Genomic DNA, 288,358 nt, shown 5'->3' on the forward strand with positions numbered 1-288,358 from the left:
TTCCACGAATCATAGGCAGTTTCCTTGTCCTCCAGTTCACAGTCTGACAATCTTTGAATTATTTGGGACTTAGACTTAATATTTTTGCTGAATTCTCCCAGAGGAGCTTTCTTCTGTACATGTTGTTCAACATTGCAATGCTGAGCAGACTCTATCATTTACATATAGGACTTTTCCACAAAACGCCATAATCCCACCTCAGTTAATAGTGTTTCGGTCCTAAATTTCAATTTGCTCAAGTTCGCGCCATCAAACAATGGTATCCTGAAGTTTTCCATCTCCTGAACCATGACTGTGAATTATGTACTGAACTGATTCAGCACTTTTTCTGCCTTTATTTGTTGTACTGTAAACTTGTAGCCTTGAGCCCATAATCTGTTCTTGATGCTAGAAATTATCAGGTATTTAGATAAGTAATATCAATTTACCACTTACCAGAATCATAATTACAAGCTCAGTAAAACCATGAAGACGAAAAAAACAGAGAGAAATCCACATATGGAGAACAAAGAGAAAATATGTCGAATAATAATTATTAAATGGTCATTACTTTGAATGTTATTAATGTCTTCTTTCTAAAAATGTTTTGCATAGGCCAAACATCTTTTAGAAATAATCCAGCTGCTCCTCAGAGTTGCTCTATGTGTGTCTGTACCTGTTGGTAACCGGAATACCCCAGTGTAGCTCTTATTGTCACTCTAACAACAACTGTTTGCACATCCTGTAACAATGCATTTACATGGTTTCTGGAAAATGTTATTTAATTTATAATAAAACTATTTACTTACATGTTACGTCTGTGCAGTTAATTCTGTGCTTCATGCTTTTACACTATCTTTTAATACCGTATCTATAATAACAAACTGGTAAGAAGTGTCCCCTATACAGGTAGATTAGTGATCTTTGGACATCTAGGGGAAACATTTTACCAGATGTGGTGCGTGTTACTACAACTGAAGTCAAAACGATCATAACTGATATTTCCTTGAATATAGTTTTGCATTGGTAGCAGGCCATTTTCACAGCACCATCATTTGTCATGACTCCGACTTGTAGAAAATCGTCTGTGGCATATATCATTCTATTATAGATGATACCTCATAATCTCACTTTCACTATTTTTGTGCTGGACTATGAGAACTGAAGTCATGTTGATGTTCTATCTAGTGTCAAACATCCAGTCATGGCCACATCTATTAAGCCAGGCTCACACTCGCAACAAAAGTGTCGCCTCAGCTAGTGGCATACTGCAGTTGCAATGAAGTTGCATGTGTGAACTCAAAGTTTTTAGTGGTGCATGGCAAACTTAAGTGACACAATATTTGCAACTTATTGATGTAGGCCTGTCTCACAATTTTGAAAGATTTTCGGATGAATAAGTAAACAGACTTAATACGTAACAAAAAAAGAATTGTATAAACTTCGTGATCTGTGGAACCAATAAATTGTGGAGTATATGTGGGAAGTAGCTCCCAAGTATAACGCTGCAGCTGCTAAACTAAAAATTAGTTATTCGAATTTTCTAGATCAACGAATACAGTAAAATTTTGTAATCTTGGCAGAGTTTTTCTCCCTTAACTGCTGTATTTCTCAGAGACAGTTGCACTACCTCTTGTTTTGGGGAAAAGATTTGGTATGTGGTGCTGGGTCCCTGTATCCTTCTGCAGACATTTACTTATGTCGGTGCTCCAGACCTCGAAAGCCAGTTAAATTCTGGGTTCTGACCAACCGAAAGCTGCTTCAAGTCTCCGCTATGAGTCTTTGAGTTAATGGAGAAGACACGATACAGCTGCCAGCATTGGCTGTCTGTCAACTGAAATGATAGAATACGAACAGTCACTGTCTAAACATGTACCTGAGAATTGATCTAAATATTGGTAAATACTGTAACCCAACCTTACATTTACAGGCATGGAACTGAACCAAAACACTGTGCATAAAAAGGACTCCAGACGTGGAATAAACATCTGAACAAGAATGTTGAGCATGTGGTGCATGGTCATTGACATCTGGTACGCAGTAACTTACAAAACCTCATGACAAGGCACATGGATGTAATGAACCAAAATACTGAACAACACAAAAATTGATCCCAACAGAATTAGCACACCGTGTCTGCATAGGGGAATGGCGACTGGGCTCCATCACAGGTGTCCTGTGAAACTTCCAAGAAGACACAGTTCAGGGCCTGGAAGAATATATGACGGAGTCGGCAGCACCAGTGGAAATGGTGAGACCGGTGGTAGGGCCAGCAGCAACAATGGAAGCGACCATGTGGGCTGCCACAGTGAGGTCTTTGGGGACAGCTGGGCTGGTCACAGGAATGGCAGTGGTGGCAGGAACAGCAATGAACACACTGACAAGATAGCTGGCGATGGCAAGAGGTCTGGCCAGAATATGGTTTGTGGCGAGTAGACTGACGAATGAACTGACATCACCACTGACAAACTTGAGGGCAACAAGAAGGCCAGCTGGGACAGGAACGACTATGGCAAGACTGAGATGGCTGGCAGCATCGTTGACAAGACAGGCAATGACATGAGGACCTGCCAGAACAGGGCCAGCGACATACAGACTGACAACAGGACTCAGATCGTCGCAGACAGACGTAGTGATGACTTACAAAAACTTAGCGCAACACACTCACTAGAACACTGTGGTTGAGACTAACTGTCAGCAACCAAAAAAATCGGTGCACATTTGGAGAGAACGGAAACACCTATTAATTCCAAAATACACATCTAATCGTCCCACCAATAAGTGCTAGTCGCTGTCCTGTGGATGAGAATCTTGGAAAAACTGACAACACAAAAGAAAGATTTCTGTGCCATCACTTACAATAACATGAGCACTGCACTACGTACTGTGTAGGCCATATGCTACAAAGGGCACCTCCAGCTATTGACGGTATGTGGGCCAGTCCTCTTTCTGGCTGTCAAATTTGGCTTAAATGCAAGAGCGACTTACGGACTTGGGGCCTCCACAGTCAAAACCTGAGTAAGCTGGGTTATACCCTGTAATGATGTCAGGCCCTACAACTGAAGGACGTGACTCGAAGATGGTTTCGACGATTGGACAGATATGATAAATCAAAAGACACTCAAACCTTAATCAAAAATACACTGCCAGTGAACTGAAACCTGAACCTTTACTGGTCGTCACGAAAGTACGACCAAAAGCACTGCGGACCAGCAGCATCAATTAAGAGAATTCATACTTCTACAACACGCGAATGGGCCGCCTGAACTATGCAGAAAAGACCACAGCTACTAAAAAACTTGTTTCATGAACATGCATAGACAGAGAAAGTAGACATGGGCAAACTCATTCATATTTGGGATCCACTTCACTGGTGATCATTTGTTTGGAAGCTGTTCATTTTTACTCGTTCACCATTTCTTTTTTAACTAATTGTGTGCCACATGGATTTCAGATAAAGTTCCGAAAATAAATTTAAGTACGCATAAGTATCGCTTCTATACGATAAATTCATTGATTACCTAACGAAGGCAGATTGTTAACATAAATTTCCTTTGCTGAATGTGTTCTCAGAGCACATCACATCAGTCGGGTGATGTAAAGGGCCAGCGACCACAGGCAGCAGAGAGAACCCAGAACAAGCTGAACGGAAGTACGAATTATGGAATCTGTTTATGACCCATGGAGGGCAATCCCATTCGTCGTCAACTTTCGAGAGAAGCTTGTTATCGCAGTATGTACAATTTCATGGTTTTCAGTTAGTTTACAGAAAATAATATACAAGGGGCGTTCAATAAGTAACGCAAAACATTTTTTCTCGGCCAATTTCCATTGAAAAAATGAGGGATTTATTGTGGGACGTCTTGGAATATTCCCGTATAGTTTCATGAAGTTCCGATACGTGTCGGCGATATACGTAGCCTTAACAGAAATACGTTCCAAGCAGAAAGCTGTCATTAAGTTTCTTTTGGCGGAAAAGCAGAGCATCACAGATATTCATCGGAGCCTGCAAAATGTCTATGGAGACATGGCAGTGAACAAAAGCACGGTGAATTGTTGGGTGAGACATCTGTCATCCTTGCAACAAAGTCGTTCATACCTATCCGATCTCTCGTTTACCAATTGGCCACACGCAGCTGTGATTCCTACAATGATGGAACATGTGGACACTCTCATTTGAGATGATAAATAGATCAGAATCAGACATCACTAGATGTCTCTGTTGGTACACTGACATATTCGTCCACACTTGAAATACTCTAAGGTGTGTGCCGGCCAGGTTACTCGCCACATAACAGAAGACCATAAAGAGCAACGAACGACAATCTGTGTGGAATTATTTGCACGCCCAAGGCTGAGTGTAAAATTTTTTGTAGAAAATCAACACAGGCGAAGAAACATGACCTCGTAACTTCAAATTGGAAACGAAGCGGCAATACATGGTTGGCGACACACCATCTCTCCTATAAAAGAAAGTTCAAAACCATACCCTCAGAAGGTAACGTCCTAAAGACGGTCTCCTGAGATTTATTTTGTTTGATGTCCTCCCTCATGTAGCAACGATCATCTCTGAAGTGTATTGTGCTACCCTCAGGAAATTGAAAGAATGACTTCCGTGTGTTCATCGAGACAAAAATGCAAACAAACTTCTCCTTCTCCATTAAAATGCAAGGCGTCACACAAGTCTGAACGCCAGAGAGAAGCTCACAAAAGTTCATTAGACTGCTCTTCCTCATCTGTCCTACAGCCAGAACTTCCCGCCTTCCAATTTCCATTTATTTTCCCCAATGAAGGATGCATGGATGATGCAGCGGTTATTGATGCAACAACACGATGGCTCCAACGACGACCAGTAGAGTGGTACCATGTGGGGATACAGACCCTTGCAGTAAGGTGATGTAAGGCCATCGCACTGAACAGAGACTACATAGAAAAACAGGGTTTTGAAGCCAAAAGAGTGCGTAATGATATCGTGTAATGCAATCCTGAAGAAAATACCTGCTTTCAGAAAAAAGTGTAGAATTACTTATTGAACGCCCCTCATGTATTGTGTAGGTGTTAGTAGCTTGAAATAACTGAAGTGAACTATCAACTGTCAAACCAACATGAATAGTTTCCTTTTACAATCTGCAGCTGTGTAAATTAACTATGCATCATAATATCATACCATGTAGGAAGTGAAAACTTATTTGGAAAATTAATGCCTTCCTCTCAGGAGTCGAGAAACTGCACGCTAAAATTAGGAGGCTTGTGTCGAATTAGCGCAAATCATTGCTTTGAACATCTTATAATCGAAAAAGATAACCAGTTTATGATCAGTCAGCAGCAGAAAAGCGCCACAAGGTACATGCATAGAATCAACCTTCAATAATTTTAGAAAGGGAACTGCTGAGCGAGCACTGGCAGCCATTTACAAACAAGTGTGAAAATGTCACGAAAATCAAAATATCAGTAACTTACATATAAATCAATTTTACACACAAATGTATTTGAAAACAAACGATAAATCTACTATTAATTTTATGCATGTTTTGGTCATTTATCTTACTACCGAAAATTGCAGGAAAAGGTAAATAGTAGGTATATATGTCGTATTATTAAAGCTAATGCAGCAATAAAGTATTAACAATTAAACTGAAAGTAATAATTGTTTGGAGAATAAAAGTAAGTACGATACGGCACTCTGCGATTTTTAAATGGGGAGGAACACCTCCACCTTTCCCTATGGAGCTAAATAATGAACAACTGATTGCTCGTGCAAAGACACCAAACAGGAGACAGCACAGGGAAACAACCAACTGAAGGAACGTAATGTTGACTTCGGTGCATGTGTTGACATGCGACTCATTGCTCTACAGATTATGATTAAGTGTTATGTTTCATTTATGTAGGAAGTGCGAAAATCACAAGTTTCATGTAAACTTTCTTAAACTACAATTTAAAAAATGGTATAAATTTACCTTAAAATCTAATCGTTAAATCAAGCAAACGAAACCTGGAAAAAAACCGACAAATAACGAAAAAAGCTAACAACTTGCCTTATGATGAATATGCATTCTAAGCTGATCAAAATTAGCGAAAGATAAGTAAATTTCTTTGTTTGCTCCATGTAACTTATACAGGGTGTTACAAAAGGGTACGGCCAAACTTTCAGGAAACATTCCTCACACACAAATAAAGAAAAGATGTTATGTGGACATGTGTCCGGAAACGCTTAATTTCCATGTTCTAGCTCATTTTAGTTTCGTCTGTATGTACTGTACTACCTCGATTCGCCGCCAGTTGGCCCAACTGAAGGAAGGTAATGTTGACTTCGGTGCTTGTGTTGACATGCGACTCATTGCTCTACAGTACTAGCATCAAGCACATCAGTAGGTAGCATCTTGATTGGGCCCCACGTTCTTCCACCTACGCTCAATGGAGCACGTTATCATACCTGTGCTGCTAGAACATATGCCTTTACAAGTACGACACAAAATGTGGTTCATGCACGATGGAGCTCCTGTACATTTCAGTCGAAGTGTTCGTACGCTTCTCAACAAGACATTCGGTGACCAATGGATTGGCAGAGGCGGACCGATTCCATGGCCTCCACGCTCTCCTGACCTCAACCCTCTTGACTTTCATTTATGGGGGCATTTGAAAGCTCTTTTCTACACAACCCGGTACCAAATGAAGAGACGCTTCGTGCTCGTATTATGGACGTCTGTGATACAATACGCCATTTTCCAGGGCTGCATCAGCGCATCAGGGATTCCATGCGACGGAGGGTGGATGCATGTATCCTCGCAAACGGAGGACATTTTGAACATTTCCTGTAACAAAGTATTTGAAGTCACGCTGATACGTTCTGTTTCTGCGTGTTTCCTTTCCATGATTAATGTGATTTGAAGAGAAGTAATAAAATGAGCTCTAACATGGAAAGTAAGCGTTTCCGGACACATGTACACATAACATATTTTCTTTCTTTGTGTGTGAGGAATGTTTCCTGAAAGTTTGGCCGTACCTTTTTGTAACACCCTGTATAATGGAATGTGGAATGAGTGACTACACGAAAAACAATGAGATGGAGCTGGGAATGAGTCAGGCCACGTTCCTTCCCGGAACGAGCAACAGTTACTACAGTTCTGGGAACGAGGACCAGCAACAACCATTCCACAAACGAGGATAAGATGTTACTGGAATGAGAAATGCTACCATTCACGGAACAAGGACCACTCACGGTCGATCCGACTGGTCCTGAAACGACCAAAGTGAATGTTCCTTAGCAGTAATTCCTTGATCCTTTTGTTCACTTTAGTGGGCTGATCCTTTGGACCTGTTCGTTTGCGAATGACCAACATCTATAATAAATTGGCCATGTTGTAGGATTCATCGACTTCGATGTACACCACCACATGTAGACTATAACAACACAAGAAGCAAGGAGACCCTATTCAACAGAATGAGCTAGTACGTAAGCAAAAATCCAGTCAGTTAAAACGCCTTGAACGAACTTGAAAAACGATATGCTTGCTCCAGCAAAACGAACACAGCAAGAAATACTAAAACAAACTTGAAGAATGCTGATAAATTTTTCCTTGACGCCAAAGTAACATGATGGACGAGATTAGTAGAAAGCAACTTCAGGCCTATAGACACAAAAGCACTATAACGTATGTGAGAAATAGACTCCTCGCAAATGTGATATGGTGGATGAGAGAAAAACACTAGAAAACCATATAAAATCTTTTACTGCGTCACCAATGAAATATCCTTTGCCCCAGTGGTTGGCTGGCAATATACTGAAGTGCGCCCTTTGAAATAACAACTGTTTATTACAAGAACCAAAGTAAACACAAATTCTGAGAATGAATGTCTACACAACTTGAGATCAGCAATGTCACGGGGAGCAGAGAATATTAATATAGACATCGCCCTAAGAGACTGGGCTCATGGTCAGTCCACAGAGAACAGCAAGGTGCCGTAATGACATGGTCCCATAAGGGAATGAGATCGTAGGCATTCACATTCGAAAACTATGAAGTCATGCTCTTGGGAGCGACTGACGCTGAAGTGCAGCAGTGGACGTTGCTCACAGCGAGCGCAATGAGACACCTTTGCAGGCAGTGGCAGGTGAGATCCACAGCAGAGGCTTGTAGCAGAGACTTGAAGAAGCTGTTGGTTGGTTGGAGCCCAGAGCTTAACTGGCTTTCAAAGTGCAGAGTGCTGACCTAGTGTGCAGAGACGGCTCAGGCGAGAGTGGACAAGGGGGTGGACGCATTGAAAGGCTGTGTTTATTGCCTGGAATGAGGCCATTTGTTGGCAGAAAAACTAGAAATTCAAATGGGCAACATGAGTCAGGCCTGGGGAGGAGAGGGTGAGCCAAGACGTAGTTCTGAGCGAAACTTAATTCACCGCGATGTTAAAGTAAAGTGGTGGCTGCCATTCGGACAAGTCCGAATGGAGCGGCAGCTACAGAAACAAAGTCTTCGGCGCCGCAGCACTGGAAAGAGAAGATGATGTTCACGGCTACAGGGTGCGCGGATGAGAGCGTTTGGCCGATGGGTGGCAGGGTACATCCAGAATGGCCATACAGCTTCCTCCACCCTGATTGGCCAGGAGCCGAGAAAACCACGGGGCGGCATGGAAAGTTCTGAAGCGTTGGCTGGTCAGCTTCGCCTAAGCGACATTACCTCGTCAGCACACGAGGGAGGCGCGTGATCGAGACTGCCTGCCTCGGTGCTGAATTGCTGCTACTGGATCTTGGGACGAGAAAATTACAGGCAGCTAAAGCTACCTGCTAATGTTTGATCGTAGCAGGAGCATGAAATAAACCTTTTGAAACGAAATAACAATAGAATCCCCTACTATCTGGCTCAACTTAACATTCCTCCTCTCTCTGTGGGAGCGGAGAACGTATGTGATTTCGCTCAATGTGATTGTTATTTAAATGTTGACAATTTTAGTTTGCAAAGATGAAATAGACATTATTTGATTGTTCCCGCAGAAGATGGCAAGGGCCTTAAACTACGGGTGAGAGTAGAGACTTTGAAGACCTCCTATGGATCACAAAGGGGTTTACACACTTCAACAATACGATGTTTGCACAAGAACAAGGAATAAACAAGAAATTAAAAAGAAAAATACATCAGTTACCAAATGTGAACAAAACACTTTGGAAAGTAATGTTTTGAATTAGGATTACACGCCAGGCGTCTTTGTCTCTCAAATGAATGTAATAACATATTTTTATCACCACACAAGGCTGAGTGACGCGATACGGCGTGTTGCATTGTCCTCAGCGGGCAGCGCACAAGCTGCCGGCTAGAAGGGGGCGTGGCACGGGCCACGCTCCTCCACTGGAACTCAGCACAGTGGGATATGAGGGGAAGTTCCCACATTTCACACATATGAGGGTGAGTCAAATGAAAACCTTACATATTTTTTTAAATATTATTTATTGCGCAAAAGTGGTATCACTTTTCAACATAATCTCCCACACGCTCAATGCAAGTCCTCCAGCCGGTCTCGGTGGTCTAGCGGTTCTAGGCGCTCAGTCCAGGACCACGCGACTCCCACGGTCGCAGGTTCGAATCCTGCCTCGGGCATGGGTGTGTGTGATGTCCTTAGGTTAGTTAGGTTTAAGTAGTTCTAAGTTCTAGGGGACTGATGACTACAGATGTTAAGTCCCATAGTGCTCAGAGCCATTGAACCATTTGAACCAAGTCCTCAAGCGCTTACAAAGTGCATAAATTCCTTAGAAAAGAATTCTTTTAGTAGTCCGCGCAACCACTCATGCACTGCATGGCGTACCTCTTCATCAGAATGGAACTTCTCTCCTCCCATTGCGTCTTTGAGTGGCCCAAACATATGCAAATCACTTGGGGCAAGGTCTGGTGAGTATGGTGAATGAGGCAGATACTCAAAATGCAGGTCTGTGATTGTTGTAAGTGTTGTAGGGGCAGTGTCAGGCCTTGCATTGTCATATTGCAAAAGGACACCTGCTGACAGCAATTCACGTCGCTTTGATTTGATTGCAGGCCGCAGTTGATTTTTTAGATCTGTGTATGATGCACTGATGACAGTGATCCCTCTAGCCATGTAATGCTCCAAAATGACGCCTTTTTCGTTCCAAAAGAGAGTCAGCATAACCTTCCCTGCTGATGGTTCTGTTCGAAACTTCTTTGGTTTTGGTGATGAGGAATGGCGCCATTCCTTGCTCGCTCTCTTTGTTTCTGGTTGGTGGAAGTGAATCCAGGTTTCGTCTCCAGTAACTGTTCTTGCAAGGAAGCCACCACCTTCTCGTTCAAAGCGCCGAAGAAGTTCTTCATAAGCATCAACCCGTCGTTCTCTCATTTCAGGAGTCAGCTGCCGTGGCACCCATCTTGCAGACACTTTGTGGAACTGGACCACATCATGCACAAAGTCGTGTGCTGACCCATGACTAATCTGTAAACATGCTGCAATGTCGTTCAGTGTCACTCGGCGGTTTTCCTTCACTATGTCTTCAACTGCTGCAATGTTCTATGGAGTCACAACTCCTTGTGCATGACCTGGACGAGGAACATCTTCCATTGAAGGCACACCATTTGCGAACTTCCTACTCCATTCGTAGACTTGCTGCTGTGACAAACATGCATCACCCTGCTGAAGCTTCATTCTTCGTTGAATTTCAATAGGTTTCACACCTTCACTATGCAAAAACCGAATAACAGAACACTGTTCTTCCTTGGTGCAAGTCGCAAGTGGGGTGGCCATCTTTATATTGATGCTGCGACAGTATGTGTGCATCTACACTATGCTGCCACCTACATGCCATTCTGCACGCTGTTCGTAGCACGCTTATCAACTTACAGGATAACGGCGCGAAATTTCGATTTGTTATTACAAATTTAAGGTTTTCATTTGACTCACCCTCGTATTTAAAAAGGGGGTTAACATTAGGGGAGCACTTCACTACGCTGCGCCAGTTTTCACATTATAATAATACAGTTGAGCTCTTAAAACTAAGAGAGGGCACATGCCTTGCTACTTTTTTCCTTTCAGACCATGGGCGATATTTGCCTTGAGACTGGAGTTCAGGAACTGCTGGAGGGGACGGTCGTAACCGTCTGCAAAATCCCTTTTTATACAAGATCTGTATCAGTACAATAATAAAAATAGCAGTGACTGGGGTTACTGTGACACTGAGTATAATAGTTGTATGTAGAGTAGTGGCTGTCTGCCTTACACTTAAATGTGCTAACAGGCGATCATAAGAAATTTGTTCTCTCTCATGTCTTAAAAGCTCATCGATTGATGTCAAGAGGTGATCATTCTATATATTGGATAAAACATGTAATTCAGTTGACAAGGGAACCATCATAAGAAATTTGTTCTCTCTCATGTCTTAAAAGCTCATCGATTGATGTCAAAAGGTGATCATTCGATATATTGGATAAAACATGTAATTCAGTTGACAAGGGAACCATGAATGAACTTTCAGGTAGAAAAAAATATAGCTAAATGGGCGCGAATACTGACAGGGTGAGCCATACTGGCACGAAAGATTACAAGTGGCAAAATAACATCACAGTAGGATCTGTTTGCTAAAAATCCGCTGTTCGAGATTTACATCTCATATGTTTGCGACTGGAAATTATGTTCGTAGCAACGAAGTGTTAATATCGTGGGTTGGTCTAATAATGCGGGCGTGGGTCAGTGCAGCACGCTGCAGATGACTTCAAGGCCACTTCCATGTTACGTCACCGCGCTACACAGGAAGTAAGAGGCGGATCTAAGAACGAGAGGGAAATAAAGCATAGTGAAGCTGTTTACTGAGCTGACTGTACTTGGCACTATCGATCACTTCCAGAACGGAAATTCCACAGGTTTCGGGCTCCTGCAACCGATGAACGTATTTATGTGATTCAGAATGAGAAGAGTGATTCAGTTGCAGGGGGCAAAGATATGAGATCGAACACACACATCTACCGGGTGTTCAGACACTTGCTCGCATAACTATCCGATTTTTTCCCAATGTTAGTACCTCAGAAAGCAGTTAATGGGCCACTGCAATCAAGGGAGGAGCGATACCTCTATAAAATGGCTCGTAAACCGTGTCTAATATACAGGGTTATATTAATTCTTGTGCTACTGCCGGAAGGCATAGCCAAGCTACCCTTCTCTGACAGAAGAGAGGAAAAAGATAGAATAGAGACGTCGACCTCGCAGTACGGTAAGAGAAAAAAGGGGGGGGGGGATATCTGCAGTGACTAAAACGGCAGTAGGGCATACCGTCCACAGGAACTTCCACAGCAGAATTGGCCGTCTACCCCGGCCTCGCAGGAGAGTAAGGAACCGAGTCAACGAAATTTGGCCTCTACTAAACTGGGTAACGATCGTGTAGGAAATTGCTCATGGGTGCAGCTAATTACCAATACTGAAGATGGGTGGTGGACTTTCGAGAAAACTTCTCGGGTGGCTCGTAAGCCATACAGTAAAATCAGTCACAAACCACGGGATGGCTGGTATGCGAGTGGGGCATCTCGTTGCCCGGGACAATGAAGGTCTCATAGCCTCGACAGTAGGAAGAGATAGTGTGGGACGACAGTGTCAGATATCCAGGGTTACTAGTGTGTGAATAAGAGAGATAGGTAGGCAATCGATTTACGTAACCGAAAACTGAAAGAGTAAACCGATCAGCTGGGCATTCTGCGGGTGCTAACCGCAACGTGTAAGACACATGGTCCTGGAGGAAATACTTTTCCTGTGTGAAGGTATGGTGTACGGCGCATAGTTGACACGACGGAATCACCTACTTAACCGTTTATACGACAATACTGCGATTCCAAGATACCTGATACGTACTACTTCTTAAAACTCGACGTCTTTTCCAAAAAAGAACCTTGTTGCGCGACCAAATTCGCCGTCTTCATCCTCTCACCATTTTGCGCCTAATTCGCTGTCTATAATTCTCACCCCAACGGGCACAGCTAGTTGCTTAAAACTCACATCTATCCTTGGATACATCACAGTGCCCTGAAACACGTCATACAGTTAAATACTACTGCTTCAGTAGTCGGCGATCCTTCACAAAATACAATGGAAGAACAATGTCAAATAATGCACAGAATTTGAACTGAGATTTCCGCTTACTGGCGGCTAAGCTGCGAGCTAGAATCGGTTCGCGAGTGATAGTGCTCGAACAGCGATCGTCAGAGAACATGGAACACTGTTCTCGTGAACTCTTCTTCGACCTGAAAGATTAAAGTACATGGAATGGGCTGTGGAACGAAAACTAAAGGTGTCATGAACGTTGGGGTCAGCTGAAGTCTGCACGGTTGTTGGCCACTTCATGCAAGATGCATGGCTCTTCAGGTGTTGTTCTGTTGAAAGCTGAAAGAGGAAAGTGGGTAGGACGGACTATGCCGCGAAATTGAAAAGATAAGAAACGACATAGACAACTAGGGATCCCTGAAATTGCCAGTCGCGTCACGCAAGGTGCGTGCCCTTGCAGGTTGTCCACTTGTTTATCTAACGAAAGATGCACGGCCAAAATCTCTTGACCTTTGGGGGCTATTCACTCTCTTTACATTATCTTTAGGGGGGGGGGGGGCATGTGGCATGTCCCTCCAAATAAACATTCAAACACAAATGAAATAAGGCATGAATAAAGCTTAAGTTACCCTTCCAAAATAGTTTCTTATCTAGAACGTTATTAGTAAATACTTAAATAATGGGCAATACTCGGGAACTTACTCAAGCGTAATAGAAATCCCACAAAATAAATAACTACCCTCATAACTCTGGCAACAAATTAACACATGGAAACATTAAGCTCATTGACACAAATGCTAAATTACTGGTGCTGGCAAAACTCTAGGGGGGTTGGCATGATAAATAATTGATAAAAAATCATAGACAAAATGAATACTTAATAGTAGCATATAGACATAAGAATTTGGCAACCCATGGTAGTGACATACATGGTTGCAAGACCGCGATAGAAGCAAAAGTACGAAATACAAATGTTGATGGTGTTGGGACAGCAACCAGCCACAAATTTACTTTCATCAACATTTGTCTTCAAATAACAGCCACAGTCTCCAACCATGTCATCATATGACAAAATTGCAGTACGAAATACTGTCTCTCTTTCACAAAACTCCTTTATTCTCCAGTTATACTTCATAGCAAAATAAGTATAAGTATTATCGATTATTCCCTTTATGCTCTTGTTTGCATTTCCACACTAATTGACAGGTCTTGGGTGTGTCTATCTACATGAACGCTGTCGTTATGTCGTGCGAATGTTGTTAGTAATGCTGTACAGTGTCAAGTTAATATTTCCTCTAGCAATGTTTTAGTGTAAAGTGGTTTCATCTCTCTTTCAGTTTTTAGATCGATAATTGCCATTATCTGATTTGATATTATTAAATGTTAACTTCTTTTGTACAATATCTCCTGCATTAATTACTCCTTGTCTCATAACTAAGCAATGTTGATTGTTGTGAGCCTCCTAACTAATTGTGCTGAATTATAATTGTTGTTCCTTCTGTTAACTCTCTCACCTACCTGCATCCTAATACTCGTTGACGATGGTTCGACAATACTGGCTGCTTGTCGAGTGCGTCGACATAACTTACCTGTCGGCGTTTTGGTTACTGAATAAAATTAGAGTCCATTTGCCATGTGTAGCGTGTATAGGATAGAAGGTAATTTAGTGTTGACAACGTGCGTGAAGTTATTCAAAATATTCGTGGTATAGTGGTTAAGAATTCTATGTTGAGAAATAGTGCTACTTGAGGCACTGTAGATGCAGCAGGCGACGTGTTCATAAGATGCAGAGTGCTGAGCGAGAGCAGTGGTGGCAAGGACGGCTAAGAGATTCGTCCCACTGGCAGGACATCGAGCGCTAAATAACTCCAGAATAATTCTCTGCGAAACGCGGGTTCAGAGATTGTTTTATAGTACTAACAGTGACTGTCAATGTAACTCATACACCTAATGTCGTATATAGAGGCATAGATGACTTCTCAAGCAACTCTTTGCAGGTCATGGGTTCCATGCTAGTAGGAACTGTCTCTTTCCCAACTGATGTAGGTGACAGTTTTAGATTTTACTTTGATTATTACTCTGTTTAAAGTTACTTGTGTGGTGTTCCATTGGAGCTTTTATCTCTCCCTTCTTTACACTCCTGATTAGTATGCACATAAAACACTCTCAGTTGTATTGTGGCAACAGATTAAAGATTAACTTCAGCCTTATCGAAGGTAAAAATGGTGTCATATAAGGTATAGATGTTTTGTGTACTTTTTGCTTGTGTTAACGTTTATCGTAGCCATTGTTGTATACTGCAATAGGTGACAAGGCTTGGACACTCCGGGAATGCAGGGGTGTTTGCTTTCTTAGCCGTCGTTTCTTCTGCCTGTGGCTGGATACAAAACAGATGACTGGGCTTGGTCCCAATGGGGGGTGTGGGGCGGTGGTGGAGAGCAGTAAAGGGCCTTTGTATGTGGAGGCTGGGTAGCTTCCCATGCCACGCACTGAATCAGGTTCCTCTGGGCGGTTACTAAATTTCTTCTAGGCTTACCTTATGTTGTTCACAAGATTTGTTCATGGACGGTCTTCTTTTCAAAAGGCGCAGATAACTCAATCATTAAAATTCACGGAACTGTCACAATTCATTTACTCGCTTGGACATTCTGTTCTTCTAAAATGTACGTAATTGATAGATATTATATTTCTGCATGGACTGTGATGATGACTTGACTCTCTCAAGTATCGCTTACTTGAAACTCAGGGCTAATAACTTCTGAGATTGATTGTGGGGTACGCACTTAGAACTGTTATTTTGGGTTGGTATTAAGTCGGATTTTACTCTACTTTACTTTATTTGCTGATGGCTTTCAAACTCGATCCTTTTGGCTGACGTGTTTCTCACACAGCGGTCACTTTACAGAATAAATACCTCGGCAAGGGCCGGCTTAAAAAAAAAAGAAAAAAAGGGGTTCAAACGGCTCTGAGGACTATGGGACTTAAGATCGGAGGTCATCAGTCCCTTAGAACTTAGAACTACTTACACCTAACTAACCTAAGGACATCACACACATCCATGCCTGAGGCATGATTCGAACCTGCGACCGTAGCGGTCGCGCGGTTCCAGACGGAAGCGCCTAGAACCGCTCGGTCACACGGGCGGCTACGCCGGCTTCCTTGACGCCATATAGATCTGTTTATTAATCGCAAGAGTGGCAAAACAACATAGATGATGACCGATTTGAGACCCCAATGTCTCCTATTTGATGGATTAGGCGGTATTAAAAAAAAAAATCCACCATGAAAATTCAAATAAGTGATAGAAATAGATTTCCAGCCTAAAGTGAAACTAGTAGAATCTGTAAGGTAATATTAGGATGGTGAGTTTATTTTTATAACTTACTACTTCTTTGAGTCTGTGGGTTACTTTGCAACTGTATATTGGAAAGTGCAGAAATGTAGCATGGGGGCTGACTCCATCGTGGCAGAGGCGTGTGGCCTTTGGGGAGGAGGGAGGAGAGTGAGTAGTACTGCATCACAAGACAGTGCGGGGAGGCGCGGAATCCTAATGGCCGCCCACTTGGTGGGGAGGGCAAGACTTGCTGTCTATAAACAAAGCTGCATGCGGCTCTCTTGCCTGGCATTAATCAGCGACTTTGTCTGTTGCATTTGGTTTATAGAAACACGCAGTATCATGAAAACTTACCTTGTTGTTTCTCCAGTGGCATATTAAGAAACAAAAAATAGCGCTTAGGCAGGGCTCCTTTTACTTTTAAAGTATCATATTTGATGTTTAACATGAATGTATGTATTTTTCCAGAATGAGATTTTCACTCTGCAGCGGAGTGTGCGCTGATATGAAACTTCCTGGCAGATTAAAACTGTGTGCCGGACCGAGACTCGAACTCGGGACCTGTGCCTTTCACAGGCAAGTGCTCTACCAACTGAGCTACCCACGCACGACTCACGCCCCGTCCTCATAGCTTTACTTCCGCCAGTACCTCGTAGAGCACTTGCCTGCGAAAGGCAAAGGTCTCGATTTCGAGCCTCGGTCCGGCACACAGTTTTAATCTGCCAGGAAGTTTCGTATGTATTCTTGTTAATTGAAGACGCTGTCTCTCTAGCCTAGTGTTCATATTGTTTTTTCTCTTTTAACATTGTTATTATGGGTGTCTGAGCTCCTAGCATAAACATATGCATAATGTGGTGTACCCACTGTAAGTGTAAGGCGGCAGGTTGTCTCTGATCGTGTGCTAATGGCAGTTACGAATACGTGTGACTAACATGCTTTTATGGCAAAGCTTTAACAGCTGTTCCTGTTCACTGTTCACTAAATCAATATGTGAGGTGTCATTCCATTTGACACATAAAAGATTGACTGATTCTCATTCTGTGTGTTCTACTGACAAGGACAATTTTTCCCTTTAATTCCCTTACTAAAGAGTGATTGTGTTTCCGTCTCTTTACCACTACAACAACATTAGTAAAGACATTGAATGATGCAAGACAAAATGATTACGAAACATTGCAATCTCTTCCCATTAACACATGACATCCAAACTTCTATTACAAATGGTTGCCAATACTTATGACTACTTACAAATAACATGCACAACTTAAATGAATACATTGCAATGACGGCGGTTTCCCATCAGTTAGTTCTCTTGCTCCACTAAAGACTTTTCAAATTAAGTACATGGCATGTTGGACCTAGTCCCTGGATCGTAATCCGTAGGGGTGTTTTGATCTTAGAGCATATTTAGGTCGTGCTATAGGTGGTCGCACTAATTTCTTTCTTATCTTCTTGGTTGGGGCTACATGTGTAGCAGGCTCTGCTTTACTGTCAAGCAGAGGTGGCTCAGAACCCTTACACAACTTTAACCTGTCAAAATGAACGATCACTGTCCGGTCTGCTAACTGCTGCTGAGTCGTATCTTCGATTACTGGTGGAAATGACACGGTAAACGATATGGCTTTTGCGCAATCGGCCAAGCTTCACCGGTCGGAATTTCGTACTGAACCAAATCTGTAGCTAGTAAAAAACTGCCTCCCTTCAACCAACCAAGAAAACTCCTCTAACACTGGCTGTAACATTTTTTCTCTTCGACACCTGAATGACTCAACTTCTCTGACAACTGATTCCGTAATGGCGATGCCACATAACGCACTTCTCTAACAGAAACTTATTTTTCTGCCGTCCCTTCTCGTCTTTACTTTGTTGAACCTCATCTCGTCCTACTTCTTCCAAAATCTGCTGTCCACTAGCGACGATAGTACTTTTCTGTTTAATAACATCTTTCACGCCAAAATTATCTGTTCTCACAGATATGGCAAAACCTTCCTGTTTTCTTTCCGTTCGACAAATACTTCTCTTAATGTGAACTTGTTGACGATCTAACACATCATTCTGGGTGAGTGGGTCCACCAAAACGTCTCTCCTCGGCTGCCTCTGATTCTTGACATCTATCCAAAGAATTTTTCCACTACCGCCTCTTATCCTTCCTGGGTCGGTGGTTTTTATCGCCCACATTCTCGGTTTTATGGGTAACTGTGAACGGTGCCTTTCACAGCTTTCTCGCGTCTGATGGGTTGGCGCACTGTCGAAACGATGAATTGCTTCACTTAACTGCACAGTTCGCGTCAATGATGTCGGAATCGCGTTTCTTTAGCCTCACTACTTCCATCTCCTGACTGTAACGGTTCTCATCTATTTTCAGGTTCACCACACACATACCTGCAGGGATAATTGTTTCTTCTCCAAGACCACCAATATGAAATCGGGGTGGCTACAGCGCCCTTCGATCATTTTTATCTACAAATAACACACTCACTTGCACACAAGTATCAATAAAATCTTAACTAAATTATTCCCGGATATGCGACTTCCACTAATATGCTCCACCTCTTTACCCTCTCCGGTCCTCACTGGGTGTGTTATTCTAGTCGGGGACGAGGGTGGGTGGTGGAGCCTGCCACCCACTCATTTTCCTGATTCGTCCCCGCATTGCAGCGGTGACTGCGCATCTGATAAGAAAATAGTGACTTTTTTAGGCAAGCGTTATTTAGATGGCCAACAGTTTGGTAAATAGTGCAAAAAGGTGCCCGACGGTGCATTGCCGTGTGGTTAGGCCTCCCACACTGCTGACAATTAACTTCCCTTGCTAATACTGGTAATGGCTCCGGCGGACGTGGTGTGGCAGCGCAGAAGCGCAATACGTCTTCGTGTACTATTGCCAAACGAACAGCTTCAAACAGAGAGGCAAGGGAGGCTGCTTTAACTTCTCCACCAATTCGGGGGTCAATACCGCGAATAAATGCATCATTAGCTCGAGCTTGTGCTTCCAAGCGTAAAATCCTATTCTCAATGGCGTTTTTGCCCAGCTTGTAGGCACGACAAGATACGGCTCGTAGGCGATATGCAAAAGCATCAAAATCCTCGTTAGGATTCTACCTAAGAGTTGATAACTGATCTCGATAGTATCTGATACCTCTGGTGTTGGAATAACGCATAATCAATCCGAGAGCCAAAACTTCAAAATCATGCATATCACTCAATTCGTCCACTGTCTCTATGAACATTGTTGCTTCCCCTACGAACTTCAGTCTAGCTACGTTGACCAATAGATCATCCAGCCAGGCACAACTACGACCCACATCACGAATATTCTGTATGAACATAACCACATTTTTGTGGGACTTATCAGAAAAGGTGGAAATGAAAGAAGCAGCGGAAAAATTGGTTACGCTTGCCATGTTAGCTGAGGTTGTGGTTGTTGTATTAGTCACAGAAGTAGTATTAGCTGCCATGGGTTGTACAGTTATTACGGATGTGGAGCTAGCGACAGGTACAGAAGTCCGTACGCGGGCTTCAACGTCTGTTTCAAGACGCTGTTTTGCTCGATTAACTCTTGATTTTGTATGAATAATTGGTTCATTCTAGTATTTATGGTTTCGAACGCGTCTTGCGAGGCAGTTGCCTCTCCCGGAGTATCCCATTCCGTTGCTTGAGTTCCCATTGGCATGTTTACCGAATCAGGGGGCTCAAGTGACCATGAATGAATCTTACAAAAAAGAGAGGCCACAATATAACCTAATCCAGCGGTGGACGGCCCACGATGTTAATGTTTGTAGCAATGCTTTGACTTATGTTGAAGTTGAGTCGGCGTGACGTGTTGGCAGTGGCAACAAAAAAACTGGCTCTGAGCACTACGGGACTTAACACCTGAGGTCATCAGTCCCCTAGAACCTAGAACTACTTAAACCTAACTAACCTAAGAACTTCACACACATACATGCCCGAGGCATGATTTGAACCTGCGACCGTAGCGGTCGCGCGGTTCCAGACTGAAGCGCCTAGAACCGGTCGGCCACACCGGCAGGCGGCAGTGGCAACAGCGTGGTGAAGTGGCGGATGGCAGGATTGTCGGCGGCTGTCACAGATGCAGGCTAGCTGCTACTAGACCCTCAGGTGACGGCAGATGTGTTGGCGGCCAATGACGGTGGCTCGGTCGGATCTCGGCTGTATCCCCCTCGCGTGCCGGCGGATGGCGCGATGACGTCTGTCTCGCTTCGCTGTTCTCTCTGACTCAGGCGGCTGTGTCACTGCACTGCGCGCCCTGCGTGATTCTACTGACACAGCCACGTCCCGTTCAGTGCGAACGTGTCGGCCGGCTGGCACATTCTACACGCGCGAAATGCTCAGCACTAGAATCGTAACAAAGTGGAGGCGTACCGCCACGGCTACCGCTCCAAGTCCATAATGAAGTGCTAATGATGTTATAGCATGGGGCTACTCTCAAGATACTTTTACCGGAAGAATTTAAATTAGCGACAACGAATCCCGATTCTGACAACAGTTTGTGCAGGAACGGCTCTGACGAGAGTGTCCGAGGGGGTGGGCGGATTTAAAGACAGTGTTAGTTGCTTGGAATGAGGCCATTTACTGGCAGAAAAACTAAAAATTCAAATGGGCAACATGAGTCAGGCCTGGGGAGGAGAGGGTGAGTCAAGACGAAAAATTATTCGCTGCAATCTTGGGCTACACTAAAAAAAAGTTGTGGCTGCCATTTGCACAAGTCCGAATGGAGTAGCAGCTGCAGAAACAAAGTCCTTGGCGCCGCAGCACCGGAAAGAGATGATGATGTTCACAGTTACAGGGCGCGCGGCAGAGAGCGTTTGTCCGATTGGCGGCAGGGTACATCCAGAATGGCCACAAGCTTCCTCCACCCTGATTGGTCAGGAGCCGAGAAAACCACGGGGGCGGTATGGAAAGTTCTGAAGCGTTGGCTTGTCAGATTCGCCTAATCCGCGTTACCTTGTCAGCACATGAGGGAGGCACATGATCGAGACTGCCTGCCTCGGTACTGACTTGCTACTACTGGATCTTGGGACGCGAAAATCACAGGCAGCTGAAGCTACCGCCTAATGCTTGACCATAGCAAAGAGAATGAAATAAACCGTTTGAAATAAAATAACGATAGCATCCCCTATCTGGCTCAACCTTACACTAGGTAGATGGCTGCAGGGGGATACATATGTGGTGTCATGTGGACACATGACTGTGCAGACATAAGTAGGACCCACAACCAGCGTGCTGTGTGCTGTGACTTACATGCCACATAGTGGCAAGGATGGCACCCCCCCCCCCCCCCCAGACACTGTGATGGCAGCAGATGTCCTCACTGTACATGGTACACTGGCTGTTTACAAACGAGGTTTGAGGAGAGGCAGAGGATGTTCCTGGCCTGTGAAGCGTAGACTGAAGTGTGGTGGCCAAATATGTTGTATACACCGCAAAGGAAATAACCCCTTTTCTGATACAGAACACAGAAGAGGAGGTCAACAACAGCAGCATTTTGTGGATCATAAAACTTTGTTCTCAAAAGGAGACAATTTCGTTTGAGGCTGTTCAACATACACAACTCCTATGCAATGAAGCCAAGGCCTGGTTATCATGAACAAGACGAAAACCAATGAAGGCAAAACACAAAGGATGATTTGCACTCTCAGTAATGTTGGAGCGCTGTGTGAAACAGAAGCCATTAAACTTCTGAGCCTTTTCATTCATACTACGTTCAGCACAATAAACATATATGTTTCAGACTTTCATAGGTCCTATATCTCTTGATGGAGCTAAGATGTTATTATCAGCTCGCCGGAGTGGCTGAGCGGTTCTAGGCGCTACAGTCGGGAACCGCGCCACCGCTACTGTCACAGGTTCGAATCCTGCCTCGGGCATGGATGTGTGTGATGTCCTTAGGTTAGTTAGGTTACGTAGTTCTACGTTCTAGGGGACTGATGACCTCAAAAGTTAAGTCCCATAGTGCTCAGAGCCATTTTCTTATTATTAGTACAGTACATTCAACAGTATACAGTGCACTATCCACAGCCACATCAGTTATGGACTGTTTCTGTGGGACCATTCTGCAAGTTGCAAGAACGTACTTTTATTGCAAAAGAAAGCAATGAGGATTATTATTGCACCTGACCATTGTAAACCAATTTTTCCAGATTAGTAATTCTGACTGTTTTCGGCCAGTATATATTCAACTGCCAAATTCATCTGAAGATAAATCACAAGACCTACAGAAAGAGTAATGAAGTTCATCAGCAGTGCACTCACAATAGAGACAGCATAGATAGGCGAAGAGTCGATCAACAAAAACGCAAAAACCTTCCTAAAGGTTGCCCTAAAACTAATTAAAGCGCTGCCTAAGGACATTCTGTCTTTGCCACTAGAGCAATTTACAACTAATGTTTTATGTAAATTAAAAGAACAATCTTTGGATAGTACTGATGCATTCTTCTCTGGCCACAGCACTGTGTCTACCTAAACTCCAACTCAGTACCATGACTGCAACAGTAACTCTGTTATTTAATCACATTATGTTCTTGGAATAATTTTTAGTTGTGTTATTCTAAAGTATATTGTAATCTAGCTGTGAAGTTTTACTGTTATTATTATTATTGTTTATTTTTTTATGGATTTCATTGCACTACTCTAGTTTCTTACACAAATTTTTATAGAAGTTGTTAGTCAGTAATACAATTTGGTGTAATAATAATTAAAAACAAACTCCTTCTGAATGGGCCTTGGAAGGCCCAACGGCACTGATCGGCCGCTGTGTCATCCTCAGCCCAGAGGTGTCACTGGATCTGTATATGGAGGAGCATGTGGTCAGCACACCACTCTCCAGGCCATATGTCAGTTTACGGGACTGGAGCCGCTACTTCTCATTCAAGTAGCTCCTCAGTCTGCCTCACAATGGCTGAGGAAACCTCACTTGCCAACAGCGCTCGGCACACCGGATGGTCACCCATCCAAGTGCTAGCCCAGCACGACAGCACTTAAAACCAGTGATCTGACAGGAACCGGTGTTACCACTGCGACAAGGTCATTGGCAATAATAATTAATAAGATAATTCAATAATACAGTGGCTATACAATGATTATTAAAATTTGTTATTATATGAAGGGTATTTTGCTCCTCTGTCTGCACCATATTTATTCATTCTTTCAGAATTTCTACTTCTGAGAGCACTTTTTGTGTAGTCCTTTCATTGATCTTTGTTTGTAGTTTGGGTCATATATCTTGCAGTAGTCTGGTTTCTTTTGTTTTGTTTTTTAGGTCATCTATTGTAATTTGGAGTGCTGTTATATCTTCCTTAATTTCTGTGACCCATTTAATGTTGCTCTTACTATTCCACAGTTTTCTGTTATTCTCTTTCTAATTCTGATTTTGGGTGTTCTTATCAGATGTCCAGAGAACGAGATGTATTTCTTCCTGATTATGTTCGTTACTGGTTCTACTTTCTTGTATACTGTTTCATTTGATACTATTCTCCAACGCCCATTTGTTTGATATTGTTTATTTATACATGTCCCAATTATTCTTTTTTCTATCTTTAGCATCTTATCAATTTCCACTGTATTAGCTATTTTGAAGGAGGCTACAGCTGTGTGTATTATTTCTGATTGTATAACTAGTTTTTAACGTTTTAATATTGCATCTGCAGATAGCCTGTGCCTGTGTTTAGTAGCGTAATTTGCTTCTCTGAGTTTTTTAAATTCTGTTTTGCAATGTTGGTTACTAAATTATATTGTATGTTATAATTTCACCTAAATATTTAAATTAGTCTTGAGTTTTCATTTCCCATTCTCTTCTATTGCAATTTTGTTAGCAAGTGCTGTATCAGTTAGCATAATCTCTGTTTTTTCAAATGAAATGCTAAGACGAATTTCCTATGATATTTCTTGTAGTGATTTAACTTGTTGTCTGGTTTCTTGAAAGTTGTTGGCTAGGAAAGCAAGATCATCAGTAAATCCAAAGCAGTTGAAACTTTTATTGTTTTTCCAGTTCATACGTTCTTTCAGTTATGCTGTTCTCGAACACAGAATGAGTAGCTTGACATTTGGAAGCAGCGCCCTGACTACTGTCAAATGATTGGCAGCTACTGCGATTCGTTGTGTTGAAAGTGCTCCTGAGAGTCATGCACCTGTGTCAAAGATACCTCAACACTATCCTCTCTTGTGATCCTTTCTCCTCCACTGAAAGTACGGGATTTGTCATTACTCATCCACTCGACGGTGGAGGCATTTCAGTGATAGAGGTAGGCGTCCTATACATGGTGGATGGGGATCAGGGAGGACTCAAGGTGTTGTACCAATCCCCCTAACTAACAAATTTTAGGTGCTGTGTTTCACTGAAACTGAAACTGAGCTACTGGACTCACTATTTTGGGAAACCTGTTTTGTCTGTATCAGGAGGAGGCAAACGCAAAAGGGTGGGTGTCTTTTGACCGGTGACAATTCAAACATATGACGAATCCCAGTTCCCCTTAGGATAGGAAAATGGCAGCAAAGGACAGTAAAGAACGCCAGGTGCAGTCAGTGTATGCCGGGGGTCTTATTCATCGTGTTGAAGAGGCTATTCCGGCTGCCATTGAGGGAACAGGGCGCGTCCAGCTACAGATTATGATGGACGTTTTATACTAAAGCTTTAACTATGGCATTTTATAAATATGGGTGGATATGATGATGGAATTATGGAAATCTATTCTTCGGCTAGCGTAAATTGTAATGGATGTAAAATAAGCTTAAGTATATTCATACATTCATAACAATTGAGTAATTGAATTAATATTTCAAACTAATTATGTCTTGAAGTCGCAGATTGACGAAATCTCAAGTTCTTATCATAATTTGGACCAATTAGCATTTTGTGATTACCAAGCAGAATTTCAATTTAATGTATCCCAATTTTTTTTGATTTTTTATTTTTAAATGTGAGCATGAGACTGGTTATTTTTATTATTTAAATATCACATGCAACTATTAGTATGTGGATTAATCAGGGGTATCACTTCTTATCATTAACTAAAAGTAAATGAATTAAGTATTTCACACATGCCACTTCTAGTTTTTAGAACAAATATTATTTTTGTAAGAAAATGCATACAATGCTGTCGAATGCATAAGATTATCATTTCACTTCTCAGTTTATTCTACTTTTTTACCTTTTATTGCTTGAAGTGAAGGTTATTAGACTTGTAGCTTGCTGAAAAGCGGTTAATTGGTGTTTTTGTAATCTCAAGGAAATTTCTAACTAGCTTCTCACCTCACAAGAGATTCAGAATTACTTAATTTAATCTCGTGCATATTACATTGGCATTGTAAGAGAAAATGTTGTAAAAAATCGATAACATGTATGAATTGGGAACTTCAGATTGCTACTACGAAATGAAAGTAGAAATGTTAAATTAAACAATTATTATTTAACAAAATAAGTTTTTTGTACTGAAATCTAACATTTTGTGAATAATTCTCACAGTTTTGAACATAACAAGGCACTGTAGCGTATTCCTGCGAAATACTTGGAAATTACAATAATCTTAGCACAACTCTGGAGCGAAAAATTAAGTATTCATAATAAGTTCAAAAAAGTAGTCGCAATAGTAGAATGATTAAATAAATTCCTTACAGGAATACAAGTTTAGTTCATTTGAACAAAATGGAAGGATACATGAGCCTGATAGCGTAAGATGCTGTCGGAAAGGTGCGCGATTACAGAAGAAGAAGAGAAAGAAAGGCAGGCGAGCATTTTTATGTAGAACATAACACAGATAATAATGATATGCCACTCACATTGTTCTGGGCGTACATATTCGCCGACTTTCAGCGCCATTCGTTAATTTAATGCTTAAATTATATCGTTAAATCTTAATACTTCGGCAGAAAAAGAAGATAGTATATTATTACCTCGCAGGCAGGGCACAATATTATAGTTTGAACAAATGATGTCCGTTGTGTGCGGTCTGAAGGCATACTTGGGTCATGCCGATGACTCGCAGAGAATGTTGAGAAAAACAGCCTTGTGCATAGAATTTCTAACAAGCTGACATTTTGCAGCTTTGTTCACAGAACTGATCGTGGCCCTTTAGTTCTGGGTTGAGTGGAAAGATTGAACGATAAAGTTCGAAGGTTCTGTGACAAGCTAGGCTGCGACTTCCTTGACTTGCGCTATAGGGTTGAGAACTGTAGGATCCCCCTAAACAGGTCAGGTGTGCACCACATGTCACAGGCTGCTATTAAGGTAGCTGACAATGTATGGGATGCATGCACAGGTTTTTTAGATTGGGTGACTGTTCATCTAATCTAGATAATGATAGCTGTAGGAAACCCAGAAGTATCAATATAAGATGAAAAGAAATGCCTCCCATAGGTGAGAGTATTAAAATCCTAGTGGTTAACAGCTAAAGCATTCGCATAAAGTACCAGAGATTGACGCTCCTGAAAAACCTGAAGCTCACATAACACTAGATTTAGAAATCCGCTTGAGGCCTTAAATTAACAGCAGTGGGATTTTTGAAGAAAATTTAATTGAATATTGGAAGGATAGAAAAATAGGAAATGGGGTTGGTGTATTTGTCACAGTAAACAAGAAGCTCAAATCCAGCGAGATAGAAACTGAAGCTGTATATGAGTTGCTGTGTGCGAGAATCAGTATCAGGGGAGAGCATAAAATGATAACTGAATCTTTCTATCGACCATTGCACTCATCTCCTGATGCAAAGGAAAGCTTTAGAGAAAAACTCAGTTCACTTGTACATAAGTTCCTCAATCGTACTGTATTCATCAGTGGAAAATTTAATCATTCAACAATTAATTGGGAAAATTAAAGTTTCGTTAGTAGTGGGCGAGATAAGAGACATCCTGTGAAACGTTACTATAAACTTTCTATGAAAACTACCTAGAACAGATAGCTAGGAACCGCACTCATGGTGACATCTTTGAGGATGATTACATCAAAACAGGTATCAGTGAAAGTGGCACAGTTGTACCACAAATGGTTATCAAAGTACAAAGGACAACTAAATAAAGCAGAGAGATATATTTCCAGTAAACTAGATAAAAGTCGGTAGTGTCATATCTCAATGAGGAACTTGAAACATTCAGTACAGGGCAGGAGAATGTAGAGGAATCGTGGCTCAATTTAAAAGAATAATTGATCATGCACTGAATATATATGTACCCAGTAGAACGGTTCATAATGGGAAGAACCCTTCATCGTATAAAGTGGTTGTAAAGAAAGTTTTACGGAAACAGAGACTTCTGCATATTAGGTGTAAAACAAAGCATAGGGATGACATAGAGAGATGCTGAATTAACCACGTTGGAATGTCAAGACAGCAGTGCATGAAGCCTGCAGTGAGTAACGTAGCAGAATATTGTCGAGAGATCTTTCGCAAAACCCAAAGAAACCTGACCGTATACAAAGGCTGTTAGTGGCACCAAAGTTAGTGTCCAGTCCTTATCGAATAAGACTGGAACTGTAATTCAGGGAAGCAAAGCAACATCTGAAATGCTTAACTCTGTTTGCAAACGTTCCTTTACGAAGAAAAACCCACGAGAGTTTCCCCAACTGAATATGTCTACCACCGAAAAGATGATTAAAATCAGTATTAGTATAGCAGCGTTGAGAAACAGCTGAAATCGCTGAAACTGAACAAAACTTCTGCGTCCAACGAAATCCCTATCAGATTCTATACTGAATTTGCGACTGTGTTAGCTCTTCTTCTAACTTCCCTGGAACAAAAAACCTGCCCTGTTCTTGGAAAAAAGCACAGGTAACAACTGTCTGCAAGAACTGTAGTACAAGTCATCCTGAACACTACCTTCCAGTGTCTTTGACATTGATTTGTTGTAGAATCTTAGGACATATTTTGAGCTCAAACGCAATAAGGTATTTCGAAGAGAATGACCTGCTGCATGCCAACCACCATGGATTCCGAAAACATTGATCATGCGAAGCCAAACTCACATTTTTCTCACATGACACACTGAAAGCTTTGGATCAAGGCAAGATGGAAGATGCAGTATTTCTTGATTTCTGCAAAAGCATTTGACTCAGTGCCACACCTACACTTATTATCAAGCATATGATCATATGGGGCATCAAGTAAAATTTGTGACTAGACTGAAGACTTTTGGTAGGGAGGACACAGCATGTTATCTTGAATAGAAGTCATCATCAGATGTAGAAATAATTTCAGGTGTGCTCCAGGGATGTGTGGAGGGACCCTTGCTGTTCATGTTGTATATTAACGACCTTGCAGACAATACTAACAATATCCACAGAATTTTTCCAGATGATACAGTTATCTTTACTGAAGTACTGGCTGAAAGAAGATTCAGTCAGATCTTCATAAGATTTCGAAGTGGTGATTGGCAACTTGCTTTAAATGTTGAAAAAGGTAAAACTGTGCACTACATAAAACGAAAAAACATAGTATTCCATGACTTTAAAATCAACGTGTCATTGTTGAACTGGACAACTCATACAGATATCTGGGTGTAGCACTTTGCGGGGATCTGAAATGGAATGATTATATAAGCTCAGTTGCGGGTAAAGCAGGTAACAGACTACATCTTACTGGTAGAATACTGGGGGATTGCAATAAATCTACAAAGGACATTGCTCGTAAATTACGTGAATGACTGGATCTAGAATATGGGACCTGCACCAAATAGGGCTAACAGCGGATATTGATCATATGCAGAGACAGCAGCACAGTTTTGTTTGATCCATAGGAGAGTGTTTCAGAGATACTAAATATACTGAATTGGCAGGCTCTTGAAGATAGATGTCAACTATCCTGAAAAAGTCTACTAACAAAGATTGGAGAACTGGCCTTAAATGATGAATATTAATTCATGAGGAATATACTGCAAACGTCTACATATTACTCACACAGGGGTTGGATGTTAGGATGAGATTAGAATAATTACAACTCGCACAGAGGCACTCAATCATTCTTCCTGCTTTCTAAACATGAATGGAAGTGGAAGAATTCCTAATAACTGGTACAATGGGACGTACCCTCTGCCATGCTCATCACAAGAGTATTGATTTAGATGTAGATCCTTGTATCATTTTTTTCACAATGTACTCCAATGCACAGCTGAACAATAATAGTGATAGTCACCTTGTCTTAAACCTGTTTTTGTAGGGAATGGTTAGAACATTTCTGCTCTAGACTTCACTATCGATTTGGTGTCGGTCAGAGCAAGTTCTGTTGGTTTAATTAGTTTTAGATGGAGTCCTAGATTCCTTAAAATATTTAATACTGACAGTCTATGGAAACAGTCATATACCTTCATCAAGTCTACAAATGTTACTGCTGGAGGTTTGTTCCGTTTCCTTGTATGCCATAATCAACTTTAAGCTAATGATCTACTCTGTACAGTTTGACCATGGTCTGAAACCTCCATGGTATTTACTAACTTCTGTTGTAGTTTCTCTATTCTTCTCCACAGGAACTTGCATAAAATCTCGTTTGTTCAGTCTACGAGCGAGAATTCTCTGTAGTTGTCCAGTTTGCTCTTAACCCCCTTGTTGTGTAGTGGATGAATGATGGCCATGATCCAACGATTGCGGAATTGTTCTGTTACCAAAATTTTTTATAGATAAATGTGTAGGGAGGTCTTCACTGTCACTTGAATGTACACATTTACACATTTCAACAAAAACCTGATCTTCAGATCCTAATCATTTTTTCCCTGTGAGTGCTTTTTCTATTTCATGAAAAGTTACAGGGTCTAATTTGTTTGGTGTGTTATTCTTCCATCTTCATTGTGCGGGGGGGGGGGGGGGGGTTCTCATACTGTTGTTGTTGTTGTTTCCTAAAGATTGTGTAAGAGGTTCAGGGATTGGTTTTGTGGTTTCTATCTTATATAGAGTTTAGAATGTCTACATGGAATTCTCTCTTGATTCTCCTAGTTATGGGACTTTTTTCCTTTCATTTTTAAGGTTGATAGCATTTTCTTCTGTTTGGTGTGTTCGAAACTTTAACCATGCTTTTTGTCTTGTGTGTGTGTGTGTGTGTGTGTGTGTGTGTGTGTGTGTGTGTGTGTGTTATATTTTTTGATATTTGGCATTTATTATTACCTGATGTGAGCCATACATCCTTTTTTGTTTTATTTGTTTTTCATTCTTTTTCTTTAGTGGAGGGAATTTGATTTCAATTTAACTATGTAGTGATCTGAACCTATGTCTGCTCTTCTCAATATTTTAACATTATAGATTACCTTACGATACATTGGGTGTGCACAGACATGGTCTAGCTGCCACTTCCTCTCCCTTCAGTCTGGACACTTCACATTTTAAGTGAATTTGGCTTTGTTCTGAAACTTGTTTTAGATATAAGATTGTGTTCTCAGCAGAGTTCCGCAAGTCTTTGACCACTTTTTATTATAAAGTTATGTGGACTTCATTACTCAGTCATATCTGAATTACCTTTCTTTTCGAACTGGTCATTGAAGTCTTCCAATAACCTTTTTATATTCGTTTTTCTGTTCTGTTTACAGTTTGTTTGAACAGTCACAAAATTTATCTATCCTGTCCTTTATTTTTGTTAGATTGTTTTTCATTTGTAGGAGCATGAGCATTATTATTGTGTAAGCTTTATTAATTATTTGTAAAGTTAGTTACAATTCTTGGTGATATTGCTTGAAAATCATTTATTGAACCTATTATTTTCGTGGAGGTATGTTGCATCTATGCAACTAAATGAAAGGCAGTTTGCTTTTAGCCATGTGCATTCCTCTACTTTTATTTATGAAACATCTTCAGTGGCCTTTAAGACATGTTCCTTTTTATTATAATAAATGTGTTATATAGTATTATAATATATTATTATGTAACATTTTGTCTTGTTTTCGGTTTTGAGACAACTTTTAGAGCACAAATTTCATGAGGTTAAATTATCCTTTGGTGTCACTGACACTTTCAATTGTTGTTAGTCCATATGTGTGGTCCTGGTGATGTGTTCACTCTGTCCCCATGCTCCAGCTGGCGGATTTATGGCGTTTTTCACCCACATTTATTACATCACTTACACTTTTCGTTTTGTGATCAACATGTGTGTTTTTACAATGTGTAGTGTTGTTACATACATTAAGAACCCTGTTCCAAATTGAGAACATAGCTTCGTAACAATCTGTCCTGGTTTCCCATTATACATTCTAGATCCTTATGAGTCGAACAAGTCCTCTATTGCGATTCTTATTACTTGGAGCTCCACTATTAAAATCGTTTGTTTACTCAGTTCATCTTTGAAAGTCTTGACTTTCCCATTCTTAAGCAGTGAGATTACGTTGTATTTTGCATGTAATTTATTTGCCTATATCGAATATACTTTTGTGTTTTAATGTGCATTTGGGTGATTGAAAATGCATCAATTCATTACTGCTTTCCAGATGGCTACCCTCTGAATGCTTGCAATCTTTACCGCATTTTTGAAGAGGACGTTGGTGTTTTTTTCCATGAAAGATTTGACTGTATTTGGCTTTCAAATGTAATTACACTAGTTGAAGCAAGTACTGATCTGCATTGAGGGCTGTCAACTGCAGATGGTGTTTTTGGTCTGCGAGCTGTTAACTTCAATATTGCAGTTTAAACTATGACACTAATATAGGTACGTAAAACAACTTCTTCTTCTTCTAGGTGATCAGGCCCAGTTGACTGCATGCTGCTACAAGTTTCCTCCTCCATTGTATTCTGTCCATTGCTGCTATCCACCATCCATCCACATCTATTGATGCTTTGTTTAAATCTTCATGGAGGCCATCCCTCGAATGTTTCTTGGGTCTCCCTGCAGGTCTCTTTCCTGTAGGTGTGAAATCCAGGAGTTTCCGAGGCCATCTGCGATCTTCCATCCAGGTCACATGCCTGGCGCACAGCATTCGTTTGAATTTGACAGTTCCTGCTATGTTGGGATGCTGGTATAGTTCCTCAAGCTCTCGGTTGTATCTGATCCTCCATTCCCCTGCTACTGCATCCAGAACCCGACCATAGATCTTCCAAAGCACTTATCTCCCAAAACCAAGGACCTTATGGAAGTCCTGTTTCTGAATACTCCATGTCTCACAGCCATGTAGAGCAACAGGCTGGATCTGGGTTTTGTGTAGTCTAATCTTGAACTGTCTGGAGAGATATCTGGCCTGAAGCAATTGTGCTAGGCCATGGTGAGATAGGTTTCCTGCTTGTATTCTGGCACTGACATCTGCTTCACATGACGAGTTCTCAGTGAAAAGTGCCCCTAGGTATTTAAATTCATGCCCACTCATAGGACTGGTCCCTCACCTGCAGTGGTTGTAGATGACCAGCAGTCTTACTTTGACTATGCATCATAACGACGTATTCTGCCTTGGCTTTGTTTATGTTTAGCCCAAATATGTTGGCAGCCACCTTTAGTGCTCTGGTCATTTGCTCTAACTCCTCTTCATACCTATGGAGTAAACAGGTTTCGTCTGCATTGTCTAAGTATGCCAATCTCTTCCCTTCGATGTCTCACCCTTCGTTCTCTTGGAAGGTGTCGTGTACTATCTTCTCGAGGGCAAAGTTGAGCAGCATAGAGGACAACCCATCTCCTTGCCTGAATCCTGTTGCAATTTCAAATTCCTCAGTTACACAATTTCCCATCTTCACCTTTGCACGTGCTTCACTGACACACATCTTTATCACATTGATGAGTTTCTCTCCTGTGCCAAACTCCTTTAAACAGCTGAGTAGGCTCTTGTGATGTATACGATCATAGTCCTTCTTAAAATCAGCGAATAAAACATGCAAATATTTACCATATGCACCCAGTTTCTCAGTGACCTGCTGAAGACTGAAGATGTGATCTACTGTTGACCGTTCTGGCCGGAAGCCTCCCTGGTACTCCCCAATCACCGATTCTGCCCCTGGCTGAATTCTGTGTATGAGGCAATTCGACAGGATCTTATAGCAGACGTTAAGCAGGGCGATTTCTCGATAGTTGTCACATTTCAGTTTGTCGCCCTTCTTATGTATTGGATAAATCAGAGCTGTTTTCCATTCTGCTGGTAGTTCTCCTTAGGTCCATATTGCCTGTATCAGTCGGTGTATTCTTTCAGAAAGCCAGTATTCCATCTCCACCTGGACACTTATTCTGGTTTTTATCTCATACAGGGTAGGTGCGGGATAATCTGCATGGGCTGTAATTGGGTACTGGAAATCAAACTGCAGTTCGGGTTCATCACAATTTTGTAGCTGTCGAAAGTACTTTCTCTCTCAGCGTTATAGCTATCGTTCGTCAGGATCTTACAATGGAAATATGTTTTATAGTCTTTATATTAGTGTCATAGTTAAAACTGCACAATGAAAGTCATTTAATGTGCTAATGTCACTTTATCTTGACGCTACCTATCCAGCGTTGGGTGGTGAATGACATAAACTTCGTAGTAAATTGATAATCCCCCTCAGTTTTCGGAACTGGGCTTATGCGAATTAACGTTATTTGACAAAAATGCAGCGTGAATACACTCTGAGGTGACAGTGACGTGGTGTGACACTCAGTGAATCAGGCTTTAAGACCAATTCACACTAATCGCCACTTCACATCCTGTTCTGTCAAAACATTCTACAATGAATTTCAAATTGCAGCATTCACACTGGTTTCCCCATATTGTCACGTCACGGCACTGTGACAGTTTCTCAGGAAGCTGTTGAACATGTGATCCCAAGCTCATTTCCTCCAAACACATGACCATGCACATATGTCCATATTTCATTTCGTTGTGGTTTTCGTTGTTGATATCATTTATTTAATGTTCGTTATTTGTTATTAACTGATCCGTTTCGTTATTTGTTTCGTTAAAATTTATAATAAATCACGAAAGATTAATTGAAACATTGAGGTAGCAGTCTGAGTTGTATGACATGAGTGTACTAGATTATTTTCCCACTACTACATTTATAAAGTGGATTTTTATACTTACCAGTACCATATTTAATATTTTACAGTGAAGTGGATTTCAATATGGCTGCAACTTGAAGTGAAAGAAAGTTCTATGGGTCTAATTGGATTCATTAGTATGTGAAATTTTCTTTAATGTTTCAAAAAGAAATGGACTGAAACTTTCAGACACTGCAAGTTATTTGTTTAAATATGTGTTTATGGCAGACCTAATGCCAACTCACACAGGCCATCATGGCACTGTTATATCATGGCAGCATCACATCAAGGGGTTCTCACAATGTCCATCACATTATGCCACATCAAGTGAATTCAACTCTCATGATCTCAACTCGCATGGCTATTCTCAACTGTTTCTTTCGTGGAAATTGCGAACTTCACAAGTGATTCTCAACTGATTTTATGGGCAAAGTGCACATACACAACATAGTAGCTTATTCGCATTGGTGCTGGTATCCATTGGACTCAAATGGTTTGGAGCTTGCAGAGACAGCATGTACATTAGAGAAGGAAGAAAGATGTGCAAAATAACACCAAAAGTGTGTAGTTCCGAAAAATGTCATTAGATAGTATAGAAGGGTATTTTATACATTACACAAGTAGCTTCAGAAAGAGGAATCTTCATTTTATGTTTTAGAAACTCAAAGTATCAGTTTTTTTCATTTTGTTACATCAAACAACATACAGAATCACTAGAAGAAATACAGCTTTATGAGCTGCCATCACATAGCGGAAAAATTGGTTTGTTTAATATTTAGGTTAGATGCTACTCCAGTCAAATTTTTGTAAAACATCTTATATTTGGCTCTTGATAGTTCAAGTGCCTAATTTGTACCCGTGTTAGCTAGTGAAACCACATAAATATTGACCACTCATGCCTGCAAAACTCTTTCACACAAAATCCAGGCAGGTTGTTAACAATAAATAAAGCTGTCATGAATACATATTTAAACAAACAACTTGCACTCTCTGAAAGTTTCAATCCATTTCCTTATGAAACACCACAAATGCCTGACAAGGTACAAATAAATTCCGCCTACTAAGCAACCTGATTCTATCCACAGTACTTTTTTCACTGCAATTTGCAGCCAAACTGCATGGCCTTCCATTATAAAATATTATATACCGGAATGGTATCTACAAAAATGCACTTTAAAATGTAGTAGAAGGCAAACAATTTAGTACACTCATGTCAAACAATTGAGGCTGTTACCTCACTGCTTCTATTAAGCTTTTGTCACTTATTTTAGATTTTAACAAAAGAAAATTGCTACAGAAGAATGCTGAAGATGAAATGGGTAGATCACATAACTAATGAGGAGGTATTGAATAGGACTGGATAGAAGAGAAATTTGTGGCATAACTTGACTAGAAGATGGGATCGGTTGGTAGGACATGTTCTGAGGCATCAAGGGATCACCAATTTGGCACTGGAGGGCAGCATGGAGGGTAAAAATCGTAGAGGGAGACCAAGAGATGAATACACTAAGCAGATTCAGAAGGATGTAGGCTACAGTAGGTACTGGGAGATACAACAGCTGATTCCTCAAACTGGGAGGCTATCAAGCACAGAGTCCCACAGAGTTCGGTCTTAGATCCTTTACTGTTCTTGATATACATTAATGACTTACCATTCCATATTGATGAAGATGCAAAGTTAGTTCTTTTTGCTGATCATACAAGTATAGTAATAACATCCAAAAACCAAGAACTAAGTGATGTAATTGTAAATGATGTTTTTCACAAAATTATTAAGTGGTTCTCAGCAAACGGACTCTCTTTAAAGTTTGATAAAACACAGTATATACAGTTCCGTACAGTAAATGGCACAACTCCAGTAATAAATATAGACTTTGAACAGAAGCCTGTAAAAATTGTAGAGTCAGTAATAAATATAGACTTTGAACAGAAGTCTGTAGCTAAGGTAGAATTTTCAAAATTTTTATGTGTGTCCATTGATGAGAGGTTAAACTGGAAGCAACACATTGATGGTCTGCTGAAACGTCTGAGTTCGGCTACGTATGCTATTAGGGTTATTGCAAATTTTGGTGATAAGAATCTCAGTAAATTAGCTTACTATGCTTACTTTCATTCATTGCTTTCGTATGGTATCATATTCTGGAGTAATTCATCTTTGAGTAGAAAAGTATTCATTGCTCAAAAACGAGTAATCAGAATAATTGCTGGAGCCCACCCACGGTCATCTTGCAGACATCTATTGAAGGATCTAGGGATCCTCACAGTATATATATTCACTTATGAAATTTGTTGTTAATAATCCAGCCCAGTTCAAAAGTAATAGCAGTGTGCATAACTATAACACCAGGAGAAAGGATGATCTTTACTATGCAGGGTTAAATTTGACTTTGGCACAGAAGGGGGTAAATTATGTTGCCACAAAAGTCTTTGGTCACCTACCAAACAGCATCAAAAGCCTGACAGATAGTCAACCAACATTTAAAAATAAATTAAAAGAATTTCTAGATGACAACTCCTTCTACTCATTGACTGAATTTTTAGATATAAATTAAGGGAGGGAAAAAAACTAACTTAAGCATTAGTGTCATGCAATATTTTGTGTAATGTAATATCTTGTACAGACATCTTTCATTAACCTGACACATTCCACATCATTACGAAGTGTCGTATTCATGATCTATGGAACAAGTATTAATCTAATCTAATCTAATCGAAGAAACTTGCACAGGATAGAGTAACATGGAGAGCTGCATCAAACCAGTCTCAGGACTGAAGACCACAACAACAACAACAAAAGAAATAATGAGATGAAACTATTTATGGCAAACAACGAACAAAAACAAAGTGAAACGAAATATGGAGATCTGCTCATGGCTATGAGCTTGGGGGGGGGGGGGCGGATGTGATCAACAATGGATGGTTGATGTCAGCCGTCATAACTTTTTCCTGAGAAACTTTGTCATGCCGTCACGTGATATGAGAGGACAGAACAACTGGTGTGGATGACGCCATTTGAAATACGTTGTAGAAAGTTTTGGCAGGACAGGACGTGACGTGATGTGGTGGGCAGTGTGAACTGGCCTTTATTTGCCGTTAAGCAGCTTTCTGGCTTGTCTGTTCAAAAATGGCTCTGAGCACTATGTGACTTAACTTCAGAGATCATCTGTCGCCTAGAACGTAGAACAAATTAAACCTAACTAACCTAAGGACTTCACACACATCCATGCCCGAGGCAGGATTCAAACCTGCGACCTAGCGGTTGCTCGGCTCCAGACTGTAGATCCTAGAACCGCACGGCCACTCCGGCTGGCTCTGGCTTGTCTGTGAAACAGTTTTGCAAGCAACAGTAGTCAACATTTGTGTGGCTTCACTAGCTAACCCAATACAAATAAGACACTTGAACTATTAAAAGCCAAATACAATATGTAAAGAAAACCTATAAATCTTGAAGGGAAAGGAATGGACTGTTGTACAAAAATTTGCACTGCAGAAGCAATTGAACTGAATCTTAAACAAAACCGATGGCATCTCGTAGCATTGTGTTCGTTTCAGTAGTTCTGGGTGTGCTTTAACTTACAAAACGAAAACAAACTTTTGCTTCGACTTTCAGAAATATAAAATGCAGATTCCTCTTTCTCGAGCTACTTGTATAATGTGGAAAATTCCCCTTGTTTACCACATAATTACATTTTTCGGACCGACACTCTTTTATATGTTGTTTTGCACTTCTGTCTTCCTCCTCTAACATACAAGCTATCCCTGCAACCTGCAAACTATTTCGAGTCCACTAAATATCATTTTCGCTCAAATATGCAGTCCAATATCCACGTATATAAGCGGCTGCATTGTGTATGTACACTTCATGTACAAAATCAAGTGACAATCTTCTTGCAAAGACCGCAATACCCGCGAAAGAAACAGTTGAAGACCGCCATTCGAGTTGAGATCATGTGACTTGAATAGAAAATTAAGCGAGAGTTTTATATTCATACAATGACTTATTTTCTATGAACGATTGATTGTAGACAATATAACAACCTGCATTTTACTGGTATAAGTTCAAGTGAATGCTGAAAATAACAGAACGAATGGAAGTACACATTTTTATCCCAGTGCCACAAATAAATAATGGAATTTACATTTTGTCATTATGATGTAAATTAAAATAAAAAAATTTATCTTCATCTCATAAGTAAGTTCAGTTTAATACTTAATACTGCAGAATAAATGCTAGTACATATTATAATCTATGATACAAATGAATTTACATTTCATCATTAAAATTTATGTTAAAAGAACCCAATTTTCTCCTCATGACATAAATAAAGATTTTGTTGCTCTATTTCTACTCAAAAGGATGCCTTATTATTCTAGGAATTCATTCATTCTAAAATAAGTTTTGTTGTCTGAGGAATGTTTCTATTTTCTCTTGAATACCTGTATGTTATCATTTTCTTTTTTTTATATTGATAGAAAGCTTGTTATATACTTTTATTCTTGACTCAGTCCTTTATGGGCTTTTGTCAGAATTGCAGAACAATGGTGGAAATTGTTTCACTGTCTTGTGTTATTCTTGTGAATGTCACAGTTTTTCTGGAATAATTCCTTGTTGCTGGCTACAAACGTCGTCACTAAGTATATATATTGATTTGTAGTAGCAAAAAAATTCTGATGATCTTGAAGAGATTTCTGCAGGATGTTCTGTTAGACATCGCACATATCAACCTCACTGGTCGTTTTTGTAATTTGAAGACTTTCAGCCCCAGAAGCATTTCCCCAGAAGATAATACCACAGGAGAGTACAGACTGGAAATATGCTAAATATGGCAAAAGCGATATAGCTCTGTTAACAAGGTGAGAAAACAGCTTTCAGGGCAAAACACACAGTGCTAAGTTTTTTACAAGCTGATCAATTTGCTCTGACCATCTTAGCTGTCTGTCTGTCTGGATGTCTAGAAATTTTGTATGTGTGGTTTCATAAATTTTTTGGTTGTTTATATCCATTTCAGGAACTTGGAGTTTTTTATTTAGAGTTTGAAATTGTATTATGTTACTTGTTGAAAAATTTAGGATTAGGTTATTTGCTGTGAACAGCTTCTGTCCTAAGTTAATGACTGTCAGGGCTGTACCCTGCATTACACAGTTGGGACCCTTGATCAGAATACTGGTATCAAAACAAACATGAATATTTTTGTTCTGTAACTAATAACTGGTAGATCAATACTGTAGATCAGGAAAACAGTGGCCCAAGGATGAAGGCCTTGGTTAATCCGTATTTTACATTTCCCCAGTCTACCTTCAGTAAGATAACTCTTAGTTTCCTGCTGTGTGGATAAGATTCTATCCATGTCAAAGGTATATGTCACAGTATGGAAGCTATTTAGCAATGTTTTATGATCTACACAGCTGAAGCTTTAGCAAGGTCACAAAAGTTCTGCATTGGAAACCTTCTGAGATTTAATTCACTCAGAGTTTCATCTGTTAGGTTAAATGTAGCTCTCTCAGTGGAGAACCCCTTATGAAAGTCAAACTGTGTAGATATCAGTGAGCCATTTTGTGTCACACAGCCATAAATCCCATCATAATCTACTCTCTCAAACACCTTTGAGAACACTGGCAGCAAAGAGTTAGGCCAATAATTGGATGGTACATTCTTTGCTCCACTTTTGCGATGTGCACCACTACCGCATATTTCTGTCTGCAAAATGTCCCAGTTTTCATTCACTGGTTACATAAATAGCATAATATGTGACTGATTAAGTCCACACATGATTTTAGAAACTGTTTGATATTACATTGTATCATGAAGATCCAGAGCTTTTAAATAATTTTATGAGTTATTCCAATTTTCGTTAGGAGTTATGTTTTTGAAATGGAGTGCTGTATTTAGTCTGACTTGCATGTCATTCAGTGGCTCTATGGATTCTGTGGGAGACTGTTTAGTATGGTTCCCTTTTTTAGACCACAGTGAGAAAATTATTCTTGTCTGAACCACAACTAGAGGACTGAGGATTCCATGCTTCTTCAGACTTCTTATTTGTCTCAATTTTTATGATGTTCCATATGGTTTTTACTTTTTTTCTAACTTGCTGATTTTTTCTGCATACTGCATTTGTTTGGTCTTCCTGATTACATGTGTTAGAATTTTACAATATTTTACAATATTTTTTGTAATGTAGTTTCACTGTTAGCTTTCTACTAGCCCTTTGTGCTATATACAGGGCTGTCTTTTTAGCACATGGTGTAAACTGTTCCTAAACAAGCTAGTGGATTCTGTATTTATTATTCTAATATGTTTAATCTGGATATGATCATTTACTGTTTTTCTACTGGTGAGTTTTAAGGTTGTCAGTTGAGCATCGTGATCAATGTGTTTTTACAGCATTGTAATTTTTGGTGTCTAGGAACAGATAGTCAATCAAGGTCTTGCTGTGCCCATTTACTCTTATTGGAAGTGAAACCATCAGGAGTCGGTTGAAAAAAGAGACCAAAGATTCCAGTTGTTTATGACTGTTACTATTAGAAAGAAAATTAATGTTAAAATCACCATATACTATTATCTGACTTATTCCTATAAAGTTTGGTAAGAACTAATCCTAGCTGCGAGAGGACCTTTTTAATGCTTCCCATGGGTGCCCTGTAAGCTTCATTTATTATGAGGGATTGAGTTTCCAGTTCTAATTTAGCACCACAGCATTCAAAATTTTGTTCAATACAGTACTGAGCTACATCTATGATTTGTGATTTAAGAGTAGTTTGCCTATTAATTTTTACCCCACCTTGTCTTAAATTGGTCCTGTAGTACTGAGAAACAATCCTATAACTATTTAAATGTATTTGATTGATTTCTGTAGCTTCCACGCAATGTTCAGTTAGGCAGAATACATCAGCAACAGTTTCATCGGTGTCAGCTGTTTCTTGAAGAAAAGCAATAGCTCTTCTTTATTTAAAAGGCTTCTTATATTTTGGTGAAATATTTTTAAGCTATTCATGTAACCTGTTGTACTTCTGACCGGTTTCTTACTGTTAGATTTGACATGTGCTAAATTATTATTACGGGTTCAACATCTACTCTGTAACTTTCTCTATCCTCTAGTCTAAAAAAAAGGCTTTCTTTGAGTGTTAACTACTACAGGAATATGCTGCAGTTGTAAACAATTACTATTTCTCCTTTTTTAGTAGGAGATACATCATTTTATAACTTCTCTAGCATCTGACTTGAGAGAATTACATGTGATAGTTTCGACTATTTTCTGAGTTATGAAATTTTCCCAAGGCCGTTCAAATGAAGGCCATGTGTGGTGTGAAATCATTGGTCAAAACTATTGGTGTCCAGAACATTCACATTTGCTAACTGACTGCATATGTTCGAATGCTGTTCATTTGCAGTATTGATCTCTTTGTTAACACTTGACTAGGGTGGTAAATCATATCGGCATGGAATGTTGACATATGCAGGGTGCATCAAAAACATGTATACACACTTTGAAGCGTCTTAGAAAATTTATATCCGGTTCTACAATGTTAAATTTCTGGAAATGAAAAGCTTAAAGATCAATTGGAAAAATAAATGTACTTTGCAAATGTGATTAATTTTCGAACTGGTGGCCTTTAGCATCAATACATTTCTGAGTATGAATCACCACTGATTCCGTACATCGTACCAAAGTGTCCAATGAGATTTCTGTGCACACTGCCTGAATCTCATTCCAAAGTGTGTCCAGGTGACGTGGTTTACGTTTGTACACCTCATCCTTTACTGTGCCCCATAAGAAGAAATCCAGCTTCGTGAGGTCTGGAGAGTGTGCAGAAAACTCGATGGTCCTCTGCATCCTATCCACTAGCCTGGCACATTGTGATCCAGGTATGCTCGTACGTCCCTATGATAGTGCAACGGGGCGACATCTTGTTGGAAGTAAAACTTATCATTACCGTATAATGCATGAATGGCAGGGAATATGGAGTCAGCAAGCATTGTTAGGTATGATAGTGCAACGGGGCGACATCTTGTTGGAAGTAAAACTCATCATTACCGTATAATGCATGAATGGCAGGGAATATGGAGTCAGCAAGCATTGTTAGGTATGTTTCTCCAGTAACAGTACCTTCAAAGTGGAAAGACCCAATCAGACCCCTTGCATACAAACCACACCACACATTTACACCAGGCAAATTCACGGCCTTTTCAACTGTAATGTGAGGGTTATCTTCAGCCCAGTAGACACAATTGTGCCTATTGACAGTTCCATTGAGTTTGAATTGGGCTTCACCCGACCAAATTATGCTACCCATAAATCCCGGTTCACATTTCACCATCTTCTGAACCCATTCACAAAATTCTAACCTTTGATCTGGATTGTCGTCACTTAGCTGTTGCACCAGCCTTGGAATGTACACACAGAACTTGCCTTTCTGCAGAATGTGTAGCACACTACTAGCACTTACATTACTCTCAGGTGCCGCTTGCTTTGAAGATTTTTGAGGCGAATGCTGAAACACTTCCAAGACCGAAGTTCTGGAATCATCACTTGTAACTGTATGAGGTCGCCCAGATCGACCATTATGCACATCACACACTGTTCCATGACTTTCGAATTTGCCTCGTAGACATGTAATTGTTAACCTTGAAGATGGTTCTGTCCCATACTCACTTATCCTCTGTCTCCAAACTGCAGCTACATTCTCAAACTTCCAATACCACTTAATTATCTGCTTCCGCGCTTCGAAGCTCAAACGCACGTCCGCCATGTTGCAGTTACTTCCTGGCCACTGCTGCCACCTGTTGAAGAAACACAACATTACTTTCTCACAGATATTTAACCTTGTAGAACGGGAAATAAATTATCTATGGCAGTTCAAAGTGTGGTTCATTTTTTGACGCCACCTGTATTTCATTTATGTATCCCAGATAACTGAAGCATTTCTTTAATTCTTGGAAGGCTACTGATGTTACATTCCAGTACACGTCGTTTGAGCCACCAAATGGTACAACATAATCCTCTGATAATAACTTACCGATTTCCTCCGAATGAATGTATTTTGTTACTTGAGACAGCGATGTCCCAGGCTTGACAAAACCTTTTGCTTCCACAGTTTCCGCTACTTCACTTACCCAAGAAACAACCCCCCCCCCCCCCCCCGGCCCTCTTCCCTGATAAGTGACTGTCAGCAGGAACCACAAGCTTTCTCAGGTGATTACAATCCGAATCATGTTGGCAGATCTTTTAGGAACAGGAACAGCACCATACATAATTTGTGTATCTTCATGTTGACGTGTAGAAACAATAGTGTTCCCCCAGAGCAGTTATTGGCAGCACTCCATGTTTGAATAAATTCAGTGTGTCCTAAAAGAGCATCATTGTCACTATTGTCACCGAGCACTTCAAATCTGTTTGATATAGGGATATTTGTTGGCCTATTTAGCATATCAGTACACATGTTTTTGTAAAATTCTCGTTTCCTTTCAATGAGGAGTCTATCTTTCCACATCAAAAGTGAAATTTTTACTCACATTTCACACATACAATATCGTTTTTAGCGGTTTTCCTGCATTTTTTCACACACCCCATCACATTTGTTGCCCAATGTCTTAGCATCGGTATCTAATAACAATTTACTGTTTCCTTTATTATCGCATTTACAGTTTTGTTTTTTGAGATTGTCATATTTATATTTTAAAGCATTAATCTCTTATAACAGCAAGGCAATGATCTCATCTTTGCAGTCTTTCGCTATTGTTTTGCCAAGGACATATACATTACACCATTTGCAACACCATTGTTTTCGTCTTTGATTTACGTTTATACGTGTAAAATAATTCATAGTTTTGCAGATTATGCACTTTATGCCGTTTACGGCACGCCTCTTGCAGTAGCAGAGTTCAGATGTCTGCTCTGGCAGTTCGTACAACGATGTGCTTGCTCCATGTGCGGTTTCATTTTCGCAAATCTGTGCCGCCCTGTTTCTTCTTACAGAAACATTTTTGATAATAAAACACGCATTATACACTTGATCACGTTTAACGTCAAATTTGTTAAACGTCAAGCACTTTTTATTATTTCTGATGCACTTATTCTGGGAACGTACTCGCAATTTACACTCGGTGCCGTCTTGTACTCGGGACAGTGGTCTCATTTACATGCAACACATCTTCCGAAAGACGAACAGCAAATTTCGGAAACCGTTTTTCGCTGTCGTTTCAGAAGCAGGTAACCTAGCCCAGTTAAAAATGGCGCCTGGAAAACAGATGATACACTTTTTGATTTAAGTAGCGCATTCACTATTACTCTTCAAAACAGCTTCATTGTAATATTTCTGCCTTTCCTTCGGTGTACAAAAAACCTCTCGGTCCTTATTAACCTGAAATTTTTAAAACGAGACGCAACACGACAGCCCAATCACGTTTCAAAACTGGTTGCGTTTACATAGTAGCGAAAATCGGTTGCTAAAATGGAAAACCGGGAACTAGAAGCGGATTTCCAGAATGACCACCCAGATACCTTATGGGGAAATCGTTTTACGAAATTCGGCTCTGGGAGCCCCATGCAAATTGGATGAGTCTGAATAACCCTTGATGAGACGGCCAATATGAATTGGCGTTTTGCCGTGCCACCTTTCTACGTTGCGCCAGCTCCAGGCCTCGACTCCGCTTGGCGGTCCGTTCCATTCCGTGAAGTAATGTGACTCGGTCTTAACCTATCGCATCGACTTGATAACTTATAACCTTTCTTCTTCTCATATAATTTACCCTCAGGAAGTATTTATGTGGTTATGAAGATATTTTAAATTTGGAAGATGATAATTTCCTTTTTACATGTTGGCAGTAACAATTGAATAACTGAGAGCGCTAGATGGCGGTAACATTTTCCCGCGCAATTTGGGTGTTGCATATGTGTGGTGCCTCGTAATCAAACACGGTGATTTGTAGTCATTTCAGTCAGTACTGTTGATAAATATCGTTTTTTAACTCAAAATGGCAATGGAAGAGGCGGATGTTGATCAAAGACTGAGAGGTTATCAGAGAGAATACCTAGACTTTCTCGACGACGAGGTAAATTTGTTACTTAATCGTGTTTAAGTGTGTTACCATTTCTCAGTAATGATTAGGTTGAATAACATTAATAAATATATTGCCTACATGCCCTTTAATGTATAATTGTAGTAGGAGGCACAATAGCCAAGAACACTGCTGGGAAAATGAAAAGTTTTTAAATTTTTCCTGCTGTAGCCTTAGCAAAAAAAGGTTTTACAAACATGGCAATGTGTATGTGTTCTGTTCACTTGGTTGTTAATGTTATTGGTATTTGTTGTAGGAAGACCAAGGACGTTATTCAAAATTAGTTAAGGATATGGTCGCTGATAAACGGAGACGGCTGGTTGTTAATATAAATGATTTGCGGAGGAAGAATCCGTTGAGGGCAGCAAGGTATTGTTTAATATAAGTGTAATTCTAAGTAGAACAAAACTTAACTTGATTTTTGTTTTGTTAATGCTACTATCCGATTTAGCCCATTGCTGATACTTTTAACTGATCAATGAGGTACCGATCAAGGCTGCTCGTAGCATGAAAACTTCATAACTTCTGCAGTCGTTCATTTTCTCCACTTTATGGAAGTAAAGTTATTGTTTTGCAATCCAGTCTGTTTTTCTGTTTCGTTTAGTAACTCGGAATATGCGTTGGTTGTTGAGCATCTTTGTCTTTTAAATGGTTGTCACAATGAAAATATCAGGCTGCTGTATGTTGGAACTAGTAACACATGCTTGTAACCTTTTCTTCTCAGACACTTTGGAGTCACAGTTTTGAAAACTGTTTCCTTTACGATAAGCATTCAAATTCGTATTTTCTCGTTTGTTTCATTCTTTGTATGTTCCTTCCCATCCAGTTGTCAACTATACTAATCATGAGAACTTATCAGCTGATTCAATGATCCTATTTTTCATCAGAAAATTTTCTTTACGGTGTGTTGGAGCACAAATGAGCTGTAAATTTTGAATCAACTGAGCTCTAAATGATTTTATTGGACTGCTGCATCTGTTACAAATATTTTCTCCTCCGAAGAACAGTAATCAGGAAATTATTGATATTTCAGTGGTTTGTACATAAAGTTATAATTTTCAGACAGAATTGTCAAGAAGTAGTAGGCTTGACATGTGGTTACCAGCAAGCCACCTGGACACCGTTTCGTGACAACCAGAACTAAGATGCAGAAGCAGGTCTTGCAGTAAAGATTAGCTTTGTGGTAGCTTTTAGAATGTTCATGGCAAAATTTTAATCGACTAAGTTTTCTACTCTTGTGATAGTTGTGTACATCTAAAAATGCCGAACTGTGGTGACAAGACTCGTTCATTTCTAAATAAGTTAATGTCTTGTAACCAATATGTTGTACGGGCTGAATCCATTTCTAATGTCAGCTTATTCTTTTGCTGGAGGATGAGTTGTTAATGGATTTAGTGGAAATATGATTATAACAGGAGGCAGATAGGTCTAAAATTTTGCCTTTTATGACTTCTTTTACGTGAAAGAGGCTGTACTCATGACCGTTGCAAAAAGCAAGCAGTGTACATCTCATTTATTGTATGCACAGTGAGTGCTATGATACATTTAGTGATACATATATAATTTAGTTTACTTATTTTGTGAACCTGTTGTTATATACACTCCTCATACCATCCACCAAACAGTATCCACTCCCCCCCCCCCCCCCCCCCCACCTTACCTGCTCCCCATTCACATCTCTCACCCTTTGCCAATGCACCCACCTATCTTTCCCAACTCTTCTTTTTTTTCAGTATGGTTTCCCCACCCCCCTGTTCCACAACCTCCTGACACTGCACATGTTGCCATTCTAGTCTCTGAGCACTCTGCCAGACAGCACTCCTCTCTTTCCTCACCCATACACTGCTATCCTTTCCCATTCCAGACAACTGCTTCCATCCCTTCTGACCTGAGCTGCTGGAGCTGGCACTCAGGTGTGTGTGAGTTGTGCTTGCTGGCATGGCTGAATGGTGTGTGTTCCTCTTCTGCTGATAAAAGCTGTGCTGGAAGCTTAATTTTGCCTCTCTACAACTTAATGTGTCGTCTTTGCGGTAAGTTTCAATCTTGTTGATATTCTCATTGGTAGAGAACAGTTTGAGTATGCCACAGTTTGAGTATGCCACAGTTTGAGTATGCCACAGTTTGAGTATGCCACAGTTTGAGTATGCCACAGTTTGAGTATGCCACAGTTTGAGTATGCCACAGTTTGAGTATGCCACAGTTTGAGTATGCCACAGTTTGAGTATGCCACAGTTTGAGTATGCCACAGTTTGAGGTGTTGTCTTTCATTGCAATAACTCCAAAAAATAATCTTTTAAAGTCCTTTTAAATAATTTTTTTTGTTCGTCAGTATTCTTTTCTGTTGACGCTGTGTCCTGCGTATTGTCTCCTCATACTTGAGTGATTAACACATGTCAACTGACATTACCTATGAAGTGTACCTATGAAGTGTTGCCTGAAAGGAGACACATCCATCTTTTCTAAGAAGGGGGTGGGGGTAACTGTACGGTTGCTGCCCTCGTAGTAACATCCACATGTATATGGAATTTTGAAAATGCTTTGTTATAAGGCCTATGTTATGTTTCACAAGCCTTATGAGTGGGCATAGTTTTGTAATAAGAATGAAGACTGACTTGATATTATATTAGGGGCCAGCTAATCTTCCCTGTCACTGAACCACATACTGGCAAAAATACAAGCTTTGTGCTCCTCCTCAATGGTGTTCTGCTGCCAGTTACCTCCTGAAATCGTTTGCAATTTTTGTGTGTTTGTTGTAGTCATTATCATGGCTTCTCTAGTTCAGTTATTGTTGGAAGTTGATGGCATGAGATGGCTTCTGTTTGATAATTCAGGTCTATAGCATAATTACTCAGAGCACATAGCATGTACTAAATACAATGTGAGTACATAAAGTATTACATCGACTGACGATGTGTACTCTAGAACACCAGTAGGTAGAACAAAATGTGTGTGATTAAGCCCATCAGAGAAACTGGCAGCAGCCCACACACATTGGAAACAGGCACAAAGTACATTCAGCACCACCTCTGTCATTGTGAATGCTAATGTTTTCAGAGATAGTATAATTAAAAAAACTATTTAAATAAAAATTGACAACGCCGTTAAAAAAATGGGTGACCTGCAGCCGAGCAAAGAGTGGAATTTGATTGTATTGCCACAAGACTTTGCCTTGTACATTATTATCTTAAGGAAGTTGATAGAGATCCAACAGTTAAATACGATGTTTAGGGTAAGCAGTTTCTGGATATATGTAATTCTGTGTTCCATATACATTAAATACAGGTTTCTTCAGTACAAGGGATAAACAATCTGTGATAATGAAGAATGGAATTTACAGTATTTGCAATGTGTTAATGCAACTATATAAAATAGAATGGTTGGACAATCTCTATTAGGCCCAAAGAACATTATAGAAACTGGAGATTAAAATAGCCAGATTAATTCTTTGCTGGACAATGCAATAGATGTAAATGTCCTACACATAGAGGGAGAGGGCACAAAGCTTGGCCAGTTAGAAATTAAAAAACAGATGTGTGTGTCCCCTAATTTACTGCAGAATGAGCAGACCCAGTGCAACTGAAAGGGTCTGCAGAAGAAAATGCTAATCCTCAGTTTAGTACATATTAGACTGTTCATATGATCTTTCTATTTTTGACTGCAGTGTCATCTGTATAATTTCTTCCATTGTGTTGTATTCATGTCCTTGTCTTCAAATGTAATCAAATATCAAAATATGGCAATCTCCTTAATTATTCACTCCTCTTAGATAATGCCATAACATCTGTCATTCAGAAATAATAATAAGAAATACCCCTTCCTTTGCATATAGCTCTATTCCAGTGTGTGTGATTAGTAATCGTTTGAGTATTCTGTCTCTGTGAATATCTTAATATGGTACAATAAAAATGTAACCATCTCAAAATCAGCTGAAATAACTTTTATTATTTATGTCGAGAAGGAATAGGTCAAGGAACTGACGTGTTTATCTCTGTTTGGTTGCCACTATTCTAGTAAGTTGTGTTTGGAAAAGAGGTGTGCAACATGAAATTCAGGAGCTACACAAAAATAATGTGTGTTCTGAAAGAAGGCAGAAGTGTTGTTTTTAATATATGGTAATTCCTCATACCCGTTGTTAAAGTGTAAGGAGCCAGCTGTGCATCCGGTTCCCACTTTTCCCATCTGTCAACCCCTGCTTTCTTTGGGATTGGAATTATTATATTCTTCTTGAAGCCTGAGGTCATTTCGCTTGTCTCATTTATCTTGCTCACCAGATGGTAGAGTTTTGTCAGGGCTGGCAATCTCAAGGCTATCAGTAGTTCTAATGGAATGTTGTCTACTCCCGGGGCCTTGTTTCGACTTAGGTCTTTAGGTGTTTTGTCAAACTTTTCACGCAGTAGCGTATCTCCCATTTCATCTTCATCTAAATCCTCTTCCATTTCCATAATATTGTCCTCAAGTACTTCGCCCTTGTATAGACACTCTATATGCTCCTTCCACCCTTCTGCTTTCCCTTCTTTGCTTAGAACTGTGCTTCCATCTGAGCTCTTGATATTCATACAAGTGGTTCTTTGTTCTCCAAAGGTCTCTTTAATTTGCCCGTAGGCAGTATCTATCTTACCCCTCATGAGATAAGCTTCTACATCCTTACATTTGTCCTCTAGCCATCCCTGCTTAGCCTTTTTGCACTTCCTGTCGATCTCATTTTTGAGACATTTGTATTCCTTTTTGCCTGCTTCATGTACTGCATTTTTGTATATTCTCATTTCATCTATTAAATTGAGTATCTCTTCTGTTACCTAAGGATTTCTATTAGCCCTCGTCTTTTTACCTACATATCCTCTGCTACCTTCACTATTTCATCTCTCAAAGCTACCCATTCTTTTTCTACTGTGTTTCTTTCCCCCATTCTTGTCAGTCGTTTCCTAATGCTCTGCCTGAAGCTCTCTACAACCTCTGGTTCTTTCAGTTTATCCAGGTCCCACCTTTTTGCAGTTTCTTTCTTTTTAATCACGGTTCATAACCAGTAGATTGTGGTCATTCCACATCTGCCCCTGGAAATGTCTTACAATTTAAAACCTGGTCCCTAAATCTCTGTCTTACCATTATGTAATCTATCTGAAACCTTTCAGCATCTCCAGGCCTATTCCATGTATGCAACCTTCTTTTATGATTCTTGAACCAAGTATTAGCTATGATTAAGTTATGCTATGTGCAAAATTCTACCAGGCAGCTTCCTCTTTCTTTCCTTACCCCCATTCCATATTCACCTACTACATTTCCTTCTCTTCCTTTTCCTACTATTGAATTCCAGTCACCCATGACTATTAAATTTTCATCTCTCTTCACTATCTGAATAATTTCTTTTATCTCATCATACATTTCATCAATCTCTTCGTCATCTGCGGAGCTAGTTGGCATATAAACTTGTACTACTGTAGTAGACGGGGGCTTTGCGTCTATCTTGGCCACAATAATGCGTTCACTATGCTGTTTGTAGTAGCTTACCCGCATTCCTTTTTTTTAAATTCATTATTAAACCTACTCTGGCATTACCCCTATTTGATTTTGTTTATAACAACCTTGTATTCACCTGACCAGAAGTCTTGTTCCTCCTGCCAACGAACTTCACTAATTCCCACTATATGTAACTTTAACTTATCCATTTCCCTTTTTGAATTTTCTAACTTACCTGCCCGATTATGGGATCTGACATTCCGCACTCAGACCCCTAGAACGCCAGTTTTCGTTCTTCTGATAACAATGTCCTCCTGAGTAGTCCCCGCACGGAGATCTGGATGGGGGACTATTTTACCTCTGGAATATTTTACCAAAGAGGACACCATCATCATTAACCATACAGTAAAGCTGCATGCCCTCGGGAGAAAATTACGGCCATAGTTTCCCCTTGCTTTCAGCCGTTTGCAGTACCAGCACAGTAAGGCCGTTTTGTTTAGTGTTACAAGGCCATGTTAGTCTTGTCATCTAGACTGTTGCTCCTGCAACTACTGAAAAGGCTGCTGCCCCTTTAGAGGAACCACACGTTTGTCTAGCCTCTCAACAGATACCCCCCTCTGTTGTGGTTGCAGCCGCTATATGTATCATTGAGGCACGCAAGCCTCCCCACCAACGGCAAGGTCCATGGTTCAGGTGGAGATGCCCAAATAGATAGGTTTCATAAACTCTATGAAACATTAGACATCTCCATACAGCAACAAAGCTCTCATTGGAATTAAAATTTGCCCTGGCGATGCAATTTGTTACTCCTCAACACCAATACCATTCGGTTGTAATTAAGATATTATGTTCATTTCTTATATTCGGCATGGTTTTACCGAAGATAGAATTATTCATTAATTTATAAAAATCTTTTTGGAAACGCTAGTTGCACCTGCCCTAGTTTTGGTATTTAATTCAATACATACCTTCAACAAGGGATCAGATTGAAAGAGATAGCTTGGGTGATTCTACCTAGCTCCATTCCTAAGCTGAGGCACTGCTGGATATTACAATAATGAATTGTATACCTCTGCTTGTGTCCAACTGTGTTCATCAGTTTAGGTTCAAATGGCTCTTGTGAGATGCTGAGCCACTAAGGGCTGCTCGTACTGTGAACAAGGGTTGTAACAAGACCCTTCTTCACAGTTCGAGCAGCCTTTAGCATTTCGCCATCTCAGAACTATTTACGACGTCGCCTTTCCGGCTTAGATCTTTTTTAATATGTGACTTGTAAGTACTGCATCTTTTTCCAGTCAGTACAAACATTAATTTTATTAATGTATTATATACCTAATGTTTTTGAACAGTTAGTCTAATTCTGAAGACGATGCTCATTGTAGCGTCGAATCCTGGTCAATTTTGACATAATATTTGTGACCAAGGGCTTATTTGTTCTAATATGTTTTTGGTTCGCTGTAGACATAATAAAGTTAATATCCGGCACCAACTGACGGCACACGGATAAATGTAGACAGTTTCTCATATTTTCGGCACTCAGTTCATAATCGAAAAAACCTTTCGCACATGTATGTCGATCCAAACATTGATAAAAGTTTTGCAGCCTCATTGTGGAGATGGGAAAACTCTTCCCGAGGAAAACCTTCGTAAAAAAAAATTGTCCTTTAAACGGGAATTACAATGCAGATCGGTCAATTCCATTTGCAGATGCACTGGGGCACTTTCAACTGAATCGGCAAAGGGTCTAGAAAATAGTTCAAGAACAGATGTCAGACTGGCAGTGTCCTGAAAATGTTCACAAAATTGTGCCTGTAGTTCCTCCAACACAGAAATGAATTTGTCAGAAGTTGCGTTTTCTCTGACTTTAGAGAGCGTAGGGAAATGGGCGATATTCTTTGTCATGAGTTGTTCCTTCCACAATGCGAGTTTCTTATTAGATGCAACCACTTTTTTCACCAGATCAGAAATAAGCTCCTTCTCACCTTGCAAAGTCTTATTGAGAGCGTTTAGAGTGTGCAGTCAGATCAACTGAAAAGGCGAGGTCTGCAATCCATTTTGTATCTTCTAATTTTGACTCTGCCTTTCTTTTTTCCTTCAGGAGCTCAACAGTAGTGAGTCTTAAATTAAAAAATCTCTCGAGGCATGACCCTCGACTTGACCAGCATATTTCCCAGTGGTAAATAACATCTCCGTACTCTTCGTTCAGTTTCATGAGAAACTGTTGAAACTGACGGTGTATTAAGCCATGCGACTTCAAAAAATTTACTATGGTGACTACCAACTTCATCACGTGCTCCAAATTTGCATATTTAGCACAAAGATCTCCTTGGTGTACAAAACAATGATTCCGTACAAATCTTACGTCAATCGTCCTAGTTTTTCACGCAACAATGCTACAAGCCTATTTTGAGTCCTCGAATTGCTGGCGCTCCGTCTTTGGTGACTGAAACTAACATTTTCCAGTTCAGGTCAATGGCTTCAACTGCCTCTTCAACTGCTTTTAGTAAGTCAGTACCCCTCGTGTCTTTCATTGGTACTAAATCTAACAGTTCTTCCGTCACTTGCAAATTTATGTCGACTCCACGAACATAAATCACTAGTTGTGCTGTGTCCGAAATGTCGTTTGACTCGTCCAAAGCAATCGAGAATGCAATAAACTTGCAGGCACTATCAATTAACTGCCTGTAGACATCCGCTATTGTCTGTCTGGAAAAACTAATTTCACTAAACTTGTTTACTTCCAGTGGTGTCAAGAGTTCCGCCACCTCAACAATACACTCATTGATGAAATCACAATCACTGAAAGGCTTTTTCGCTCTTGAAATTTTGAGTGCTATTTTGTAACTTGCTCTTAAAGACAGGTTCGGTTGCAGGCTAAAAAAAAGGAAACAAAAATTGAGTGAACTCTAAATTCGAATTCTAACGACAAATATGTACGAATACGAACATCAGAAATACAAAGATTTGTAAGGGGTACTCACGTTCGGTCCGTCTCACTGCATAACAGTAAGTCTTCTTAATTCCGCCAACTCGTTTGATGTCTCAGCCCCAACTAAATCATTAAGTTCTTCGTGTGTGATGTTATAATGCCGTTCTATTGCAAATTTGTGGTGCCTGGCGAGTATGCGACTGCGTAATAGACATTGAGAATTTTCATCTTTGAAAAAATATTCCAATTCCCATTCAGCTCTGAAGGCTCTTGGCGTTGTCACTACCCCACCTCTTTGTGTGTGTGTGTGTGTTCCATTGCAACAACCACTGTACAGTACTTATAAACTTCCTACGAATATACATGGCTGCCACTACAAATCAATTAACGCACCCTTTGCTGGATGAAAAGATGTCGCATCGCCCGGCTAGTCTAATGTCGTGCTGTGCCGAGCAGTGGCGCGAAAGATAGAGGAAATCTGAGTAGTGGCGAGGTGGACCGAGCCGTGGACGGCATGCGTGCAGCACATCTGTACACACGTGCAGTTTGGCACCCCGTGGCCGTCCCTGTTGTACACTGACTGGCTGCGCTGTCTCCCATTTGACAGGGCCCGTATACTTTTAATCTAATTGTATGCATTATTTATTTCTGTCGGGACATGCTTCTGGATATTTAATGATTTTCCTTAAAATACTGCAATATTTTTTGTAGTATTCAAACAGTGTCACATCTTGACATACTGTGGCCTTTATGTGAATGTCCTTCCTCTTCGCGATAATGTTCTAGGAAAGCAACTTTCAAGTATTGACATGAATTTACTATGGAATAAATTGAATCGACTAGCATCACTTACTACATATATCTCATCCCACACCACTCCTTTTAGCTTACTCTTTAAACACTGTATCCTGTTATTAAGAAGTGTCCCTGCTCTGTATGAACCTGCCTCAGAGTTGTAAGGCGCCATACTCTTTGTTGCCTTTAAGTATGCATCATAATTAGGTAGTCCATTAGCAATTGGGTACATACACTATGTGGTCAAAAGTATCCGGACACTTGGCTGCAAATGACTCGCAAGTTCGTGGCGCCCTCCATCGGTAATGCTGGAATTCAGCATGGTGTTGGCTCATCCTTCATAACAGCTTCCACTAACGCAGGCATACGTTCAATCAGGTGTTGGAAGGTTTCTTGGGGAATGGCAGCCCATTCTTCACGGAGTGCTGCACTGAGGAGAGGTATTGATGTCGGTCAGTGAGGCTTAGCACAAAGTCAGCGTTCCAAAACGTCCCTAAAGTGTTCTATAAGATTCAGGTCAGGACTCTGTGCAGGCCAGTCCATTACAGGGCTGTTATTGTCGTGTAACCCCTCCGCCACAGGCCGTGCATTATGAACAGGTGCTTGATCATGTTGTAAGATAGTTATCATTCCTGAATTGCTCTGTAACAGTGGGAAGCAAGAAAGTGATTAAAACGTCATGTGCTGTGATAGTGACACGTAAAACAAAAAGGGGTGCAAGGCCCCTCTATAAAAAAACACCACCACACTATACCACCACCACCTCTGAATTTTACTGTTGGCCCTATTCACGCTTGCAGATGATGTTCACCATGCATTTGCCATACCCACACCCTGCCATTGGACTGCCACATCATGTACTGTGATTTGTCACTCCACACAATGTTTTTCCAATGTTAAGTCATCCAATATTTACTCTCCTTACACCAAGAGAGGCGGTGTTTGGCATTTACCGACATGATTTATGGCTTATGAGCAACTGCTCAACCACGAAATCAAAGTTTTCTCACCTCCTGCCTAACTGTCGTAGTGTTTGCAGTGGATCCTGATGCAGTTTGAAATTCCTGTGTGATGGTCTGGAAAGATGTCTGCCGATTAAACATTACGACCCTCTTCTACTGTCGACAGTCTGTCAGTCAACGGATGAGGTCGGCCTGTAGGCTTTTGTGCTGTACTAGTCCCTTCACCTTTCCACTTCACTATCACATTGGAAACAGTGGATCTAGGGATGCTGAGGAGTGTGAAAATCTCATGTTCAGACATATGACACAAGTGACACCCAGTCACTTGACCTTTTTCGAAGTCCGTGAGTTCCGTGGAGCACCCCATTCTGCTCTCTCACGATGTCTCATGACTACCGAGGTTGCTCATATGGAGTACCTGGCAGTAGGTGGCAGCACAATGCACCTAATATGAAAAAGTATGTTTTTGGGGGTGTCCAGATACTTTTGATCACGTAGTGTATTAAATGTTTTACCCTGAGCACCACCTATAAAAAAGTTATCAATCAGTGATCTACTATTTTCCTTCACACAAGTTGGAAAAGTTACTACTGAAGTTAAATTGAAATGTCCAAATAATAATTCTAGTTAAGTTTTTCTCTCTGTGTCATTTAAAAAATCTACATAGATATCTCCACAAACTAATAACTGTTTCTTTGTGTCTGACAGGTAGCTAACTAACGCTTCTAGATTTTTCATAAGTAGCTAAAAGTTTCCGAAGGGTATCTATAGACTGATAAAATTATCAGAGAAGTATTCTGCAGTAACAACTCACAAGCATATGCTTCTACGTTCTGATCAACACAAAAACTATTTGTTTCCATATTTTTGTGTTCAACTTTTACATGTTTGTGACTACTTTCTTTTTTATGTAAAAACTACATGAAAATGATGCAAGTGTGTATGCCTGATATTTAACTTCTCCATCAATGTGGTTAAGTGTTGTTCAGAGAGGCACAGAACATCTATCACTTTAGAATTTCTTTACATCTTAAAGGCATACAATAAGCTTGTCTATCTTGTTTTTCTAATTCTTCCTAGAGGGCACAGATCTTTCTTCCCTGTTTCATAAATTTCTTATCTAGACAACATATCTGAAACTCCATAGGAGAGTTCAATCTACCACTATTTTAGCTTCCCCACTACACTCACTCATGAAACACGAGCCTACGGTCCTGACATGTTTTTCCTGTACCAGTTAAGGTACAGCAATATCCACTTTGTCACACGTTGCTCTACTCCTATAGTGAAGTAAAAAGAACCCAGTTAAACTGTAATAAAGTAATAATCAGTAAAAACTTATCTTTTGGTGCGTTTTGCAACTAACTTCCAGGCAGCAGACAGACGTAGACTGACCTGATCAAAGTTTGTTGAATATAAAGTGAGTAAAAACTATAAAAGTAAATATTTTCTAACAACACTCTTAAACCGACATCATCAGGAAATTATGTAAAGTGTTGTAATGGATACAAAACAATACCTAACAATTAGCTTTTAAACACACCACCGATTTTGACTTAACATAGATTTTAAACCACAGAAGAAACAAAGTTAATGAAAACTTCATAAAGCACAATATTTGTAACAACAATATCACATAGAAACACTCTGGAAATTAGGGAGAGGACTGCACTGTATTCAAAACAACCTTCGCCAAATCCTAAAAAAAAAAAAAAAAGCAGACCCCATACTAGACAGGAAAAGAAAATGGCATAGGCACAGTTCCTTAACAGCAGTTATGGTGAAGGAAGACGTACTATTAAGGCATATCACTGTCAAGATGAGTTAACCTTCACTGACTTGTTGGCAGACCTGTAAGCTCCTAATGCCAAAACTTTGACATAAGGACTGCCTGTCCCCAGAGAACAATGATGATGCAAAAGTACTATATCAGCAATGACCAGAACGAAATGACTACCAAAAACAGAAATTCCAGTAACTGTGTTCCTATAGGAATTTGTGTGACGAATGTACAAATTAACACCAAGGAGACTTTCTGTGAGTTCAGAGTTTGTAACATGACGCCTCATTGAGTGGCAAATGTTTAAAAGTTGAACAAGGAGTAATCCATGGAAAAGAGCAAGGGCAAGATAAGACTGTGCAGGAGAGTTCAGATCATTCATAGCCTGAGAGAGAGGCGTGTGGTACACATTGATATTATTTTTTGTTTGGAATGTGACAGGAGGCAGGACACATCAAAACCGCTACTGTTTAGAAAAGGATAGCATTGCTCAGTGTCAGTCACATGAGCTGTTATGGTTGCTGCTTCTGAATTGCTGCGTTTTCCAGGTGATCACCAACCTCGGGAGGTGGAATCCTTTGCTTCCCTCAAGTTTTATCCTGCTGTAGGTAGGGACTGAACCACACTCTATTGCTTACAGAACTTGTAATCCCATATAATTTGTGCCTTTAGGGTTGCATCAGCCCATCTGTGTGTGTGGATGGATGAACTGAACTCGTTAGCATAAATTCTCCAGTACTAAAGTAATTCTAAAACTTAACATGTCAATAGTAGTTTGTTATATTATGTTTACTGATGTAACATTTCGATACCCAAAGTGTGGACAGAAGCATTGCAAACTTGGTAATAATCTCACTTGGAGTCAACAACGAGAACAGTAAAGAACGACTCTTGGAAGTGTGTCTTACTGTATATTGCCCTGCCCATTTTTTGAACTCTTGCCTTAATCCATTACCTTCTTGTACAGTGAAACAAAGTGAGAAAAAATGAGCAATAAGATTACTATGTAAACTAAACAAATGGCTGAATGTTTTACATTTACTCAATGGTTTTTGTTATTAGTAGTAGTAAAGTTTCAGGTGAATGATTATCTAAATAACTGCAATATCTTCCAATCTGATATAAAACGAGAAAGTGAGAATCTATGTAAATACAAAGAAAAGATAAGAATACACTTTTTATGTTCTATTCTTACTAATTATCTGATCACTTAACTTCAAGAACTGAGGATTAATTTTATCTGCATGACAAGAAACTGTGGCAGACAAATGTATATTGTTTGTGGTGGCCATTTACAAATGCAGTAGGAAAGTTCCAGCTGAAAGTGTTTTAGGAGTAAAGGACACCACTGGCTGAATAGTAGAAACGTTGAGTCGTCAGTAGGCCCAAACAAAGCACAATGAAAGTTTTGCTAGCTTTTGGAAGAAGTCCTTTGATGAGCTAGCTCAGATTGTATGTACACACACACACACACACACACACACACACACACACACACACACACAGTGTACCCACATTGTGGGTTCAGCAGGTGGACTGTGGAGGGGAAGCATGAGGTTTTGGAACAGCTCAGAGGGAGGCTGCAGGTGTGTAGGCTGGAAATGTACTAGAGTAGTTTAGGTGAGTCACACGAAGATCATCATCATAATCTATATCTAGACTTAACAAACCACTGTGAAGTACATGGCAGAGGGTACATACCAATGTACAAGTTATTAGGATTTATTCCTGTTCCATTCACATATGGAGCGCAGGAAGAATGAGTGTTAGAGTGCCTGTATGCATGCTGTAATTACTCTAATCTTATCCTCATGATCACTGATTCCTGGAGATGTTATTCAAAGCCAGTTCTTCAAACTTTGTTAGTAACACTTTCTTGGGATAGTTTAGGACTATCTTAGTCTGCCAGTTCAGTCCTTTCAACGTATCAGTGACACTCTCCTATGAATCAAACAAACCTGAACCATTCTTGCTGCCCTTCTCTGTATACATTCAATATCTCCTGTTAATCGTATGTGGTGTGGATCCCATGCACTTGAGCAATATTCTAGAACTGGTCGTCTGAGTGATTTGAAAGTAGTCTCTTTTGTAGACTGATTGCACTTCCCCAGTATTCTACCAATAAATCGAAGTCTACCTTTTGCCTTACCCATGACTGAACCTGTGTGATCATTTCAGTTTATATCCCTCTGTGTTACACCCAGGTATATGTATGATTTTGTTGATTCCACCAGTGACACATTGATATTATAGTTGTAGGATACTACTTTTTGTATGTGAAGTGCAACATTTTACATTTCTAAACATTTAAAACAAGTTGCCAGTCATTGCACCACTTTCAAATTTTATCAAGATCTGATTGAATATTTATGCACCTTCTTGCAGACAGTACTTCGTTTCAGATAACTGCATCATCTGCAAAAAGTCTGTGTTTACTATTAGTATTCTGTGCAAGGTCATTAACATACAACATGAACAGTAAGGATCCCAACACCCTTGCCTGTAGCACACCTGAAATTATTTTTACATCTGATGATGACTTCCATCCAAGATAACATGCTGTATCCTCACTACCAAAAAGTCCTCAGTTCAGTTATAAATTTCACCTACATGACTGCCTAGATCCAAAGCTTTCAGTGTGCCATGTGTGAAAAGTGAGAGTTGGGTTTCATATGAATGATTTTCAAGGAATCCATGCTGGTTTTCATGGAGGAAGTCATTCTCTTAGAGGTACCTCATAATGTTGGAGCTCAGAACATGTTCTGAGATTCTACAACAAATCAAAGTTAAGGATATTATATAGTAGTTTGTTGTCAATTCTACTACCCTTCTTGTAGATGGGTGTAACCTATGTTTTTCTCCAAGGACTGGGCATAGTTTCTTCATCTACAGTACTTTACTGTTACATGAGGGGGGGGGGCTATCTCAGCCACAAGTTCAGTATAGAACCTAACAGGGATCTAACAATTTCAGCTGCTTTTCAACACCACTCACACTAGTACTGATTTCACACACTTTTTGGTGGCACGAGAATTAAATTTGGGCAGTGCTCCTGGGTTTTCCTTTGTAAAGGAATCATAGTTTAGCATTCAGCTTTTGCTTTGCTACCATCAATTTCAGTTCCTGTCTCGTTCGCTAGGGAGTGGACAGTAACTTTTGTTACACTGACAGCGTTACATATGACCACAATTTCTTGACTTTTGTGACAGATCATGTGACAATATTTTGCTACAATAGTCATTGAAGGTTTCACACATTGCTCTCCTGACAGCCAGGCACGTTTTATTCATCATTTCTGTCTATAGCCCTGTGCTTTGTTTTACACCTGCAGTAATCACTGTTTCTTTAGAAGTTTCTTTACAGTGGCTGTAGAGCATGGGGCAGTCCCTCCCATTATGAACTGTTGTACTGGGTACATATCTATGATAATATAAAGGTGTGGACTGTGAGAAGATGACAGGATGGAGGAAGCAGAAATTGTCAGATAGAACATGTGGAGACAGTGAGTCAGCGGAGATTGAGGCGAGGAGGATAATTGGACTGATAGATGTTCTTTAAGAATTACACTCATTTATGTATTTAGTAGATGATATGTTGGAGAGAGATCCTGATGGTGTTGTGATTGAACTTTAGCGTCTTGTGCTTAGCAGTGTATTGTGCCACTGGGTGGCCAACTTTGTTCTTAGTTAGTTAGGCAGTGGCCATACATTCTGGTGGACAACTGGTTGGTAGCTATAGCTGTATAAAATGCAAAATCTTTTCCACTCCATTGTGTGGCTGGTACAGCATCTGTTACGAATTATGTTATTTCACATAAAATGCTGTGTAGTTACTGCAGTAGAAGTGTTGTTTGATATGTCTGCTACCACAGGGAGCCCCTCCCTCTAATGGAATGAGTTAAGCCTTATGACAGGAATGGAGTAAATTGTGTTGGATGGGTGCATTGGGTAGGTTTTACTCCTGGGTCTTCCACAGGGATATGAACCCTGTGGCAGGGGGTTGGGAATAGGAGTGGATAATGGATGTTCTTGGATGTTATGTTGCTTGGATGGGCAATGGAATACTACTTTAGGAGGGATGGCAAGTATCTGGGGGTACAATGTCCATAGTTTTACAAACATATAGGTAATCAAAACTGTAAAGAAGGCTATGGTTTGGTTGCTCCACTCTGGGGTGGTGTCGGTTGTCGAGGGTACCCCTTTGCAGTTGATTCTTGGGGGTGATGGGAGAATTAGAGGTGTGTTAGGATAAGACATGGTAAATGTGTTTGTCAACTAGGTTTGGGGGGTAGTGCCTGTCTGTAAAGGCCATTGTGAAACCTTTGGCATACTGGGCAGGGGATTTCTTATCACTACAGATATGCCGTCTGTGGATGGCCAGGCTGTACAGAAGCAAGTTTTTTAGTGTTGAAATGGTGATAGCTTTCAAAATGCGGATCTATTGGTGGTTAGTGGGTTGAATGTGGCGAGAGGTGTGAATGGAGCCATTTGAGGGGCGGAGAAACAGAAACAAATCTGCAGAAGCCATGGACACATGCATGGCACCCTCCTACGCCAACCCCTCAATGGACTATCTAGAGAAAACGTTGCTAGCCTCCCAAAGCCACTTTTTTGGTTTCATTGATATGATCTTCATGATAATGGACCCAGGGCAAGACACAGTATCCTCATTTCATCACAACCTCAACACTTTATCTCCCATCTATTTCACCCTTGTCTTCTTCAAACCAATGTGCCACCTTTCTGGATGATGACCTCCACTTCTCAGAGGGTTCCATCCACTAACGGTACCTGCATTTTGACAGCTGTCATTCCTTCCACACCAGAAAATCGTTCCCATACAGCCAGGCCATCTATGGATGGAATAGCTACAGTGATGAGAATGCCTATAACTGATACACTGAAAGCCTCATGGAGGCATTCACAGGCAGGCATAACCCCCTCACTCAAACCTGGAAATGACAGATCCCTCCTAAATTGGTATTCAATCACCCACTCAATCTACAAAAAATCCTAGTCCATCCCTAAGCCAATCCCAACCCCTAGCCACAGGGGTCATATACCTTTATAAGACACAGGTGCAAGACCTGCCCAATTCACCCACCCAAACATACTACCCCACTCCGGTCAACAGATCTATCCTATCCCATCATAGGCACGACCATCTGTGAAAGCAGCTGTGTCATATACTAGCTCTGCTGCAATCACTGTACAATATTTTATGCAGACATGACCATCAACCATCAACAGCTGTTCACCAGACTGAATGCTCACTGCCAATCTGTGGCCAAGAGCAAAGTTGATCATCCAGTGGTGCAATACGCTGCTGAGCACAACATGCACGCGTTCAATGGCCATTTCACAACCCATGCTTCTGGATCTTTTCCTGTGGTACCAGCTTTTCTAAACTGCATATACAGCAGTTATCCTTAACACACATTGAAGTCCTGTAATCCTTCTGGCCTCAATCTCCGCTAACCCGCTGTTCCCATCTCGTCTGCCCCAACAGTTTCCTATTCCTCTATCCTGTCACCCACTTCCAATCCACACAATCCACATCCTCCTCTTCATGTGCTACACTTCAACATCTCCAGTACTTGTATGCAGCACGCCTAACCTGTGCACCTGCCACTGCTCCCTCCTATATTCCTAGTCCATACACCTGCTGCCTCTCTCTGCAGAGTAATAACATTTGATTCTTAAGTATTTTTCAAAGTTAGCTTCTGTAGTTTTTAGTCCTGGAATTTATACCATGTTTTATTACTAAGCTTCGAAGCCATGTAATACATGGATTTTCAAACAAGCTACATCTGTGACAAGGCAACATGTTGTCTGACCAATGTCTTGTTTCATAAGCCTGTGTAAAAGAATTTCCTTGAAAGAATTGTTTTCTTTTTTGTCATCAAGGCAAGGCTTTTCGATATTGGATTGAATAATAGTGTATGATCTGCACTCATCATCTTTGTGATTGTTTTTTTTTTTTTTTTCTATAGCTTGAACAAGCGAATGGGTTGCATTTCCTACACCCCCAAAAATTGTGCCCTATCTGACAACTGATATAAAATATGCATGATGAAAACAATTTTTTTAACATCTACATCAGTTACTTTGTTTAGAACTCTCACTGCAGAAACAAAACTAACTTCACTAAGCAATCCAAATAATCAGTGTGTGATAAGCTTTTGTTTATAGTAAGTGCTTTGATCAGTTACTTGCCCTCATAATTTGACTGATTTTTTATATATAAAATCACCAGTTTGTTTGGTCCTGAAGTGTACAGTTTGTGATTTTTTTTTTTAAGATTCATTTTCATAGTCTTGTTATTTATACAATTTCAGATATCTTGAATAGTTTTTTATTTTTTAATTCTGTCCTTTGTTGTTTTTTACAGCAAACTACTGCTGCTGAGTTGTCTGTCTACAGTAAATAAGAGCCAGTTGCTGTATAGTTTCATGAATTTGTCATTAAAGAATGTGCAGTATGCCAAGTCTTGAGCACCCAACAAAATTGTTGGGCATTTTAAATGTCTGATGTGTCGAAGTTAATCATTAGCAGTGTATCACTTCATGCATTTCTCTTGCTTGCAGCTTACTGAACAACCCATTTGAAGAACAAATAGCATTCCAGGCAGCATTGAAGGAGTATGTTGGAAGCATTGATCCAACATATGCAAAGGAAGTTGATGATTTTTTTGTTGCATTTGAAGGCAGTTTTGGCAGCAAGCATGTGACACCACGAACACTACTTAGCCGGTTCCTTGGTAATTTGGTGTGTGTTGAAGGCATTGTGACAAAATGTAAGACATATTTATATAAAAAATATTAATTGTAATAATTTTTAAGATGTGGCTAAATGATTTCTCCATAAGGATAAGATTATTTTACTTTTAGCCATCATGATTACTATATGTAAAGGAATGATAATGGTTTTCCCATGTTGTTTAATTCCTGCAGTATAAAAGTTTAAAGCCTGTAGCCCTATACATAAACTGTAACAAATAACAAGGCAGGTACCATGTTGTTGGCTAGCAGATGTGTTAGCAGACACATTACTCTGAGCTGGCTGGAGTATATCTTGATTTTGATGTAAAATTACATTGTGAAACATAGCGTTGTTCTTTGTCACATTGGCAATTTACAGTAGGTGCTGGACTTGGCTGGCATGATCAGTACTATTTCAGAATTCTCTCGGCCTTATTCAGCAGATAGGTTTATATAACTATTATTTAACAGGTGTTAGACGTGCATGTGTGATCATGGCTGGGTCATCAGAGCAGTGTTGTTGGCATGGTTCTGTTGTGGCCAAAAGTGTGTAGTGGTCAGGAATACATTGAAACATCCAGTAAAAGTAGCAATGACAATGGAGTTGTTTGAGATGATTGTCAAGATTTGAAAAACTGTAAAGTTGTAGTGGTAGGGGTATCAGTAAGATGTATGATCCAGCTGTTTTGGGAATTGTCGAAGCAAAGGCAGTTCTGATATTTAAGTTTGCCACAAATGTCAAATGACTATAATGTGCATATATGATGAGTGTGTGGCGTTACTTTGGACCTGACAGTGATGGTTGTGGAGAGCCATGTCGTGGAGATTGGTGCCTTGTCACTCGTGCAGTGTTGACAGTGAGAGAAACAGCGAAAACTGTCACATAAATTTTATTAATACACTATAGTTGCCATCATATGTGTCTCATAAATGACCTGATGGGCATAAAGGTATACATTGTTATTGTAGGTATTTATTCTCTTAAAAGATGTGTTTGACAATGGTGTTACAGTAAGTATTATTTAACTGCAAAGCTGATCCGTTTGTGATACAGTGTGCTGGTTGTTAAGATTGAGAGAATAAATTGAGGTATTTTAGGAGGTCAAGTCCCCGGCCCTCATTGTGACCACAGTTCTTGGAAATATTGTCAGGTGTCAGACCAGACAGGTTGGTGGAGGTTTTTGCATTCCACGAAGGCCATCTGTCTGATTTGTGAAGTTCTTTATAATGGATGGAGGCATTCGGGCTCTCGGGAGAATATATGATCTTTTTATCTGCATTTTGCAGATAAAGATAGGAAAATGAAAAACTGAGAAGGGCTTTTTGTGCGGCACGGATTAAGAAAGTGTTAAACACATATTAATTATGTATATAGGAAAACTGGAGTGTTGGAAGAACCTGTGTTAAAATGCCACTTAGTTAACGTCTGTATTCAACACTTTTTTTTCCCAGCACTGCTGGTTTGTTTTTTCTGAATTGCTTTTAGGGCAATGATTTACTGTTCTTTGCCTATGTTTTATAGGGGAACTCTGTTGTTTTCGGATCAGCTCTGAACATTTATCCTTTTACTAATAGAACATACAACTAACAGTGGTCTGCTGTGCTCATGATTGTTGGTATGAGCAAATTGTACCCCTTAAATTACTGGTTATATTTTAATCATTACTCTGTTGGCAGTGTTGTGCACAGTACTTGGGAGTGCAGACAATTTTCAAGCTGTTAGCTATTTATAGAACTATTTGACTCCAGCATATGGGCTGTGATGCTGTTAACAATGTGTGTAATGCCTTCAGATTTTCCTCTTCATATTTTACGTATGAAATCATGTTAAATCATTCACCTGTGAGATTAAGCTTTGATGTGACTGTTGTCTGAATTCATTCTTTTCCCGTGTGTGGGTTGTTTTCCCATCATCTGTGCTGAGTGTACAGAATTGAATCATAATTCTTGTTGTTTTAGGTTCGCTGGTCCGACCTAAAGTTGTTCGGAGTGTGCATTATTGCCCAGTTACAAAAAAGACCTTGGAAAGAAGGTATACTGACCTGACGTCTTTCGATGCATTTCCGTCAAGTGCTGTTTATCCGACAAAGGTGAAGACAATTTAAAAATGAGAATAGAAATTAGTACATGGCATGCTATATATGAGTGTGCACATTTGTGATTTATAAATGAGTTAGTGACAGTGGGCCTCATGCATAACATGTGACTTATCTTGTATTGGCTATAAGATTAGTTAAAATGTTGTCTATGCAACTTACTAAGTTAACCCTTGGGTAGGTGTGCTGTTTTTTTATAATATGAGCAGGCACATTGCATGCTTTGTACTTAGCTTAAGAAAAGCTGACTTTAGGTTATCAAGGTAAACATGTTTGACCAGAGTCACATGTTAATCTTAGTTTAATCAAACAATATAAAATAAACTTATGTTATATGGGCTAACTCACAGTTTTATTAGGCAGTATTAAACTAAACTTCCATTATATCATCCTGTTGCCACTAACAAATGTTACCCCGTAGTAATGACTCACTCGAAGCAGTAAACGATGCAATTGCATTAGATCCCAGCCTACCGCTTATTCGAGTGCTAATTATTTTGTAGACACATGTCTCATTGTGAAATTGCGCTATCTTGGAATCTGGTTCATTTTCTTGCACAAATTGATTTTTTCCTCACCTAGCTTACTGTTTATTTTACTGATGCTCAATTGGACATATAAGAGCATAGCGTATCACAGTGTCAGCAATAATGAAGGAATAGGTGCAGGCTCACAATTGTGAAACAACAATGGAATGCTACAAGACAGTATTATTTGTGGTTGGTACACCTTATACATACCCCCCCCCCCCCCCCCCTCCAAGAGAGGGTTAAGCAAGTGATTTTATGTGCAAGATAATTAATCCTCCAATGATACCATGGGGAAATGTGGCACACAAGGTAGTGTGAAGTCTTTGTGAACCCCACCCAGTTGCAGTGTGTGAAATATTTTGTGGGAGTATGGTGACATGTTTAGGAAAGAATAAACTAATAATATAACAATTATGAATGTTAGGGTACTCAGGGGTGCAAACTTGTATTCATACATACTTTTCTGAAATTAAGTTCAAAGCCATCCCAAACAGGAAACGCAGCATGAAACAAATTAAGGGGCAGAAGTACAGCACGAAAAAGATATTAAAATCAGATGAATATGTGGATACCATGTGGGTTATTCCTTCGTTGGCGCAAAAGACAAAAAATCTCAACCATTGTGTCAGCTATAAACAGTGAAAATAAGTCCACATCAGTGACAGCAACTGTAGCATCTCTTTTAGCTCCAGGGAGATGGATAATAATGTTCCTAAGAGATACTCTGGCATGCTGTTGGGACACTAGTTTTATCTGTCTAAATAGTTTTTTGGTCTTTCCCCAAACCGAAAGTTCTACAGTCATCAACAGAAGATGATAAAGGCTAAGTTGGTGGAAAATTTTCTTGGGGTGAGGTTTCATTCTCACAAAGGACATCGAATTGCTCCTCTTCGTAATTGTCATGAATTTCGATGCTGTCTTCTATTTCACTGAAACACTCCTCACTATCATCACTATTACACAGTTGTTCTTGTTGCCACCTCTGCAGCTCTTGTAGACTATCTTCATCCTAATAAAAGTTTGCCATTTTTCTACAAAAGAAAGAAGTCAATCAGAAGAGGAAACACTCATGCAGTAACAAGTCAAACACCTAAAAAACAAAAAACAAAAATACATTTTCCTCAGTGCAGTTCCCATGTTCCTACTATAAAGAGCTCTTCCGTACAAAGTACTGTGGGGTACATACTGACCCCACAATGGCCTTGTATCTAATTATTTAGAAACAACTGTGTGTACTTGTCCTGGTCAGCAACACTCAAAATTTTTTATGTTTATAATGTTCACATATTCTGCAATATTTGATGTTTGTATGAATGGCAGCCTCCCCCCATGAACCATGGACCTTGCCGTTGGTTGGGGGGCTTGCGTGCCTCAGCGATACAGTAGGTGCAACCACAACAGAGAGGTATCTGTTGAGAGGCCAGACAAACATGTCATTCCTGAAGAGGGGCAGCAGCCTTTTCAGTAGTTGCAAGGGCAACAGTCTGGATGATTGACTGATCTGGCCTTGTAACAATAACCAAAACGGCCTTGCTTTGCTGGTACTGCGAACGGCTGAAAGCAAGGGGGAACTACTGCCCTAATTTTTCCCGAGGCTATGCAGTTTTACTGTATGGTTAAATGATGATGGCGTCCTCTTGGGTAAAATATTCCAGAGGTAAAATAGTCCCCCATTCGGATCTCTGGGCGGGGACTACTCAAAAGGATGTCGTTATCAGGAGAAAGAAAGCTGGCGTTCTACGGATTGGAGCGTGGAATGTCAGATGACTTAATTGGGCAGGTAGATTAGAAAATTTAAAAAGGGAAATGGATAGGTTAAAGTTATAGTGGGAATTAGTGAAGTTCGGTGACAGGAGGAACTAAACTTCTGGTCAGGTGATTACAGGGTTATAAACACAAAATCAAATAGGGGTAATGCGGGAGTAGGTTTAATAATGAATAGGAAAATAGGAATGCGGGTAAGCTACTACAAACAGCATAGTGAATGCATTATTGTGGCAAAGATAGATACAAAGCCCGCACCTACTACAGTAGTGCAAGTTCATATGCCAACTAGCTCTGCAGATGACGAAATTGAAGAAATGTATGATGAAATAAAAGAAATTATTCAGATAGTGAAGGGAGATGAAAATTTAATAGTCATGGGAGACTGGAATTTTGTAGTAGGAAAAGGGAGATAAGGAAAAGTAGTAGGTGAATATGGATTGTGGCGAAGAAACGAAAGAGGAAGCCGCCTGGTAGAACTTTGCACAGAGCACAACTTAATCATAGCTAACACTTGGTTTAAGAATCCTGAAAGAAGGTTGTATACATGGAAGAACCCTGGAGATACTGACAGGTTTCAGATAGATTACATAATGGTAAGACAGAGATTTAGGGACCAGGTTTTAAATTGTAAGACATTTCCAGGGGCAGATGTGGACTCTGACCACAATCTATTGGTTATCACCTCTAGATTAAAACTGAAGAAACTGCAAAAAGGTGGAAATTTAAGGAGATGGGACCTGGATAAACTGAAAGACCCACAGGTTGTACAGAGTTTCAGGGAGAGTGTAAGGGAACAATTGACAGGAATGGGGGAAAGAAATACAGTAGAAGAAGAATGGGTAGCTTTGAGGGTTGAAGTAGTGAAGGCAGCAGAGAATCAAGTACGTAAAAAGACGAGGGCTATTAGAAATCCTTGGGTAACAAAAGAAATATTGAATTTAATTGATGAAAGGTGAAAATATAAAAATGCAGTAAATGAAGCAGGCAAAAGGAAATACAAACGTCTCAAAAATGAGATCGACAGGAAGTGCAAAATGGCTAAGCAGGGATGGCTAGAGGACAAATGTAAGGATGTAGAAGCTTATCTCGTAAGGGGTAAGATAGATACTGCCTACAGGAAAATTAATGAGATCTTTGGAGAAAAGAGAACCGCTTGTATGAACATCAAGAGCTCAGATGGAAACCCAGTTCAAAGCAAAGAAGGGAAGGGAAAGCAGAAAGGTGGAAGGAGTATATAGAGGGTCTATAGAAGGGCGATGTACTTGAGGACAATATTATGGAAATGGAAGGGGATGTAGATGAATATGAAATGGGAAATACGATACTGCGTGAAGAGTTTGACAGAGCACTGAAAGACCTGAGTCGAAACAAGGCCCCGGAGTAGACAACATTCCATTGGAACTGAATTGAATTTTATTTGATCCTGTAAGATTACATTGTGTACAGTAAATGTACGTGTAATATAGGACATGTCAAAGTGTTAACATTTCTTATCACTTATTTTTCTACATCTTTAGGTTACATTTTTACATTATTGATAATGAGTAACAATATATATAAATTTAATGGCATAAGTATTCTGCAACACTGTAAAACTCTTTTTCAATGAGATAGTCTTTAAGTTTCTTTGGAAAGTCATTGTGAAGTACACTATCTTTCAGGGTTTGGGGCAGACTTCTTAGTAGTCTGATACCAAAGTACTGGGGTCATTTTTCTAGCATTGCCAGTCGGTGGGGTATGCTCCGTACTTCATTCTTCTTTTTTGTATTGTGGGTGTGTACACTAGCATTTGTAATCCAGCCCTCACTACCTTTTGTGATTACATTATTGTTTTGTATATATACGATGATGAAAACGTTAAGATATTTAAATTCTTGAAACAGTTTCTGCATGTTTCAGAGGTCTTTCTTCTTAAAATGGTCCTAATTGCTTTTTTTTGTAATGTGAACACTCGTTTTGTCTCTTGTTTATTTGAGTTTCCCCACACAGTCACTCCATACTGTAAGTATGGTTCAAAAAGTCCGTGATACATTGTACACAGAAGGTTCTTGTCTGAATACTGTGATAGCTGCATCATTAAGAATATGATAGAGCTCAGTTTCTTACAGACATTATTAATGTTTTTTTTTTTTCCATTTCAGTTCATTATCCACAAGAATACCTAAGAATCTAGCAGATTCTACTTCTTCCAGTCTTGTTCCATCAACCTCTAAATCCATGTCTACAGCCTTTTCCTTGTTTTTAAACACTGCATACATAGTCTTTTTTAGATTTAAAACCAGTTCATTTTCCAACAGTCATTGAGCTGTGACATTTGCAGATATGTATGCTTTTCTCTCAAGCTGTTCCATATTTTGGTCACTATTTAGTATTGTCATGTCATCAGAATACAATATTTTCTTTTCTTCCTCCTCAACACCTATATCATTAACAAATACATTAAATAACAATGGCCCCATTACCGAACCCTGCGGCACTCCATATTTGATGGATTTGGTTTATGATTGGTATGAGTTTCCTAATGATACATACTGCTTGCGGTTGCACAAGTATGATTTTATCCATTCACCTGGTTGCCCCCGAATGCCATAGTTGCTTAATTTTTGTATCAGCATTTCATGGTCAATGGTGTCAAATGCCTTTGAAAGCTCCAGAAACATTGCAGAGACAACCTTTTTCTCATCCAAGGACTTTAAATTGTTTTCTGTTAGACTGACAATTGCTGATTCTGTAGAATTATCGTTTCTGAAACCATGTTGTGTGGGCATGAGAATGTTATGTTTGTCCAAATAGTTAACTAATCTGGTATACATAAGCATTTCTAGGATTTTTGAGAAACCTGATATCAGTGAAACTGGTCTGTAGTTGTTGGCATCATCCCTACACCCTTTCTTGTACACTGGCACTACCTTTGTTATCTTCAGTGTTTCAGGAAAAATTGCATATCTGAAAGAACAGTTTGCTATGTTCTTCAGTGGTGTTATTATCTCCTCACATACCAGCTTTATTACATGATTTGATATTTCATAATCACCAGCTGATTTCTTAGACTTCTGTTTCTGTATAGTTTTTCGTAATTCATCTTCTGTGACTGGTCTTAAGAACATAGTACTGCATGATCCTTTTGGTACCTTAATATCCTTCTGTTTTTGACTATTTCTTTCCAATTTTAGGTTTTCTACTACACTGATATAGCTATTATTCAGTATGTTTGCTATTTCCATACCATCTGTGACCACTGTGTTGTCTATTTTAATTGACCTAATACCTTCTTTTTTGTTTGCCCCATCTTTTTTCTTTCTTTCAGCATTGATTGCATTCCAAGTTGTCTATGCCTTGTTTTTTGAGTTCGCTATAGTGGTGTCAATTGCTCTTGCTTTCGCTTCTCTTATTGTTTTTCTATACTTCTTTTTTAACATTTTATAGTTTACAGCTTCGCCCATCCGTCTCACGTCCTGAAGCTTCCTTCGCTGTTCCAGTATTTCACTGGTAATCCACTGTGTTTGATCTTGCTGCCTTTCTTGTCTCTTTACTTGTGGAAATGCTACATTAAAATGGTACTTAATTGTTGAAATAAATGCATCATATTTTTCATTTACACTCTGGGCCTGTGGGGTTTCACTCCAGGTTTCCTTACTTAACATTGTTCTAAAGATGTTGATATTTTGTTCACTGATGATCCTAATTTCTTTGGTTTTTTGTTTTGGTTCTGATACTGAGTCATTACTTCTGCAAAAGCTGATTAGTTGTCCATGATGATCAGATATTTCTGTCTGAACTACATGTGACTCATAGTTACACATATTAGTAATTATGTTGTCAATAATTGTCTCACTTTGTGAAGTCACTCTTGTTGTCACTTTCATGTTATGCTGTATTAACAATTCTTCAAAATTGTCTTATTTTTGTGTCTTTTCCCATGTCAATGTTGAAGTCTCCACATATAATACGATTTCTCTTCATGTTCATTCTCAATAAGCTAACAATATTTTTTTTGGAAAGATGCTAATATTGCCACATGGTGACCTGTACACACAAAACACTCTAAAATCCTCTGCCACTATACCAGTAACTTCAAAGTCTTTTTCTCTAGCTATGGGAAATGTAGCAGCTTCACTGTTTACATACTTTGATAGAGTACCTGTTTTAATACATATACAAACACCACCACCCTTATATTTAGATCTGCAGAAGTAACTAGCTAGTTTGTAGTCCTTTATTGCCACATTATGTATTTTACTTTCAGTTAGTCCATGTTCACTTATGCATAATATATCTGCTCTTACTCCACTCAGGGGTACTTCTGCTTCTAATTTTTTGTTACCAAAATATTGAATATTTTGATGAAGTACTTTTATGTAATTTTTCTTTTGTTGGTTTACATGTTGTGAGCTGTATTCTGGGGCAAATTCTTTAGTGTCATCTTTTTTTGTATGGTGCTTATATTTTTCTTTTCCAGCTGGAGTGTATGATTTTTCACCCCCTTCAGGCCATATTAGTTTCCCTTGCATCTAATGATTTTGCAGACATCTGCAAACATTCTGCTGAATGTTACAGACCCCAGTCTATTTAAATGCAAGCCATCCTTCGCTAGTGAGTTTTCACATAGGAATTTGTTTGGGTCTATAAAAATTGCCCCAAGACAATCACATTGCTCTTTAAGAGCACAGTTTATTTTGTCGATACATTTTTCACTCACCGACCTTCTGTTTATCATTCCGCAAGTATCAGACGAGATCCAGCATACATATTTCTTGCAGAACGGATCATGTTTCTTGTTTCGCTTGCCATTTCTTCCTCACTGCCGCTCCTTAACGAATTCGTTCCAACATGTATAAACACCCCATTATAGTTATGTCTCGTTTCAGAATCTGGTTCTGTAGTATCTTGTCTTGCATTTACCATATTTTTAAAATGTTTACCGAGTTGATGCGTTCTAATACCAGGTCGTACGTCGATCTTGCGATTGGGGACAGCTATATTCTTCAGCAGCAAATCGCCAATTATTAAAAAGTCATTTTCCTTTTTTTGCGTATCTGTCGCCTTGTATTTCCTTTTGCTGTAGGTCACCACCTTCCATTTATATTTATCTTCCGGTTTTTGGCTTACTGAGTTTACCGAGACATCAATGGGAACACTCGAAATGTTGTTTTTAAAGTATGATCGGTCATTCGTATTTTCGCGATCTTCTTGCTTTTCCATTTGATGGCTTTTACACACACAGGACTTCTTTTCTTGTATTAATGTATCTTTTTCTTTCTTGATGGTCGAAAGTTCGGTTGTTAATGCCTCAATGTCACTTCGTAGTAACTTTATAATTTCGTTTTTTGTATCAACTGCACTTACAAGATCGGCCGTTTCGTCACGTAAACAACCATGACCTGTCCACGGAAAATCATCGCTGACAAACTTTAGATTTACTTTCGCGCACTTTTCGTGTAACCAGAAGTTGCATTTGGTACACAGAATACCCTTCATCACACGCTTCTTACATTCTCTACACGAAGAACTGTTCATTTTTTGCCTTTTTAACGAGAGAGAAGCGTCGCTACACTTTCCTACTGACGTCCTTGGGAGAGCCAGTCCTGACAAAACTCTACCATCTGGTGAGCAAGATGTATGAAACAGGCGAAATACCCTCAGACTTCAAGAAGAATATAATAATTCCAATCCCAAAGAAAGCAGGTGTTGACAGATGTGAAAATTAGCGAACAATCAGTTTAATGAGCTACAGCTGCAAAATACTAACACGAATTCTTTACAGATGAATGGAAAAACTAGTAGAAGCCGACCTCGGAGAAGATCAGTTTGGTTTTCGTAGAAATACTGAAACGGGTGAGGCAATACTGACCTTACGACTTATCTTAGAAGAAAGAATAAGGAAAGGCAAACCTACGTTTCTAGCATTTGTAGACTTGGAGAAAGCTTTTGACAGTGTTGAGTGGAATACTCTCTTTCAAATTCTAAAGGTGGCAGGGGTAAAATACAGGTAGCGAAAGGCTATTTACAATTTATACAGAAACCAGATGGCAGTCATAAGAGTCGAGGGGCATGAAAGGGAAGCAGTGGTTGGGAAGGGAGTAAGACAGGGTTGTAGCCTCTCCCCAATGTTGTTCAATCCGTATATTGAGCAAGCAGTAAAGGAAACGAAAGAAAAATTCGGAGTAGATATTAAAATCCATGGAGAAGAAATGAAAACTTTGAGGTTCGCCAATGACATTGTAATTCTTTCAGAGACTGCAAAGGACTTGGAAAAGCAGTTGAAAAGAATGGACAGTGTCTTGAAAGGAGGATATAAGATGAACATCAACAAAAGCAAAATTTAGGATAATGGAATGTAGTCGGATTAAGTTGGGTGATGCTGAGGGAATTAGATTAGGAAATGAGACACTTGTAACAGTAAAGGAGTTTTGCTATTTGGTGATCAAAATAGCTGATGATGGTCGAAGTAGAGAGGATATAAAATGTAGACTGGCAATGGCAAGGAAAGCGTTTCTGAAGGAGAGAAATTTGTTAACAGTGAGTACAGATTTAAGTGTCAGGAAGTCATTTCTGAAAGTATTTGTATGGAGTGTAGCCATGTATGGAAGTGAAATGTGGGCGATAAATAGTTTGGACAAGAAGAGAATAGAAGCTTTTGAAATGTGGTGCTACAGAAGAATGCTGAAGATTAGATGGGTAGATCACATAACTAATGATGAAGTTTTGAATGGGATTGGGGAGAAGAGAAGTTTGTGGCCCAACTTGACCAGAAGAAGGAATCAGTTGGTAGGACATGTTCTGAGGCATCAAGGGATGATCACCAATTTAATATTGAAGGGCAGCGTGGAGGATAAAATCGTAGAGGGAGACCAAGAGATTAATACACTATGCAGGTTCAGAAGGATGTAGGCTGTAGTAGGTACTGGGAGATGAAGAAGCTTGCACAGGATAGAGTAGCATGGAGAGCTGCATCAAACCAGTTTCAGGACTGAAGACCACAACAACAACAACAACAACAACAACAACAACAACAACAACATGAATGGCAGCACTCACTGTCCAGGAGGCAGTTCTGGTCTGTCTGTACAGTGGTGTGTGTAATAAACATGCTTTCAGTGTTAAGATTTGCATTTCGTTGTACCCTGCTTTCAGATTTGGACTTGATTGTGATTGTGACATGGCATAGTTTGGTATAGACACTGGGTTCTTCAAAACATCTACTTCTCAGTGGCTTGAATTAATGAGGCAACATAAAAGCTGTTGTTTACACTGATATGAACACTCATTCAAGCAGTACATTGACCCCAGTTTCCATATATTCAGGAGACCAATTAATTCCAAAATAGCAGTAAGTTAGTGAACATCACGCATCCATCAGTGTTTACGGGAGAAATGGTTAGGAATCAATGAAATGGGCGAAAGGATTTGACTGAGCTCACAGATATAACTCGTGGAATGCCATGATGTGTGTGGCAGATGTGTAATTCTACAGTGTACCTTTACATAGGTGGCACAGCCCAGCAGTGATTAGAGGCCAACGAAGAGCAGCTCAACACTGGGACATTCTAGCAGCAAGTACAGTTAATGGAAAGAACAATTGAAGAAGAAAGCCCAATGTCATGGTGAAGTGACAGTCTTGCACACAGAATGTTTTGTCCCTTTGACACTTCGCGAGTCTGAATATGGCAGAAGATAAAATCTCACATTTGGTGAGTCACAGAAGACATTTACCAAGCTCTTCTGCTAAAGGATGCCACAGCAGAGGAATTCATCAGATGGTGTCAGTGCATCAAGGTTGTGCAACAGAAGAGAGTCCATAAAAAAAGGAATGGAAAAACTCCCAAGTATGGTCCGTATTGCAGTTGTTGAAGACTACCGTCACATCCTTCCCCTCTTGTGCCAAATAGCACGAGACAGATACAGCAGTTTATGACAGTCAGAAATGTTGGACCAAGTCACAAGATTGCAGCCCCATAAGTCAGGAAGCAATAGAGGTTGTTGAAGAGGAGGTTTATCTGTATTTAGCACCACCTCCGCCATCAGACGAAAGCACTGGAAGAAGAGACTTATCCATCTTGAACACTCTAGTAGCCATCAAATAACAATCTAGCATCTGACAAGTACAGATAGTCACCTCCTCTGCCAAATATAATGCCCCGCATAACACACATTTGCAGGATAGAGGATAACATGCAGGCCTGTTTTCCAATGTGGACACATTACACACTACTGCAGAGAAAAATGTGTTAAATGACTATTACACTGGAAGACGTCAACTGTCGCAACAGTCCTTGACACACCAGTCAATTGCAGATGATTGTATTCAATCTGTGGGGTGCAGCTAGTCATCGGGTCGTGGCTGAGGTTATTCACCAATACCATGTAGCCATTGTCTGTTGCCTTGCAGAGCTACTAGCTTCCAAATTTAGGAAAACTAAGTGAGGTAATCATGTATGTAGGTAATGCTGCCATAGGTAATAATCCTGCATGGATGACAGGAACAGAGGTGTGAGGAAATCTCATTATCCGAAGCCAACTCATCCTGCCACTAGTAAACTTCAAAGCTTCTTTTTCTGTTATGTCGAATGCTTATCATAACCAGCTAAAGAAGATAATGTTCTGGGACATGAAAGTGATTGTGCTGAAGGTCAGAAGTGGAAAATCAGTCCAGCCAGCAGGAACAAGTATTGCATAAATAACTATCAATGACAGAGCACAGGCCTTCAAATTTATTGTTATAATGGAATGCACTTGTAATGCTAGTCTGCATCTATATATATCTACATATATACTCTGCTAGCCATCAAGTGGTGTGTGACAGAGGGCACAATTCACGCCAAAGTCATATGTCCTCCCTCTGTTCCACTTGCGAATCGCGCGAGGGGGAAAAAACGACTGTCTGAACACCTTAGTACGAGCTCTAATTTCCCTTATCTTTTAATGGTGATCATTGTGTGATTTGAAAGTTGGTGGTAATAATATATGCTCTACATCCTTGGTGAAGATTGGATTTTGGAATTTAGTGAGCAGCCCCTTCCATTTCACACTTCGTCTGTCTGCAAGTGTGTCCCACTTCAAACTTTCTGTGAGATTTGTAACGCTCTTGCGATGGCTAAACGTACCAGACATGAATCTTGCTGCTTTTCTTTGGATCTTCTCAATCTCTTGAATAAGACCCAACTGGTAAGGGTCCCATACAGTCTCGAGTGTGACAGGCATTATAAACAGTCATGGACTATGGAAGAGTTGAGGTCCAGATTGACAGATCTAAGCCAACAAGCACAGACATCAAAGATTGCTCTGGGTAGTTGTTTGCCATTGAAGACATTATCTCACTGTCACCAATGATATGGGTCTCAGTAGTCAATGTAGATGTTCAGTTAAATAGTGGAGCTTTTGTTGATTGCATAACGCTTAGTCTCCCTTAAAAATCTATGTACCTGCAATGATCATAAACATTGGAAGTCGTTAAGGAGAACTTAGGATCACTAATTGTCATGAGCTGCTACAATTCATTCCCAAAGTTAAATGCACAGGAACAGTCGAAACTGTAAAGAGTGGGCAGCTCAGTCCCATTACTGAACAATTGTGTTTTATTACCATTTAAGGCAACCCAGTGGAGGAAACTACTACGAAACTGAAAATGGAGTAAGGGCTTGCTGAAGAAAAATGTCAGTGCGTGTTAGCCATTCTATACTGATTGTCTATGCTTTCAAATCCAGAGTGGAAAAAATACTGTCCAAGTGGCCCACAGTTAAATACCATATCAACTCTGAGAATCATCCATCAATTAGCCAGTACAGTAAAAGATCTCACCAACTGAATGATGCATAGTTCTCGAAGAAGTGGAGAAGATGCTGCAATATGATACCACGAGCCTATTCACAAACGAGTAACCAAGTGTGAGCAGGTGCATTATCTTGGTACAGAAGCCATGGATTTTTTTGCCACAAATCGTGGCCTTTTCTGGATTGCTTCATGCAAATGGCATTGGAATTGTTAGTAGTACTCCTTAGTGGAGAACTTGTGACAAACTCTGCCATTAAAATCAAAGAACACAATGAGTATAACTCCTTTCTTTAGGTCTTGCCAATCCAGAATGCGCCCATTGTGTTACAACATGTGAGCAACTTGATTTGCCATTGTTTTTGTTAGCAATTCAGCAATTTTGGGACAAATTTTTCTACACATTACATGTCCAAACCACGCAAAAAATTCATGGTATGGACAAATTGATCAGCAGCAGCTTCTCAGATTGTCAGTTTATCATTGATAATCATTTCTTTCACTTTTCCCATGATTTCATTAATTATGTCCTAGGTTGTTAAAGGCACTCATCATCTTCAGTATCTTCACGGCCTTCTTCAGAATGCTGATATCGTTTGTAAAATGTTATTTTAGTCATAGCAGACTTACCAAAAGCAATATTTAGCATTTCTAAGACTTTGCTGCATTTTATTCCATTGTTACACTATCACACACACACACACACACACACACACACACACACACACACAAAATCTTATGTGCCTAAAGCTGAACAGGTATTTACTAGAGATATTTTCCAACAACGAATACAAAAAAAAACCATGAAAAGGACTAACACAACATGCAAAGTTACATAACTCCAATCACTTTTTGACCACATATTTTAACAGGAGAAATATATTTTTATATATTTGAAGATGGTATCTGTTCTTTTGGATATTATCGAAAGAACAGATACCATCTTTATATAAATGTGGATCCCATGGGAGGCATGCAAGAGAAAAGTCCCTGCAGTTGCACTATCCTGTGTATCCTTAGTGGCTCAGAAGGATAGAGCATCTGCCATGTAAGCAGGAGATGCTGCGTTAGAGTCCCGGTTGGAGCACACATTTTCAACTGTCCACATCGACTTATATCAACGCCTTTATGCAGCTAAGGGTATTCTTTTCCTTGTAAATACATTTTTATACTCTGCAACTACTTCTAATGTTTGATTTGTTCAGTTTCTGGTATCACTCCCAATGTTTCCTGCTGAAGAAATGTATATTATTGTTATTCTTCTGTCACATTAAAATCCTAATTATAATTTTGTAGTGAAATTTGGTATAAATTGTTGGTTTCTGTTGCTCTTAATATCACCACAACTGATTCTGTAATTAATTGCCGTAAACAGTGCAACCACTTCATAATGGTTAGATTCATCCACAAGAACATTAAATTGTTTTGGCAACGTTGTAAGAGGTTATATGCGAACATCATTCATTTGTGATGTGTATACTTCTGCCACATATTTTATGGTAAATAAATGAGCATTAAACGTGGCTGCTCTTTTTCTGGTATAGATAAAACTTTTTTATACAGTGAAATTGTGAGTAGTCACTAGTCGGAACCAGTCACTGGACTAAATCAGATTGCTGCTCTGGCTGAATTTTTATATTAGGTCCGTGCATAAGTCCATAGCATTTTTGTTTTACTTGTTAGTATTCATGTTGGTTTATTTATCAATAATTTTTTATTTGTAGCTCACTGCAGCCGTTTGAGTTTACATTCCGTCATTTGGAGACAAGCAGTGGACCGGTGGATGCTATAAAATGGAGTGCTAGGTGGAGAAATCGGATCATTTCTGATATATTCTTCTGTTTGAGTTCCGTAGAGGGAGCGACTGCAGCTGAGGCAGTGAGAAACATTTGCACCATGTATGTGGATAATGTCATTGAACAGAGCATGTCAAGAAAGTTGTTCTCTCATTTGGAGGAGGATCGTTTTGACATGATTCTCCACATTCAGGAAGATACCAGGGTTTGAATAAGTTTGTTAATGAACATATTAATCCACAATGATCCACGTCAGTGTACTCGAGAACTGGCAGATGTGATGAACTGCGACCATTCTTGCAATGGGGAAGGTTCAAAAATAGGGTCTGTGGGTACCGCATCCAATAAGCCAAAATCACAGAACTCGGCGGGGGCTGTATGTGCGTCTCTGCTTGCTAGTCGTAAATTGGCTTGTGAACAACAGGGACCATTCCTATCCTGTATTGTTACTGGTGACGAAAAATGGTGTCCTTATGCTAACATTCGAAAAAGAGAGGAATGGTTGATCCCGAAGAAAGCAGCAACTCCCTGTACAAAGACCCACGTACATCCACAAAAGAAAATGTGATGTAGCTGGTGGAACAGGGACGGTGTGTTGTACTACAAATTGCTTTCCCAAGGTGTAACCATCACTGTTAATATTTTGTGCCAACAATGAGACTTACTTGCAGATGCAGTTCAAGCACGACGACCAGAAAGACTGTGTGGTGCTACATCACAATATTGCCTGACTGCATTCTGCTAAACTGACAAAAAACATGGCAAAAGAGTTACTTTGGAAGCCATTCTGCACCCACCTTATTCACCTGATCTTACACCCTGGAATTTTAACTTTTTCCGCTCTTTTGAAAAACCTTCAAGGAACTTTCTTTCCAGATGAAAATGCACTCTGAACTTGGCTCGATGAGCTCTTCACGTCAAAACGACACAATTTCTACTGTCATGGAATTGAAAAGTTACCTCATTGTTTGCCGACTGTTTCAGATAGTGAAGGAGAATATATTATTGATGACTAAATGTGTCTGTTATGTGAATCTGTTGTTTTTGTTAAACATACAGAAAATATTACAAATTTATGCACAAACCCAATATTTCAGAAACAACCTATGATGTAGGCATCTAACAATGAAATCTCCCCATCGAACCCCCCTCAGATTTAGTTATGTATAGGTTGGCACAGTGGATAGGCCTTGAAAAACTGGGAACTATGAAAAAAAATAAGCAAAATATACAAACTGAGTAGTCCATGGCAACATAGGCAACATCAAGGATACTGTGAGCTCAGGAGCGCCGTGGTCCCATGGTTAGCGTGAGCACCTGGGAACGAGGGGTCCTTGGTTCAAATTTTCCCTCGAGTTTTTTAATTTTCAGACAATTATTATCTGACAAACTCTTATATTTGCATCACTTTTTGAGGAGTGATTATCACATCCACAAGAAAACCTAAATCGGGCAAGGTAGAAGAATCTTTTTACTCATTTGCCAAGTGTACAAGTTCGGTGGGTCAACATATTCCTGTCATGTAACGCACATGCTGTCACCAGTGTCGTATAGAATATATCAGACATGTTTACCTGTGGAGGAATCGGTTGACCTATGACTTTGCGATCAAATGTTTTCGGTTCCCATTGGAGAGGCACATCCTTTCATCTACTAATCGCACGGTTTTGCGGTCTAATCGCACGGTTTTGCGGTGCGGTCGCAAAACACAGACACTAAACTTGTTGCAGTGAATAGAGATGTCAATGAATGAACAGACAGATCATAACTTAGTGAAAATAAAAAAAAAACTAAACTTTTCATCTGAGGGAAGACTTGAACCAAGGACACCTCGTTCCGCAGCTGCTCACGCTAACCACAGGACCACAGCACTCCTGAGCTCACACACTACGTGATGTTGCCTATGGAGTACTCAGTATGTATATTTTGCTTATTTTTTTTTACTAGTTCCACACAACTTCTTCCTGTTTTCTCGATTGATGTGTGTTCAGTTTTTCAAGTCCTATCCACTGTGCCAACTTAAAACTAAATCTGAGGAGGGTGCGATGGGGGTGGTGGTGGGGTCTCTAGTAAGATGAAAGTGGAGTACTGTAAACCAATATTTCAATTGTTGGGAATTTTTCTAAGCCATGCGTGTTCTACTAGAGTTAATGTCTGCCACCTCCTTCACACTGGAAACAAATTAAAATTGCTTATTACTTAACACAAATTCTGTTAAATGTAAGGGAATGAAACTAGACTATCCTCTTTCAGCAGAAGCAGTCAGCCAAATGTCTAAGGAGAAAAGAGAGAGAGTCACTGTTTCTATTTGTTGTTGAATTTCTGGAACTAAAAGTGCAATTTTCCCAAAACTACAGTTTATTACTCTCAGTGAATTGCAAATCCTGTACTAATTATGCAGCTGTAATCTTTTTGTATAATTTGCTCCTCAGCTACCCCCATCACCACCTTGCCCCCCCCCCCCCACCCCCTCCCTGCACCTCTAAACCATGAATGCTTGCATGCCAAAACACTACAGATAGCCCTGCAGTAGGTGCAGCCACATCAGAAGGGTATTTGTGGAGAGGTTAAACTATCATGTTCCTGAAGAGGGGCAGCAACCCTTCAATTGATTGCAGGGGCAACAGTCTGGATGATTGACTGATGTGGCTTTTTGAAATTAACCAACATCGCCTTCGTGTGTTGATATTGCGAATGAATGAAAGCACATAGAAATTGCAGCCATTATATTTCTCAGTAACATGTAGCTCTATAGTGTGGCATAATGATGATGGCTTCCTCTTGAATAAATGTTCCAGAGGTGAAATAATATCCTGTTTCGATATCCAGGTGTGAAGGTTACAGGAGGGTCTTGGCATCAGAAACAACAAAATTGATGTTTTACAAGTCAGTGTGTGGAATGTCGGGCCACAGGGACTGCTGCAATCCCTTAGAAGGCATACACTTTCGCACTATTTTTGCATAGCTCCTGACCAAAAGATAATGAAGAAATGCAAAGTAAACAAGCTGGTTCATTTGTGAGAGACAGGCCAAAGTTTCTTGTACAGATGTAAGAATTGACCAGGCACATCATAAATACATGTAAAAATACCTTTTTCCACCATTTCATTGTTAATCATTGAAAATAATAGGTCACAAGCTGATCTCCATGATCAACACCAGTTTTATTTTTATTGTAATCAGGTACGAGATCAGGCTTCAGTTTTTGAGGTCGGGCTTCAGTTTTTCTACCATTCCAGTGTTGGATTTTTCTCATTACTGTGCCAACAGCAGATACGCTGTCATCAAACAATCTTTCAAATAATTTTACAGAAGTATAAAACTAGTCTATGTACAGTGTATGACCATAACGTAGATAACTGTTGCATAAATTATAGCACCATGGAATCTGCAGTGTTGTGTGTACACTTCACAGTTCAAAACATATCCTGTTGCTGAATCACTTGGAATGATAACTTTTGTACCATACCTGCTCGATTTGTTGTTGTTGTTGTTGTTGTTGTTGTTGTTGTTGTTGTTGTTGTTGTCGTCAGTCCTGAGACTGGTTTGATGCAGCTTCCCATGCTACTCTATCCTGTGCAAGCTTCGTCTCCCAGTACCTACTGCAACCTACATCCTTCTGAATCTGCTTAGTGTAGTCATCTTTTGGTCTCCCTCTACGATTTTTACCCTCCACGCTACGCTGCCCTCCAATACTAAATTGGTGATCCCTTGATGCCTCAGAACATGTCCTACCAACCGATCCCTTCTTCTGGTCAAGTTGGGCCACAAACTTCTCTTCTCCCCAATCCTATTCAATACTTCGTCATTACTTATGTGGTCCACCCATCTAATATTCAGCATTCTTCTGTAGCACCACATTCCAAAAGCTTCTATCCTTTTCTTGTCCAAACTATTTATCGCCCACATTTCACTTCCATACATGGCTACACCCCATACAAATACTTTCAGAAACGACTTCCTGACACTTAAATCAATACTCGATGTTAACAAATTTCTCTTCTTCAGAAACGCTTTCCTTGCCATTGCCAGTCTACATTTTATATCCTCTCTACTTCGACCATCATCAGCTATTTTGCTCACCAATTAGCAAAACTCCTTTACTGCTACAAGTGTCTCATTTCCTAATCTAATTACCTCAGCAACACCCAACTTAATCCGACTACATTCCATTATCCTAAATTTTGCTTTTGTTGATGTTCATCTTACATCCTCCTTTCAAAACACTGTCCATTCCTTTCAACTGCTCTTCCAAGTCCTTTGCTGTCTTTGACAGAATTACAATGTCATCGGCGAACCTAAAAGTTTTTATTTCTTCTCCATGGATTTTAATGCCTACTCCGAATTTTTCTTTTGTTTCCTTCACTGCTTGCTCAATATACAGATTGAATAACATTGGGGAGAGACTACAACCCTATCTCACTCCCTTCCCAACCACTGCTTCCCTTTCATGTCCCTCGACTCTTATAACTGTCATCTGGTTTCTGTACAAATTGTAAATAGCCTTTCGCTCCCTATATTTTACCCCTGCCACCTTAAGAATTTGAAAGAGAGTATTCCAGTCAACATTGTCAAAAGCTTTCTCTAAGTCTACAAATGCTAGAAATGTAGGTTTGCCCTTCCTTAATCTAGCTTCTAAGATAAGTCGTAGGGTCAGTATTGCCTCACGTGTTCCAACATTTCTACGGAATCCAAACTGATCTTCCCCGAGGTCGGCTTCTATTAGTTTTTCCATTCGTCTGTAATGAATTCGCGTTAGTATTTTGCAGCTGTGACTTATTAAATTGATAGTTCGGTAATTTTCACATCTGTCAACACCCGCTTTCTTTGGGATTGGAATTATTATATTCTTCTTGAAGTCTGAGGGTATTTCGCCAGTTTCATAAATCCTGCTCACCAGATGGTAGAGTTTGGTTAGTTCCAATGGAATGTTGTCTACTTGGGGGGCCTTGTTTCAACTCAGGTCTTGGAGTGCTCTGTCAAACTCTTCACGCAGTATTGTATCTCCCATTTCATCTTCATCTAAATCCTCTTCCATTTCCATAATATTGTCCTCAAGTACATCGCCCTTGTATAGACCCTCTATATACTCCTTCCACCTTTCTGCTTTCCCTTCCCTTCTTTGCTTTGAACTGGGTTTCCATCTGAGCTCTTACTATTCATACAAGTGGTCCTCCTTTCTCCAAAGATCTCTTTAATTTTCCTGTAGGCAGTATCTATCTTACCCCTAGTGAGATAAGCCTCTACATCCTTACATTTGTCCTCTAGCCATCCCTGCTTAGCCATTTTGCACTTCCTGTCGATCTCATTTTTGAGACATCTATATTCCTTTTTGTCTGCTTCATTTACTGCATTTTTGTATTTTCTCCTTTCATCAATTAAATTCAATATTTCTTCTGTTACACAAGGACCTACTTGATCCTCTGCTGCCTTCACTACTTCATCCCTCAAAGCTACCCATTCTTCTTCTACTGTATTTCTTTCCCCCATTCCTGTCAATTGCTCCATTATGCTCTCCCTGAAACTATGTACAACCTCTGGTTCTTTTAGTTTATCCAGGTCCCATCTCCTTAAATTCCCACCTTTTTGCAGTTTCTTCAGTTTTAATCTACAGGTGATAACCAATAGATTGTGGTCAGTCCACATCTGCCCCTGGAAATGTCTTACAATTCAAAACCTTGTTCCTAAATCTCTGTCTTACCATTATATAATCTATCTGAAACCTGTCAGTATCTCCAGGCTTCTTCCATGTATAGTTGTGCTCTGTGCAAAATTCTACCAAGCGGCTTCCTCTTTTCATTTCTTTGCACCAGTCCATATTCACCTACATCTACATCTATACTCTGCAAACCACCTGACGGTGTGTGGCGGAGGGTACCCTGAGTACCTCTATCGGTTCTCCCTTCTATTCCAGTCTCGTATTGTACGTGGAAAGGAGGATTGTCGGTATGCTTCTGTGTGGGCTCTAATCTCTCTGATTTTATCCTCATGGTCTCTTCGCGAGATATACGTAGGAGGGAGCAATATACTGCTTGACTCTTCGGTGAAGGTATGTTCTCGAAACTTCAACAAAAGCCCGTACCGAGCTACTGAGCGTCTCTCCTGCAGAGTCTTCCACTGGAGTTTATCCATCATCTCCGTAATGCTTTCGCGATTACTAAATGATCCTGTAACGAAGTGCGCTGCTCTCCGTTGGATCTTCTCTATCTCTTCTATCAACCCTATCTGGTGCGGATCCCACACTGCTGAGCAGTATTCAAGCTGTGGGCGAACAATCGTACTGTAACCTACTTCCTTTGTCGGATTGCATTTCCTTAGGATTCTTCCAATGAATCTGTCTGGCATCTGCTTTACCGACGATCAACTTTATATGATCATTCCATTTTAAATCACTCCTAATGCGTACTCCCAGATAATTTATGGAATTAACTGCTTCCAGTTGCTGACCTGCTATTTTGTAGCTAAATGATAACGGACCTATCTTTCTATGTATTTGCATCACATGTATTTCAGTACAATTTTCCATTGGTGCAACCTCTCGATACACCACAGCATCATCTGCAAAAAGCCTCAGTGAACTTCCGATGTCATCCACCAGGTCATTTATGTATATTGTGAATAGCAACAGTCCTATGACACTCCCCTGCGGCACACCTGAAATCACTCTTACTTCGGAAGACTTCTCTCCATTGAGAATGACATGCTGCGTTCTGTTATCTAGGAACTCCTCAATCCAATCACACAATTGATCTGATAGTCCATATGCTCTTACTTTATTCATTAAACGACTATGGGGAACTGTGTCAAACGCCTTGCGGAAGTCAAGAAACACGGCATCTACCTGTGAACCCGTGTCTAAGGCCCTCTGAGTCTCGTGGACGAATAGCGCAAGCTGGGTTTCACGCGACCGTGTTTTTCGAAACCCATGCTGATTCCTACAGAGTAGATTTCTAGTCTCCAGAATTGTCATTATACTCTAACATAATATGTGTTCCAAAAGTCTACAACTGATCGACGTTAGAGATTTAGGTCTATAGTTCTGCACATCTGTTCGACGTCCCTTCTTGAAAACAGGGATGACCTGTGCCCTTTTCCAATCCTTTGGAACGCTTCTCTCTTCTAGGGACCTACGGTACACCCCTGCAAGAAGGGGGGGGAAAGTTCCTTCGCGTACTCTGTGTAAAATCGAACTAGTATCCCATCAGGACCAGCGGCCTTTCCTCTTTTGAGCGATTTTAATTGTTTCTCTATCCCTCTGTCATCTATTTCGATATCTACCATTTTGTCAACTGTGCGACAATCTAGAGAAGGAAGCACAGTGCAGTCTTCCTTCTCTCCCTTTTCCTACTACCGAATTCGTCACCCATGACTATTAAATTTTCATCACCCTTTACTATCTGAATAATTTCTTTTATTTGATCATACATTTCTTCAATTTCTTCATCTGCAGAGCTAGTTGGCATATAAACTTGATATATACTCGATATCGAATTCTCCCTCTGAATGGACATAAACCTTCATCAACTGTGAGATTCTTGCCAGGATAAAAACTGTTATTGCTTTTCAGTACGAAGTTATCAAAAAATGTAAAATTTTGTGTTTAGGATCATGGTTTGGTTGACACCTTCATATGTAATTATCATTGTTATTCACATGAAGCATAATGTGAATTGACCTAAATCTGTCTCTTTTTCATTATTTTTGCAGGTAAAGTGGAATATAGTATTAGTTCATTGCTCCGATAGTATGTAACATTTTGTTTGTGCAAAAGGCAAGTATGAATAATTATAGCAAAAAAACTGATACATATCATGTAGTGTTACAACAGACCAATTGGCTCAAAGCAACCTGGAAGTTATTTTATTTTGCCTTCATAATTTGGAAATTGTTGCTGCAGCGTAGCGGTTTGTTTCTGTATTTGTTTTTTATGACATTTGTGTCAATAAAGACGCTCCAACAGTCAAATTCAGTGCTTTCAACGTTCAGAGATGCCAAGACATTACTTACGCCTTCAAAGAGTGATAATTGATGTTGAACATTGTTATTTAACCAGTCAACAATGTTGCTTTGGGACTCCTGCAGTTGTATTCTGCCTCTGCCTTGTTGAATGGGAGCTTCACTCTTCTAATACATCTGATGGCCCATTTTCATTTTCAGAACACTTGTTGTTACCTTCAAAATAAATTATGTGAGTCAGTGAAACTGCGGAGCATATAATTGTGATCCCTGAACACAATAACTGACCATTATAATTACCATCTATTTCAGAACAACTATTTTCAGTGTCAAACCCATCATTGTCAATTTCTGATCCAGATTCTTAGAGCAGCCCCAGAATTTTCTCTTCAGTCAAACTTTCCCCCATTTTACAACAAACATTTGTGATAAAGAGAAATACAGAAGCACATTGCAAGAACGAATGTGTAGGAATTGTTTTGGCACCTTTTTTTTTTTTTTTTTAGTCAGATAGCGCTTAGAGGAGGCAGGAACACCATCTAGTGGTCGTCTGATATACTACAAAAACGAAAAACTCAACTCCAGACTTCACCACACAGATATAATGCACAGCAACCTGAAATAAAAATAGAGAAGGCGGTGCTCGAAGGATCTCAGTGCGCCGACTGTTACGGCCATAAATGCATGCTCATAGTGTCTATGGGCAGTGACCGGAATGTGTTAATCTGGTATGTAGGTTAGAGAATTGGAAAAGCGGATTGGGTAGGAGTGGGTCTAGTAATGAATAACAAAATAGGAATGCGGGTATGATCTTACATGCAACATAGTGAACATATCGCCAAAGCCAATGTAGACATGAAACCAGTACCTACCATAGTAATAAAAGATTGCATGCCAACTATATTCACTGTTGCGAAATTAGATGGCTCCACGTCACACATATTGGCTGTTTATCCCGTAACCCACTTTGCTCGTGATCCTGCAATGTTGCCAAGTAAGGCTGATAAGTCATCAGGATCTGCTACTTCTGTGTTCCATCAACATGTTCTGCTTTACAGATAGTCAAGAGTGATATGGAAAAGAAACATCCTGTTCATGGGATAGTTATTAGCCCAAGTCGTCTTGGTGTATGCTGATACTGAATGGACATCAGCCAAAAAATTAAATATGTAATGTCTAATATCCTAAAGATTTCAACAAACTTCCTCATGGTAAAGAAGCTAGATGGAACATTTACTTTGACTAAGAACAGAAATTGATGGCAGAAGCATGTGGAGTCTCAGAAAGACCACTGTAACATGTGGACTTTCTCATAACTAATTCAGAAGCTGTAGGTGTGAGTGCCATCTGTGACTTGCCATGAAAGGGAAGTAAAAGGGAAAGCAAATTTACTTAAAGAAGTGATCTGTAGGACACTTCTAGAATACTACAATAGACGAGATTATCGTAATGCGAGTAACCTTGTGTCCAAGTAAAACATGAACTTTGATGTGAGGAAATGTCTGTTATTCATCATGTAAAGGAATCGCTTTTAAGTTCAGGAAATGTAACAATGGGCACAACTTGTTATGGAATGAAGGGATATTGCCTCCTCAAGGACTACATTTTTGTGGAGTGTGCATTTATAGTTTACAGAGGACAAAAAGCCTATGTTTATCTGGATGAAACTTGGGTTTTGTTAAAACTGTATCAACAACTATATTTAACATGACTTCAAGGGATATGGTAGCTTGAAAGTACCTATGAGTACATCTGTATAGTGTATAAATGAAATAATAGCTGGTGTGGAAACATTTAGGTGTTAATTTTTCCCATTTCCTATTCAAGAGAGAGGGACAGAAAATAGTCAGAAAATGGTCCTATGAACCCTCTGACAAAAATTAGTGTAAATTGCAGAAAAAACCACATCTAAATGGCAAGGCATACCAAGCAAAGCAGAGATGGCAGAAAGGGCTGTGAGGGAAACAAGCTCAAAGATGGTTATAGAAAGAAAAGAGGAAGTAAATGAAAATGAGAGGGGAGATATGGGCCCATGAACAGAATAAAGAGCTTTGAAAGACCTAAGTCAAAACAAGGCACTTAGAGTAGGCAACATTACCTCAAAGTAATTGAGATCTTTGTGAGAGCCAGACATGACGAAACTGTTATAGTATGCAAGATACGAGATAGGCAAAATGCCCTCAGACTTGAAGAGACATACAATAATCCCAATTATATACAAATTTGTACAGAAATCAGACTGCAGAAATTAGAGTTTAAGGACACAAAAGGGAAGCTGTAGTAGTGAGGTATCGAGGCAGGGTTGTAGCCTCTCATTGGTGGTATTAAGTCTGTATCGGGTAAGCAGGAAGAGTAAGCAAGGATAAATTTGGAAAGGAAATTGAAGGTCAGTGAAAAGAAGTAAAACCATAGAGGTTTACCTATGGCACTGTAATTCAGTCAGAGACAGATAAGTATTTGGAAGAGCAGTTACACGAAATGTGTGTTATCCTGAAAAGAGTTTGTAATATGTTCAACAACAAAAGTAAAATAAGGGTAATGGAGTTTAAGTAAATTGTTTCAGGCAACGCTGAGATAATTACATTAGGAAATAAGATACCAAGAATAGTGGATAGGCAGCAAAATCACTGATGGGCAAGGTAGAGTGAATCTAAAATGCAGACTTGCAACAGCAATAAAAGTTTCTGAAAGAGAGAAACTTGTTTACATTGAATATAAATGTAAGTGATATTAGGCCCTTTCTGGAGGTACTGGAATGGAGTGTAGCCTCATACGAAACTGGAACGTGGAGTTCAGACAAAAAGAGAATAGAAGCTTTTATGATGTGTTATTGCAAAAGAATAGTGAAGATCAGATGGGTGGAAAGAATGGCCAACGAGGAGGTACTGAAATGAATTGAGGATAAATGAAAGTTATGGCATAACCTAAAAGAAGGGATTGATTAATGAGACGCACACTAAGGCATCAAGGAATCATCAATTTGATGGATATGTGAGGGCAAAAACTGTAGACAGAGTCGGAGACTTTCCTGTAGTAAATGGGCTCAAATTGATGCGAGTTGCTGTGGTTAGCATAGATGAAGAGGTCCGAGGAGGATAGACTAGCATGAAGAAGGAGAAAACAATAATGCTTTTTAATAAACCTGTAATATTTGCATTATTTAATTACTACTAAGACAAGATTACTGGTGTCTCTTGTGACACAATGTCTCTTTTCTAAAAATTTTCCCTTGATATAGTTCTGTTCATCACTACAACCATTTATTTCATGTGTTGTGTTTTACTGATAATGTAGATGTTCTACTGGCATATCCTGTATTGTAGAAGTGACAGCTGATTTAATCCTTGTGAAAAATAATAAGTGAAGTCACATACATAATTATTTTCCACAAGAAATAAAAGAAAGAGAATTATTAGGTTCAATTTTACAGCTGTGTGAATATAGCACTGTCGTTTTGTTGAAGGCGGTGTGGAAGTTCATCGTAATTTTTGTATTTTCCATTACTTTGTAGTTTAATTATTTCTGGAATATTAATTGTAGTCCATTGCTTTCATAGTCTGGAATACTGTGTTGCAATGTGTTTATGCTTATTTATATATCTATTATCTGTTGTAATTTATTTACCTGTGCACTTTGCAAGACCACATTCAACTAAAACTGCTGTAGTTCTGCTAAATTGTATCGTAGTTATTCTGTCTCATCATACTTTGTAATTACTCGTAAGAACATTTCCAAAATTGAATCTCGTGGATCTAACATTGTAGTGTTTACCCATTCTTTCTTGAATTATCCCCATTACTTCAGCATATTGAAACTTATCCTGCATCATACATACAATTGATAAACATGATCTAAGGGGCAAAAAAAAAATGGGGGCACAAAAGATTGAAAGAGTACCCAGATTCTTTCACTCTGTGTTCACATCTAAGAATACAATAGTATTTTCTATTGCTGTGTGACAGTAACTTTGTTACACTTTCAGTTCCACTTGTGACTCCTTGTTTAATCCCTCATTCCCTCTTGAGAGTCGGACTGTCATTTACTTTATCCTTCTACTGAATGTTATGCAAAATTTTTGTACTTTTTATTATCAGTAGTTTAAGAAACACATGAGTATGAGAAATTGTTTCCGTTCTTGAGGGTACAGTACTTTCCATATCTCTAGAAAGTTTTAACTCTTTTCTGCACTTTAGTTGCCTTTATTCACCATGTAGATTTTCTTTATTAATGTTGGATAACATTAAAACCACAGGAGACAGTATGACTGGCAGTCACAGGATGAAATTTCTAATTCTGGTAGCAAACCAGGGAGTGTACGTTCCAGGACAACCGGGAAAAACCCAGGAGCTTTTTAGAATTCCAATATTTTTCATTACTTCAGTTTTGAGTTAAATTTTTGTAATTTTGGCTGGTCAGAATGATACTTTAACAAAGAATTTTACTGTAGCCCACTGTTACAAAACAATACTGTAGCAATAAAACATAAACAAGAGAAAAACACCAGTATAAAACATAATTTGCGAAGAAAATGCTCCATTTGCAACAACAAAACACAGTGTGCGCACACACACACAAGTGTCTGCCGAAAGCAAAATGTCGGAGGCTTTAGGACAAAGATTGTGCAATACTTCGAAATAACATATGGCTTTCAATAAGAATGGTAACACAGCTGTTAAAATTTGGTTTGTTTGAGCAGATGCCAGTGGGCTCGTACGCATGTGCAGAGCTGCCCAGAAAAATATTTCTTGTGTGCCCAGGGTTCCAGACTCGCGCATGCACAGAGCGATCATAATTGAGTGAGGAGTAGTCTCCACGTGACATGCATTTGTGTTTCGTGATTTTGCTGTTTTCTCTTCGTTGACATCTCTCACATCAGATAAAAACAAAACAGATCAGCTATCAAATGAATTAAAATACATTCACATAATACATTCTTCCCCATGAACCATTGACCTTGCCATTGGTTGGGAGGCTTGCGTGCCTCAGCGAGACAGATAGCCATACCGTAGGTGCAACCACAACCGAGGGGTATCTGTTGAGAAGCCAGACAAAAGTGTGGTTCCTGAAGAGGGGCAGCAGACTTTTCAGCAATGGTAGGGGCAACAGCCTGGATGGTTGACTGATATGGCCTGGTAACATTAACCAAAATGGCCTTGCTGTGATGGTACTGCAAACAGCTGAAAGCAAGGGAAACTACAGCCGTAATTTTTCCCGAGGGTATGCAGCTTTACCGTATGGTTAAATGGTGATGGCATCCTCTTCGGGAAAATATTCCGGAGGTAAAACAATCCCCCTTTCAGATCTCTGGGCAGGGACTACTCAGGAGGATGCTGTTATCAGGAGAAACAAAACTGGTGTTTCACAGGTAGGAAATGAGAGGTCTCTTAATCCGGTAGGTAAGGTAGAATATCTAAAGAGGAAAATTGATAGGTTAAAGTTAGATATAGTAGGAATCAGTGAAGTTCAGTGGCAGTAGCGAGATGATTTGTGGCCAGGTGAATATATTATCAAATAGGAGTAATGCAGGAGTAGGTTTAATAATGAATGAAAAAACAGGAGTGCAGATCAGCTACTATGAACAGCATAATGAACACATTATTGTACCCAAGACAGACACAAAGCCCATGCTAGTACAAGTATATATGCCATCTAGATCTGCAGATGACAGAGATTGAAGAAATGTATGAGGAGATAAAAGAATTATTCAGATAGTGAAGGGAAATGAAAATTTAATACTCGCGGGAGACTGGAATTCAATTGTAGGAAAAGGAGGAAGAGGAAAAAAGTAGGTGAATATGGAATGGGGGTAAGTAATGAAAGAGGAAGCCCCCTGGTAGAATTTTGCACAGAGCATAACTTAATCATAGATAACACTTAGTTTAAGGATAATGAAAGAAGGTTATATACGTGGAAGAGTCCCGGAGACATTGGAAGATTTCATATAGATTATATAATGGTAAGACAGAGATTTAGGAACTGGGTTTTAACTTGTAAGACATTTCCAGAGGCAGATGCGGACAATGACCACAATTTATTAGTTATGAACTTTAGAATAAAACTGAAGAAACTGCAAAAAGGAAGGAATTTAAGGAGATGGGACTTGGATAAACTGAAAGAACCAGAGGTTGTAGAGAGTTTGAGAGAGCATTAGGGAACGATTGATAAGAACGGGGGAAGAAATACAGAAGAAGAATGGGGAGCTTTGAGAGATGAAATAATGAAGGCAGCAGAGGCTCAAGTAGGTAAAAAGGCGAGAGCTAGTAGAAATCCTTGGTTAACAGACGAGATACTGAGTTTAATTGCTGAAAAGATAAAATATAAAAATGCAATAAAAGAAAAGCATGTGAAAGGGAATTCAAACATCTAAAAAATGAAATTAATAGGAAGTGCAGAATGGCTAAGCATGAATGTTAAGGGACAGATTTAAGGATGTAGGAGCATCTATCACTACACTAAAATTAAAGAGGCCTTTGGAGAAAAGACAACTACCTGCATGAATATCAAGAGCTCAGATGGAAAACCAGTCCTAAACAAAGAAGGGAAGGCAGAAAGGTGGAAGGAGTAAATAGAGGGTCTGTACAAGGGCAATGTACTTGCGGGAAATATTATGGAGATTGAAGAATACATAGATGATTAAATGGAAGAGTGACAGAGCACTGGAAGACCTAAGTCAAAACAAGGGCCTGGTAGTAGACAACATTTCTTGAGAGCTACTGATAGTCTAGGGAGATCCAGCCATGAAAAAACTCTACCATTTAGTGAGCAAGATGTATGAGACAGGCAAAATAGACCCAGACTTCAAGAAGAGTATAATTATTCCATTCCGAAACAAAACAGGTGTTGACAGGTGTGTAATTACTAAACTACCTGTTTCATAAGTCACAGCTGCAAAATACTAAACATGAATTCTTTACAGACGAATGGAAAAACTGGTAGAAGCCGACCTCTGGGAAGATCAGTTTGAATCCCATGGAAATGTTGGAACAAGTGAGGCAATACTGACGTTAAGACTTATATTTGAAGATAGATTAAGGAAAAGCAAACCTACATTTCTAGCATTTGTACACTTAAAGAAAGTATTCAGTCTCTATATTGAGCAAGCAGTAAAGGTAAGAAAAGAAAAAAATTGGAGTAGGAACTAAAATCCATGGAAAACAAATAAAAAATTTCACATTTGCCAATGACACTGTAATTGTCATGAACAGCAAAGGACCTTTAAGAGCAGTTGAATAGAATGGACAGTGTCTTGAGAGGAGGACATAAGATGAACATCAACAAAAAGCAAAATGAGGATAATGAAATGTTGTTGAGTTAAATCAGGTTGATACTGAGTGAATTTGGTTAAGAAATTAGACACTTAAAATAGATCACTTTTGTTATTTGGGGCACAAAACAACTGATGATGGTCAAAGTAGAGAGGATATAAAATGTAGACTGACAATGGCAAGGAAAGCATTTTTGAAGAAGAGAAATTTGTTAGCACTGAGTATAGATTTAAGTGTCAGGAAGTCTTTTCAGAAAGTGTTTGGTGTGTGGCCATCTATGGGAGTGATACATGGACAATAAATAGCTTGGACAAGAAGAGAATAGAAGCTTTCGTAATGTGGTGCTACGGAAGAATGCTGAAGATTAGATGGGTAGATCACACAGCTAATGAGGTGGTCCCGAATAGAATTGGGGAGAAGAGGAATTTGTGGCACAATTTGACTAGAAGAAGGGATCGGGTAGGACATTTTCTGGGGCATCAAGGGGTCACCAATTTAGTATTAAAGGGCAGTGTGAAGGGTAAAAAATCAGTTGAGGGAGACAAAGAGAGGAAGGATGTAGGTTGCAGTAGGTACTTGGATGAAGAAGCTTGCACAGGATAGAGTAGTATGAAGAGCTACATCAAACCAGTCGCTGGACTGAAGACCACAACAACATTTACAGAAGATTAAAATATGTTATTAGCTTCAGTTTTCTGATTTTATTTTATTTCCACGTTATGTTAACTGTAAGAATGTGCGATGAATTTCTTAAATCGAAGAGCATGTGACTCTTACAACATCCTTTGATAATACTCTGAAAAATTTCAGCCCGGAAGACCAGACACTTATGTTGTCATTTAAAATATTTCTGGCAAATATGTGTTTGATATAACTTTAAGGATAACACATGACAAATATTATCTGTGAAAGGTTAGCTTTTGTTGTGCTATAATGTATGTGTATTAATATAAACCACAAACTTTTCCTATTTTTGTGTTTGCACTATTTAACAGTGATGTTGCTATTTGCTAACTACATCGAGTGTCCTATGCTCTGAATATGTGCTGTCATTCTATAGCAAGATAATATGATGTGGAGTATGCTTGGCTGACAAAACCACATCACAATCTCTATTTAAGTCCTTCAGAAACTAATGTGCTGTTTCTGGTGGAATTTGTATTTATACTTTCGCAGTTTCGAAAATATGCTGTGTACATCTTGTTGCGCATTAAAGATCTTTCCTGAACGCATTATTTTTTTTCCGGGTTTCGTTTCCTAAAATGCTGGGAAGTTCTGTGCCAGTATATATTTGCTATTCAAAGGCTTAATCAGCTTTACAGTTCAGAGAGAAGCATACTGTCACTTAACATGGAAAAAAATGTGTTTTCACCCGGGAAAATGTGCGTGTTTTCATCCAGAAAAATTTGTATATTTAACTGGGAAAAATCCATGAATTTTCTTTTCCTTGTTCATGTATACACCCTGTAAACATATTTAAAGGTAGAAAGTACTAATCCTAGCTTTTGGGAGCAAAATGGGATTGGCTGTGAAAGAATGGAGGTAAAGGGGGGAGGGGGGGGTGGGCGTCATAGTCTTTGATACCTTCCATTTGCTGTGTGTGCAAAGGGACATAAGGATAAAACAGGTGCTAGGTAGTATAGGTTATATTGGTATGTTGGTAAGCTCTGTGTGTGAAAGTCAGTGAAATCATTGTGCAGAAATAATGGAGAATTTGCTTGCAGGATGAAGATGGAAATCCACTGGAAACAGAGTATGGTCTTTCAGTTTACAAGGATCACCAAACATTAACAATTCAAGAGATGCCAGAGAAAGCTCCTGCAGGTATGTGGCTATCAGGAAGTTGCAGCATATTAAGTCATTATAAGCCACTGAAATTATATTTTGTTAGATATAAATACCTTAATATACATATATTTTCAGTGTGAAATTCATAATTTTTAATTCACATTGTTTCATCCAAAAAGAAACAGATATTCCTGATAAAAGTGACCCTGATAGTTACTAGGTGTGTGTGTGTGTGTGTGTGTGTGTGTGTGTGTGTGTGTGTGTTGCTATGTAGCTGTATTTTATTGGCAGGACACTTCGACAATGCAACTGACCTACTAAAGAGACTGCCTACACTACATGTGTCCTGTTTTTGAAGTACTGCTGCACGGTGAGAGTCCATATCAGATAAGATTAACGGAGTACATCGAAAAAGTTCAAAGAAGAGCAGCATGTTTTGTATTATCGAGAAATAGTGGAGGGAGTGTCACGAACACGATAAAGGATTTGGGTTGTAAATCATTAAAACCAAGATGTTTTTCGATGTGGTAGAATCTTCCCATGAAATTTCAATCTCCAACTTTTTCCTTCGAATGCAAAAATATTTTAATGCCAACCTGCATAGGGAGAAATGATCATAATAAAAGAAGAGAAATCGGAGCCGCACAGAAGGATATTGGTGTTCTTTTATTCCGCGCGGTGTTAGAGATTGGAATAATAGAGAATTATTGTGAAGAAGGTTCGATAAACCCTCTGTTTGGCACTTAAATGATTAGCATACTTAATTGGCGATGTAATTTCTTCTAGTGTTTAATGTTCCTGCATATTATAAATTAGAGTATGCATCGGTTATATCCATTTTGTGGCATACGTCGGCAAATCAGATAGAATGCTATGGATTTAAATTGTTCCTCAAAGTGAAACTCTTGTTCTAGTATCTGAGACAAAAGGAATATTTTCATCGAAGAACATAAAAACTTTCAGTTTACTTAACTGTACGTTGAAAATTGTTCTCCCCCGTTTTTTTTTTTTTTTTTTTTTTTTTTTTTTTTTTTTTTTTTTTTTTTTTTTTACTTCTCCCCAGACTCAGTGTTCATTCTTTCACTGCATTGTAATTTTTTCAGTGATGTAAATATTAATTCTGTCAAGCTTTTCCAGTTTTTAACATTGCACACTGAGGTCTGTCCTGCTAGCAGTCACATGTCAGGCAGTTTCGACACATCGCAGTAGTGGTCGCAGAATTATTTGATTTCTATCTTGATCATCTGCCCAAACAATTTGAACCCATTTTCCTTCACCTGAATTTTTTTCTGAATTCAAAATGTTTAGTTCGTAAGAATCTTTCGATTATCTAGCACTGTGCATTATTAATGCATGGATGTTTAGAGCCATTTGTTGTATTATTCAGGGTGAGGCAGTTTGCTCGAGTATAACTGAGCCAAAAAAAAGTAATAGAAAATTGTTATGAGTAAGATGTAACTTATTTTAGATAGGTTTCTGAGAGTGAGACAGTTGAAATTAATATGTAGTCTTCAGTTAATCATCAGTGCATAGAGTAGTGTGTGAAAACAACTAGCAGTTGATGGTTAAAAACAAATTTAAGTTCTATATACAAGTGAAGAGACTGAACTGCTAAGTGAAAATAAAATGTTCATGCCAGTAGAATTGTGAAACAGTCTAAATCGAACGTTAGGAGAATCAGTGAAGTTGAGAATTGGGACATATCATCCAGTGCATGTGATTGTGGAAGTAAGGTGGAAGACTATGTTGAAAGAAAGTAAAGTAGCATAAATACGAATGTAGTGTATAATTTTAGCAGACAGTCATGGCAAAAACATGAAAAGGCTTTTCAAAGAATACCGTATATGTTGCACAACAGATATTGTTAAGCCAGGAGCAACAAAGAAAAATATTATTTTGTCTGCTTGCCTAAATGTTAGAAATTATCATGATGTGGTGTATGTATAGCTGTTTCAAAAGAAAGTTGCTAGAATGTAATAATTGAATAAAACATGTCTTCTTCATTCAGAAAATACAGCATAAACCAGACAGATGCTGTCATACCAGGGACAGAATGCTTGTGAACTATGAAAAAAAGTACTTCATATGTAAAAAGGTAAATGGAACCATTATAAACAGAGCAAAAGTGAATAGTGTAATTCCACATGTCAGGACAGCATTGTCAGCATCAAATTTTCTTGTAGACTGAAAGGGGAACTTCATGCAGTAGCTAGTAAATGAAATAATCTTCATAAGATTAGACATTTCAAACTGCACAGTAGAATTCTTAACAAGAGATACAGACTTCAAAACGCATGTTCTTAGAAGCAGAAATGGATAACTCTAACAATAAAATAAAAACCATCTGGAATTTCATGAAGGAAATTGGGTAAAGTGCATTTTGTAGAGAAAATATCCAGATAAAAAAATTAGGATCATTTTGCATTGATGGGACTGTTCCACCAATTCTTGGTAGAATATTTTATACATTATGAAGACACACCCAACACTGGTTTAATATTCTACATAGTTATTATTTTCTTTTACAAACCAGTTTTCAGCTATTACGCCACTATCAGGTGCATATGTGTCAGTTTGTAAAATAAAATTATAGATATTGCAGAATATTACATCAGTGTCACGTGTGTTTTCATTTATAAAGAGGATCATCATCTTAGTGGTCCAGAAACAGTTAACGATAAATTCAACAGACCTCTTTTAACAGTAACAGAGAAAATAGTATCACAATGCTCCATAAATCAAGCATTGAATTTTCTGCAAGGCAGTGTACCTAGCACAGTACAACAAATCCAAGCAAGCACATTCACAGTACAGGAAATTTAAAGAACCATTAGTTCTGAAAAGTAAAAACCTTTGTGGAGTTAACTAGATGTAGTAACTTATTAAAACACTACTACAGTCTTGTGAGTAAAATCATTTGACATATTTTTTAGGCAAGGCATCATTCCTGAATGATTCATGCCTGCAGTAGTAAAACCACTGTATGAGAATGGAGATAAGGCAAGTAGCCAATCTCACTACTCACAATTTTTTCCAAGATTTTAAGAAACTAATGCATGCCAGGATTGTTAAGCATCTTAATGACCATAATATCAGGGCAACCTATAAAAAGAAAGTTTAACTGCATCACTTGCCAAATACTTTCACATTAAGATGTAGATATAATTGCTGCAACAGGGGAGTGGCTTTATTTGTACATTTCTGATAGAAAACCAAGTTGCGTGGAATAGTCCAGATGGTGTCTCTGCATGTCAGAATGGGTTACCATTCATGTAGAGTGGCTCAAGGTTTAGTTCTGGGTCACCTGCTTTTTATTCTTTTTATTAATGATCTACCTCTTTGTTCAGAATAAATTCACCATTTTTACTGACGATACTATTTTCACCCATTAATGCACTAGATGAACTTAAGGTGAGCTAATAAGGGATATTGTGAACTGGTTTAGCACAAATAATCTTTCTGTTAGTTACATTCATTTTCACACAGCTTCTAAAGATAAAGAAATAGGACAAAAACTATGTGACCAGCGGATAACTATGATGGATATAGATACTCTAGAATACCTGGGTATACATATTGATATAGGGAAAAAACTGGTCAGACCACACCATCAATTTGTGCAAAAGACTGTTCTGCAACTTATGCTTTACACATGATTTGCTCTTGTAGAGATACAGAAATTATTAAGTCAACTTATTATGGCTGTTTTTATGCCATTGTGGCCTGCAGAATCACATTTGGAGACATCAGCAATGGATGAGAGAAGTGCTATGTACGCAGAGAAGATTCATAAGAAACATAAGTGGAGTCTACCTTAGAGCCATATACAAATTATTATTGTTTTAAGAAACTTGAAATACTCACATCCACTGCACCGTATAGATTCCCCTTATTTGTTTCATAAGGAAAAAGAAGCCTCTTATAGTGTGTATTGTAGTCATTATACTAGGAGAAAAGACTACATCCACAAAGGGCACGCGAATCTCAGTATGGTACAGAAGGTGGTCTGTTTTAGTGATTTTTAAGTTGTTGTGTGGTGTCCCCCCCCCCCCCCCCCCCCTATTGTAAGGGTCATTTTACAATACAGACGAGTTCCCAAACTACTTTGTGCAGATTCATTCCCTGATCCTTACTTTCATGCTTGTCTATTTATTATTGTAAACATATTTATTTTTGTATAATAGTTTTTCTGTGATATGCATTTTTCTGCACTACAGTCTGTAGATAATTTAATATGAAATTGATTACATAACACTGTACAATGCAACCACAACAAACTTGTAAAACTGACATATTCTATATCCTGTGATACATGGATCACCGGAACGTGAAGGAAGTAAATAAATAAACAAACAATGTGTGTGGGACCCATACCAGATAGGACTAACAAGGTATATGGGACGTATACAGAGAAGGGCAGCACAAATGGTCATGGGTATGTGTAATCCATGGGAGTGTGTCACAGAGATACTGAAGGAACTGAAATGGAAAACTCTTGAAGATAGACATAAACTGTCCCAAGAAAGTCTATTAACGAAGTTTCAAGAACCAGCTTTAAATTATTGCTGTAGGAATTAGCTACAACCCACTACACAGAGGCATTCAAATAATCATTCTTCCCACACTCCAACTAAATCAAACAAGAAGAAATCCTAATTACTGGTACAATGGTATGTACCCTCTGCCTTGCACCTCATGGTTTGTAGAGTAAAGATGTAGGCGTAGAAACAGTGTGTATTGCTGTAGATCTATAAAATGTGAGATGTGCATAGAAGATTCCACTTCAGGTGTAAAGGTACTAAGAGAAGACATATTTTGTCAGGTATCCATATAAGTGTTAAAAAGACTGAATAATCTACAAAACCACTTACTGTGTTATTGTGAAGAAGGTACACAGCTTGATTGAAAGAGTCAATACTATTTATGAGCTAAGTGTGCCAGTGTCATGGTTTCATTCTAGCTGCATCATGATTGGTTTCCTGACATTTGATGGACCCTGTTTCATAACTTTCTCAATGCATAAAAGAATTTTAAGTGAGCTGCCAGATTGATAGTCAGTGTTATTAGTCTAGTTATGCTTGAAAAAATGGGATTTATGTAGAAACCCAGGCACAGCATACTGATTTCATATCTACATATATGCTCTAAAAGCTGATGCGCTTATCTTAGAGGAAACCTGCAGACAGAAGTGAATGTGTCTGTAACTTGAAGTTCAAGGATTTTTGAAGACTTGAGATATAACACAACAAGCATATAAAAGCCATGAAGCTATATAGCATTTTTTTTTCCTTCAAAATATGGAACTTAACTTATTTTTTATGTCCTTCAATAATTTCTCACTAGTGTCTAACTAAAAGCTGAAGTTAAACAACAAAAACATTAAATATCCAGAAGAAATTTACTAAATAATGCTACATACAGTACACTGTACCCAGCTGATGCAACATTCAGAAAAGTGATGATTTTTTATAAACAACAAATAAACTTTTTATAATTGTTCAGTATTATGTTGTAACTGAAATTATTCTAAATGATAGTTTTAAATTATTAAGACTCAGAGACAAATTCGGGCCAGTTACTTCCCACGATTTGGCCATATTTTAGCCTCTGGCTGTGTGCGGAACTGTTATTTCTACACAATATATTTTGGTTTTATATGCAGATTTTAAACGACAGGTTTTGTGAGACTTTCCACAGGGTTGATTGTCACAATGCCTTTAGGGAAACTGATTCACTACTTCATTGAGGTACAACCTAATATTTCTTAATGTTGCCCCGGTATTATATGCAAACTTTGCAATGTATTTGCATATCATTTGATCAGTCATATTATTGTATCCCGTATGCTGTAACAAATGCTCAAATTAATGGCTTTTTCTTTCCTTCACTGTTCAGTGGAACTTAAAGATTTTAAAACCCATACATGTTCATTGTCCTTCATTGGATACACATTAGAGATGCAGTCTCGTTGCCAGCATGTACTTATTCAACCGAGAATTTCGGGATGGAGCTTTATTATTTTCCTCACTGATGATAATTTCTTCACAAACAGCTCATTAGCAACCAGAAGTTTCCTCTATGAAATTTCTTTGTTGGTTTTGAAGTATGTAAATGATGCACAGAACAGTGCAAATGTTGATTTTCTTGAATGTGTGTTTACAATACTGATGCTTCCATCTATCAACAATAAAGTCATCCAGAAACTGGATGAATTTGTAATTTGTGTTTTGCTTAACAGTATTGCTCATTGATAGCTATACTGTATGCGCAATTTGCAATAGTAAAAACCATAATCGAGAAACTTTTCTGAAAGTTCAGACAAGATGCTAGATCTACCTCCCTGTGAGGGAGTTAATATTTCTTTCGGAGGATCATCTCTTAATGGGACTTCGCAACGTATTGGATATTAGAGATAGTGAAATTCGTGGAGTTTTGTGCTTTCAGCAGTAATGGCTTGGATTCCATCAAGCAACTTAAAATAATATCCTCTTTTTCATTTGCAGGTCAGCTGCCAAGATCTGTGGATGTCATTTGTGATAATGACCTCGTGGACATTTGTAAGCCAGGAGACAGAGTACAGATAGTAGGAAATTATCGTTGTTTACCAAGCAAACAGGGTGGTTTCTCTAACTGCACATTCAGGTCAGAAGATTTATAATTAATTAATGTGAAAATGCCTTTATAATTCATTCCAGTTTATAAGGTATCAGTTTGGTTTGGTTTTCATATTTATGTGAATTTTGGTTGGGTTTTCATATCTATGTGATATTGTCAGAAGGTAGTTCATCATGAAAATGTGACCCTCATAAATTCATATATTCTCTTCAGCCGTATCAGGACCTATCTGCCCTTCTAATTGCACTACGTCCATTACTTTCAGTGTTTTTTAATCTGTTTCCAGTTGCAAAAAGTAGAGAAATCTGTAGAGTTTAATGAAGAATTTGGGGTATGTACATTTGTATTTTAATTATTCTTTCCGGTTGCAAACTTCAGCCAGCATACTGTTTCAGTATTAACTTAAACTAAATATTTATTAACTTTAGTAATGTAATCTTTAGTTTATTTTATCACACACCAAAAAATAAATAAATTCACCTGAACGGAGACAAAATCCTCATGGCAGAACCAAGGCAGGTAGACAAACTGACCTAGGCACACTACAGTTTGCAGATGACTGGGTGCATTTTGCAGAACCTGAGGATGCTTTACAGAGATCAGTGTATAACCTACACACAATAGCAAAAACATGCAGCATGGAGATCTCCCTCAATAAAACGCTACATAGGGAAAGACTAAAAGATAACCGAACTTTGAATGGACAACATAACCTTTGAGCAAGTAAGAGCATTCAAATAACTAGGGTAAAACCTCAGCAACATTGAAGACAATGGTACGCAACATAAAATCGCAAACTTCAGATACGCCATGGAATTGATAAATAGCTTCTCCAGGCAATCTCTGATTCAGCAGCACATCAGACTAAAACTTTACAAGCTCTGGCTACATCCTATACTGTTGATGTGTGGCCAGTCTAAAGCGATGGTGAATGGAGACTTGAGTGCTGAGATGCAGTTTGTGAGAAGAATATCTGGCTACATACTATGAAACAGGAAAAGATTCGATAACATGCTTAAGGATCTCAAAGTAAAACCAATCAGAAGACAGTACAGAGCTACTGAACATCTTGGAAAGACCATGTACTATGGATGAAGAGTGGCAGTACAGAGAGAGAGAGAGAGAGAGAGAGAGAGAGAGAGAGAGAGGGGGGGGGGGGAGGGGGGAGGTATCAACCCACAGGCAGAAGAGTTGGTTGAAAACTAGCAAGGTGCTGGACTGAGACTGTAATAGGCAACTAGGTGCAATACTGGGTAGGAAGAAGAAGAACTGATTTTTGCATTGACTATGTAAAGGTGAAACAAGTCAGCACATTTGCTAATTGAAGTTTTCCAGTCTGATATAATGTTACCTATTTTTGAGTGTGTATAAAGACTAATGTTTCAGAATTCACAGCTGGTAAATGAATACACACCTAATGTGTTCAGTAACCATTTCTTACATCTACATCATCAACTACAACCATACTCTGCAAACCACTGTGAAGTGCGTAGCAGAGTGTACGTCCCATCATGCTGTTTGTGTGTTCTTTCTGCGTTCAATTCACATATGAAGTGTGGGAATCTGAGTATATGAACAGAAGCTGTAGGTTGCCAATTGAGACAGAGAAGAGCAGCATTTGAATGTTTAAGAAGAGTAGCGATGTAGGTATATGGATAGTTGGGATGACATTTGGACAACTTGTGGTTGTGTTGTAGTAGGTGTGTTGTAGTATAAAATAAGATGAGCAGAATGTTGAGCCCTGCCTGAGAAACAAGAAAAATAAGGGACATCCAACAGCTTCGTCTTTTTCATTACCCACAATCTTCATCTTTATTTTAATGTTAAATGTGCTTTTGTATTTTCTCGAGTGCCAACACCTCTCTCTCTCTCTCTCTCTCTCTCTCTCTCTCTCTCTCTCTCTCTCTCTCTCTCTCTCTCTCTCTCTCTCTCTCGTTTATAGCTCCTAAATGTCTCATAAAAGTTCTGCTCTCTTTCTTAGAGATACACTTGCCTGCTCTGTTGTCCCCTTCCATTTACAATGTGTTTTTTGTTTATTTTTGTGCATATAAATTTTCAATATGTATGTTCTACACAAGATACTGGACAGAAAACCTTTTTGCTTGTTGGTTTCATTTAATTTTTATAACAATTTGGGTGCTTACCAAGAATAGTTACAAATTTGAGTATGTACTGTATATTGCAACTGTTTTACTAAAATTAAAAGTATGCATTACGTGTTCTCATGAACAAGATACTGAAAGGTTGAATAAAAGTAGTTTTGTAGTAGATAGGATATCGCAAATTTTCGAAAGGTAGGCCCAACCTAGTTCAGGAAGAGATTCTGCTTGTCTGCATCATCTGTTTTGTAGTTCTGTTCTTCTGTAATTACACTTTTTGGCACACTGTTGTGTGACTATAATGTCTATTTATTTACTCATTTTGCATATCTAGTTCAGTAGGGCCAAATTGAGGAGCAAATCTCCATGGTCATGGAATGTATCAGTACATGAAATTACAACAGAAAAGTAATAATAGATAAAATAACATGTTTATGAATATTAAGTAAATGACAGTTGATATAAACACAATCAAAATATAACAGAGGAATTAGCTTAATTTTTCAAGGAACTCCTCGTATGCCACTGTTTGATCTGGTGCTGTATTCATGGACAATTTTGTTTCTTTTCTCAGTGTACTTGCTTTTTGACATGTGTAGCTACTGTAAATACATACATGCAGGGGGAGGATAAGATTTTTAAATGTTAAAAGAAGGTTTTGCATAGTTCTCTGCTGCTTGATTGTTCATTATTCTTAAAATTGTGTTTTATTTTCTGAAAACTATTTTGGTTTGGGTTACAGCCATGAAATTATACTGTAACCAGGTAATGAATGGACACAAGCAAAATGTATGGCTGTAACTCTCAGCATCAGGTTGTTGCATAGAATTTTTACTGCATCGTTCATTTTTGCTAGATTTTCAATTTAGTAACTAAATATGACAACTCCATTTAAGGTTTTCTTGTATACGAATCCCAATAAATTGTTTCGGCAACAGAACAAATATTTTTGTTAACCGTGTAATTGTTGGTTGTGTTGCATTACTGTTAGTTTGTGTCTGGTAAACTACCTGCACTTCTTCCCTAATATCTTTTGCAGATGCAATAATATTTTCCTTATTATTCCCTTTGATCAATAGACTGGTTTCATCTGCAAAAAGTACTGGTTCTGAATTTCTAATGTGTTATGGGGAGTAAGACTTGGAGCTAAAATTTAACCCTGTGGAACAACATGGTTCTGAAATATGTACATGGGGATCATTGTCTTCCAAATACTTTCTCTTTTTGATCTGATAGTGACATGATTCACTCATTTGGTATGCATCTTAACCATATCATTAGGCTTTCTCAGGAGCCTTCTGTTAAGTCTAAAAATATCTCTACAGCTTTTGTGTAATTGTCCACTGCATTGAAGACATGGTTTATTAGGGCAAAAGTAACTGTTTCAGTTCAGCATTTTGGCCTGAAGCTATGTTGACATCCATAGACAATATTACTTTTGTCGAAGGATGTAGTCAGTTGGGAAAGTAATGGTTTTTCACTGTTTTTTGAAAGTCCTAACAGTAATGACACAGGCCTTTTGTTACCTACACAAAGCTGATTACCTTTTCTTATATAGGCTTTTGCTGTTTTAGCTGCTTAGGGAAAACATCATTTGCTACATATGCAAATTTTCCAAACATTGATTTTTTGTGAACTTATTGGTTATAAAACGTATTAATGCTGTTTTGTGACTTTTTAATGAAAATCATTCACAAGCATCACACTACATGACAAACTGAATCCCTACAATGCAACCCAGTAGACTGGAAACAGTCAACATCATAGGTTTCTGTTGACATTTTTTTTAAATCAAATACTCCTATTGGCCAGGAATAATTTGAACAATAATTTGTTCGATTATATGACATTTTCCCATTGTCATATCCAGTTTGAATGTTAATAATCGACTATTATATCACTGATACTGCTACTTCTGTTTAGTTTTATTCTTTTAATGTGCATCGTCAATATTTTTTGTTTCATTTTTAGGACGATTTTGATTGCTAACAACATTTCACCATTGAGCAAAGAGAACACACTTGCCTTGTCACGAGGTGACGTGGCCAAATGTAGAAAGCTTGTAAATGCAAAGAGCACTGGTGATATTTTTGAACTACTTAGCAAATCTCTGGCACCATCAATTCATGGACATGAATATATTAAGAAAGCAATTTTGTGTATGCTGTTGGGAGGTGTAGAAAAAGTATTACCTAATGGAACAAGGCTGAGAGGGTGAGTATGTGCTACAACTAATTAAGACTTGAGAGACTGATCAATTTCTCTGTAAATAAGGAGTGTGGTTTTGTCACTACAGTTCTTAAAACGTACAATCTGCTATCGGACATATTATTACCTCAAAAAATTGCTGCACAGAGCAGGGAACATACAAATTATGTGAAACTTGACATGTGGAACATATGTAGCCCAACTCCTTCACATAAAATGCTGTAGAGGAGAATTATCGGATGCTCTTGTGTGCTAGTAGTAAATGTTTCCTAAGATACCACATGATGTTTAAATGGGAGAGAATTACCTGCTGCATTGAATGTAGTTCTTTGTTTCATGGAATTACAGTCCTTAACACACTAATGTTCAGCAAGTAATGAGTCATGAACATAGTCCTGGATTGAAATTGTTTTAGCAAGTGATGGCAGATGTATCTCATTCGTAGTGATGTCTCGTAGAACTTACGATCAGTTGCTGGCACCAGTGGCAATGCACCAATGTCAAAAAAAGTATAACAGAGTGAACGTTTGTGTGTGTGTGTGTGTGTGTGTGTGTGTGTGTGTGTAATTCATCAGAAAATTTGGACTGAGATGTGCTTGTTTTTAAAGCTCTGTGAGTAGCCTTTCATGAGATAGTTATGCCCTTACCATAAAGTGCCTAGCAGTTCAGGTTTTTCAGTATCAATGTGATGCTATACAATTTATACTGTTTTGAACTTCATTTTGCACTGCACTATTGGGATAGCAGACAGTAGAGGTATTGTGTTTGTAGATCATTGAATTCTCGTCTTGTTGCTTTTAATACTATACTATTGTATTATTTTTTTATATGTTCAGAGACATAAACGTTCTTCTTATTGGAGATCCCAGTGTTGCAAAATCTCAGTTACTCAGATATGTGCTAGCTACAGCTCCCAGAGCTATACCGACGACAGGACGAGGCTCAACAGGAGTTGGTCTAACGGCTGCCGTCACCACAGATCAGGAAACTGGTGAGAGAAGGTATGTGATAATCTTGGAAGACATTATTTCTCATACTTGTTGTAATACCACAATCATGAAATGATGGCATTTACCCTAACTTACTCTTACTATTTATGTAGTAGGTCTCCATAGTTTTTGTGTTTAAGGGAAAAATTTAGATTCCTATCTGAATTATGAAAGCTATAATAAACAATAATTTATGATGATTAAACAAAAAGCTTGATAATGTTGAAAAGAAACTTATTATTATTTATTATTATTATTTGTTAGTTTTTAAGTGAATGCAATTCAAATTTGTACTGTAAGTGGTCTGCTTCCTCTTGGCACCTATAAGAGCATTGTCAGTTTATGAAAAATTGGGAATTGAGTATAATAAAAATTGGGATTTAAGTTATATTTTAAGTACATCATGAGAGTGTATAGAGAATTGGGATGTAACAGAAAAAGTACATGATGACAGAGGATACAAAAATGGCAAATGAAATTTCTGGCCCCCAAAAATTCTTGAAGCATGTGTCGTCCCAGAAATGTCTGCCAAACTTTCTCATAGTATACAAAAAATTCATTTGTTTGATTCAGGCGCTGCATTTGATTATTTATCTAATAATTTAAAATTATTTCATGTTTACAAACAATTTTGCTTCTATACATGCTGAAAACCAAATATCGAGAAGCTGGAAAAAATTAACAGCTGCTAAATCTGGCACAATATTTCAAAAAAATGAGCCATATTTCATGTATATGGCGTAGTAAATAGTGTAATGATTCATTGTGGCTGTCTGATAATCCACTCATTCCCATAGAACACTAGAGGTAACTGCTATACTAAGTCTGAAGTTAGGAAATTGCATGGGAGATGTGTTTTTGCGAGGTAGGTCTGGGGAATAGTACCTGTCTGCTGAGACCCTCAGCATACTGAGCAAGGGAACTTTTTCACAGCAGATGCGCCATCACCAGGTAGCCAGGCTAAATGTGAGGGATTTTTTGGTGTGAAAGGGATGAACGCTCTCAAAACACAGGTACTGTTCATGTTTTCAGGGTTTAATGTGGAGAGATGAGTGGAGGAGCCATCAGAGAGGAGGTCAGCATCTAGGAAGGTGGCACACTGAGTAGAGGAGGACAAAGTGAAGCAAATGGGAGAGAAGGTGTTTAGTTTGTGACGGAATAGAGATAGGGTGTCTTAGCCCTGGTCCAGATGATGGAGATATTATCAGTGATCCTGAACCACACTAGGGGTTTGGTGTTTTGTGGGGTTAGGAAAGTCTCCTCTAGATGGCTGATAAAAAAGGTTGGCATAGCAGGATGCCATGCGGATGCCCATGGCTGTGCGATGGAGTTCTTTATATACCTTCCCTTCAAATGAGTAGTAGTTCTGGGTTAGGATAAAGTTAGTAAGGTGTATGAGGAATGAGATAGTAGTCTGAAGAACACTGGGAAAGGTGGTGTACAATAGCGGTAAGACTGTGGGCACGAGGGTTGTTGGTGTATAGGGAGGTGGCATCAGTAGTGACAAGAAGGGATATGGGGGGTAAAAGGGTGGGGATGGTGGAGAGTTGGTGAAGGAAATGGTTAGTGTCTTAGATATGGGAGGCTAGATTACGACTAATTGGCTGGAGGTGTTGCTCAGTCAGTGCCGAATTCTTTCAGTGGGGGCACAATAATCAGCAACAATGGGGCATCAAGGATTGTTAGGTTTGGGGATTTTGGGGAGCATCTAGAATGTGGATGTGCAAGTTGTCATGGGGTAAGGAGGGAAATTGATTCAGGGGAGGTGTTCTGGGAAGGGCCCAATGCTTTAAGTGGGGATTGGAGTTTGTTGGGCTTCTGGTATGGGATCACTCTGTCAGTTTATAGATGAAGTAGTCAGATAATTGGTGGAGGCTTTTTGCCAGGTAGCCACTGCAATTCATAACAAGTGGTGAAACCTTTATCTGCAGGTAGGATGATTAGGTCAGGATTTGTGTTGAGGTTATATGTAGCTGTTCGTTCTTCTACTAAAAGGTTGGTGTTCTGAGGAAGGAACCTGGGGAAGGATTCTGAGGCTAAGTTGGGGGTAAAGAATTCCTGGAAGTTGACCAGCAGTTGGTGAGGTTGGAGGGGATGGGCGGGGGATTACGGTTGGATGGTAGTTTGAACTGGAATTGACAGGGTCCATTGTTGGAGTTAAGGTGGGTTTGGCGACAAAGAAGTGCTTCCATGGCAGGGATCGGGAGAAGGAGAGCAGGTCTTTTAAGTCCAGTGTCGTTAAATTTGGGTGCAGAGCTGAAGGTGAGGCCTATGTCAAATTCAATTGCTAGGTTAAATGTACTGCATCCACAACACCCCTTGAAACAATGAAAATTTGTTAAAGTTTTCAACTTTGACCGACAAGAGCTGGATACTGCATCAAGCACAATAATGACGAGTTTTGTGTCGTCGAAATGTCCAACTGTTATTTAGGATGCTACTGCAGAGGATCAAGTAGGTAAAAAGACGAGGGCTAGTAGAAATCCTTGGGTAACAGAAGAAATATTGAATTTAATTGATGAAAGGAGAAAATATAAAAATTCAGTAAATGAAGCAGGCAAAAAGGAATACAGACGAAAATGGCTAAGCAGGGATGGCTAGAGGACAAATGTAAGGATGTAGAGGCTTATCTCACTAGGGGTAAGATAGATACTGCCTGCAGGAAAATTAAACAGACCTTTGGAGAAAAGAGAACCACTTGTATGAATATCAAGAGCTCAGATGGTAACCCAGTTCAAAGCAAAGAAGGGAAGGGAAAGCAGAAAGGTGGAAGGAGTATATAGAGGGCCTATACAAGGGCTATGTACTCGAGGACAATATTATGGAAATGGAAGAGGATTTAGATGAAGATGAAATGGGAGATACGATAGTGCGTGAAGAGTTTGACAGAGCACTGAAAGACCTGAGTCGAAACAAGGCCCCCGGAGTAGACAACATTCCATTGGAACTACTGACCGCCTTGGGAGAGCAAGTCCAGACAAAACTGTACCATCTTGTGAGCAAGATGTATGCAACAGGCGAAATACCCTCAGGCTTCAAGAAGAATATAACAATTCCAATCCCAAAGAAAGCAGGTGTTGACAGATGTGAAAATTACCGAACTATCAGTTTAATAAGCTACAGCTGCAAAATACTACCTCGAATTCTTTACAGACGAATGGAAAAACTAGTGGAAGCCGACCTCGAGGAAGATCAGTTTGGATTCCGTAGAAATACTGGAACACGTGAGGCAATACTGACCTTAAGACTTATCTTAGAAACGTAGGTTGGCCTTTCCTTAATCTTTCTTCTAGCATTTGTAGACATAGAGAAAGCTTTTGACAATGTTGACTGGAATACCCTCTTTCAAATTCTAAAGGTGGCAGGGGTAAAATATAGGGAGCAAAAGGCTATTTACAATTTGTACAGAAACCAGATGACAGTCATAAGAGTCGAGGGGCATGAAAGGGAAGCAGTGGTTGGGAAGGGAGTAAGACAGGGTTGTAGCCTCTCCCCAATGTTGTTCAATCTGTATATTGAGCAAGCAGTAAAGGAAACGAAAGAAAAATTCGGAGTAGATATTAAAATCCATGGAGAAGAAATGAAAACTTTGAGGTTCGCCAATGACATTGTAATTCTTTCAGAGACTGCAAAGGACTTGGAAGAGCAGTTGAATGGAATGGACAGTGTTTTGAAAGGAGGATATAAGAGGAACATCAACAAATGCAAAACGAGAATAATGGAATGTAGTCGAATTAAGTTGGGTGATGCCGAGGTAATTAGATTAGGAAATGAGACTCTTAAAGTAATAAAGGAGTTCTGCTATTTGGGGAGCAAAATAACTGATGATGGTCGAAGTAGAGAGGATATAAAATGTAGACTGGCAATGGCAAGGAAAGCGTTTCTGAAGAAGAGAAATTTGTTAACGTCTAGTATAGATTTAAGTGTCAGGAAGTCATTTCTGAATGTATTTGTATGGAGTGTAGCCATGTATGGAAGTGAAACATGGACAATAAATTGTTTGGACAAGAAGAGAATAGAAGCTTTCGAAATGTGGTGCTACAGAAGAATGCTGAAGATTAGATAGGTAAATCACATAACTAATGAGGAAGTATTGAATAGGAATGGGGAGAAGAGAAGTTTGTGGCACAACTTGACCAGAAGAAGGGATCAGTTGGTAGGACATGTTCTGAGGCATCAAGGGATCACCAATTTAGTATTGGAGGGCAGCGTGGAGGGTAAAAATCATAGAGGGAGACCAAGATATAGATACACTAAGCAGATTCAGAAGGATGTAGGTTGCAGTAGGTACTGGGAGATGAAGAATCTTGCACAGGATAGAGTAGCATGGAGAGCTGCATCAAACCAGTCTCAGGACTGAAGACAACAACAACAACAACAACTGCAAATGTATATTTTTCTTAGAAGTATAGTGGTGGAGAAGAGCCTATCTGTTTACTAAAATTTTGGACTGGCAGACATTAAAGCGCTTGTGTTCGCAGTGCAAGATTTTGAAAGTAGATGTTATTAGTTTAGGTATACTATGTATGTGTGTGATGGTGTAAATAGAAATTTACATCCATAACCCACCACCAATGACTTTAGTAATGCTATAGGTCATACTCATAAAATATTCACAACCATTACTGTGTTAATTTGTTTTCATATGCATGGTGTAGTTGGTTAAATTTTATTTATAACGTTCAAAGTACATTTAAAAACAGCGACTTAGCGCTAATGGAGAACAACAGTGAAGCATGCATGATGGTGTGTTTGGTATCAATATAATTATAGGTAGCGAAAAGGAGTTGGCACAAAACGTAATGCTTCAATTGCTGTAGAGTACCTACGTGAGCAGAGCACTGCAAGCGCTTGCACAGTCCTCGAACATTCATGTGGCTCGGGTGTGTGAGAGAGAGTGTGAATACACCTAGAATTTTTGTGTGGAAGTTGCCAAAGATTACTAGTGCTGTCTCACCTGACAGCTATGTGGACATTTGTACATGGCCATGCTGGCAGCACAGCTGACTGAGCTGTCATTCATGGCTGTAAGGATGGAACAGCTGAGTGAGCCACATGGATACCACAGCAGAGTGAGCTGCTGTTCATAGACACAAGGACATTCACTTGACATGGGGCTGCAGATCTGCAGTGTCTGAATGCATGATGCACTTTATGTGCCACCAGAGTTTGGCAAAATTTGAGTAATGAATGCAGACAAGAAGTACTCATTATTCGTGAATACTATCCAAAACATTGTTTACTTACACGAATAAAACATGTTATGAATAATAGATACATCTGAAATCCGGTGAAATTTTTTGCTCCAAATCTGTCATTTATTAAACGAATACAATTTTTGTTACTTTTAAATTAGTTTTCAGAAAAACTTGTTTTGCCAAATATCTCATCAGAAACTTTGAGTTTTGGAGGTTAGCTATTGTGATGCTGAAGAAAATATGTCCTTCACGTGCAAAGTGGATATCATTTCATTATATCATCTGAAATCGTCTTTATTGCGTGATAATGATGTAAGACTTTTAACTCTCAATCTTATTCAGAAAAGAATGAGAAATCATCAATTCCACTGTAGTTTTTTCCAAATAATTTGTTGTGATTCTACATCGGCTTCGATTTCCAACTCAGATTTGAAATAAAATAATCTTTTTATTTCGAAACTTTGTTCAAAACTCGTGACCAAGTTTCTTTGACATTCCTTTGGCTGTTATGTGTCTGTTGTTTCTTGTAAGGCTCCCTTTGTCATGGACAGCATTACAGGTGAACTGTTTGGTTTTAAATTTGGATACGACATTGCCACAGCAATTGCAGTTGTTGTAGAAAGGCAAAAAATGTTTTTCAATAGTCTCTTGACACTTTCTTGGTAGAAAATTTGCCAGTGTGCTGCAATATAATGAACTCATTTATGACCAGAAACTCAGTACCTCTTCTTAAATTTTTGAATCTGAAAGCACTATGTAACTGCGTAGATGTATGTCAAATTGAAAAACTATTTCATATTCTAATGGAAAGCATATTCAGTCAGGTGTATATGCCCTGGGACAACTGGGAAAAGCCGAGCAATTTTTTCATCTGGGAAATATCAGAGAATTTTTTAGGATTCTGGGAATTTTTAATTATTTTGGGTTTCAGTTAAATTTATGTAATTTTGACTGGCAGGAGCTGATGCTCTAATGAAGAATTTTACTTTAGCCCACTACTGAGGAATCATACTCCAGCAGTAAAACATAAACAACAGAATAACACCAAAATAAAACTTTAGTTGAAAGGAAAATTTGTTATTTACAACAACAAAGTGTAGCGCACATACAAGCGATTTCTGACATCAAAATGTGTCAAAGACTTTACAATGAAGACTATGCAACACTTTGTAACAACAAACTGCTTTTGATGAGCATGACATCACAACTGTTCACATTGCTAATAGGTCATGGGAAAATACTGCAAATAGTGGGTTAAAAAGCGTTACATTCAAAGTAAATTTCCTTTTCCGCAAGACGAATTATGTTACATGTGAGAATGTGCATTGAATTTCTTAAAACATGGAGCACTTGACTCTCATTCAAAACTTAACTCTTTGAAGACCAGTCAAGAAAAATTTGGACCCAGAAGACCAGCCATTTACGCTGTTATTTTAAATTTTCCTAGCACATTTGTGTTAGATATATCTTAGAGGATAACTCATGATAAACAAATTCAATCTTCGAGATTAGTTATTTTTTTTGAGTGGGTCGTGCAGGAGATACAGGTGAAGAAAAAATTGCCTTGCCCGGTCGCTCGCATGTTGTTGGCTAGTCGGGAACCCTGCATTCTACCAGCCAGCACTTGCGGTACTGTTCTTGCTACATCTCACTCCATGAAGGATGTGGCCATGCAGACATGCGACCTCAAATTCAGCACTGCAGTTGTCAAATCACCCAATGTCTAGGTAACATCCCTGTCTCCTACTCCACCTGTGCAACAAGTCACCAAACTTTCGCCTCATGGGGTGAAGTCACCTATTGCAAAATGGGCAGACAGAAGGAATACTCTTCTAAAGACTTCTTACACCCCTCTAGCCAACAGTCATCTTGAGTATCACTCCACCAACCGGAAAGGCTCCCAAGAAATCAAACAAAGGCAAATGATCTTCTTCACTGACTCTTGAGATCTTCTTGGGCAGTGTCGTCCTGTCATATGCTCGCCTGGCCAACCTCTGTGTCACTGGTCTGCACAGACAACCGTTTTTCTCCCTGGATTCTGCAGACAGACAGAAGGAGAATGTCGATGCCTGTGTAGATCTTGTGGAGCAGGATCCTCCAGCCTCTACAACCCTACAGCAGTGAATTATTGAAGGCTGGCAGTTGGCAGCTGCCAAGGTGACACTCTTTCATTTTTCCATCCCCCCCTCCCCCATCTTTCTCATGACTCTCCTCCAATGGATTGTTCATGGACTTCGCTCCAACAAAGAGGACTTACGGCTGCCCTGGGAATCAATATCCACTTGTTCTCTGCCCCCCAGGAAACAAAATTGTGTCTTCACTAGCTCTTGTATTTCTTCCCAGTCCGCTTTGATCTTCCCCCAGTGGAAGGCATTTCATCCCACAGGGGCCCTGTTGCTCATCTCGGATGATATTCATAGTCAGCCAATCTCCCTTGGCTACCCGGCTTCAAGCTATTGCAGTATGCATTTTCCTTTTTCACTTGTCCTTTCCCCTTTGTCCAGCTTACATCCCTCGATCATCCAGTGTCACCAGGACAGACTTCCAGCTTATTGGGCAACCCTCTCACCCTTTTCTGATGCTTGGTGACTTGAATGCGCACCACCCCCTTTGGGGTTCTTCCAGAACCTGTCAGAGAAGTGCACTCATGGCTGACCTCATTCATGTTCCTCATTTGTTCTCATGATCTACATTTAAGATTCCTATCTTGAGTTTTATTCTTTATCTGTTTACTCTGCATGTTACTTGATTGGAATCACTTGAAATTGTAAACTTGCTTGGGATCATCATATCGTACGAAATTTCTTTAGTATTTGATAAATTCGATTCTCTCTCTCTCTCTCTCTCTCTCTCTCTCTCTCTCTCTCTCTCTCTCTCTCTCTCTCGCCAAGTCCGTGTCTTGTTTGTCCTCAACACATCGTTACTGAAGAAAACTACAGGTAATTTTCTTCAGATTCTATTACTTGCATAACCATATCTGCTGCCATCCCCACATTTCTCTCAGAGTTTTAGTTTCTGTATCACACCTGCATTATCATACTTTATTATTATATTTTAGTGGAGTTTTGTCAGTTATTGGTTGATATAACTCCTCTGAGGCCTACACCATGTTGTTTCATATACTGCTTTTAAATTTATTTATTTACAGTAAAGCCTGCAACATAATTTTCTCGCCGCTCCACTCCTCTGTAGTGAAACATGCTGATTTTAACTATATTCAGTTCTCAGTTTCTCACCCTGTTAATGACAAAAAAACTAAACTTGACTCTGTCTGAACATGCCGTGAAGGCCCAATGGTACAGACCAGCCACTGTCTCATCCTCAGCCCCCAGCCGTCACTGGATGCCGGTATGGAGCATCATGTGGTCAGCAGAACTCTCTCCCAGTCATATGTCAGTCTGAGATCGTAGCTGCTACTTTTCAATCTAGTGGCTCCTCAGTTTGCCTCACAAGAGACGGGTGAACCCGCTTGCCAACAGTGCTCGGCAGACTGAATGGTCACCCATCCAACTGCTAGCCCAGCCTGACAGTGCTTCACTTTGGTGATCTGACAGGCATCAGTGTTTACCACTGTGGCAAGGTAGCTGGGCCCCATTCATGACAATCCCATGGTATTCATTTTCATGTTGCTTATCTCCTTTTCCAACTCCAATAATTAATTCTTGTCATTTATTGTTCCTGAGTAAAATAGGAGAAGCAGCTCCATGCTAAGGTTCATTTTGTTCATTTAGCCAGAATTCGAGCAGCTAGGTGAATAATCAGAGGTAGCTAGTTTTGTTCCGTGGCCTAAACCATTTTGTCATAGTTCTGTCAGTACATTACTTCAAGCAATTCTTTCACTTAGATGGGCATACTAATGTTCCAGAAGCTCATATGGCAGTGGTACCTACACAACTGTACCGGTGGTACACTGGCCTACTTTGACTGGAGAGTATAGAAAGGAACCAACCAGGGTAGATCTAATGTCAAATCAACTCTGTGCAGCTGCTGTTACTCATAAAGTTTACCAATTATCAATGGGCTTCTCATCAAATTTCTCTCTGAGTGTCTTTAATCTTCTTGAATGGAATAATTTGGGAATGAACACAGAAAGCTGATTGTTAACAGACAAAAGTGGATTAGAGGCTCTGTTGATAGATAATCAGCAAGTGAACCAATAATCTTACTGACATCCTGTCCCTGTTTTATAAATAACAGCTCTCAGGCCAGTTTTTTCTTTTAAGATTTCAGTTTTTTTGGGACATACAAATCCTCCAAATATAAAAAGATATCATATGTTCACACTGCAGCAGAGTGATCCTGGCAGATCAAAACTGTGTGCCAGATGGAGATTCGAACTTTGGACTTTAGTCTTTCATGGGCAAGTGCTCTACCAACTTAGGTACCCAAGCAAGACTCACGCCTGTCCTCACAGCTTTACTTCTGCAGTACCTCGTCTCCAACCTTCCGAACTTCACAGACGCTCTCCTTTGAACCTTGTAGAACTAGCACTCCTGGAAGATAGGATATCACGGAAAAATGGCTTTGTCTCAGCCTGGGGGATGTTTCCAGAATGAGATTTTCACTCTGCAGTGGAGTGTGTGCTTATATGAGACGTCCTGGCAGATTAACTGTGTTCTGGACGAAGACTTGAACTTGGAACCTTTGCCTTTCGTGGACAAGTGTTCTACCAATGTTGGAGATGTGGTACTGGCAGAAGTAAAGTTGTGAGGATGGGGTGTGCGTTGTGCTTGGGTAGCTCAGTGGTAGAGCACTTGCCCGCGAAAGACAAAGGTTCCGAGTTCAAGTCTCAGTCCGGCACACAGTTTTAATCTGCCAGGAAGTTACAGCCCATCAGTGGTTGGTCCCATAAAGTGTGAATATCTGAAATGGACACTGAGATTTGCCCAGAGCGGTTCTCTTAATATTCACTAAGATGCAATTGAAGACTATCCCCGTTGTATTTAAATTGTGGTGTTACATAATTTTTTCAGCAATTTGCGTTTGAATAACATTGAAAGGATGTTTATGTTTGTCTGGTACTTCTCAATGAAAGTGTAGCAATTAGTATTCATTAAGGAGTTGAAAATAGTTTTGGAACTGTCTCCGCATTTAATTTTTACAATTAATGTAAACAGTTTGGAATATTTGAGTCTCAGGTAATAACAGATAAGACAGTGACTTGTTTGATTAAGAATATCACTTATCTTAATCACTGTACATGTTTTATTTTTGTTTTCTTTTCTACTTGTCAGGCTAGAAGCTGGTGCTATGGTTTTGGCTGATCGTGGGGTTGTCTGTATTGATGAATTTGACAAGATGTCAGACATAGATCGTACAGCTATTCATGAAGTCATGGAACAAGGAAGAGTCACTATTGCGAAAGCTGGAATACAGGCTCGTTTGAATGCTCGTTGCTCTGTGCTTGCAGCAGCAAATCCGGTTTATGGAAGGGTATGTAAACAAAAATTATTTGTTGTCTGAATGCTACAGTCCCTGTATAATAGTTTTATTTAGTGTTTGTAGCTGCGGCTTAATCATTTAATTCTTGGAAGGACACATTCCTGTAACTGCAATAAGTTCACTTAATTTGACAAAAATCTTTTGCTTTAACAAGTTTCTTGTGGTGGATGTTTAATGGAGCAGCTGTGTGTTCTCATGTAAGAAACAGAATGCAGAAAGTTATCTTAGGCTATTCTAGTAATACAAAGAGGAATGCCACATCATCTGCAAAGAAAGAAATTGCAGTCACAGTCCTGCAAAATTTGATCATCAGCCCACTACTGTTTTTGCTTTATATTAATGATTTGCCATATTATTTGAATCAGGAGCCAGAATTAGTTTTGTGTTTGCAGAAGCATTGCTGTGAAGCTGAGCAAAGAAGAGTCAACAGATTTGTTTTTGGAATGGGGTCACCTTGAGAACAACACAATTTTTTTATCTTTCATTTCCCAGAGAAGTTTCGCTGAAGTTTCAACATTATCTGTGGGCGTTTATAATCTTTCTTGTTAACACATCCTGGATTTTTGTGTTCTATTACGATTGGACATATTTTCTGGCTTCACCATTATCTTTACTGTCATTGTTTACAAACTCCAGAAACAAGATTTTGTCCCTTTGTTTGTAAACAGCAACGTATTGTAAATAGTGACAGTGAAAGTTACTTAGTGCAGGTCTTCACAGTAAAGATAGTGGGGAAATCAGGCAAAATGACAACTATGAAAGAAAATAACTGCAATATAAACATAAAAATGCAGGAAAACTACAGCATGTGCTAACAAGAAAGATAATAAAAGCACACAGATGATGCTGAAACTTCAGGGAAATGAAAGACAAAAATTGTGTTTTGCTCAAAGGAGACTCTCTCCAAATACAAATCTATTTGTCAGCAAACACAGAAAGAAGAGCTTCAACCTCAAGGAGGATCAACAGAGAAAGTAGTAAATGTTTTTTTAAAGTTGCTGAATAGCTTTTCAGGAATGGGCTGAAAGAAACAAACACGCTTCACCCAGTTTTGTGTTGTCAAAAATATTTGATCTCCTATTAGCCTGGTATACAATAAGAAATATTAAACAGGGTTGAGAATTTTACATTCATAGGTACACAAATAGATGAAAACTTAAACTGGAAAAGTGGGTTTGCTTCCTCTCCACTACTATAGTTGGAGTCATGAACAACCCCCCTCCCACAAATCTTTTTGTGTATATATGCATGGCGAGCATGGGACCCTGAGCTCACACAGCTCTTTCCTTTCTGGGCTGCATACCTTCCCTTTCCACATCCCTCCCTGTACCCGATCTTTTCCCGCCCCACCCTGCCGCGACCCTTCCCCTTCTTCCTCTGTCTGGAAGTACGTTTTGCATTTTCGTCCGGAGACAGATGCTTGTGAATAAATGAAGTGGTTTCTCTTCTTTTATCTCCACAATTTAATATATCTATCCTTACTTTGTCCTTCTCTTTCCTTGATTCTTCTCTTTACCTTCTTCGCCACTATGGTGTTTGAGAATTCTTCTCTTCTCTCCTTTTCTTTGTTCCTCCCTTTTTCCTTCTTTCCTTCCTTCCTTCCTTTGCGTGTCTGAAGGCCGACCCATGTGCAACCGGTGATGGGGTAACCCATAATTCCCCGCACCAGGTAGACAAGTAGGACACATATGTACCCCCTGGTAAAGGCCAGGCCCAGGGAGGGATGATCACACGAGCTGATACCTTCCCATAATGCTGACTGGTCCCTCTGTCCGTTTCTTGAGCGTGTGGCCTGAGGTGTGGACAATTTCCTAAGGAAGGAGTGCCCTCAGAGACTGCCCACACTATGGAAGGAGCGCAGCATCAGAGATGCCAGTAATCATGGGGGACACTTCTGCAATGGTCTCTTCTACTTCAACTTTAACCCACAAGAGAAAGCTGGAAGAGTCTCAGCCACAGAAAATTCTTCAGTCATTGCCAAAGTTCCTAATTGTTTCTCACACTGATGAAAGTCAAGACTTCTCAACAGTCAACCATTTCATTATTCAGAAAGGTGTCAACACAATTGCAGGTCCTGTAAAGTCTTGTTCCAGGTTACAAAATGGCACCTTGTTGTTGGAAACAGACAGTGCCCTCCAGGCACACAAATTGCTTCGAACTACACTGCTACACACCTTCCCTGTCTGGGTGAAAGCACACTGTATTTTAAACTCATCACGCGGGGTGGTTTATACAAGATTACTCGAGTGATTATCAAATGAGGATGTTCAAAATTATCTGTCTTATCAGGGAGTAATGATCGTACATTGAGCAATGAAAAAGGTTGAAAAGGAATTGGTGATGTTTGACAGAATTAACTTCCATTGAAGGTTAAAGTGGGACACGAGATAATTTCAGTTCGCCCCTACATTCCCAACCCTGCGCATTGCTATCAGTGTCAGAGTTTTAATCATAACAGCCAGAAGTGTTTCAATATGGCCAAATGCATTACCTGCAACAGGGGTGCCCATGAGGGTGATTGTCCGCCCCCATCCCCTCATTGCATAAACTGTATGGGTGACCATGCTGCTTCCTGTAGAGATTCCTCTATTTTTAAAGATGAACAAGTTATTCATCTCGAATGTCAAATCGCCAGTAGAAGCCCACTGTGCTCCCAGCAGGCAAATATAGAACTGCCCTCACCTCTCCTCGACCTACATGCAGACTTGTGATCTCACCTTTAGCGCCACAGTCGTCAGATCGACCAGCCCAAAGATCGCCCGTTCAACCTCCCCACCATCACCCACTCAACCTTCATCGGATCCTGCTGAATCACAGGCCCCAAAATTTGATGCCCAGACTTCCAAAAAAGAACCTATTCATGAAGACTTTCAAGTACCCAGAACTCACAACCATCAACTCTTCCTTCATCCCAAGTGTCTCTCTTCTACAGCACCACCCAGCAGTAGCAGTCTTCCATGTCGTCGAGACACACCACTGGCGGCCGATCAACCAGCCAATCACTGGCAGTAGGAGCTGCCCTCCGAACAATCTATGGATCAGGATCTTCTGCCTGTGGCTGAATGCCATTCCAAGCCACCCACTACCGGCTCTCAGAGGTTACTGAGTTGATGGCAACCATGGTGAGGCTTTTCCTTCTTTCGTCCACCCTTTATCTGTTGCTCATTGGAATATCTGCAGAATTCACTCCAGTCAGGATGAACTGTCAATCCTCTCATGATCCTATTCCCCAGTCATCTGCCGTCTTCAGGAAACAAAGCTGCGTCCCTATGACCACTTTGTCTTCTCTCATTCCCAATCAATCCAATTTGATCTATCCTCTGTTGCTGGCATTCCAGCACACGGGGGACCTATGATTCTTCTCCATGATACTATCCATTATCACCCAGCCCACTTACACAGTTCTTTCCAAGCTGTCGGTGTAAGTCTTTTCCTTTATGGATTCACCTTCTCTCTTTGTACTGTATACAATGCATTGTCCACACCAATGGCAAGAACCGATCTCCTTCATCTCCTTGGTCAGCTCCCAACTCCCTATTTGCCGGTTGGAGACTTCAACACCCACCACGTGCTTTGAGGATATCCGTGTGCTTCTCAAAGAGGCTCCCTATTGATTTACCTCTTCCACCAAGCGGATTTTGTTTGCCTCAACACTGGGGAACATACATTTTTGTCTGCCTCCAAGTCAAAGTACTCGCATTTGGACATTTTGGTCGGTACTGTTCGGCTTGCTCGGCACTTTAAATGGTTCGCTCTTGTTGATACACACTCGAGTGACCATTTTCCATGTGTCCTTCAATTATAGCCACAACTGCTATCTATGCGAGCAAGATGCTGGAAGTTTTCCAAGCTGATTGGACACTTTTCTCCTCTGTAGCAGCATTTGAAGATTGTCAATTTCCTAGCATCGACGATTAGGTCACTCACGTTAGCGAAGTTATTCTTACATTTGCGGAACGTTAAATACCTTGTACCTCCCCTTTAGCCTGGCGCCCTCCGTTCCTTGGTGGAACAAGGTGTGCTGTGTCACAATAAGCAAGCAGAGACGTGCTCTTCGCATTTTCTACAATCGTCCTATGTTGGCCAACTGTGTGCGCTATAAGCAGTTACATGCGCGGTGCCGTCATATCATACATGATAGCAAGAAGATAAGCTGGGATTTCTTTACCAGCTCCTTCAATACCTTCACTCCCTCATCAGATGTTCGGAGTCAACTCGGACGGCTATCCGGCACATCTAGCTTTTGCCTGACTTCTGGGCTAATTATCAGACAGGATATCTTAGTGGACCCAGTCCCAATCTCTAACTCATTAGGTTGACACTTTCTTGAGATTTTCTCCCGAAGAAACAGTTAGCGGAATAGGGACCTCTTGCTTTCCCATTCATGAAAGCTATAGTGCTGTTTTTTCTATTGGGAGCTCAGGCATGCACTCTCCTCCTATCGCTCTTCTGCTGGGGGACAAGATGGTATTCGCATCCAAATGTTGCTGTGTCTATCATACCCTACTCTGTGCTACCTCTTCCATTATTATAATCGACTATGGATTGACAGTAACTTTCCCAGAAGATGGCGGGAAGCTATCGTCATTCCTGTCCCGAAACCTCAAAAGGACAAACCTCTCCCCTCCAACTATCGCCCAGTCTATCTCATAAGTAGTGTTTGTTAGGTTTTGGAGTGTATAGTAAATTACTGTTTAGGCTGGTGGCTGGAGTCCCGAAACCTTTTTAGGCTGGTGGCTGGAGTCCCGAAACCTTTTTAGGCTGGTGGCTGGAGTCCCGAAACCTTTTTAGGCTGGGCTGGTGGCTGGAGTCCCGAAACCTTTTTAGGCTGGGCTGGTGGCTGGAGTCCCGAAACCTTTTTAGGCTGGGCTGGTGGCTGGAGTCCCGAAACCTTTTTAGGCTGGGCTGGTGGCTGGAGTCCCGAAACCTTTTTAGGCTGGGCTGGTGGCTGGAGTCCCGAAACCTTTTTAGGCTGGGCTGGTGGCTGGAGTCCCGAAACCTTTTTAGGCTGGGCTGGTGGCTGGAGTCCCGAAACCTTTTTAGGCTGGGCTGGTGGCTGGAGTCCCGAAACCTTTTTAGGCTGGGCTGGTGGCTGGAGTCCCGAAACCTTTTTAGGCTGGGCTGGTGGCTGGAGTCCCGAAACCTTTTTAGGCTGGGCTGGTGGCTGGAGTCCCGAAACCTTTTTAGGCTGGGCTGGTGGCTGGAGTCCCGAAACCTTTTTAGGCTGGGCTGGTGGCTGGAGTCCCGAAACCTTTTTAGGCTGGGCTGGTGGCTGGAGTCCCGAAACCTTTTTAGGCTAGGCTGGTGGCTGGAGTCCCGAAACCTTTTTAGGCTAGGCTGGTGGCTGGAGTCCCGAAACCTTTTAACAAATGCCCAGGGTTTCCGAAAGCATCATTCCACAGATAACCATTCTGTTGCCCTCTCCATTTATATCATGAACACTTTTCTCAGGAAACACTGTTTGATGAACTGCAGAGAGATTTTGTTCCTTAATAACTGTCAGAAGTAGCTGTCATTTGAAGTAGAGTCCGTTGCTGTAGCTATACAGATTTAAAGTCTTATTCATTTATGCAAGGTATGTTTAGACTATAATCGTAACACTGACAATTTTTATGGTACAGACTGTTCTGTAATTTTCAGTGAGTTGGTCTCATCCGTATAAATAAAAATTTACATGTACACTTTTAATAGCATTAATGGTCCATACATACATACATACATACATACATAAATTCACTTTTACTGGGTATTTCCAAAGCTGCTGCCTCAAAGGGTCAAAATTACCCAAGAATTTTTCCACTGAAACTTTCATACAGAATTCAGTTTCCTGCTCCAAGAAAGACCTATCTTAGCACATAAGTCGAAACGCACGGCAACCAACTCTGGAGCACTAAGCTCCACCTTTAAATCTGTTGTGCTGCTAATTTATTAAATTAACATTATGTAAAGGGTAGAGTGCTACTCACCTCATGTAGGAGACGCTGAGTTGCAGATGAGCACAGTGAAAAAAGTACTGAATGAAGCTTTTGGACAGAGAACCTTCTTCCGAAATAGAAAACATCCACATTCATACAAGCAGAATACACGCACACATAGCCACTGTCTCTGGGTACTTGAGCCCGATTGCAATTGCATCTGCATCTGATGTGACCAGCAATCTGTTGGAGTGGATGTTGAAGGTAAGGAGGCGACATGGGGCAGGGGGATAGCAGGGTAGTTGTAGAGGAAGATGGTGTGCTGCTCGTGGGGATTGAATGGAGCTGCTATGTGCAGTGCTTTGGGGGGGGGGGGGGGGGGGCAGAAGAAAAGTAGAGAAGGGAAAAAAACCAATGGGATTGCTGGTGGGACAGAAAAAATGTGTAGTGCTGAGTGGGAACAGGGAAGGGGATATGTGAGTGGAAGAAAGGGACTAGCAGAAGTTAAGACTAAGGGGATTACAGGAACAAGGGATGTGTTGTTCTAGGGAGAGCTCCCACCTGTACCATTCAGAAAAGCCCTTGTTGTAGAAAGAATCCAGATGGTGAAGGGTGTGAAGCAGCCGTTGAAATGAGGCACATCGTGTTGGGCAGCATGTCCAGTAATTGGATGATACAGGTGTCTCTTGGCCTCTATTTGTAAGTGGCTATTCATGTGGACAGACAGCTTGTTACCATGCCAATGTAGAAAGTGGTAAAATGGTTGATGCTTAGTTTGTCCGACACATGGCTACATTCGGCTACATTCGCATGTAGCCCTGCCTTTGATGGCATAGGAGATGCCTGTGCTGCTTTCTACATGGACATGACAATTAACAAGCTGTCTGTCCACATAAATGGTCACTGGGGGGCAAAAGAAAAAAAAAAAGGCTGGAATACACAGTTGCTGAATGTGCTGCACAACGTAATGCACTTAACTGTCTGCTTCACAGCTTGCACCATGTGGTTTCTTCGTACCAACACCAGCTTTTCTGAATTGTACAGGTGGGTACTCTCCCTAAAACATATCCTTCACTTCTGTAACCCCCCAGTCGTAATTTCAGCTAGTCCCTGTCATCCACCCTTCCATTCCCATACCTGCTTCCTCGCAAGCACTACACACACACACACACACACACACACACACACCTTTTGTCCAACAAACAGCCCCAGGGTGTGTGTGTGTGTGTGCGTGTGTGTGTGTTCGTGTTCGTGTTCGTGTTCCATATTGCTGTTATTCCATCCAAGACGCCCCATTGTTTGATTGCTGCATTTACTGTGCTCCATTCCCCATCACTGTGTATTCCTTACCCATTGTTGATGACAGCTTGGGTTGACAGTTTATTTGCTGTTGCTGATTCTTTTGTCACAAGTGAATGTACTAGGGGGTGTCTGAAGATAACTGGAATTGAACTGTTGCACACTTTATAGTTAAGCATTGTGCTACTAGGAAGTGTTAGTTTGTGGTCTCCCACATCACTGAGTAAGTTAGTGTCGGTCAGAGTTAACTGATATGTTTGTTGTGCTCTGTTGTTTGCATTCCTAGGGGCGGGCAATTACGGACTGTATTGTAGATAATCAAACACTTCTCATTGGAAATGCTGCATGAGCGTCTTCATTGCCCCTGCAGTATGCGGGCAAGAATTGGCATGAAGAAGGGATGTTGTGTGGGTTGCATGACACAGGCGAAATCTCTAACCAGGCCCAATACTGGGCGGGAGACGCTATTCCCTACGCATCTTTACGTGCTCACTGTTCACTCAAAATTGAAAAGACGCGACATGATCGACAGGAATATTAGAGACGCTGCCCAACGCATCTGTGCAAAGCTTTACCGGATTTTCCCAGTGGTTTCCATTTTGCGACCGATCGGAACTTGCTTTCTGGACAACCCTCGTATTGTGGCAGTGGCATTTTGCACAGGGAGTTCATTCCTCCAGGACAAGCAGTCAACCAATATTTTTGTCTGGATGTGTTAAGAAGATTACACAAGTGTATGCGACAAAGGAGGCCAGAACTTTGGAGAAATGGGAACTGATTTGCTCCATCAGGGCAATGCTCCATCCCACTTAGCTCTGATGATCTGACAGTCCATGGCAGAAACAACATGGTGCCTGTGCCTCATACACCTTACTCACCCAATCTGGCTCTGTGTGACTATTTTCTGTTTCAGTGGATGAAGCAAAGTTTGAAAGGCATGTTTATGGCTTTAAAAGTATCCTGCTGGAATAGTTCCAGAACGTTTTAGCAGTGGCGAAAACATTGAGACAAGCATATTAATGCATATGAACAGTAATTTGAAGGGGGCTAAAGTACTGTGAATGTAGAGTTCCGTAAACATTCAAAATAACAAAAATCCTGGTTATTTTGGGTTCCCCACATCTCAATATGAAGTACAGTTCTCCAACCTGAACAGTTGTCGATTTTAGAGCTTGAGTAACTTAGGACACATGCATCTCACACAGGAAATATCTTAATGTATTGTCTCGGAATGGATTGATTGCCATTATAAAAGACATGTTCACATTTTGAAACTTGATTCTTGAAATCAGCAACCAGCCACTGTTACTAATGCTATTTATTTACACAAATACTGCCAAAAGCAGTTTTGAACTAACAGATTCATCTGCTGATAGCTGTTACCATTTATGTTACATTTGCTGTTGTTTACATTAGTGGTTGGCTGTGTCTTCCCTTGTGCTGAAAGTTTCTAGGGGTGATGGTACACTACAGCAAAAGAAGGTAAGAGAAATGGCCTACTTAACTGTAACTGTACATAATAACGAATGAAAATAATGTAAAAAAAACTCTTCACAGTAAAACACTTTGAGTTTTTGGTTACTTACATCAAAATTACCACGTCTTTGTGTTATACTGTTGACTGCTGTGTTTACAGACTAGCTAAAACATATATAAAAACGAAATCAATCAATTTTTGACAAAATAATGTAATTGGATAGACGAAAAATCTGCTCACCAAATGGTGGCAGAACACACACATAAAAGGCGGTTATAATAAGGCAAGGTTTTGGGGCCAGTGGCTTCACCTTGAGACGGAAGGGTTGAAGTGGAAGGAAGAGGGGTGAAGGAAAAGGACTGGATAGGTCTAGGGGAAGATGTAGATTGTGGGAAAGTTGCCAAGAACTCTGGGTCAGGGGAGACTTGATGACATCTTTATCATATGGACTCATAGTGAGGCTGCCTTTTAAAATTCCTGCAATCCCTGAATACCATCTCTCAATTATATTTAACATGGTCATATTCTGAATCATGTGCCACTTTTCTTAATATTGATTTCATCCTCAACGAATGCCAGCTACACACTTCTGTCCACTTAAACCTCATAACATACAGTACTTACGTTTGGACGGTTGCCATCCTTTCCATGTCAGTCATTCTTTCCCACATAGCTTTGGCATTCAAGGCAAATGTATTTGTTCAGATGCAAACTCTCTGCAGCAATACACTACCATTCTCAACTCAGCATCCAGCCTACTTCAGAAACAGGTTTCCCAGGCCGTCACATCCAATTGCGGTACTGCTGATCCCTCCAAAAATCTTGGCCTGAAATGAGATCCATTCAGTCTGAGATTTTACCTACCACACCTAGAATAGCTTTTCACTCTTCCCTTTTTTTGTTCTCATGGTCAGTCAACCAGCCTCCGGCTCTCTTCTTTTCTTCCGTTTCTTTCTGTCCGGCGTTCGTCTGTACTCTTCTTGTCTCTAGTGTTCGCTGCCACATTGGTGTTCTTTCAGTGACTGGGGGGAGGGGCATCTCCTTCCCCCTTGGGGTTTTACCTGCTCTGTAAATATTCGTCTCGCCTGTTCTTGGAATGGGGGACTGATGACCTTAGCTGTTTAGTCCCCCCTTAAACATCCCAACAACCACCACCATCTTATTTTCCGCAGTATTCTTGTCAGACCCTATACTCCCCTGCACCCATCTCCCTACCATACGGCTCCTACCCCTGTAACTGCCCCATTGCAAGGCTTGCGCTATGCATCCTCCTCCTACTGCCACCTAGACCAGCCCTGTAACTGGTAAATCATATACTATCAAGGGGAGAGCCACCTGTGAAATGGCACGTGCCATATACCAGCTTTTATGTTAACACTGTTTGGCCTTTTATATTGGCATGAATACCACCAAATTATCAGTTAGGATGGCTGAACATAGGCAGAGGCTGTATACTGGCAAAACGCAGCATCCTCTTGCATAGCATGCTCTACAACATGACAGTCGTGACCTCTGTGCCTGTTTCACCACATGCGCCATTTGGATTCTTTCCCTAGACAAGAGTTTCTCGGAACTCCGCAGATGGAAACTAGTGCTAATGTCCTTGGTCCTTGCCACCCACCTGGCCTTAATTTATGTTAATTTCTTCCATCTCAGTGTTTCTTCGCAGTAACTACTCCTTTCTTCACTCTGTTTTAGTTTTCTACATCTTTCATTTTCTTACCTGTCTATTTTTTGCCATTGCCGCCCTCCCTCCCACCTTTGTTACATACAATGCTCTAAGCTTTTCACTCTTTATTAACTTGTACATGATGTTTAAGCCGTAATCTCTGCCTTGCATTTTACTGTGTTTTCCACCTTTAAGTTCTCAGGTTTTCAAATCTTGTCCTGAGTCTTTGCTTCCATCCTGTCAGATAAGTCTCCTGTGACCCCTGTTTGTGTGTGACTTTCTCAAAATCTACCACTTTTCCTAGACCTCTCCAGTTCTCGTCCTTTGCACATATTCCTTCCCCTTCAACCCTTTTGCCTGAAGAGGGAGCCACTGGCTCTGAAAGCTTGCCTAATTATAACATTATTTTATGTGTGTATTCTGCTGCCATATCGCTCACATTGGGATCGTGAGGATAAGATTAGAATAATTACTGCATGCGTAAAGGCATTCAAACAATTATTCTCCCCTGCTCCTTACATGCACGGAACAGGAAGAAACCATAATAACTGGTACAATGGGCTATACCCTCTGCCATGCACCTCACAGTGGTTTGTAAGTACAGATGTAGATGTAGAAATGAAAGCAATTAGCAACTTCCAACAAACTTTACACATAGTTTCCAACCTTAACAAAATTTTCCTTGCAGAGACATCCCACAAAAGGTTGAAAAAAAAAAAAAGTTTGGCTTGCTATATTTTCCCTGTTCATGCAGTAAAACTTCACCATCAAACATGACACTTTAATTTACTACTAACTTACTACCAACTCTATTCAGAACACGGTATGCAGAAGTGTCAACATATCCCACTGAACGTACCTGCAAAATTACCTCATTATATGACACATAGTTAGGAGATATGTCATAAACATTGAGATGCTGTGATGTGACATATCACTTTGGGTAAAGTTAGTTGTGTGTGTGTGTGTGTGTGTGTGTGTGTGTGTGTGTGTGTGTGTGTGTGTGTGTGTGTGTGTGTGTAGGCCCATGTCTTCTTCTAATCGACAAATGAAACTCATAACATTGGAAAGTGTTTTTCTGTTAGTTAAACAGTCAGCTTTAATTTGTAAATTGGGCAGAATTTTTTCTTTTGTGCATGTGCCCTAGTTTGCACGGACACAGTATATATGCAAGACAGGGTGACAAGGACAGTACTTCTGCATTTCAGCACCTGCTAATTCGGTAATTGCCCCATGCCGCTTCTGTCCTGGTTCAGAAATGCACTGCGGGCTGTGGAATTAAGAAGATCGTGACAGTAATGAAATCAGCACTCATTAACTCCTAAAAGGGTACAAGATACAGTAGATAAATATCTTAAGAAGATGTGGATGTAATTTAGTAGTAGTAGTAGGGTTTTTTTTAAATGACATTTCAGTTATTACAGAAGAAGAACACTGTCAATTGAGTCTGCAACTATGAAACAGCTCCACACTCATTCTGCCAGTGGATTGCTGCACATATAAAGGCCAATAAAATTCAATAAACAAAGGTGACAAAAGTTCTTTGAACAACTAACTGGGATATGATATGCAACGTGGGTGAGAAATTTGCGGAGAGCAAATTCCCGAACTTCCGACCAATTTTTAGGACAGTTTCACACTTTTCCTGAACTACTTCGTGCTGACGTGCTTGACATCCAACACATTAGATCATACTTTGTAAAGTAATCAACATATATGGGAGTTCAACTCTTCATACAATTGGGGGTTTACTGGCGTGCTCGCCAATGTGACAGCTGAAAATTTACAATCTATTGTAGTTCCATTACATCCAGATTATAATAGAAGAGTGCGGATTATGATTAAAATAAGCACGTAATAAAACCAGTTTGTTAGAAGTTACAAAAAAATATTCCGTAAATATTGACGGTATTCAAAGGAAACAAAATAAATGATAAATAATTGTACATACATAAATAAATGTTACGGTGGTGGCCATTATATTAACATACTATAGTCATTCAAAAGTTTACATTATTTCAACTTTTGTATTAATGTATGTCTAAGCAGGCATTACATTTTAGTGTAGTATTTCACATTTGTGTGTGTGTGTGTGTGTGTGTGTGTGTGTTTTTGTTTTGCTTTTGACATCGGGAGTAGTGTTTATGTTTCAAACTGGAAAGCAGGCAAGTGAAATTTTTGTAGAAAGCTTGCATTGGCCAACACAACACAGCCAGCCCAAGATGGAAACACTACACAAAAATACAACAGCCTGCTTAGTCATACATGAACACAATAGCTGCATTAATGTAAACTGAACTTTCAGTTAGTAATCACATTTTAATATCATGTTGTTGAACATAATTTTTATGCACAATTGTTTCATAATTATTTTCTTTCTTTTTGTGTGCCACAAAATTTACATAATGTGTATTTCTATAACATTTCCTAACAAACTGGTTTCTTTGTTTACTTTAATTGCCATCATTTCTTATTCATTGTAGACTGCATGTAATGAAATGTTTATACATTGTACATATTTTGCTAACACGTCAGTGTACACATCAACATTTATTATTGAGAAAGTCTTTGGACTGTTTTAGATATGATATTGCTATCTTTGTACATCGTCTTCCACGTGACAAAAACATTTATCTCTGTGTGGTGTCCTACACTGTGTGCATATTTTAATACAAAAAAGTGTGTTATGTATCTTTTCACTATGTTATGTACACTAGCAGTCAACTTTGCAACATAATGATGCAGGAATCTCAACGTAAGTGACCTAAAGCTCGGTTATCTTTGAGATTAGTGTACATTGTTTTTACTTATTACATGCAGGTGCAGTTTAATGCACCTTATCTTGCTTTTTATTTTTCTTGGGCATTTTCCATCCCAAGGAATTTTCATAAAAAAAGGAGAAAACTACCAACTACTAATATAAACGACGACAAATTAAACAAAAAGTGCCATCTTAAGGTAAACCTGTTGGTCCAAAACCAGTAATGGCACTATTTATGCAAATGAATACCATTATGAGCATTGGCTGGTTGTCCTTCTTTTCAGAGATCAACTTGTACTTTGAACACAACTGTGGACTCAGAATGTCAGTTTCCAACAATACAATTTCATTTACTTGAATACTGCAGTAATTTCATATATATCTTCTTTCGTTTGTGTGGTTTAATATAAAATTACTTACTAAAGATGTCGTAATAAATACTTGATTGACATTGAGAATTATTTTTTCTATAATCATTGTACACTAAATAAATAAATAAAAACTGTGAATGCCCACTGATAATAAAAATAAAACATTTCTTTTTGTCACCATGGGCTTCAAACCAGTTTATCATAGTGTATAAAATAGAAACTAATCTGAATAGTTATACTGTGGAACTTGAATTCCGTGGTGTAGTACATTTGAGATAAAATTGCAGTTTGTTAGGTTCATAATTTTTTTGTAATTTCTGTTGCAGTATGACCAGTACAAAACTCCAATGGAGAATATTGGTCTTCAAGATTCTCTTCTTTCACGTTTTGACTTGTTATTTGTAATGCTTGATCTTGTGGATGGAGAGCAGGACAACAGGATATCTGATCATGTAGTACGCATGCACAGATACAGGTAACTAAACAAAACAAAAAGAAATAGTTAAAGTAAGAGAAGCAAAGTTTCAGTTAGTCACTAACGGTCTTGTATATGCACATTTACAATACATATGAGGAAACTAATTGTGTGCAAGTATTTGACATGGCATAAATATTTACTGGTTTTTCCCTCTTGCAATTTCCATTAACCGATTTGTTACCTTATTCCCAACTAACACCAATTTATGACTTGGGGCTCTCTTTTCCACAAATACTTACTCAATGTGCTGGCTGCCATTTGTACAATTTGTGGAACTATATGAAACTGCTCAGATGAATGTTGCGACATGGAGCAACATGGAAGTAAATTGCCTCCAAAGGTTATCTTGACGAATTTCTTCTTGTGTCTGAAATGTTTGCTATGTCAGTTCATTAAGATTGCTGATGAGGCTGGTATGAAAGCAGGTGTCTCTTCCCATTACATCCCAGTTGTGACATTTGGATGTTAAATCAGGTGTCTAGACGGGGATACATTCATACATTCCTCAAGGTTAATTGTGGCATGAACAGCATTTTGGAGGATGTTGCATTATCCTGCTGGAACATGCTGTCTTGTACGCTGTTCATGAAGGGTACAGCAACAGGGTTTACCAGTCTTGCCACATCCTGACAAGCACTCGGCTTCATTTTAACAATTACCCAATCAGTTTTGTTCTCATATCCGAAAGCTCTGCATGTGATGATTCCCAGAGTTGGTCGTGTAGGGTCTAGAGAATCGCTACTTATCTCAAGAATCTCTACTTAGGGTGACTAGTCAGCAGTCCTCTACAGAGGCGTAAGCAACACTGACATCTACAAACAAATATTGGCCCCATCACAGAACACCACTTGCTATTCCAGTTATGTCGTGCTCAAATTGTCCAAGTCTTTGTCTTTAGCATGATGTCAGCAGTGAAGGCCACACAGTAAGTAAAGATCTCAACCCAGCTTCCACTAATCTGACCATGACAATATGTGGTGACACTCTGCCTGGCAGGACCTAACACCAAATTTGACAAAACTATCGAATCTGGTAAAAAATAAGACCTAACATGGGAAACAAATAACACCAAATGTGGCAAAAAAGCACTGAATATGCAATAAGCAAAAAAAGTGCACTGGATTTGGTAAAAAAAACTCATGTTGGGGAATAAGTTATTGAATTTGGCCAAAAAAATTATTCTGAATTTGGCAGAAACAACACTGACTTCAGCTTTATAAATAGCTAATTTGCCAAAAAAAGACTAACATGACAAGAAAAAACATGAAACTAGGCAAAAAATAACATTGAATTAGCAAAAATAATGCCGAATTTGACCACAAAATAAAACAGTTTTTTCCTGTTACTGGATATAGTTGTAACAGGCTTAGTTTATTTCTTTGTAGGGTAGTGTATTTTGTGTCTTTATGTTATTGTGCTTTTCCATTCCTCATTCTCATCATAACTGCATATGGAGTTGTGGAAAATAATATTTATGTCCTTAAACTTTGTCATGAAGTGGCAATTTTAACTTATTAATTTTAGACCTTCCATATGCTGTTTGTATTTCATAGTAGTGGATGTGACCTTTTATTTTAAAAACTTCTCCCGATTAAAAACTTTACATTCATTTGTGCTGTGTTGAGTACATGTTGGAATAATATCATAAATCTCAAAATGTGTAGGAACCCAGGAGAACAGGATGGGGCGGTGTTGCCAATGGGTTCAGCAGCTGACTTACTTGCTACCAACAATCCAGATGTGGAAGAGGAGGATGATAGTAATGCACCAATCTATGAAAAATATGACGCACTTCTACATGGAAACACAAGATCACGAAAGTAATTAAATTTAGTTATTATTATTATTATTATTATTATTATTACATTAGGATATTCTTTTGAATTGTAACATCACGTAATGTACTACACACAGACACACACACACACACACACACACACACACACACACACACACACGTTGTTTAAGCAGAAGTAGTTATGCTCTGTTGAACATGTCATTAAACTCTATTCTTTATACTTTGGAGCAATTCACATCATCTTATTTTTAAGTTGTTTAATAAAAAAAATAATCAATGTCATGTGACACTATGACCCGGTGCAAATCTGTCAATTGGACACCACTTTGGCAACTTGCATGCCCTGGAAACTAATGGCACTCGGTTTTCCCACAAACACTCAGCCATCCAAGTACTAGCCAGTCCCAATGTCACTTAACTTTTTGAAGATCAAGTGGGCACTGGTGTTATAAAGGTGGCAAATCAATTGACAGTTATTTGTTCAATTATTTTGAGTGAGTAATGCAAAAATGACTGGTAACACACAAAAATTCTGTTCATATACTTAAGCATGACAGTGCTAACTGAACACGTTCTTAAGGAAAAGTTTTGGGTTATAATGTAGTAACTACATCAGTTCATCAACAAAATTCACTGCAAATTGCACATGGTTCTTTTGTTTAGACAATGAATAATCACCAGAACTTCTCAGTAATAACTATTAAAGTAAACTTGATTTTCTTTGAACAGGGACAAAATTATTAGTGTGAAGTTCATGCGTAAATATATACATATTGCAAAGATGATGAAGCCTACCCTAACAGAAGAGGCTTCAAATGTAATCTGTGAGGAATATTCAAAGCTTCGCTCTCAGGACAGTGTAGAAAATGATGTTGCCCGAGTAAGTGTTTTTTAATTTCCAATTCTGTGTATAAATTTCAGCATGTATTTTTATTTTCACAAGGTTAATATGTGAATTTGTTTCAGACACAACCTGTGACAGCTCGTACATTAGAAACTTTAATACGTCTTTCAACAGCTCATGCAAAGGCTCGACTCTCACGAACAGTGGACGTGGAAGATGCTCAAGCAGCCATTGAGTTAGTGCAGTTTGCATATTTTAAGAAGGTAATACCCAGGTCCAAATCTTGAAGTAAGTCTTCTGTTTGGATTTTGTACTTCTCATCTCTGTTGCATCATACTGCAGCCCCCCCCCCCCCCTCCCCCTCATCCCACCCTCCACTCAATATAAAAGTATCCCATAGTAATTTCTCATACTTTTTCTGCAGAAGTGCTTTGCTAATTGTTATTTCTAAATACTATGAGCAGTCTGAGAGAAACTAGACTAGAATACTCGTGATTTTTTTCTGCAGAAATGCTTTACTAATCATTATTGATAAATATTGCCAGCAATCTGAGAGAAACTAGATAAGAAGTCATTCATTTTTTAAATGTGTGTCAGTTTTCTAATTCCAAAGAATGACTTTTTCTGAAAGCTGAAATATTTTTATCATCATTTTTCATTGAGCTTCCTCTATATGGTGAGCAGTATTTAATTTTACATTTTGTTGTTATTCCATCCTGGACTTTGCATTGTTAGATGTTCAACTTGGCATCTTGTTCGAAACTTCTAGTGGTCAGTCAGCAGTGTTAATGGGGATCTAAAAAAAATAAAATTATTAGAACTATACCACATTTTACAAATATTTATTTTTTGTATTCTATTTATGGTATTTAATTTTAGTGTACTGATTTTATTTTTTAGTTAACTTTGGTTGCCACCAACTGCTGGTAAATATCAGTATAAGTCAAAGCAGAAGTTGTACAAATACAATGCTTTGTATTTGGCCATAGAAGCATTTTTTGAAAGAAACTCTGTATTCTTACCTCAAGAGGGCCATAACTTAAATTACTCAGCATGGTGAACTGGTTACATGAAATGGCGAGCACTAACTTAATCATCTCACTGAGTACAGTAATGTTCTAATTGAGAGTAGAGTGCATTGTTACTTCACAAACTTGCTTTTAAAGTTACCACACAGTAATTAAACATTGACAGGAAATATTTCATTGGTGGTATATCTAATGTGGTACTAAATAAACTTCGGTAATTTTGTGAACAACACAAGGTAATACCATCTTTGCAAAAACTTCACAGCTTTTGTCACACAGAATTGGACTTCCGGGTTAGCAAAGAAACTGAGAAAAACTGATCCGTATGTGGAATTTGATATTAAAAAGTGTCATAACAAACCTATTGTCTGCAGACAAGAGAATGTACTAGCTAAAAGAACATACTACATTAGATTTTTTTTTCTTAAAAAGAAGCAGCATCAAAATGAAAGTGACTAGTGGTTTATTTAGACAAATGTGGATTCGTACAGATTACATAGGGAATAAGTAACTGTACAAAGTGTCAAACAACAGCGTCATGCAGCATTTCATGGTTATGAATGCAGAGTTTCATTTTGTGTTCACTTCTCCTCTACGACTAAAGCAGGAATGTGATTTAGAAATGGTCATGGAAAAATTAAAAATTCGTAAAACAAAGGAAAACCAATGGCATTAATTAAGGAGCACCAACATTCTCCTCTTTATTCGAATGACAATTTTTTGCAAGAAAATTGTTCCTGTCTTACGTTCCACAGAGACCTAATTTATAGCACTGATCTGGAATCTTGCAAAGAACAAGTTCAATAGTTATAAAACATCAAAGCATCTCACTCTCTAATCTGAAAAAACTAATGGATGATGCTTTTGCTGCTAATAAATAAACATTGTCATCCAGGCTGGTGAATGTCGTTCAGTGGAATACTACTTCGACAGTTTGCATGTCTGTTTCTGTGCTATTATATTCAAGCAGCTTTACGGTTAGCCTTATAGGGCTGATTGGATCTCCTCCTAGACCTTTCCACCACATAATAATGTGAGATGGTAGCTGAGAGTGAAACCTGAGATCTCACCGTTACTGGCCAGAAACTCTTAACCACTGACCATTCAGTTTGCTTATGCAGCTGTGACATTGGCCTTTACTGCTGTGGTATGATAACGCTAGAATACTGTGCATCACAACAAAAAATGTGTAATGACTACTGAGGAAGAGATACTTTGGTGGAGGACAAAACTGAAAAGACAACACAATCAATTATCATCCATGACTGAAACAGCAGACAATGAATCAGTAGACATGGCTGTGGAATGTAGTGACATCACCGGAGAAGGTAGTTTTACAAATAATGCTAGCGAAACATCTTCAGCAGCCAGGGTGAGTTGTATTGTACATCTTTTTTTATGTTGTAACTAGTCAGTTCATGCAGAGAGTGGTGCCTGTAGACATGTATAGTGTGACAGGGCTCCACTAGTAAGAATGCTGAAGGGTGTGTGTTATTACCTCCCTCCCGCACTTCTTGGGCATAAACTATGTGATGCTGCCGCCATGGCCAATTGACCAGCTCACTTTGTCGAGTAATATATATATTTCTCTGATGTGTTACTATGTACATATTTTCTTCATTAGTATTGGACAATACTGTCCTGTGATAGGTCCTTGAGAAGGAGAAGAAGAGGCGGCGACAGAGTGAAGATGGGGATGTATCAGCTGATGAAAGTAGTGACGACAGGCCTAAGAAAAAAACACGCAAGGAGAAGAGTAAGGTAAATATATGTATATAGCTCTCTCTCTCTCTCTCTCTCTCTCTCTCTCTCTCTCTCTCTCTCTCTCTCTCTCTCTAAGGACAAACTAGACTGATGCACAAGACACTGATTATTATTGATTATATTAGGTTCAGCTAGTTGTGCACTGACAACAGATGTCTTCTTGTCTGGATACCTTGGGTTGTGCCTCACAACTTGGTTTTGCTGTGGCACTACATGCTGTCTCGTGAAGTAATAAAAAGGTGAATGTTACTTATAGCACAGATTGCTGTACAAAAGACGTTCATTGGCTTGTTGATGCATGAACACAAAAGGCATTTTCCAATAAGACATTGTGCAGCTAGTGTCGCATGTGGTTGCCTGCACAGTACTGCTTAGATTGATCAGACAGCTGTGTGCCAGTGGTAATGGAGTATGTCTGGGAACACTTGGAAAGTTACCTGCATTGATCTCATGCTCTACAGTATTGAGTTCAGACTGCTGTAGATGTGAACGAATGTGCTGCAGACAACCATTTGAAACCAGTAGAGCTCCATAACTGAGTAGAACTTTGGATGTCAGGGTGGTGATTCTTCTGGAAAACCTGGATGAATCACATTTTACCTGGAAAAACCAGGAAAATCTCAAGGAATTTCATAAAATTTCAGGGAATTCAGTGTTTTTTGTCCTATCATCCTAAAATAAATTTTATTGAGTTTTATAAATCACAAATTATAAAATGCTTAATAGTCCAAAGTGTGTTTATTACAAGAATATTATTTCATATAAGTTACTAATGTTGTGGACTGATGATCTCAGATGTTAAGTCCCAAAGTGCTCATTTGAACAGCCTTTTTTTTTTTTTACCAATGTTAAAAAACTATGGTCAAACTAATGCTTATGGCTGTAGTTAAGTCAGTGTAAGTTGATCCCTGACAGTTGCAGTGGACTGGGTGCGACAGCTCTGTGGGTCTACTTCAACTTGTCATGTAACATGATTTTGTAATGTGTCTATGACAAAGCCTTAGTGTTGTCACAGCTCTGTAGATGGCTAAGCTGGCACCAACACTAAGAGCAGGCGAAGATCTACTTACACTGTCGTGACTATAGTATTTCTCAGCGAAGAAAGAAAGAAAAGTAGGTCATTAATGTGAGATGCTCGAGCCCTCACCATTATTAATTATCATGGACTTGTATGATGCCATCTTGCTCCCCATACCTAGAATTCTTAGGGACTTTTTTTTATAAATTTGAATAGCGACCCTGGCTGTCATAATATTACATTCAACGCACCATGTTTTTGTATACTTCTCACATCTGTAGCCCTCCATCCCATCTCCGTTCCACTCCCTCCCATGGACCTTGCCAAGGTGTAGTTGTCTGTGTGCCTCCACTATTCAGGTAGCCATACTATACGTTCAACCACAGTGGAGAGGCCGGACAAATGTAGTTCCTGAAGAGGACAACAATCTTTTCAGTAGTTGTGATATGGCCTTGTAACAGTAGCCAACATGGCCGTGTTGTGCTGGTACTGCTTCCGCAAATGCATGCAGCTTTCCTGTATATTTAAATGATGATGGCTTGAATCTTCAGGGTGAGGACTACTAGGGGAAAAAAACAAAACTGGGATTCAAATATCGGGTTTCAGTGCTAATGTCACTGATGTTAATCGAGTAAACGAAATGTCAGCAACATCTATACATAATGAGACAAATAAGTTTTGTGTTGATTTATGACTTCCTGATAATTGTTTTCTGTTTATGAAGATACCAGAAACAATAGACCCTTCCTTGGGGGGGAAACTTACACCAAATGCCAGTTCTGCAAAGAAAATGTGACCTTATTCCATCATAGATTAAATAAAGTGGAGTGGGCTCTAGATCATAATTATTTCATGTTCTGAAAATTTTGCTACTTTCTTGCAAAACGTCCTAAATGTTTTTTATGAAACTTCCCCATTACTGTAAATCATAGAAAAGTAGAAAATAAAGTAAAGTGGATTACTGAAGGAATAAAAATCTCTAGAGCAAGAAAAATATAGCTATGTAGTCCAGATTTTGGTAGCTATGTAAAAAATTACAAAAATATTTTTTTGAGTTACAAAGCCAGCAAAAAACTGGCAAATAATAGATTTATTTTGGATAGTGAAAACAAATCAAAGGCATTATTCTCAATGATCAAAGCTGAAACAGGTACCACAGCTAGAAGCTATGATACTTCAAATTTCTGAATTATTTAATGAATTCTTTATAAATGTAAACAAATCGAACATCAGTGTAGAAAATTACCCAGATAAGACAAATTTCTTTAACAGTGAGCGATTTTAAGGTGAACTTCTCAGTACGTTCACCAAAACTGCTTTAAAAGATACAGAAAACGTGAGACCATCACAAAGAAGTAAAACTTCAGCAGGATGTGATAGGATACCAACAAAACAGTTAAAAACAGTCTGTAAAACAATTGCACAGCTACTATCTATAACAGTTCACCAGTCCCTTCAAGAAGGTTATTTTCCAAATGCCGGTAAGTACTCATTAGTTAAGCCACTATTTAAAAAAAGGCATAAATGAACATATGGGAAACAATTGCCCGTATCTTTTCTTCCATCACTACCCAAAATATTTGAAAAGGTAGTCGCCGATACAAATTCAAAATTTCATAGAAAAATTTAAAATTATCTCAAAAAATTGGTATGGATTACAAAAAAGGAAAACCGTAGTATCTGCTATAAACCGTTCTGTAGGTAAAATTAGCTCCTCTCTAGACAGCTCACTGCATGCCACAGGAATTTTTTTGTGACCTATCAAAGGCCTTTGATAGTGTGAACCACTCGTTGCTATTATGTAAACTGAAAAAGTATGGAATTAGGGGCACTGTATTAGAATAGTTTAAGCCCTACCAAACCAACAGGGGTCAAAGTGTGGTTATATCATGAGAGAGAGAAACTTCTACTTCAAAATGGGAAATCATTCTACAAGGAATATCTGCAAGGTCCTATCTTAGGTCTCATTATGTTTCTGTTTTACATAAATGATCTACCGCTTTATATTGAGTGTCACTCAGTTTTATTTGCAGATGACGTATCTGTAATCAGTGAAAGTAATACTACTGACCAAATTCCCCAAATTGTATTATCTGCTTCAGAAAAATTAGATATTTGGTTTGTTTTAAATTTATTAAAATTAAGCATGGAAAATACTCGGGTAATGTAGTTTAAAACAAAACAAGAAAAATTGGATGATATTCAGATCAATCGCAGAAACCAGGATTTGCAGGAAGCTAACTGTGTGAAATTTCTAGGAATGCAACTGGATGAATATCTATCGTGGAGCTCACAGACAGTACCTGGCAAATAAATCAAATAGCCTAGCATTTGAAGTGAGGATAATGTACAACACTACTACTATGGGCATAAGAAAAGTAGTATATCACAGCTACTTAGTCAGTAATAAAGTATGCAATTTTATTTTGGAATAACTCAAACCATGTGTGTCGAATATTAAAACTTCAGAATGTAGGGCGAAGAAAATGTCTCTCATTACTAAATCTTAAGTATATTAGATTCTCTCACTATCCATCTATGAACTGATTATCTTTATATGTAGCAACAGTGATTTATTTGTAGCAAGTCATTTTTGACATGATTAAAACAACAGAAATCAAAATAATTTAATGCTGCCCACCCACAGATTAAAACTTTGTGCTCAAACTACACAGTATATGGGTATGAAAATTTATGACAAAGTGAAAGGAAGAGAATTGCTTAGCATAAATTTAGAAACACTGAGAAAAACAAAACTTTATATGATTAACTAGTGCAGAAATGTTACTATTCAGTCGAAGTCATGAATGAGAACTGAAAATTTGAGCAGGAGAGCAAGTACTTAGGACTGTTAATTTTTAAAATCTAGTTACTATCTAATAAATTAATTATCCAATGCATGATATTGTAAAAAAGATTGTAAACAAATTTTTGTTTTCTGACAATTCTGTTATACATTACGGTAGCGACTTGAAACTGTATGTTATGAGACAATAAACTTATATTCTATGGGTCACAGCAGGGAATGTTAGATCCCTTAATTGGTGAGGTTGCTTAGAGAGTTTAAAAGGGGAAATGGATAGGGAGTACAGGGTTATCAATACAAAACGAAATAACGTAACATGCAGGTATAAAATTAATGAACGTCATAGTGAACACATTATCATAGACATGAAACCAACTTCCACTATCAGTATTAAAGTTTGTATATATGTGATGAAGATTCTGAAAAACTGTATTGTGAGATTAAAAAATTTGCCAGCTTCCAGAATGGAACGCCTTTCTCGAGCTGTAGAAGAAACATGCACACACACACGTACTCTCTCTCTAACATGCATATGCCAGTCTCCCTACATTGTGTTCATTCGACTGCAACTCTTTTCTGGCCCGAGGTGGGGTGGGGGTGCAGTGTGGGGTGGGATGAAGGATGGAGAGAGGCAGGGGAGGGGTTGGGGCAAGTGGCTCGTGAGAGAGTGGGGAGCCATCCATGGGCCTGCTAGTGGTGCAGGTAGGGGGGGGGGGGGAGATGTGGCAGATGGCTGAGCACTCTTATTTCACAGACTGGGGAATGAGATGGCAGCACACAATTAGCTGACACATATTGGGTGGGAGTAAGAGGCAAGCGAGTAACCTTAGGTTGAGGCCACGGAGGTTACGGAAGTGAAGGATCTGCGCAGCTCAGAAAAGCTGGTGGTGGGGGATCTAGATTACATGGGTTGTGAAGAAGCCATTGAAATCTCACATGTTGTGCCACTGGGTGGCCCGCCTTGTTTTCGGCAGAAGTTAGACGGTGGCCATTCATTGTGGTAGACAGCTGGTCGGTTGTCATACCAATGTAAAATGCTATGCAGTGGTTGCAGCAGAGCTGGTATATAAATTGCTGTTTTCACAGGTGGCCCAGTCTCTGATGTGGTAGGATAAGCCTCTGACGGGACTGTAGTAGGAGGTGCTAGATGAGTGGATAAGGCAGATCTTGCATCTGGGTCTTCCACAAGGGTATGAGCCCTGTGACAGGAGATGGGGGTGGCATAGTGATGGACTAGAATGTTGTGGAAGTTGGGTGGGTAGTGGAACACCATTTTGGGTGGGGATGAGGGTATCTTGGGTAGGTTGTCCCTCATTTCATGGCATGGTGCCAGATAATCAAAGCCCCAAAGGAGGACGTGGTTCAGTCGTTCCAGTCCTGGGTGGTATTGGGCGATGAGGGGCGCTTCTTTGTGGTTGGTTCTGGGGATGGATGTGAGGCCCAGGTGTATGTGTGGGGTGGGGATATGGCACAGGAGATGTGTTTGTGTATTTGGTCAGGGGGATTATCTGTCTGTGAAGGCCTTTATGAGGCCCTCTGCATACTGAGCGAGGGAGTCGTCGTCATTGCAGATGCATCTGCCCCAGGTGGCTAGGCTGTACAGGAGGGATTTTTTTGTGTGGAAGGGGTGGCAGGTATCAAAGTGCAGTTACTGTTGGTGACTGGTGGCTTTGATGTAGACAGGTGTGAATGGAGCCATTTGAGAGGAGGAGATTGACATGCAGTAAGGTTGCATGATGGGTGGAGGAGGACCAGGTGGAATGGATGGGGAGAAGGTGTTGAGACTGCGGAGGAATGAGTATAAGGTGTGCTGGCCTTGGGTCCATTATATAAAGATGTCTTCAATAAACCTGAACCAGACCAGATGATGCCTTCTGAGCCAAATTCTATTCAACAACTGTAATTTAGTGTTTGTGGTCAAACTGACTTTGACAAGATTTTCTTTTTGTTGCTATTATTTTCATGTGAGACTCCCACAATATTCTGCGCCACATAATAAGTCTTCGTTGCATCATTTTTCCATTGTTATAATTTGCTTATTTTTTTGTTTAACCAGAGACCCACGCCAAAGTCTGGGGAAGAGGGTCATGACGTATATGATGATGTGACAGATTCTGGAGAAGACGGTGAAGAAGATGAAAGTGAAGCAGTACATCTGACAGAGTCAGGAAATGCAGAAGATAAATCAGCACCACCAACTTCTTCTGCACCCAAGTCTCCTTCGAGAGGAGCAACTACTATATCTGATGAGAGGTAAGTTTATTACGACGTGAATAATAAAAGTAAATGATAAGAGCTGTATGATAAGTATATTGTCTACCTGCTTGGATTGAAGATGAATCTATGTGCAGTTTAGATTTGTGTGCGTGTTGCAGTTATGTCTTTGTTCAATTCATTTTAAAGCAAATAACATTATCAGCTGACAAATTTGTTGCAAACACTTAACGACTAAGATAAGTTACATAGCTTTGTAACAATGTGCAGTTATAAATATTCCCATAGTGAACTGAATATGGATACTTCATAGTTTGATGTACAAGCAAGAAAAATATAGCTTTGATATGAAAAAAATTAAGCCTACTAATTACATAAATTTTCTGCAGTTACAGAACAATTGACTGATAGTTCATATGTCTTAAAATTTTCCTTAACAAAGGAAACTCAATGTTGCCCTCAATCAATATCTGTACTGGAATGAGATTTCAAAGATACATCTGTTCAAATTGCTAAACTCAGTAAGCCTGTAGGGCTCCATTGTGTGCATGTAGAGTTCTGTGTGCAATTTAAGGGAGAATAGGTCTGCTGCTGAACGTAAGTTACATAGATCCCATGAGCAGAGAAATATATGTTGTGATTAGAGAACATCATGGTTGTACCCATCTACAACAAAAGCAATAGAACTAACACAAGAAACTGGCGTCTTTATATCACTTACGTATATTTGTAGCAGAATCCTAGGACCCATTCACAGTTCACACATTACAGTGTATGTGCTACAAAACAACCCAATCTGCAAAGATCAGCACATATTTTGAAAACTTCAGTTCTGGGAAACAGAACTTGGGCACTTAAGACAATATTCTTAGTTTCATGGATACGGGACAACCAGATTGAGTTGTTCAATTGAGTTGTTCGTAGTGAGCTTTAGAAAAATTTCTAATACAATACTACATTGACTATTCCTAAGGAAAATACATTCCAGTAGGAAACCTAACTGGATTTCTAATTGGATAAAAAAATTCCCTGGCTGAAATGCCTCAACACATTACCTTGGTGGAGAGTTGTGTACAGACACTGGAGTAATATCTGGTGTGTCCCCTGAGAGTGTAATAGGACCAGTACCATTCAGATTACACTTAAATGACTTGGTAGATAGTACTAGTTTCTTTCTCTGCCTTTTCTTGTGCGACACAATACCTATGAGGTAAAAAAAAAAAAGAGCTGTAATAATCTGTTACAGCTCAACTGAGTACCAGTCTTGTTCAAAGACTTGTCACTAGCTATCTGTTGAGAAATGCAGAGTTATTCAATTCATGAAGTGAAATGTCAAAGATTCATAAATGTCAAAGATTCATATCTTTTAGCTACAGGATTTATGAGTCCAAGCCAGAGACAGCTGTGGCATACAAATATTTGGGAGTAACAGTGTGTGGAGATTTTATGTGGAGTGACCACATTTTCAGTTATAGATAAGAAAATGTCAGGCTACAAGTCATTCATAGGATTGTGGGAAATTGCAGTTTTACTGCAAAAGAGACTTGAGTACAGAACTTGTAAGTCCCTCACTTGAATTCTGTTCAAATATAAGGAACTTTTATCAGTTCTGGCTAATAGGGACATACAGCATATGCAAAAGGTGTGATGCTTACAGTCACAGTCTTATTTAACAGGTGAGAGCGTGTAGTATTAGAGCTAAGAAATCTTAACCAACAGTCAGTTGAAGAAATTTACTAGGGTTGAAACTGCAGATATTTTCCATCCTCTTGTTCACTGCACCCCCCCCCCCCAACCTCCCCTCCCCCCAAATGCTCGCATGTGTGTGCCAAATTATCTGTCTGTATTTCAAAAGGGATCATGGTGAACACTACTGGATATGACTGTACGTTTGTGGCCTGCCGGTAAAGGAATGTAACACTTGCTTCGATTTGTTCTCATGTATAAGGTATCTGGTATATGGATATAAGATATTAAGTGGATAACACCGTGGTTCAGGTAGAAAAAAATCAATTTTTTGTTTTCATCATATTTCGATAGATTAAGCTTTTATTTAAGTACTCCGAAAAGGATTTTGCTGAAAAAAAAATTTTTTTTTTGGGCCTTTTCCTACCACATGTGTTTATGTGCCAAGCCCACTTTTCTGTCACCCACCTTTCTGCTTATATTTTAGATCTTTATATCACCTACGTTGCACGTTAGGCTGAGAAAAGTAACTGTTGGTATGAGAGGAAAAAAATTAGAAGGTGGAAAATTGTTGACCAAACAGGGTCGGTTAACTAAAACTGAAATAGAAAACTTGCAGGGAATGGCAATGAGGAGAAATACAGAATATCTGGAGGCAAGGAAGAGAGATGTTTGGGCCATATTCTTCCATAAATCCTCTACTGATGATAAGCCATGTCATGGATTGGGTCCATCAGGAGAAAATTCGTGCTGCAAATTCAGTAGGGCTCAGGCAACTGGAGAATCTTATTCTCACCAGCATTCTCTTCCTGCTGCTGTTATTACAGCAATCAAACCTGTTTTCAGAGACTTGGCTCATCCTGACGTCCTAAGGAAATGTCTGAAAGGGCAGACACACAACCCAAATGAATGTTTCAACAGCATAATTTGGAACTGCCTTCCTAAAACTGTATTTGTAGGCATGCATACATGACTAGAAGTTCATGATGCTGTTATTACATTAAATTGTGGTAATATTGGAAAGTGTTGGGTACTGAAAAAGCTGGGAATTAATCCTGGTGAAAATATGATCACTGGGCTGCAACATTGCAATAAAATGAGGATAGTGGATGCAGACAGGTCTGCATCTAATATGGCCAAGAAAGCAAGACAAACATCCAGGAAGGTGAAAAAGAAGCTGGAAGATCTGATATAGGCCAAAGAAGGGCCATCATATGCAGCAGGGCAGTTTTAATTAAGTGTAAGTAACAAATTTCAAAAGTTTTTTCTTTAAAGTCAGTTTTCCGCAAACTAAAATTTTCAGTACATATGCCCCATTGCATAACATAAAAAGCCCCCTCTGGTACCACATTCATTAATATTCCCCCATTAGGAAGTCCACAAAAATATTTTCTGCAGAAAAAACCTAAAATTTTTTGTTAATAAATTTAAATACAGGAGTGTCAAGGCACTGCCTCCTCCTGCCCCTCCTCCCTGATGCTTCAGTGTGTTAGGGGACACCTGATGATAATAAGCTGCAGTGTCAGAATCTTCTTTCAAGAAAAGTGTACCTGTGAGATCATTTTATTCACACCATAGTTTTGTTAGTCAAAACTCAACCTAAAGCAGATATTAAAAAATTTCTTCCCTATTCCTCAGCACAACGAGAAATTGAGTATGTCTTAAATCTGAATTAGCTGCAACCACAGCCTTCCTTGGCATGGCAGGAGAGAGAGGCATACTGACAGTGGTCTGATCAACAACAGTGGACAAAGGAACAGTACCACATCATAGCTTCAGATGAGTCTATTATGTGTACAGCATCACTGTAGATGTATTTGTATGTGGAGGCTCGGAGAACAGACATTGCTAAATTGCATTCATCATTGTACCAGCTGAGCACCTGTTCTGGTGGGTTGGGGTGCCACATTGTACACAATACGATGATCTCTGGTTCACATAGCCAGTCATTTAGACAGCAGTCAGTACATTTGTGATGGGTTTAGGCCATTGGCTGTACCCAATTTTGCCATCTCCATGACTTTATCTCTCAGCACAATAATTGAAGACCTGTGCTATCGTGACAAATGTCGACATTGATGCACTGATCAGTACAGTCTCCAGATTTCTCATCCACTGAAACCACACCATCACTCACCAGCCACTAAAATTGAAGTAGTATTGTATTATATACCCCTATGTCCACCTGGTCTAGTCATTGCTGCTGCCAGGAGGTGGTAACTCCATGTACTAAATGTCGTACCCCCCAAACTGCCAACAAATGTAACCAAGTATTCTTTTGCTGTATTGCTTGTGTTGCATTTAGTATACTTTACAGAAGTCGCCTGCAGGTAGCTGCTTCTGGTAGTTAATTACACTTAATTGTGCTTCCTAAAGGCTCTTTCATAATGTGTTTATAGAACATGATGCGTAATTAAGTGAATAACCTTCCCAACCATTTCCTCCCTAAGGGAGGACTATAAAAGTTCGAAAAGCTTTTATCTCCTTCAAATATTTATAATAGCAGGTATTTTGAATGTACTCTCCTGAAGTTAAATATTGGCCAGTCATTCTGTTTCATTGCAATTTTACAGTCTTGCTATTTGAATTCACCATTTGATGGTATTAACGAACATTAATAGCAAGTTGTACATCAAATAAGAGAAAGAAAACTACTCCCCTCTAGTGCATTGATGTGTGGAGCACAGTAACACGACAGAAAAACTGCATTCACACTAGCTTTCGAGCACTAGCAGTAGTATCTGCATAGTCACCCAAATGCACACTCTCATGGCCATGGAAAAGTATTATTTTTGCACAATAAGTGAAAAATTCTGTTCCTGGTGTTGCTTTTAGTGTACTTTACAGAAGACACTTCTTTACCAAATTGTTTTAGCTGCAGATGTTTTGTGTAATTTGAGAAGTTATCCTCATTTTTTTCTTCCTTCTTCTTCTTCTTCTTCTTCTGGCTTCTTTATTGAGCCCATTGGCTGTAATCAGTTTGTCCAGATACCAGGTGTTCATTTATGGAGCCATATCTGGTGTTCGGGGTGGCTGTATTCCCCTTGATATTTGACATGTTGTTTGTGCTTTATCGTCAATTGGTAAAGTTAATGCTTGAAAATGGAAAGGTTGTTGGATCGAATTACAATCAGGCCCAGGAATATTTTAGTTTGCCTTTAACCTAGCCTTCACCTCTCGGTGATATGTGGTTCGGATTCAATGTTAAACTGTGGAGTAAGTTAGGGGCAGGCATGTCGCCAAAGTGGCACTGAAGACTTGAACCATGCTGTTAAACCACATGGAATTATATTATATTATATTATATTGTATTTGACATTGATTGTTTTTCTCCCCTCTCCCAAAAAACATTTGCAATCCAATTTGTTGTCTACTTGTAGACATAATAAACAGCCATTAGTTGCAAAACAGAAGGTTCATTTAAACCCCTTGACCACAGTTTCAATGTTTATAAAAACGTATATCACACACACACACACACACACACACACACACACACACACACACACACAAAATATCACATTGCTAATACAAAATTCCATCATTATTTAAAATCTATATAGATATTGGCCTTAGAACATGGTCTCGTAAATGTAATAGTATGGGATTAGAAATAAGAGATGGAGTTTACCTACATCATTTATTATTTGCTGATGATCAAGTAGTCGCAGCACAAGATGGGGTGGATGCTAACTATATGTGCAATCAACTAGCAGTAGTATACAAAACTTGGGGTTTGAAGATAAAATTTCTGTTACTTGGGATCCATTTTAGAAATCGAGGGAAAATCAGTCAGGAATCTGTGGTGTCACCGCCAGACACCACACTTGCTGGGTGGTAGCCTTTAAATCGGCCGCGGTCCGGTAGTATACGTCGAAACCGCCTGTCGCCACTATCAGTGATTGCAGACCAAGCGCCGCCACACGGCAGGTCTAGAGACTTCCTAGTACTCGTCCCAGTTGCACAGCCGACTTTGCTAGCGATGGTTCACTGACTTCTACGATCTCATTTGCCGAGACGATAGTTAGCATAGCCTTCAGCTACGTTATTTGCTACGACCTAGCAAGGCGCCAGTATCCGTACTATTGATATCGTGAATCATGTACCATAAAGAGCGACATTCTCCATTAATGGATTAAAGTTAAGTATTCCACCAGCTACGTCCGTTTTTCTCAAATCTAATTCCCTTGTCATGTTCCAGACCTCACGCCAGCCTGCGTGAGCTAAGACGTGTGCATTTCAGCCTCCTTTAGGTATACGGGTTGGCTCTCCTGCCAACCACAACAAAATCAATGAAAGAATTAGCAGCAGACCGAGGATCATTGGGATGCTTAACTCAGTCTTATGGAGCAGGAATGTAATGAGCAGAACTAAAAAATTAATATACAAATCCATATTAGAGAGTGTGGTTCTGTATGGAACGGAGACCTGGACAATTAACATGAAGCACATAAAAAAAATTACAAGCTCTAGAGATAGACTTTTGGAGAAGATCGGCAAGAATCTCCAGGATAGAAAAGATATGGAACACCGAAGTAATAAGGAGAATGGAAATAAAAGAAAGAATATATGACGTAATGGATAGGAAGAAATTACAGTGGTACGGGCATGTACGACGAATGGAGAAAACCAGAATACCAAAATTGATACTGCAGTGGGAACTGGAGGGGAGGGGGAGGAGGAGGAGGAGGAGAAGAAGAAGAAGAAGAAGAAGAAGACACCCTATGACCACCTGGATCCAAAATGTACAGCACACAATGAGGAGAATGGGCGGAGAGGAAGAACACACACAAGATCGAAACACCTGGAGAAATATTTTGAGAATATAGGTTAAGAACAGTTATTGTTTGTATTGTAATTTCCAAGTAAATTATTATGTTAGAGATAAGCCTCTGTAATGAGGAAAAGCTCAAAATAATAATAATAATAATAATAATAATAATAATAATAATAATACAAAATACTATTGTACTTGTGTGTGTAATATCTCAGCACATTCGCAACAAGCTTAGGTTATCATCATTTACTTCTGAAGGAGATGCTTTACAAAAATGTTGAAACCATGGTCAAGGGGTTTAAATAAACCTTCAGTTTGCAGTGGATTGGCAGTTTATTAATTTTACAAGTAGCTTTCACGCTATGGTAGCTGTTCCAGTGAAGTACGAAGTTTTAAAATACCAGTTCTGTTAATTATGTAATTCCATGGTATTTAACGTACTGTATATTTTTTATTTCAGGTTCAAATGTTTCAAAGCGAGCTTGGCAAAGGTGTTTAGAGAAGCTCGGACACATTCATTATCAGTGGCCAGAGTGACGGAGTTTGCGAATAGTGAGCAGAGCACACCATATACTCAAGAAGAAATTAGTGCAGCAATGGATAAACTCTCAGAAGCAAACCATATTATGGTTGCAGATGACTTGGTACTTCTTATCTAGAGAAAATAAAAAACAAACAATTTTAGTTCTGAACCGAGAGATTGTGCACACGCGCACGTTTGTCACTTGGGGAGCACTTAGATTACCGCATTAAAAATTTGAATTGGGCTTTGTATCACACAGTGTGACTTTTATCAGAAACTGAAACAAATTGTGAAATTTATTTACGAGTGATAACAGCAGTAGAAAGGAAGATAATGAATAAAGAAGGATAGTGAAGCAAAAATATGAAAGGCGAGGTGGAAACAAGATTGTGGAACCATAATGAAGGAAACTAACTCCTTCGTCAATATGGAAGAAAAAGTAGAAAAAAGTTTTTAATGTAATCATTGCTTCATTTTATGTGTTAGTACTTAATGGTACATGACAAGTATTTGAGTGGTACTTTGATGAACTTACCATGTCTTTGATAATATAAATATTTGTTAGAGCTCTATGCTTTTACCTTCAGTATTCTGTCACTCAAACAATAAATATGTCTTCAAACCTATCATCTTATTTTGTAACACATTCCATGTTAGTCAAGTGGATGAAACAAGGGAAATAAGCTGGAAATTATGTAGGTAGTCCACTGACAATGGTGCTAATGGTAGGCATATGAAATTTGTTCATCTTAGTATCCTATGAAGATACAAGGGAATTGTAGCCTTAACAGAAGTTATGTTTTAGAGCAGTGTGAGATGGATTCAGTTGCCTTGACATTTTTGGTGTCTGAATCCAAGCATTGTGTCATTTATGTTCTGCTGGGTTGTGTTATCTACCAACCAACCAAATCATTTGTATTATCATAAACTGAATGTCACAGAACTTTCATCTGTGCAGACCTTTCTGTTATGGGTTGCCCATATATACACTGTCTGTTCACATTAATGTGGCCACCTGTATTATACCTAAATAGCCAATTGTTGTAGTGCAGACTGCTGAGAGATGTGTTGGAAGTGTCGGTGAGGTTCTGGAAGGTACCGACATGGAAATGGAGGTATGTGGACTCCACTGCTGTGATCAGCTGTGCTAGGTTTCTCCCTTGAGGGTTCATGGCATGAACAGCCTGATCAAGGTTGTCCCACAGATTTTTGTTTGTTTTTAAATCCAGGAGTTTCTAAACTCGTCTTATGAAGCACATACACTTTGAGCCGTGAAACATGTTGCATTATCCAGCTGGTAAATGCCATTGTGCTGAGGAAAAACACGTTGTATGCAGGGGTGGACATGGTTTCCAAGGACAGATGCATATCTGTGTTGATCCATAGCACCCTCCATCCTAGAATGCCATGAAAACATTTCCCAAACCATAACGCTCTCTCCACCTTGGACACTTCCAACATATGTTGCAGGGTGTTTGCTTTCAGACATTTCATGCCATTGGAGCATAAAATTTGATTCATCTGGAAAGCATCCTGTTGTCATCCAGACATCCAGTTGTGGCCTTTGTCATTGATGAACAGCAGTCAGCTTGGTTGCATGAACCAGGCACCTGCTACAGAGGCCCATATGCATCAACATATTCTGAAGAGTCATTGATGAAGCCGCCTTAGTTCACCTGGGCAATCAGTTAGTTGCACGTCTATTCACACACACACACACACACACACACACACACACACACACACACACACACACACACACACACACACACACAGCAGTCAGTCACCCCTGTCGTCTATGGGCCACTGATGCTTCGGCACTAGTTTTGCCATGCATGGTACACATTAACTATGGTGATACACGAACAATTTACAAACTTGAGCATTTCAGAAATGCTACCACCGTTGGCCAATGAGTATGCCCTTTGAATGTCAGATAGTAAACACCATTTCTGCATTACAGTAAGGACTGCACTGTTTTCCGTGTCCCACTGACGCGCTTAACATACCCTCCATTGCCAGGGGTGCCACCTCCATCTTTGAGTGGTTTCTACATGTTGATGCCTAACATACGTGGTGGTCACTTTAATGAGACAGGGTCTTATATAAAAGCCTTCAGCTCACAGTACTTTTTTGAAAGGACATCTCTCAAGAAAAGAAGCCTTTTTCCCCTCTAAGTACATCCTCTGGTAAAAGTACTGATTAAGGAAAAAAAAACCACAAACTGTATTTTCTTTTAGCATCATTCCTTCACCACCATACCATAATTTGTGTATGTGTATTGTTGATGAAACAGGCCTGAAGTATTCAATTATCCTGGTTACACAAGGACTTCCCATTAACATATAAAGAAGAAAACAGTTGGTCATCATGACTTTTAATTAGTCACCAGCTCACTTGCAAGAAATATTCCTTGTTCACTTCTGAGCTGACAGTTATAGTGAGTGTACACAGAAAATAGCCTTAGCGTCCTCTGTTTTCAGGAGAGCATTGCAATACAGCACATTGATTTCATTAAGTTCCTCTCCAACAGTCATATTCCTCAGGCTCTTAGCTGTCTTTTCTTGCTATAGCTTTGTGTAGCTATATTTCTCATTGCTTCTATTTTATGCCCATGACCATTATCTTGTTGCTAAGAATTAATTTCTTAACCACTTGCTTGGATTTCATATACTATGTGCTACTGTAACCTTCCTCCACATCTCGAGTCAATTTCGTGAATAGCTTGGTTCTTCCCTTCACATTTTCTGTTTGCTTTCTCACCAGCTAACTGAAAAACGAACCTGTGATTCAGAAAGGTTAAATTTGATAACCATCTTGTTTTCAATTTCATCATCCTGTTGGTGTATAAGAGTGAACAAATATTTGAATTATACATCCTCATTCATTTAAAGTTTCATCAAATACCAATTTGAGCGTGGCTGTTGAAAAGCCACTGCAGTTAGAGTTGCTGTTACATTGAAGTAGCTGTGACAACTTTCTTCACTGAAATGAGAGAAAAACAGTAAAGGAGGAGGTATCTTTGAATATTCAGAAGGTAGACGTATTGGTGAAACCTGTAAGAAAAGAGTGTAAATCCAAGCGATTAATCAGACTCATAAGGCACAATTACAGCCTGTTCTCTCTCTCAGAAGCAATTACTTAAAATAACTACGTATCGTCAGTATGTAAGGAATGTTTTGTTTGGGTAGCAATCATGTATGTCTCTTAAAATATATCTGTATAGCCATCCTGGCAGTGAAATAGATCCTCATTTTTAAATTCTGTTTTGGAATATTGGATCACTATTTTAAGTTAAAATTATAAAAATAAAGAACATGTTGATGACTGACAGTTTGGAATGTTTTTAGTGAACAGGTGCGTGAACCAAAACTCTTACTTCACTTTCTTGTGCAGCAAACTGAATGTGTTGTAGATATGTACATGACTTAACATGTATATGGTAATTACAGTTAAAAGAAAGTCATTCAGTGCAGGCTTTTTGTGCAGCATTTCCAATGGAGGAACGATTTTATTCTAATTTCAGAATTTATCTTTCAACTTTTGGAGTTATGAAATAGTGGCATTTCCTCATTTGGAAAATTCCAGGTAAGAAAATTTGAAATTCCAACATAGAAAGCTTACTGTATACTAAAATGTAAAGCTTCAGCAAACTGAAGTTTGGTTTGAATACTGCTATGCTTTACGACAGGATTTGGCCACTCTATGCGGGCTGCGAGCGGATCAAGGCTCATCCTGCCACTCAGTCCTTCTCCGAATTACCCGGAACTGCAATATTTCATTTAGCATTGCAGATAAGCATTTTTCGATTGTAACAATTCTGCTGAAATCAGAGTTGTCAGCACTGTTTACCCTTCACTATTTGTTTGTGATATGAAGGAAATTCACAGGTCTAGAGGCTGTCTGCAGAAAAAGTCTTGCACTCTGTCGTCACAATCCTATAAAATGAATGGAAATGACAGAAGAGGGGGATGAGAATTCTTATTTGCTATGACACGTAGTACCATGCAGAAAAAATTTGAATTTTTAGATGACAATGCAATAGCAAAAACTTAACAAAGGTCGACAGACGTGATTAATTTGTGGTTAGCTTCTGAGAGTTAATGATTTATTTCTGCATAATGCAGTACATTAATACTTGCATTTTTAGGAGTTTCTTCCATAATACATGCAGCAAGGAATACTAAACGGGTTGAAAAATCAAAGAGTAACACAACAAACAGAATTGTACAGGTATCGGAGTATTTATACGCACTGCACTGGTGATCTGATGCTCTACATGTCTCGCAACAACCAACCCTCACCACCCCTAGTGTCAATGGTATCGAGGTTTAATCAGTCATGACATCCAGCGCACATCACTGTTTTCTAGAAACCAAGTATTTTATTATTGAATTCGATGGTACCAGCTTTTCATAGGGAACATCACTCTGTGTCACTTTCTTCGTTACAGTGCCTGTTGGCTGTCACATCTGTTGGACATGTGTAATTTCAGGTACTGCATCTTTATCTCTGGAATTTGTGGGGACAGCTGTCCTCATTGCATCTTGTTTACAATAGAAGGCAATTTAGAGTCTTCAGTGGATATGCTGCTAGCTCTTAGGAGTCACTGGCTGGATTTCTCAGATGAGAGATAGTAATCTGGTGACAAACTGTGATGCATCAACTGCATCATCAGTTACATTATGCATACACTCCCCTGGTAGGTGCAACATTTGTTCGTACACTAATTCAGGTGCTGTAACATTCAGGTAATTCTTAAATTATGTACAGAGACCAAGGAGCACCATGAGTACCTACATCAAGTTTTGTGTAGTGTGACACCAAAGGGCTGACTCCAATGGGCAATGCAGGTGTTTTACTATTCCGTTTGCTGCTGGAAGATAAGCAGGAGTATGAATGTGTTCAGTGCCAGACAAACTGGCCAACACTTTGAAAAAGTAAGCCTCAAATTGGTGTCATTGATCTGGTGTAATGCATACTGTTATCCTTTTACGAAAAAATGTCTGTGTTCCCACCTGTTCTGTACTGTCTTTCATAGAGAAAGATTCAGGTAATGTTGAAAATCGATCCATGACCTTGAGGCAGTAGCTGTAGCTGTCTGATACTGGAAGGGGAGAAATGTGCCTAATTGTGCTTTGACTTAGCAAGTGATTTTATTTTTTCTGGCAGTCCCTGCAGTTTCTGTCAAATGGCTTAGTTTGCATCCATTCCTAGCCAGGTGAAACTGACTAATTTTTCCATGCCCCAGACCCCAGGTTGTGCATTGACGCATTTGGATATGATCAAAATTGGTGAGGTATGAACAGTTGTACTATTGTGTCACACTTGACTGTCTGTAAACAAATGTTGTACTGTACTGTCATGCATTATAACTTGTATCCTGCGGGGTTATTCAATAACATTAGTAGCTCATCATTGTGCAGCTGGGTTGAGCTAGGACCTCGTAATCAGGTGCAGTGGTTGTAGCTTAAACGTGTGCGTGTGTGTGTGTGTGTACTGCTACTTTTGACTCCCCTTTCACATGGAGTATGAGAGTTGTAAATTGGCTAATACACTCCAAATGTCAAAGTTGTCTCGGTGACACTTTCTCTGGTTTCATTTTGAAAGTATAAGTCTGGTTTATGGTCTCTGTACATGGTGAAGTGTCTAACTTCTAATGAGTGCCAGACCTTCTTAACTGTGGCACATGCAGTGTACAGTTCTTGGTCATAAGTTGCCCAATGTTGCCGTGACAGCTTGCAACTAAAGAATGCGAGTGGCTGCCAACTATCTTCCACCTGTCCTTGAAGTACAGCACCGATAGCCCTAGTTGCTGTTTCTACCATGAATGCAAGTAGGGCATATGGTACTGGATAAGCTAATTGTGTAGCCTCTGCTATTGCTGTCTTTACAGCTGGAAAAGCAGTATTCATTTCATCTGTCCATTTTGCTTTATTAATTGGATTCAGTGAATCCTTCAGAAATTCATCCAGTGGAGCTATTACTAGAGTGTGATTGTGTATAAATTGATGATAGAAACTGAGAAAATGACATAGATCGCTAATTGTAGGAGGACGGGAATACTTGACTATGGCTTCTACCTTGTCTTTAGGTGGTCGAATGCCATGGGTGTCAATTATATTTCCCAGCAATTGAACCTCTGTCCCGAAAGTACCTTTGCAAAATTAATAACCAGGCCTTGCATTTGTGAACAGTCAAATATCTTGTTTAAATGTTCTAGATGTTCCACTTCTGACACAGACATCACTGAAATGTCATCTGTTTAGATGTAACAGAAATCCAGATCTCTTGTGATTTCACTGATGGTGTTGAAATTTCTGTGCTACATTGCACAATCCAAAATACATTCTCACAAATTCAAAAAGACCAAAGGGAGTTGTAAAAGCTGTCTTGTGTATGTCATCTGGTCCAACAGGAATGTGATTGTGCACTCCCTCTAAGTCAATATTAGAGACTGTCTTACCATGTGTACTGAAAGTGAAATCTATGTGTGGCACTGGATCAGTCAGGAGTACTTGCATTGAGTTGGCAGTAATCGCCACAAGGGCACCGTCCATTATTCTTCTTTGGCACCACGTGTAACAGGGCTGCTTAGCTGCTACTGGATGCTCGACAGATACCTTGTAAGTATGCCACCGAATTCCTACTTCACAACTTTTCAATTTTTTTCAACGTTACACACCGAGGACATGCATAGACTAGTGGTCCTGGTGTGGTGAGGATATGGTGTTCTCTGGTATGCTTCACTGGTGCCAGTGTGTTTGATTGTTTTGTGATCTTGGAAACTTCTGCAACGGTTCTATGTATGGAGTACCCCTGAAATCATGCGTACTGTCATATCTTCCCTCAGCTAACGAGATTAATAGTAGAATCTATCAGTCGCTGATGTCGCAGGTTGGGGACCAGGCCATAAAAAGGTAAGATATCAGCTCCCAGTATCGGCTGCAGCACATGTGCAACTATAAACTACTATTCGAATCTGTGATAAAATCAAAGGTTTAGGAGGGTCACACGCCCGTATGTCGTATCTCGGAGTCGTTGGTGTCAAATAGGCAGTGACATGGAAGTCGGGTTCCCACGTGTACTAACCCTTCCGCATGTGTCTACCAAATAATGTATTTTTGTGTTACAGTCCATGCTGAAAAGGTGACGTTGGCTATTACTAGTAGTAGCTTCTGCAGATATGCACTCTTGTCTTGTTTCCATTTGCATGGTAGCTTACATTTCTAGTCGTTGCTGCTGAACTGCTTATGTTACAAGCAGATATTTAGCATACAGGAGGTCAATTGCAGCTTTGCAACAACTGACAACGGGGCCAACAAGTGTGTGTCCTTTACAGTGTATCAATTTGTGTAGTCAGTTCAGCTAACTGTGTCTATAGGGGAGAAAGTCACTGCAAGCATCTTATCTTGTTGTAAAACCAATGTTGACACTCACATACTGATACATTTCGTTTAATCTGTCCGCTTTCTGTGCTAGCAATGGTGCTAAATCTTAAAATTTTCTGTGCAATGGAAGCCAGGCATGACAGCTAGATGTTTCGTAGTACATGTCGTATTGAAACATCCTGGCAGATTAAAACTGTGTGCCCGACCGAGACTCGAACTCGGGACCTTTGCCTTTAGCGGACAAGTGCTCTATCATCTGAGCTACCAAAGCACGACTCGTGCTCGGTCCTCACAGCTTTTACTTCTGCCAGTATCTTGTCTCCTACCTTCCAAACTTTACAGAAGCTCTCCTGCGAATCTTGCAGAACTAGCACCCCTGAAAGAAAGGACACAGCGGAGTGTGCGCTGATACGAAACTTCCTGGCAGATTAAAACGGGCAGAAGTAAATCTGTGAGGACTGGGCGTGAGTCGTGCTTCGTTAGATCAGATGGTATGGCAAAGGCCCGAGTTCGAGTTGCGATCGGGCACACAGTTTTAATCTGCCAGGAAGTTTCATATCAGCGTACACTCCGCTGCAGAGTGAAAATCTCATTCTGGAAACATGTCGTATTATTCACCAGTCTCTGTAGATGTCATAGAAACTGTGATGTGTTGTGATTGCCAAGTTCTTCCATTCGCAGTATTTTTTTCCAATCGCTTCGCCTCTGACTGGGATAGATGTGTCACTAAAGCATTTTTAATAGACGCATAACATTCAATTTTAGCAGTGCAGCCAGGATGTCTTCCACTTCCACAGCTAGATCTTAATTTAGTGCTGCAACACATAGCTGTATTAGATTTCATCCAACGATATCTGTGCTGACGTGATTCTTCAATTTCTCTCGGTGTATTTTATGATGAAATCTTGGGTGAACAGCCTGGTTTAAGTGTGTATAGGACACAATATTTCGGCAATCGACCACATTGCCATCATCAGGTGCGCTGGGCCGGCGCCATGTACATTTTGGACAATCCCCTTCCCACTCCTCCCTCAGGCACTTTGTAGGAGTCGGTGCAGTCCGCGCCCCGCATGTGGTCCAGGTGCAGCGTCTGTTCTCCCACCGTCTGGGCGCTGCGTCCTAGGTCTTCTCATTCAGAGGGTCTGCCGGCACTACTCCCGTTAATCTTCCCTCCTCCCCCAAATTCGGTACACTCTGGGAAATATTTTTCTTCTTAAACTGGGTGATCGCGGGTTCCCACCCCTTGCTAAGGATGTAACCACTGTCGCGATTTACTTGTGGCTCCCTTACTCTGATCTGTATGGCTTCTTTGACTACACAGTCCCAGTATTTGGAAGTCTGTGTAAGTAATTTGGTTTGGTCATAGTCCATGCTGTGGAGTTCCAACAGGCAATGCTCAGCGATTGCAGACTTAGTGGGCTGTTGCAATCTAGTGTGCCGTTGATGTTCTCGGCATCGGTCCTCAGTGGTACGAATAGTCTGCCCTATGTATACATTACCGCATTGGCAAGGTATCTGATAAACTCCTGATTTACGTAGACCAAGGTTGTCCTTGACACTACCAAGAAGGCTCTTGGTTTTGCTTGGAGGACAGAAGGTGGTTTTCACTTGATGTTTACGTAAAATGTGTCCAATTTTTCCGGATAAGTCCCCACAAAATGGAATAATAGCCAAGGCCGGCGCCTTCTGAGGTTCATCCTCAGTTTCCACCGGCGCTACAGGTGTGGGATGTAGAGCTTTCTGATGTTGCCCTTCCTTGTAACCGTTCTTCCGAAACACTGTCTTCAGATGGTCCAATTCTTGTTGGAGACTTTCCCTGTCGGAGATGGTGTGAGCTCTGTGTACAAGAGTTTTGAGCATGTCATTCTTTTGTGCTGAGTGGTGGCAGCTATCCACATGTAGGTACAAATCGGTGTAAGTCTTCTTCCTATACTTGCTGTGGCCCAAAGTGAAATCGGCTCATCTTCTAATCAAAGCATCTAGGAAAAGGAGCATCCCATTAGTTTCGATCTCCATGGTAAAATTAATATTCTTGTGTCTGGAGTTGAGATGTGTGAGGAAGTCTTCCATGTGGCCAGATAATGAAGGTATCATCTACATATCTAAAGAAACAGGTGGGTTTTAGATGTGCTGATTCAAGAGCTTCCTCCTCGAAATGTTCCATGTACATATTTGCGACAACGGTTGAGGGTGGACTCCCCATAGCTACTCCTTCTGTCTGCTTGTAGCGTTCACTGTCAAAACACGTCTGAAAAGATTGGTGGTCTCTTCGTCAAATTTCTGACTGATGAGTTCCAAGGATTCTTGTAACGGGACTTGAGTGAATAGAGATACCACATCGAAGCTCACCAGTATGTCAGATTCCTGAAGCGCAAGGTTGTTGATGTGTCCCAGGAAATCCACGGAGTTACGGATATGGTGTGTGGACATCTCCCAACATAAGGGCTAAGCAGTTGTTTGAGGTGCTTGGCAAGACGTTACGTTGGGGCACCAATATTGCTGACAATGGGACGTAACGGAATCTATTCCTTGTGCACCTTTGGCAGTCTGTAAAGTCTAGGGGGAACAGCAGCATTTGCGTGTAGCTTCTTGGTAATCTCATCATCGAAGCCGGATTCCTTGAGAAGTGCCAGTCTTCCTCTTGACCCTCTTGGTAGGATTGGTGTCAGTCCTGCGGTATGCGCTGTCATCATATAGGCCCCACATCTTTTCAGCATAATCTTGTTGGGATAGGATCACTGTTGCATTGCCCTTGTCTGCAGGTAATATTACTGTGTCCGGATCTTCTCTTAGCTCCCATATGGCAGCCCTCTCTCTGTAGGAGATGTTTGGATTCATCAGCTTTGTTTTGGTTAGAGCTCTGCAGGTTTCACGATGAACTTCTTCAGGTGGAAACACTGTGCTAATGATGAGAAGGTGTGGTACCGAATTTCGCTAAGGTCAAGCATCACATCGACTCACCAGAGGCCAGAAGAATCAAGAAACGTGACAGCCTAGCCTTGGTACGAGAGAGAGTTCGCTTCACGTGGTGGCACTTGGATACTACCAACAAAGAACTCCTACAATTATATCTACAACTGGCCAACCAGTTCAACCCCTGGACGTGGGATTGGGTTGATGGTGTCACATGAGCCACAGCGGACTCAAGCCAGAGGAAGTCAGCTGTACGACAGGCATCCAAGATTGAACGTATATTGGAGAAACAACCTTCTGATGGCAGCAGAAAGACCATCATAAATCTCACTAACAAGGAACTGGATGATGACGCTATTTTGGTTCTTAAGAAAGGATTGAATTTCGCTCAGATTACTAAAGATGTACCCATTGCTGACATCTTTAGCACAGTGGAACAAACAGCTGCAGGACTTCCACCTGAAGCTGCTGAAGTAGTTCGTCGCGAAACCTGCAGAGCTCTATCCAAAACAAAGCTGACAAATCCAAACCTCTCCTACAGGAAGAGGGCCACCATACAGGAGCTAAGAGAAGATCAAGACATAATAATATTACCTGCAAACAATGGCAATGCAACAGTGATCCTATACTGCCAAGATTATGGTGAGAAGATGCGGGGCCTACTTGGTGACAGGTCATACCGCAAGATTGACACTGATCTTACCAAGAGGGTTGAGAGGAAGACTTTGTTGCTTCTCAATGATTCTGGCTTCCCAAACGAGGTTACCAAGAAGCTATGCCCGAGGGCTGCTGTTCTTCATAGACTTTACAGACTGCCAAAGGTGCACAAGGAATCGATTCCATTACTTCCCGTTCTCAGCAATATTGGTGCCCCAACGTAACTTCTCACCAAGCACCTCAAACAACTGCTTAGCCCTTACGTTGGGCGATGTACGCACCATATCCATAACTCTGGATTTCCTGGGACACATCAACAACCTCGCGCTTTAGGAATCTGACATACTGGTAAGGCTTCGACGTGGTATCTCTATTCACTAAAGTCCCATTACAAGAATGCTTGGAACTCGGTAGTCAGAAATTTGACGAAGAGGCCACCAACCTTTACTTCTTATTTGACAGTGAATACTACAAGCAGACAGAAGTAGCTACAGGGAGTCCACCCTCAACCGCTGTCGCAAATATGTACATAGAACATTTCGAGGCGGAAGCTCTTGAATCAGCACATCTAAAACCCACCTGTTTCTTTAGATATGTGGATGATACCTTTGCTATCTGGCCACATTGAAGAGAGAAACTGACAGGCTTCCTCACACTTACTTAATACTGAAAACAGGTTTTGTGGCCGGTGTTGTTGAGAAATGAGAAATATAAAACCAAGTAATATACAGTACAACTGTACTGCCATTTAAATGTGGTGCATTCACTATTTTCTCCTCCTCCTCGCGCTCAGGCAGCGCGCATGGTGGTGGGGGAAATGTGAAGGGGGGCTGAGTGCTGTGGTACTTGAACCTGGGCATGGCTTGCGAGCCAACATCTTTGTTACCCATGCTTCACAATGACTGTTTTATTGGAGGTGGCATACCCTTGCTCTTCCGACCCTTTAACTGAAATGCCCAACCAAAATTGTTTCTGTGTGCGTCATTGGCAAAGGAAAAATTGGTGGATGAGGAAGAAAACCTAGGGAAATGAAAGTGCCTGTCAACTGGGGACTGACTGACCCACAAGTGAATGGTTCCTCTAACGTAAACTTCTATGGCAAACATCATGAGAGCAATATTGTGTTACTTTGATTCAGATAATGGGCTTTAGGCAACAGATATCCCTGAAAACACTTCATCCCCTACTATACATCCAAAACAGGGATGGAAACTAGCTGGAGTTCCACAGTGAGATCACTTGAAAGTTTCTTTGAGGATGACACACTGCTGGAGATGCAAAGTGCTTTTACACTAATAAGGCTGTTAAGCCCTTTTCCAGCACAACATACACAGAGCCTCTGTGGTTAAGTATCTTGAGGGACATGTGGGACAATATTGCAGTGTTTTTCAAATGACCAAACTATGTCAAATGTGATGACAGTCATGACTCGGGACAGACAGTAATTTGTGATCACCCTGGTAGACCATGTGTCTAATGATGGCACAATTACAAGGGTGCCATAAAGATGAAATGGAAGAGACCACCTTGCTGGCACGCAACCTTCCATCTGATGCTAGGTAGATGTGGCCCAGCAGTTGCTCCCCCTCCACACACACACACACAACCAGTGAGTGTCTGGAGAGGGCAGACTGCGTAATGTGGAGTGGTGACAGCAGGAACAAGCTATCACAGGGACAGAAAGCAACACCATGATTGGTGACAACAGGATATGTATTAGAGGGCCTGAGGGTGGTGTGGCAGCACTTGTTGATGGAGTGGTGTTCAGTTGAAAGCTATCACACACTTTGAGATACTCAGCCATACTTAGTGTGGTAAAATAAGGTGAAAACACAAGCAATTCATTCCAGTTTAAGGAGATCTTCTCAGATTATAAGTTTCCAATTGGGAGATGCAAGTCTAGGTCCACCCCTTACAACATGAAGACATCCAAACAAGGAAATCAGAATATATATTTTAAAAAAACTAACCCCTGGAAGAAAAGGGTCAACCAGTTAACTATAAAATTGCCTCATTTGCTCATTGAGAGAATGGATTGTGTAGTGCTTAAAAAGTTTGATATGGACCCTAGACCACACTGCAAATTGGAATTTTCCACATTAATATTTAACTTCATACCCACTATGAGAGAGTATGTAATAAATTTATTCAACTTTGTGCTTGGGTTGTGTCAGAAATAATGTAATCATCCTATACTTTGCAGTTGCTTTAGTCTAGTAAAGGAAAGCTGTCACCAATCTGAAGATTATTTCGAACACCACAGTGCTTTATTAGGGATAGTCCTGTTGAAGGTGATATGCTCTGCAGTGGATCGGTGGCTCAGATTTGCATTTGCATTGGTGAGTGCACCTATTTCATGAAGTGATCAGTCACCCTAATCTGTTCGTAATATCTGTTACCTTGAGTATCATCTTATAGTTGTCTTTTTATTTATTTTGTATGCAGTGCCACTAATTGTTCTGTGGAACTTCATCACCACCTGCAGAGGGTCGAGAGCGTAAGAGCCCTCATATTCTCTAACAACAATGTCATAATCACTCTTCCAAGAACTACTCTGTATGTAACTACTACAATACTGAGTGAAAATATCATTCATTTAGAACATGCTCATATTTGGTCTGGACAAAACTCATTCAATGACAGTAAGACTTCACATAATATAGCTTATTTTGTTCTGGGGGTAGGCCATTGTTGTCAGATCCCCTTCTCTGGAGTCCAAAGCATTGCCCAAGTGCGACTGCAAAATGCAAATGACTTCTCCATTGCAATTTGACACATTTGCTCATCATTGCATCCTGTTGATGCGCTGAGCTCACTTTCTTCCTTCGTATCACACACAGTAGGCAGTCCTTTCTTCTAAATAAAATCATGTTTCTCCACAAACATCTTTCATTGTTATAGTAGAAAAAAGTGAGAAATATAATCACATTAAATAACAACATGGACCACTACAGATTCTCCCACTAAGATGAAAGATTTTGTGGAAATAAATTACATAATTAATTATGGTATCTGATAGCTTTGACACTTGATAAATTATTATTGTTTTTACATCAACATCTCTTGGGGCCCAAATTTCATTTCAGTTACCTCCCCAACAAATATGTATGTTCTGATATCTTAAATAAGTCATTTTAAATTGCTAACCAGATATTTTGCTATGGGTGAGTGTTAAAAATCGATATTTCCATTAATGGTAATTTTTTGTTATAAACTGAAGCTTAATTCAGCTCCTCAACAATACACGTTCCACTTGTTAGTGACTATTCATTTAAACATAAGAATATCACAACCTAGTAAACTACTGTAAGGTAGAGCACTTGCCCGCGAAAGGCAAAGGTCCCGAGTTCGAGTCTCGGTCGGGCACACAGTTTTAATCTGCCAGGAAGTTTCATATCAGCGCACACTCCGCTGCAGAGTGAAAATCTCATTCTGCAAATGTGAATCATTTGTCATGACTGCTCTTAATAGTGGATAATCCTATGTGCTTAGCTTGTGACCCACAGTTTTCTCAATTTCCTTAAGATATTAAAGTTCAAACATTTATTTAGCACAATGAGTTACTTGCTGACATTCCAATCCGTCTAACTCTCCACATTTTCACATCTCAATATTTGTTTTCATTCAACATGTACAGAAAATGAAGATTCAAAGGACTCAACAGTGACCAGGTTAGAGCTATATGCTTTAAAGCATTTTGGAGAATACTTCCTTAATTTTATTTATATTCACTTTGCAGTGCCATATTTCTGTACTAGCCATGCTTTCAACTAATCCTGTGAATGTACCATATTATATTAAAGATTTAAGTGTTCCTTCATTTTTCCCTTGCTACAAAAATAGTTTGGATCAATCCTTTCATGAATTTCTCTGACCACAGACCATCCCTTCTATGGGTTCTTCTATCCCTACATAAATCTATATGGACTCCATATTATAAACTTTTCAACTGTATGACCAATTTCTGTACCTTCTATTTTACACCAACAAATTTCAAAGTTTTCCTCATAGTTTATTGACCTTACCAGGCTATATAAAACACTAGTTTCCTGCCTCCTGTTTTTAAACCATTCCCTCTATTCCTCACTTTGTCAATACGTTACTGAAAATTCCATACTGAGCTTTGCCTCTCGTGTATCTGTCTTTGACTGTTCATCAAGAACCTATTTTCTGCTTCTAGACAATAACATTTTGATGTTTATTATTGCAGATCATCACATGGTCACAAAACAACTTACTCGAAGAAAGGTAAAGGCGACAACATAAGAGTGGTAACCAATTGGTCATAATTCTATGTTTATCATTAATCTTATCTTTCAATGACTTTCTTCTCTTTGAATCCACGTGCCAGACACACGATCAAGCTGCTTAAACAAAAAAACAAAACCAACTTCACAGCAACTTCGCTCTATTTCAATATCAATCCATACAGGTACAAGCAGCAATGCAGACACAAACCTAGCCACTGTACCACTGCAGATCATACCAACTCTTAACAGGAATATCCTGTGGTGTTCAAAACAATCTTCAGATTGTTCACAGCTTGCTTTACTAGGCTAAAGAGACTGAAAAGTGTTAGATTACTTTACTTCTGACACACGTAGAACCCAAAGTTGAAGACCTTTATTATGTACTGTCACTCATAGGACAAGGTATTACATGCACATACTGAAGTCATCAGATAAATGTGGCAGACAGGTAGCCCTCTGGCGGGGCAAGGAATGAGATTTAGCTGTCAGAGAAATGGGCAGCACTTTAAATTCTAACACAACCCACCCATGTACTGCAAACATTACAGATTTATACATAACCCCAGCCAAAGCTCAGTGCATCATCAGGGAGCAAAAAGTGGACATGACAAGAATTTTTACTGTCCAGTAACCATTTTATGCCATTCACTACAGCGGTCATAAAGGACATTGGGCCCCATGCTTTCACCAGACAATGTCGAGTTACATCTAATGCCAATCAAAATTCCCTATTTCAAACTTAAGCTCTAGAAACCTTGAAGATTACAAAAGAATTAAAGCTTGTGCACTCTGTGGTCCACAGTATAACGCTAGACCCAAGGTTCACCATTACTGCATTTGAATACTGAGTCAAAGAACTACCTTCTGATGCTTTTTAACAATCATGTTTGAGGGACAGTATGCTAACTCAGAGGGAAGCTATCATGAATCTTTGCCTGAAACCCAGGAAGGATTGTACTAGCCCAAGTAGTTACTGCAGTATAGTACTTACCAGTTGTACATGGAAGAGGCCGGAGCAGATGATCAACAAAAACTCAGTAAGAGTTCTTGAAATCAGAAAATTACTCAGCCACCTCCAGTGTCACTTCCACATGTATCACTTGAGGTAGCGATACAGGAGGCTATTGTGTATAGGCAGCACTTAATAGGAATGTTTTATGATGTTGAAAAGGCCTATGGCATTACATGGACATACAATATCACCTGAAACATGTATGAATTGAGCTTCCAGGTTTTTCTACCCCTCCTGGTACATACTTCCTTTCACGGCAGAATTTTAGATTCAGAATTGGCAGTGGTCTCTTGCATCAACAAATCCAGGAGAATAGTATCCCCCAGGTCCTGAGATCTCTTTTCGAGGATGTTTTTCAGTCTTTTGTGTATGACTTTTTATCACCCTGAATTGTGAACTTAAGGAATCATTAAAGTTCCTGGGCTTACCATCAAGTGTGTCTCCCCATCACTATTTTACAGAACTTTTTTCAGTAATGACCGGAGAACTGGTTGTATTTTTATCTGTCTTTGCACAACCATCATGATTAAAGATGATGGATTCAATTCACCCAGAAGGCATTAGACTAGCAACAAGAGTCTTCAGGACAATTGTCATTAGAACATGTATGCATGTGAATCACAGAAGAGTGTCAAGACTGAATAGAGAAAAGCAGTAGTTCACAGAATTCGGTAAGATGGACCTGAATGTTTTATCACAGTGTTGGAGCAGTCATCCTTCCTGGTTAGTAGCAAGGCCAAGGCTGTTTTTAAATTTGACAAATTACAAGAAATCCTCAGACAAATTTATAGTCTTTGACACAGAGCTCTTACAATTTTAAAGCAAGTGGAGAGATAAGGTTCAGCTAACAAATAATTTTTAGGTCTGTTCTGATTTGTGAAGTATCCTAAATACCATTCACCAAACTACAAGACACACTTCACATTCAAAGTCAAGTGGAGAAAGTACCATTCGACTAGGTACCAGGCTGTCTGGGAACACTAGGAAATGAGCTAACCAGACTGGCAGCAAGGGCACTAATGCATTGCTCTGTGCTCTCCCATTAAGTTCTGTATCAATGGGATTTTTTAGCTGGAGGTAAAGAACAACAAATTAAGGCTACAGTTTGGCAATGGCAAATATTTCTCCAGTCACACAAATGGAAAGCCCGGGCTCTTGACATGAATGGGAATAGGATGTTGTCCTCTGACACACAGGCACCCAATCAGCTGGGACTCATCCATGTAGTGGCTGCATTTTGTATTTACTTATTCCTAATATCCATGTATGGAACTATTCCACAACATTCGCTTCTCAGAGGGGCTAGTTCTTCCTGTTTTTGTTTGTGATCAGCCAGGCGAATGTACCAGAGAACAGCTTTTAGCAGCTTTAGTATTTTCTGTCATGATTGTATTGTCACGTAGAAGGAGGTGTAAGTAGCTGAGTGACAAACACTAACTTCGCTTAACGAAGGTTTATTCAGGACTTGCACATACAAGAGCACGAAGCTAACTGCCTACGGCCAGAACACATACAGCTACAGAATATTCCAGTGCAATGATTCTTTACATTTGTGGATACTTGTAGAATGTAATTTAACCGCATATAGAAATTAAAATTGTACTGTCCAGGTGAGTTTTGAACTCTTGACCCTCCATGCAACAGTTTAGTATCATAACCACTATACCACGGTTCCACTCAGCTTCTTCTATGACATTGCTCCCTCCTTAAGAGAACAGCATCTCTGTGCTATGTTGTCCTAGTTTGGGAACAAGTCATCGGTCCAACGTTTTCAGATGACAGAAGCTCGCCCTGGTGGTGATCTTCTTAGAACTTCTTTTGCCATTACATTCTTCGACATCTTTCCGCATTTTGCCTGTCACTGGAGCTTCGCATTTACCCTGGGTTGCAGGATCCTTATAGGGCTTCATTTGAAGGACGTGGACCATATCTGATCTTTTGTCATCTTGTGTTGGGGTCGAAATCTTCAATCTCATAAGTAACATCAGATAACCATCTTACAACCTTACAAGGTCCAAAGTAGTGCCTGAGGAGCTTCTCAGAGATAACCTTCTGAACAGGAGTGAAGATCAGACAAGGTCACCAGGTTGGTAGACAACAGAGGGGGGGGGGGGGGGGGGAGGGGAGGGGGAATTGTTTTCTTGAGCATCCTGTGTGCGGAGTCAAGCTAACTGCTGAGCTGCCTCAGCTCTGGGTAACACCTAGTCAATGTAGTCGTCGTCCACGTCATCAGGATGTAACGGAAATGCAGTATCCGTCGTCGCCTCGCGCCCATGCACCAGGAAAAAGTCCTGTTTGGTAGTGTTGTGGGCAAATGTCACGAAAAGTAGCACCTCATCCCAGTTGCTCTGCTCAACATTGATAGCACATCAGCTAAGGTCTTATTAAGGCGTTCAGTAAGCCCGTTAGTCTGCGGATGGTAGGCAGTATCGGGTGGTGAGTAATGGTGCACCGACAGTTTATCTCTGTCACAAGATTTGATTGACAAACTTTCCCTCAATTCATAATTAATGGCCTTGGGCACTGTGTTTTAATAAATGTCTTCCACGGTGCATTTGGCTACCTTGAGTGCTTCGGCTGTTTTCATGGCTTTTGTGATGGCATAGTGTGTCAGATGATCAGTGCAAAAAATAATCCATCTATTGCCGTTTGCAGACATTGGAAATTGCCCGAGGAGGTCAATCCCAACACGATGGAAAGGCGTTTGGGCTAGTTGTTTCTGAGGAACTGCCTTTCTCCTCTGGCACTCTCACCAGTGCAACACATAGTGACGGGCATTCCTAAATTAACCTGGCCAGAAAAATCTCTTGCGGATTCTATCGTATGTCTTCATAAATCCTAAATGTCTGGCCTCAGGTGTGTTATGGAATTTCTGTAGAACATCTAAGTGCATGTGTTTAGGAATCACTGGCAGCCACCTCTTTCGAAATGGATCAAAGTTTTTCTTGCAAAGCAATCCAATCCATTAACTACCTGAAATTGTCCTTTCACATGCTCTGGCCAATTTAAGGCAAGCGTAATTTGAGATACCTTGGCATCCTTCTGCTCAGCAGAGAGATCCTGGAGTGCAGCAAGACAGTCACTATCTTCATCAAAGTCTTTATGGTCTTGCACAAGGTTTCTTGAGATACAGTCGGCATCTTGATATTTTGTTCCACTTTTGTGCACTATGGTAATGTCATAATCGTGAAGATGTAGGGCCCACCTGGCAAGTCGTCCTGTTGGATCCGTAAGACCTGTCAACCAACAAAGTGAATGATGGCCTGTAACAACTGTGAATGGCCTTCCATAGAGATACTGTCGAAAGTTGCACATTGCCCAGATCAGAGCAAGACATTCTCTTTCTGTAGTTGAGTAGTTTCTCTTGGCTTTTGTAAGTGTCTTAGAAGCATAGGCTATAATCTTCTCTTTTCCATCCAGAACAGCACCAATCTCATACCCACTGGTGTCTGTGTGTAGTTCTGTAGGTGCTCTCTCATCGTACAGACCAAGTACAGAATAAGTCGTTAACGTTTTTCTCAGCACATCGAAAGAATAGTGTTGAGCACTACCCCAGATAAATTTAGCATCAGCTTTTAACAACTCCTGAAGTGGCCTGGCTTTGATACAAGTCTTTGATAAAATGAAAATAATAACATAATCCAAGGAAGCTTCTCATATCTCTAATACTTCTAGGAATAGGAAATTCGTTACATCTCTCACCTTTTCTGGGTCTGGCTGCACACCTTCGTTTGACACAAGGTGTCCAAGTATTTTGATTTCTTTTGCTCCAAAGAGACACTTAAGAACGGCCCTCAGTCTCTTTACATGTTCATCAAATGTCTCTTGAGAACACTATAGTCTCATCTAAATAACAAAGACACATCATCCACTTCAGGTGCCTTAGAAGATTATCCACCATCCCTTCAAAAGTTGCTGGTGCATTACACAAGCCAAACGGCATTACCTTAAACTCATACAAACCCTCAGGGGGTGATGAATGCAGTTTCCCCACGATCAGCCTCATCTACTTCGATTTGCCAGTATTCTAAGCACATGTCCATGGTTGAGAAAAACCTAGGCCCCTTCAGACAACCTAGGGTATCGTCAATTCGTGGAAGAGGGTAAATGTCCTTTTTAGTTATCTTATTAAGCTTCCTGTAAGTAACACAAAAGCGCCAGCTGCCATCCTTCTTCCTGACAAGTACCACTGGTGACGACCATGGGTGCTGTGAAGGCTAAATGATGTCATTCTTCATTTTCTCTACCTCGTCACAAATTATTTGACATTCCGTTGCTGACACATGGTGTGCTCTGTGGCTTATTGGTGATGATCTCTGGTGCTTCACCTTGGATTTGTCTAATTTGCTCTTCACCTGTGGATTGAATCATTCAGAGAACTCTTGAAGGATGGCAGATAGCTTCTGTTGTTCTTTAGTGAGATTTGGTGATAGTCGAGCTAGAAGATATTGTCTTGTAGTGGTAGTGCTAATTTCATCCACGGACTTGGCATGGGAGGTTTCTATGATGCTCAGCTGTTCTTCAATTAACGGCTCAGCGTTTGCTACACACATGCATCTTGGAAGGATCTGCGGTTCTCAGGGACAGTTAACAAACCACAATTCACTGAATACGTTCTGAAATGAGACAACAGAGGCTGGGATGATCAAGTTGTTCTTCAGTGGTATGCTTCTCTTACATTCCACTACAAGATCCATGGGTTGATGCATGGCAGCGTGACACGTGACAGTTACCTTTCTGGCACTGACTGCAGGAATGATCACTTCATCCAGCAGACAGTCTCTACACACTCGAATGTGCATGTTCCTGTCCACTATCTATAATTGCTTGAGAATGACTACACTCTTGTAAGACCACGAATTCTAAGGGGCTGTGTATGGCCACTTTTCCCACACGAATGACACATCTTCCTGTAGGTTTTACCTATTTCCCATTAGCCACCTTAAGCAGAGATGTTTTGTTGTCGGCGAATACGGTTTTCTGCAACTGCTGGCAGTACTTCTCCGAATATGATGCTCCAGAGTCCACAAGATCTTGGTCTGGCCGGCACTCCATGAGGATATCGACATTGTTTCCTGTCATTTTTGTTGTGATCAACGGCGGAGGATGTTTCTCTTTCGCGGCCTCACCTCCAAGGAAGGTCGCACCCTTTAGTTTCCCAGGTTGCGGCAGCTAGGTGATTGGCTGGAGCTTCTAAACAGAGATGGAGACCTTGATCGGCGTGTTGGGAAGGATCCTCTCCAGCAGCTAGCTTGCGGCGATGGGGACCTACGTCATGCTGCACCCACATCATCTTGTTTATTTTCGTCATCTCAGAGTTGGTGTCAATAAAGATCGGTCTGCTGTCTTCTGGCACAGGCACCATCAAATACCCGTAGACTTCCTTGACAATAGTGCACCACATGTCCCAGTCGTCCATAGTGGAAACATACTAGCTGGTTATCCTGGGTCCTCCAGATGTCAGTCTTTGTTGGTGCCCAAACAGGTTCTTCGTGCAACATTGTAAGAACATAACTTCGCCTGGGTCTGGATCTTTTCACTGTTTTAAAGGGAAATGAAGGATGAGAGATTGGGTTCAATGTCTTCCACTTCCTCTCTTATGACCTCTTGAAGCGTCTGTTTTTTGCTCGCTGTCCAATCCAAGTGCCTTCTGAACATCCTCTCTCACTATCTGACGAAAAACACTTGTGAAATCAGTTGCTTCCTCCATCACAGACATTGATACGACGTTTGGAAGCCTCCTTCAGGAGTAGGGCTTGATATATGTCCTCAGCAACAACCTTCATGAGATGTGCAACCGTATCTTCCTCCTTCATTGCCTAGGAGCCACTATTTTACACAGCTGCAAGACATCTGTAATGTAAGATGCTGTGGTTTCTCCTGGACGCTGTGTCCTGCACTTTAATTTATCCTCAGCCTTGCACTTCTGTCGTGGTGTGTCGCTGAAATACTTCCCAGCTTGCGAACTTCTCCTCATTGTTTGGCAGTGCCCTCCAAATAGAAAAAAAAGTTAGCCAAACACACGGAGTCATCCCATTTGTTAAATACCTTCAGCCACTTGTTTGGATCTTAGCTATCGTCATCAGAGAACCCGGTAGGATGTCTCATTTGGTGGCACACAGTTGCTGTCATTGCAACATCCTCTTCTTTTTCTGTCTCTGATAAATTGCAATCTGTTGAATACGGCTCGAACTCGGGTTTCTCGCCACATAAACAGCGGCTCTGCCATGGCCTGATGGGAGCCACTGTGTCATCGATAAAAAATGTGCAGTATCACAAGTTCCAATACCCAGCACCTCTATCAAAATAATGCCATGAAGAAGAAGGTGTAAGTAGCTGAATAACGAACACTAACTTCACTTAACGAAGGCCAGAATATTCCAGTGCAGTGATGCTTTACATTTGTGGATACTTCCAGAATGTTATCAAACCGAATATAGAAATTAAAATTGTAAAGCCCAGGTGAATTTTCAACTCACAACCCTCTGTGCAACAGTTTAGTATCATAACAATTACACCACAGTTCTACTCAGCTTCTTCTACGACAATATTATACCTCCTTGAGGACTGCCACTTTAGTGGTGAGGTGGTTTGTGCACACCGTGATCCAGGACTGTGCTGGGAGATTAAGCCTTTGGCAGAGCCTTCTTAACAGTCACGTAGACAGGAAGCTGATGAAGAGCATTCCACATCGTAGGGGAACGACAACAAAAGGGGGTGGGGGCAGGGGATTTGGGCATAGGGAAACTTGCCGAACCTCTTAGAGGAGACAACCTTGATGAAAACCTGGAAAGGACATACAGTACCACAACACCTGGTGAGATGGATCCATATCCTCAATGACAGCAGCCAGCTAAAGGAGACATGTCGAAAATTAAAAAAAAAACAGGTGTGCTGGGAGACCTAAAGGTAGCAGCTCCTTCACTTATTACCTTGGCTACAGGTCAGTATCCTGTAAGTGCGCTCACTAAAACCAAGTAGAAGAATTTGTTTCGAAGGCATCATATGAGGAGACAGAAAGTAAGTTGCAGTCTGTGTGAAATTGGAGGGCATGAATTTCCATGTAGACATATATGCTACCTTGCACGTTTTTTATTATACACTTTGTTTAAAAATTTTTTACATGGCTGGAGCAGCAACCGTAAGACGAAATCTAGCAGAATTAATAATCAGTTGCAAAATGGAAGGTTTATTGAACCTATTTACCATGGTTTCAACGTTCATAAAAATGTCTTCAGATGGAAATTGTTAACAACTGGGTTACATGTTGCGGAGATATGCCCTTCAGGCTGTATTGTAATGTAGTTCTGTCACAACATTTAAACCAGTTTGTCACTATTTACTTCTGAAAAAGATGTTTTTATAAATATTACAACTATTGTAAAACGGTTTAAATAAATAAAAATTTTGCTACTGATTGGCGAATTCTAAAAGAACATTTTAAATATACTGATAAGCAACCACATTCTCCTTTATTGCAAGAAAGTCTTTAGTGTCTAATGTGTGCCGATGGGCCATGCATACTGATCCCAATATCATCTTCAAACTGGAAATCTGAAGAAAACCTTTGCATCCTAATTCTTCTGATAATGTCAACAACAGTCCCTTGAAGATCTGAAGGTGAAAAACCTGAAACATACCTATATTTTACACTTGTTAATACTAGCTGCAACCAACAAAATATAAGTTCATGTCAATATATAATTTGATTGATTACCGAGTGGCACGAAACACAATTTTAAATGGGTAGAATACTTAATTTCATATAAGCAGACAAAAACCTTGCTGTGGAGTTGATAAACAATAGTTTCAGACACTCTCTATCACCTTGAACCCCTCAGCAAGTGGATTGATTGAATATTATGTTGCTGGGCTTAACACAATGTTATGTGAATATATATATCTCTATTTTAGCCAAACTCTTATGTAGGAATATAGTTGAAACGCTGATCATTTGAGATCAAACCCAGACTAAAAAGCTAGGTCTTGGGAACATCAGCCTGTCTCGTGACACTATTACTTTAACTGTTAATAAGCTGGTTTTAAGGAATGTGACTGACGCAGATTACACATTTAGGCTTCAAAGTTCTTTGCACCTGTTAGGTGCCGCATGTATATTTATACCTAAATGGCAATGCCCGTTTTCTTACTTTCACAGCTCTTGGTTGTAGTGGCAGTCGTCAACCCAGCCCATGTTGCTATCAGGTGTGCAATTTCCCCTATAAGAGAAAAATTTTACCAGGGATCCCAACATGTGGTTGTTAAAGTAGTTAAAATAGATGCAGGTCACCAGACCTGCAGCAATCTGAATATACCCCATTAAGTTCCTATTTTGTATCACTTTACTGGAAAGGTACAGAACACTGTGTCATCAAAATTCTCAGGATCAATGTTCACTACAAAATCCAATAGTCGCCAAAAAAAACCTCAATTCCCACTGAAACTATATAGTTCATTTTATTTTTAAGAATCATCTGACCCATAATTATTTACACAATAAGGTTGCTTTCTATTAATAGTATCAGTTCTTTGTAATTTCTCCAGACACTCTACTTTGAATTATATAATTATCCATCAACCATCACTTTCATACCTCTGCTCTAAATAACAACACTCACATTCAAAAGTTGGAAACTACAGTTGACCTTCCTTTTCTGGACACAAAAATGTAACTTAAACATCTCAGTCTAAATACCTATTATTATTCGTTGGGCAGGTGGAGTAAAAGTGCTATGGAGGGAAGATGTTGAAATGGAAAGGAAAAATTCAAGTGCAGCTCTTTGTTTGAGGAATCACTCACTGAAAATTTATTTTAGCAATTCAAATTTTTTTTTTCATGACATTTTATCTTTCCTGTTTTCAATATTTGAATTACAGCGCAGCCTACATACAGTAAGCCCTGCTAGTTTATTACTGTCGCACTCAACTGCATAGTTTGGGTAAAAATTCTAAATTTTGTTTCTAGTGAATTTGTTAACTATTTATGTTTAGATCACCACTCCAATTCTCAGACCACTTGCGTTAACCTGCAAAACAAAATAAATCTTGAGTGAGCAGCCTGGTGCGACTGTACAAAGGACATAATATTTCAGCAATCTACCTTGTTGCCATCACCAGATGTGCTGATGTACTGTCAAAGAATGGCAGGTGTGAGGTACATATCAGATTCCCTTCCGCCATCCAGGCCGTGAGTGCTCTTTCGGCCATCCGCACTGGGGTTCTACGCCCGGCTTGTGGCCCAGCTTCTGAGTGTTCCCTCATAGGTCTGTGCCCAGGAAGGTTCCTCCTCCTGCCCTCAGAGTAGTACATTCTGGGATGTTTCTATCTTCTCCTTAATCTGGGTAATGGCTGGTTCCCCAGCTTGGTTAAGGGAATAGCCGCTGTCATGATTCAGTTCAGGTTTTCTTACTCTGATCTCTATAGCTTCTTTGAGGATACAGTCCGAATATTTCAAAGTCTGTGTTAGGACATGGGTCTTGTCATAATCCATGCTGTGAAGTTCTGACAGGCAATGCTCGGCGATTGCAGACTTATTAGGCTGTTGCAATCTCACATGCCATTGGTGTTCACGACATTGGTCTTCAATGGTGCGAATTGTCTGACCTACATATTCCTTACTGCATTGGCATGGTATTTTGTAAATCCCTGATTTATGTTAACCCAGGTCGTCCTTAATGCTGCCAGGAATTGCTCTGGTTTTAGTTGGAGGGTAGAAGACTGTTTTTACTTGATCTTTGCGTAAAATGTGCCCAACTTTTATCGATAAGGCCCCACAAAACAGAATGAATGCCATGGCCGTGTTTACCTCAGGTTTCTCATTAGTTTCTGCCGGTTGTGTTGCGAGTGTCAAACATAGAGCATCCTGGATTTGCCTTTCCATGTAACTGTTCCTCAGAAACACGGACTTCAGATGGGCCAATTCTTGTTGGAGACTGTCCTCGTCAGAGAGGGTGCGAGCTCTGTGTACAAGAGTTTCTAGCATGTCGTCCTTCTGAGCAAGTTGGTGGCAGCTATCGCCGTGTAGGTATAACATGTGAGTTTTCTTTCTATACATGCTGTACCCAAACCTGCCGTCATCTTGTCTTTTGATGAGAACATCCAGGAAGGGGAGCATCTCATCCAATTCTGCCTCCATGGTGAACTTGATATTCTCGTTTCTTGACTTGAGATGTGTGAGAAATCCTGTCAGCTTTTCTCTTGCAAGTGGCCAAATAAATGTGTCGTCTATGTATCTGAAGAAACATGTAGGTTTTAGATGCGCTGACTAAGGCTTCTTCCTCGAAATGTTCCACGTACATGGTAGCGATGGGGGGGGGGGGGGGGGGGGGGGGGGAAGAGAGAGAGAGAGAGAGAGAGAGAGAGAGGAGGGGGGGGGGGGAGGGGGATGCCTTCAGTCTGCTCGTAGTAGCCACTGTCAAATAGAAAATATGTTGACATTAGAACAAGCCTGAACAGATCGGTGGTTTTCTCATCAAATTTACAGCCGATGAGTTCCAGAGTGTCAAGTAAGAACCCTAGTGAACAGGAAAGCTCACAAGTATGTCAGAGACCTTAATCGTGAGGTGGTTGATGCGTCCCAAGAGTTATAGATATGGTGTGGTCATGTCCTCACACAAGGGCTGAACAGCTCCTTGATGTACTTGGCCAGAAGATACGTAGGGTCACCAATATTGCTGACAATAGGACATAGAGATGTGTTCCTTGTGGAGTTTCGGTAAGCGTACAGCCTTAGGAACAGGGGCCCTAGATCGCAACTTCTTTGTGACCTCTTCAGGTAAGCCGGAATCTTTGAGAAGTGGCAAAGTGTTCCTTTCAATCCTCTCGGTAGGGTCAGCCTTGGCATTCATTTCGTTTTGTGGGGCCTTATCGGAGAAAGTTGGACGCATTTTATGCAAACAGCAAGTAAAAAGTCTTCTGCCCTCCAACTAAAACCAGAGCACTTCTTGGCAATGCGTTAAGGAGACCTCGGTTCACGTAAATCAGGGATTTACAAAATACCGTGCCAATGCGGTAAGAATACATAGGTCAGACAATTCGCACCATTTAAGACCGATGCCGTGAACACCAACGGCACACGAGATTGCAACAGCCTAATAAGTCTGCAATCACCAATCATGGCCTGTCAGGACTTCATAGCATGGATTATGACAAGATTTTGAAATATTGTGATTGTATCATCAAAGAAGCTATAGAGATCAGAGTAAGAGAACCCGAAATATATCATGACAGCGGCTATTCCCTTAACCAAGCTTGGGAACCAGCCATTACCTAGATTAAGGAGCAGATAGAAATATCCCAGAATGTACTGACTTCGAGGGCAGGGTGGAGGAACCTCCAAAATGCTGCCGGCCAACCTCCCTGGGCACGGACCTATGAGGGAACATCCAGAGGCTGTGCCACAAGCTGGGTGTCGAACCCCGGTGTGGACTGCGTATCTGATATATACCTTACGCCTGCTGTCCCTTGGCAGTACATCACCACACCTGATGATGGCAACAAGGTAGATTCCCGAAATACTGTGTCCTTTGTACACTCACACCAGGCTGTTCACCCAAGATTTATTTCGTCATTTAATACACCTGAAGAAATTGACGAATCACATTAAGCGGCAAAGTTAAAATTTCAGTTTTTAAAAGATGAACATATTAGATTTTAGCAACAAACCTGTAGCCATAAAACTCTCATTTTTATTTATTTCCAATTGAACAGATAAGTGTAAACAGTAGATACTGAGCCTTTACAAATGCATTCTTGAAAACTTCTCAGGGTTAGGATTCACACTGAAGTGAATTATTAATTTTTTTTTTTTTTTTTTTTGAGGACATTACACTTGCTGTTGACTGTAGGAATTATGAATTTCACAATTGTAATTTCAGCCATGCTCAAGTGGTTCTGCAAAAGCTAAAATGAAGATACGCTTCGCTTCAGCATGTCAGACTTGAAAATGTCTGAAAGACAAAAGTTGCAGGTGTCAATTTTTAGTCAATGTGAATATGACATATCTTTTTTTTATCTCTTACGTTTTATAGCATCTAGCGCACATATATTTTGGTATCCACTTGCTGTTGCACTTTTTTTGAATGCTTAGTCAGTTTGTATATCTGTCTCTGAGCCAGCGGGCTCCTGGAGTGCCCTCTTAGTCAGTCCTTACACTTGGGGCATAAGCAGTTAAAGTGAGCATCATTTATCATTTCCTTAGTGACTCACTTCCTCTGATGTCACACCCTGAACCAGTTTTTGTGCCACTGTTGCCAAATGGTCCAAATTTTCTGCCTTTTGTGTAGTGGCCCAATTTTTGTTGTTGTTACAGTGTCAGTGTCACAGCCTGGCTCACTGCAGGTTGTGACTTCAAAACTGACCACCAGTAATTATTAAATATTTATCATTTGTGGATGTTCTTGAAATATTTGATGTTTGTGTAAATAACTGCACTCTGCCTACGATATCACTTCTGTTCTGCCTGTACCTTGGTGACAATAATAAACTTGGCTCTGGAACAAAGTGTTGCATTTCATTGACAATCCTGCCTTTTGATTTGTAATTGATTGTGGTTCTATATAACATTGTTCAATGGAGACACTGTGCATCTCCATCACACCAGCTGCAATTATGCAACAGAAACCAGAATACAAGTAGCACATTGTTCCCAATACATATGGATTTCAAGAAAGCAGTAAGTCACCTGCATATCAGGCATCCTAGTGTTTTCTGGAGGTAGTGGTCAAGACCTGATAAAGTGGCTGAAAGGATTCAACCAAGTCACCAAATACAACAGTGGGATGTCATGATGTATACTTTTACTTGGGTGACACAGACGAGCTATGGTTCACAAACAATGAAGAGAAGCTCAATAGATGGAACTGCCAATCAACAGTAAGTCTGCCTAGAAGAACAACTGAACAACAGCATGGCAAAATTCCAGTCATACATACTGAGTGTATTGTAGAATAGGGGCCTGGGGTTCACTGTGTGGTAGGCAAACATCTCTATAAAAAAATAAAAATAGCTTCAACATCAAGGGGTGCTCTGTTCTGATGAAGCAAATGGCTATTGAGGTGAAACAATTTCTAGCGAGCAACCTCTGGGGCTCCTGCCACTGCATTGCACAAGGCTTGCTTATCAATTTCAGGGCTCTGTCTGAGTCGATATTTCCCATTGTGGCTCCTGGGATGCCTATGGAGTGACCTCAATTCTATCATGCTTCTGATGGGACAGATGTACCATCATGTAATACCTATACCAGCCCAACAAAGAGAGCTAGCTTATTCTGGCCGAAAAGTCATCTCAGAATTATAGCAACAGAGTTCTGGTCTGCCTCAACACTTTCAGTCGAAGCTGGCATGTCAAACCAAGTGGTACACAAGGCCTTAGATCACTACCCTGCTGGGGTAGAGTTGCATAACATCCTCACCTTTAGGTAAGGTGTTGTTACCTGCTCCAATATAATGGAGATGGACCCTGAAGAGTCATGTGAAGAATGGAATAATATTGGTGTCACAGGAGGAGATTCAGTGGCACATTGGAAAAACTTCAACATTGTGGAATTACCTGAACATATATTTGCAGGGTATATCTATGTTGATGTTCAACCATTTGTCCTCAACACAATTTAATGCCTCACATGAAAAAGATAAGGCCATACAGAATGACATGTAATGGGAGGGCTATGTGTGGAAATTAAGGAGCATCAGCTCATGAATCAGGCGACTGTAGTACACTTCCTATAAAACTGCTTGGGGGACCAACCAGTATCGGGACAGGAACTATGATGCTTGCAGCTAAGAAAGGAAAGTTCAGGAGTTGAAAGGTCACAGGATGCTTACCCTATGGTGAAGCTAAATAGTTGCAAAGCAATGCAACATCTCGTGTTGCTCATTCTTTTGCAATGGCCCTTAAGAAGCCAGCCGCTAAAACCACAAACCCAGACCACAGATTCAAGTACATGCACTTGTCATTGTACCTGTGGGGTGGGAGCTACAATTGAGTCCGAAATGATTCACAAGCCATCAGATACATTGTCCTCTCTATCCATACAAGAAACTACTCCCAAAATAAGGAAAAAACAACACAAAACTTTGTGGCAGCTAAACCATCGACCTAACAAGCAGTCTTCCTTTCTGGTGGTGATTATACTAGTATCCACATAGAGGAACCAGAGCCACCACAATGTCTGAATGTTCCCCTGACCTCTCCAGTAAATCACCACTGCCAAGGAATGAGGACAAGGACAACCATAGCTAATCAATGGCTTCCATGGTGATTTCTATGTTGCAGTGGATCTTAAATGAATACCGATCTCCTGGCCCTGGAGAGACTGTTTTGCAGCTGCTTACAAGAAACTCAATTTGAAGTCACCAACGCCTGCATTAATGGGCTACCAGCCCTACAGGAAGGACAATGTTACTGGAGACATGCCTAAGGGCAGAATGATTGTTTTCATCGATGATCGATGCCTCTCCTCCACTTCCCCCTTACCATTATCATGCAAACAATAGCAGTAGAAGTTCTCACACTGATTAAAATACAGTGTTACCTTTATATCTTCCACCTCATGATCCTATGGGTACAGGTGCACTGACTGAATCTTTCGGACACTCCCACACCTATTCCCCCTCACGGGTGAATTCAATATGCTATGGGGCCTGGTTATCACTAATTCAACATTTCAAACTATTAAGTGCCTCATCCATTGAGAGAATATCTGCATTTTGAGCTCTGGTCATACAACAGTTTTCATAGCTACAGGGTCGCCTTTAGCCTTCATGTCTTCAGGTCTTTGAGGGCCCAAGTGAGGCGAGTGATAAAAGAACGGAAGAGAAACTCCTGGAAGGAATTCCTGACTTATTACATTGCCCAAGTTTGGAACTCAATAAAGTGGATTTCAGGCAAGGGCAGCCCACATCCCCTTACAACCTTGTTGAAAAACGGAGTCTTTGTGGATGCACCTAAAGACATGGTTTAGGTTTTAGCTGAACTTTTTTGCTGTCACTGCCTCATCCAGACAAACTCCTGCATTCCAGGTGTTTTGCAGTACTGTGAAAACATGGAGGCTTCACTTCTTATGTTATGAGGTTTACAATCTTCCATTCTCCATGTGTGGCTTGGAATTAGCTCTCTCTGTGGCCAGAGACTGTGTTGCAGGGCGGGATCAGAGTCAGTTACCAGAGTGAGGCCCCTATGAATTGTACGGGTAAGACCCAAGCACATGGTCAGCCACTGCCTCCATCTGGTTTCTCGGATCCTGAGATCACCACTGCCATTCCAAGTGCAGCTTTAGGCAGTATCGTTCTGCTCTTGATAACTTAATTGTACTGGAGACAGTGATACAGGAGCCCGTGTTTTGACTTTGAAAAAGCATCCAACGCCACTTGGAGATAGAGCGTCCTTCGTCACCTTCACTAATAGGGATTCATGAAAGTCTGTCGCTTCATATCCAGTACCTCCTCAAGGATCGGAGATTTTGATATCACGTTGGTGATACTGTGCCTGATTGCCATGTTCAGGAGAATGAGGTCCCCCAAGGCAGCATGTGTAGTGTCACACTGTTTGCAGTTGCTGTTAAGGGCCCTGCTAAATGGTCGTTGTGGTTTACTTCGGAATCCTCTACTCTTCCTACAATTTTATCATGACAATGCAACAGCTACAGCTGACCATCGGGAGAGTGGAAGCTTAGACCAATAAAACTAGTTCTTGGTTCTCATTAGAGAAGGCTATGTGCATCAATTTTAACCATATTCATTGAAGTTTTAACCAACCAGAAGTCACGGGGGGGGGGGAATCTTTTTTTATTTTAAGGACTTTATGCGCTTCTTGGGTCTACTTGTTGGCTCTAAATTAACCTGGCTTCCACAGTTGAAAGACGTGAAACAAGGGCTTGAGATCTTTGCATATTTTAAAATGCCTCAGCAGAAAGGTGTGGGTAGCTGACAGGCCGTGCCTTCTGCAGTTTTATAAGGCATTTGTCAAATCACAGCCGAGTAGTTTATGCATCAGCACTTATTTCCTATCTGAAGATGTTGACACTGTCCACCATGAGGGCTTTAGGATACCAACTGGAGCCTTTCGGACCAACCCAGTTCAGTCTGTATGCAGAGGCTGGTGAACCAATCTTGATTCACCAGCACTGCCTCCTGGCTCGAGGGGTCGTGAAAATTTGAGCACCGCTCAAGTCATTGTAGTGCAGTGGTCCACACGAGCTTTGAGCCTAACAGATCAAATTGAAAATTCCTGTTCCGACACTGACAACGTTGAGCGTTTATGGAAAAAGTTCAAGGCAATCATAAAATGCGTTTTAGATAGGTACGTGCCCAGTAAAGCTGTGAGGGACGGGAAAAACCCACCGTGGTGCAACAACAAAGACAGGAAATTACTGCGGAAGCAAAGAGAGCTTCACTGCAAATTTAAACACAGCCAAAACCTCTCAAGACAAACAGAAGCTAAAAGATGTCAAAGTTAGCATTAGGAGGGCTATGTGTGACGCGTTCAGTGAATTCGAAAGTAAAATTCTATGTACCGACTTGACAGAAAACCCGAGGAAGTTCTGGTCTTACGTTAAATCAGTAAGTGGATCGAATCAGTATATTCCAGACACTCTGGATAAAGGCATTGAAACAGAGGATGACACGTGTAAAGCTGAAATACTGAACACCTTTTTCCAAAGCTGTTTCACAGAGGAAGACCACACTGCAGTTCCTTCTCTAAATCCTCACATGAACGAAAAAATGGCCCAAAGTGATTTTAAGCTTGATGCAGTACGAGAAAACATACTCCACATTATGTTTTTTTCCAATTTGCATGTATGCAGTATTTACTGCAATTTTATTATTGTTTATATGGATGGATCCGAGTGGAAGAACCCCTTTGTTTGCTCAGATTTTTTCCCTGATGGGATTTTCAAAGTGAACCTTCAGAACAATTCACCAATTGATGCTGAGTTTTATGACATTATGACAGCTCTACAATGGATTCACAGATCACAGTACAAGGTTTCTTGTTTGTCCTGACTTACTCAATGCACAACAAGTGATCCTCAAAATTGGCCGAAGTTCATACTGGTCACCCCTCAGAAAGCCAAAGCCATTCCCCATCTACATACATAGGTACCAGCCCCTCAAGTAGCCACCAAATTCAGGAAAACCAAGTGATGCAACCATCTATGGAAGTGGGGCCGCCACATATGAAAAGCATTCATGGATGGCAATTACCCAGGTGACAGAAAATCTCTTTGGTGGTGAACCAGTCTGCGTGCTACTTGACTTTGGGGCTGCTTCCGTAATGTCGGATGTTTTTCATCATCAGCAAAATAAGATACCATTCTGTGATACAAAAGTGATTGGAGGTCACAAATGAAAAATGTCCAGCCAACAGGAACATGTATTACAATAATAACTATCAATGACAGAATGCAGCCCTTCGAGTTTGTTGTTTTCATAGAATGTAATCACAATGTTAGGAGGGCTTGCAAGCACCACAAGCAGTTGCAGACTGGGAGAAGAGCTCCAGAATGACTAAGATATTCCAACAAATACACACAACAATGTTGTGAGCAATTTCAGACCCACATTTCTCCTGGCCTATACAAATTTCAAACAACTTAGGGGAATTCAACCAGTTAATATTTACAGCGGCCACCAATATTTCGACGGGAGTATACCCCGGCATTTTCAAGGCAAAAACTGCAGCGGACAGGCGATGTACAAGCAAATTTAAAACCTCAGTTCTTGGAGTAATTCAGGAAAGATAACACTCTCTCTCTCTCTCTCTCTCTCTCTCTCTCTCTCTCTCTCTCTCTCTCTCTCTCTCTCTCTCTCTCTCTGAAGATGACCAAGGTCAGAGGTATTGATAGCGAAAGGTTACTCTGTCCCTCTGTTTTTTGACAAGGGAGAGAGCAAGATTCCAAGCAGAGTTTAACCAAAGGCTTACAATGTTACTCCCTAATTTAATCTCAACAGCTTCCTTAATAACACCATCCCAATAGTTGGACAAGCATACCAATATCTCAGTATCGTTATATAACATAGGGTGACCAGGATCTAAACAATGTTAAGCAATAGCAGATCTACTTGGGTGCTGTAATCATATGTGCTGTTTATGCTCATTACTTCAATAGTCTGACCAATGAAGGTCATGCCACAGCTATAAGAGAAGTGATATACACCCGTCTTATGCAAACCAAGACCATCATTAGCAGAACCCAAAAGAATGAGGTCGCAACACACATTTCACATCATATTTCCACAAAATATGACCGATCTTGTTGGAGGTACTTCCTGTGTAAGGCAGTAGGCTTAGGTGTCGACTCAGTATTATCAGCAGTCACCCGATGCACAGTTGGTCGAAAGCAAAACACAAATTCAGTCTGTCTTTCACCACAACCATTCTGATAAAATGTAGCTTCAGAATGGGCCAGCTCAGCTGGCAAAGTCTCAGAGTCGGAAATGAGATTTGCCCTGTGTACCAAGGTACACAGTGCCCCTTCACACTTAGCTGGGTGGTGACAACTGTCAGCCTGTAAATACAAGTTAGTGTGAGTATGTTTCCAGTAAACTGCATGTCCCAATGATCCATCAACTTTCCTCCTAACCAAAACGTCAAGAAAGGAAGGCAACCATCCTCTTCCACCTCCATCATAAAATGAATGTTCGGGTGAATTGAGTTCAGATGTCCTAAAAAGACATTCAGATTCTCCCTACCATCAGGCTAAAAAACAAAAGTTCCTTGCAGTCTTCCATAAACATACTCGCAATGACAGAAGACAATGGGCTACCCATCACAACTCCATGTGTCTGCTCGTTGAATAAAAAGTAAGTGGATGTCAACACATGTCAAAAGAGGTTAGTTAATTCAACACTAAACCTAACCTCAATTAACTGCAACGAATCAGAAAGGAACAAGAGTGAAGAGAGAGACCACATCAAAACACACTACAATATCAGTCATTCAACTGCATTCCCTCCAAACGACATAAGAAATCAACTGAGTTCCTGATATGATTTCACACCAACCAGCTTGTGGGCTTAACAGAGAAGCAAGATGCTTGGCCACACGATATGTCGGAGTGCCAATATTGCTCACTATAGGAAAGAAAGAAACTCCTTCCTTGTGTACCTTCAGAAGACCATATAACCTAGAGGGAACAGCACTATAGGTGTTAACTCTTGATAGTGTCCTACGACAAACCACTTTTCTTCACGGAGGCTGTTGGTTTTTCTCTCAACACTTTTCGTGGGATCAGCATCGATCCGGCAATACGCTGAGTCAGATAATAAACACTGCATCTTTTGTACGTAATCCTGTTTGTTTAAAGCAATAGTGGCATTGCCCTTGTCTGTAGGTAAAACAACAATGTCATGATAAAGTTTGAGAGAGCATAAAGCTGTCCTCTCTGCTGCTGTTGCATTACTCTTGGGTGGACGAGTCCTAGTCAACACACGACATGCATCCGTCCTAACCACCTCTGCAGTGCCAGGAGGTAGTTTGAAAACTACCTGTTCAATTGAACAAATAAAATCAACTGCCGGCAAACTCTTCAGTGTGGCTGCAAAATTTAAACTTTTCCTTAGCACAGATAAGGTTGTATCGTCAGAAGATTTCTCTGCGAGGTTTATCACAGAATGTCGAGATATACAACCAGACTCTGAGCCATGGAAATGTTCAAACTTTGCCGAAGGCCGAGCAGTAACAGAATTGTATTCCCACTCAGCTTTAGTCCATTAGGCACCGTCCAACTAATCACAAGTGACAGCAGACCATTTTGAAGTAACCATTAAATGGAAATGAAACAGGATCCCAACGTCAATGAGTAAAATGAATCCTTCCACGCACAAGAGCCAAGCCAGCACGTTACTTGGCAGCAGGAGAATTAATACTGTGCACAACCTTGGCAAATGTTGGGACACGATTTTTGTCGCACCACCTCAATAAAAACGACAAAGCACATTGCAGTGTTATTCGACAGCTACTTAGTTTATCCAACTTTCGTAAACACCCGATACATTTCCTCCTCATAGAAGTAAACAATGTGAGACCTAAGTTTCTTCTGGTGTATTCAATTCTCAAACAACTTAGGGGGAATTCAGCGAGGTAATACTTACAGCGGCCGCCAATATTTTGGCGGGAGTACATGCCGCCATTTTCAAGGCACAAACTGCAATGAACAGTGCGAGATATCGACAGCGAAATACTACGAACCAGCAGGTGAAGAAACATTGACTCTGTCCCTCTGTTTTTTGACAAGGGAGAGAGTGATATTCCAAGCAGAGTTTAAAGAAAAACCTCCCTCCATGTTTACAACATTACTCACTAATTTAATCTCAACAGCTTCCTTAATAACACTGTCCCAATAGCTTGACATGCATGACAATATCTCAGTATTGTTATATAACATAGGGTGACCGAGGTACGAAGTACCCCTTCATGCTGAGCCGGATGTTGACAACTATCTGTCAGTAAATACAAGCAAGTGCGAGTGCGTTTCCAGTAAACTGCATGTCTCAATGATCGATTTGTTATGTCATTTGGAGGGAATGCAGTTGACTGACGGATATTTTAGTAAGTTTTGATGTGGTCTCTCTCTTCACTCGTGTCCCTCTGCCTGATTCACTGCATTTAATTGAGGTTAGGTTTGGTGTTGACTTGACATGTGTTGACATCCATTTACTTTTTTATTCAATGCCCAGTATTACGAGCAGACAGATGGAGTTGCGATAGGTAGCCCATTGTCTCCTGTGGTTGCAAATTTGTTTATGGAAGACTTCGAGAAATGTGCATTGGTGTCGGCTCCTTTGAAACCCGCCTGTTTCTTCAGATATGTAGATGATACTTTTGTTGTTTGGCCTCATGGGAGGGAAAAGTTGAATGTCTTTATAGAACATCTGAACACATTCCACCCCCAACATTTGTTTTTCGATGGAGGTGGAAGAGGATGTTTGCTTACCCTTTCTTGACATTTTGGTTAGGAGGGAAGTTGATGGATCATTGGGACATGCAGTATACTGGAAATGTACTCACACTGACGTATTTACGGGCTGACAGTTGTCCCATCTGGCTCAATGTGCAAGGGTACTTCGTACCTTGATACACAGGACACACGACACACATCATTTCCGACACAGGCTATTTCTGAACCACGGAGATCCAGATGGGCTGCTGGTTAACTGATGTTCACAAGGCTGATGAGGATAAAACTGTTTCCATAACTCCTGACAGTCTCTATGCATTCAAAGTGATGCCATTGGAAACAAGTAGTGTTCTAGGCACCTTCCAATGTACAGTGGTCACCATGCTTTGATACCTTAAATGGGCATCATGTCTTTGGCTCTGGATGACATTATTTTTTTCCCCCGCGAAGACATTTGAAGAATATCTAAGCTAACTGACACCCTTGTTGAAGTGTGTTCAGACTGCAGGTGTCTGCCTGAATCCGAAAATGTGCGTCTTCATCATCCCAAAAAAAAAAAAATATTGCGGCACCTAGAAATGGCAATGGGGTCCGCCCAATCCAGAGAAGATAACAGCACTCACAGATTTTCCTACTCCTTGGCACATTTGTGACATGAGAAGTTACCTCAAAATGTGCTCATACTAAAAGTGACTTGTAAAGGACTTCTTTAACAAGGCACTTGCTTTGCAACAACTTTTGCAGTTCCAACACAAATTCACAAGTGTGCTGAAAAGGTGACTGCTTATGCCTCCACAGTATTTGAAAATTCTAAGAGGAACTATTTTACAACCAAGAAATAGTGCTTTGCAATTGTTTGGACCATTATCAAGTTCTGGCCATATTTATTTGTCAAGCCATTCACTGTTGTGACAGATCACCTCTCTATGCTGGATTATTAGCCTGCAAGATCTGCCAAGTCGACTGGCAAGATGGACATTGAGGCTCCAGGAGTATACTGTCACAACAATACATGGAAACAGGTTCACACACAAGGACACACTGACTGCCTTTCAAGGACTCCTTTGGTGGCATACAGCAACATGGATGAAATTGCAGTCATAGCTGCACTGAATGACACTGCTGCTGAACAGAGTGAAAATTCAGCACTGGTGAAAACTACAAAAGCTTTGAAGAATGAAGAACCAACCAAAGGAATATTCAGGTTGATAACTGGAACATTATTAAGGGGAAAATATCCAATGGGGCAGAAATGGTTGCTTGTCATCCCATCTTATCTGTGGCCTGTGATCCTGAAGTGTTTCTATGACTCTCCAACATTTGGTCGCATAGGATTTGTGGAGACTTTAGACAGAATCAAGCACAGATATCAATGTCCAAATCTCTACCAATACGTTAAAACAGTGTGTGAGCCACTGTAAGAAATGCCAACAGCAGAACCATATAATTTGATTATCTCTGGAGCATCTAGTACTAACCATGCCTCCAGCAACACCTTTTCTTTGGACTGAAATCGACCTCTTGGGAAGGTTCCCAAAGTCAATAAATGGGAATCGATAGATAATAGTCTCCACTACGTAACAACTATGCTGCCAAAGCTCTGGAAACTCTGAAATTCACATAAGAGACCTCATTTTCAAGCAAACCAGCCAGAGATAATTTCATGCTGTTACATCACCTGCAGAATGACAACTGCCTACCATCATCTACCTACATCTACATCTACATGACTACTCTGCAATTCACATTTAAGTGCTTGGCAGAGGGTTCATCGAACCACAATCATACTATCTCTCTACTATTCCACTCCCGAACAGCGAGCGGGAAAAACGAACACCTAAACCTTTCTGTTCGAGCTCTGATTTCTCTTATTTTATTTTGATGATCATTCCTACCTATGTAGGTTGGGCTCAACAAAATATTTTCGCATTCGGAAGAGAAAGTTGGTGACTGAAATTTCGTAAAAAGGTCTCGCCGCGACGAAAAACGTCTATGCTGTAATGACTTCCATCCCAACTCGTGTATCATATCTGCCACACTCTCTCCCCTATAACGCGATAATACAAAACGAGCTGCCCTTCTTTGCACCCTCTCGATGTCCTCCGTCAATCCCACACCGCGCAGCAATATTCTAACAGAGGACGAACGAGTGTAGTGTAAGCTGTCTCTTTAGTGGACTTGTTGCATCTTCTAAGTGTCCTGCCAATGAAACGCAACCTTTGGCTCGCCTTCCCGACAATATTATCTATGTGGTCCTTCCAACTGAAGTTGTTTGTAATTTTAACACCCAGGTACTTAGTTGAATTGACAGCCTTGAGAATTGTACTATTTATCGAGTAATCGAATTCCAACGGATTTCTTTTGGAACTCATGTGGATCATCTCACACTTTTCGTTATTTAGCGTCAACTGCCACCTGACACACCATACAGCAATCTTTTCTAAATCGCTTTGCAGCTGATACTGGTCTTCGGATGACCTTACTAGACGGTAAATTACAGCATCATCTGCGAACAACCTAAGAGAACTGCTCAGATTGTCACCCAGGTCATTTATATAGATCAGGAACAGTAGAGGTCCCAGGACGCTTCCCTGGGGAACACCTGATATCACTTCAGTTTTACTCGATGATTTGCCGTCTATTACTACGAACTGCGACCTTCCTGACAGGAAATCACGAATCCAGTCGCACAACTGAGACGATACCCCATAGCTCCGCAGCTTGATTAGAAGTCGCTTGTGAGGAACGGTGTCAAAAGCTTTCCGGAAATCTAGAAATACGGAATCAACTTGAGATCCCCTGTCGATAGCGGCCATTACTTCGTGCGAATAAAGAGCTAGCTGCGTTGCACAAGAGCGATGTTTTCTGAAGCCATGCTGATTACGTGTCAATAGATCGTTCCCTTCGAGGTGATTCATAATGTTTGAATACAGTATATGCTCCAAAACCCTACTGCAAACCGACGTCAATGATATAGGTCTGTAGTTAAATGGATTACTCCTACTACCCTTCTTGAACACTGGTGCGACCTGCGCAATTTTCCAATCTGTAGGTACAGATCTATCGGTGAGCGAGCGGTTGTATATGAGTGCTAAGTAGGGAGCTATAGTATCAGCGTAATCTGAAAGGAACCTAATCGGTATACAATCTGGACCTGAAGACTTGCCCGTATCAAGCGATTTGAGTTGCTTCGCAACCCCTAAGGTATCTACTTCTAAGAAACTCATGCTAGCAGATGTTCGTGTTTCAAATTCTGGAATATTCCATTCGTCTTCCCTGGTGAAGGAATTTCGGAAAACTGCGTTCAATAACTCCGCTTTAGCGGCGCAGTCGTCGATAACAGTACCATCGGCACTGCGCAGCGAAGGTATTGACTGCGTCTTGCCGCTTGTGTACTTTACATACGACCAGAATTTCTTCGGATTTTCTACCAAATTTCGAGACAATGTTTCGTTGTGGAACCTATTAAAGGCATCTCGCATCGAAGTACGTGCCAAATTTCGCGCGTCTGTAAATTTTAGCCCATCTTCAGGATTTCGCGTTCTTCTGAACTTCGCATGCTTTTTCCGTTGCCTCTGCAACAGCGTTCGGACCTTTTTTGTGTACCACGGGGGATCCGTTCCATCTCTTACCAATTTATGAGGTATGAATATCTCAATTGCTGTTGCTACTATATCTTTGAATTTGAGCCACATCTCGTCTACATTCGCATAGTCAGTTCGGAAGGAATGGAAATTGTCTTTTAGGAAGGCTTCTAGTGGTACTTTATCCGCTTTTTTAAATAAAATTATTTTGCGTTTGTTTCTGATGGATTTGGAAGATATGGTATTGAGCCTAGCTACAATGACCTTGTGATCACTAATCCCTGTATTAGTCATGATGCTCTCTATCAGCTCTGGATTGTTTGTGGCCAAGAGGTCAAGTGTGTTTTCGCAACCATTTACAATTCGCGTGGGTTCGTGGACTAACTGCTCTAAATAATTTTCGGAGAATGCATTTAGGACAATCTCGGAAGACGTTTTGTGCCTACCACCGGTTTTGAACAAGTATTTTTGCCAACATACCGAGGGTAGGTTGAAGTCCCCACCAACTATAACCGTATGAGTGGGGTATTTATTTGTTACGAGACTCAAACTTTCTCTGAACTGTTCCGCAACTGTATCATCGGAGTCTGGGGGTCGGTAGAAGGAGCCAATTATTAACTTAATTCGGCTGTTAAGTATAACCTCCACCCACACCAATTCGCACAGAGTATCTACTTCGACTTCACTACAAGATAAACCACTACTGACAGACACCAACACTCCACCACCAATTCTGCCTAATCTATCTTTCCTGAACACCGTCTGAGACTTCGTAAAAATTTCTGCAGAACTTATTTCAGGCTTTAGCCAGCTTTCTGTACCTATAACGATATCCGCTTCTGTGCTTTCTATTAGCGCTTGAAGCTCAGGGACTTTTCCAGCGCAACTACAACAGTTTACAACTATAATTCCGACTGTTCCTTGATCCAAGCACGTCCTGTAATTGCCAAGCACCCTTTGACATTGCAGCCCATCCCGCACTTTCCCGAGGCCTTCTAACCTAAAAAACCGCCCAGTCCACGCCACACAGCCTCCGCTACCCGTGTAGCCGCCAGCTGAGTGTAGTGAACTCCTGACCTATTCAGCGGAACCCGAAACCCCACCACCCTAAGGCGCAAGTCAAGGAATCTGCAGCCAATACGGTCGCAAAACCGTCTGAGCCTCTGATTCAGACCCTCCACCCGGCTCTGCACCAAAGGTCCGCAGTCGGTTCTGTCAACGATGCTGCAGATGGTGAGCTCTGCCTTCATCTCATAAGCAAGACCGGCAGCCTTCACCAAATCAGATAGCCGCTGGAATCCAGAGAGAATTTCCTCAGATCCAAAGCGACACACGTCATTAGTGCCGACATGTGCCACCACCTGCAGCTGGCTGCACCCTGTGCTCTTCATGGCATCCGGAAGGACCCTTTCCACATCAGGAATGACTCCTCCCGGAATGCACACGGAGTGCACACTGGATTTCTTCCCCTCCTTAGCCGCCATATCCCTAAGGGGCCCCATTACGCGCCTAACATTGGAGCTCCCAACTACCAGTAAGCCCAACCTCTGCGATTGCCCGGACCTTGAAGGCTGAGAATGATCCTCTGAAACAGGGCAGGCAGCTGCATCTGGCTCAGCCAGAGACAGTGCCTGAAACCGGTTTGTCAGACGCACCGGGGAGGCTTTCTGGTCAGCTTCCGGGGACGCCTTTCGCTGCCTGCCACGCCTTGGAACGACCTCCCAATCAACCACAGGCGAGGGCTCAGCTCCACTGCGGGCAGCAACCGGGGCAACCACAGCGGCAGACCGATCTGGGGACAGACGGGATGAGGTTGACATCCCCGTGATACCCGAGTCCGGCTCCCCACAGTGGTGCCCATTGGCAACAGCCTCAAGCTGCGCGACCGAAGTCAGCGCCGATTGCAGCTGTGAGCGAAGGGATGCCAAGTCAGCCCTCATCCGAACACAGCAATCGCAGTCCCTGTCCATTCTAATCGATGTTTAACAACAGTTACTGAAACACGAGTCGGTGCCTAGATAACGCAAGCGGAACACGCAAAGAATGTATCAACTAACCTGTACAAATGCCTAACGACTGCGCTACAATCTGCTGAATTTACGATTACAGTAACTAAAACTCGAAACTGCACCTCCTATACGAAACTCACACGCAATTTAAATAAGAATCTACGAAGTAAACACTAAAGCGCGATGCTACAACTGTCAAATACTATAATACGCCCGAAATATATGAATTAAACAATGCAAGTACCCAAAAACACGCAAAGAAATTAATTAAACTATGTAACAAATAAGTAAGCTAGGGTTATACGACTTGCTGCTGCAGCTGCTTATCCAACGGCGGCAGGGAGCACAATGACTGGCCAACCGACTCTGGCCGTATGCATCAAAAGATGAATTGCCTCAAAGAGTGCTTTAATAAGACATTGGCAGATATGAACTCTATGTATGTTGACGTCAAACAGAGATATTGTTATACAGTACTGCTTCTCATAACATTTGCATAAAACACAGCAAAGCAAGAAAATGGAGACTTCATACTGTTCTCTCTGCTCTATGGCCACAAGACCAAAACCACAATGGACACCCTATTCCCATTTCAAGTGGATGTACTAGGATGAAACATCTCAACACCAGGGCAGAAGAACCAAGGCAGATGGCTTGCATATGGACTCTGGACTCCACAAGAAAGACAAAGAGCACTATATAACATCAGCACCAGCCAGTGAGATACAGCCCAAGAGATTTGGCGTAGATGATTATGTTGTGCAGAAAAATTACTGAAGCACTGTTTTGGGTGATATCATATCCCTCATGACCAATCGTCTGTATGAAGCCCTACTATGGTCAAGAGTTTCATGTTCATCATAGTGAAGAGAATATAACAACATGAGGATCGACCAGCACCACCATATGGTGGACCATTGTCAAGATCTACATACAGGGTGAAGGAGTCAACTCCAAAGAGAACTTCTGAAACAGGAGGTTGATGTTTCTCCAGTAGAGGGAACAATTCCACAAGCTGTGGTGCAGGTCACCATTTCAAACCTGAACACCAACAGTTATTTATGATTTATAATTGGTGGAAGGTTCTTTAAATATTGAATATTCCATATTTACATAAATAACTGCCCTCTCCATCTAGCAGTTCTCAGTTCTGTCAAGACTCTACACTGGTGTCGGTAATAAACATTCTTCTAGTGTTAAATGTTTTATTTCATTTCCAATCCTACCTTTCAGTGTGGTTTCGAAGTAACAAGATGAGAACCATTAACTTCCTTAACTATGCCTGAATAACCTTACAATGTACCAAAATTTAGGCAAGTTACACAAAATGAACTGTTCATTATATGCACCGTTCATTACAACTTTACTTTGAAATTTTTGATATCTTTTAGTTTAGAGACGTGCAATGCTTAGGTTTTGAGGAAGCACTACATAGTATATTGGAGCATTGTCAGCAATGATATTTTTATTCACAGTTAACGAGAAAATTTTTGCAAGTTACATAACATTTCAGGAAGTTGGTCATCCTTTAAACAGTTGACTGCTGCAAGCTTAAAGAAAAGGCACACAACATTAGGCTCTGCTTTGGCTACCAGAGGCCATATAGTGAGAACATAACATGCTGTGCATGTAAAATGCTGCTTCCGAGACAGGGAGGTGTGCTCATCCTGGATCGAAACTGCCCAGCAGAGTTCCAGCAGTTTCCTGTATTCCAATAAGTGAGTAACAAGCTGATACCAAAGTTGCAATTATTTCTGAAACTTTTGCCCACTTTCCCATGAAAAACAATGCGCACAGACAGTTGAGGTACACACATTCCATGCCGGGGGGGGGGGGGGGGGGGGGTGGTAATGAGGTGGCGAAAAGAAGGGCACCCAGCCACCCCTTAAACTAACCATACCAACTTTGCACCAGTACAGAACGAAAGAGGAAAAAGAAGAAGAAGAACATAATGTTTCACCATTTAATAAAGGTGTGACGAAGTCATATAGGAGGCTAAAGATCTTTCTAGAAAATATGTGTTGATCTGTAGTTAAGCTGGCTAGGTCATGTAAGAAGTTATACAGCTGCTGAAGAATTGCTACTGTTCACTAAGTAGCCAAGATGAGTTTCAGAATTATTTCAGTCTTCAGCAATCCAAGTGCAAAGGTAGCTCAAGGACAAGAGCATTACCATTGTACATGAAATATGAGAGCACAGATAGTCTGTCATGTAACATGCACAACTGGTAATGCACTTGCCCTTGTGCTAACTTTGCACTCAGATTTCTGAAGATGGAAATAATTCCAAAACGTGTCATGTCTACGTTGTGATCAATAAAGTCATTCTTCACCTACTATATGACTTCTCTTATGCGACAGTCAGGTTAACTACAGATCCCTACATGTTTTATCACTTAATTTGTTCAAAACATGCACATCACACAAATCATGAAGTTTTGTTCAGGTGGTTCCAAATTATCACTTATTTCACTTTATGAAAATGTAGTTGGCTTCTTCAATTTGAGATTTTTAACATATTTCTTGTAAATGTCTAAATTTTCACTAATATGAAAACTGGATGTCAGCATAATAATTAATGACAATGGGGGCTTCCAGAATGTTCTGATGGGCTTACATAGGTTATAACTATTGCAAAATGTATGCCAGAATTCAGCGTAGTACAGTTATTAAGTCAGTTTACTTTCGTACTTCTTTGTTAGTAGTTCACATTTAAACTTTTTTTTTTATACCAAGCATGCGAATTGTGCTGGTGATTTTTTAGCATCATATTCATGTCAGACCATGTGAAATGCAGTGCATTTTTGTGTCTTTTAGAATATAAAAATGAAAATGGAAGATATGTGCTTTAATCTAAAGAAATAACCTAGGATGATTAATAAGATGAAGACAGAATTATTTCCCCTAGACACTGCAGCTAAGGACAAGTTGTTTTTCATTATTCCTGTTCTCTAACTTTTAACCACAGTTGGGTATCAGCTCTGGGAATGCACTCATGGGTAAACATTTCAATATGGGGCCTTCAATTTTTTTGTGTGAAAAGTTAAAGCTTTTAAAATAAAACGAACATTATTAACATTCCACATTTTTATTATTCATGTCTACATATTTACAGCCTTTACCATTAGAGGGCTCCGAACTGCAGTGTGCAACATATTGGTGTGTAACTGAACTATGTCAGTGCTTCAGAAACAGCATGCTGTAATTGAGTTTGAATTCGAAGAATTTGACCACACATGAGCACTGCAACAATCTGATGCCTTGGGTTCACTGTTATCAATCCCCCTACTTTGAACCATCTGATTTTCATCTGTTTCCGAAACAGAAACAACAGCTTCAAAGACTTCATTTTGATTCTCATGAACCAGTGCAAGCAGAGGTGAGGTTGTAATGCCGTCAACAAAGTCAAACATTCTACAGTGACAGTATCACCAAATTGGTGTCTCATTGGGAAAAAGGTCTCACACTGTACGGAATAAAAAAAAAAATTATTGCAGGTTATTAAAAATAGTATTTTAATGGTTAATAAAATTAATGTACTTTATTAAATAATATGGATGAAGAACAAATATTATATGTTTGTACCACATTCAAATGCAGTAGAACTGTATTAAGGGTAAATTGTGTTCTGTGGATGAAACAGAATGGGAAGATTGGGGTGGAGGGTAAAAGCATGATGGAAGTTAGGTTGCTGAATTGTGGTCCTGAACTTCCCTCCTTCATAAGGCTGCGAAGTGAAGAGTGAGCAAGCACTCCCCCGTTCTCTACACCCCACTTCATCTCACAAAGCAACTGCATAGGATAGCAGATATAATAATACTAATGCAACAAATGCATATGGGCTGCAATAAAGCTCTGCACACTATTCTACAATACTAGACGGGAAATCTAACAATGGAAAATCCAGGATGGAGTGTAAAAATATTATGGAAAGGATCATTGCTACTCACCATATAGTGGAGATGCCGAGTCTCAGATAGACACAATAAAAAGACTGTCACAAAGTGAGCTTTTAGCCAACAAGCACCTAGCTGCCCTACCCTCTCTCCAACTCTCTCCAAAGCAGCACTTCACCATCCCCCACCCCCACCCTGTTATCCCTCCCCCTCCCCGCCCAGCCTCATCGTTACCCCCATACTCCCACCCATTTGTCTCTCCCATCATGCACTGCTGCTGCTGCTCATAGTCTGGCTTCATCTGCCAGAAACTGTGATTGTGTGTGTGTGTGGGGGGGGGGGGGGGGGGGGGGGGAGGGAGATTGATCCTTTGTCAACCTGCATGGCAGCTGTAGCACTCTCCCGACCAATCCTCACCATGAGTGCAGTTCGTTTTTTTTTTCTGTCCAATTCTCTCATCTGATAGACAAAATAACTTCACTAAACTCGTGTTTATATAGTGGAGTTACATTCAGTCTGATAAGTGAGTATGTATCAGCATGAGGAGGAGGAGGAGGAGAGGGAAAGTCAGTCTGTAAACTGAAAACAAGCAACAGTCATGGTAGAAGAATTTGCCTTTGCCGGTAGAATGTTACAATTGCCCCATACAGAACGACTAAAAGAATCAATTTCCCTTCTACCATTATAGAATGGTGTGTAGAGATATACATACAATCTATCCATACATGTTTGTATTATTAGCAACTCATATCTGTATTCAGTGTAGTTTTAACACACTACGGAAAATAAACAGCCCTACCTCCCTCCTGGGAGTGTCTGCACACTCCGTCAGCAGTGACTGATTAAAAAGGCGAGCTGTGGAAGTGTCGGTATAACTTTGTGAGACACCAGGTAGTTGCTTTTTGTGACACTGTGCAGTAGAGGGGAATGAGGAATTGCCTGCTCACTCTCCATTTTGCAGAACTATGAAGGAAGGATGTGCATGACAACAATCTGGTGACCTACATTCCCTCACAGTCCTAACCTCCACCTCCAGAACACAATTTAGCCTTTAATACAGTTCTACTCAACTTACATCTGGTAAACACATTTAGTGTTTGTTCTTAAACCAGTTAATTTACTAACAAACATCAAATTTAACCATCAAAATACTATTTTTAACAATTTGTTAAATTTTCATCCTCTGCAATGTGCAAACTGTTAGTTTAGAGAAGAAATGAATTGCACTAATTTTTAGGAAGTTCAATGTAATTTAATTCTATACTGGGAAACATTTACACTCGAAATATCCAAGAAAAACTTTAAAAATGACCCTTACACCCTCACCAGTCAAGGTTTTAGTCTCTTGTTCACAACAGACTGCGCAAAAGTTACCTATACAAATTGTTTCACCTGACGACATTTTCTGGTCTGTGTTGACTGGGCTAATAGTGATGGATGTTCAACGGCTAGACAGGCAGGGTGGGAGTGAGGCTCTAATGTGGCCACCGATGGCATTGTGGTAGTCAAAGCATTAATTTTGTTATGTTTATATCATATTATATCTGAGACAATTAGGTCAAAAATGTGATTTCTTGTGTAATGGGGCAACAAAGATTTAACATGATCAATTAGTATAACCACTTAGTAATCTGCTCTTATTTAAGTATCTCTTACACACACACATCCACATGATGTTTGGTTACTTCCAACCCTGCACTTGTCAAAGAAGATGTTTCCATAGTGTTTGCTGAGCCCAGTGTAGCAATATTTGTTGAATGAATTGTAACTGGAAATAATGAATTATGAAAACACAGCTGATGTGTATATGTTGATGAGTATTCATTGCTGGAAGTGGTACTAAGCAGTTTCACAGGTGCAGATAATGCAGTAGGGCTTAAGTTTTGCAGGCTTCATATGTTCATATTGATTGTAGAGAGAGAGCATGAGCGGGCGGGGGGGAGGGGGGGGGGGGGTGCTGCATTCCAATAAGTAAATGCATAATACAAAACTGAAGGTAACATCCAAGTTTACATACAGCATCAACATGGATTTTCATGTTAGTTCAGGTATGATAAGGGACACACAGCCAATGTAGTGTTCATTGGGAGTGCCATGAATCTAAGAAGTATTACATTAATAAGATAGGATGATGGCTTTTTGAGCATAAAAAGCTGTCTAGGGTAAGTCAGAAGCAGAAACAGAATCAGTGGACCAATGTAGCACTTACCCCATCACTGCAAGTTACCAGGATAGGAAGCAGCTGGAGTATGAAATGTTTGGAACTGCTTTAGACAAAGGCATCTATTGCTTTAATTTGATGCAATGCTGGTATCTATGCCGACTTATTGTAAAGTCCTCATAATATGTCACATATCTCTAAATAAAGTTGTGTTATATTGCAATGAGTAGCTACTACTGACATCACAATGTTGCAATTGGTGCCCAAATCCAGGACTTTCCATGATTGCTGCTGTGACATCAACTTTTGAATGCTCTTTATGATGCAATATCAGGAGAGTTCACTGCAATTATTTGTTATGCCACACAAAAGATCTTTTGTCAGCAACCCACAGTGTAGATGGCTAAGTCTAACTGCATATTCATGTCACATTTTTTGTAGTTACATCGAATTCATTACTGTACACTATACTGCCATTATATTGGTTCTGTGGATGCTGTAATCAAAGTTTAGAATCATATATTTATGCTAAACCTATTGCTTATTTATGGCTGGTGCTGTTATCTGTTAGTTTCTTATTGAGCTACATAGTGCCTTGGCACACTGAGACAATTGCATATCCCCTCATGATGTTTCACTCCCAAAAACAGGTTTCTATGGCTCACCCTACCATTAACAATAAACAATCTACTATGACCATCACTTCAGTTGTTTCACTAGCTAAAATCAGGTTACCCACTATAAAACATCAGATTTTTCTGACAATATTGAGATCTGGTATACTGTTTCAGCAATCAAAAGATCATAATCCCACAATATACACCACTGGTAAACACACATTTGTGCATGGTTGGTTATAAGGAGAGTCAAAGCATTTATGTTGATGATCCCACTATGATCTGTGGCGCAAGAAACAGCCAAGTTCTCCCATCACATTTTGGTGATAAAAATGGAAATATACAAACTCATCTGAAGTACTTTGATACTGTTAAGCCCACACACTTTAAAAATATAGAATCAATTTTACATTTATCAAACGCCGCATAAAAGTTTTCTGCATGCTCGGCAAAGACATAAATGCTCATGGTCATGTACTAGCATCAAAAATTCTCAGAACTTTTCCTGACGATATCTGCTGATGCTGGCTTATTTATGTCCAGCAACCAGTCTTTCAGACAGGGACATGCTTCTCTTGATGCAATTCGTAATAATGGAAATAGAAGCAGTACTTACTTCACAGAAGATCCTCTGTGACAATAAAACATGAACTTAGTGTCCCTCGGTAGCAGCCCTTCATATCTATGGTAATCAGAAACAAGCTTTACTCAAAGCTAATAAAAATTATGGTCCTTGTGTGTCTTATAAAAAAATAATAATAAATATAATATATTAATATAATATCATATAATAAAATTACTGACAAAAACAGAAATTGAGGAATACTAACTCATCTTTTCTACAACAGAGGACATAAAGGGTCATCCTGTAGGAAGAGTAATAGTGTATTATGTGCTAAATGTAAAAAAAAAAAGCACATCACAAGTCGATATGCTATGAAAGTAAGATATGAAAGATCTTAACACAGCAGAACATTGTCACTCCTGTTAGTATTATAGTGTTTTTATTTGTGCCATATCTGTCATCACATCTTGACAAATGTTTCTGCTGTTGTTACTGTTGCAGTGATGGACTGGAAATGACAGTAGCAGTGTGGTTTAATGATACTTAATTGTTAATACTTTAATTGGATAGATAAAAAATCTACTCACCGAGCAGTTGCAGAACACACATGTAAAAAAAGGTTATAATGCAAGCTTTTGGAGCCAGTGGCTACTCCTCCAGGCAGAAGGGTTGAAGGGGAAGGAAGAGAGGTGAAGGAAAAGGGGCAGATTTCGGGAAAGTCACCCAGAGCCACAGGTATGGGAAGATTTACCACACAGGATGAGAAAGAAAGAACGATTGTTGAGGACTGCATCAGATGAGATTTGAAAACCTGATAGCTTAAAGGTGGAAGACAGAGTAATATGCAAGACATAGAGGAATAGATTATGATGAATGGGCACACACAGAGGATGTATACTGGCAATATGCAATATCCTGTTGCAGAGCAAGTTCTACAACATGACACTTATGACCTCGGTGCCTGTTTCGCTAAACGTGCCACCTGGATCCTTGCCCCAGACAATGAAACTACTCTTTTGAGCACTCTGTTTTAGTTTTCTACATCTTTCACTGTCTCATCCATCTACTTTTCACCCCCCTCCCCCGCCTCACCTCTGTTACGTATAATGCACATAGCATTCACTCTTATTAACTACTGCAAATGTTTAAGCAGCAGCAGCAGCAATCTCCGTCTTGCATATTACCCTGTCTTCCACCTTTAAGCTCTCAGGTTTTCAAATCTCATCCAATGCAGTCACCAACAATCAGTCTTTCCTTTTCATCCTGTGCTGTAAGTCTCCCCTGACCCGCAGTTCTGAGTGACTCTCCTGAAATCTACCCCTTTTCCTTGAACTCTCCAGTCCTCCTCCTTCACCCCTATTCCTTCCCTTTCCACCCTTCTGCCTGAAAAAGGAGCCGCAGACTCCAAAAGCTTGTCTAATTATAACCTCCTCCTCTGTGTGTTTCTGCCACCGCTTGGTGAGTCAACGTTTTATCCATCCACTTAAATTATTTAGTCAAAAATTTGTTGTTTTAATTGTTAATAAGTCTATGAAACTAGTTGATCACAGATGCTGTTTTCTACTGGAGATGTTTCACATTACTGGAGGTTCTCCATGACAGAATTCATGGAACACAAAGAATGACATCAGTCGCATTTAATTAAAAATATAAAAAGGAAAGAAAAATGAGCTCTGTTGTTCTCCTATAATACACCCCCGACATAATGCACAAGACTAATATGTTACACATTATATTGTAAAATTAAGTTGCAAATTAGTGTGGATATATGTTTACATGAATACTGCTGTTCACTATGCCACAATTGTTGAAACATTTTTCTGGATTTTTTAAACAACTGAAGACTGCAGTTGTGTAATAGTTTCTTTTTTGTGTTAATGCAAAATCAAGTTATCATGTAAACAAAAGCCTTTAATGTACCACCATCAATTTCATGTATATACAAAATGAAAAACAAGATCATATATTAGTTGTGGAATTAACCTTTTATGGTACAAAATGACGTTCAAATGCAACAAGAACAAACAGTATTATCTGTAATCACTTTTTATTACTGTTCATGTAGCACTGTAAACCATCTGGAAGGCATTCTTAAGTACATTATTTATTTTCTTTTTTCGTTTTGTAACTCTTCCTTTCCTTATCCTCTTTTTTAGTATTTTGTTCCAATCTATTTGGCTTGGTAGGTCATGTTCATCACAACTTTTTGGTTCTCCAGGCTCTTGCAGTTTAAGAGACTGCCAAGAAACATCACTGTTAAAATCAAGATCCAACACATTATTTCCTATCTGCCATGGCAATAGCCCCAAAGGGCATCTGGTCCAATCAAAATTACCTGTAAAGAAAAAAGCAGAGACCATATTAGTATGGAATGTTAGAAACATTATCTAGAATACTTCACTTAGGTTAATACTTCTTACATTCGGAGTATTACTCACAACTTACTATACTTTGTAGACGAAATGATTGTTTGTCAACACTGGCTGGAAAACCCCATCTGGGGTTGTTCAGCAGCCTACTGCAAGTCTTTTTACTTGACACCACTTTCATGACTTGCTTATCAATGACAATGAAATGAACACAAGGACAAGAGAAGACCTAGTCCCTAAGTGGTTAAAATGTCCTACCTGGCAGGTAGGCCCCGGTACGTCAGTCAGCTGTGCTTACCACTCAGCTACAGAGGCAGACAACCTACGAGAAGGTCAATATACAAACTGTATCACACAATAGGGGTGAGAGTGTCACTGATATGATACACAAGTTGGAGTGGCAGACACTGAAACAAAGGCAGTTTTCTTTGCGGTGAGATCTATTTACGAAATTTCAATCACCAACTTTCTCTTCCGAATGCGAAAATATTTTGTTGACACCCACCTATGTAGGGAGAAATGATCATCATAATAAGAGAAATCAGAGCTTGAACAGAAAGATTTGGGTGTTCCTTTTTCCCATGCACCATTCAAGATTGGAAGAGTAACCATGTATATGTAGATGAAGATGAAGAGGAAGCGGAACTACATCACATCGGGATTTATTATTATTACTGTCTACTTACATGTATTTAGTGCTTTAAGAATAGGGTTCTTCTTCACATTGCCTACATACCTTCACTCAACATATAATGTATTCATAAGATGGGGGTCAGCATGGAAGGAAACATAAGCTCAAACAGTAGTGGTCATATGGTTACAGTTCTCACAGCTTGTCCAAATTGTCCAAATATTGATTTATACATACGAGCCCAGTGAGCAATAGCATCTGCATGTTGGGAGAATATCTAATGGTCACAGCAATATATGGATTATGCCCTGTGTTTAGAGCCGTCAACAGTACAAATTGGTTAACAGTCATTGGTGAGCAGAATGTATGGGTTAGCCATAAAAATTTGACTTTCTGATGATTTGCCTATCAATGGCAGGAGTGATGGTTGTGCAAAATGGTTCAGGTTCAGTTAGATTGCCAATCAGATAGCTCATTTACGAGCTGACAATATAGTACTCAGTGAAGTTTTATTATAGTGAAAAAATTAACAGCATTAATAAAGGTTATTATCAGTCAGAAACCTTGTGTATTACATTTAAATTAATTTCCTTATTTGTACCATATCCTGTTTTAGGACAAGAGAATGATAAGACCTACAAGATGGAAACAATCGAACGTATAATGAAGGGGATATTATAACATGTTATTAATTTTATTGTTATTGCATATAAACTTTCATAGGTGTGACAGTTTGTTCGCTGGGTAACCTTGTACATTTAGAATGTTGCACACATTTGTCTGCAATGAGGAAGTTAAAAATCACTTGTTTAGGAAAATAACTTAAAACTTAACTGAAGATCAGCAAAAGTGTCAATTGCCGTGAATTTACCTTGCTATTCTGAAACCAAGAACTGCACTCTGGTTTGCAATATTTGCGCACAAAACATAACTTATGTTTTTAAAATGTGTCATCAATGCAAACTGCTTCTATTACAGGGAAAATCATGTTGCAAATATTTTGTGATACCAAAGGGATCTCAAAAATTTCTTTTTTTTTTTCAGAATGACATTCAGTTGCCAGCTGAATAATATGAACATTTATTTCATTTGATCAGTTTTGACATATTAATGTGCCATCTTCAGAAGTCTACAAAATTTATGAAAATATTCATCATAACGTGACCATACATGTATGTAAAGTACAAGAACCATATTATGAAAACTTATACTGGCTTAACAGATGCCAATATGTTGTCAATAAAGTATAATGCCGTGACATATTGCAAAATCATAGAGTGTATGTGATGAACATAACATAGAGTTAATCACACTAGCATACAATCAAATTGTTATGCTAGCAGCGAGGAATATATGTAAAAGAAAATAAAAAGTATAATTAAGGCACATAAAAAGAAAGTTATATGCTAGATAAAAAGGCTAAACTATCAATCCATCAATCAAGTACAAATATAAATTTTATGTCAAACAGTTTTAAAAAGCCCCTATAATTTTATTTATGAAAAGTTGATGGTGGCATCATAGGTTGATGGTGTAGTTTTAATTTGTTGTGCTTTTCAGTATCCTGGAGATTAAGTTGGCAGCTGGAACTGAGTTTGCAGGAAATCCAGGTAAGTCAGCTGTACACAGGTTTCAATGCTGGCAAGTAGTGCCATAGGCACACTTTGTGCACATGAAGGCAACTAACACATGCTGTTGCCCCCTTGCACACTTCAGTGCCAATAATGTCCATTTTCAGGTACCAAACACTGTTTATAGCCAACTTACCTGTAGTTTCCAAAAACTCAGTTCCAGCCACCAGCCTCACTGCTAAGGTATTGGAAAGCACAACAAACTCCCATTACACCATCAGCCCATGGCGTTGTCAATCAAAATTCTATACAAGACTTTTTTAAGGCATTTTAATGGAAATTTTGTGCTTATACTTGATTGGCAGTTGAGCCTTTTTATCTAATGTGTAACTTCCTTTTTATAGCTTTTGGTTATATTTGGAAAATTTGTGCTTATACTTGATTGGCGGTTGAGCCTTTTTATCTAATGTGGAACTTCCTTTTTATAGCTTTTGGTTATATTTTTTGTGTGCTATTATATATGTTCCTTGCTGGTAGTGCACAATCTTGACTATAAGTAAGTGTGATTCATTCAAATGGTTCAAATGGCTCTGAGCACTATGCAACTTCTGTTCTGAGGTCATCAGTCGCCTAGAACTTAGAACTAATTAAACCTAACTAAACTAAGGACATCACACACATCCATGCCCGAGGCAGGATTCGAACCTGCGACCGGAGCGGTCGCTCGGCTCCAGACTGTAGTGCCTAGAACCACACGGCCACTCCGGCCGGCTATGTGATTAATTCATTCTAAGTTATAGCGTAATTCTGAAAAATTGACAGCCATGAATGAAAATAATAAATCCCACAATTTCTTACAGTCATTGAAACTACCAAAGAAAACCTGTGCACTTCACAAAATGTAGCTGCAAAATTCAGTAGCTCTCCTATGTCATTCAGACTTTTTCATTGTGGAGTTACAAAAATGTACTAGTAGTGAAAGTGTAAGTGTGGCAATGGTGAATTTACATTGGTCTGAGCTGTGACAAATGAAAGCTGACAGTCTGAAGCTGCCCGAGTTCAACAATGGCAATGCTACAGAAAAAGGAAGATACTGAACGAAAACAATGTGTAGTGTGAGAAGACAGTATATGGCTTAATGGAAGAAATAATCCTATACATTTGAAATGAGATTACTCTAGCTACGGAGGTACACAGAGCTTTGATCACTTAAACACCTACGAGATACAAATGACTTAAGCTAACCAGCACATTTCTTAAAAGAGACAGTAGCAAAACCCACATCTTATTGTAGATAAAAAAAGGCATTTATGCATTTGCGCTTAATGCAGTAAAGTCTTCCTTTATTTATTGTTCCATTTTCTGTGGACTTATTCTTACTGCACTGCACGACTTACATCAACGTGTTGCACCTTGCCACAATCGTGGAAACGTCTACTTTTATTTGGTGTATGAGTATCACCTTTTAATTGAAAAGGGTGTGACATGCATGGTAATATTTAAGAGAAATTGTGTTGTTTCGACCAATTTTTGAAAGTGTCAACTTTGAAGAGTCACAGGAGCCAGACCATCATCATGTTAATTTCCTTTCCACAGTTTAAAGAAAGAACCATTCTCTACGTGCAGGTAGATTTTTTGTTTGTTTTCAGATTAGTTGTGGTGTTGTAATAACAGTGGATGTAGATTGCCACAATTAACTTAATAGTGATCCTATGAACAAAATTAAAAGCTTTGTTATCGCCTTTAGTTTTCATGCACATAAATCTACATAAAACACTAATATCATTTGTTTAAATTTTTTGCTTTTGTATCTTTAGTGTCACGTGCTCTTGGTTGCTATGTCACTAGACCTATGAACATTATTTCCATTTCATCCTTCATTGCTGTAGTTTTTACACTGGGGCTTCCTGTCAAGGGAAACAATCATGCTGCCATTCGTTGTTGTGTACTTGTGTGACAAAGTTTGTGTGATATAATTAGTTGTTTTGGACATGTGTGAAACCACACATTAATTTAAAAAAGGTGTGCAAACTCCATGATGATGAGTGTGGGTGCTTTCATTGAGACCGAAAAAGAACAGAAAGCAAGATGTTGTGAATCACAGTCAGTAAAGAGAAATTCTGAATATCTCAGTATTATTTAAGTCATAATTTTCATCATTTTATTTGGGCCTTTGTCCCACTTCAACGCGGGGTCAGCCTTGTTACTATGGATTTAGCAATGTTAGTGAGAGATGCCCTTTCTGCCGCCACTCCGTGCAGTAACTTCCACTCCTACCCACTGCATTATTTCAATGTGTATTTTGTACCAGTAATTTTCTTGAAAAAGCATTCTACAATAAAGTAAGAGAAGAGTGAAATGTACTTTGCTGCCTACAGCTCACTGTAACCTAGCGTCTCATGGAAACGATAATACATGCTCCAAAGTAACTAAATGCATTCTCTAAGTCAAATTCTGAGTAACTGACCCTCTCCTTTCGATATCAAAACTCTATGAAACTCCATTATTTTAATGTGCTGCTTTCTATTACTATTGCATGCTTTATCATTACTCAGAATTATGATGCACATATTCTTTTTGAAACACACCTCTGGCTGACAAAACTATGTTACTGACTGACCAGTGCAGTTATCCTGAAACTCTACACTCAGATTAAATTTCTAGGAATCTATAAGAGAAACTTTATTATCCTATCATATTTGATCAAGTGTGTTTCAATCACATTTACAAAGGAACTTACCACAACTTCTACTCCAGGTTGCAGGTGTGTCATCCATGCTATGTTCTTCTACAACTTCATTGCTTACAAAATCTGTCATTTCCTCTGTTACTGCCTCTGGTATACAGGACGTTAGGTCTGCCACAGTATGCACTTGATCATCATCAGTATCTTCCTCTGGATCCACATCATAAACATTCAAATCTTGAGTGTATATACAAACAAGTGATATCAAGCTCTCTCTCACTCTTTGCGGCAAACTGACCACTTCCAGCATTCTGTCAATATTGGAGATTGGTATATCAAGAAGTGATTGGATAGAGTGTTTCATTTTTAGACCTATATGTAAATTTACTAGTCACTGAATATTATAGGTTCTCTCCAGATCTCCTCCATCCCCAGTCTTACCTTCTGCTATCCATCTACACACTACACTGCACTCTTTCTTATGCTAATTAATACACATCATCTCTGACAAGCCAAAATGTTGTATATCAAGGCAGAAAATACTTTCAACTTTTGAAGTGACAGAGGACTGCCATTGCCTAGCAGTCAGTTTGACAAAAAATCCTTTTAATTATGAACTCTGGCTGTTTGTTATGAAATTTATATGACACAGCTTTTAAAGAGTGAGGAAATACAAAGGGGCAAAGTATATTACAATACACCCCGTCCCTCCTTCCAAGGCATCACTGAGTGCTGTAACTGGTTTTCAATTTTTCTGGAATTCCATTTGCCACTGCTGTCCATTATGCAAGTGCAAGAAATGGAGATTAATATTATTTTGGGGCAATTTTGTTGTTTATGTATTTCATAAAGCTTGAATGATACTAAACACATGATGTAGCTAATTCAAATAAATCTCTATCTGCTTCAATACCCTCAAAACTGCAGAAAGCAGAGTGAAAATCCATGCTTCTTTGTCGTCTGTGATCAACCTTACTGTCTCTCAATATGGATTAATATTGTGCCCAAAATGAAACTGAAAACAGATACTTATTTAATAACATACAGCAACTTCTGTATCTGGACCAAGTTATTTTGAATAGTGTGTTTGCCATACCATTTATCCCTGAAGTATGATGTCCATTAATCTTGTTGAACAGCTATAATGAAAAACAAGCTCTCTCATTTGGAGTTCAAGATTTTTTTCAGAAAAGAACTAAAATTAGGTAAATTAGACCAACATTCTGCCTGTAGTCATCAGCTGCAGGTAATGTGTTACCAGAAGGCAGGGAGGTATGTGCAAGGCAGAAAAACACATTCCAAAAGAGAAAGCACTATTAATTGCTCCTACTTGTAGATGATATGGTACTAACAACAATAGCAAACAGTATAACACTTGAAATTGATTCTCAAAGTGCATCATTCTCTCATATTGCACGGAAGTTAGCAGAAAAGTGTGTCACTTGGTGTACATTCACTTGCAAAAGTGCCACATTATTTAAAAGGTGAGAATATGAATGTGGACTGAAACTGGTAGCTCAGTAGTAAAGAAAAACAATCCTATTAGACAGCATCAACAATACTGGCATAATGTTTCACTGCTGTAACTGAAGTCGCATCACATCATTATCAGTTGGAAATCCTCCTTGTGCAACAAAAGTCCTTTTACCGATCTCACATTTGTCAAACTGTGAGTTGTAAAAAAAGCAGCTACTGGAATTGCAACTACAATCTAAATGCTGTCTCCACGTAAAACATTCAGCTTAATTCTCTGTAGACATATTTCTTACTATTTGGATCAACTGGAACCAGTTCACACATGCAGCCTGTGGATGTCTGCTCTTTTTGTGATTATAAACATATCACAAATATGGACTAAAGCTGTAATCAATACTTTCAAAATAAAGTGCATGACAGACTTGTTATCAGATTACACATGTAACCTCTGCTTAAAAAATGATTGTCTAACTCATGTGACTTCACTGATAGTTGTGGCAAGCTGTATAAATATACAAACAATGGACAATCCAGGATGGAATAATGACAATTTTATGAAAAGGGTAGTACATACTCACGATGGGGGCTAGTCTTTTTGCTGTGCCTATCTGTATAATACATATGAAAGTGTCTCCAAGATGTAAACTATCAAAATAACTATGTAATAAGAATGTCAAAAGGTTGTAAAATATATTGTGCTATCTAGAACTGAACATGTTAGAATGTTTACCTAGCCCTTCACATAATTAGCCAATGAAGTCATATAATATAAATAACATACAAACAGAAATACAAGACGGAGATAAAATGACAACTCTTTGCTAAGGAAACTACTCAGATGTTGCACTGAATTCAATATACTAACATGAAACTTGTAATTTCCAGTGATATGCAGATTATAATGAAGCTGTCGTTTATCATCTAGTAAAGTCAGTAGAAGTTCAAAACAAATTGGCAATTGACCTTAACTAATGAGAAGTGTGTGGTCATCTACACGAGTGCTAAAAGGTGCTTTGGTTACACGATGAATCAGTAAAATCTAAAGGCCGTAAATTCAACTACATACCTAGGACTTATAATTACAAACATCTTAAATTGGAGGGAACATATAGAAGATGTTGTGGGGAAGGCGAATCAAAGACTGCATTTTATTGGCAGAATACTTAGAGGATGCATTGGATCTGCTAAAGAGACTGCCTACACTACACTTGTCGGTCCTCTTTTGTAGCACTGATTTATGGGGTGGGATCCTTACCAGACAGGACTATCAGAGTACATCTAGAAAGTTCAAAGAGGAGCAAAAGCAAAGACAGTGGAATGTTCTCACGAAATTTCAACTGCCAACTTTCCTCTCTGAATGCTAAAATATTTTGTTGACACTTATCAACATAGGGAGAAATGACCATCATAACAAAATACGGGAAATCGGAGCACACATGGAAAGATATATTTGTTTGTTTGTTTCCACGTGCTGTTCAAAAATGAAAGAACAGAAAATTATTGTGAAGGTGGTTTGATGAACACTGTCAAGCACTTGCCTATGATTTGCAGAGTATCCAAGTAGATGTAGATGAAACTGTGGCTAATTAAATGCATGTACCAGTCAAGGATGCAAACCCTAATCTATCTTTATGAGCAAGCTTTGGCCTAATCAAGGTGAATGTCCAGCATAAGACAAGGATTGGTATCCATGTTCTTGCATAGCACATGGTTTTAATATGTCAGGTTTCATTCAAAATGTCTAAAACAAAAGCATATTTCATTAACACAAAACACTAACAACAACAGCAGCAGCAGCGACAGCAACAAATGCATATATTATGATTGTTAGAAACCAGTTAAAAGCAAATATCACAGTGCAAATGAAGGATAAAAATTGTAGGAAATCTAATGGGGAAAAAAGACAAAGGAAAACAATTGAAGAGGACAAGGATACATCCTAATAAGACAAAAAAGCTGCTACAGTAAAAAACCCTTTTTTACAGTTTCAGTGGACTGATCCAAAAAAGTGTAAAATACAGGAAAGCATAGGACATACAAGCTGTAGATTTCATCCCTACTGTTCTCTGTTTAGGAAGACTGCCAGATTCAGTGTTTTAACCAACACTGTGTTACAAGTTTTATTTAATGTATCAAAAGGTAGCGGCTGAGTGCTGACACACACAAATATGTGCACAGGTTTCCCTCTGTTTTGATCATGTGCAGTGGTGAAACCACATTAAAACAATATTCATGTTCTAATGTGAGACATATTATTCATAACCATGATAAAATTGTGATACATAAAACTTCTAACACACTACTGGTTAAAACACTAAAGTCGGCAGTCTTTGTAAATAGAGAACAATAAGTATGAAATCTACAGCCTGTTGCGAACATGGAGGTCAATCAGTTCAGGGACATTCTGGTTCATAAAGAGGGTGGAAATTGTTGTCACAATATAGAGCATCTTGCGGAGGGATGTTTCCAACTGAAATCAGGTTGTACTAGCCTAATAATTTGAGCCTAGTATGGATTAGCATATTTCACATGCATATTTTTACACATTTTTTATCCTCCACTACTGATTCTTGCTCCTTCCATCTGCACCACTACAGAAAAGTTCTCCTATCCCTAGCCAGAATCCAGTCCCACATACCATCCCTGTTATACTGCCTAGCTCATAGAATCTCCCAAATCGCCTGACCATCAAATTATTGATCTCCAGCTGCATCCACTCCTTCCACAATGACCACCTCTATTCAAATTCTGTGAGTCTGTAACCCTCACCAACCTAGTCCTGTAAAACCATGTAAATCATGCCCCAAACCACCTTAGAACACCTCCCCAGCCATAAAATTCTTCAGCTTTGCAATCTCAAATTCATTCATCCCATCTCATACACAAACTCTTGCCTTCCAGAAACTGGAGCAGTTATGTACATGAACACTTCAAATAATTTCCCATCCTGTTCACTTCCTACTTCCACCTTGGACTATAACTATCCACCTCCATATGTGACTCCAAACCTCCCTCACAGCCAACAAACGTTTCCCCAAAAACTTACTCCTTCCTATCACTGTACAGAATCCAGAATCCAGTTCATACCTCCATCCAATTGAGGTCCACCCCCACTGCCCCAAAATCACCCCGTCAACATTCCAGAATTTCTTAACCTTGAACCTTGCCTCACTATCATTACCCAAATCTCTCAATGTGGAAACCAACCTCACATCTGCGCAAAGAACCACAACCCAGCACCTTAAGAACTAATCCTGCCATCATAACCCTGCCTAACATTATAACCCTGCCTGCCAACAGAGGCTATATCACTGAGGTTTTAAGCCTCAAGGATTATTATCTGGCAGAGAGACTCCGCCAGCTATCAGATTCATCCACCTACAAATCCTGGCAGTGACCCCATTCCAGAAATCCAATGTGATCTCCAGTCCCTTCTCAAATTCTTACACTCATCCCAGAACCTCTCACCCCACCTCCTACATTGCTCCCTAAACTCCACAATTTCAACTGACAAGGATGCTCAGTTTCCTTCGACACATCAGCATGTTCCTTCATCACACGGTGTCCTGCTCATCACTGCTAATGCCACCTCTCCCTACAACAACATTCTCAATGCTTGTGATTTTGCCACTACCTTTCTCAATGCCTGCCTGACTCCAAACTTACAAACTCCTCACCATGACCAACTATATGCTCACCCACAATTACCTCTCGTTTGAGGTGTCACCTACAAATAAATCTGTTGCACAGTAGTGGGCACCTACGTGGCATCATCCTATCTTAACCCATTCACAGGCCTTCTGGAGGAATCCTTCCTAAATACCCAGACTCCCAAACCACTCATGTGGTTCACATTCACTGATGACATCTTTGTGATCCACACCAAGGGCGAGGACACCCTATCCAGAAACTCTACACATTATCCCCCATTCACTTCACCTTGTCTTCCTCATCCCAGGCAGCCACCATCCTTGATGTTAACCTCCACTGCTAGAATGGCAACATAAGTACCTCAGTCCATATCAAACCTACCATCCTTCAGCAATACCTCCACTTCAACAGCTGCCACCCATTTTACACAGCCTAGCCACCTGTGGTGGTTGCATCTGTAGTGATGATCAGTCCCTCTCCAAATATACCAAGGACCTCACCGAGACCTTTATAGATCAAAATTACACTCCCACTCTTGCGCAAAAAACATATCTCCCATGCTTTGTCTCTTCAGTCACTTACCACCTCCCACACCACCCGTCTGGCCACAATGGAGCACTCCTCTCATGACTCAGTACAACAAGGAGCTGGAGCAACTGAACCACATCCTCTGCTAAAGTTTCAAGTATCTCACATCATGCCTTGAAATGAGGAATATCCCACCCAGTAGCCTTCCTACCCCTTCCACAGTGGTATTCCACGAGCCACTGAAACCACATAATATTCTTGTACACAATGCAAGATAGTAGGAAAAAAGAGAAAGGCAAATGGTTGAAATAAATTTTTAAGTTTTGAAACTTAGAGAAAATACTCACATGAGGTTCAGGGTCTAGTAGTAAGAAACAGGGAAGTTTGTCCCCTTAAGGAGGGTGCATCCCCTCTTTATCCTCCTCCTCCAAAATTCAATTTTGGTTTACTTTTTAATTTTTTTTTTTTTTTTGCATAAACCATTCACTTTTAGAAGGCAACAGTATTTACAAAAAATATTTCTTATAAAAATCTACACAAGGAAGGTCATGGGCACATTTTTAGTCTGACATATAGTGTTGGAGATATGGGAGTTTGAATAGGATACAGTTAACACATATTTTTTTGCAGATTTTGCAGCTTAGTCTGTTATGTACATGAAAATAACAATTAAGTATATGGAATTTAATATGTGGTGTGGGCTCGTCAGGACATATCAAAGAAAAGACAAGACACATGAACATATGCACCTTGAATGATCGTTCAGTTAGGATGCAGCCTGTCCGAACTATTGCAGAAATCTGCGTAGGGCTTCAAGCAGTGAGGGTAATTGGTAGGTGACACTGCATCTGTAGTGTCTGACAAGTTGGAAATTTGAATCTAAAGGGAAGCATGCTCGCGTAGCCAAAGTGGTAAAGGTGACTGCTCAGGTAAAGCAGGAAAACCAGGTTCGAGTCCCAGACCAGCACAAATTTTCACTTGTCACGAATGAATTTTTTTCAATGCCGATTGCACCTGAGGAAGGTATTTCAGTTTCATCATGTATATGGGAATAATGTGTGTATCTTAAACTTTATGAAATTTCTAGTACATTCAATATTGTTGAAGTCTGGCGTAGGTGTCCAACAATGAAAATGCAAAGTTCTCCTTCCCATTCAGTGACCGTTCCCCTTGCTGATCTTTTTCCGCACCCATTCCCAGTTTAGTTCAGTTTATGTTGTGAACTTATGAAAGCTGTGTGGAACAGTTCGGTTTTCTTCTTTCTTTCTTTTCTTTTCTTTTCTGTGGGCTGAGAGAAGACTAATGCTGGACCCCATCACTCGTTTGGCTTGTGGTAAATCTGTTTTGAAATAGGACACTTGGAAACTGATATACATCAGCAAAGAATGGAAGTACGAGGCTCATACTGTTTTACAAAACATTGGCGTGATTGAAGACCATAAGCTATGTTTATGAGAAAATACATTAAGAAATGCAATGTAAAAACAAACTAATCAGTCTTTCCTTCTCATCCCCTCCAGTAAGCCTCTCTTGACCTAGGAGACTTTTCAAAACTGTACCCCTTTCCGTAAACCTCTCTAGTCCTTTTCCCTCACCCATCTTCCTTCCCCTTCAACTCTTCCACTAGAAGGAGTCACTGGCTCCAAAACCTTGTGAAAGTTAAATCCTTTTGAGTGTGTGTTCCCCTGCCACGACCTGGTGAGTAGATCTTTTCATCTGTCCATTTACATTTAATTAGTCAAAAAGCTGCACAAATAGATTATAGAAGTTCAAGAACATCTTTGTCTTATCCATTCAGTTTCAAAAAAGACTTTCATATGTACTGGAAAAGTGACTTAGAGGCACCGGGGGAAAAAACTTCATAACCATCGTGAAAGGTTTGAAGTTTGTTCTTTAGCTCTGAAACACATTGCTTGAGAAAGAAGAGAAACACCATTATGATTTTGGTGCAAAGGTTGTTGAATACATCCACAGTGTTTTGTGTTTAGTAGCTGCAGTTGCCCATCATCACTAAGACTGCTATGCTAAATTAGTATTGAATCACTCCTCTGTCTGAGAAAGAGGCCACCCTCATGATACCAACTTTTAAACTGCTTTCCAAGAGGTATGCAATTTTGTAGATCCTTCATAGGATTTTGACAGAAGATTTGGATCATGGTTTTCTGTTAATATTTACACACAACAGCTTATCTGTTCAACAGATATTGTGGTATTTTAGCTATCACATATATGATGATTTTAAAGATATTATAAAGACAATAACTGTTTATTAATTCTACAATAATTATTAATTTGCATGAGAAATTAACATTAAGGTACATAATACCGAACAAGAAATTGTATAGCAAAATTGTTTAGAAACAGTAAATGTCAGTTTTAAAAGCAATGTCACTGTTTTCTTTTTTCCTTGTCCTTTGTTTACCTTTAGACTTTAGTACTAACATTTATGTACTATAAATACATTTGTCCAAGTATAAAAGGCAAGCAGTTGAGGAGAAAGATTTAACTGAATTAAAACCAAAGCTGAAAATTATGCCAAATTCACGGGCCAAAAGACTTTTAATCTTCCAGATATAATGTCTTGAAAACTGTTTATCTTGCTTAAAACCAAAAACTGGAAAGTGCAAGATGGAATAAGAACAATATTATAATGAAATGGATAGAGTGCTGCTCATCATACAGAGGAGACATTGAATCACAGACAGGCACACACCATCTTCTGAAGTAAAACACACACACACACACACACACACACACACACACACACACACACACACACACACACGACTACTGCGTCTGGACATAGAGTGTGGTCACGTGTGTGTACAAGTTGAACCTCTGTGAATGTGAATGCGTGTATGTTTTTTACTTCACAAGAAGGCCTTTTGGCCGAAAGCTAAAAAGTATAGCTGTCTTTTCGTTGTGCCTGGTTGCAACTCAATGTCTCCTTTATACAGCAAGTAGCAATCTATAATTTTCATAATATTATCTTCCTTGAAACATGCATATGACCTCCTTTGAGTAGAATTTCACTGGAATTATTTTTTGACATAACAGATGCCTCCCAACAATAGACCATTTTTGTAAAAATTGAAGAAGGTAAAAAATTGAATTAAGGGACGCAGGAGGAGGACGCTCACCCAATAGAGGAGGGAACTTGCCTGTTCTTACTATATCTCCTGCATGTGTTTTTTCACTTTCAAAACTTTATACATTACTTACATCATTTTTCCTCATTTGCCTGGGTATTTCCCATCCTTACTCCACCCCTGCTCCAAGCCTATTGCCTCTTGGCTCATATCGCTGCAACAAGCATAGGTGCAAGATGTGTCCAATACATCCACTACCTACTCCAGTCCGATCACATGCATCTCCTATCCCATCAAAGACAGGGCTACCTGTGAAAGCAGCCATATAATCTACAAACTAAGCTGCAACCGCTACGCTGCTTTCTATGTGGACATGACAAGTAACAAGCTGTATATCCACAAGAGACAGCTGGACCAGCCAGCTGCTGAACATACCACCCAACACAATGTGCTTCACTTCAATGACTGCTTAACAGCCTAAGCCATATGGTCCCTCCCACTAACACTAGCTTTACTGAAATGTGCTGGTGGAAACACTCTTGCAGTACGTTCTATGTTCCCCTACCTCCCCCTGGCCTAAACCTTAGTGTCTTTTCCTCCTGTTCTCCTTGTTCACTCCCACCCTTCCCTCCCCCCCCCCCCCCCTTTCCCCAAACCGCTCAGCTACACCTAGCAGCCCCACCACATCCCTACATCCCTGCACACTCCCAGAAACAGCACTACAGATTCCTCCACCCTTACCCTACCATACCACCTCCTCCCCACCTCATGCCACCTCCTTACTCCCACAACCCACAGCAGACTGATATCTGCTTCAGGAACAGCTGCATTCTGCTGTCCGGCCACAGTGGACAATGACAGTGGTCTTACGTCTCTGAGTCATGCTCATATGAATGTTTTTTTTTTTTTTTTTCTAGTATGGAAGGGGGCTTTTTGACTGACAGCTGATATGTATAGCTGTCTTTCCATTCTGTGTATCTGCTACGCAATGCCTCCTCTATAGTATGAGTAGCAGTCTACTTTTTCCATAATGATTTTGTACGGTTTTGTTTACGGAAATGAAGATAGCTTGATATTAGTGGGAAACTCGTGTTTCAAATCTTAGTCTCTAGCCGTAAGTTACCTGCTAATCATACCACTCACACAAAATGAATGTGCGATTTATATCACATGTAGTACCTCTCTTCATTTTATGCTCAGAGGAGTGGTTGAATATACTGAAATCTACAATAAGTTAGAATTTACTGTTTACACACCCTTTTTTGAGGAGGTCCACACACTAAATTTATTGGATGCCTTGGAATGATGACATCCTATGAAAAGTATTGCAGTTCCATTCCACTGGTACTGAATAACCATGTGCATTAGGTTTGTAATATGAATGCCATTGTTCCCCCCTACTGCTGGGATACTGAGAGTTTATGTTGCACTCAATGAGTCAGGAACGTTCTGGAAGAATGTAAATACTTTACGAATAAAGGAGATCACCGAATAAAAAGCAGAAGTGTTGAGGCGTCACACACAAAAACTTTCTAGATTTTGGAGTAAATCCTCTCTTGAGCTAGAGTATATATATATATATATATATATATATATATATATATATATATATGCTTCCCAAAACACATATAGAAAAGTGCCTTCCTAAAAAGCTGTGAACAAAAATCCTACCATCTCATTCCTTGTGTACAAGCCCAAATATTTCCTTATCCGTAAAGTCTCTCTCTTTAAAAGGAGGAATCATGTGAACTTGCAGAGCACCCTCTTAGATTCCCCATATGCCACCCTACTTACCGACTATCTGGAGGAAACATCTACTGTCACACCCAACATCCTGAACTACTTACCTGATTCAGATTCAGTGACAATATATTTAGGAATGGTGGTCTTGGTAAGATACACTGTCATCTTTCCTCCCAATCCCAAAGTGATCTGTGAAATATTTTAGCTGAAATGATTCTCAGCAAGACAATTTCTTTGAAGCTGAGCTCCACCTCTCTGATGGCTCCATATTAAGCCAAGGAATCACAAACCATTTGCCCAATTTAATAAATGCCACTCCTTCCATCTGAAGTGGGCTTCCCATACATTGTTGTAATCCACACTTAAAATCTGCGAAGATGAGCAATAATTCTCCCCACATTCTTGAAGGAATTTTCGGTACCTTCACAAGCGTGTGCTGTCCAAACTTAGTCCATAATATGTTAAGTGAAATATCCTTTCATATTGCATGTACTCCAATCATGGCCATTAACCATCCACAAGGAGCACTCTACTCATACCACCTTACCAACATGAACAACAGCTGAACCACATCCACCAGCACTACTTCTATCTTGCATCATGTCTTACAAGAATGAATATTTTCTCCAAAACCCTTTATGCCCCTTCCCCAAAGTGATATTCCATCTTCCATCCATACTCTAGCCAGGAAAGTCATATCCATGAGAAAGACAAGTCCAAGCTCTGACTCATGCTTTCCCCCATACATTATGTTCCAATACTGCCTCACCACTAATCTACCCTACTTCTCTTAAAGGTAAACTTGTGTGGATGCAGCCACAACATACATTAAATAACTGCATCTACAGCATGGTTCCCCAGTCTTTGGTGAATGATTGTGTTTTTTTAGAAGCCATTGGTTGTATTCATGTCACAATGTAGCTCATTATGTATTATCTTTAACCCCATAACCTTTGTGAACAGCTGTATCATAGTTAATAACATGAAATAAGAATGCACGGAAAGTTCTGGTTGAGAAGTTAATCAACATGCATGCAGCTGAATAACACGTCAGGTACACCAAAATCATACGAAACACACACAAAGGAATTAAAGACCAAAGTAAGGGAAAAAAATTCTTACTCTGGTAAGAATAAATGTGTCCATCTGTTTGGCGAATGAAGAATTTCTTTAACATCATCAACAGACAAAGTTGCATCAGGTAATTCAGAAATTCTTAAACTAATTATGCATTCAAGATGAGGTTGCTTCTTAACCACAAGTCTCTCCGCCTTACTCCACAGTTCTTTTGGTACATTTTTGCCACACGAAGAAAATTCTGAACATGCAACTTTGAGGACTAGTTGTGACTTAGCACAGGCTGCAAATAATTCTCTCATCCAAAGTGCTGCAACCCTCTGCTGATGATGTTCTAACTGCATATCTGCAGTTGCTGAGGCAAGTCGACACAGAAGTGTAGGTAAAATATTGAGGTTCTGTTGCAACAAGTTTAGCATAGGGCTCCAGATTTCAATTAACCATGGTGCTAGATGATCAGATTCATCTGAAAATAATTAATTATTCTTTTAGTTCTCATGAGCAACTAAACACATGTATGGCATTAAAAATAAAGTTCGAGCATCAAACAGAAACAGAAAAGGAACAGGTAACAAAGTACAGCAATAATGCAAAAATGCTGCTCACCACTACCAACTCCCTTGGATGAATGTTACACAAAAACCCCTGTATTCCTACGAAATTCTTTCATCTTTGTTCGATGAAGATAGAATGCCACATGTTTGGCCTATATTATTGATTTCTTTGAAGTAAGCCCTACAGACTCAGATGCTTCTCTGCCTAACTGTTATAAAAGTGCTGTAAAAGTCATGTAAGCTACCTTCATGATTTAAACTAAACAAACATGAACAAAATAAAAATATACAATGAAGCCATGAAAACAATCTATGACCTGAAAATATTTATGGTGGCGATTTTCACATGTATGTTCTTCAACTTTTAAATATTTTTAAAAAATCAGAGTTCACTCCCATGAGCTGGCAAAAATACCTCTATTACACCCAGTTTTCCGTCAGACCATCAGGTATCAAAAGATATTAAAAATAGCTTACACAGGAGCTTAAAACTTATGGCATCAGATGGCATAAAATCCATCATAAATCACTGTTATGTATTTTACTACATATTTTAAATATCTTTGATACCTGATTATCCTAGGGTAAATAGGTTGTAATAAAGATGTATTTATCAGCAGCTCATGGCAGTGAACTATGACGATTTATAAGCGCCCCCCCCCCAAATATTTGTGAAGTATTTCCATACACTGATTCGCCAACTGCTCTCTTTCACTTCTAATTTTGTCCCATACCTTACAATCAATATTTTTTTTCCATTGACCCAGCATCACTGGTAAATTTTCCTCAATTTTTTAACCCTTAATAGTCTTACCCAAACCCTTTCCTCTCTTCTGTCAGGATAGGGAACCCTTTGCACCAAAATATAGCATTTGTTTGTATTTACTTTTTCACACGTGTCCATCTGCTTTTTCTTAAGGTTTCCTCTACCCAAGAAATAAGCAATAAAGTTCAAGAATACTACTTGACAATCAACATTAAATAATTAAAATGTTTGTAAACAATACCTGTGCTATCCGCTGTGAACATGTTCCATATACCCGCAGGTGGTATAAATACCTGACCACTCAGTAAGTAGTCAACAGCTCTGTCACGTATGACATGTGAACACTTATTCCTTTTGATGTGGTTTAACAACTTTTTCTCCAAACTTTCTGCAGCATTTTTGAGTGGCATCAATTCATCTGCATTCACTATACCTTTAGACTGCTTCTTTTTACTTGTATGAGCAAGAAATGTTTCAACTTCATTCGTTGCTCCTCTAAAACCTGCATCTTTAATAGCTGTAATCTGCTTCAAAAACTTCCTGGAAAACAAAAAACGAAAAATCTGCAATTTTGGAATCTCGAGCTCTCATTCCTGTGGATGTAGAAAAATGATAATGAACTAAAGGTTGGTCCCCCTTTCGTGCTAGCACAAAATTACTTTTTTGCTTTACTACCCAAATACATTTCACCACAGTTAAGACATCCTCAATAAGCTTTTCTGTTATATTTTTCCTGACATACATACAGATTTTATTTAGGTTAGGAAATATGTAACATCAGAATTTGTTGTTATTTAGATTACTTGTGTACTTTACCTTTCATGACACATTGCATGTGTCCTGTGGCTGCCAAAAGGAATCAGGCACAGGTCTAAATTAATATGGCATCTTATCTACAGACACATGGGACATTAGAATATCATCTACATTGAATTTTTTGAATTATTTGCACAACAGCTATATGCACAGTATCTTTGTACTGACCCAATGGGATCACATAAGTTCATTTCTCTGCTTTCTTCTTTTCTTTTTCTTTTTTTTCCAGTCATCCATCTTCTCCTTTTGCTCTTCTGTCCATGTTCTTTGTATTTTATTATTTCTTGTCTCAAAGCCCTCTAAATTTACTATTTTATTCTTAAAAATACTCATTTCTAATTCTTGGATGTTGTTTCTTTCTGGTTCTTTTCATATTTCTGAAACTTGTGATATTGTTGACTTATTTTTCCAGAACTACATGAATATTTGTTTTGTAAGACTTAGCATTCGTTTGGTAGATATATTCAAATAAGGTTAACCATTACTTTGCCATTACTTCTGATATTTTCTATCTTTTTGGTAAATATTCACATTACTTCTCATTTTCAACCATCACTGGTTTGAATTGCACCCATTATTTTTCCAATAATTTGTCTTTCAAGTCTCTCTACTTTGCCATTATTAAGAATTCACATCCATATTAACATTCTGGTCTTAGCACTTAGCGCAGGGTTTTAATTTTATATTCTTAGATAAGTAGTTCTTGTTGCAATATTTTTAGTAAAACCATGTATGCTTTACATTTTACAAACTTTTAAATCCATTGCAAATTTTCCTAGTGCTTTCTACTGAGCAGTTTGACCACGATATTTCAATTTACTAACTCACTATTTTACCTATGTGATTTTACGAATTTTTGTGTTTTTTTTATATTTGTCATGAATTTTGTTTTTTCAGCTGAAATTATGAGAACAACTCTTTCCCGGAGATTTATCAAAGTACCTGGTTCTGTAAGATTTTCTGATAGTACCGAAAAAGTCACACAGTTTACATTAACTGTTAACTCCATTTGAATTCCTTCCCACAATTCCCAGATTTATTTGTTCAATTTGGTAACCTTTTCAACTCTAAATTCCAGATACTTAAATTTTTTTCCTCTAACACTTCAACACTACAGGTGATAAGCCATCTTCTTGTCCAACACTAGTTTTTATTTCAAACGGCTGAGATAATTCTCACATACATTTCAATTTAAATAATGTGTGCTAATTTGCCTTAACATAAAATTCTCTACTGATTTTAGGCACTTTTTCTCTGACTATAGATTCCAATGATTTCTTGGAATCAATGACATACTGTTATAGATTTGCTGGTTAACATAATGTGAAAATTATCGATTTTAAATGAAAAACATTTTCTATGCATGATCATCTCTTTGAAATACCACACTCATATTCTTGCAGCTATTTGTCAGAAGTTTCTTCAGCTCTGTTCATGACAATTTTTGAAAACATTTTATAAGCCACTAGTATTATACACTCCTGGAAATTGAAATAAGAACACCGTGAATTCATTGTCCCAGGAAGGGGAAACTTTATTGACACATTCCTGGGGTCAGATACATCACATGATCACACTGACAGAACCACAGGGACATAGACACAGGCAACAGAGCATGCACAATGTCAGCACTAGTACAGTGTATATCCACCTTTCGCAGCAATGCAGGCTGCTATTCTCCCATGGAGACGATCGTAGAGATGCTGGATGTAGTCCTGTGGAACGGCTTGCCATGCCATTTTCACCTGGCGCCTCAGTTGGACCAGCGTTCGTGCTGGACGTGCAGACCGCGTGAGACGACGCTTCATCCAGTCCCAAACATGCTCAATGGGGGACAGATCCGGAGATCTTGCTGGCCAGGGTAGTTGACTTACACCTTCTAGAGCACGTTGGGTGGCACGGGAATCATGCGAACGTGCATTGTTCTGTTGGAACAGCAAGTTCCCTTGCCGGTCTAGGAATGGTAGAACGATGGGTTCGATGACGGTTTGGATGTACCGTGCACTATTCAGTGTCCCCTCGACGATCACCAGAGGTGTACGGCCAGTGTAGGAGATCGCTCCCCACACCATGATGCCGGGTGTTGGCCCTGTGTGCCTCGGTCATATGCAGTCCTGATTGTGGCGCTCACCTGCACGGCGCCAAACACGCATACGACCATCATTGGCACCAAGGCAGAAGCGACTCTCATCGCTGAAGACGACACGTCTCCATTCGTCCCTCCATTCACGCCTGTCGCGACACCACTGGAGGCGGGCTGCACGATGTTGGGGCATGAGCGGAAGACGGCCTAACGGTGTGCGGGACCGTAGCCCAGCTTCATGGAGACGGTTGCGAATGGTCCTCGCCGATACCCCAGGAGCAACAGTGTCCCTAATTTGCTGGGAAGTGGCGGTGCGGTCCCCTATGGCACTGCGTAGGATCCTACGGTCTTGGCGTGCATCCGTGCGTCGCTGCCGTCTGGTCCCAGGTCGACGGGCACGTGCACCTTCCGCCGACCACTGGCGACAACATCGATGTACTGTGGAGACCTCACACCCCACGTGTTGAGCAATTCGGCGGTACGTCCACCCGGCCTCCCGCATGCCCACTATACGCCCTCGCTCAAAGTCCGTCAACTGCACATACGGTTCACGTCCACGCTGTCGCGGCATGCTACCAGTGTTAAAGACTGCGATGGAGCTCCGTATGCCACGGCAAACTGGCTGACACTGACGGCGGCGGTGCACAAATGCTGCGCAGCTAGCGCCATTCGACGGCCAACACCACGGTTCCTAGTGTGTCCACTGTGCCGTGCGTGTGATAATTGCTTGTACAGCCCTCTCGCAGTGTCCGGAGCAAGTATGGTGTGTGTGACACACCGGTGTCAATGTGTTCTTTTTTCCATTTCCAGGAGTGTAGAACTGACACTCCTCTGCTGACACTGTTTGTTTCCCTTTTTCTGTAGTGATTTAAATAATAATATTTTCTACTCTTCTGGTATCTTTTCAGTTTTACAAATGTTTTCAAAAGGCAGTGTAGATCTTTTATAGTCTCTGGTTATGATCATTTCAATAATTCTGCTATAATTCAGTTTTCACCACTTGCTTTGTTGTTTTTAGAGTGTTGCCTTTGTTAATTTCTAGCTCTGTTAGAGGAAGTTGAGATTTTCCTGTGTGTCTGAAAATTCTAATTTACCTGTTGGAACTGGACAGTCAAAGAGTCTGTCAAAATTTTTTGCTGAAATGTGAATTATTCAATCCAAATTTTGCACTTTTAACTTTTGAAAAAAAATAATTAGCACTTGATATCCCTAAAACTTGTGTTTCAAAGACGGGTAAAAATTTTAAAATTATCGAAAGTTGTTTTCATTTTCTGGATTACTTTCAATGTTTTTTTTTTTCTCAGTTGTCTGTACGGCTCTAGGTGGTTGTTTTGTTTTTGAACATCTCACTTCCTCAATCTTTTAGCTCTGTATTTTAGTCTTGTTCACACTCATCACTGTACCATGTATTATTTTCATTTTTAGATAGTCCTAAAGCTTCCTCTGCCACTGAAGTGATTTTAGTCTCGAGTTCTTGACAAACACATTTTCAGTTGTCTCAATTTCTTCTCTAAATTTTTCTATATTTTCTTATGTACAATTGGTTCTTCTGGAGCTGTATCTACTTATTTTCTGGATTTTCTTTTTGTTTTAAATGTGAGAAACTGAGTTTCAGCCTGGTTAGAGACAGAATGATCTGAATCACATTCTTCCTTTCTGATCACTTTAATATTTGTAAGTTCCTGTGAAAATGTGTGGACATCAGTTTTAACTAGAATATTTTATACAAATTGATCAGTCTTTTATTACTGTTTATTTTTAAGTGTGCTTGATATTCTCCTATAACAGTCTCAAATTTCCCATTTTTCACAATGTGTGCATTAGTGTCACCAAGCAGTATTTTAGTACCGATTGTAATAAAGCGACATATAGTTGTTATTAAAAATCATAATTTTCAATAACTTCTAGAAGCTGTAAATCCCTAAAATAATATTACCATTTCCGTCCCAGTATTGGTGAATAGTTTACAGCCCTTATTAAGTACTTGTTCTGAAAGTTAATCATCACACTCAGGCTAAACCTGTAATCTTGTGCTTCCACCAATCATCTGTGTAAGCTACGGCCATAGAAACTCTAGAGAAAAAGTGACAACTATCACAAATTCTCTTATGTGATATTAATGTTGAGCTGTCTCCAAACTACTGGTTGATTTTAACACCATAGTGCCTCATGCCGTCACTTTCCTCACTTGTGATTAACTCTTCCCACCTCTCCCCACCCCACTACCTCCAACCAATCAGCTTTCAGGGAAAATGAGTTGATCACTTAATTCAAGCCATAAAAGAAGTCTTCTTTTCCCACATTCACTAAACAAGAAAAAGTTGAAACTTGTGAACTCGTGAACTATCGGATAAAGTCTCATGACCAAGTAGAGACAAAATTCTGGACATTTGAATTTGCAGTCATCAAGCCACAATCTTTTTTAATATATACTTTTCAATGTATAAACCACTGTTTGAAATATTAAGCAATAGAGGTTTACAAAAGGTTCCACAGAAAACTTGTAAAAGGAAGGGTTTCTTGTTAACTGCGTTTAGGTTGGTCAGTGTCATGGTTACCAATAACTGCATCAAGTGAAGAATGTTATGAAGATAGTAAAAGCCATAAAATAAAATAAAATATTTCAACTTACGATTTGATAAAATATAGAAGTATTTCAAGTACTTGAATCTGTTTATCAGGGGTATGTGGCTGGCTGATCACAAGTATTTTTAAAAAAATATTTCTTTCAGATATACTGGCATACCAAAACTCTATTGATTCATCTGTCTCATGTCTATTCAGCCTGCAAACATTCATAAAATTTGAAAGTCTATACTGATCAGACATGTTTATGCTATCAGTGCCCAGCAACTTTTTTTTTTGATCACTTTTTGCAGCTCATCAATTATCATCAAATCAACACAGTCATTGGTATTGGTGTTTATTTCTGGTCCTCCTCCATTATCAGTCCACAAATATTTAATGTACCGTAGCCATTGGGTCAATCCATATGAAGTGGTCCAGGAATGGTTGCTTGCCCATTTTTAAATATTTTAATTTCTTTATATGTGATTGCCCTATATTTGAGAAGTTCAAAACCTTTTTTTAAAATAATTTATCTTGCACCTTTATTGGATGGTGGTCGTTTTTATTTATTGGTGTGCGACAATTTTTCAGTCTGGAGACATTAGCAAAAATTTGAATATCTCTGCACTGGGTTAAGTTACAACATTCATTGCAATTGACATGACTGTTTTAGAAAAGTGTCGTCTACAACATTGTATATTACACAAAATACCCTAAATTCAAAAATAACCAGTCAAAATGACCTCCAAAGTTTGGTATCCAAATTTTCAAAAATCCACTTTTTAGGCCCAAAAATAACAAACAAGAAGTGATTTATGAGAGTATTTATTTCTTGTAGTTAGATATCATACACTACTAGCCTCATATAGAGCAAGAACACTTACAAATGTTTCCTTATTTTTTTATGAATTTTTGAAATTTGAAAATTTTCAGTTTTTGTAAAGTTTGGAGTTAGTTATCTCAGGTGGGTCTGAATATAAAAATTATTTTTGCACAGTTTGTACACCTATATGAGCACAATGTACTGTAAAAATTTCAGCATTGATGTGTGACTGAACAAAGATATGAATTTTTGAAAATGAGGAAATAATTCACATTACTCTACTACTGATATATGGCTGTTGCCTCTTCATAGGTGGTATTGGCAGGAAAGTATTGAAGTAAGATAGTCTATTAAATACAAAAAGTGGAAACCTCACTGAAATTAATATTTATAATATTCTGATAAATATTTTCAATTAACATCCTCTTCCAGTCACCTAAGGGTTAAGAAAAGCTGCTTTTCTTTACCTGTATAGCAGTGCAGTCTGAACTCAAGGGTTTCTTAGGATTCTGTCAATTTCATTGTGGTCATTTCCAGTTACAGTAGAGGAAGATGAGAAACAACTGACATTAAACATATTTTCCATCGTGATTTTAATCCATGGCTACAGTTGCAGTAGCACTCAGATAGTTTATAGCATCGATAATGTCACCATCACAACATGGCTGTAGTAGTGGCTAAAGCAAAAAAAGCTGATTTCATGCAAAGTAAAAGATGAAAGAAACTTTAATTTACCAGTAAACTAACCACCTCGCAGTCAAAAATTTCAATTTTCTGGCTCATTGTCACCCTTATATTAATCAAGATTTGTTCAGAATTTATCATAATTAATTGTAAATATCTAGTAAACTAAGAACATTTCAGCCATAGTTCTGGAAGTCCAACTACCACTGGTTGCTAAACATTTGCTGGATGGCACTCAATCTTACTACCTATATTATAGGCCATTAAGGGCATCCCTTTTCTCAGACATTGATTTCTCAGATTAAGGTACCTGTTTATACAAATATCTAATGATCAGGATATTTCTACACAGCTTAAGGAGGAATTCAGGTATCTGAAGATGTAGCTAACTGTAACATACAGAACCTGTACAGTGACTGTCATTTTGGTTGCGCAGCACAAGATGTGGGACTTAGGGAAAGCAGGAAAAGTGTGGATGGGGCCTAATCAGTTACCATTGGTTGCACAGAAAACAGACACACTATTTAAAAAAAAAACAATAAACTCTCAACAATCTGTTTTAAAAAGTTTTACTACACTGGCACCTGAAAGCCTTATTAGAAGAATTGCAAGTTGTTGTTGACTGAAGACCACAAGCAATGTTACACACAAAATCAACGGCTGAAGGTCTGATTAAGAAGGTTCAAAACTATTCATCGGCTGAAGGCCAGAAGCAATTTCAAAAATACACAACGGCTGAAGGCCTGAATTACCACTAAGGTGGACAACTACACATTAAAAATACGAAAAACCCTTTTAACAATTTTAATAAGTGCCGAAAGTTACAGTGACCGCTGAAGGAATTGTCAAGACAGAACTGAAACTATTAGTTGACAAAGCCACAGCCAATGTTACAAACAATTAACGACTGTACGCCAGAATTACAAGTGGGAAATGAAATAACATGTTAAAACATTAGGGTTAATTTTGAACAATTAGGACAACTTGTTCAAATAAGACGGAGTGATCCACAGACAGTGCTCCCTGGATCAACCTGAGGAAGGTGACTACAGCTCTGTAAGCAGTGAGACAGGCAACCGAGAGTTGTAATCACGTAACAGGATGGCAACTCACACTAGGGGTAGCTTAAGTGCCGACCAACTGGCTAACTAGTCGCTGCTCCGTCCGAAGCCGAACTGAATTCCATTCATAACAGCTCTCCAAATCCAGTACGGAGACAGCATTAAAATAACTGCTCATTCAGAAGCACAAGAAACACACTAACAACTCACAATACTAAAACCAGTCACTGTGAAACGAATACAGATGAATTATATTGGCACAAAAACAGAGAAGCCAGAAGTGGTCAGAAAACCAAATGCACATCGTCTGACCAACGGTCATTCCCACTCAAGTCAGGAACGAAAAGAACGCAGTATAAATTGTCAACTGACAACTTATTGCTATGAGGGCACTTCGACACACACACACACACACACACACACACACACACACACACACACACACACACACACAGGTTGAAAGCTGCACTACTCCAATATCACGGTCCATTCAACTAAAACTTGCTGAATTCGATCCTTGACGTGCCCGTGCACTCTCGCAACCACATCTTTTCGTCGGACAGTGCATGTGTGTCACCAGAGGTTGGGAGAGTACTGGATGTCCGGCCCAGAATGCTGCTCCGCCCCAACTCAACTCCCTGGGCACACAACGACCCGAAAATACTAGAGGCCGCTCCAAAGATGGTACACCACAGTATGTGCTATTGATAAGCGCTGAAAACGAGACGCCACTATCGCTATTACAAGATACCAAGCTACGAATGGCATCAACGTGAGCCGCACACGGCTCACAGCAGACAAATATTTTTATGCAGTTATCTGCAGAATTAATGTAATTATGACAATGAACAAAGTTGTCAGTTTTCGAATTATTCAAATAGATACAAACAAAAGATACTTCGTTGTCAAACTGAATTACAGGTTTATTTTAAAAACAGCTGCGCATGATTTAACTTCAAAGTGAGCAATATTTAATCTATAACCAAAATTTATCTTTGGTCTCATAGATGGATGTTTGCATTTAATTATCCATAATGACAGCATACACACTGCATTAACAATATCAAAATAGTAATTAAATTGCAATGGAGGAGAAATCACTAACCTTCATGATGACTGTAACTATCATTCAACATTTCAGTCCGCTCATTAACTATAAAATAAGAAAACCAGTATCATCTGAATGGAAAGACGGCATGACACATCATAATTTTTGTACAACTCACAACGGGACTAACAATAGGCAAAAATTTACTTGTAGCTTTACTCAACTGTCATATCTCATTTTCCTTTGCCCAAGAAGTTTAGTGTAACTCACCATCTTGAGCAGCATACCTGCCTGCTTGATGCTGATGGGGCATACAGTAGACTGAGCAAGTTGCTTACTATTTCCGTTCAAGTGTTATGAGTTTTTAGTTCCACTCTTAACTTGCTCTTGAGGGAAACATCAGGTTGTGTAGCAAGAATGGTGGCCCTATTTGCACATCAGTGCTTGTAGAGCAGGATGAAATATATAGTCCTTAATCCGAGTCACTGCTCGTAAAAGGGGATAACAACAGCACAATATCTCCACTTAAGTAGTCAGTACTAAATTGGATATACAACCACCATTGTTGTCCCAAACAGTTAGTATAACACCGCACCATTCACTGGGCACTCATATCATTCTGATCTTACAGCTGTTAATATCATCTACTTTCAAAGATTACAATATAAGTGCTGCTGACGCTTTGCCACCACCACCCCCCCCCCCACCTCCCTCCAGCCCCCATAAAAAAAAGATGGGTGGAGGGGGGTAAAAATGTGGCTCATGAATGACATTTTCTATTTTCAGTACACCTAAAGCAGAGAAAATCCAAAATAATAGGAGATTAACCAAACTGGGAGAAGGGTAGTGTCTTTATCCATTTCCTCATGTTCTTCCAGTTTGAAATTAATTTAGTTCTTGACAGTTTCACATGAACGGCGCCTTTAGGCTATCAGAATAATTTTACAGGAATTATCAAAGTTAATTTGGTAGAACAATACTACCATAAGTAGTACCATATTTTGTGTTGAATATGACTCGGAAAGCAATATTAATTTACTTTCAGTCTGCTTCCTGACAACTTACTAATGGATTTCTGAACTGCTCCATCTGTTGTGTTGCCTGCCTCATTTGCTGCAGGTGGCAGTCACTGTTCGATGTAACATGCACAAAGATATTCCCTGTTGTATGAAGTAACTCTACTTTGCTGCACACCATAATTAGTACAACACAGGGCTCAATCTGCTGAAAATGAAATCAGCAAGTTTTTCCTATCAAAAAGTCTTTCTAACTCTGTTTAAAGCATGCTTCAACCTGAAAACAAGTCTTTAATGGCTGCTGGCAATTTATTGAAAATGGATGTTCCTGGATATTGGACCCCTTTACAGACCAAGGTAAGTGATTTTAGGTATTTATATAGATCACTCTTATTCTTAGTATTGATACTAAGTACGAGGGCTGCCCAGAAAATAATGAACTGCGCATTTTTTGTTCAACACAATGAGAATTTCACACACAAAAGAATGGCATTTTAAACACACACACCATTTTTCCACATAATCTCCATCCCATTCTATGGCCTTCCTCCAGCGCTAAACGAGGGCTGTATGCCCTCTCGGTACCAATCCTTGTCCTGGTGGCAGACCCAGTGCTTCAGTGTGTGTGTCACCTCCTCATCATCCTTAAAATGTCTTCCATGAATGGCATCTTTTAATGGCCCAAACAAGTGAAAGCTCGCTGCAACTTGTCAGGTGACAGCTGCAGGTGGTCTCTCCGAAGGCTGCAAATCGTAGAGCTCCACCAAAATGCCTTTTGATGACCTCACCCTCCATGCCCAGCGACTAATTGTACTTCTGTTGACATCAGATGCTCCGTAGACTTTCCACAAGCATTTGTCAGTATTTCCAGGTTTCTTTCTCTGCATTGAGAAATTCAATGATGGCACGCTGCTTGTAATGTACATCACCTACAGATGCCATTTTGAAACGTCTTGCAGTCACGCTGTGTGTCTGAAATGATGGAATCTTGGCGCACTCATTCAGGAGATTTCAAATACATAACATTTTGCATATGTAGCATTGTTTCTGGCTGAGAAAGAAAGTGCAGTACATTACTTTCTGAGCAATCCTCATATTTAGCTATTGGTTGGTAATAGATATATATTAATTGCAGCAAATTTCATTAAGGAATAAATACACTGAGAGACAGTGGTTGGAATACGAAGTTCCTTGAACAGGTTTCTACATGATGTTCTTGAATTTACAACACAAATAATTTTATTACGCACTTTTGCACGCTAAAAACTTTTGCTCAGTTTGATGAGTTACCGCAGAATATGATCCTGTATGGCATATTAGATGAAAGCAAGCAAAGTATGCCAATTTTTTTATACTTATATCTCCTATACCAGACATCATTCTCACTGCAAATACAGACTTGTTTAGGCACTTCACCAGTTCTGTAGTATACCCTTGCCACCTGAATTTATTATCGAATTGTAATCCCAGAAATTTAACACTATCAACCTATTCAATCTGCAAATCTTCACATGTTAGCACATCCTGGAAGGAAATCTCTTACAGGTTCTGAACTGAATACAGATGAGCTTTTCAAAATTTAATGAGAGCAAATTAGCTCAAAGCCATTTATTAATATCGGTGAAAATTTGATTAGCTGCTATTTCTAAATCTGTACTTGACTTGCTACTTATTGCAATGTTTGTATCATCTAACAAAAACTTAGCATCTGACAATGTAACAGACAAGAGGTCATTAATGCACACAAGAAAAAGTAACGGACACACGATGAAACCTTGAGAAACACAACATATAACTAATTCCCAATCAGATGAAGACTGACTGTTTACTCCACAGGTATTTCACAATGACACCCTTTGTTTCCTGTTTGTTAGATAAGACTCAAAACATTTCACAGCATTGCCCGTAACACTATAATATTCTAATGCTTTTGACAGATCACAGATAATTCCTGTAGCCTCTCATTTGTTAGCTAATGCATTAAATACATTCTCACTTTAACTGTAAATAGCTTTATCCATATCAGAACCATTAAGGAATCCGAACTGTGGCTTAGACAATATATTATTTGCAGTCAGATGCTTAAGGAGACACTTTAAGATAACCTTTTCAAATATTTCTGGAAAAGTGAAACGGGTTGACAATTTGATGGTACCTCTTTATCCCTCTCCTTGTAAAGAGGCTTAACTTTAGCATATTTTAGCCAGTCTGGAAATGTTTTGCTGATAAGAGATCGATTACACAAATAACTTAAGATAGAACCCAATTCGCGTGAGCGCTCTTTAATATGTTATCAAACCCACCAGAATACTTTGATTTTAAGGATTTTGTGGTGGCCACTGCTACTTTGGGAGACTTGAATGTCATTTCCATTTTATTGAAGTTATGTTTAAAGAGTGGATTCAGATAGTCCATTTCCCTGTTCACCAAACCTGATAACCCCAAGCTGTCAGGAACAGAAACAAAGTATCCGTTTAAGAGGTTTGCAACACTACACTTTTACCAAGGTCTCATTTATTTTTAGAGCTAACTATTCTTCTTCCTTTTCAGCCCCACCTGTCCCCATGTTCACTATATCCCATACAGTTTTCATTTTGTTGCCTGATGTAAATATATTTTTTTCATAATAAAGCTGCTTTGGTTTCTGGATTACTTGTGCAAAGTAATATTTTGCAGTATTCTTTATACGGCATTACAATCTAACATCATAGTCCATCCTAGATAGTATGTCTCCTTTTTGTTCCCCATGATATCTTTACTCCTTGTGCAATCCATAATTTACTTTTTGACTTCCGTTTCATTTGAGTTACCTTTAGGGGAAAACAAGTGCTGTCGGGCGTGGTCAGCACTTGGATTGGTGACCATCCAGGCTGCCATGCACTGTTGCCGTTTTTCGGGGTGCACTCAGCCTTGTGATGCCAACTGAGGAGCTACTCAACTGAATAGTAGCGGCTTCGGTCAAGAATACCATCTTACGACCGGGAGAGCGGTGTGCTGACCCCATGCTCCTCCTATCCGCATCCTCCTACGAGGATGACACGGTGGTCGGATGGTCCCAGTAGGCCATTTGTGGCCTGATGACGGAGTGCTTTTAGGGGAAAACAATTTTCAAAAGCAGAAGTAACTTTACTAATGAATGCTTTGTATTTTCCATTCCAATCAGAAGTATTGTAAACATCTTTCTAGGTCATGTCTTTGAGTAATCTCTTAAAATTCTCAATTTTTGAGTGATTTGTCACCCTCCTTTACTCAGATTTAAGAGACTTTTTTTCTGACAAGTTTTAACATGTAACACAAGATACTGCACGTCATGATTAGACAGCCCATTTATTATTGGTTTTGTGATATGATTTTTTCCTAAATAGCAGTCTCAGAGCAATTACATATCATAGTTGTTAAGTTCACAGTAGGGACTAAATATGACAGTGGTACTGATTGCAATAATTGTTCACTGGCAGAGCTTTTCTGTAAATTTACATTAAAATCACAAGCAACCACTATTTCCCTATGTTTACTGTGAGTAAGGACAATAGAGCTTTTTATGAAGAGTTTATAATGGACTTGTGACAAAATTTATTAATATCAATATTCTTGAAACGAAAATCGTTTGACAAATGTGGTAACTCCTCCTTTCTCCAGATTTTCTCTACAGAAGTAAAAAGCTAACAGGAACCCTGTAACATTTCCTGTATCTATACCAGTGGTCACTTCTATGTTCAGATAGGCAGGATTATATCAGCTAATTTACCCAATTCTAATTCTTCAACACAAATAAGCAACTCATTAAGCTTACCCGTTAGTCTTCAGATATTCTGATGCAATAAGGATAACTGATTTTGGGCACTGGCTGCATTATGGCTTGATGAACCTAATTTCCCTGTCAATTTTTGAATATGTCAAGTTTCATTCAGACTGTCTGCATGAATTGTGTACATTGTAATTTGCTTTCTGTTTGCCTGTTTTGTCAACATGAATGTCATTTTCAGCCTGTCTCTTAACTCCTTTTTTTCTGTCCTCCCTACCCTCAAAGTACTGCTGTTCTGTCACTTGTAACCATTGGTACACTACTGCTCATGAATTTCAATACACACTTGTATTTCAGATTTACAACAACAATCAAACATTATTTCTCACAAAATATAATTATATTAACTTCCACATATATAATACATCACAATCATTATATTTTGCTTTCGTCAAAGTATCGTCCTTTGGATTTAATGACTGCCTCACAAACTCAAGGCATGCGGTCAATCAGTTTTTGTAGGGAACCTATATGATTCCACACAGCCTTAACAATATTCCAGAGATGTTCCTTGCTGGATGTATTAACTTCCCTGATATTTCTGTCCACTTCATCCCAGACCATTTCAATGGGATTACAATCAGGGCTTTGGAACAGCCATACCATGACATTCAGTGCTTCCTGTTTTTCCTCTGATGCAATGTAATTCGTATAGTATGCCAACCGATGTTTTGGGTTATTATCCTGTTGTAAGGTGAACCCTTTCCCTATCAAGCACAATCCACTTCTTATTACATGATACTGATGTAAGCAGTGGTACTGCTTCTGATTCATACCTTTGCACAATGGCACCAACTCTATCTCCGGCAAAACATCCCCAAACCATAATATAACCTCCACACTGCTGGGCCACCCTTTACCCTACAAATCTATGAACAGATATTCTCCTTCTGGTTCCAGAAATCTCGAACTTCGATTTATCAGTGAATAACACCTTCGTTCACTCTTACAATGTTTTCTAGCCCATTTAAGTCCCTCTTGTTTGTTTACGGGCCTTAGAAGGGGGTTTTCTTGCTGTTACATCCTTTCAAGCCAGCCAGCTTCAGTCAGTCTTTTTTACTGTTGTAAAATATATCATTGACGTGTTCATTTCTATCAATTCAGCATGAATTTGGGGTGCTGTTTTGAATCTATTTCACTTACTAGTAATTCTGATATATTTATCATCACTTTTAACTGTTTTACGAGTTCGTCCTGGTTTTGGTAAGTCCTTATTGTTATCTGTTGTCTTCTGGCTGTGAAGGGCGTATTGCACTCCCCCTACAGACACACTACACTGTTTCGCAATTTGGCGAATAGATAAACCTGCTTCGGTAAGTGCTACAATTGCATAATGTTTTTCTATGGATATCTCCACTCTTAGAGCCATACTAGCAATGTGCTCACTTCAATGTCATGAAGGAACTGACGTCAAGGAACCACATGTTATGTATCATAGCAATGCTTGCCATTTGCTGCGGACATCACATCACCACAGGGAAGAACACAGGTGCACCAAATGCGGCATCCATCAGCAAATAAGTAAACAAACATATCAGATAGCTACATAACATTTATGCACACAACAATGTTTGTACGATACTATGGTATCTCCTTGACCACAAACAAAAATCATGACATGTACAACTGTTGCGCTCTTCCTTTGATTCCTCAACCCTACCCACGGTATTAGACCTTATCTACTGAGAACTAGATGTTAATTATTGGGTGTACGGAAATTAATGAGTGGTACTGTACTTTACCACTTGGGACGCGGGGGAGGGGGGGGGGGGGCTAAATTATTTGCTATTAGCTCAGGCAGTTTTCCCTTCCCTTTCCTGATGAGATGAAGGTCATGCCTAGTACAGACCCACCTGCTGATAGAGTCAACAGCAACCACAAAGATATGAGACCCCATACATGATCCAAGCAGCCATTCCACCTCTAAATTAACTCTCCTATTAACTTCCACATATATAATACATCACAATCATTATATCAGAACAATCAAGGTGTCTCAGAACACATACAAGCCTAACACCAGTATGTCTCTTTGCTGAAGCTATCTTTACCAGGTTACATTAAACTGAATAATTAGGATTCCTGTCTATGCTATTGCCTGCCCCACCCACTATTACCACAGTATCTTCCTTTGTGAAGTCTTTAACACGCGATCTAGTGTTGAACCTATGTCCTGTATCACCTGAGCCAGATTTGCAATAGGTTTTAAAACAATCTTGTGACCTGGTAACCTCACCCTAGTTTGTCCTTCAACAGTTGGTTAATGCCTCCATTACGTGAACTACCTTACAACAAGAAGAAAATTTTGTTCACAACTTTTTTTTGACTTCTCACTTCTCAAATACTTTCAAAAAGTTTGTAGTATCCTGTCTACTCCTACATCTAATTGTGGCTCATCAGCTTCCAGCTGTGACAACAGATCAAACATGTTTTCCACATTCACAGCAACACTGCCTGAGAAAGTCTTACTCCTATTTCTTCTATAACCTGTTGTCACTTCCCACCTATCTTTTCCCTTCTCTCCCCCCCCCCCCCCCCCCCCACCCCTCCTTAACCTTTCCAGATCTAGTTTTGCTTTATCTAGTTCTACCTCAAGGGTAGCAATCTCCTCCTGTTCCACTATCTTCCTATCTCTACAGCAAATCCTACACAACCAATGAGCCTTGTTTACTTCCCCAATCCCCACATCACTAGAATCACCCCCATGAAAGAGACTGCAACAACCCTCACACCACACTCCAGAACTAACAATTCTATGGCAAGACACACACTTCTCACTCATGGCAGACAAATTTTAGCTTTAGTCTAAATTAAAAAAGAACAGCTTCCTAAACTACTCAATATATTAAATTACTTAGAAAGTTTAGGCCTAAAGTTTGGATACTAATTCAAAACTTCTAGAGAAACAGCAATGATTAAACCTGTATTGCTTATGTGACAAAACAAAAGTAAACAAATAACTGACCCTACACTATATGAACTTTTAACTTATTTTGTAATTTTTCACTTCGGCTACTTACTAAAGGATGAAATGGATAGCCTGTAAGAATACATTAACAACAAAAGCTATACTTTATTGAAATAATCATGTAACTTACAGTATACAATAACATAAACAAATCCTAATCCAAATACAAATTCACACCTATGATAGGTTTTCTTTTTCCACAAAATATGCAAAAAAAAATTGAAACCTTCAACTGATAGCTTACAGCACATTAATTTACTTACTTGTGATGTAATATTGCCTTAATTAACTACTATTAATCAATTAAACACCTATCTTTATGAGAGCTCTGAATGTACACCACTCATCATCCAAAGACACTACATTCCCTACTCCTTTTACTCTATAAATGCATATCTTAATAGGAACTGTTAGACCAACTTTCAGTTTTGATAGCACTTTGTTACAAGTCAAGATTAGGTATTTTGTGTATGATAAATTTATTGAAAGTGTACAATAAATTTATTAAAAAAAATTATTAAATTTGTTAAAATGTTTCATTCTGACTGTACTAATTCTGTAAATTTTAATAGTTCCAGTTTACTGTAATGTATTCACCTATTTTGACAATTTCCTGACAAATGATATGGGTAGTTAGTACTATATTCAAATGTTTTATGTTCTTTATGTTATACTTTCTGACATGTTCCACACCCATGAGAATCATCTTATTTGTGTGTCTATGGAATGAAAGCTGAATCTAATATAATCCAATCTTAAAAATGAATCTGAAAGTGGTATGAATGTCCGAATGGAAAGACTATTGGGCGGAAATGTGGAATTCTCCCTGGTTTTTATTACATTTTGAATGGGAAAATATAATGATAGAAACTATTGTGTGCTCATTTCTGAAAAACTGCAACTAAAGCTTCCATGATGACTTTACAATGTAGTACAAGTAGAAAGTGAAGTAAAATTTGGCTGTGTGGCTGCAATGAATATTTATACTGTGGTTTGCTTAAAAGCATGTTTAAATGCAGCTTGTGGTCTTGCGGTAGCGTTCTCGCTTCCCGCGCACGGGGTCTCAGGTTTGATTCCCAGCGGGGTCAGGGATTTTCTCTGCCTCGTGATGACTGGGTGTTGTGTGTTCATCATAATTTCATCTTCATTGACTCTCAAGTCACCGAAGTGGCGTCGACTAAGAAGGATTTGCAATACGGCAGCTGAACTTCCCCGCATGGGGCCTCCCGGCCAACAATGCCATACGATCATTTGATAGCATAACTATTTCTCACAAAATAAACCTTAACTGTAAATAATACCACGCATCACAGCTTGCTGCACCCTTTAACCTAATCTTTTATAGTACCATTTTTGCATGTGTAATGATTCTTTATGCACCTCATTAGTGAATAATCTTTTTACATATTTTGACAGGTTAATCATTGCCTACTTTTCAGTTAATTCATGCATTGATATTTTTAAAATCTACATCAAGCTCAATTTGAAAACAATTTTATTTGACATCAATTTGAATAATCTGACTTTATGAACATAGTCCATAATCCATGAGCAACTAATGATGCAAAAATGGAAACAGTTCTGTCATATTTATATTAATTCTGTCTATCGTTGCATAACAAGTATTTCTGTCCACTGCGCAATTGAAAGGACAGTCCATCCAGAGAATATCTGGCAATCAGTGACAGTCAGCAGACCCCCGACTAGAGCTGAATTATTCTACTAGGCTCACTTGACACATGCTTGCAATTTTGATGAGATATTCTGAACAATTCTTGCACAACAAGTGACAGTGAGTTAGAAAAATTTATTTTCAATTTCGAGGTTGTTATTTTATGAGTAACGATTCCCTCTCATTTCCTGTTCTCTAAGAAAATTTCCTCTTTCTGTCTTAGTCACCACTTCAGCAATGAGAGAATATTCACATTATTTATGACTCACTACATATGTGCTACTGCAATTATAGCCATGCATTAAATGACAAAAAATATCTTTTTAAAAAACAGATCCTTTTCCTCCTCCTATACTGCAATTGAAAATGACCACAATGGAATTAAGTAATGGTATGTGAAGAAACCCTTGAATTTATACTGCAGTGCAGGTTTTAATAATTGTCAGATGACTGACAACTTCACTAATTATAACATACAAGGTGATTCACGAAGATGTGCAAATATTTTAATATGTTATTCTTAAAGTAACAGTAAGAAAAAAGTTCATATAAACATATGTCCGCAAATGTTTGTTATGGAGTTACGGCTAATAAAAGATTTCACCTGAAATTTAGTAACATCACTATATGAAGTCATCGCAAAACTGTACGAGGTTGAAGTAAAGCATGATTTCCATTTATTTTCTTGTTGCTGGTCTGGTGAATCTAATAAAACATGTCCCAGATGTGTATCTGTAGCAGTTTTCCTGAACGTCCAGAAAAGCAGACATTATTATACAAGTAAATTTATGTGAATGCAGTCTTTCTCGGCGTATTCCACTGATGAATTCTTCTCAGGTTATCAGCCGAGTGGTGGTGTCATCTTGTCACAATATTTCAATGAGTTTCGTACCCATCATCTTTGTCGAAACACATTGAAACGTTGCGACAAGATGACACCACCACTCGGCTGATAACCTGAGAAGAATTCATCACAAGTAAATTTGTTTACTTTCCATTAAGAATGTAGAAATGTTTATGTCATTGTTGGCAACCATTTCTTCAGTCATTTCCTAACCTTGAAACAAGTTATTTTTCTGTACTGTTCAGTGAAAGAACATAACAACAGTGTATTTAAGTGAAAGCACATAGTAACTACTGTAGTTTGTAAATTATTTATGAAATAGGCATGCCTTTCAAATTTACACAATATGGTGTTTATTTGTGACAAATGTGATGGTAACGCTACGGCTGCAGTTAACGAATATTGTGTACATTATCCACCTCTGTGAATTCTGAATGCATGAACCATTAGGAGAGTATTTTGAATGTTACGGAAGACAGGTTCTCTACCTAGCATTCATAACCAGTACGAGTGCTCAGTAAGTGGAGCCGATGAAGAGGATCTTATGGATGCTGTTCAACATAGCTCGGGTACCAGTACACCATGTACCTCTCAACGATTAGCCATTTCACAATCAAAGGTATGGTGTACACTGAAGTACAATAACCTGTATCCTCACCATAAACAGAAAGTGGATCCTTTACATCCAGGAGATCCTGCCCTTCGCTTGGAGTTGTGCAATTGGTTTAACACTAATCGGCAGTTACACAAATAAATTTTATTTGCTGATGAAACACAGTTTATTTGAGATGGTACAAACAATTTACGAATGGTCTGAAGCAAACCCACATGCAACAGTGCAACACAATTTCCAGCAGTGATTTAACATAAATCATAAAACACACACTTTATTGGGCCATTCATTTTCTCAGGACATCTAACTGGCGAGATGTACTTACAATTCCTTCAAGAAGAAATGCCTGGGCTACTCGAAGACGTTCCACTTCCTAAGTGATTGCAAATGTATTTTCAACATGACGGCACACCTCCACATTTCACTAATGCCGTTATTGCACATTTAAATGAACATTTCCTCAGAAATAGATTGGTCGTGGTGTTATACATCTGTGGCCATCGCCCAATTTAAAACCAATGGATTTTTGTGTATGGGGATGGATGAAAGACATCCTTTATGAGAATAAAGTCAATAAACGTGAGGCATTACTTGCTCGCGTTATGAATGCAAAAGACGAAATTAAGAAGAACCCTGTGAAACTGAAACGAGCAACAAAGTCTGTTCATACACGTGCAGTTAAACGCACTGAACTCAGTGGAGACATTTTTGAACATGTATTATGAATGTATTGTGAAATTGTATGTACACTGTTAATTTCAGTTTAACATGAATTCACACGTACTATGGTATTAATAAAAGCAGATTATCTGTCACATTCATACAGTTTCAGTTAACATTATTACCATCATTTTTCCAAAACTAAATTCTCTACAACTTCTGCTGAAAACTATGTGCATCTGTGTGGAATTTAAAAAATTGGGCCAAATAGTTAATAAATTAGAAATTTTAGAAAATACATCTTTGCTTCCCCAGATGTTCTGGAAAATACTGCAGATACACACCTGGAACATGTTTTATTACTTTCACCACATCAATAACAACAAAATAAATGGAAATTGTGCTTTGCTTTAACCTTGTACAGCTTTGCGATAGCTTCATATTAGCAAGGTTGCTAAATTTCAGGCAAAATCTTTTATTACCTGTAACTCTGTAACTAAACATTTGTGGACCAATGTTTGAATGAACTTTTTTCTTTCATTTTACTTGTAGAATAACAGTAAAATGTTTGCATATCTTCTTGAATCATCCTGTATATTATTTATTAATTCATGGGTACCTTCCAGTCACTTATTTTCGCTATTTTTTGAATGGTGTAGCTAGAAGAATGGAAACATTCGATGTTTGCTACACAGAATAGTCATATTTATCTTATTTACTCATCTCCAGAGCAACGTACAACATTCAGTCAGGGAAACTGACAACAAGAATCCAGTTAAGTACATAGAAACATACATCCAATGCTTACGGATGACTTACTCTCAACATTACAGCCAGCAGTGTGTGTTCCTTGTTCCATGTTCTGATGATAACTGCTACTCTTTTCACGTGGCAGAAGATGGAATCAAGTTTGCAATTCTCGTATTTCCTGGTTCATTTTCTCTGTGACCTTTATATGTTTCTTTGTGAAGCAGACTTTCTTGAATTGGAATTTTGTTATTTGTAGCTTACCAAATTTCTGTGTGGTGTTCAACAATCAATGTTGTATTGTCTTTCCATCTGTGTTCCTCTGTTTTGGAAATAGTACCAATGATAGCGTTCTTAAGAAAAATGGTTTCAAAGTCTATCATGATCAGGAGACACATTACGTCATGTTTACAACATTACCACTGGAGATACTCCAATAATGAGAATAGCATCTGGTAAATGAGCATTTTAGTTTCCAGAACTCTGACGACAGAACAACAAAAATAATTGTGACATTTATCAACTCACGATAATTAGTTTGCAGTTGGTGTATCTGAGTGGTATTTGTAACTATCTCTAGTCTTAAATTTAGTCACAGAAATGTGAATGAAACTCACTGACATTTACTTTAGGTACTTTGGCTGTCAGCGGCTGAGTATTTGAAACACAAGCTGACAGTCAGTTCCAGGTTCAAATGGCTCTGAGCACTATGGGACTTAACATCTGAGGTCGTCAGTCCCCTAGAACTTAGAACTACTTAAACCTAACTAACCTAAAGACATCACACACATCCATGGCCAAGGCAGGATTCGAAACTGCGACCGCAACGGTCGCGCAGTTCCAGCTTTAAGCGAGTAGAACCGCTCAGCCACAGTGACCGGCTCAGTTCCAGGTCCGCTCAAGGAAAACATCAGTAGGCAAAACAAATTCTACCTGCTATAGTATAACAAACTCGACAACAATGCAGAATATGTTGGTCAACTCTGTGACCATTAAGTTCCTCCTCCATGGCACCGAATTATCCTGCTACATTCACTTGATATTTTCTTGTTATTTCCCCTGAATAACCTAAGTGATTTTTCTCTTAAAGTGTGATGCCAGGTAATCAATTTATGGCCTTGCCTCAAGTGAGGCCATTCCATGTGGAAACTGCAACTAAACTCATCTCTCATATTGTTTCAATAAAGGCCAGTTTTTTACTTATTCTGTCACAGAGCCACAATCAGCCGTACTGAAAATCAATAAGGAAATCTTAATAGAACTTCCCAATCATAAGTGCTCTTGCTACTTCCAGTACCCCACAGTATAAGAGCAGAAAATTTATGACACTCCACAGTTTGTACTGCCATTTTCTGCTTCTGCTGACAATTTTGTTTTCGTGATAAGACAACTTCATTTATGAAAATGTGACACTGAATAATTTTATAACTCACTTTCTTTAGGCATGTTCTCCAACTGCCTAATCTCCATGCTAATTGAATATGACATGGGGCAGCATGTAAAGAGGACATTTCAAATTCCATTGTGCAAATTATCTTATTAATTCATGCCAATGTTGGTATGCACATGTTACATAAACTTCTGGTTGAGAATAACAAATTATTTTGGAATGAAGAGATGACTCACCAAAAAGCAGAAGTGCTGCACTGCCGACAGATACATGAACAAAAGGTACAGACCTTCACTTTGCTACCTTTTGGAATGGCCATTTATTCTAGTCGACAGCTGGTTATCATACTAATGTAAAATGCTGTACAGTGGTTGCAGCAAAGCTGGTATATAACATAGCAGCTTTCGCAGATGGCCCGTACCAGTCACACGCTTATCCTACTGCATCAGAGGCAAGGCCACCTATGAAAGCAGCCATTTTATATACCAGCTCTGCTGCAATCACAGCACAGCATTTTACATTGGTAGGACAGCCAACCAGCTGTCAACCAGAATCAATGGCCACCATCAAACTGGTGCCAAAAACAAGATGGACCACCCAGTGGCACAATATGCAGTAGAGCACAATATGCGAGATTTCACAACCTTCGCTCCCATAACCTCCCGGGCCTAATAAACCTACGGTAGCTCGCTGTCTACCCAGCCATCACTCAAACATACGTACGTGAGACTTTTGTTTGTAAAATCAGCAGAGTATTTTCTGTGATAGCAACACATTTTATATGGTTTTGTTGGTTATGTTCACATACGTACGTGTGTGTGTGGGGGGGGGGGGGGGGGGGGCGCTCAAATGCGCTTGCTACATTCCGAATTGCTCAAAGCAAAGCTCTGTACCTTTTGTTTATGTGTCTGTCGACAGCGCAGCACTGCTGTCTTTCAGTGAGTCATCTCTTTATTCCCAAATAATTCTATACATAAACTCAAGGTGTTATTAAAATAGCCTTTCATCATAAGGTTATGGTGAGTTTTAATTCATTTGTATTAGTACAGTGCACATTTTAACAATATTTTTCCATTAGTTTATTGAACATGACAGTGAATGTAAGAGAAACAATATTTTTCTAACAATATCTAAAACAGTATGACAGTGCTCAGGTGGTTTACAGATTCCACATCTGCAAAAACCTACTCATTCAAAGTTAAAGATGTCAAGCCATGTCTGAAGTGCATTATTGTTCAAAAAGGAATTTTCTTGATGGTTGCTTGATAAGAAACAGAAAAGGCAAATATCTGAGTGTGCAAGATCAGCAGAATAAATGCAAGAGCAACGATTTCATACAGAGACTTTTGTTTGTAAAATCAGCAGAGTATTTTCTGTAATAGCAACACAGTTTATATAGTTTTGTTGGTTATGTTTCTTATACTACGATCAAAAGGTGTCTCAGTTGTTGACATGAAATGGACAAAACTCTGGCAAGAAGTTATTAAATGTGAAACACCCTTTGTGTGTCACCAGATACAAAGTATTATCTGTTCCCCATGTCCCTTGCTCAAGATATCTTATTAGGGCCCTGCCATTAATTTGCCCTTAAGAATTTGGGATCAAAACTTGTCACTAGTAATAATATGCATAGGGATGCTCAATGAGCAAACTAATTACATTCAAAACAAATGTATTACTAGTGACTCCTTTGATTTTTGATGCTTTGATTTAGAGCATGCAGTACTTCTGAACCTTGCCTATTAAATGCAAATGCAAATGTCAAAAGATATCAAATGATCAAAGTTTGTTACATATGTCAATTATCGAGACTTCCTGCATGTTGTAAATAATTTATGATAGCATGATCCTCCTTGAACAAGGAACTGCTTTTCAGATGTGATGTGTCCAATAGCAAATTCCTCCACACATGATAGAAGTGTTCTGAGCTTCCTCTGCTGCTTGAACTCCTCTTTTAAACCCAAAACAAACAATATGCTGCAAATCTTAGACCTTCCCCGTTTGTGACTATTTTATAACGCAAACTAATTTCGTAAGATTCAAGTATGCAAAAAACAGTACATCGCTGCAAGAAAAATACTAGAACTTTAGAATGACACTTTAAAAATATGCTCACAGCGAACCGTGTGTTTTGACTTACTGCACAGTGCTATCAAAGTTATTTCATGTAGAAAATCAAATTACAATAAACTTGAAGCTTACCTAATATGGGAAAATTAATCATTTCCACTTCCAGAGAGTATTGCTCAAAATAATGTTTCATTGGGAATCGCATGTCATAAGATAATAAATATATCTTGGGGTAGTATATCTTATGTATTATGGTTTATTAGAGAGAGTAGCTTTAAAACAGAAGTAGTGTATAAAGAATTGATGAATGTCAATTTTTGTGATATGTATCTTTGGTAGGTATTTTCTCTGAGGGTGATTTACTACCACTACTAACCTCAGTGGCCCATCAGGAATCTGTCCTAGATGTTTATATTCAGCTAGTGAGTACAATTTTAGGGCTTGCCACATTTCAAGTAGTTCTTTAAGCTCTTCAGAGTCTTCAGTATCACCAAGATCACCTTCTGCAACTACAAAATCTGATGATGCAGTGGCTTCACCTTTCCAGTAGTATTCCTGTAAAGAAAGAAAAACAAAGATTTGCTAAACCTAAATAATCATGGCTAATCTATGATTAACTTGACAGAAGCACTTTATATTCCTGTGTACTGATGCATACGAGTTCAGTACGTACGCTACAGTAATCAACACCATCTATGTATTCAGCTCAACATCTATTCTAGAGGTATCTATATTCGAAAAATAGTTCTTTTGTAGGTACCATATTTTAGAGGAATAAGCAAAGAGACAGTGCACAAGTACTAAAAGAAACTGAATGGAAGGAAGATTTCGTAGTGGTCAATCCTGACACCTTCAACTACACTGGGCATATAAGTGGCTCTGGAAAGATTCAAAATCATGAAATTTCAATTTTTACTTTTTAGTATTTTAAAAATCTACAGACTTTCCTCTTTCAATTGATATGTAATTTATTCAGTTCAGAAGACTACAACTACTTTTAAATTATTTTTGAGATATGTTCTGCATGAGCATGACCCATTGTGGCACTGTTAAACTGCTGTCAAATATTGTACTCCTGAACATTTTAGTGACGTGAGAGAAAATAAGTGTTACAAATTAAGTGTTGTGGCTAGCCTCTGCTAGTCTGGTATATATCGCTGTTTGTTTATTCTTTTGTAATCTTGAAAATATTTGTAGTGAATTCTTTTCATTTAAGTCTCTGTTTCATTGATGGATACTAATGGGAAAACATAAAATGACTAGAAATCCACTGGCAACTTTTAAGGAAAGGAGAAATGTTGGTAAGCCAAAGGTAGGTGTTATTACTGTAAACAATAAAGATGATAAAGTGTGTGAACCTGCCCATGGCAATAAAAGTGAGAAAGAAAGTACTCCACAGAGGAAGTTTGGTTCGGTTAGTGAAAAGTACGAATGTTTTATGGGCAAATCAGATGTGAATAAAATATTTGATATGTCAGTTCTCAATGGTATTTTTGAAAACTGTGCACGATGTATTCAGTGTAGTGAAGCCAGTCTGGAATACTGTATAAAAAACCACATAGGACTTGCCAGTGAAATGGAACTGAAGTCTAGTAAGAGTCCATATATGACCACCTTCTGAAACAGTGTTGCAATAACTCCAAATGAAGAAAACTGTAGCAAAAGTTATAAACAAAACATTACATTTGTTTATACCTCGCATACAATTGCAAAGTGTGCTATTGCAGGTGCAGTTTTCTGTGGCATGACAAATCTTCCAAATCCCCAAACCAAGTTTGGGAATTATAAGAGACTTACAGGGTCTGAAGCACATGATGTCAGTATTGAATCTATGAAGAAAGCTGGGGAAGAGGCAGTAATAGTGTAGTATCTGCCTCCAGTAAGCATTCAGGGAAAGTTTTAGATGTAGCAGTAATATCTAAATATTGTAGTTCTCCACAAAAAATAAAGGTACACATGAAAATAACTGCACAGCTAACTGGCAGTAGTCGAGGAATAGAAGTGGCTGGTGTTGCTAGTACATTTCAACGTTTTGTTGCTTGTGATAAAGGGTGATATGTGAATTACCTTGGTGACAGTGATTCTGAAAGTCTTCAAGAACTGAAGCCCTATGGTGGTGATACTGTAGTGCAGAAATCTGAGTGTATTGAACACATACATAAATGAATGGGATCAAGGCTACAGTGACAAAGTTTCATACAGCAAAACAAAGTCAGTGATAGTAAATGGTCGGATAGGAAGGGAATGTTAACTGACAGTGTAATTAACAAATTACAGAACTATTATGGAATGGCTATTAGGCAAAACATACACAGTATTTATGAAACGAAGAAGGCTGTTTGGGCTCTTTTTCTCATACTTTTTCAACTGATGAAAGTCTATCATTAATTGTGCCCCAAAGGAGAAGACAGTTGGTGTAAGTACAACAAGCAATTTCTAACTGATGAAGAGTACAATCATAAACATAGTCTGCCTGATGTGATAATGGAGGTGCTAAAGTGTATTTTCAGATACTCAGCAGCATATGAACTGTTGTAAAAGATTGTTCACGGAAAAACTCAAAACCCAAATGGAAGTGTAAAGAGTGTTGTATGGTCGAGAATCACCATGACCCTGTTTATTGGAATACAAACACCTCAATTTGGTGTGCATGATGCTGTTGTTACTATCAATGATGGCAATGTTATAACGTGCAAGATATTTCGAAATATGGGACTGATGATAGGTTTCAACACGGTACGAACAGTGCTTGATTTAGATAAGGAAGATATTTGGGCTGCCGACAGGGCTGTAAATAGCCTAGAAATACAAGCCAGAGTAAACAGGAGGACAAAGAGGAAGCTGGAGAAAGAGTTTGCAGAAGATGAAGGGAATCCATCCTATGGACCTGGAATGCAATAAAAATGTAATCCAAACTTTGTCACTTGATTCCCATAAGTTTTATTTTTTAATACAAATTATATGTTTTCTCAGGATCTACCAAACCAAGTTTCTTCAGATTTTCAGGAGATGTTACACAGTCCCTTCTCCTTAACTTAACACAGCTTTTTTCCAAATACATGTATATCGTTGAATTTATAAAGAAAAAAGTGCACAAAAAGTAGTGAATTTTCATTACAATATAACAAAATTAAACGTAACAACTGAACTCAAATTTTTAAAAGCCAATTGTTAAGATGTAGCCAATACTCCTATAAATAACCCGTAAAAATTTCAACTTCCTAGGTCAAATACTTAGAAAAGATGTAATTTATAAGCACAATTTTAACATTGGAAAGATAGGTCTTTCCGGAGCCCCTTGACATTGTCAATGATTTGCCTGTTGACAAAATATTTTTTTTTCCCTTCAGGTAATTCTCTCTAATTTTTACCACAAGCATGGTAGATTTCTGTGATGATTCCTATAATTGTCATACTACACAGATACGAACTAACTGAACTAGGCCTTTGCCCAAGACTACACTAGGTACTAGTAATGAAGTATTACTCTTGTCATTATCAATGTCAGCTTTCAAACTGGAGCCGCATCTAGTACTTCAAGTAGTTTCCACAACTAAGCTGGGGGATCCCATTCTATCTATCAACTGAAAGTATTTGAATTCCAGCTCTCTCTATGGTAGTTTGATAAGCTGACAGAGAGACTGATAATGGAATAACAGAATTGTAAATTTAAATAGCAAAAAGAGATCTGTCTTTAAGCATGTAACAAGAAAACCACAGTAATGGTTCATTCAGCTACAATTCATGAGTGTCATCTGGGAATTGGTGCCAATCAACTGAGAACTTGTCACGGTAGCCTCATGTGATATGTTGCATAATGACTGACTGTGTACTATAATTAGCATAAACTTTTATTGCAATATGAGGGAAATTCAAAGGTTTTGTGGTAGCAACACTTTTATATAGGGCTGAAATGTTAGGTGACTATTGGTACTATTATTGGCCATTTACAGATTGAGTATATTGTCTTCATGGCAATTTCCCCAATGAATTCAAATATAGACAGAAAAACTATGTGCTACACTAGAGGTCTATGGATGGACAAATTTAGTTTTAAATTTACAAAAAAAAAAAAAAAAACGCTCTGCAATTACAAAATTTCATGTTTTGTCTAAGTACTCAAATAGAATAAGCAGAGTGTGGTAGGGCAACAAAGGTTTCAATCATGTTTCATCACACAAATACCACAACTCTCCTGCTGAGACTTACATGCAACCATGTGAGAGCAAACTGTGCAGCTTTCCTCAACAGTGCCAATGATGGAAGTGTTGCCCCATGAGCAATGTCATGACGCAAGCCAACCAACCAGTCAGGAACATGCATTTTCCTTGCAGCCTGGTATAGTGTATCAGATGAAGATTTCGTAAGAACAGCAATTTGGTTCAAAAATCTGCAATACAAGAAGTAAAATGACAATTATTTTGAACATTCTGAAACCAGGGTGGCCACAAGTTTCCTCAAGTGAAATTCCTCGATATTTCCCCGATTTCCAGGCAAGTTTTAGGATTTTTCCCTGACAAATTTTGAGATCTCAAGGGTAAGTTAAGACATAAGCTGACAATCTGTCTGTGCAGCTCAGTACAAGAAACAATAGCACAAACAAGGAAATATCTAAGAAAAACTTGCCAAGAACTTAGCATTTTCAGATGTGAGCAAAATTCTAACAACTGAAATCAACATCTTTAGTAATGAACTGTTTTTAGATGGAGGTTCAAATGGTTCATATGGCTCTCAGCACTACGGAACTTCTGAGATCATCAGTCCCCTTAGAACTACTTAAACCTAACTAACCTAACAACATCACACACATCCATGCCCGAGGCAGGATTCGAACCTGCGACCATAGCGGACGCGCGGTTCCAGACTGTAGTGCCTAGAACCGCTCGGCCACCCCGGCCAGCTTTAGATGGAGGAAGCAAGCCAAGTGGTATATTTGTCTCAGCAAGACCGCTGACATTAATTTATTTCAATTAAACAAAACACATTTGATAACAAAAATACCCATTTCCTTGGAGTCACAAGACAGATTTAAAATACCTTCACTGATTTCAGAAATAACCTCGAAAAAAAGTAGGCCTCTCGAACGATGTGCACAAGGCAGGGATGAATTGTGTAATACCAACACTGTTGGTGACCGCCAAAATGCTGGTTTTACTATGTTCATTATTGTCAGTTATTATCCTCTATTGTTTTACAGGTATTGTGTGATTTTTCTTCCGAGAAATATATGAGAACACAGAGTGCAAACTGCCAGCAGCTGACAATTTTCTTCTTCTTATTGTCCATACTTTCTAACATATAAACTATTTTTGAAGTGCCAAAATGTACTAGAACAAATAACAGTATATAAAATGCCACACTGCACAAAGTACTTGTTGTGAGACAGTCATGATTCCTGAAATCCATCACTCACGGCCTCTGGCCTGGTGAGGAGCACTGCAGTCCTGTGTTCACGGATAAACCACGAAGATCTGCTGCATTATCTCACACACAAACAGACCTTGCCTGCAGGCAGATCTGTGAGACTACACCCAACGAGCAAGGCCTGCACATTAGTGGGAAGCGAATGGCTTCAGATCAACAGGCCTGATTAATTACAGATACCCACAGAAACGGCCTGCAGTTTTCGTCCATTACGGAAATCTACTCGTGCAGCCAGCAATTCACAAGCCACAGACAGCATGTCGGGAAATGAGATTGCAGTAATCAGTGCATGCAACAGATAACTTGTTCAAATATTCTGAGAATAAGTAATAATGAGGATAGGTAGCAACTCGGTGTAAAGATGACTGCTGACCCACAGAAAGCATGTAGAAAAGACAATCATCCTCTCACAACTAAATTTTCAGTCATTGCTTTTGTCAGAAAATAAGAGCTGACACATGCATTCACACAATCACTCAGACATAACTCATGCACACATGACCACTGTTTAAGGCCACTGTGTCTACAGCCTCTGAGAATCAGATCCAAATAAACCACTCCTCATGCATCTCGTCAGCAGCTTCTTGGCTAGTGACAAGAAGTAGTGGCAGCACTGATAGCAAGCTGGGGGAGCGGTAGGAAGAGAAGAAGAAGTAGTGATAGAGTAGGGTAGTGGCGGACATACTCAGCTGCACCCAGCCAGCAACAATGCATGACACCTCAGTAAACAAACCATTTCATCTACTGAGACAAAAAACAAGATTGTACTAGTTTTTTTTCCTCTTTCAAATTTCCTTTAAATTTCCATGATTTCCCTGAAGTGTTTGAAATTCCCTGATGTTCTGCGATTTCCTTGATTTCCAGAACCTGTCGCAACCCTGGAAACATATGTGCAACTTGCCATTAACACACACTTTTTAAACAAATGAAAGAAATTATGCATGGCTGAAGCAGCCCTGTCAACGGACACCAAGAAAGATCAAACAGGATAATAATTGAGTAATTGCAATTTTTTGTACAGTAGTAGGAGAGAGTATCATGAACAACATATTAAAAATATCAATTGGTGGGTGTGAGGGGGGGGGGGGGGGGGGGGTTCCAGTGTTGAAGAGGCAGAAATCAAAACTTGCCAGAAGGTCTTCAACACTTATGCCCCAGTCAGTGGTTGCCGTACCATCCCACAGAAAGTTAAGGGCATTAAAATACACAAGGAGAAGGAAGGGACAAGGGAGCTGTCTGAGGAGGACAAGAAGAGCGGCAAGCATAGGAGGCCAATCTGGGGGAGGGCAGAGGGAGGTTGAGAGATAAAGACTGCATACTATTACCACAGAGTCTAAATGGGTCCGAACAGTCATCGTTTATAGTGCAGCATGAAGACGATCACAGGAATCAACAATGCCTGTCCGGGCCAATGTACAGGTACTACTGGAGGCTCGAAAAGGGTTCTGTTCTGGCAGAAGGCTTGGAAACCACGAAGAGTTGGCGAACGAGTTTCCACGAAATGAGATTCCTGCAATACACTGCAAGCTACAGAATAGAGAGAAAGAAGAGACTGAAATTCTAGAAGGTGACAACAGTAACCAGTACAGTTCCATAATATCAGGATCTGAAAAAGAATGAGCAGCCTTGAGGCCCACAGAGTGTGGGTCCTGCATCTCGACATGAAGTAACAAGCTTAGTTGTCCTGATGACACCAGAGTGTGGAGCTTTGAAGTAGCCCATCCCCAGTGGGTGCTGGAGAAGATGGTTTCTTCTCTGGCTCAGGAGGAGCAATTCAATGAGGGAAGGGAACAGGAACCAGCAGGGAGGGGGAGGGGGAGGGGGATGGAACAGGATGGAGGTAAGGAGTAAGGAGGAGGAGAACACACATGAGAAGCAACGGCAGACATTAAAAATACCGGGTGGAGATGTTTGAATTCCTGTTGGGCCTCAGAATAGCAAAGACAGCTGAGAGCTGTGAATCTCTGAATCTTCCTTTCCTTTTCATGTAACGGGCAATCTAGCAAGAAAGGAGAACATGTGGTTGGTGGTTTAAAAGAGGGGGGAGGGGGCAAAACTACGAGGTCACCAGTCCCTCGTTCCGAAGGAAACAATGCCACATAGGTGACAATAAGACAATGAGACTTACAACACAAAACAGAATGAAAGGAAAAACCAGAACAATAACTGAAGGGGAACAAACACTTAAATGGACAAAAGGGAACAAGAAAACCACAAAGACACAAGGAACAGGTAGAAGAGGTTAAAACAAGAAAGCAGGTTACCATGGCTGGCTGGCCATGACGATAAAAGGGAAAAGCCAGCCACTCTGCAGCACATTAAAACTTCCGCCCGGAAACACTAGGGTGGAGGACACACAGGGGAAAAGGACATGTGCTAAAACTTAGAGCAAATGATAAAACTCATCATCACGAATAAAACATAAAAGTAAAGCTGCTGCTGAGGCACTGTCGCCTAACACCGAAGGTAGGATGCTGGCAAAGTTAAAAGTCCAACAACGAGCAATTAAAAGTGGGCAGTCCAGCAAGAAATGGACAACCGGCATTTGTGGGCCACAGCGACACCAAGGTGGGTCCTCGGGATGGAGGAGGTAACCATGCAACAGCCGCGTATGACAATGCGGAGCCAACAGAGAATCACAGAGTCCCTGTGAGAGGTGCGCATGGAGGTCTACCACATGTTCGTAGTTCCCTTAAGAGCACGCAGCTTCTTGTGCATACTGAGGTTATGCCATTCTGTCTCCCAAAGCCACAAAATCTTGTGGCGTAAGAACGCAGGTCAGTTTTAGAGAAGCCAATCTCAATAAGCGGTTTCCGCGTAGCCTGTTTGGCCAGCCTGTCAACAAGTTTGTTGCCTGGGATTCCAATGTGACCTGGGGTATATACAAACACCACTGAATGACTGGACAGTTCCAGGGCATAGATGGACTCCTGGATGGTCACTACGAAAGTATAATGAGGGTAGCACTGGTCAATAGCTTGTTTGCTGCTCAAGGAGTCAGTACACAGGAGAAATGACTCGCCTGGGCATGAGCAGATGTGCTCCAGAGCACGAGATATGGCAGCCAGTTCTGCAGTGGAAACACTGCAGCCACCCAGCAAGAAGTGCTGTTCTATATGTCCTGCATGAACATAGGCAAAGCCAACATGACCATCTGCCATTGAGCCATTGGTGTAAAACACTTCATGGCCCCGTACATGGTGAGAATCAAGAGGAAGTGACAGCAGAGTCGCTGGGTTAACTGAGTCCTTAGGGCCACATGCAAAGTCCAGGCGAAGCCGCAGCTAGGTGTACACCGTGGAAGTGTTCATAAAAGAACCTCAAGTGTAGGTGGTAAAGGCAAGGACTCCAGTTCAGAGGGAAGGGATCGCACACGAACTGCAAATGTAAGCCCCAACATTGGCAGCGTTAAAGGCAAGGACTCCAGTTCAGAGGGAAGGGATCGCACAAGAAATGCAAATGTAAGCCCCGACATTGGCAGCTAATGTGGGAGATGAACCGCCATGGGCAGGAAAAGAAGAAATACGAACATGTGCAACATAATTTAAGAGCAATTGTGCACGCCTAACCTGCAATTGAGGGGCTCCGGCCTCCACCAGGACCCTGGCCACCAGACTCGTCCTAAAAGCTCCTGTCACTAGGCAAACACCAGTGGTGCACTGGGTTGAGTAAACACAAAGCTGAGGGTGCCGCCAAACCATAAACCAGGCTCCCATAGCCAAGGCGGGATTGAATAATGGCTCTGTAGAGCTGCAGCAGCATAGAGCAATCTACACCATAGTTGGTGTTGCTCAGGCGGCAGAGGGCATTGAGGTGCTGCCAGCACTTCTACTTAAGCTGACAGAGGTGAGGAAGCCAGGTCAACCAGGTGCCGAAAACCAGTCCTAAGAATCGATTTGTCTTCACTGCGGTGAACGGATTGTCATTAAGGTAAAGTTCTGGTTCCGGATGAATGGTACGACGCCAACAGAAGTGAAAAACACATGACTTTGTGGCCGAAAACTGGAAACCAAGGGCTAGAGCCCATAACTGCACCTTGTGGATGGCTCCCTGTAGGTGCCACTCAGCAACACCAGTACTGGTGGAGCAGTACAAAATACAGAAGTCATCTGCATACAGAGAAGGTGAGATGGACGGCCCTACAGCTGCTGCTAGACCATTAATGGCCACTAAAAATAGAGATACACTCATATGGAGCCCTGCGGGACCCCATTCTCTTGGATATGGGAGGCAGGGAAGGGAGGGGGGGGGGGGGAGGGGGCACTATGGGAGGCACCAACTTGGACATAGAAAGTACAAAGCAACAGGAAATTTTGGATGAGAATCAGGAGTGGGCTTTGAAGACCCCACTCATATAATGTGGTAAGGATATGATGTCATCAGGTTGTGCCATACGCTTTTCGTAAATCGAAAAACACAGCAACCAGGTGTTGGCGTCTGGAAAAGGCTGTTAGGATGACAGACTTGAGGGACACAAGATTATCAGTGGCAGAGTGCCCCTGGTGGAAGCCGCCCTCACATGGAGCCAGTAGACCACCTGATTCCAGGACCCAACCCAACCGTCGACACACCATACGTTCCAACAACTTACAAACAATGGCGATGAGGCTGATGGACCAATAGCTATCCACATCAGATGAGTTTTTACTGGGTTTAAGCACCAGCATGATGGTGCTCTCTCCTCATTGTGATGGAAAGACACAATCGCACCAGATCCAATTGAAGATGAGGAGATGTCACTTGTAGTCAGCAGAGAGATGTTTAATCGTCTGACTGTGGATCTGATCTGGCCCAGGAGCTGTATCAGGGCAATGTGCAAGGGCACTGAGGAGCTCCCATTCTGTAAATGGGGTGTTATAGGGTTCAATGTGGCAAACAAGAGGGCATTCCTTTCCATCGGTCATTTGAGGGTGCAAAAAACTGAGGTGTAATTCTCCAACGCAGAGGTTCAGGCAAAGCGCTCGGCAAAGCGCTCGGCAAAGCGCTCGGCAAAGCGCTCGGCAAAGCGCTCGGCAAAGCGCTCGGCAAAGCGCTCGGCAAAGCGCTCGGCAAAGCGCTCGGCAAAGCGCTCGGCAAAGCGCTCGGCAAAGCGCTCGGCAAAGCGCTCGGCAAAGCGCTCGGCAAAGCGCTCGGCAAAGCGCTCGGCAAAGCGCTCGGCAAAGCGTTCGGCAAAGCGTTCGGCAAAGCGTTCGGCAAAGCGTTCGGCAAAGCGCTCAGTGTATCACTGTGGTTATCAGTGTAGTGCAAAGCAACTTTGGACATAAATCTCTCCAAAATTTGACGAAGTTTTTAATTCTCTATCTTGCCGTACAACAAATATTTGTTGCAACATTAGAGAAATAAGTATTGTCCATTAAAGGATAACTAAGGCTATGCCTCAGGTTACCATGATATGTTATATGAGCACGGATCTCACCTGGAATCTCAGTAAGCATGGTACATGCCATTTGTCATGAAGACCACTAGGAATGTGTAATTTTAATCAGAAGGCTGATGATGATGATGATGATGATGATGATGATGAGTATGTGACGCTCAATAGCATGGGCATCAATGTCTTTGCAGAATGTGAATTAATCAGACAGCGAAAGTACTTTTTTTGTCGTAAGTGGTGATCTTGGGACAATGGCCCATGGACACAAATTTCACACTTTAAATATTGTATGGCAATGTCAACAAAGATTGTGTTCGCTTATCAAACACTGAAATAAAAACTGTATTATAAAAGTAAGTGTACAATGTGCTTGCCACCAAAACTCAAAAATGAGTCCTAGTAATATTAAGGGAGTTAACATGGTGTAGTAGTTCTCTATCCCCCCATCCATGAAGAAGGTTCCCATTTTTAACTGATGGATGTGCTTATGAAGATATAAGGGCTCAGAAGCTTCATCCTCTAGAAATTTCTAGAACATTCAAGACTATTCGAGAACATTCCAGGATGTTCAAGAGCATTCCACAACCACCTGGAATGTTCCATGATGATCTGGGAAGCTTTGGGATGTTCGGGAATGGTTTGGAACATACAGGCAGATGCGAGAATGTTCAGGAAAATCTCAGAACAGCCCACATCATTATGGAACATTCCAGAACACACTCTAATGTTGAGGAATGTTCTGGAACATTGTGGACCATTCAAAGTCTTTTTGGTATGTTCTGGAATTCGCTACTGGTGGGGCTACCCATTGGTAGGGGTATATAAAGCAAGACCCATCATGAGTCTGAACATCAGTTTCTTATCAGCGCTGATGGAAGGAACCGAAAAAGTAGTGCAGTGAGTGAATAAAAACAAAACAGTGAAGTGTGAATATTCAAAGTGATACAGCGACTAAATAAAAATAAAAAATAATGAATGAAAAGTGTTTGATGTGGACTTAGCATATTTCTTAATAAAAAGTTGATTTGATTTAAATTTTATACAATGCCCAAACATAAAGCAGGTGGTGGTCTCATCAGTTCTGAAGCAAAATGGCGAAAATGAAAAGAACAGCGAAAACACAAAACACATGAAGAGCATAAAGCACATTTAAGTTCTCAATGAATGACAATGAGAACCATCAGAAACAGAGAAACCAAAGAACAACAAAATGAACGGATTGGAGATTCAAGAATTGCAACACAATTTTATAATAAAAGACTACAAACTCAAGCCAGCGATGGAAATGTCACCCTACAAGGAGTGTGTATGAGGGCAAGTAAACAGTACAACCTAACAAATGAAGCATTCCACTACAAACTGATGAAAGAATCTAACAAACACAAACACACCGTAATCAGAAAAATTGATAACATCTGTCAACTTTGCAATGCACAAAAATAGAGTAGAGGAACACCAGGATTCTGTTGCATGAATGGAAAATTTTGATTACCATCACTGGAAGCACCTCCACAGGAATTTTTACGTTACGTGATTGGGGAAACTCCAGAATCAAAACACTTTCTTCAAAATGTAAAAGCATACAACGCCTACTTCCAAATGATTTCTTTCAGTGTCACTTCGATCAACACTAATAGAGATGAAACTGATTATGTTTTTTCCATCCAAGGACAAACCTATCACAACATTGGATCATTACCACCACTACTCAACGAAGACCATAAATTTCTACAAGTACATTTCATCAGAAATGAAGAAGCAGAAATTTGTCAATGATACATAAATATCAGCATACTGAGATGAGAAGTAGTCCAAGATGTACAGAGGATCTTACACAAATACAATCAACTGATTCACGTATTCAAAACTGCACTAGACAATGATTTCTGATGACTATAAAGTTATAATTCAAGCCAGCAAAAGACCACATGTAGAACACAAACATTGATTTAATGCACCTCAGATAGACAACGTCGTCATTGTAATTGTGAACAATGAAAACACAAGCTGTGACAGAATCGTACAATGAAGAAGAGAAGGACTACAAAAACATTACAGAGACACACCGTTCACACAATGCCCTCCAATGTCAATTAGTATTTCTGTGTAGAGAGGACATGTCATTAATGAGACACAAATCCGACCGAAGCAGGGGTAGAAACAAACAAAAAAGTCCCTTCCAAGGCATTCTATTGCTTACCACTTTATGACCAGAGACAATCAAACATACAATCACATTCTCAACACTCACTGTTTATTCCAACAATTCTTGGTAGATATGTACACAAAAACAGAAGCAGAACAGATGCTTTACGTAAGACTGAATCAGAAGAAACTACACACAGAAGAATACATCAACCTTTGGACTCACTAGGCAGCATCGGGAAAACGTTTCTAATAAATCTGTTGCTGACGGAACTATGTGTAAACAACGTATTGCACTTGCACTGGCATCATCCAGCGTTGCTGCCACACTTATGGAAGGATGATGAACTGCCAATTCCATCCTACAATTACCATTGAATACAGCCAAAGAAAAATTCCCTGTATGTAAAATCTCAACAGCATCTGGATGGGGTGGATTTCTAAAGCAATCTAAAATTATCTTCTGGGATGAATGCACAATGGCACATAAAAAAAAAAAAAATCACTCTAAGCCAAGGACAGAACATTACAAGGATTGTGAGGAAACACTTAAATGATGGGAAAAGCTTTACTCACAATCTCAGTTGATTTCCGAGAAACACTTCCAGTTAGCCCGAAGTCAACACCAGAAAGCAAAATCAATTGCGTGCTTAGCCGCCGGTTGCGAAAGCTCGAAATTCTGTGTGTGTGTTTTATTCATTGTGCCAAGACTTACCAAGCGGGAAAGCGCCGGTAGATAGGCACAATGAATAAAACACACAAACACACACACAGAATTTCGAGCTTTCGCAACCGGCGGCTGCTTCGTCAGGAAAGAGGGAAGGAAAAGGAAAGATGAAAGGATGTGGGTTTTAAGGGAGAGGGTAAGGAGTCATTCCAATCCCGGGAGCGGAAAGACTTACCTTAGGGGGAAAAAGGATAGGTATATACTCACACACACACACACACACACACACACACACACACACACACACATCCATCCATCCATACATACACAGACACAAGCAGACATGTCACAGTGTAGGCAGGTCAGCTGGTAAATCACGTGGGTGCTTTCACACGTGGCTCTGCCTTTGATCGTGTACACTTTCCGGGTTACAGGACTGGAGTAGGTGGTGGTGGGAGGGTGCATAGGACAGGTTTTACACCGGGGGCGGTTACAAGGGTAGGAGCCAGAGGGTAGGGAAGGTGGTTTGTGGATTTCATAGGGATGAACCAAGAGGTTACGAAGGTTAGGTGGACAGCGGAAAGACACTCTTGGTGGAGTGGGGAGGATTTCACGAAGGATGGATCTCATTTCGGGGCAGGATTTTAGGAAGTCGTATCCCTGCTGGAGAGCCATATTCAGAGTCTGCTCCAATCCCGGGAAGTGTCCTGTCACAAGTGGGGCACTTTTGGGGTTCTTCTGTGAGAGGTTCTGGGTTTGAACGGATGAGGAAATGGCTCTGGTTATTTGCTTCTGTACCAGGTTGGGAGGGTAGTTGCAGGATGCGAAAGCTGTTTTCAGGTTGTTGGTGTAATGGTTCAGGAATTCGGGACTGGAGCAGATTCGTTTGCCACGAAGGTCTAGGCTGCAGGGAAGGGACCGTTTGATATGGAATGGGTGGCAGCTGTCATAATGGAGGTACTGTAGCTTGTTGGTGGGTTTGATGTGGACGGATGTGTGAAGCTGGCCATTGGACAGAACAGTGTTACACCGTCCAGGTTATCTGGATACTTCCCACCAACACCAACCTATCCGAACTCCGGAGATGGGAACTTGCCCTTCAATATATCCTCTCTTCTCGTTATCCATCAGGCCTCAATCTCCACTAATTTCAAGTTGCCGCCACTCATAGCTCACCTGTCATTCAACATCATCTTTGCCTCTGCACTTCTGCCTCGACTGACATCTCTGCCCAAACTCTTTGCCTTTAAATATGTCTGCTTGTGTCTGTATATGTATGGATGTGTGTGCATGTGCGTGTGTGCGCGCGAGTATATACCTATCTTTTTTTCCCCCTAAGGTAAGTCTTTCCGCTCCCAGGATTGGAATGACTCCTTACCCTCTCTCTTAAAACCCACATCCTTTCATCTTTCCTTTTCCTTCCATCTTTCCTGATGAAGCAACCGCCGGTTGCGAAAGCTCGTAATTTTGTATGTTATTTTATTGTGCCTGTCTACCGGCGCTTACCCGCTTGGTAAGTCTTGGAATCTTTGTTTTTAATATATTTTTCCCATGTGGAAGTTTCTTTCTATTTTATATCACATCTCTGGCCACACATACTGTGAATAACAAAAATGTGAGTTGAACTACTGAAAGACCTAACAATATCACAAGTTGCTCAACAACTTTTACTAACAGTTGAAGGCACACATCCCACTGACCAGATGACTGGCCTCATTAAATTCAAAAGTGATTTCTGCAAAATAGCCACTGCTGAAAATGAACACTGACCAAATTTATCCAAAGATTGTTCACAACTATTCCAATCTGGACTGTCTATTTGAAAGGTAAATCTTGGCAACAAAAAATAATCAAATTTAATATTAAAAATAAAATTTCTAGTGTAGAGAGAATATACAAATCGATCAACACAGTGGTAAATTTTGAAGCAAGTGTGAAATACACTACAGAATCTCTAAACTCTTTGCAAGTACCAGGACGACCAATACACTATCTTTGACCTAAAATTGGATCTTCGATCATACAACTCAGAAATCTCAACTCACTAAAACTGTATAATGGCACAAGGATGATCATCAAACAGATACTGATTAACATCATCAAAGCCGAAGTTATGACTGGAAAGTACAAAGGACAAACACTATTTACCCCAAAATACTGCTGATCTCTACTGAACTGCCATTCCAATTTAAGAGATTGCAATTTCCAACAAATTAGCCTACAGTTTTACAATTAACAAAGAGCAAAGTCAAACCTTAAAATACTGCAGCATCAACCCAGAAGACTCTTGCTTCTCTAGCACTCAAGTATACGTAGCTTGCTCTTGAGTTGTAAATTCGAAAAATTTGTATGTATATAACCAGGATAACAAAATGAAAAATGTTGTTTGTAAAAGAATATTGTAAACAGAATACATTTCCAATATTTTTTTTACCTCTTATACTTTAAAGTTTATCCTTTTATTCCAACTACCACACAATCTCATACCGATTCCGTAAGTGAAGCCAGGTACACCCAGCTAGTGTGTAACAGAAACCCACATGGTAGTATTTATGTGTACATCCAAGTTCATGCCCTTTCCTCAGATTTAAATGAAACTGTAATACAGTCATGACATAATACAGAGTTGGGAAAATCAGAGTAGTATCCAGTTGACAGCATGGTCATTACACATGGAGCATAAGCAGGGTTAAGAAAGGATGTGGAAGGAAATCAGCCGTGCCCTTTACAAAAGAGCCATCCTAGTATTCGCCTGGTGTGATTTAGGGAAATCATGGGAAAGCTAAATCTGAGTAGTCAGACACAGATTTGAATAGTCATCTTGCTAAATAGGAGTCCAACGTGCCCACTACTGTGCCACTTACCTCTGCCGTAACATAACATACCAAGTAAAACAAGAATTAGCAGAGGAAAGTGCTAGAAGTTATTCCATGGTACAAGTTGTTGGGTGGCAATAAAAACAGGAAAAGAGCAGCGACTGTGAGAACAAGTAAATCTTGTGTAGCATTCCTAACATGGATGTTAAGACCACTTGAATAAAATTCTGAGTCTAAGTTTAATAACATGTATTAAGGAGAAATGGACACAGTTAAAATTGTAAGACTAATTCACACAATCATGACTGGACTGATCACTGACTACAGAAGAATGAACCAGCCACTCCATGAAACATTAGAATAATTTGCTCAATAATTTGGGCAAGAGTCTTGACAACACACAAACTCTTAAAACCTTTTTCACACTCATTGTTTAAAACTGGGCAAATCAATATCAAGAAAAACTACTGCCCTCTTGTCAGAACATAAAACTGCAATCAAATAAGATTCGGTACACTAACACTGGTATGCCGCAAGAACAGCACACTGATGATTCCTCCCACTGGAGGAGGTACCCCAGTGTCAGAAGCAGTGAGTTGTCCTCAATTACCTTACAGCCTACCTTTGCACCCGTGTGACAAATGATTTTCGGCATGACAAATCTGTAGGTTTCAGTAACCTTAATTCATAAAGTTTCACCTCCAGCCATACATTTTCTGCATCTCACCAAGGTAATAGCACTCAAGGGGGCATCACATAGAAGTACATTACTTTCCTTGCCTGCATGCCTTGCTGCAGAGTCAGCTTGCTCATTTCTCAGTTTCCCAGATGGCCCAATACGAACAGAATGATACTTCCTTCCCTTGACACCAAAATATGTGAAGTGTGTCTTGTACTACTTTGTCAGGTGGGTACTTTTCTGTATGGTCTGTACAACATTTAAGTAATCAGGGCAGATGAGAAAGTTATCCCACTGCTTGACCCTCAACTGCTCCTTTGTCTTAAGGACAGCGCACAGCTCTGCATCAAAGATTGTAAATTCACCTGGATGTATAATTCTGAGGGCACTGTCAGAGGAAACTACTCAGTCGCTTACAATGTTACAATGTGGCCCTGCTTTGCATCATCAGTCTAAATTACTTAAATTTCAGTATTCCTCCAAAAACTTGTAAAAAGCTTTTTTTAAACAAAATATGGAAAACAAGGTTTCTTGTACTTTGGCTTTGCACTAACCAGGGAGAACATTGTGTTAAGATACTCAAGTCCACAACCCCGATCTCTGCAAGCCATTTCTTTGCTCTAATGTCAAATGGTCTCGTTGCTCTTCAGCAATTTACATACATTTGTTGTGCCAATTGTCAGACAAGAACATTGAAGGCTAGAGATCGAAGGATAGAGCAGAGAGCACATATCATGAAGAACTTCTGCCAGAGGAACAGTAGTAGTGCCCCAGTGTCAGGAAAGAGAATACGTATTCAGCTTGTCCTGACTGCTCCTGTCATCATTATAATATCCTCACAGTGAACTGAGTCCAAGATATTTACACAGGAGGGTTATGCAGAACCATATACAATACAGCCATGCTCCCGCCGTAACTGAGCACTGTAAAATGATGATGGGTATGACCTGCCGACTATCTTATCTGTCTTTTTAAGGTGTTAAAGACTCTTCACAGCTTTTGCTTTAAGATTCTTCAGGTGTGACAGCCAGATGAGTTTCTCATCAAAGATGAGGAACTTAACCAATTATTTAAAACAAGAGGTGTCCTCCAGTCACAGTTTATGTTGATTAAAAACATTACAATAAACTGAAGTCTCACTGTGACAACTATGTTATTGACAACTATCACAAAAAGAACAACATTTAACATGGCTCCCTAGGAGACACTATTCTACTCGGTATGTTGGTGTATGTGTGTGTACTGACAACTCTGAGCAAAAATACCACCCTGAAATGAAGAATCACAATGGGGGAAAAAAACCACAGAAGCCCAATCCATAAAATTGTCTCGCAGTTTTGTATCTTCACATATCAAAGGCCTGTTGAATATCAAAAAAATCTTCCTTTCAAGTGCAGCAGTCACAAAACGCTCACGTGTTGCTCCTTCGTGGAGTATTAAATTTTGGATGGTACTATGAAAGCGATCTTCCCCCCATGAACCATGGACCTTGCCGTTGGTGGGGAGGCTTGTGTGCCTCAGCGATACAGATAGCCGTACCGTAGGTGCAACCACAACGGAGGGGTATCTGTTGAGAGGCCAGACAAACATGTGGTTCCTGAAGAGGGGCAGCAGCCTTTTCAGTAGTTGCAGGGGCAACAGTCTGGATGATTGACTGATCTGGCCTTGTAACAATAACCAAAACGGCCTTGCTGTGCTGGTACTGCGAACGGCTGAAAGCAAGGGAAACTACGGCCGTAATCTTTCCCGAGGGCATGCAGCTTTACTGTACGATTAAATGATGATGGCATCCCCTTGGGTAAAATATTCCGGAGGTAAAAAAGTCCCCCATTCGGATCTCTGGGTGGGGACTACTCAAGAGGATGTCGTTATCAGGAGAAATAAAACTGGCTTTCTACGGATTGGAGCATGGAATGTCAGATCCCTTAATCGGGCAGGTAGGTTAGAAAACTTAAAAAGGGAAATGTATAGGTTAAAGTTAGATATAGTGGGAATTAGTGAAGTGCGAAGGCAGGAGGAAAAAGACTTTTGGTCAAGTGACTACAGGGTTATAAACACAAAATCAAATAGGGGTAATGCAGGAGAAGGTTTAATAATGAATAGGAAAATAGGAATGCGGGTAAGCTACTACAAACAGCACAGTGAACGCATTATTGTGGCCAAGATAGATACGAAGCCCACACCTACTACAGTAGTACAAGTTTATATGCCAACTAGCTCTGCAAATGACGAAGAAATTGAAGAAATGTATGATCAAATAAAAGAAATTATTCAGATAGTGAAGGGTGACGAAAATTTAATAGGCATGGGTGACGAATTTGGTAGTAGGAAAAGGGAGAGAAGGAATTGTAGTAGGTGAATATGGACTGGGGCAAAGAAATGAAAGAGGAAGCCACCTGGTAGAATTTTGCACAGAGCACAACTCAATCATAGCTAACACTTGGTTCAAGAACCACAAAAGAAGGCTGTATACATGGAAAAAGCCTGGAGATACTGACAGGTTTCAGATAGATTATGTAATCGTAAGACAGAGATTTAGGAACCAGGTTTTAAATTGTAAGACATGTCCAGGGGCAGATGTGGACTCTGACCACAATCTATTGGTTATGACCTGTAGATTAAAACTAAAGAAACTGCAAAAAGGTGGGAATTTAAGGAGATGGGACCTGGATAAACTAAAAAAAACCAGAGGTTGTACAGAGTTTCAGGGAGAGCATAAGAGAGCAATTGACAGGAATGGGGGCAAGAAATGCGGTAGAAGAAGAATGGGTAGCTTTGAGGGATGAAGTTGTGAAGGCAGCAGAGGATCAAGTAGGTAAAAAGATGAAGGCTAGTAGAAATCCTTGTGTAACAGAAGAAATATTGAAATTAATTGATGAAAGGAGAAAATATAAAAATGCAATAAATGAAGCAGGCAAAAAAGAAAACAGACATCTCAAAAATGAGATCGACAGGAGGTGCAAAACGGCTAAGCAGGGATGGCTAGAGGACAAATGCAAGGATGTAGAGGCTTATCTCACTAGGGGTAAGATAGATACTGCCTACAGGAAAATTAATGAGACCTTTGGAGAAAAGAGAGCCACTTGTATGAATATCAAGAGCTCAGATGGAAACCCAGTTCTAAGCAAAGAAGGGAAAGCAGAAAGGTGGAAGGAGTATATAGAGAGTCTATACAAAGGCGATGTACTTGAGGACAATATTATGGAAACGGAAGAGGATGTAGATGAAGATGAAATGGGAGATACGATACTGCGGGAAGAGTGACAGAGCACTGAAAGACCTGAGTCGAAACAAGGCCCCCGGAGTCGACAACATTCCATTGGAACTACTGACGGCCTTGGGAGAGCCATTCCTGACCAAACTCTACCATCTGGTGAGCAAGATTTATGAAACTGGCGAAATACCCTCAGACTTCAAGAAGAATATAATAATTCCAATCCCAAAGAAAGCAGGTGTTGACAGATATGAAAATTACCGAACTATCAGTTTAATAAGTCACAGCTGCAAAATACTAACGCGAATTCTTTACAGACGAATGGAAAAACAAGTAGAAGCCGACCTCGGGGAAGATCAGTTTGGATTCCGTAGGAATATTGGAACATGAGAGGCAATACTGACCCTACGACTTATATTAGAAGAAAGATTAAGGAAAAGCAAACCTACGTTTCTAGCATTTGTAGACTTGGAGAAAGCTTTCGACAGTGTTGATTGGAATACTCTCTTTCAAATTCTGAAAGTGGCAGGGGTAACATACAGGGAGCAAAAGGCTATTTACAATTTGTATAGCAACCAGATGGCAGTTATAAGAGTCGAGGGACATGAAAGGGAAGCAGTGGTTGGGAAGGGAGTGAGAGAGGGTTGCAGCCTCTCCCCGGTGTTATTCAATCTGTATATTGAGCAAGCAATGAAGGAAACAAAAGAAAAATTCGGAGTAGGTATTAAAATCCATGGAGAAGAAATAAAAATGTTGAGGTTCGCCGATGACATCGTAATTCTGTCAGAGACAGCAAAGGACTTGGAAGAGCAGTTGAACGGAATGGATAGTCTCTTGAAAGGAGGATATAAGACGAATATCAACAAAAGCAAAACGAGGATAATGGAATGTAGTCGAATAAAGTCGGGTGATGCTGAGGGAATTAGATTAGGAAATGAGACAATTAAAGTAGTAAAGGAGTTTTGCTATTTGGGGAGCAAAATAACTGATGATGGTAGAAGTAGAGAGGATATAAAATGTAGACTGGCAATGGCAAGGAAAGCGTTTCTGAAGAAGAGAAATTTGTTAACATCTAGTATAGATTTAACTGTCAGGAAGTCTTTTCTGAAAGTATTTGTATGGAGTGTAGCCATGTATGGAAGTGAAACATGGACGATAACTAGTTTTGACAGGAAGAGAATAGAAGCTTTTGAAATGTGGTGCTACAGAAAAAAGCTGAAGATTAGATGGATAGATCACATAACTAATGAGGAAGTATTGAATAGGATTGGAGAGAAGAGAAGTTTGTGGCACAACTTGACTAGAAGAGGGGATCGGTTGGTAGGACATGTTCTGAGGCATCAAGGGATCACCAATTTAGTATTAGAGGGCAACATTGAGGGTAAAAATCGTAGAGGGAGACCAAGAGATGAATACGCTAAGCAGATTCAGAAGGATGGAGGTTGCAGTAGGTACTGGGAGATGAAGAAGCTTGCACAAGATAGAGTAGCATGGAGAGCTGCATCAAACCAGTCTCAGGACTGAAGACCACAACAACAACAATGAAAGCGATGCCAAAGGTGACTCAGGATATCTCTAGTTTCTAGAACCCATACCAAACAATAGTCAATAATTTGTTCGAGTGTCTCCCCTATACCTGCCAGCACTAAAATGTGATTATTATTTTTAGGCTGATGCAGTCCTCAGATTTTTCAGGAGCAGGTTCATGATCACTTCCCTCGAAATTAAGGTATTGTTCCTCAGACCAGATTTTGTTAAAAAATCTTAAGATGGAAGTTCTTTGACTCAACATTCAAATGAAGAAACATGTCATGGTGCACTCTGTCTGGCCCTGATGTCCTACTGTGAGCCACAGATACAGCATACCGTAATTCCTCTATACATAAGGGACAGTTGAACTCTTCAGTATTACTGGAGCTGAATTCCAACCATATTTTCACAGTAAATTATGTGCATAACTTTATTTGATTAATTGTAGAGGGTTATTGAATAATGAGGGAAGCAAGCTCTGATCAGCCCATCAGAGTAAGAATAATCAAACACATAAATTCATACTTTAAGGAAAAATTGGAGTAAAAAGGAAAAAAAATAGTAATGTGCACAGGTGAGATTTTGAAAATCTACCAAACAAATCAAATATTACAAAGACATAATCTCCCACATGCAACAACGAAATATATCTTCACCCTTTTATGGGTCTATCTACTACAAACCAAGTATGTGTGGAAACACAAATATGAAGAAAAGAACAAGAAAAAATCTGTTACCTCATGACTGATGTGGAATACTGAAGACGAAGATCATGTTCCTGATATGGATGCATAAAACCATTGTCAATTTGTGCTACAAGCTGTTTATCTTTAATAAGCACTTGCAGCATGCCCATAGTACACTCCACTGCTAAAGGTAATCTTTGGCACCTATAAATGCAAAATCAGTTTCAGTGAAAAATTGTCCTTAATTATTCAACATTAGGAGAAATCGTACTTTACTTTCAATAATGCAACAAGTATAAAATACACAAAACTGAGGAACACTACATCTTATAGAACAAATAAGTGCAGAAATTGAATTTCTTTTTTTCTATAAAAATAAATAAATAAAATAAAAAAAGAGGGTATCTTACAGAAAATTTATACATACCTCGCTTTCCACACTAACAGTCTTTCGTATGCAAGAAACTGCAACTCTGTACTGCTTGAATAAATATTTTTGTATGTGGCATCCCATTCAGCCCTAAAAAGAACACAGAAGGCATTACGATATTGTGGATACAACCATTTCTGTGACTAATTTTTCTAATATTACTTATGGAAAGGAATTTGTGCAAATTTATTTCTGAATAGAAAAGAAGTCATCTTTTTACTGACCCCATTTGCGTGTATCCAAAAGAGCAGATTGAGAGATCATAGTCTACAAGATGAAGCACAGCAAGAAATACAAATAAGAGCTAATACTGACACACACACTCTGGAGAGATGGGGGAAGAGGGGGGGAGGAGAGACTGAATTGGGAAGGAGGACAAAATACGACAATAAAACTGGTGCAAGTTTTACAATAAATTGAGATCAGATGTACAATGGAACAGTGGGTGTGCTGAGGAACAATACACATCTACTACATTCAACATCATATGGCCATCAGTAACTGAAGATAAGAATTGTTATTTAGACATACAAGAAAAGTTTTCATTCAAATAAAATTATATTACTGCAATAATGCTTAAAGTATTTTCCTTATTTGCACATTCTCAATCCATGGTTACACCCATCATGATGATGTACACATAACTGGGACTCAACTGAAAAGATGATATAGTGCCACTCCTAGGTCCAGCATTGTCATTCAGTACACCACTGTCAGCATGTGCATCTACTGCCATATCTGGAGAACTTGGAACAACAGTCATTGTGCTGGCAATTCATGGTGCTCCAAATGTCATCATGCTTCTCATCTATTTGCATGTCTTGTTACAAATAAGCTCATTTCCTAACTCGAGATACACGATGCAGTTGTACAAGCCTGCACAGTCAATGCAACAACATGTCTAGCATCTTGGGTGCTAGTTATGTGGAGCAGTTTAGAACCTTCACAGCACTAAAATTGTCCTCCTGCACCCATTTATTCCATATTCACATGGCAGCTGTGGGATTTCTGCCAACAGGAGCAGAAATATAACAGAATGAGAAACTGCAGTTAAATTCTGAAATGCGTTAGCAGATGTTTCTTCTTACACAATGCATTAGAAAATCTTCTCACAAATAACCCACACTGAAATGCCGTTTCTGAATGAGAAGCCCATTACATAATCTTTCTTTACATACAGAATGCAGATTGTAGTTTCATATTTACTTTATGTAATTTTTTCGAAATACTCATATGCACAGACAAGCATGTAGTTCACTTCATACCAATTTAACATTTGTTGCATGCTGCCTTCACATGGCTGCAATTTTATTGGCCAGCAGTAGGTACTTAGTAGTTGACATGGTCAGTTATATATAAGTATAACGGCATTTTAAAAACAAAAACTCTGAAACATTGCAAAATATACACACTAGTAGCCTTTGGCAGAAGAATTCTTAACTATGCACTATATGTCGTGTTGAAGAAATATCTGAGTAATGAGGTTGGGACATGAAAAGGAATAATAACAAGTGGCAGCAATTTAAGCTGCAATTTGCCTTAATTATCATTAGTACGCTTCTAGTGGTGGCAATGCTTTTGTTGTAATACTGTTCTGAACACACAGCACCCCTGCCAATAATAATAATAATAATAATTAAAAGCAAAATAAAAATGCAACATTAAAATTTCCACAAAGGCTAATATTAAACATCTTAATAAAACTGCAGTCTAAGACTCATTCAACAATCACTCCAATGCATAGCACGTACATTTATACATGGAAATTTTAAATGATAATATTGTATGCTTGTGCCCACCTTAAAATTGCAGAATAAGAAAGACACCACTAAAATACTATAGCATGTGAATGTGATGTTGTGGTAACCAAAGTAAACATAGATAAGCCAGCCATTGCACACTAGCCGCTACACTAAACTGCATGCAGCACAGCTTGCAGCTGTATTACAAATATTGGGGGCTGCATGTTTAATTAAATATTAATGCATGAGAAAGCACAATGGTGCAATGAATTTTTGTCCAGTGCTAGAAGTGCAAAACAAACCACCATTCTTTATGTTTTGAAACAATTTTTATTTCCTAGGCTGTGGCTACGTGGTTAAGTGCAAAAACAGATCACATCAATTTTGATCCCTGATCAGTCGTAGGATTTTTGTGTGTCATTTACCACTTATTCCACCTCTGGCAATTTTTATTGGTTTGAAAAATGCTGAGATTCAAAGTCCACATTAAACTGTAGATCTCCTCTACAACTGGCTGTGTAAGTCAGTTCCAAAAGGCAGATGACTGCAAAATACTATCTCCCACAGAAACATGCCTGGGAAACCACTGTAGTGTTCAAACTAACCTTTTGGATCATGACAGCACTACCTGTTTAAGTTCAATCATAGGTAAAGCAAAGAGCTGGTGGGTGTAACAGCAGATATGAACAGCAGATGAGAAATGCTGAACATCCTGAACGGGAAGAAGATAGATGTCAATTATGCTTCAATAGCCTACATACAAAGTTTGAAAGACCAGTATTAACCGAGGTGTCTTTGATTATACTACGGCCTGCTATTTTATCAAGGGGCCGCAATGACTAGATTAGACTAATTACACTGTGCAGAGTGAGATTAAAACTGTCTAATTAAGGGCATTGTCTGTCACTAACATTCTCCCCCCCCCCCCCCACACACACACACACACAAACACAACACAACACAAATTAGCTGATCCATAAACTTCATCAAAATTGGACTTTATTGTTGTTTTGACATGACCCAGTTCGATGGAGACACCTGGTACTTCAAAACATCCGCATCACCGTGGCTCCGATTAGGCAATGTAAAAGTCATCACCTACACTGACAGGAACAGAAATACAAGTAGTACATCATTTCTGACTTCCATACACTCAAGAGATCAACAGGCTCCAAAACAGTAGTATGTGAACTGCACAACAGGCACACATCAGCATTTTCAGAGACACTGGTCAGGACTAGGCGATATGGCTCAAGCGATTAGACAGAATAGCCAAATATAACAGATGGGATGACGCAATGTTTCAGCAAATGTGTACTTTCACTTGGAAGGCACAGTCCAGCAGTGATCTGAGAACGAGAAAGAGAAGCCCAGCAGCTGGAACAAATTCCAGGCCAAATTGAAGAAAGCATTTGGTGAGAATCAGCAGCAAGTCCCCATAACAGAAGAACAACTGAAGAATTTCATGGGGAAATGACACAGTTCTACACAGTAGGTTTTGACCCTACACCACATTGTGATCCAAATATGACAGAAGCTGACAAATTTCACACTTTATTATAGGAATCGCAGAAGACGTGTATCAACCCCCTCTGGTGAAGGGTGTCGCAATGACAGAAATTTATCAAGTGGTGCCAACAAATTGTGGAAACGCAACAGAAAAGAGGTATGAACAACCACAAATATTGTCCCCATGGCAGTTGTGGAGGAACACCATGACTTAATCTCTCTCATATGCCAGATAGGTAAAAGAAGAGGTATAGCAGTGAATGACAACCAGAAATGTCAGATTAAATACCCAAGAGCTGCCTTGAATGCCAACCCCATGCAACAGAATGTTGCCGAAGAGGGGTACTGATCTTTAGCACTAATCACGGACACTAGTCAAACATGGAGAATGGACTCAGCACATTCTGACTTATGTGGCAGCTTCCGAACAATAATCCAGCATCCAATCAAAGCAGTTTCAAACAACTTGTCTGTCAAGGGTAAGGTCCTGCAGAATAACAGACATCTGGAGGACAAACAACAACACACTAGTATATTTTCACTGTGGATACCCTGGAAATGAATGCTACTGCAGATAAAAATGACATGTGTTCATAGATTATTATTCCAGAAGACACCAACCATCACAAGAGTCCAGTTAACTGCAGACCATTATTGTCAATCTGTGGGATGAGGCCAATTGTCTTGACTTGGATGAGGTCACTTCCCGACACGCTATAGTGATTGGCCATTGCCATATATAAGTACTGGCCACTTGCCTAGCCACCAAATTCAGGAAACTATGCAAGATAAGTGGAAGTGAGGCCACCGCAGATGAAAATCATCTATGGATGATAGTCAGCAAGTCGTCAGGAAATCTCAGACCTCATCACTGATGGCACTAATCAACTCGGGAGCTCCCTTTCGTGTAATGTCAAACATTTATCATCGTAAGCTAAAAAAGACTATTTTCCTTGATACAAAAGTGATTGTGCTGAATGTTACAAAAAGGAAAATGACAGAAAGCAGAATTTCAAATTTGTCATTTTAGCAGAATGTAGTCATAATACTATTCTCAGATGGGGCTTCTTGTAAGTGTCACAAACAGTCTTAGACTATGGAAGTTCAGAGCTTCTGATAAAGCTATTCAAACACACACACACACACACACACACACACACACACACACACACACACACACACACACACACACACACACACACATTCTGAGCTTTCTTTCATTGTGTGTGTGTATGGGGGGGGGGAGGGGGGGGGAATAAACTATAAAAATTTTTAACTTTTTGCAATTTCAAAATTATGTTTTGAAAAAATGAATAGTCACAGGATGTTAACTGTCTTGAGAAGTGATAAAGTGGAAGGACTGCTAATTGTGAACTATGACATTCATACATGAAATTATTAAACTGTCAAAATATTTGTACATAAAGTTGAAAGAGTATGAAATTTTTGGGTTATTTGGAAATTATTTTCTCCAAAATCTCCACCCCCACCATAATTGTTCTAAAAATTTCATAGAACATTAACTCGTCACTGTACTTAGGGGATGTCCAATCAGAGTGGGCAATACTTGTCCATACAAAATGTGAGAAATTTTTAAGGTACACCTAGCTCTACTATTGAGGTAAAAAACCGTGGACACTTAAATATTTAAATTGATCACTGATTTTAAGTAAATTTCATGCAAAACTTATATTTCTGGATCAAAGTAATTACTTTACATTATAAATCAGTGGGGAAACAATTCATAATTTTGTTTCAAAGCATTTCATAACAAAAATTAGATATAGAATATTTATACCCATTTTATTTTTATGATATTATTCACAAATTATTATTGTGTTCTGTCATGATTTTACTTCTTCATAACTTTCCATGAATTAAAATTACATACAATGCAACAATCGATACTGCACTACTGAAAAAGAGTTCATTTGTTTTTTTCATCTACTTCTCATTGAACTTGTATTAATCTACTTCTCATTGAACTTGTATCACTGAGCTGAATTTCACATGGAGAATGATGATCTAACAAGAGCAATACTTGGGAAATGGGAACTGCACACTGATCTTTTGATGATGGCTGTGAACTTCTTACCTCTCCTGGATGTTAAGGCGGAATATAGTAGGGCCTACAGAAGAAATGCTAACACTCAACACATCAACAACTTCACACCCAAGAATATAAACAGCTGCACTGTCTTCTTCAGGTCCACATTTGGGTGGTGGTGATTGTTCAGGTGAATTGTCACTAAATTTATTTTTGTAGTGAATGTAGCAATTCTTGCACAATGGATTTGATGCTAATACCGTTACTTGAGGACCAAGATATTTCTGCAATATCTCTGACAGATTCACAACAACTGTGAAGTATCCAGAATGAGATTTTCACTCTGCAGCGGAGTGTGCGCTGATATGAAACTTCCTGGCAGATTAAAACTGTGTGCCCGACCGAGACTCGAACTCGGGACCTTTGCCTTTCGCGGGCAAGTGCTCTACCAACTGAGCTACCGAAGCACTTCGGTAGCTTCGGTAGCTCAGTTGGTAGAGCACTTGCCCGCGAAAGGCAAAGGTCCCGAGTTTGAGTCTCGGTCGGGCACACAGTTTTAATCTGCCAGGAAGTGTCAACTGTGAAGTAGTTTTCACTTTTCTTAAACATCACCTTCTAGTGTCTTTTTCATAGTCCACACACCTCACTCTTTCCCTACTGTATTTCCTCGCAGACACTGTGCCTAACAAAAAGTTCAAGCCAAACACAAAACTCACTGCAGAATGGTTTATGTGCAAGTTCTCACTCGCTTGTTATAAACAGAAGAGTGCTAGAAACAGTGTTGCCAACATGAATACTTTACACTAGAAATTCAGTGATGCAAAATATGTAGAATGTTGAAAAATTTACACAGAAAAATAGCACCCACTGTGTTTGTACTGACTACTAACATATTAACCAAACAATATTTTGTGTAATTCTCAAAAGTTTTTTTACATTTTTACTAATAAATATTTACATAACACAAACAGCTGGCACAGAGAAGATACTGTTTATAATTGACAAAAGCGATAACATTCTGTAGCTTTCCACAGTAGAAGAAAAAAAAGTGGAAAAATTAACTTAAAATTCATTTTTTGTCTTAAATTTGTAAGTTAGAGGAAGTCTGTATGTGTGCAGGCGTCAACTAAATTTCAACACACTATGAGGGAGCTTTAATGCAAAACATGTTAGGTCTCCAGTGCTTTTGGTTTATTGGTTGTATTTTTTGTTCTCTACTATTTTAAGTTATTTACAAAATACATATCTTTCAAAGGGCCATACCATTTACAAAAATTAAGTTAGAGCGTAAATACCTTATTTCTTAACACTTATGATAGAAGTCTAATACGTATTTTTTTCCAGAGAAACTCTTGACCATGAGTTGACATGACCTATGATTTGAGATAAAATCACCTTACTGGGTTGACAATGCTAACAGGGAAAATACAGCCTTCATAATTCCTGATGGTCTGTTTGAGTTCAATGTTACACAGTTAGTAACATGTTCCATGGATCATTTTGCACAATAGATTGTATTGATGTGGAATGAGCAATTATACATTCACATGGCAAATTAATTTGTACATACTGTCACATTCTGAATATCCCTTTCTTTAAACTTTTTTTTTTTAATGCTAGAAATTCTCCTACGGAATAAAAGGGCTTGTTAAGGAGAAACTTTCTCAGTTTGCCATCGAATTTTACTGTGCTGCCTGTCACGACATTTTGTATATCTGGGTAAATGAACAAAAATTTTTGTTGCGGTATTGTGCATCCCTTTTTGTGCTAAAGACAATCTTAACGTGGAACAATGAATGTCATTTTTTCTTCTGATACCTCATTGGTTGGATTGTGTAACACTCCAGCCATTTTGGAATATATGATGGATGTTATGTGGATGACTTCATTTTTTCAGAGACATTTGAAGGACATCTAAGATACCTTCAACTATTCTGAAGTGTGTTCACACTGAAGGCTTCTGTCTGAAACTGTCCAATAAATAAAAATTTTGGGGAATCTACTGAATGGGTATGGAGTCTGTACCAACACAGAGAAAATAAAAACAGTCACATTTCCATCTCCTCAGCACATTTGTGAAGAGATAAATTTGCTCGGAACATACTCATACTACTGGCAGTTCATGAAAAGACTTCTGAACAATAGCATGGCCCTTGCAAGAACTACTGCAGGGAGATGCCAAATTTTCCTGGAATAAAGCACAGGAAAGACATCTCCTTGTCTTTACGGAAGTGCAACATTTTCTCCAGTCCTAAGCATTGTATGACAATATTGCTGAAACAGAACATTCCACAGATGATAACAGTTATGGTACAGGTGCAATTTGAGTGCAGATTCAGGAAGGTGGTGAAAGGTGATAGTTTATGCTTCCAGAGTATTGTCCAAAGCTGAAACAAACAACTCAACAACAGAGAAAAAAAGCCTTGCAATTGTTTGGGCCATCAACAACTACCATCAATATTTATTTGGCAAACCATTCACCATTGTGATGGGGCACCATTCTCTATTCTTGATGACTAACTTGAAGGATCACTCAAGTTGAATAGCCAGATGGAACTGAGTCTTCATGAGTAAGTCACTGTTGTACACAAAAGCAGTGTGGATGAACTATGTCACACTTGCACTAAATGACATTCCTGCTCGACATAAGGATGATTCAGCACTGATAAACAACTATAAATGCACAGGAGGAGGACAAATCTACAGAAGGAGAATTCCAGTTAATAAAGAGAACACTGTACAAGAGAAACTCTGATCGAATGGGGAGGGGGGTGGGAGAGGTAGATAGTGGGGGAGGTGGGAGGGGGAAGGGGAAAGGGCGGCAGGGGGAAGGGGGAGAGGGGAGGATGGTTGCTCATCATCCCATTTGACTACAGCTAGCTATCGTCTGGGTATCCAGTATTCATGAGGACTGTAGACAGACTTAGATGATGGTATCACTGGCCATGTCTCTACCGGTCTGTTCAACAGTATTGAAGCACCATAAGGAATACTAACAATGAAAGCATGTGCTGCTGCAAAGCACCATCTTACAAATATATTCAAAGCAGTCACTCTTCGAACCTCCACAAGTGACTGGAATGAGAAAGAACCTTAAAATGTGGTACAAAGGAAAGTACTCTCTGCAATGTTCTTCAGTGTTTTGCAGAGTATGAACCTAGATGTAAATGTTATGGCATTTACAAACAAATTTATCTTTGACAGATTTTTAGACAACAAGGAATTGCTATATTATAAACAACTGCAGTTGATACACTCCTGTAATTTGTATAGTTTTCGTAAAAATGTAATAATGATATTAGCCATGTAACAATAAGAAAAATATTTTGTTTGCCTTCATTTTTCTATATACTCATGACTTAACTTTGCACTTCAGGCTGGGATGGTTGAAGTAAAGAATTCTATGAATCCCTTCACACTAAATATTCCCCACATGAAGTGCAACACTAAAATGCACATATACTATTTTTTTTTAATTCTGTGTATTTTATCATAACTATGTTTTCCAGTTAGCATTTACTTATATACTTAACAAAGGCTGTACCAACACTGTGCTACCTCAAATTCCTCATATTCTGACAGTTCAACAGCTATAGCTCTACCTGGTTCATCTACATAAATATTTCCCATTGCTTACAATTGATCCTCAACACAATTTTGTTCTAAGGATTAGGACAGAGCTTTTTTGTTGAATAATATCAATTAAATTCTGAGTCTTCTGTAAAATCTAGGTCTTTATTAGTGGGAGTTTTGCTTTTACAAAGGCATCTCGAAGGACAATGTGTGCATTAAAATCTCCTCAGTCACTGAATGGGTGGGTGACATGCAAGATGAGATTAGTGAGTCTTTAACCCAAGCATAAGGGGCTACACTGTGCTAAAAGACTTAAACTTAACACTTAAAGATGCCCTTTGAGCCCATTACATTACCCTACAAAAAAGCAACTTTATCACTAATATAGAATTATAGAACATCTTTCTCATTCCCTCATGGAGACATACCATTTATCACCTGTACTTGTAGCATCCAACAGATTTGTCACACAAGACAAGTGTATGAAATCTGATGGCTTAGGACTAGTTCTTTTACTTCTCTGGTATTTCATCAAGCATTTTTTCTTTAACGATGATGATGATGATGATGATGATGATGATAGGGTCTTGCACTTTTATACCCAGAGGTTAAATGTTTAATTTCTTGAAGTAAGTATAAGTATGTGGCTGCTGATATCCACTCTTATGATTTTTCCAGATATCATGGGGGGAGACTACTGTTTTCCCAGCATGTTTAAGTGTGTTGTATTCTAGCTTAAGTTAGTTGCCTGGGTAAATCACACTTTTCCCCCCTCTCCCCTCATTTCTCCATTTAGGAGGGTGCAATCCTCAGTGATTTCCTGGGTAGTTTCCAACTTGGCACATGTAACTGGTAGTAGGACTCTAAGGTGGTACGTAGAGTTGGCAGTACATACTCCCAAACTGTATTACTATTATTTATGCCTAACAAGACTGACTCTAGGCTGTTTAGTTTTGAGGTGCAGCCTGGGAGGATTCAAGGACAAAAAAAAATTGGAGTAGGTTGAAGAGGGGGAGGCGAAACTCTTGCAGGACTGACACTGCAAATAGCACACTGAATTGGAGGAATGACACAAAGTGGATTAGCCTAACCATTACACATCCAGGAAATGTTGCGAAGCTGGTAGTCAACATACAGGGTGTCCCAGAAATGTTGCGACTAACTTCATAAGATTGTAAGGATGTCTTAAACACTCTGAAGATACGAACCCGTGTATGGAAACATCATCCAATGATACTACGCATCATCAAAGTTATAGGTGCTGGCACAACTACTCGGCCGCCACTTCAGCGGCAAATATCACTTTGCACACTGATAGACCATAGTGGAACATCCTGTGGTGGTGTTTGTAATTCAATGATCATGACTGATTTCCATGATCGCCAATGGAGAAGATGGATCCAGCTGCTGCAAAGACAGACTTTAAAAGTCTCGTATGAATGCAATGCTTTGTTGTCTCAGTGGGTGATGGTTTCTGCACTGGTTCCCATTGCAGTTCATTTTTCTACTGGAACCCTCTGAAATCTCCAATGTTCTTGGCATATAGGAGGAAAAAAATTGCAGATGGAAACCAGTGTTCAAAACTGCCATCCAACAAGGCGACAAAGCATTGCATACGTAGGAGATAAGGCCTGTCTATGCAGCAACTCGCTCCATCTTCTCCACTGACAATTGTGGCAATCAGTCATGATCACTGAATTACAAACAACATTATTTGAGCTTTCACCTATGGTCATACAAAGTCACATTTGCTACTGTACAAACCCTAAAAGTTCATTACAATATTTCTGGGACAACCAGTATATGCAGCTGTATTCCCTGGCTCATCAGTGATTCACCTCATGGTATTTTTTTTAAGTGTATCACATCTTCCATTTACTTACATTCCTCCACATGTATGTGCATGATCTCTTTGCATGAGACAACTTCTGTACCATAGCTGATGGTGTTAAGAAATTCAGTCATTATCTAATAGCAATTTCATCTTATGAGTCTGTTCCGCTTGACCTATTGAAAATGTTTTTGCTCGAACTGTACCACTGTAAAGCAACCCACTGGCACACAGCATGTCTTGAAGCAAAAGTTTATATCATCCTCACAATCTATAGGATGTCTTAGAAGTTTGCACTGTTGATTGAGTGGGTGGTTGGTTGATTTAGGAGAAGGGGACCAAACAGTGAGGTCATTGGTTCCATGATACAGGATGGCAGGAATCAAGGGAGGAGCAAACAAATGGCACAGGCAAGTCAAGGGGAAGGGATAATGTGCAAACAAAGATGAGACAAAAAGTAGGAAGAAGGTGGGGAGAAACTGGCCAGGGTGGAGGCAAGGTCAAGGCCTCCGTAACTAACACCTACGCTAACTTAGGGACTCAAATGCCAGAGGAAAATTCAAGAACATATACCTAAGAGTACAAGCCATTTCCGCAAAGAAAACCGAGGACAGACATAACCATGTGCAGGAAGGTCATCTGCTAACACCAGAGACAAGGAAAGTGGGAGGGCATTTTTAGTGTGAAGGACCAGAAGATGGAGGCAGTCTAACAAAATATGGATCAACGTGAGTGGAGTCCTGCAACTATAAAGGGCTGGGGGTTGGGTAGGGGGGGGGGGGGGGGGGGGGGGCACTTCATCGCGGAGTAAAAAAACCATAGGTCAACATAATATGGCTAACGTGAAGACGGCTGAGGATGGTAGATTCCTGCCAGTACAGGCAGTGGGAAGGGTGCCACATGGTGGGAGTCTCCTTGATGGCATGAAGTTTATTAGATGGGGGCAGCCTCCAAAAGTCAGCCAAAGATTGAGCAAAAAGGGATTTTATGTAAAGCGGCAAGTTTGCCGCCCCCCCCCCCCCCCCCCGATGGGATCATGGAGAACAGAGGATAAGTGGTCGCCACCCCCACTACAGGCATATCATCAGCAGGTTCATTACCCAAGATACTTACGTGACCACAAAACCAAAGGAAATCAACCCAACATGTAGCATCACCAAGATCAACAAAAAGTTCTTGGATGGCGGAGAGCAAGGGGTAGTGGGATAAACACTCAATCCATACATAACAAAACATGGGTGAGGGAGGACCGTTTAACAAAACAGAGGGCTCGATAGATGGTGATCAATCCTGAAGTAAACACACCACATGGGGCAGGCAAGAAATGGCGTTCCATATCAACAGAAGGTGTGAAGGCATACTCCACCCCACATGATTAGCAGATTTAGAGACATACCATCCTGAAACTCCCGCAACAGTGTTCAGAACAAACAACAGAGCACCACTGGAACGACAGAAGCATTTGTTCCCCTACAGACATCCATCCAATTCATGGTCAACGAACTAACCAAGGGGTGGTGGTTGGGAGAGAACATGGGGAAGAGGACAAGGAGGGGAAATGGAAGTCATGGCTGACAGAAGCATGGCAGAGCCGAATCAGTGAACCCACCCGAGGGCAGGTAGGAGCTAGGATAGCCGAATCAAAAGGGAGGGAGTCTAGTGTCGACCATAAGACTATTGACAGTGCTTGTGCGAAAGGCACCAGTGGCTAACCAGATACCGTGATGGTGAACTGGGTCCAACAGCAGCAACACTGAACGGGCAGATGATACATAAACTTGACAACAATGGTCCAAATGAGGCAGAACTAATGTGTGGTAAAGGCACAGAAGAGTTGAATGATCCACACCCCAAGAGCTGTGGTCAAGGAAGCGAAGAAAATCCAGTTTACGCAAACAGCCAGCCTTCAGATGATGGATATAGGTGAACAAAGTAAGCTTGTTGTCAAAACTGAACTGGGTGGCCACAGTCAGATGTTGGGCATCGAGGTGGAGTTCTGGATTAGGATGAAACATACAGTGACAGAAATGCACCACCATTGACTTACAGTGAGAAAATAGAAAACCGTGCGAAAGCACCCACATGAAAGCACACCAAATGGCACCCTGGAGCTGCCGTGCTGCAGAGGCCATCGAGTGGGAGGTATCCTAAATACAGAAATCATGCACACACAGAACAGGGGTGACCAACTGTTCAGAGAGGCCCCAAGTACTTACAGAAAGGACATTTAATACAGAGCCCTGTGGAACATCATTCTCCTGAGTCCACAGAGAGCTGAGAACAGGGCCAACCCAGGTTATGGAGGGAATCAGGGACAAGAACTGGCAAATAAAACTCTGAAGAAGGTCCAAAGACCCCACTCATGGAATGTAAGGACGACGTGATGACGCCAAGCTGTGACATAGGCCTCAGCCGTCTTCATGTTAGCCATACTAGGTTGACCTATGGTTTTTAAATCTGCGATGAAGTGCCCCTCACCCCCGCAACTAAACCCAGCCCCTTACATAGACCAAAGAAAACTGCAACAAAATGATAGCAGTGAGAAAAGGCCTGCCGAACTGTGGTTGCAATCAAATGAGATGATCGACCGGAGACTGTCCCTCCCGAAAGCAACACTGGAAAGGATGTAAAAGGTCTCATAATCAACAACACAATGGAGCCAACGAGCCACCATCTGTTCCAGTAGTTTGCAGAGGGCATTTCTCAGGCTGAAGGCCCGGTAACTATGAAGGGATGATGGATCCCTGCCAGACTTAACACGTACTACAATACTGTCTCTCCACTGATAGGGAACAGGCCTTGGAATCAAATATGGTTAAACACCTAGAGGAGATATTGGCGGGTGGAGCACTGATGTTTGGTTATGGAGGGAATCAGGGCCAGGAACTGAATCATGGGGAGAAAAAGAGGGCCAAAAGAAGCACCCATTCAGTAAAAGGTTGATTGAAGGATTTCACCTGACAAGGGTAAAACTTACACAGGAATCTTCAGCCTGCTGTTTCCAGAGGAGGAAGGTAGCTGGATAGAGGCTGATACCAATGCTGTTGCAGAATAGGTCACAAGGTGTTCCGCAAGAACTGACGGATTAGTACAAAGACCACCTGGAGGACAAGGCCCGGAAGGGAAGACCGCCACTGACAACCTTTGAGGGTGCGAAGTGTAGCCCACACTCATGATGAAGGGTAAGAAGAACAGAGAGAAGAAAGTGTTCCCAACACATCTGCTTGCTCTGACTGATTAAGTAACAACCTTTGGCGTGAAGATGTTTAAAGGCAACAAGACTGGCAGAGGACAAGTGCCACTTAAGATGCTGCAAGGTGCGACAATGAACATGGTTAACGGTGTTATTGGCCATGCTCCACCACAGAACTGGCTGGCAGTGAATAGGGCCCATTAAGTGGGGAACAGCAATGCTGGCAGCATGGGTTATCGTATCAGATAGGACACAGACGACTTCATCAATACAACCTGACAGAAAAGGTGGAAACACAACCTGGGAGGTCTATAGAGCCAATCAGAATGAAGGAAATCCAGCAGGGAAACCTGGTCATCAGGAGGTGGGAAGGGAAAGAGAATCAATGGGAAGTGGTCGCTACTACAGAAGTCATCATGTGGTGACCAACGTAAGGAAGATGGCAGCGAAAGATCAATGGCAGAGAAAGTGCCATAAGCAGCACTAAAATGAGTAGGGGAACCACTATTAAAAAGGCACAGGTCATGGACCACAAGAAATTGGTCTGTGAGGCGCCCCTGACTAGACGAAGCAGCACTGCCCCACAAAGAGTGATAGGCATTAAAATCCCCAAGAAGGAGAGAGGGACGGGGAGTTGCTGATGGAGGGCTGTCAGGCAGCAGATGTAGGTAGCCTGTCAGGAGGAAGATAGATATTACAAACCGTGATGGCGGAGTCCAAGCAGCCCTCAGCAGCAACCGCTTCTGATGTGGTACAAAGTGGGATCCATGTAATAAAAATATCCATACAGCCTTTGTCACTAGATAACCTCAAAGGGCCATCCTGTTTCTGACAAAACACAAGTAAAAGGCAATAAGGGTTTGCAACTCTGGGTGGTGATGTTAGTATCATTTCAGTTTCATTGAATAATCATGGAATGAGTATCCAAATGGGAGGCAAATGGGCTACTGCCAACCTTGTCTCCGGGTCACCATGTCACCAACAGCGACGGCGTAACATCCTAGGTAACGAGGAGAAAGTTGGCAGGGCCACTAGAGCAGTCTTGGCCTGGGACTTAGGTTTTTTCTTCTTCTTCTTCTTCTTCTTCCTCTTCCAGAGTTGAGGAGGGCAGGGCACAGACAGAGGACACACTTCTGCAAGATCCAGAACTGAAAGAGAGCAGGTGACCTTGGGGCGTACAGACTGCATGTCCCATGGCTGAGCCGTGGTAGCAGATCCCCGACATGAGAGAGACTTGGGTGAGGGGTTCCGGGAGGTAATCCCATCACTGTGGGAGGGGCAAGGGCTGAGGCACTTGTTCGGCTGTGGACGTGGTGTGACATCCTGAGGGAGGACGTGAAAACCATAGGTGAGGGAGATGGGACTGAGATAAGGATATGGGAGGAGAAGTAAAGGACATAACAGAGGCAAAAGCAGAAGTCGTCAACAAAGGGTGAAGGTGGTCATACTTTTGATGAGCCTCAATGCAAGAAAGATGATCTAGGGACCTATACTCTTGTAGCTTCTTTTCTTTCTTGTAAGCCAGGCTATCTGGTGGACATGGAGAGCGATGGTCAAGCCATTTTACACATGGGTGGCAGAACACAGGAGCTCCTCTCACAAAGTAAGTGTCCAATTACCACATAGAGGGTCTGTCATACATCAGGAAGGCTTGCCCAAAACACAAGCACTGAAAGCACCTCATAGGTGGCAGGACGAATGGCTTCACGTCACATCAATAACACATAACCTTGACCTAACCTCTGGGAGGGTATCACCCTCACAAGTCAGAATAAAGGCACCAGTATAAGTGCAGCAGTATCGGTGCAGATGTCCTTACAACCTTACTCCACATGTCTAACAAAATGAATGCCCATTGGTTCCAGATTAGCCTGGAGTTACTCGTTCAGCTTGAAGGATGAGGAACCGACAAAAAACTGGTGAGCTGTAGTAGACACCGGGACATCACCAAGATGATCACAAGCACAAAGAGCTGCAGATTGGGCAGCAGAAGAAGATTTAACAGGGAATCCGACAGCATCTTATTGAGAGATTCCACTTCATCAAACTTGTCTTTTTTGCAAAAAACAGCAGCTTTGTGGCTGTGAGTCCATCCTATACAGTCCAGGTATCAAGGAAAGTGTTTCACTCTAAGCCAGCAAGCCTGGCCACCACCTAGAGTGTAGCCAGGAAAGGGAAGGCAGTGGGATCATAAGAAGCAGCATTCAATGGTCCCTTACCACTCGAAGAGATTGCTATATGAGATTGGTCAGAGTTTTTGGAGCTTGATAAATTTCATAATTTCATGCGCAAAGCATCCAGCACCCTGATACCACCCATTCCGATCAGGAGCTCTCCCAGCCACCATCAACCAGTCGCGACAAGGGCCGTCTGACAAGGCAGCCATTGCTGGGAGTTCCGATGCTCCAGAATGACATACATGGGGAGGCAACAGCTCACGTATCGGAAGTGTGATCCCTGTGTTGTCAGGGGGCTCATACATAACAGACCCAACACACATACTGGCTATACGTGCTGGTGACCTAGTGGAGCAGAGGGGGGCCTACAGCGAGGAAGGGAGGGTGGAGAGGTAGGTTGGTTGGTTTGTGGGATTGAAGGGACCAGACTACTAGAGGGTGGAGAGGAAGCCACACCATATATTCTACAGAACGAGTTCTTCCACATATGGCTCTCAGTAAAGACAGAAAATTTAGAAGTAGAGATCAAACCCTAAAGGGGATCCAAAAATGCCAAAAAGGATGACAGAGAAAAGGCAAGGGAAACAAAACTGCAAGGAATACAGGAAACCAGGTGGATAGCTATGTCAACATAGTAAGTAAGAACACCGAAAGAGGGTGAGGTGGGGACAGTGCGGAACGAGCAAGAATGAGGAGAGATGGGCACGGGGAAGAAAATGCACCTTGAGTAGGAAGACTGGGTTGCAATAGTTCATGGTACCGTGAGTGCCACATAGAAACTCACAAAAGAACCATGAGCCCTCTGAAACGTAGTGTTGCTGTTGTCGTCGTCATCGTCGACTTCCATCTGAAGACTGATTTGATTCAGCCCACCATTATTACTCTATACTGTGCAAGCCTCTTCATCTCCAAAAAAACTTCAGTAAAGCACATCCATTTTAACCTGCTTACTGCATTGGTCTCTTGGCCTCCCTACACAATTTTATCCCGAACACTCCACTTCAATAAAAAATTGATGAGCCCTTTATATTTCAGACTGTATCCTTCAACTCACCCATTCTTTTAGTCAAGTTATGCCACAAATTTCTTTTCTTCTTAGTTTTTTTCAGCACATCCTCATTTGTGTGATCTATCCATCTAATCTCCATCATTCTTCTAAACCATCACATTTCTGAAGGTTCTATTCTCTTACTGTCTGCACTAATTGTGGTGTCTTACTTCCATACAAGGCTATGCTCTGAACAAATTCAGTAAAGAAACATCCTGGCAGATTAAAACTGCGTGCCCAACCAAGACTCGAACTCAGGACCTATGCCTTTTGCGGGCAAGTGCTCTATCAACTGAGCTACCCAAACACGACTCACGCCCCGTCCTCACAGCTTTACTTCTGCCAGTACCTCGTCCCCTACCTTCCAAACTTTACAGAAGCTCTCCTGCGAACCATGCAGAACTAGCACTCCTGAAAGAAAGGATACTGCGGAGACATGACTTAGCCACAGCCTGGGGGATGTTTCCAGAATGAGATTTTCACTCTGCAGCAGAGTGTGCGCTGATATGAAACTTCCTGGCAGATTAAAACTGTGTGCCCGACCGAGACTTGAACTCGGGACCTTTGCCTTTCGCGGGCGAGTGCTCTACCATCTGAGCTACCGAAGCACGACTCATGCCCGGTACTCACAGCTTTACTCCTGCCAGTATCTCGTCTCCTACCTCAGTTTGGTATTTTGCATATGATTACATGGTTGGAGACTGTGGCTGTTATTTGAAGACAAACGTTGATGACATTGAGACAGCCACCAGCCACAAATTTATTTTCAGTTTTCTGCTTTTCTGTGCACAGTGTATAACATTAATACAATATCTAATATGGCAATCCTTCAAACGGGCAAATGAAGCATATCATCACAAATACATATACCATTTAAAATGGAGCAGTTTCACATAAATGAGATATATTTGTCCTCAGTAGCCAAGAAATAAATTTGCAAACGAGAATGTCATGAAACTTTCTGGCAGATTAAAACTGTGTGCTGGACTGAGACTCGAACTAGGGACCATTGCCTTTCACGGCAAGTGCTCTACCAACTGAGCTATCCAAGCACAACTCATGCTCCATCCTCACAGCTTTAATTCCACCAGTACTTCGTCTCCAACCTTTCAAACTTCACAGAAGCTCTCCTGTGAACCTCGTAAACTAGCACTCCTGAAAGAAAGGATATTGCGGAGACATGTTTCCAGAGCGAAATTTTCACTATGCAGTGAAGTGTATGCTGATATCAAACTTCCTGGCAGATTAAAACTGCATGCTGGACCGAGACTTAACTCAAGACCTATGCCTTTCATGGACAAATGCTCTACCATCTGAGAATATTATTGAAGACTTGACCTCAAAGCCAAAGCTGAAATGGAACTTCACTCAACAACTTGAGCATAAATGAC

At 39.9% G+C, this 288,358-nt stretch overlaps 2 protein-coding genes across 3 annotated transcripts in view; one reads left to right on the forward strand and one right to left on the reverse strand.

The window, feature by feature from the left end:
• Positions 1-45,078: 45,078 nt before the first annotated feature.
• Positions 45,079-155,181, forward strand: LOC126266613 (zygotic DNA replication licensing factor mcm3). The gene is made up of 16 exons (XM_049970958.1): positions 45,079-45,289; positions 45,552-45,664; positions 63,802-64,010; positions 65,935-66,065; positions 96,878-96,977; positions 103,445-103,583; positions 107,627-107,869; positions 108,700-108,864; positions 119,285-119,483; positions 133,311-133,459; positions 135,127-135,282; positions 135,990-136,140; positions 136,227-136,367; positions 138,783-138,893; positions 144,777-144,973; positions 151,858-155,181. Exons 1-16 carry the CDS (start codon positions 45,212-45,214, stop codon positions 152,054-152,056), a joined length of 2,481 nt encoding a protein of 826 aa, XP_049826915.1. The 5' UTR covers positions 45,079-45,211; the 3' UTR covers positions 152,057-155,181.
• A 48,582-nt stretch (positions 155,182-203,763) lies between these two features.
• Positions 203,764-288,358, reverse strand: part of LOC126266620 (uncharacterized) — an 85,805-nt gene continuing 1,210 nt past the window's right edge. The window contains exons 2-9 of one of the 2 annotated variants that reach the window (XM_049970971.1): positions 269,845-269,937; positions 269,469-269,621; positions 251,092-251,272; positions 247,259-247,437; positions 222,256-222,554; positions 220,740-221,160; positions 209,185-209,441; positions 203,764-204,208 (exon numbers count right to left, since the gene is read on the reverse strand). In XM_049970971.1, coding sequence (XP_049826928.1) covers positions 203,931-204,208; positions 209,185-209,441; positions 220,740-221,160; positions 222,256-222,554; positions 247,259-247,437; positions 251,092-251,272; positions 269,469-269,621; positions 269,845-269,937 — 1,861 coding nt within the window. In that variant the 3' untranslated portion in view covers positions 203,764-203,930. The remainder of the gene's footprint in view (positions 204,209-209,184; positions 209,442-220,739; positions 221,161-222,255; positions 222,555-247,258; positions 247,438-251,091; positions 251,273-269,468; positions 269,622-269,844; positions 269,938-288,358) is intronic. The other variant, XM_049970980.1, reaches the window with a different exon arrangement.

Source organism: Schistocerca gregaria, chromosome 1, assembly GCF_023897955.1.
Source record: "Schistocerca gregaria isolate iqSchGreg1 chromosome 1, iqSchGreg1.2, whole genome shotgun sequence".
NCBI classification, from domain to species: domain Eukaryota; kingdom Metazoa; phylum Arthropoda; class Insecta; order Orthoptera; family Acrididae; genus Schistocerca; species Schistocerca gregaria.

Bases quoted from the DNA above. Each gene is read 5' to 3' on its own strand.
- LOC126266613 (XM_049970958.1), top strand. From the start codon at position 45,212: ATGGCAATGGAAGAGGCGGATGTTGATCAAAGACTGAGAGGTTATCAG. The intron at 45,290-45,551 runs GTAAATTTGTTA...TATTTGTTGTAG, and splicing joins TAGACTTTCTCGACGACGAG to GAAGACCAAGGACGTTATTC. The intron at 103,584-107,626 runs GTCAGAAGATTT...TTTCATTTTTAG, and splicing joins TTCTCTAACTGCACATTCAG to GACGATTTTGATTGCTAACA.